The sequence below is a fragment of the Bufo gargarizans genome, chromosome 11 (assembly GCF_014858855.1).
Source record: "Bufo gargarizans isolate SCDJY-AF-19 chromosome 11, ASM1485885v1, whole genome shotgun sequence".
NCBI classification, from domain to species: Eukaryota; Metazoa; Chordata; class Amphibia; order Anura; family Bufonidae; genus Bufo; species Bufo gargarizans.
In genome coordinates, this window is record NC_058090.1 from 41599922 (window position 1) to 41843714 (window position 243793).

Consider the following 243793-nt stretch of genomic DNA (forward strand, 5'->3'; position numbering starts at 1 on the left):
GGTTTCCAAATCCCATGTGCAAGGTCGTAACCCGTGTGGATTTTGGTGCGGAAACGCAACGAAAAAAAATGAACTACGCTGCTGTGTGCATGTACCCATAGGGTAAAAGAGCACGTTCAGGATTTATGTGCGGAGAATCCACACTGAAATCTGGAGGTGTTCGCAGGGAAATCCGTGCGGTCAATCAATTGGTTCAGATTTTCCACACGTGGATTTTCTTGTCCCCATTGAAGTGAACTACAGAGAAAATCCGGTCCGGAGAGGAGGAGAAAAAAAAGCCATGCTATTGATTTTAAAATTCGCACAGAAAAAATCTGCATAGTGTACACGAGAATTTCAAATTCTCATAGACTACAATATGCATGACCTACGGTGCGGATTTTCCGCACTCAGTCCTGATCGTGTGCATTTAGCCTTAAAGGCTATGTGCAGGAGGCCTACAGGTCCATTTGCACTGCCATATCGTCCATATGGATGTAACACGGCCTGCAGATAAATCTATGGGAATGCCCAATAACCAGAGGCTTTTAAAACCTAACCCACAAGATATTCTTAGGCTGTAGGATGCAAACAGAATTATTTTTAGGTGCACGGACTTTATAGTTTACATTTTAATGCTGACTTGCAAAATTTCCTGTTCTCATTTTCTGAATTGCTTCTGGCGGCTGATTTAGCATTTTCTGCTTGTAACGACTACAGATTCCCCCGAGTGTGTTATATAGTTCAAAATGGGACTAAGGCGTCTTTCACGTTTTGTATGAGGCTTTATTATTTTCCATTGTTCTGATCCATTGTACGAGCAGAACAGCGAAAATAACGGAAGTGCTGGATTCGCCACATAACTGAATGGAGCCAAACTAGCCTCACTGACTATAATGGTATCCGTTTAACTTCTGTTCGGGGGGGGCGCTTTTCTAACAGTAGAAAAAAAGTCCTGCATGCAGGATTTTTTTTCTACACTATTTTAATAAATTCTTTGATGGAGGCCCCAAATGCAAATGTCAGCAGATCTGTACCTATGACACTGGCTGATCTGTTGCCTTCAGCTGCCAAGCACACATGTATCTGTGTTGGTCCTATGTGTCTGCATCGTTGAGAAAAATTATGTTTTAATACATGCAAATGAGCCTCTAGGAGCAACAGGGGCGTTGCCATTACACCTAGAGGCTCTGCTCTCTCTCTGCAACAGCCGCGCCTTCCGTACTAATTGACAGACAGGTGTGATAACTTTTTCACTGCCCAGTCCTGTCATTCAAAGTGCAGAGGACGTGGCAGTTGCAGATAGAGCAGAGCCTCTAGGTGTAACGGCAACGCCCTCATTGCTCCTAGAGGCTCATTTGCATATAATAAAACATCATTGTTCTCAGCAATGCGGGGCAACTATGAACATTGGGGCCAACACAGATGCCTTCAGCTGCCAAGTGCACAGGTAACGGGTCAGCCAGTGTCATAGGGTACAAATCTGCTGACAGATGCCCTTTAACGTAGCCTCAAATGTGCAGCGGTTCAAGTGCGAAGGACTTTCTGCACCTTGGACCATGTCACTATTGTTTAACAGCTGCACAAACCTGTAATTAAAGAACAGCTGCAGAAATAGAAGCTGGTTAACGGGGTTAAAAAAAAAATAAAAAAAAACACCCTAAAAAAATAGACATATTGCCATGGATCACCCCGCGTGCATACATATAGATGTGGTTTACATAGGCAGGCGTGCAGAGAGTTATTCCGGGCCTGCAGAGCTGTGCTCCTGGTGTCCGGTAGATGTGTGCACCCTCTGGTATGGAGAACATTCCTTAGATAACGGGTGTGTTTGCAGGCATGTGCTGTGTGCTTGTCGGCACTGGCGTGTGGGCGGATTTGCTTATAACTTGTCCTGTTATGCTGGGAATCCACACAAACAGTCTCATTGCTGTGATGTCACTTTAACTGCCATTCCCTTCAGACCTTTGTCACCAGCCCTTGATGAAATGCAGCGTTTTATTGTCGATTGACCTTTCCGGCTGTAATAAAAGCTGCATGTGGCATTTAACCAGGGGGTCGTTTTACTGCAATGTGTTTAGGCGGAGCGGCAATGTATGATCCAAGTCATTTCTGTCCCCATTGCTAAATATCACATGCATTCTTTTATGCCAAATAGTATTCAGGGGAGGACTGAGAGCGGCTGGGACTTTAAAATCCCCTTAACGAACCACTATGGCTTGGGGAAATAAGTCATGGGATTATTTACTCTTCACCATTCAGCAGCATCTTGAGATCGCTGTGACGCTACCATGGGGTGACTGGCCAGAGACCCTACGGGGAAATTTCCCGGTGGGCCAGTGCCCTGGGGCCACCAGGCAGCTACATAAAGATCTGAATTCAACTGTATTGCCTTTCTCAGGAGGATGATACAGTTTCATACTGAGGCGCAGGCGGCAGTATTTTGTGCTGCACTGTGGTATTTGGTTCTGCTGGGGCGGTATTTTGTGCTGCACTGTGGTATTTGGTTCTGCTGGGGCGGTATTTTGTGCGGCACTGTGGTATTTGCTTCTGCTGGGATGGTATTTTGTGCTGCACTGTGGTATTTACTTCTGCTAGGGGGGTATTTTGTGCTGCACTTTGGTATTTGGTTCTGCTGGGGCGGTATTTTGTGCTGCACTTTGGTATTTGGTACTGCTGGGGCAGTATTTTGTGCTGCACTTTGGTATTTGGTTCTGCTGGGGCGGTATTTGTGCTGCACTTTGTATTTGCTTCTACTGGGGCGGTATTTTGTGCTGCACTGTGGTATTTGCTTCTGCTGGGGCGGTATTTTGTGCTGCACTGTAGTATTAGTTTCTGCTCGGGCAATATTTTCTGCCGCAACTGTGGTATTTGCTTCTGCTGGGGTGTTTTTTCTGCTGCACTGTGGTATTTGGTTCTGCTGGGGCGGTATTTTATGCAGCACTGTGGTATTTGCTTCTGCTGGGGTGTTTGTTTCTGCTGCACTGTGGTATTTGGTTCTGCTGGGGCGGTATTTTATGCTGCACTGTGGTATTTGGTTCTGCTGGGGCGGTATTTTGTGCTGCACTGTGGTATTTGGTTCTGCTGGGGCGGTATTTTGTGCTACACTGTGGTTCTGTTGACCCGCCTTCTGTCACTTTAGACCCACCTACCACATGGGGCCACTTTTAGTTTTTTCCGGTGCCACTTTATGGATGCTACCGAAACTGTTCAGACATGCAGGTTTAAGTTAGCATTTTCATTGGTAATGCGCTGTGGCAATGCAGTTTACAGGGCGGTCATGAACAAGGAAACTGCTCTAAAGGGGCTTGTTCGACATAAATCGAGCATAGATGGCAAGTAGGAGGGCGTGTAGTAATAAAAGTCGGTGTATGGCCGGAAGCATCTGAATGGGGGGCGGCGGGTAATCGGTGAGGTGAGTATTGCAAGATTCCAAACCTTTGTAAGAAATTTTCAACCGCCAAACAACCCCTTTAAGATCTTCTAATAGATGTGATTAAGGTCTCTATCAGTTTTACGGTTTTTCTGCTCCCAGTAATTTTCTTAAAGTGCAGCAGCGTTTAATATGTTTACTTCCACCCTCCTCCTGTTTGAAGAACTTGAAATACAAGGTGTTGGGTGTCACATTTACTTCTGCTTCATAGGCGGGTTGTTCAGCGAAAAGGCAGCTCCTGCTAATGAAATGAAGAATGGCCTGAACAAGACACATACCTCCATTATATAAGCATATGGGGTCATTTATCAAACTGGTGTAAAGTAGAAGTGGCTTAGTTGCCCATAGCAACCAATCAGATTCCTCCTTTCATTTTTCACAGCTCCTTTGGAAAATGAAAGGAGGAATCTGATTGGTTGCTATGGGCAACTAAGCCAGTTCTACTTTACACCAGTTGGCTAAATCTCCCCCATAGTTGCTGACTGTCCAAATAATAAAATTATGTGATATCCATTCTAAACTACGTCTAAATAATACTGCTATACCGTTCATATGTTGTTTCTTAGAGGGTGCAAGTTGCAGGCGCCAGGCCTTCAGTGGTGGTCCCTTCAGCCAGTGCTTATCCCTATAAAACTAACTTAGGCCTCATTTCTGTGTCTGTGGTGGCATGGTCCATGTTTAATCTGTGTGTGATCCATCCGCATTTAATCTGTGGTTCCCTGATTTTTATTCGGTGTGTGTCATCCGTGTTTCAGGACACCGTTGGGCTGAAAATCCTAGCAACGATCCATCAAAACGACGGAACAGGGGCGTACCTATAGGGCAGGGATCAGCGACCTTCGGCACTCCAGCTGCTGTGAAACTACAACTCCCAGCATGCACACTTACTCGACTGTATTTGTAACTCCCAGCAAAGTAAAAGGAGGATTCTGGAGTTGTAGTTTCAGAACAGCTAGAGTGCCGGAGGTTGCTGATCCCTTCTATAGGGGAAGCGGCTGCTTTGGGGGCCCATCCATGGTGAGGACTAAAAGATTTTGTCAGGGCCCCCTCAACAGTATTATAATATGACATTATGTACAGTGACATTGTAGAAAACGGATGGAGCGGCTGCCGGGCCTCATCTGAGAGCGATCTAGACTAGCCACCCCCACAAGTTTCTTGGGGGGGCATTCATAAATTTGCTGTGCGGCCTAGTCATTTCTAGTTACGCCACTTACGACGGACCAAACACAAGATGGCATACCTGTTGTGTCTGTGGTTTTCACTGACCCATAGACTAGAAGGAATATGTTCATGTGGTGACCAAAGACCAATGGTCAGTTGTAAACCACCGATGGTGTGAACAAACTAAGGTCAATGGATGCACGAGCAGTCCGTGGAGACCACACACGGCACACGTACGTGAATCACTGACGCCTGAAAGAGGCCTTCTGCAAGGTGTGGATCAGGTTCTTGCAACAATCAGATTCCAGCCTATGCTTTTCAAGTACAGGAAATGAAAGGAGTAATTGGACCAAATCATTTGTCATCACGGATGGTCTACTGTGAGCAGATTCTTCCTCCAGATCCTGTCAGTCTCATCGTTTCCTCCCACATTCTCCAGTCCATTTCTACTCTTGATCTCCCAATTCCTACTCAAGTTAAACGGAAATGGTGGTGAGCGAATTGCAACACCGGTCTCTTATTACACGGCTGTTCCTGGGCTGGCTGTTAGCTTGGTGCGCTGTCAGAAGTGTTTGACTCATCCTTTGCCAGTTTCTAGTTTAGATCCATATCTCGGAGCCTTTATCTCCTTCTCTGCTGAAGACTACAGTGCAACCGCATAGACAGTATAGCGAGCAAAATATATGAATGCATCAATGCCGTAGACATGTATATGGACCTAAAATTGTCCGAAATGCAATTTTATGAATTAGTTTTGGATCCTATGCTGTGCTTTCCTATATGACTAGGAGCTACTGTACGTTTCCACCATAGATTTTTTTGGGTGGAGGATGCAGATTGACAGGTCTGAGGAAACCACAATGGCCCCCATATTGGTTGTGACCCTGGACATTGTCTACCGTAGGATTCTGCTACCTTCAGCACTCTACAGCTGTTGTGAAACTACAACTCCTAGCATGCACACTTACTCCGCTGTTCTTGTAACTCCCATAGAAGTAAAAGGAGGATCCTGGGAGTTGTAGTTTTAGAACAGCTGGAGTGTCGGAAGTTGCTGATCCCTGGTCTACAGTCTTATTAAAGGGGTTGTCTGGGATTTTACCATTGATTACCTATCCTCAGGTCCTTAATATCAGATCGGCAAGACTTGTAATCTGAGAGAGAGCGTAAAAATACACATTTACAAGAAATCATTATGTTCCTCCCATTTTTTTGTCCAATTCTGAGATCCAGTTAGTTTTCTCACTTCAGCCAATGGCATTTATCATGTAGAGAAAGTTACTACAAGCCACTTGCGTTACTAATGTATTGTGATTGCCCATATTGCCTCCTATGCTGGCTTGATTCATTTTTCCATCACATTATACACTGCTCATTTCCATGGTTTTGACCACCCTGCAATCTCAGTGGTGGTCGTGTTTGCACACTATAGGAAAAGTCGGTGCCCTCTATGGTGGCCGGGGCCACGGGAGAGCACCTAGTCTATGGTGGCCGGGACCGCACGAGTACACCTCGTCTGTGGTGGCCGGGACCACGAGAGAGCACCTAGGCATGCACTTTTTTTCCTTTAGTGTGCAAGCACGACCACCACTGATGGATAACAGGGTGGTCGTAACCCCTGGAAACGAGCGGTGTATAATGTGATGGAAAAATTGATCCAGCCAGCAAAGAAGAAGATATGAACAATCCCAATACATTAGGAATTGCCTTGTATTAACTTTCTCTACATGATAAATGCCATTTGCTGAAGTGATAGAACCCCTTTAAACATAGACGTTCAGTGCATCCCTGCTGCAAAAAGATTCTGCCAGGTCCATGCATCCTGCAGTGCTACATTGTGGTCTTCATGTTGCATGACCTATGCCACCACGTAGCCCTTGCCTTCAATTGGCCATGCACATTAGATGTGTGTTGCCTGAACCTTCTGATTTCAGCGGGGTGGGCTGGCCATCTAATATGTATGGTGGCCCTCCGACTCTCCTTCTGTGGCTGATGTCACATTGGATTTCACCTGCTTGATCCTTATATTCTCAAGAGATGAGCCACTACCAGCGGAGTCTGGCAACTGTTTTCTCTCCTCTCCCCATTCAATAAATGTGCATGCTCAGCTGAGCCAAGCATGCACATTTACAGGAGAACAACTGCCTTGTGTTATGGCCACCTTTTAGCTGCGCTTTCTTAAAGAAACTGTTCTGGGAAAACTATTGCATGATGATCTGTGCGCTGCCTCTAGGGCAGGATGCATTAGCTCTGAGTTGTGACGTCCATGTTGTATCCATTTTTTTATTATTTTTATTTTTTTGCGGATCCATTGTAACAATGCCTGTCCTTGTCGGTAAAACGGACAAGAATAGGACATGTTCTATTTTTGGAGGAACGGCCCGAAGCACGTGGAATGCCCACAGTCATTTCCATTTTTTTTCCAGCCCCATTAAGCTAATTGGTTCCGCATACGGACCTGTAAATAAAAGCCCTTAGTTTGCTATTTAGTTTTCTGCAATTTGCTTTTTACACATTGTTGCCGACTTTATCCAATAATGTAAAATCATAGGTGATAAGTCCTCGAAAGGAAAACGAGCAGCTCCCTTTAAAAGAAGACAAGGAGTGATACTGTTGAGGAAATGTGAGAATCTGAAGGAGGTTAATCCGGGCTTGCTCCATGCCACGTGTGAGCATCACACGGAGCACAACAAAGAGGTTTTTCTGTAACATCAATCCCCATCACATGTCACTTACAGCAGAATGACTCGGTATTTAGTCATTGTTCCTGATGAATCGGGTTCGGCGTTAACCATGTGCGCCCTGTGATTATAGTCAGTATCTCTTGTCATGAAATGAGACATAACAAGCTGTTTGATGTAAGGTAACCTGGCCCCGTACTATAGTGTGGTGAGGACTGTATCCAAGCTTTATATAGTGCAATCGTTTTATGTTGCTCAAGCTCTATATTTCGGTGGTTTGTTTCCATGTTTCTTGCCATTTGTAGTAATAGGCCCCTTTACTGGCCGTGGGCTCTAGGCTATTACCCTGTATAATGGTAATCTACCCCTGTGCATCTTTTATCATAAAGCATGTGAAGGGGCACTGAATGCTTAAAGGGGTATTCCAGTTGTTAAAAGTTACTCCTTATCTACAGAATAAGGGATAGCTATTAATGGGGGCTCTACCAGTGGGACACCCAGCAGCCACGAGAATGCGTACCCTGTACCCATTGAACCCCCGCCCCCCGAAATGAATGGAGCAGATTGGGAATGCACCCTACCGCTCAATTCATCTCTACAGGAGTTTCAGAGATTGTCGAGTAGAAGCGCTCGGCTATTTCCACAACTCCCCGGATCAGTGATTTCCATCAGCGATTGTGATTCAGGAGTGAAGGCTACACAAAAATAAGGTGTAAGGGTGAGTTCACACAGTTTCCGTGGGCTTTCGGGTCCGTGCACTGCACTACAAATGATAGGACAAGTCCTATCTATGGTCGCAACATGTGGATCGTGGACCCATTAAAGTCAGTGGGTCCGCACAGTGATGTGAGGTGTACTCTGCCTGTGCCCATGTTGTGCGGTCCTCAAAATGGACACTGTAGTGCGAGTATACCCTAAGGCAGGCATGCTCAACCTGCGGCCCTCCAGCTGTTGCAAAACTACAACTCCCATCATTCCCGGACAGCCCACAGCTATCAGCCTACACAAGGGCATGGTGGGAGTTGTGGTTTTACAACAGCTGGAGGGCCGCAGGTTGAGCATCCCTGCCCTAAGGGCTCATGCGTGTGAGCACTGTGCCCATATTGCAAACCGTAAATGGCTGGTCCGCAATATACAGGCACTGGTTGTGTGCACTCCGTGTCACGGATGCGGACCCGTTGACTTGAATGGGTCCGCATCCGCCAGATACGACCAAAGATGGGACTTCACCTATCTTTTTGCAGCGTCGAGGCCCATGGGTGCACTTTGAATAAAAGGGACCACATTCATGGCACCTAGGAAGACAAGAAGTCAGACTTCTATACAAGTCTATGACTTGTATCAACGTGGCTGGACAAGGCGAGGGTATAAGGTGGGTATATGTCTTGGGGACCTATGGAGGCCGTTCTGATGACCCTCCAATTATCCAATCCATCGAAAAAGCGATGGAGAGGTGGTCAGAGACGTATGTGGCTTTCTTTCCAAGTGCTAGCTGGCTGTATCACTCCCATAGACTTGTGGAGAGAACCACATGGACATCTGGCCTGTTCTCCTGTATATGGCTCCAACAGGACGTCAGTGGGGTCATGGGGCTCCACAACTGTTGTGCCCAGGGGCCTCCACCATGTATGTATGTGCATCATGTGATGATGAAACTGACGGATACGGCAGCTCCCTTTATGGTCTCTGCACACGGTTTTGCAGTGCATGCACCATACTTAGCAATGCTTTTGTGTATAGATTACAGACTATGGTGTATTCCTAGGAAGTGTCTTGTTTAGATGGTCGTAGGACCGGAGGAAAGCGGACATGCTGTTTACAGAGGAGAAAGTATTCTGTCTTCATGTAGCCTGCGTGCTGCGGTTTATGTGCGTGCACCAAATGTCAACAGTTACTTAGACCACACACTCGCTCCTTATGTTGTGAATCTTGTCATTTTTCATTCTGTGGCCACAATCTTGAAAGCGTGCGGTAAAAATATTTTTCAGACCAGCACTTGAATACTTTTGTAATTGCATTGAATTAAAAATTTAGTTTAACCAGTGAGTTATTCAATAAAATCTATCGATATGGCGCCACCTGCTGTCTGTTCTTTACCTTATTTCTACATCCACCGCACTGAGGAGGTTGCTTGCACTCTCTATACAACTGCCACCAGCCATATCTTCCTGTTGGAAGCTGTAACAGTTAGGGTACGGCCACACAGTCGGGTTTCTTGATGCGGTTTTAGAAGCCAAAATCTAGAGTAGATCATAAAAGGAGAGAAAGTATAAAGGAGAGATGCAACTTTTTTTTATTTACTCCTGATTTTGGCTTTTAAAAACTGCAAAAGGTAACCTGACCATATACTCGCAGGGAAAGACCTACAGCAGAAAGGGCATGCCCCCTGAGACAGGACATGCCCCTGAGCTGCCAGCCTGAAAGGAATTGGGGGTAAAGCTCATTTTAGAAAGAACCTATAGCTTGTGGACTTGCATTGCATTCAGTATTGTTGACTTGCTGGTGACATGACCTGTGCCCCCACGTATGTATATAAATGCAGGTCGTCGTGTTTTGGCTTTGTTCTCCAACAATGGCTGAGCTAGCCGCAGGTATTAAGTGAATCCCTAGGTGAGCAAGAAATAGAAACCGGTTTTAGCCTCAGTTGGCAACACTATTAAAGCAGCTATTCAGCATTACTAACTATGTTCTACTTGATGTGTCGAGGGTAATTATGTAACAATGGTCAGATACTTTACATTTTTGGTAATTCTGTCAGCCTATGGTATCAATACCAAAGCAGTTGACGAGAATCCGCAATCAGTCGATATATCTGCATCTCTTGTTCTCACTATTGAGGATAAAACTATAGGGAAAAATGATTTTAACCATTTTCATGTTTTGGTTGGAAATCCACTGTAAAGTGATGTTCACTTTCACAACTAATTCTGTAATTGTCCCAGTGCATCTAAAATGAAAATGAAGAAACTCAGCAAAATAGCATTTAATATACTGTAAATGTTCCCATTGCAGATCAGTGTGTCTCCGTGGTAACAGACCACAAACAAACCCTGTGTAGTCTGATACTACCATATTCCATGTTTCCAGTGTAACCATACACTGCCGGCGACCGCCACATCCCCATTTAATATAATAGGATCCGGAGTTACAAAGATACAAATTGCCCCATTTTTGCAGACTACAAACTTTGCATAAATGTACCATTAGCTGTACAATATGTTGGTGCTATGTGGCCAGTTGATAATAGATTAGGCACGTTTTGGGGGGTAGGAGTTAACACCTTAGTGGAGATATCTTTGGCCTGTAGGGTTGCTATGACTATTCTGAAGCAGGCCACATACATTAGACTACTGTTGGCCACACATGCCAATTTAGGCAGGGCCCAAAGACCATCTAAAATGTATGTAGGCCTCCTGATTTTCCCTCGATGGCAGCTGTTGAAGGAGAGAGAGAGATTTTTGGGATTTCAAAATGCCTGATACTTTTTTTTATTTATTTTTATTTCTCTCCGGGAGATGAGCTGTGAGAGGTATCGGGCAGTAATTTACCCCCTCTCCGCATTCAGACCCGGTGCATTATTGAATGAGCCAGGTGTGCATGTGTATTTGGATGGTCAGGAGAGAAGATCTAAAATGTATGGAAAGCTTTAGGCTTCGTTCAGCCTTTAATTTTTTTTTTTTTATCAATTATTTTTTTTTATAATTTTTTTTTTTGCAAGGTAGCTACCTTGAATGCATCCCTCAATCTGAGGGGTGGAAAACCAAGGGTCAAGAACTGTGCCTGACACAAGGTAAACACATTTTTAGGGTAGGTTCACACAGCGTTTATTTTGCAGGTTTTGAGGCAGATTTTTCTGCAAGTTTTTCAGCCAAATCCAGAAGTGGATCCAGCAGGAAGGAGAAGGATAAGTCCTTCCATTATATTTCCGATTCATTCCAAATCCAGTTCTGGCTTTGGCTGAAAAATCAGCAGGAAAATGATGCGTGAAAACCTCCTCCATGTGAACCTCCCCTTTGGGTGCAGGGAAATTGCACAGCATTCCATATGGTATATGTGGCTGATGCTTCACCATAGACCAACCTATATGTTCTTTCCATGTAGGATGCAGACCTAGAATACCAGGAGTCATCCAGGTATTGGGTAACTGGTCACTAAGTCGATTCCCCGTTTCCCAGCGCCCCTGCACTTGTGTCCCCAGGAAGCAGATGCAGTAATGTCTGCCTGGTCCAGTGGTAAGGAATGGTATCACTGTCCATCATTTACAGCAAAACCTGATGAGACAAACGGGCACGGACTTTGTGTATTACCAGACTGCAACCCACAGCAGTAGGGTTAATAGCCTGGATGAGAGGGGGTTCTGTATGTACTATCAGTTCTGTATGTACTTTTATTTTTAATTAAAATGACGGTTACTTTGCTGCAGCTTCAGCTCTTCTGTATTGATTTGGACATGTAAGAATGAACGCCATCTCTGTGCACAAGGTCGGCCTGACATATTGTGGGAAGAACGTTGATACACATTGCATTGTTTGTTGAAGTGAAATTAGCTGAGTACTTGTTTGCACTCACAAGATCTCTTAGCAATGGGATGTGTGTGTGTGTGTGTGTGGGGGGGGGGGGGGGGGGGGTAAATGTTCTTGCAGCCTCAGCCCTCTGCCTGCACAATGAGGTCAGCAGTGCACGGCCTGCGTCCTGCAGCATCTTACTGCTGCAGTCAGTGAGTCGGCGGTGCACGTCCTGCAGCATCTTACTGCTGCAGTCAGTGAGTCGGCGGTGCACGTCCTGCAGCATCTTACTGCTCCAGTGAGTGAGTCAGCAGTGCACGGCCTGCGTCCTGCAGCATCTTACTGCTCCAGTGAGTGAGTCAGCGGTGCACGGCCTGCGTCCTGCAGCATCTTACTGCTCCAGTGAGTGAGTCGGCGGTGCACGGCCTGCGTCCTGCAGCATCTTACTGCTCCAGTCAGTGAGTCGGCAGTGCACGGCCTGCGTCCTGCAGCATCTTACTGCTCCAGTGAGTGAGTCAGCGGTGCACGGCCTGCGTCCTGCAGCATCTTACTGCTCCAGTGAGTGAGTCGGCGGTGCACGGCCTGCAGCATCTTACTGCTCCAGTCAGTGAGTCGGCAGTGCACGGCCTGCATCCTGCAGCATCTTACTGCTCCAGTGAGTGAGTCAGCAGTGCACGGCCTGCGTCCTGCAGCATCTTACTGCTGCAGTCAGTGAGTCGGCGGTGCACGTCCTGCAGCATCTTACTGCTCCAGTCAATGGGGTCAGCAGTGCACGTCCTGCAGCATCTTACTGCTCCAGTGAGTGAGTCAGCAGTGCACGGCCTGCGTCCTGCAGCATCTTACTGCTCCAGTGAGTGAGTCAGCAGTGCACGGCCTGCGTCCTGCAGCATCTTACTGCTCCAGTGAGTGAGTCAGCGGTGCACGGCCTGCGTCCTGCAGCATCTTACTGCTCCAGTGAGTGAGTCGGCGGTGCACGGCCTGCAGCATCTTACTGCTCCAGTCAGTGAGTCGGCAGTGCACGGCCTGCATCCTGCAGCATCTTACTGCTCCAGTGAGTGAGTCAGCAGTGCACGGCCTGCGTCCTGCAGCATCTTACTGCTGCAGTCAGTGAGTCGGCGGTGCACGTCCTGCAGCATCTTACTGCTCCAGTCAATGGGGTCAGCAGTGCACGTCCTGCAGCATCTTACTGCTCCAGTGAGTGAGTCAGCAGTGCACTGCCTGCGTCCTGCAGCATCTTACTGCTCCAGTTAGTGAGTCAGCGGTGCACGGCCTGCGTCCTGCAGCATCTTACTGCTCCAGTGAGTGAGTCGGCGGTGCACGGCCTGCAGCATCTTACTGCTCCAGTCAGTGAGTCGGCAGTGCACGGCCTGCATCCTGCAGCATCTTACTGCTCCAGTGAGTGAGTCAGCAGTGCACGGCCTGCGTCCTGCAGCATCTTACTGCTGCAGTCAGTGAGTCGGCGGTGCACGTCCTGCAGCATCTTACTGCTCCAGTGAGTGAGTCAGCAGTGCACGGCCTGCGTCCTGCAGCATCTTACTGCTGCAGTCAGTGAGTCGGCGGTGCACGTCCTGCAGCATCTTACTGCTCCAGTCAATGGGGTCAGCAGTGCACGTCCTGCAGCATCTTACTGCTCCAGTGAGTGAGTCAGCGGTGCACGGCCTGCATCCTGCAGCATCTTACTTCTCCAGTCAATGAGTCGGCAGTGCACGGCCTGCGTCCTGCAGCATCTTACTGCTCCAGTGAGTTTACTGCTCCAGTCAGTGAGTCGGCAGTGCACGGCCTGCGTCCTGCAGCATCTTACTGCTCCAGTGAGTGAGTCGGCAGTGCACGGCCTGCGTCCTGCAGCATCTTACTGCTGCAGTCAGTGAGTCGGCAGTGCACGGCCTGCGTCCTGCAGCATCTTACTGCTCCAGTCAATGAGTCAGCAGTGCACGGCCTGCGTCCTGCAGCATCTTACTGCTCCAGTCAGTGAGTCAGCAGTGCACGTCCTGCAGCATCTTACTGCTCCAGTCAGTGAGTCGGCAGTGCACGGCCTGCGTCCTGCAGCATCTTACTGCTCCAGTGAGTGAGTCAGCAGTGCACGGCCTGCGTCCTGCAGCATCTTACTGCTCCAGTTAGTGAGTCAGCAGTGCACGGCCTGCGTCCTGCAGCATCTTACTGCTCCAGTGAGTGAGGTCGGCAGTGCAGTCAGTGAGTCAGCGGTGCACGGCCTGCGTCCTGCAGCATCTTACTGCTCCAGTGAGCGAGTCAGCAGTGCACGGCCTGCAGCATCTTACTGCTCCAGTCAATGAGTCAGCAGTGCGTGGCCTGCATCCTGCAGCATCTTACTGCTCCAGTCAATGAGTCAGCAGTGCGTGGCCTGCATCCTGCAGCATCTTACTGCTCCAGTCAATGAGTTAGCAGTGCGTGGCCTGCGTCCTGCAGCATCTTACTGCTCCAGTGAGTGAGTCAGCGGTGCACGGCCTGCGTCCTGCAGCATCTTACTGCTCCAGTCAATGAGTCAGCAGTGCACGGCCTGCATCCTGCAGCATCTTACTGCTCCAGTCAATGGGGCACATTTATTAAGACTGGCTTTTGCGCCGGTCTTGGGTTCCAAGATGGATTATGCTGATGGCCATTACTAAATAATTTTGGAGAATTGGCTGTGAAGACCGTCTAATTCTCCTAGCAGAGTTGTATGTAGAGATTGCCTGGCGCTGTCAATGAAAGTCGGGAGGGAGCGAAGCTTGGGTGCAACAAGAGCAATGATGATGCCCTCATTGCACCAAAGTTACTGTACATACTAAGAAAAAATTTCATTGCTCTGGAACAGAGCTGAGATCAACAAAAGAAAAAAATGTTTTCATCAGATGAAATACAGCTACGTGTCTATGCAAATAGTTGAATAGGGTGGTCGCTGGTGACACTCGCTTTAAAAGGGTTGTCCGATTACAACAACGCCCCCATACACAGGATGGGACATAAGTGTCTGATCGGCTGGGGCCTCACTGATCACTAGAACGGGGCCTAAACAAGCACTGGCTTATCTTCGGTAGCCTCGTTGAATGGGGCGGCAGTGCATACACAGGCTGCGTAGGACCCCCGGCGATCAGACACATCCCATGTTAATGTGATGCTCCAATTACATAATATAATTGAAAAAAGTTTACTGAGGTTATACAGAAAATGTGGCTCTGGCAGATGTCATCCATCATCCCTTACAGTCATGTCAGATGAGCATTGTTCATTGTATGCATGCCTGTATGACATCAGTCACATTGTCTATTTCATGCAGGATTATTACGCTGCAGTATGTGTTCTAGTTAAAGGCTGTCTGTATGGATCCTTATGGCATCCGCAGTAGCTCGGTGTTATAGACTATGGCAGGGATGCCCAACCTGCGGCCCTCCAGCTGTTGCAAAACTACAACTCCCAGCATGCCTAGACAGCCTATAGCTGTTAGGGCATGATGGGAGTTGTAGTTTTGCAACCGCTGGAGGGCCGCAGGTTGGGCATCCCTGGACTATGGCACTGTGCATGCCGCTGTGAGGCTCCACTTTATCCATTAAAAGCAATACTACTGCTTCTCCTTAAATCTGTTCACACACAAGTGCGTTACAGGCCCGGGTATAGTGCCGTATTATGGTTCTGCAATACATCTGTGTGCGTGAGTCCTTAAACCCCAAATCCCCAGGCCCCTCACACAGATTGTACTTGCCTCGCTCTCCGGCACCCGATGCCGGCGGCCGTGCAGGCATCAGGAGCAACGCGGGTTCCAGGGAGCAAGGCAAGTACAATCTGTGTGAGGGGCTCTGGCATTGGGGGGAGAGGGCATTTTTGGGGTTGGATAACCCCTTTAAGTTGCTCATAAGAGTCTGCCAACCGTGTTCTGTCTGTAGGCACCTCCAGACTGTCCACATTATTACAGTTCACAGGGATTTGACTTGTTTGCCGTCATACCGCCATCCTAAAGTTGAACGTTGAGTCAAATGACCGACCGATCAATCACTCGATCGCCTGCATCTTGATGTGGTGTTATATTATAGATCAGGCCTGGTCCGATAGGCGCACTCTACTTCTGAATTCTCCACGCGTGAGTTTTCGGAGACCTCAGCGGCTCGTCTGGATTGTTCTCGTTACATTGTGTCGACTTCCTCTTTTTACTTTATCTACAAATTGTTGCAAAACAAATCAAACAAAACATTTTATCTCCGACTGAAATTGTTGTTTAACGTAATGCTGTAATTATATGAAGGCCTCCATTATTTTTATGGTGCCGTAATGAGAAGATTGAAATAGTTTTGCAATTTCATGAACAGTATCTTTAGCACAGCAATTAAAAATGAGCAAATAAGAAATTATGGTATACAGCATTATTTATTCAGTACGACGTCACCACTGTGAATAGATATGGGGTCCTGAAGCTGTGATTCATCATCCAACCCCTTTTTATAAGATAAGACTTAAAGGAAAGGTGTCGCCAAAAAAATGTATTTGCTTTACGGCAGCCACATGGGCCATAGACACAATGGTCTGGAGGGGGCCTCAGTGACTTCTATGGGAGAGTTTCCTAGGCGTGCTCTGTGACCTGTGCAGAGGTCAGTGTACAAGGAAAGAACAGATAAGCTCTGACAATAACCTATTGTGAATGGTGGGTCCTGTCTTATCTGCACACAGAGGTGATATCATTACAGGCAGGATTAGAATGACAGATAAGCAGATAACTGCAGTAAAGTGATCTGTACAGACCAAGAAGTGGTGCCAATTACTAGACAAAGTGGCCAGTGCGAAAACTGCAGGATTTTATGGTTTTGTTCAAATATAGATATTTAAATAAAAAAATAATCATCAAAAATTATGTAAACATATGTTAAACGTGATCGAAACACGTGATCATTTTCTGATGACGCATTCATTTTCAGGGGCATCTGTCAGCAGGTTTGTACCTATGAAACTGGCTGACCGTTTGCATGTGCGCTTGGCATCTGTTTTGGCCCCATGTCCATATATGCAAATGAGTCTCTAGGAGCATCGGGGGCGTTGCTGTTGCACCTAGAGCCCCTCTGCTCTCTCTGCACTTTAATTGACAGGACCAGGCAGTTTAATCGTGATCATCAAAGAGAGCACAGCCTCTAGGTGTAACTGTAACGCCCCTGTTGCTCCTAGAGGCTCATTTGCATACATTAAAACACAATTTTTCCCAGCATTTCAGGCACATATGAACATGGCACCAACACAGATGTCTTCAGCTGCCAAGTGCACATGTAACAGGTCAGCCAGTGTCATGGGTACAAAACTGCTGACAGATGCCCTTTAATGGCTGATGCACACGACCATAGCCTGTTTTGCGGTCCGCAAAACATGGTTCCCGGCCGTGTGCATTCCGCGTTTTGTGGGCCGGATGTCCCGTTCCACAAAACGGAACAGTTTTATCCTTGTCCGTTATGCGGACAAGAATAGGACGTTCTATATTTCTGCAGATGCCATGGAACAGACCTACAGATGCGGACAGCACACAGAGTGCAATCTGCATTTTTTTGCAGCCCCGTTGAAGTGAATGGGTCCACATCTGATATCTGCAAAAAAATGCAGATCTTATGCGGACCAAAAATAAGTTTGTGTGCATGAGCCCTAAAGCAGTAACTTGCTCTGAAATACTTGAACAGACATGTTGGCCGGGCCTTGCTCAGATGGCTCATTCGTACTGTGCTATTGAATACAGCCACTTGCACTATACTGGCGAGCCACCAGGACGACGCTTAGTGAGAGTTCTCCTACTGAAATTCCTCTTTTAGGGCTCGCCTGCGCACAACGGTGCCCATATTCCAACTTCCAAAAAAAGATTTGTAACTACCTTCTGTGTGCATTCCATATTTTTCTTGCTCTCTTCTGCAGACACAGACGAGAACAGAACGTGTGCTGAGATTGCAGAAGGGACCCTGCCTGGTGCATGGCCCTGTGGACGGGAATGGGGCAGCGTGCTGTCTGCAGCAGATATGGTTGGGCTCATGAACCCTTCTTTTTATAGGTTCAATAGGAAATAATAAAAACCAGCTAGAAATGGGGTGAGCGAGCAGCAGCACCCCCCCCCCCTGTACAGCTCTGCTGACTGCTCCGTGATGCCGCCCTGTGTGCGTGCCTTGCGCTCGTCTAGGACTGACATACCTAAGCCTGCCTCATTAATAATTGGTAATGAATGTGGCCGTTTGGGAACTGGCTGGAGATTCGGCTTTTGCAAAGCATTGGGTTGAAGGATGTGACAGCAGAGTGACCCATTTTACAGTGCTGTGTACCTCGCCCCAGAGCAGGGAATCGCACCCCTTGCTGCTAAAACCGGCTTGCCTTGTTTAGAGAGGGCGTTGGTAGCAGAAGACAAGTCCTAAGATCCCTTCTCCGTCTGGATATTATTCCTTTATAATTGAAGGATGTGTCAGCACGTGCGGGGCGACCTGCTCGTCCTATGATCTGATCTGCTAGTAGCAGCGTGGATAATTGATTCGCCTTTTGTGCTCCTGCTTTATCTTTAAATCGCGGCCTGCTTGCAATCTTGCGAGTCAAACTTTTTATGCTTTTTGGGTGGTCTCCATAGAAACTGGGGAGAGCTGATCCGTGAAACGCGTTCTCGAGGTGTATTGTATTGAAATCTGAGCGGGAGGTAAATGTTTGTGGCGAGATGGGAAATCTGCTAAATCAGGGATGCTAAACCTGTGGCCCTCCAGCTGTTGCAAAACTACAACTCCCAGCATGCCTTAATAGCTGTAGGCTGCCTGGGCATGCTGGGAGTTGTAGTTTTGCAACAGCTGGAGGGCCGCAGGTTGGGCTTCCCTGTGCTAAATGGATGTTTATTAAAAAGAAATGGAGAAAGTCTTAAAGGGGGTTATCCAGGAATGAATAATGAGGACTTATCCTCAGGATAGGCCATCATTATCAGATTGGCGGGGCTCCGAGTCCCGGCACCACCACCAATCAGCTGTTTTCAGGGAGTGGCTGTGCTTGATGTTGCAGCTCGGCCCCATTCAATTTTAGGCAACTAGGCCATGTGACCGATAAACGGTGACATCACATGGCCTAGAAAGAGGCCGCAGCACTCACGGCGCAATGGCCTCTTCTAACGGCTGATCAGTGGGGGTCCCGGCTGTTGGATCCCCACAGATCTGATATTGATGATCTATGACCTATTCCTAGATGACCTTTTACAAGGAGCTTTAGACTTTCAGGAATGAACTTCATACAAACTATCTTTCCCGTTATTGTCCCGTGTGAATGTGCTGCGAATCGCCCCGACAAATGATGCATCTTTCATCTGGCAGCAAAAATTCTCATTTGCCAGCAGCACATCGCACTGTGTAAATATATGCAAAAACCGAATGGGCGATGAACGATCGTAATAACGATTGTTCATCCTTCATTTACTTTGCAGGGAAAAGCCTTTTAAATATGTGCCTATCAGCCTGAATATCATCGGCAGGTACTTGTCATTGGCACAGTCTTATCACCGCTGTGAGTTGTTTGGGGACACAAAACGCCACCCATAGACTTCTCTGGCGCTCTACTGTGCCTCCACAATATGTAGCACCATGCAGAGGCCCATGGGGTGCCCGTGGCATCATAGCACGCAGTGCAGGGATTCTGATTGTCGCCTTATGGCGGATTTACATGGGGCAATTGTCAGACTAATTATTCGGTTCGAGAGTTGGAACGAATGCTCGTTCCTGATAATTGGCCTATGTAAAGGTGACGTTGATCACCTGATGAACAAGCAAAATGCTAATTCATCGGTTGAAATCGCTGATGCCGACACCTCAATCATAGTTTCTGGGCAGCAGATCGTCCTGTGTGAACAATGATCTGCTGCCCAGAAACAATGAGTCTGTATGGAGACAAGCAGTGGCCGTAACGATCGATCATCCCCATACAGTGGAGGCGATTGCTGTATGTAAATGTGGCTGTGACCTCCACTGACGAGCAGGCAATTATCAGGAAGGAACAGCCCCTTCCGGATATTTGCCTGCTCACTCTGCATGTGTAAATGCACCTTTAAGGCCTAGTTCACATGAACGTTTTTTTTTTTTTTGCGAGTGTACGGGCCGTTGTTTTGTGTTCCGTATACGGAACCATTCATTTCAATGGTTCCGCAAAAAAAATGTACTCCGTATGCATTCAGTTTTTCCGTTCCGTTGAAAGATAGAACATGTCCTATTATTGCCCGCAAATCACGTTCCGTGGCTCCATTCAAGTCAATGGGTCCGCAAAAAAAACGGAACACATACGGAAATGCATCCGTATGTCTTCTGTATCTTTTACGTTTTTTCTGAGCCATCTATTGAAAATGTTATGCCCAGCCCAATTTTTTTCTATGTAATTACTGTATACTGTACATGGCATATGGAAAAACGGAACAGAAACGGAAACAAAAAATGGAAAAACGGATCAGTGAAAAATGGACCGCAAAACACTGAAAAAGCCATACGTTCGTGTGAACTAGGCCTAAGCCTCATGCACACGTCCGTGGAACACGGACCGTGAGATACCTACCTGGTTTCCTGCTAAGTGTTTATTGCTATGACGCCGTACGCTTCGTGCCGCCGCTGCTGTACAGTAATACACTCGTATAGATTATACGAGTGTATTACTGTAGAGCGGCAGCACGAAGCATACGGCGTCATAGCAACCAATGACGCCGTGCGCTCCTGCACTCAGGAGCGGTATCTCGCGGTCCGTGTGCATGAGGCTTTACGGTGCGAGGCCGAGCACCAGGGGTGTACCCGGAGTAACCCATTGTATGTAAATGAACTAAAAACTCAGTGTTGCAGATGCAGATGACTTCCTTCTAAAATGAGGATTTTAATTTGGTTGCGGTGGAGAACTGCTTTTTGTGATCAACTTTTCTACATGAAACTTGACGAATCTTGCACAAGGATGGATTTATTAAGTGGATAAAAAAAAAAAAAAAACACTACAGTGACTCTACACCAGTTTATTATACAGGAGGTTTTGTGGCGCTTATTATGTTTCACATCCAATACCATACTAATTTTCATTTAGTCCTGCAAGCGTCCTCCTCGTTATCGCCATAACTGTTGCCCCCATCTAGGTTACGGTTTTATGGAAGAAGATGGAAATGTAATTTAATACATTGCAGCCTGACGATCTCGTAGAGACAGACTATGCCGTACAACCTGCTCTCCAATATTTCGAGAGCGATTTTAGCAGATATTTGATTTGCTAGTCTGTTGTGATGGGAAAGCGGATCCAGTGATATATTATTAAAGACCATGATTCAAACTGGACACCCTGAGACAGGGGAAGGAATCCGGTTACCGCTGATGCAAGCAGTGCTGAACGCGGAGTGGCGCAGTGTTCCTTATGGAGAGGCTGGATACTGCAGACCTTTCCTGGGCATAATGCAAGAATCCACAGGAATATTTGTTCTCCAACCACTAAGAGACAAATGAGGTTCCATACATATTCAAACTGGATATTCAAAGAAAATCCAACAATATAGCCAATAGTTGTTCATATATTGACTTCCATGTATAATCTTTTACAACAAAAAAAAAGCATTATTTATCGTTTAGGCAAAAGGGACAGAGGCATTGAGGAAATGTATTACTGTATTACATTTTCAACCACTTAAAGGGCATCTGTCAGCAGATTTATACCTATGAAACTGGCTGACCTGTTGCAGCTGAAGTTATCTGTGTTGGTCCCATGATTATATGTGCCTGCATTGCTGAGAAAAATATATGCAAATGAGGCTCTAGGAGCAACGGGGGCATTGCTGTTGCACTTAAAGGCTCGGCTCTCTGCAACTGCCACGCACTCTCCACTTGACAGGACCAGACAGTGTAAACCTGATCACATCTGGCCCTGACTTCTCCTAAAGTCAATCAAAGTGGAGAGCAAGCAGAGCCAGTTTCATAGGTACATATCTGCTGACCGATGCCCCTTTTAAATCTAGACCAGGCAGTCAGCAGACACGCCAAATATATCATGGTGGCTCATGCTGTTGTGATTTGGTGCATCCTGCTAGACATGTTAGCCACTTTTTCTTACTCTACTTCTTAGTTTGTTTACTGTAGACCAGGATTGAGTGCAAAAAAAATAAAAAAAATGGTGCAATATAATATGGCTCACTAAACCACATACATTTTGTAAGCCACGTCCCCTTTTCCCTAGGCACATTTTCAAAACTGTACTACGGTGCAAAAAGTGGCTAAAACACCATAAATGTGGCACAAGGCAGGTCCGCCAGTTGATTTGACATAAATTGAGCCACAATTCCAGCTTACTTGGCTTAGTAACTCACCCTCATTATGTTCAGACCAAGCCCACAAGGGGGAGCTCCAGTGTTGGGGCTGTAGGCCCTCGGAGTCGGGGCTGTAGGCCCTCTGAGTCCCTTGACTCTTCCACCTATATAGGGTCTCTTGCACACAAGTGAGTTTTCCGTCCAGGTGCAATGCGTGAAGCAAACTCATAGCATTTGGACTGAATTCTCCAAGCATCATTTCTGCGTTCAGGAAAAATCGCAGCATGTTCTATATTGGGCGTTTTTCATGCAGCTCTGGCTTCATAGTAGTAAATGAGGCTTCCGTGAAAAACAGAAGACATCTGGATGGAATGCGTTTTTTACTGATGGCTGCTAGGAGATGTAGATTGTTGTTGTTGTTCTTCAGGGGTTTTTTTTCCCCGCGGAATCCAGATGGGGGAAAAAAAAAAACACACTCCCTGAACGCAATCGCAGACAAAACCGATAGAATATGCATGCAAAACCATCAGTTATTCCCTAAACAGATCCTGACACAATTCATATCGCTCGTGTGGAACAGGCCTTACTCTCTCCAGCCTAGCATGCCCTGGGAACCTTTGGCTAGGCGTTGTAGTTTTGCAACAGGTGGAGGTTCACAGGTTGGAGATGCTCCAGTCTACTTGCACTGTACAGTTTATGGTTTTGATATTAGACTAGTTTGCAGTAAATGCCATTGTCCATGGTGGTACTGACTGAATGTGGCTTGTGAAGAGGCCATAAAGGAATCTGCATAGCCAAGATCATCTGGGAAGCAGGTTGACCAAAGCGAATTTGCTTAGCAAGTTCTGAATTTAGTTTTCCTGTAAATGGATGCCATCATAGGGCATATAGACAGGTTGTTGGCAAAGGGGAGGTGGAAAAAAAAAAGTACGGTATTCTAAATGAAGTTGAAAAATGATACAAAAATGTGTTTCCTGCACTTACCGTAATCTATACAAGATGCTAAATTCATTATGATTCATCATTTTCTATTCTGTTTTTTACAGATACCGTTTAGCAAGATGGGTGATGAAGCGGAGTAGATCACGGGATACAAGATCTACACAATCACAACCTATAAGGAACGTCATCTTTTGTAGTTTATTTTTTATTTTTTTTTGTATTTTTGATTTGATGCCTTTGGAGAAATCTTCTGACTTGCATGAAGTTTGATTACCATGAGTCAGCAGCCTCAGCAGAAGGCTTCGAGTAAAAGGACGGGAAAAAGAATCACTTTTTTCAGTGACCCGCAAGTCCACCCCGTGACTAATAAAGAGCAGCAATTGAAAGACCAGCAGTTATATGGGACGGTGTCTCGGTTGCCCATCTCCCAGGGTTCTGAATTGACCAAGCCAAATTCTTATTCTGCTGCACCTAACAATATGCTGAACACAGTCATGTACACTCAAGAGAGACCTGACGGCATCAGGATTACCCAGCAGCAGGTTCCTGGAAAGTGGACCACTGGTGATCGCAATGAGGCCACTTGGGCAGCTCAGCAAGCCAACATGTGGCAGAGAAGTGCAGCTGGCTATCCTGTGCAGATGGTGCCTTCATATTACAACCATCATGAGCCGATCAAGAGAAGCCAAGATAAGGGAGTTGGAGTGTCCCAGTTAGACATGTATGGGGATGCGCTACAGCAAATGATGTCTCAGAAGACACAGTTGGAGCAGCATCAGCTAGCTCAGCAGCAGGCCCATTTAAACTCCATTTTGCAAGCCCAACAACAACAGCAACAGCAGCAGCAACAACAGCAGCAGCAGCAGCATCACCAAACTCAGCATCTTGCGTTGCAGTCTTTCCAAATGGCATTTGGACATCAGGGTCAAAAAACATCACTGCAAAATATATTCCATGTGTTTCCAGATGCTCAATCGAATGCCATGTATGCCGCTCAGCAGAAGCAACAGCAGGCTCTTCCTAAACTGCCGCTGTTTGAGAATTTTTACCCCTCACAGCAGCAGCAGCAACAGGCAGCTTATGCCATGCAGCAAGGCGTTCCCCTAAACCAGCATGCAGCTACCCAGCAGAAGATCTCTGTGATGAGCCAGCCACAACGTGTTCCCACATCCGAGGAATACATGAAAGTTTTTGCCGAGCAGCAGGGCCAGCAGTCCGTTCTGCCCAAATCTCAAATACCCTTGCCACGCAGGTCACGAAGACTTTCCAAAGAAGGACCAGAACCTTTACCTCCCACTGTGGTTGGACATTCAAATAACCCTTATGCACACCACCAGTACGAACAGGGAGTGCAACAACAGATGTGTGTCCAAGAGAGGTACAAGCCGATTGCACCAAGAGATGCCCAAGAAACCCAGCATGGCAACCGCGATGATGCAGACAATATGTCTCTACCTCAGAATGGTAGAAGAGAGGTCCAGCCAGCTGACCAAAACTCCATGGGGCCAATGCAGCCTGATGGAGCAGGAGCTGTGACTGTGATCCAGTCAACCCGGCGAAGGCGCCGCATATCGCAAGAGGCCAATTTATTTACCTTAGCACAAAAAGCAGCAGAAATGCCAAATCTTGAAAACACTAAGGTAAGGAGACTTCATGTGGACATCTTTAGATAATAAGATAAATATATACATGTCTGTACTTGAAGACCATCTATCGGCAGATTTGTACCTATGACACTGGCTGACCTGTTTCATGTGCGCTTGGCAGCTGAAGGCATCTGTGTTGGTCCCATGTCCATATGTGCCCGCATTGCTGATAAAAATGAAGTTTTAATATATGCAAATGAGCCTCTAGGAGCAACGAGGGCGTTTCTTTTGCTCCTAAAGGCTCTGCTCTTTCTGAAACTGCCGCACCCTCTGCACCTTAATTGACAGGACCAGGCATAGAAAACATCATGGGTGCAGCTATTGCAGGAATGGCTAGCAGAAAGTTACAACATTGTGTTGGCTCCTCTGTTGTGTGACACATTGCATTTTTATGGGAAATGCCTTTAATGGAAACCTGCCATCAGTTTTGACAACACTAAACCGCTACATGGGGGCTAAGAGATATTTCTGAACATGTGCATGTATAGCCGCAGTAATAAAGCATATTTCCTAAGGGTTCTTACTAGAGATGAGCAAATACTGTAGATTCTAATGGATTGATTCGTCCCATCAGTAGGAGGACTTCACCTGTGAGGAGCTGTCCAGGTAGGTGAAGAAGCACCCACCTGCTGCTAGATTGACAGGGCCAGACACTTAGACCGGCCCTGATTATTTCCTGCTGCTTCGATTAGCAGACCAAGGGCAGAGGCCTTGCTTCAGCTTTGGAGCTGAGACTGAGCAGACAGGCAATTTCCAGAGCTGGCCTGAATGTCCGACCCTGTGAATCTGGCGGTAGGTGGGCGCTCCTTCTCCTGGATGGACAGCCCCTTACAGGTGAAGAAGTCCTGCTGACGAGACTAATCGATTAATTATGATTCGCTCATCTCTAGTCTTTACACAAGAATTTTGCACTGGCATTTTTTTTAAGCAAACACCAGAATAACCACTTATGATGTTTTTGGTCACTTGCATTTTTTGTGACCTTTTTTTTGCAAACCGCATGTCTCAATGGTGTTTTTTTTTCTCCTATAGAAGTAGTTAAAATCCCAAACACTTAGAACATGTATTTTTAAAAAGGAGCAACAAACGCAAAACAAAAAAACTTCTACCGTAATTAACAAAAATTCCAGTGACAAAAAAGGCTGGTTTCTTGCGCTTCATATTTCCCTTAGACCTTCAGCTAACATTTGGAGATGGCACTTTTAACGGAAAAAACTTAGATGCAAAAATGCCACTAAAAGGTGGAGAAAAACATTATCAAAAGCCTTGCGTGTGAAAGCACCCTAACCCTAAGTTCACACCTGAGCGTTTTACAGCGCGTTCAAACGCGCTGTAAAACGCTCAACACATGGAAACCAATGCTTCCCTATGGGAATGGTTCTCATCTGGGCGTTTTACAGCGCGTACGATCGCGCTGTAAAACGCCCGACGCATAATCAAGTTCTTGAGCTTCTTTGGGGCGTTTTGACGCGCGTTTGTGGCCATAGGACACTGCAGTCAATCACACAAACGCGCGTCAAACACGCGTTTACTATTGCAAAAAACGCGCGACAAAAACGCGTGTAAAACGCGCGTTTGAGAAACGCTCAGGTGTGAAAGCAGGGTAAAAAGAAGCTCTAGTAACAAGTGATTGATGCTGCCCCTCTCTTAGGCTACTTTCACACCTGTGTTTTTGTTTTCCGGTATTGAGCATCTCTGTACTGGAATTAAATGTTTCCGTTTAGTCCTCATGCATTCTCAACGGAAAGAGATCCATCAGGATGTCTTCTGTTCCGTCAGCATTCTGTTTTGTAGCTGGACACAAAACCGCTGCAAGCTGCAGTTTTGTGTCTGGTCATAAAAACGCAAAAAAAAAAAAAACTAAAAAAACGGATTCTTCACCCATCGACTTTCAATGTATTTAGTGACGGATCCATTTTTTTCCCGTTTTTATTTCACACAGCCAAATCCTAACGGAACGGATGCATCCTGATGTGCAAAATCAAAACTGATTTGTTTAATTCCGGTACTGAGATCTCTGCCGGATCTCTGTGAAAGTAGCTTTGTAGACTTGATTTGGCCTTTCTGATACCTCCTGTCCTCCTGTCCTCTACCGCTCCCTGCTAAGAGATCAATCAAGCCTAATTTTTGTCTTTTTCAATTCCTCTTGCAGCCTGAGAGGGAAGGGGGTTGGACGTCGGATGTATGACAGTTCTTTTTAAATTGTCTTTTATGCAGTTGATATTGTTTCCAATTACGGATGAGTAAATTGACTTCGGAACCGAACCTGAGTTCGGGAAATAGTTTTTTTTTTACAGTACAAATTAATTTATGAAGTTAACGCGCGAGCAATAACGTCAGTTCCGTACAGTATTAGAACAACGTTGATTCACTCATCCCTATTGAGATCCCAGTACACGTGGCTGCTGAAGAAATTCCCAGCAGACACTTGGAGATTCCTTTCCTTGCAGGGCAGGCGTTGTTAAAACCTTTTTTTTCTAAGGTATGTCCTATTACTGCTGCTATATGTGCATGTGTTCTGACACTTCTCTCTACTCACGGTATAGTGGTTTCAGAGTTGTCAAACCTGATTACTGTTTCCCTTTTAAAGGAGATGTCTAAGATTAGAAAAACATGGCCGGTTTCTTCCATAAGCGGCACCACCCCTGTCCACACATTGCATGTGGTACTGCAGCACTGCCCTATTGACTTCAATGGAACTGAGCTGCAATACCAGATACAACCTATGCACAAGTGTGGTGCTGTTTTTGGAAGAAAGCAGGTATGTTTTTTTTTTCTAATCCTAGACGATACCTTTTAAGCATGAGATGCATTTACAAGTCTCTCTCGCCTGGCCTAGTTATCGTATGTATAACTATGATGTCCTATATCTGTCAGGGCATGATGGGAGCTGTAGTGGCATAGCAGCCACAAATGTTCTAAAATATATATATAATTTTTTTTTTTTAAATCTTCATTTTTTTCTAGTCCTCCGGTGGTCTTTGTTGATTGACTGACTGTGGTACAGCACATGACCGATGAGGCCACTGATTGCCTGCAGCGGTCATGTGTCGGTACGGCACGTCATCGCCGGCAGATTTAAAATGAAGATCGAGGGCACTGACGGAGAGGCTGTAAATGGGGGTTGTCCAGTTTTCGGCAATCAAACAACCCTAATAAGAAAAAAAGCTAAAAAAAAAAAAAGTCATTCATTCAGCTTTAGTAGATTATTTTTCTTCCTTGCCAGAACCCACAGTTGAATAAATTCCATTCTCCACTGCTTCCCGTGTTCTGCACGATAGTTAAGCTCTGAGGTTTTTATTTTTACTGTATATGGAAATGAACATTTCATATAAAACGGTATGCTCTGAATACTGTGGCGGTAAAACACAGGATGCGATCTCTTGGCCGAATCGTAGCAGCAGTGCCCAAGCCTGACCCATGTACATATGAGCTACAAGTATGTGTTCACATGGAGAGAAAACCATATATACTGTATACTGGTAACTTGGAGCACTGCTAGAACTACATACTACCAGTATATTAAAAGGTACAGTGTATGGGCACATGAGCGGGTACAACACGTCTTCCCTGCAGGGTAGTAAACGAAGACGGACAGGATCTCCAGCAGGACTTAAAAAAGTTCTGCACAACCTCCTTGAAAGGGGTTATCCCATGACTGATGTTAAAAATGAAAATCAGACATCATACAGTAGATGACAACCTCTTTCTAACACAGCTAGAACCAGCCCTGTACCTCACATGGATCCAGAGATTTCCCCATTCATTTCTCCAACTGCTATGCTAAATTCTCTTCAGGCTGGCGTGTCCTTTCTGCTGCAGCTCTCTCCCTGAAACTGCTACAGCGTCTAACAGAACATAAGGCTGGAGACAGTTGAAGATTTAAACTGAGCGTGTGCGACCAGCTCAGTGAGATGGCCAAAAAAATATGGAAAAGAACAAGCAGCAGGTGGCGCTATACAGATACATTTTAGTGAATAACTCAGTGACTATACAAAATTTTTAATTACATGCAATTACAAAAGTATTCAGATCCAGGTGCTGGTTTGAAAAACTTATAGAATATGTTTCATGACACAACCCCTTTAACATTCATGTGGCCGTATTTCTGCAGTAAAAAGCATGGGTAAAAGAGCCATGGGTAAATGGGCAACTTTAATGTGGCACATGGACTGTGGTTGTAACTTTGATACAGGATTGTGACTTAAAGGGGTTTTCCTCACAAGAGGTCACCCATACCAGATCCACTGATCAGCTGTTTTGGGAAGCAACCGGTGCCAGTGCATACTGCAGGCTCTGCTCCCAGTTATTTGAATGGGAGGTGAGCTTCAGTACCCCTGTACGGCCACAACAACGTGGATGGCGTATTCTGCTTCCGTGTAATCTATTAATTTAAGTCCCTGCTTTTTCTATGCTTAGGAGTCATGACTCCTAAGCATAGAAAGATTAGAGGTTTAAATGAATAAAATTGTACAGAATCTTTTCCCATAAAACTATATATGAATCTTCTCGGCTTCTCCTGCTCTATAACCTGCTGTGAGCAGATTGCATTGCAGTTTAATGGGGACAGGTCCTCTTCAAGTATTGACGCTCAGGAGAGGTCATTGGTATCTGATCAGTGGGGGTCCGACTCGGTGTCCTCGCCGATGAGCTGCTGGAATGTGGTCCAGCGTCTGCTTGAACAGTGCGTCATCTTTCTTGGCGGTGACATCACATATATCGGCCGTGTGGCCTTTGTGCAGCTCAATCCCATTGACCTAAATGGGCCTGAGCTTTAATAATGCAGCCCCTTCAGACAGTTGATCATGGGGAGTCGGACCCCCAGCGATCAGATATTGATGACGTATCCTGAGGATAGAACAGCTATAGGTAACACTGTGGTCCCTTCAAACAGTTGATCATGGGGTAGGTGCAGAAACCCCCCCATTGTGGCTGATTTGGTGTTTATTACTAGTACAGATCACACGTCTGCCCTTGGGTCTGTTCTTGGAATCACGTTGACCATCAAGTATCGGTGCGTACTCCAGTATATCTCTCGTCTCAGGGTCACTGTGACTGTCTTGGCAGGGTCCGAAAATACCCCCATTGAGCTGGGGGGGGGGCGTAAGCATTGCTGCGGCACTGCAGTCAGTACATTGCTCGAGGTCTTAGAATGTGAGAATTAGTTTTTTGCTTGCTATGAATAGAAGCAGAAATGAAACTGGGGGGGGGGGGGTGTAGTAAGGAACACGTGAAAAGGATGCGTTCTCACATGTTTCTGGCGTCTGTCCAAAAAGAAGATGGTATCTGATAAAGTAATCTTGTGCTGGAAGTAATGTTGTGTGGCCATGGAGAATATCTACATGCCGTTCATGTGCATAAAGGTTTGCCGGCATCACCTTTTTATAAATTATTATTAAATTAGGAATATACAAAAGGGAGAGATACCTCACTTAAAGGGACTTTTATATATATATATATATATATATATAACGTTGAGATATATATAGATATATATATATATATATATATATATATATATATATATATATATATATATATATACCGTGTATGTATGTGTGTGTGTATGTATATATATATATCTCTATATATATCTCTATATATATCTCTATATATATCTCTATATATATATCTCTATATATATCTCTATATATCTCTCTATATCTATCTCCTTCTAAAATAGAGTATATATAAAGCTTCTTGACTCTGATATTGGCGGCGTAGTCTAAAGATAGGCCATCGAAATCAGATCAGTGGGCGTCTGACTCCCAGCATGCTTGTGATCAGCTAAATGAAGGAGACTAGTTTACCAGGCACAGCGCCGTACATCTTATAGCGGCTGTGCCTGGTATTGCAGTTCAGTCTTATTTACGTAAAGGGGTTGATCCACAAAATATATTCTCAATTTTTCAACCTGGATCTGAATACTTTTGTTATTGCGTGCAATTGATACATTAATTAATACAAATTTTGCATAGCCAGTGATTTATTCAATAAAATGTAGCTGTATAGCGCCACCTGCTGTTTGTTCTTTTCCTTATTTCTGTGTGGGACTTACTGAGGTGGTTGCACATGCTCAGTTACACCTTTCAACTACCACCAGTCATGTCTACTGTTAGAAACTGTAACAATGACTGGGAGCGTGCTGCAGCTGAAAGGACATGCACCCTGAGCTGTCATAGGGAGAGAGTTGCAGCAGAGAGCACATGACCCCCTGAGCTGTTATAGGGTGAAAGGTGCAGCAGAAAGGACTTGCCCCTTCAGCTGTGATGGGGAAAGAGCTGCAGCAGAAAGGACACATCCACTGAGCTGTCAAAGGGAGAGAACCGCAAGAGAAAGGACATGCCTCCTGAACTGTCAGCTTGAAATAAATCTAGCAGAACAATGAATGAGGAGATCTCTGGATCCATGGGAGGTGCAGGGCTGGTTCTAGCTTTGTACTATAATTAAACTCCTTTAATTATTTCTAGCACAGGGGACAATTTATGAGCAAGCAGGGATTAGTACTTCCTCTTCTCCGCTCTTTGCTAGGTTTGGAAGACCATTAAATCCAGATATCAGAAGATGCAACTTTGGCTCCAGAGTTGTAATATACAAGCTATTAGCACCAGAGTCTAATATACACAAGTGACGCAATTGGCAAAATACACTAAAACACACAATTACTGCACAAGATTTTGTTCCAGACTTCTATGTGCAGATTAGGAGGGGTGTTGCCTCTCCTAAATGGGACCAACTGTGTTTGGAGGCTTAGTTCCATGGGAAAATTTATATGCAAGAGGTATGTCCCAGGGAACGAGAACTGTCTTACTAGTGCCACCTTTTGGAAGTGGCTCCCTGAGTCTAAGTCTGACTTTTTGCCAAGCTTTTGGAGCATGACAAAGTAAAAAACAAGCCCAATATCCACCTGCACACAGCTGTTCCAGGGTATTTGCCTCTCATTAGTACAGAGTAGGATTCTGGCCGGTGTGAGATGCTTAGGACGGACCTTAGGGGGTTCTCCTAAAGACCATCTGTGTATGGTCATGTGCAGAAAATGTCTCGCATTAGGAATGGAATAAAATCTTGACGTTAACTTGATTGTCTTTTGGTACTTCAGGATAGTGAGACTTTAGGAGTGAAGAATGAGACTTTGAAGAGCAATGCAGAAATTCCTGGTGCATCATCCCCTAAGAAGGCCCGAGGGGAAGGAGAATTGAGACCCCTGGTAATGCCGGTGTCTGTACCGGTGAAAATAGATACTGGCCGAGAAAAGGGAGATGATGAAAGGACAGTAACGTCTGAAAGGCTTCCATCTGCATCAATGCCATCTGTGATCGTAACAAGGCATAGGGCTGGGCATACAGGTGTCTCCGAACCTGCTGTACAGGTAGGCCCAGATGTTTTTAGGTTATTCTAAAGCATACAAGTTGTGTCCATCCATCACTGTCCTGGAGAGAAAATGCTGTAATGTCCCGAGCTTAAAGGTGTTGTCTGGGCTTTTAATATTGATCACCTATCCTCAGGATAGGTCATCAAAATCAGACACTTGGCACCGCTGTCCTCATACAGTTGATTGGGGGGAGGGGGGTGCTGGGTGTCAGACCCCCACCGATCTGATATTGATGACCTATGCTGAGGATAGGTCCTCAATATGAAAAAGCCCGGACAACCCCTTTAATAATAGTGCACAAAAAAGGTTTTCCAACGTGTCGGTACATAAGGTGGGCAAGTCAAGTAAGCATGTGCCTGTCTTGTAATAATATATGGTTGTATCAGTGTTTTAATATTTATTGAGGTGTTGGGCGGAAAGAATTCTCTTTTTTTTTATACTTTAAGTCCTGAATAATATTCTGACACATAATATTTTCCTCTCTGCAGAACAATGACACCGCTTTGTCAGAGGTTCCTTGCCGAAAGCCCAAGCAGCGACCAAGACCAGAACCATTGTTTATCCCTCCCAAGCCTGGCACGTTTGTCGTCCCAGTTTACACCAACATAACTCCTTATCAAAGCCACCTCCGTTCTCCCGTTCGAGTTCCTGAGCACCTGAGTGACAGAAACTTTGAGTTGCCCCCTTACACACCGCCTCCAATCCTCAGCCCTGTGCGTGAGGGCTCTGGACTTTACTTCAATGCCATCATATCGGCTAACACACATTCAATGCCTCCACCAATTACCCCAAAAAGCAGCATGAGAACCCTGCTGAGATCTAGTAAGTGCTCGTTCTTCTATTTCTTGAGTTAATTTTAAGCCGTTTCATCTTCTGGATCATGTGGTCCAGATATTCTTATACATTTCCCATGGCAGTTTTTATTTCCAAAGTGGTCAAGATGGATCAAGTATTCAAGTTTCCTTCTGATATATATACAATTTATATTTAATTTTGCAGACAGTGGAGAAGACATGCCGCCCTTGCTAACAGCAGAAGCAACGCCTGTTAGCCTTGAACCGTAAGTCTATGTATACATATATATTGATCAGTGAGTAAATGACTGCAGAGTATGTAGTTGCTTCGATCGGCTTTTTTGCTGTAGATGAGTTGTTTAGTTTTATAGTGTATTCAGTGGCTGCCTTTGCCCATGTGGCCTACTAGAGTGTGTGGACACAATAGAGGTGAGTCACTCAGTTGGGCCAGAAAGGAGAGCTGCTCATGCTATGACGGGCTCGAGCTGTCCATTTATTACGCATACGGTCATTCATATGAATGGTTGCCCTGTAGTAATATATTTAGAAATGTTTGGAAGTCCACGGCTTTTCAGCTTTTGTGTCTTTTTAGGTTGGAAATTATAAATGCTGCATTTAATGGTGGGTAGATCCTACAGAACGTTCAGAGCCTATAAATCCTTCATATCTAGTGACTTACTCTAATAGTATATAGCTGCAAATAGAGTCCTGGGCTAAAACTACAGAAGGCCTCTTTATTCTACATCTAAGTGACCAGAAACCCATCATTGGAGCTGAATATTTTATTTTTCTTGTAGAATGTTTTTTAATTCTAAAAAGTGCTAAATAAACGTACATTTACCTAAGAAGCCCATCACTTCCACATCTCTCCATGTTTTCCAGTGGAGATCTTAAAGGCTATGTACACCTATGGAGGCAATTTTTATTCATGATTTCCTTTTACAAATTTTTGGCTAAAAATCATATTTTCAATTGGCCTTTATAAAAAATATTGAGCTGTTCTGTCACATAGGGTTAACAGTTTTTCTGCCTGTGTGACTGGTCATCTAATAAACCTGCTCTCTAAACTACTAAGAGGTCATAAACACTTATTTAAGCCACATTCTTATCAGTAAGATAAGGAATGAGCTTTAATGAGTGTTTATAAGGGCAGAGATAAGGAGTCCGTCTGCTCCCCAGATGACGGAAAAGACAGAAAATCCATAGGATCGCAGCTCTCTACAGAAAGACACCATATTTTTAATAAAGACCAGTTGAAAAAAAATATTTTTAGCTCAAAATAAAAACAGTGTACATAACCTTTTAAGTCCAAAGCACATATTGTATTTCATTATATTTGTAAAGGAATAGTCCACATTCACAATCAGTTTTAAATTTTTCCAGTACATTAAAAATTAGAAATCAACATGAAATAATTGTAATCCTGCCTGTGATGAGAAGACGGCTATTAAAGTGACAAATTAGTGGAAAATTAAAAATAACACCAGTAAGGGAAAGTGTCATCAGAACATCACCTGTTTCAATAATGTTGTATACTAAACCTATTTTAAGATTTTTATTAGTATTTTTTTCATTCTGAAATCACTTTCACAAACTTCTCCTGCAGTTTTCACAATAGCCATTAAGCCTTACAATAGGCTGCCACTTCCCGGTTTGTACAGATGACTTTTCAGTAGTTATCTAGCTTATCAACCCAGGTGGGATTACAATGACAAGTAACACTTGTATAAAAATAACACAGGATCCACCATTCACAATAGAGTATATCGCAGCTCGCCTCCTCCCCCTCCCTGCACGTTGACTTTTGGACAGATCACAGAGCATGTCTTGATAACTCTCCCATAGACGTCCGTGAACATTTACAATCTGTCGTGCCTATGGTCGATGTGACTGCTGTAAAGCAATTTGGGCCAGATGGTTCCGCTATAATCATGTACAGAAAATTGAATAATATAAATATAAAATAGAATAAAACGCATCTACAGTCAGACAATAAAACTGATAAGAAAATAGCTAGTTTTGATTAGTAAAAAAGTATTGAAGATATATTCTCTTTTAACCTACAATATATAGACCCAATTATTGGCACAACTACAGGAGCTTTTCACTCCACAGAACACATTTGCACTGCTCCAGAGTCCAGTGGCGGCGTGCTTTACACCTCTGATCCGATGCTTTGCATTGTGCTTGGTGCATTTACTGAGTCAGCAGAGCACTCGGCGACCCTGCAATAATACAACTCACAGTTTATGCTGGAATATGTAGGAGGGAAGAATTTTCATGAACTGACTTGTTACAATGGTGGCATCCTATTACAGGACCACACCCGAATTCGGTGAGCTCTTTAGAATGAGCCTTTTTCCCCCCACAAATGTTTGTATAGGCATTCTGCATGCCTGGGGGCTGGATTTTATACACCTGTGGCATAGGGACTGAATGAATGGGTATTAAAGAGAATTCGTCCTGAAGTCTGGAGATATTCGAGTATTCATGTACAGCTTATTTAAAATGCATGGCACTTTACTGAAAGGTTTAAAGGGATTATTCATCTTTGTGTAGTTTTTCTACTGACCCCCACAGCATGGCCAGATCCGTGGTGGCTATTACACTTACCTGATCCCTGCTGCTGGGTTCTGGCTACACTGCTGCCCCGCCGGTGCTGCAGCCTGTGGATCTCCCCACGTCAACATCCGGTTTGATGATGGGTTACATGACAGCTGCAGCCAATGACTGGCCACAGTGGTGACGTGTCTCCAAGCATCATGTGACCCACTGATATGACACATGGGTGACTATTCACCACTGCAGCCAGTCAAAACAAATGTTGACGCAGGGAGACCAGTGACCTGCAGCGATGGAGCTAGAACCCAGCAGTGGGGATCAGGTAAATAACACTACCACTGCGGGTCCAGCCATGCGGTGAGGTCTGTAGAAAAGCTCCACAAAGGTGAAGAACCCCTTTAAGTACTTGTCTATGCAGTTTGAGAAGTGGCAAATAAAACCTGTATAGTACAGAAGTGACTGTCTTGCTGCAATGCATTCATATATGTAGTCAATGAGTCCCTGTTCGGACCCGCAGTTGTGTACAGTGACACTTGTATAGGGACAATTCATCAGTGGCTATAATGACACAGTCCACGGTAGTAAAACTATTTTACGTGCTGGGACCAGGAGGTAACTATGTAGACATGTCTGCTTATTTCACAGCTGTCCCAAGTGTTGACCGTGGAATTCAGGACAAACGGTCCACATACGTAACATTTTACAGCCTTATTACATTATATGTGCCCATTCTACAAGGATGTGGAGGGGCCGATTCCTTTTTGCACTGCTTAAAGGGATTATTTGCCTGTTTTATCTCTGTTTTATAGTGTAAAATGTTAGCTGAAAAAAGGGGTTTGTTCCATGAAGGCAAACCCCTATCCATATGCTCAAGGCAGCGTGTATTACAGTATTTCCCATGCTTTGGCCACAGAGGTTATCTCTGATGAGACCGCCCCTTTAATGGGCATCCGCTCTCCCCGTTTTCCAGGAATAGGACAATAGGACGGTGTCCACTCTATCATTACAAGCAGATAGCGAAAATGGTATACAGCTTATTAGAAAATCGCAATATTTTAATCAACGCGACCAGGCTTTGGCTTTAGTAACCACCATAATAGCCCTTTAAGCCACTTTCACACAGTCAGTATTTTGCATCGATGTTTTAAAGGGAGTCGGTAAGCAGTTTTGACCATGCTCAACTACTGCTGCTGCTGGCAGAAGATGGGGTCTGGGGAAAGCAGGAAAAACATACTGTTTGCAGAGCTTTTAGCATCAGGAGTAGTGTGAATATAAAGGTAGATTTTGCTCCAGCAAGTGCCCAGGAGGCGGAGCTTCACTGTGAAGTGCCCTCTGTGTTTAGCTGTTTCACAGTGACGGCTGAAGCTTCCAAGCAGGAAAGTTGTGTGAAGCAGATCAATACTGAGGACACTTCAAAGTGAAGCCCCGGACTGGGCAATGGCTGAATAAAACTTCATATTCACACCACTCCTGATAATGAATTGTATTTTTGTCCTGCTTTCCTTAGGCTAATTTCACACTGGCGGCAGAGTGATCCGGCAAAACGTATGCTAACTGATGGCATTTGTAAGACTGATCAGGATCCTGATCAGTCAGAAAAATGCATTGAAATGCTGGATCCGTCTTTCCGGTGTCTGGCATTTATTTTTTTCACTGGCGTTCCGGTAATTTGAATGCCAGATCCGGCACTAATAAATTCCTATGGAAAAAATGCTGGCATTCAGGCAAGTTTTTTTTTTTGGCCGGAGATAAAACCGTAGCATGCTGCAGTTTTATCTTTTTCCTGATTAGTCAAAAAGACTGAACTGAAGACATCCTGATGCATCCTGAACGGATTGCTCTCCCTTCAGAATGCATGGGGATATGCCTGATCAGTTATTTTCCGGTATAGAGCCCCTAGGACGGAACTCTATGCCGGAAAAGAAAAACGCGAGTGTGAGAGTACCCTTAGGCTCTACCTACCTCTCAGAACGGCTGACAGACTCCTTTATATCAAACTCAGGAGTGGAACCTATAAGGAAAAACTGTAATTAAAAGATTTGTGTCTCTTTGATGTTTTGGTTTACAAATACTGATAGAAATACTGAGTTTACCCACATTATTATTTTGTATGTCATATGTACATTTTTTAAATGTATATTTAAAAAATCCTGAAATCTTGTAGTTTTCACTTGGAGACAGAGCCCTGCAATAGGCTGACACTAGGCCCCATTCACACGGGCGTTGCGGGAAAATGTGCGGGTGCGTTACGGGAACACCCGCGATTTTTCTGCGCGAGTGCAAAACATTGTAATGCGTTTTGCACTCGCGTGAAAAAAATCGCGCATGTTTGGTACCCGAACTTCTTCACAGAAGTTCGGGCTTGGGATCGGTGTTCTGTAGATTGTATTATTTCCCCTTATAACATAGTTATAAGGGAAAATAATAGCATTCTGAATACAGAATGCATAGTAAACTAGCGCTGGAGGGGTTAAAAAATAAAAAATAAAAATGTAACTCGCCTTAGTCCACTTGATCGCGGCCCGGCGTTCAACTCGCGTATCGCATCCGCACAGAATCCTCGCCCGTGTGAAAGGGGCCTTAGGGTGCGTTCAGTGAAACTCGCACTATTTTGCAAGCAAGTTCAGTCAGTTTTGTCTGCGACTGCGTTCAGTTGTTCAGTTTTTTCCGCGCGGGTGCAATGCGTTTTGATGCGTTTTTCACACGCGTGATAAAAAACGGAAGGTTTACAAACAACATCTCTTAGCAACCATCAGTGAAAAACGCATCGCACCCGCACTTGCTTGCGGATGCAATGCGTTTTTCACCGGGCCCCATTCACTTCTATGGGGCCAGGGCTGCGTGAAAAACGCAGAATATAGAACATGCTGCGATTTTCACGCAACGCAGAACTGATGCGTGAAAAACAACGCTCATGTACACAGACCCATTGAAATGAATGGGTCAGGATTCAGTGCGGGTGCTATGCGTTCACGTCACGCATTGCACCCGCGCGGAAAACTCGCTCATGTGAAAGGGGCCTTACTGTTCTCATCACTTCTTAGCAGTTCTCTCATCAGCATCACAGTAAGGATTACAATACCAGTTTAAATCTGCATATACAGTAGATAATATAGACATCCACCATTGACAACAGGTGATAGACACAGCTCGCCCTGCTCTCACCTTTTGTGCAATGACCTCTGCACTGGTCACAGAGCATGCCCACAACATTCCCCAATATAAGTTAATGAATATCTCCAAAATACAAGTGCCTATGGTCCATGTGGCTGCTGTAAAGCTTATCTCTGAATGCTCCGGAATTCTGATAATCAGATAGGCAGGGGTCCGACCCCTGCTTATTAGGTGTTTGAGGAGGTCATGGTGCTCTGGTGAGTGCGGCTTACCAATCACAGTGACATCCATTGGATAGTGGCCGTGCTTGGTATTGCATTCAGCCCATTCACTTGAATGGCACTGAGCTGCACCTAGGACACATGACTGATGACAGTCATGTCACTGGCCTAGGAAGAGGCCTAAGTTCTCCCCAGAGTACTGTGGCCTTGTCATACAGCTGATTGGAAGGGGTGCCAGGTGTCAGGCCACCACCGATCTGATATTGATGACCTATTCTGAGGATAGATTAGGAATAGTAGAATTCTGGAAAACCCCTTTAACTGCAGCCATCTAAAAATAAAAAATCAGGTTAAAAAAAAAAACTAATATCACTGTCTGGTTTTAATTGGTAAAAAATAGGTGCGACATTAAGTTTGAAGATCTTAATTAATAAATTTGTCCCCCCCCTCCCCCCCTCTTGCTTTCAGACGTATTAACATTGGCGCACGCTTCCAGGCAGATATTCCTGACTGCGGAGACAGAAGTCTGGCCGCTGCTGACAAGTATAAAGCAGACTTGGTTTGGTGTCCCCTGGATAACTTGGATGATAATAAAGGTGAGCAAAAAAGTTACATCGGACTTTACTAATTATAAATACAAGAAGGCATCTGTATAAAAATGTGTATAACCGCAGTGTCTTTAATTGAATTTCTTCTTTGTTTTTGGAAATTTAAAGGGATTGTCTCTTAAAGAGGTTTTCCAAGATTTTTATACTGATGACCTATCCCCTCAATAGGTCATGAGTATCTGATTTGTGGGGGTCCGACACCCAGGACCCCTATCGATCAGCTGTTTGAGAAGTCGCCGGTGCTCACAGTAATGCAGTTGTCTTCTCACAGCTTAGCCTACACCATGTGACATCACGTTCGTCGGTGCAGATCAGCATTGAAGTGATTTGGACCCCCATCGAATAAATAGGTCATCAGTATAAATGTCTCGGAAAACCCCTTTAATATCCCCTATAGCTGTAGAGACCCCCTCTCCTGTAAGGTGGCTTTTTTTCCCTCGTGGCTTCGAGGCCACTTTCTCTGTTGGACTGAGTACAGCAGGGATGTCAAACTCGTGGCCCTCCAGCTGTTGCAAAACTACAACTCCCATCATGCCTGGGCATACTATAGCGATCAGGGAATGATGGGAGTTGTAGTTTTGCAACATCTGGAGGGCCATGAGTTTGACATCCATGGAGTACAGCAAACGAACAGAGAGGCAGCGGGCATGCTCATTGTCCCTTTAATTCATACGAGGACACAGGACCCCTGTGCGTGTCATTGCGGGGGTTTCAACAGTCCCCCACTGATTAGACAGTTAGCCCTATCCTGTGGATGGGGGGTATGTTTGTGTTGTGGGACAACCTTTTAAAAAAAGATTTGTTTGGCTATTTTTGTTAGTTTTGTTCAGTACTGTGAATCTTTAATATTGAAGGACGTGATCTTTGAACTGGGGTTAATTGTAAATGCAGCAGAGCTGAACCTTTCAATTATCTGTGTAGTGCTGCATTGTTTACGCACCATGATCATTTTCTGGTTTAAAGGGGCTGTTCAGCTTTTGGGACTGTAATAACTGTCCCTAGCAGTATGTTGTACCAGTTGGAAAAAATAAATAAAAAAATCACACTTGCCTGCTCCATTCAGTGATCTTCCAGTTGGATGGGGTCACGTGTTTTACAGTCAATGACTGACCCAGCAGTGACGTGCTGTTTGGGGAGATGTCAAGTGCTGAGGCCAGTCATTGGCTGCAGCAGTGCACATGACCCTGTCAGCACAGAAGTCTACAGGCCAAGAACTGGAAGATCACCGATCAGAGCCACGGAGCTGCAATGAATCGGAGGGGAGCAGGTAATTGGGATTTTTTTTAACAGGTACAATAAACTGCTGGGAACAGTTAAAAAGCCCCAATAGCTGTACAACCCCTTAAGGCCTCTTTCACACGACCGTATGGCTTTTTCAGTGTTTTGCGATCTGTTTTTCACGGATCCGTTCTGTTTTTTGTTTCAGTTTCTGTTCCGTTTTTCTGTTCTGTTTTTCCGTATGGCATATACAGTGTACAGTAATTACATAGAAAAAATTGGGCTGGGCATAACATTTTCAATAGATGGTTCCGCAAAAACAGAACGGATACGGAAGACATATGGATGCATTTCCGTATGTGTTCTGGTTTTTTTTGCGGACCCGTTGACTTGAATGGAGCCACGGAACGTGATTTGCGGGCAATAATAGGACATATTCTATCTTTCAACGGAACGGAAATACGGAAGCGTATTTTTTTGCGGAACCATTGAAATGAATCCGTATACGGAACGCCAAAAACGGCCCTTAAACGGAAAAAAATAGTCGTGTGAAAGAGGCCTTAAAGGGGTTGTCCAAGTTATATTTATTGATGACCTATCCTCAGGATAGGTCATCAATATCAGATCAGAGGGGTCCGACACCCGGCACCCCCTCCGATCAGCTGTTTGAAGAGAAGGCGTGCGCGGTGTCAGCGCTGCCTCCTCTTCACTGTTTACCTTCTAGCCATTGCATCTGCAGTGGTGAGCAGGTGTAATTACACCCAAGCCTTCCTATTGAAATGAATGGGACGGCTTGGGTGTAATTACACCTGCTCACCACTGCAGATGCAATGGCTAGAAGGTAAACAGTGAAGAGGAGGCAGCGCTGACACCGCGCACGCCTTCTCTTCAAACAGCTGATCGGAGGGGGTGCCGGGTGTCGGACCCCGGCCGATCTGATATTGATGACCTATCCTGAGGATAGGTCATCAATAAATATAACTTGGACAACCCCTTTAAGGTAATGTAGCAGGTTTAAGTGCAGTCCTTGCAGAAAACCACAAATCCTTTGTTTGCCCAATGGTTTATCCCTTTCCCTATTGTTATATCAGAGAGTGCATGTTAAATGGTGTAGTCAGTAGTTTTGTATGCCGCTACCTTGCATATAACCACAAAGATGGCTGGCTTTAATTGGCGTGTATGTACATTCTACTGATGTGGTTGAGGCTACGTGAACATGGTCCATTGCTATGCTAGCGAGATGTTTTATGTAAACGACTGACCATGCTATGGTACCTAACGGTTCCTCTTTCCATCAGCAGTTGAGGAGTTGCTGACAGCAGCCTGCTCCAGCATCGTACCAGGCGGAGGCACCAATCAGGAGCTAGCCCTTCATTACCTTCATGAGTCCAAAGGGAACATTTTGGTAAGTTTGTACATCATCATAATGGAAAATGCAATATTCATCTAGTGAGCGAATTCAAAAATCTTAAAGGGGTTGTGCAGCCTGCTTGTATTGATGACCTATCCTCAGGATCGGCTGGGGTCCGACACCTGGCATCACCGCCGATCAGCTGTGTGAATAGAACTAGTACTTGTAATTACACTATTCCGCCACTGCAAGGGAGAGGACGCGTAGTGTAATGAAGAGGAAGCCGTGCTCGCATGGAGCGCCGCCTACTCCTCAAACAGCTGATCAGTGGGGGGGTCCCGGGTGTCAGACCCCCCACTGATCAGATATCCATGACCGGCCCAGAGGAAAGGGCCAGGACACTTGTCCACTTTATTAGAACCTAAGAAATGCAGTAGCATCAGATATCCTAGTGACAATTACATTTATATTGTTCAAAATTACGGTGTAAAAGTACGAATTCGGTTCTCTGTTCCTTTTCCAACAGGCCGCTCTTACAAAGCTGCTATTGAAGAAACCAAAAAGGCACAAAGACCATCACCTGGCAAACTATCATTACTCTGGTAAGCAGAAAAAAAAGTATCTACCGGTTTGTGTTGGTCTTTCTGATCGTCTCCCTGTCTTTTGGGAGATCATGGCTCGTTTGCCAAACGCATTGAACGCCTAATTTTTTTGGTATTGTCCTAAAGTTCAGTCTATTTCCCCACTTTACAAGTACTTTCTGTTTTATCCAGGTTCAGACAAGTGGTCTGTAAATGAGAAGAGACTTTTCAACAAGGGAATGGCCATCTATAAGAAAGACTTTCTGCTGGTTCAGAAACTGGTACGTAGCTGACGGTGTATACGTTTCCCAACCTATGGCCGTCGGGGCATGCTGGAACTTTGTAGTTTTGCGAAAGCTTAGAGGGACATAGGTTGGTAAACGTGGCTCCACGTAATATACTGTATATGATACGTTTTGTCCTCTGCATAGTTTGATTCCATTACCCTGAATGCAGAGAAAATGGAATATCTGAATAAGTTCAGGCCGCCGTATCTCTGTATCCTGATGCTTTAGGACCTGCAAATCTATAGCGAACAGATGTGGATTGCATTTTAGTTAATGCAGTTCACTGCATTTCCAGGTATTTTCCACTCACTGCTAAAGCAGAATAGGCTACAAAATTATATTTACAGGCCCAGGGGGGTCTAAGAACTATGACATACTGCACAAAGGTATTTGAGATTTGATGGCGGCACCCCAAGTCTACATTTTAGGGGTTCATTACTGGGAAAGTTAATAAAGTGCGAAGAGGTGATTGTTAACCAAGTGACACATTGACTAATACTCCTAAATATATCCTGGTAGCTGCAGAATTGGCACATAGCTCAGAGAGGAAACAGTGAGTAATAATCCACAAACTGTGCACTAATGTCTACGTGTGAAGTGACCAAGTAATCCCTGTTGTGGCTGATTCCAGATTAAAACAAAGACTGTGGCGCAATGCGTGGAGTTTTACTACACCTACAAAAAGCAAGTGAAGATAGGACGGAACGGCATGCTGATATTTGGAGATGTGGAGCTTGCAGCCGATGAGAAAAACCCTAGAGAAGATTCAGAGATTGATATAAAGGTATTACTATATATATATGTAGTATTTTCAGAACTTATCTAATCAATGAGACTTGCATGTAAAAAATAAATAAAAAAATGGTGATTGTGCAAAATCTGAAAATTCTGTCTTAAAAATGATTCCGTGGGCCTGCTGCGCAGAGAGAAACGGCCACAAACAGAGGGTCCGCAACATGCAGGCACTGGCCGTGTGCTCACCGCATCACGGTTGTGGATTCATTCACTTGAATGGGTCCGCAATCCGGAAGGTGTGGTGCAGAAAGAAGGCACAGAACCCCACGGAAGCAGTCCGTAGTGCTTCTCCGTACCTCCCCACCGCAAAAAAAAATAGAACAGGTTCTATTTTTTTTAGGGTGCAAACGGATCAGGGACCCATTCAAGTTGAGTGTTCTGGATCTGTCTGTGGAATCCGCATGGATGTTGCCCGTTCATTGGGGACCGTAAATTGCGGTCCTCGTGTGCATGAGCCCTAAGGTGCCGCAGTGTTGCAGCCCCTTCATTCTCAGTATTGGTGGAGGTCCCAGAATTATGGGAGATGGGGGTGCCCCTTTAAGATTTGTAGGGTGTGGTGTTTTAAAATGTGTTTTTTGAACCAGCAATTTCTTGCCCTCTCATCCTGGCAATGGAAGGTTTACAACCAGTCTCCTAACTATTTGGCTGACTGCGTAGTGTAGGGGAACGTGGTGTCCTAAGTCTCTGCCTCCACCCAAATATTCAGCTGCATAATAGTGATGTGAATACTGCTGGGCTGAACTCCAGGTGCCTGCGTGCCAAGTCCTGCTGGCTGTTTGCTTACGTAGAGGAGGGAGTGTCTGCCAGCTTAGTATATGTGTGTGTGAAGGGCAGGCGCTCCTATTCTACATCTGTTCTATCTGTCATGTTAATGCCAGGCTGGTGTTAATAGCTGGTAGTCCTGTAATGGCTGAGCAGCTAATGCCTGAGAAATGTTCAGAGGAGAAACGCCAATTGTCATCACCAACCCGTAAAAAAAAAAAAAAAAAAAAAAAAAGTGCAAAAAAAAAAGTAATTGGGGCACAGTTATTTGGTGTGGCCTCCCCTAGCTCGACTGATTGGACTGATGGAAATTTTAACTAAAATCCACGCCAGCTCCTAGCTGTATTGATAAACGCTTCCCATTTTATTTTTTTCAGTATTTTTTGTAATCGTGTTAGATATTGTGATTATCGCGATGGCTTTCTCAGCATTGTCATCATGACGGAAGAGGAATAAAATGCTGGCCAGCACAATAAATGCAGATAGAAAATTCACCGAAAATAAACGTTCCCTTTGAAGCAAAGAGCCCATCTCTGCCCGTCAACAGTCACGCGCGACTTTGCGAATAACTAACTTTGGCTCATCGGAGCCCATACGTTCTAATACCGTATGGAGACTGATCTCCGTACAGTATTAATCCGAAGTTATGAACGAAGTGACTTTGGATGGAACATTCGAAGCTCGCTTCGCTCATCACTAAATGTAACCTTAGAGAAATGGGGCTTTCTTCCAAAAACGGCACCGCCCATGTCCACAGGTTGTCTGTAGTATTGCAGGTCATTATGGAGCAGAGCTGCAATACCATGCACAAGCCATCGTGTGGAGCTGTATTAGAAAAAGAGCCACGTTTCTTTAATCCTGGACAACCCAAATTTGTTAACGAATTAGGGGCCAGCTTTATATTTTATTGCTCCTTTTTATTTTCCTTTTTTGTTTTAGTCAATTGTAAATGGCACTTTTCAGTGCCTAGATTAGAACTGTATGTAAGAGTGTCTTCATACTGTTTTGTTTCTATGATCGCTCAGAGAAAATGGTCAAATGTGTAGCAGTCTCTGTGCTTCTTTCCCCAGGTGGGAGTATAATATTCCATCATAGTATTGTATGGCATCCTGTATCAACAATACAGCCCTTGTACAAAGACTGATGATCTGTTCATCCAACCATTGCCCCCTGTCATTGTGCCCAGTGATTGGCTGACAAGCTTGTAAATCCACGTTTATCCGCTGATGGCATCTTTACGTGGGCATAAATTGGCAGCAGGGGTCGTGCTGCCAATAAACTTTAATGCCTTACGTACGCGGCGAATGAATTCCTATATCTTTGATTGGCGCTCCTTTTGGGTAGATTTTCACCCTTAGTCGGACTTCAACTGGAAACTAACAACCACCTATTTCTTTTTTCTTTTTATTTATTTTCCAAGACTTCTCAGCGACTTGGAGCAGGCATTCCTCCCCAAAACACAGAAGGTGATGATGCAGAGACGGAGAATAATGTGCACGCCGCAATGGAAGAGGAGGATGAAAGGAGGAATGCGCCTTCCCAAATAAAAGTTACACAAACTTTACAAGCCAGTGAAATAGTAAGAACTCTCAGAAATAGCTGAATGACTAGCAATTCATGCCTTTAAGGCTACTTTCACACTTGCGCTTTCCCTTTCCGCTATTGAGATCAGTCATAGGACCTCAATACCAGGGGGGGGGAACGCTTCCGTTTTGTCCCCATTCATTGTCAATGGGGACAAAACTGAGTGCAAAAGGAATGCATTCCGTTCTGTTTGGCTGCGTCCCCAACGCGGACAGGCTAACGCTTCTAACAGCGTTTTTCTGTCCACGATGTGGTGTGGAGCAAGACGGATCCATCCTGACACACAATGTAAGTCAATGGGGACGGATCAGTTTTTTCGGACACCATAGGAAACTGATCCATCCCCCGTTGACTTTAAGTGGTGTTCATGACAGATCTGTCATGGTTATTTAAAAGATAATACAACCGGATCCGTTCATAACTGATGCAGACGGTTGTATTATCAGAACGGAAGCGTTTATGCAGATCCATGACTGATCAAGCAAAAACGCTGGTGTGAAAGTAGCCTAAGCTGTATTCAAACCATAGTTGTTTAATGAGGATATGTTTAGAATGCGCGATGGGTGGCGGGTCCCATATGTACCATGACTCTGCCCTGCAATCCAAAGTGTCCTAAGTGTCCTGTTGTGGCAGTGGTAAGGTGGAGTAGAAAGAGTTTACAACTTCTCTTTAAAGAGGATCTATCCCCTCTCCTGACCTGTCTGTTTTAGTAACTACTGTACTTTCATTCCCCATGTAATAACAATTCTGGAGCATCTATTATGTCTGTGTTGTACCATTCCTTTACTATTCCTGCTAGAAGCTATAAATGAATTAGTATCAGTCTGCAATGAAGGTCTAGATGGGTGTTACCAGTTGAGGGGGTCTCTCTGCACAGTCTGACACTAGCCGTAGAAATGGGAGAGTATCAGATTATGCGGGGGCACACTCCACCTGGATCTCCACTGCAAACTGCTAGCAATTCATTCATAACTTTTAGCAGGAATAATAGGGAATGTTGCAACACAGAGCCATAGGAAGAGATGCTCCATGATTGTTATTACATGGGCAATGCAAGTAGTTACTAAAACAGACATGTCAGGAGAGGGGACAGGTCCTCTTTAAAGGGGTATTTCCACCTTATAAAGTGATGGCATATCACTTGAATTCATGATTGGTGGTTGTCTGACCTCTGGGACCCCCACTAATCGTGAGAATGAAGGGGCCACAGGGTTACTTCAGCAGTGCGTTCCTTTAGAAAGTTTCCTTGGAAAGCAGAGACATGGCCACTTGCTGAGTAGGGGACTTGAAGCATGGCCCCATTTGACTGAATCAGGCTGGCTGCAGTTCCTTGCACAGCTCGGTGGTCAGAGTGCCACTGTACAGAGAAAACTGAGGAGGGGATGCAGCAATAAATTAGCTCTGCTGTTCCTTCATTATCAGCATCAGTGGGGGGGGGTCCAGATTTTGATCTCCATAGATCATAAAGTGATAGCATATCTTAATACATGGGGATAGCCCTTCACGGTTGAATATTTTGCTATGATTTACAAAATGGTGCAGATGCCTACTGTTGCCATAACTACAGTACTGTGCAGAAGGCTTAGGCAGCTTTAGAAAAAATGTTGAAGTAAGAATGCTTTGAAAAGTAGAAGTATTGAGAGAAATAAACTATCAGTTAACAAAATGCAAAGTGAATGAACAAAAGCGAAATCTAAATCCAATCAATAGTTGATGAGACCACCCTTTGCCTTCAAAACTGCATCCGTTCTTCTAGGTACACTTGCACACATTTTTTGAAGGAACTCAGCCGTGGTGGTGGTGGGGCTGGTTGCTCCACATATCTTGGAGAACTAACCACAGATCTTCTGTGGATGTAGTCTCGCTCAAATCCTTCTATCTCCATGTAATCCCAGACAGACGTGATGATGAGATTAGGACTGTGTGGGTCCCATATCATCACTTCGAGGACTCCTTGTTCTTCTTAACGCTAAAGATAGTTCTTAATGACACTGGCTGTATGTTTGGGGTTGTTGTCCTGCTGCAGAATAAATCTGGAGCCTCCCTGGTGGTATTGCATGATGGATCTGTCTGTATTTCTCAGCATTGAGGACCCCATTAACCATGACCAAATCCCCAATTCTATTTGCTGAAAACTTTTTTTTTTTTAGAAGATGAAAAACACATTTTGAGGAATATGGAGTATGATTTCATTCCTGCCATTTGCTCCAGGAGTGGCAGAGGAAATCAAACTCCACAGGGGGGCCCTGCTTCAAAGCACGGCCAGAAAACTCCTAGCAGGCCACATTTGGTTACATTTCACACCTCCATTTAGACAGCGCGGATCCTGTAGGAAAACTTCCCTGCAGGGGTGTCCAAGTCATTTCATACATCATGGAACCAGCGATTTATAAGGAATTATGAATCGCCCGTGCATCACAGGCATAAACCAGATATGTACTTGCGACCCTGTGGCCAAGATGGACAGGCTCCTGCTCGTAGTTGGGTGGTCGGATGCCAGGGAGGAGAGATACGGAGATCTCCCCACAGAAACCTAATAAGGGGGGGGGGGTAGCAGTATACCCGGGCTGAGGAAAAGACTCTCTCAGCTTGTCAGGGTTGTGAGCGAGTGTCTCTAACCCTCTGCCTATCTGTGCCTGCGTGGACAGGAGGCAACTGTGTAAACTGTACTAAGCTTACCTTACCTGCTCCTCCGGGATGGTGTAACGTCACTTCTTGGTAACCAGTGACTATACCGTATCTCGTGAGCTCGACGTGAGGTGCGCTATTCGTCACACACATCATGCTTGCTTCCCTTCTAAATCAGAAGATGTTCAGCACTGCCCTCAGCTCAGAACTGACAGAAACTAGTGGAACCTGGGTACACCCATCTTCTGTTCAGACAAGTCTGGCCAGAAGTGGTCTTCATGGAAGAATTGCAGCCAAAAAGCCATATGTTTGAGGTGGAAATAAAGCAAAGTAACTCAACTATGCACAAAAACATAGGAAAATGGCAGCAGGAGCTCTGGACTGTGGAGTCAAAACCTGAAATATATGGATGTAACAGAAGGCAGTTTGTTGGCTGAAGAGTGGCAATAATGAGTGTCTGAAGGAAACAGTGAAGCATGGTGGAGGCTTTTTGCAAGTCTGGGACTGCATTTCAGTAAATGGAGTTGGGAATTCGGCTAGGATTAATGGTGTCCTCAATGCTGAGAAATACAGGCAGATTATTATCCATCACGGAGGGGTCTGATTAGCTCCACATTTATTCTGCAGCAAGACAACGACCCCAAACAAACAGCCAATGTCATTAATAGCTGTCTTTAGCGTAAAGAAGAACAAGGAGTCCTAGAAGTGATGATATGGCCCACACAGAGCCCTGATCTCAACATCATCAAGTCTGTCTGGGATAACATGAAGAGACAGAAGGATTTCAGCAAGCCTACATTCAGAGAAGATCTGCAATTAGTCCTCCAAGATGTTCGGAACAACCTCCCTGCCGAGTTCCTTCAAAAACTGTGTACAAGTGTATGTAGAAGAAGTGGGACTGTTCTGACGGCAAAGGGCGGTCACACCAAATTTTGATTTATATTTATTTTTTGTTCATTCACTTTACAGTTTGTTACTTGATAAAAATAACACTTAAAACTTAATTTTAAGTGTTATTTGTAACGTTTTAACACGTCTATTTTTTGAAAGCATTCTTACTTTGCAGCATTTTTTCCACACCTGCCTCTGGCGTTTGCACAGTGCAGTACATCATGTTACCACCTTGGATTTGTAGCTGCTTATGGGCATATCATGTCCTGTACAGGATTGTATGATGACAGTGTACCAGCCACGTCTTGTCCAGTTGGCAAAGTGTTGCAAAATGAATGGTCCAAAAATAAGCATGATAATCCTTCACAATTACTACTTGGCATGTTGGGAAATGTAGCAAGCAGAGATAATGAGGAGCTGTGCTCTGGTTTGATCAGCTTGGCGTACGTTTTTCTTTGACCGTTTTTTATTTTTAAGGTGCCCAAAAAGTATAGGCAAGGACACTACTGAGAACCACAACATGGATGTGTATGTCAGTTAGTTAGTAGTGACCGTTCCACAATGTCAGAGAAATGTTAGAAACAGGGACTTGTTGTGACATTTTTAGGGGATGTAACAATTAGGATAAAAAAAAAAAATAGGGTAAATGGAAAGAATAATCGGATTTTCTTCAGCTGACCAAAAAAGTTGCATTCAATATATTTATACAGATAACTGTCTTATTTATTTCCCCTCAGTCAAATGACACACTCATCTTAAGAAATCAAGACATGGACATGTCATTGACAGTAAAGACCCCCAAACCGAGGGGGCGAAGACCACGGGCGAGTATTCCTGCAGATGATGCAAAAAAGACTGAGAATGCAAACAAGACTCCAGCAGCACAAGAGGGCACTTTCCCTTGTAAAAAATGTGGCAGGTGGGTAACATGTAAAAATGACACTAAAAACTGCCTACAGCTGCACCTCCGCCGATCAGCTCTACAAAGAGCGGATCGGCAGGGGTGCTGGGAGTCAGACGCCTATCAATCTGTTTACCTATCCTGAGAGTAGGCTATCAATATTATACTCCTTGAAAAACTAAATCTGCCCCAGTATCTTTTTTAAGAACCTAGCAACCCCCCTGATAACTTACACACCATTCGCTCTATGGTTCTTGCACAATACAATATCAAGTAGATCTTGAGACCCTCCCAATTTTTAGCAGGATATCCCCACATCTCTAAGGTTGCATTCCCCCTGATATAAAAAAAATAAAATAAATGTTTTTCCATTTTGTGCTACATTTTTTTTCTATGTGACTCATTAGGGTGTGTGGGCATAATATGGGACTGCCGCAAGGGTTAGAAAATCCAGATCCATGGTGATCGGTGGCTTCACTCTGGAAAGGCGTTTTCCAGTTTTAACATCCCATTTAAAGGGGTTTTTCCGGGAGGAAAATATTGATGACCTATCTTCAGGATGTCTAACTCCATACCCCTGGCCTCGCCACCCATCAGCTGATTGTAGAGGGCATGGCACCTTGCTGAGCATTGTGGCTTCTTCACAACATACCAAGCACAGCACCATTCATTGGATAACAGCAGTGCTTGGTATCGCCGCCCAGAACCATCTATTTAAATGGGACTGATCTGCGCCTAGGCCACGTGACCGATGAATGTAACGTCACTGGCCTAGGAATAGGCTTTTCAAACAGCTTATTGGTGGGGGTGCCAGGAGTTGGATCCCTACCTAACAATAATTCATGACTCATGCTGAGGATAGCTAATAACAGTATGGCTGCACAACATTTCACATACAAACAATAGAACTGAGAAATGGGGATCATTCTAAATTAAAATGGTAGTATACCTACTAGAAATGTAAAAATTGAAGCTCTTTGCTTCTATGACCATGAATGTGCTAGTCTAAATTTTCTTGTAGTTCATGGATGTCAAACTCATGGCCCTCCAGATGTTGCAAAACTACAACTCCCATCATTCCCTGATAGCTGTAGTATGCCCAGGCATGATGGGAGTTGTAGTTTTGCAACAGCTGGAGGGCCACGAGTTTGACATCCCTGTTGTAGTTTATCCTGAGGATAGCCCGCCAGTATTAAACTATTGGAAAACCCCTTTAATTGTATTGCATGTGGCCTTTTAGATAACTGATAAATGGACCCCAATTATGCAACCTGTATTGAGTTCAATTAGGATCATGTGCTTCGAGCTAAATGTCACATATGCACTTTTCGGGAATGTGACGTGGGGGTAACTCCAAGTAGCTAGTCTATCTCCACTTACCTGCAAATTGAGCATAAATCACACCTCGATACAGTTCACAAACCCCAGATACATATTGCCACCACCTCCTGAATTCTGGGGCCCAATAGGTAAGATGGGGCCTTTTTCTGACTCTCCCTCCAATATAGAGGAAAATGAGGATTAGGCTAGTTTATCTGTAAAGAATAAATCAAGGCAACTGGACTTACTGTAGATTTCTTGAAAACGTTTCACTCGTTCTTCCAACGAGCTTTCTCAATTCTGAGTGACTGTACAAAAATTCTGGGAATAAATATGTAACTGAATCCACATCTGGTAATTATACCCAGCATTGGGTCAAAGGTGTTGATTCCATTATCCTAATTGGAGTCAGTAGGTGATAAAGACTTCCCAGAAAAAGGTGTCAAGAAAGCATTGTATGTGGCAGACAATAGATTTCTAACCCACCCACCTCTATTCAAGCTTGGCTTCTCCATTTTTACGTAGATGGCCTCCTTCACGCCTTGTTTGTTTCACTCGTTGGAAGAACGAGTGAAACGTTTTCAAGAAATCTACAGTACGTCCAGTTGCCTTGATTTATTCTTTACAGATATACACCATGACCTGGATAAATGAGAACCTTCACAGACATTAGGCTAGTTGTATTTCAACTGTGACACTATATTCTCCACGAGATAAACCCCTAGACTCTTATTTCTGCACCCAATCCCCTTCCTTATAGTCCTGCAATTTAAAGTCCTTGGAACCCTGTTAGACCAAATAATATTCGGGCCAATTATTGAGAACAAGTGAACATAGGAACGGTCCTTTCCGATAATTGGCCTGTATGATTGTGCCGCTGATCAGTCGACAAATGGAAAAAAGACGCCTTAATATTTACATTCCTGTGTAATCAGGAATGTGCTGCCGAATACCAACAGAACTGATGAGGAAGGAACGACATTCACTTTGCATCGACCCGTGTAATAAGGTGGTGATATTATATTATCCATCGGCGCTCGTCCTGCCCGAACATCAGGCATTTCAGGGTGTATAGGCTTTAGGCCTCATGCACACAACAGTATTCTTTCACGGTCCGCAAAACGGGGTTCCGTTGTTCTGTGATCCGTGTCCGTTTTTTCTTCCGTGTGTCTTCCATGATTTTTGGAGGATCACCAGACATGAAGGAAAGTTTAAAAAAAAAAAAAAAGAAAAGTAGTTTTGGTGTCTGCCTGGCCGTGCGGAGCCAAACGGATCCATCCTGACTTACAATGCAAGTCAATGGAGACGGATCCGTTTGACGTTGACACCATATGGTGCAATTGCAAACGGATCCGTCTCCCATTGACTTTCAATGTAAAGTCAGGAGTCCCTATCAGAGTTTTCGCCAATCCGATGGTATATTTTAACTTGAAGCGTCCCCATCACCATAGGAACGCCTCTATGTTAGAATATACCATCGGATTTGAGTTACATCGTGAAAACTCAGATCCGACAGTATATTCTAACACAGAGGCGTTCCCATGGTGATGGGAATATACCAAGGTTAGAATATACCAAGAACTGTGTACATGACTGCCTCCTGCTGCCTGGCAGCATCCGATCTCTTACAGGGAGTTGTGATCCGCACAATTAACCCGCACCTGAGGGGTTAATTGAGCGTATCATAACCCCCTGTAAGAGATCAGGGGCTGTCAGGAAGTAGGGGGCAGACCCCCCCTCCCTCCCCAGTTTTAAATTCATTGGTGGCCAGTGCCGGCCCCACCTCCCTCCCTCTACTGTATAATTTCATTGGTGGCCAGTGCGGCCTCTCTCTCCTCCCCCCCCCCCCCCCCCCCCCCCCCCATCATTGGTGGCAGCGGAGAGTTCCGATCGGAGACCCAGTTTAATCGCTGGGGCTCCGATCGGTAACCATGGCAACCAGGACGCTACTGCAGTCCTGGCTGCCATGGTTACTTAGCAATATTAGAAGCATTATACTTACCTGCTGCGCTGTCTGAGACCGGCTGGGCGCTCCTCCTACTGAAAAGTGACAGGTCTGTGCGGCGCATTGCTTAAAGCACAGATCTGTCACTTGCCAGTAGGAGGAGGCCGGTCACAGACAACGCAGGTAAGTATAATGCATCTAAAATCGCTAAGTAACCATGGCAACAGGACTGCAGTAGCGTCCTGGTTGCCATGGTTACCGATCGGAGCCCCAGCGATTAAACTGGGACTCCGATTGGAACTCTCCGCTGCCACCAATGATGGTGGGGGGGAGGCCGCACTGGCCACCAATGAATTTAATACAGTAGAGGGAGGGAGGGGGGGGCCGCACTGGCCACCAATGAAATTAATACAGTTGAAGGAGGGGGGGGGGGGGGGCCCGCACTGGCCACCAATTAATTTAATACAGTAGAGGGAGGGAGGGGGGGGCCACACTGGCCACCAATGAAATTAATACAGTAGAGGGAGGGAGGGGGCTGCACTGGCCACCAATTAATTTAATTCAGTAGAGGGAGGGGTGGGGCGCACTGGCCACCAATGAAATTAATACAGTAGAGGGAGGGGTGGGGCGCACTGGCCACCAATGAAATTAATACAGTAGAGGGAGGGAGGGGGGGCCGCACTGGCTACCAATGAAATTAATACAGTAGAGGGAGGGAGGGGGGGCCGCACTGGCTACCAATGAATTTAAAACTGGGGAGGGAGGGGGGCTGCCCCCTGCTGCCTGGCAGCCCCTGATCTCTTACAGGGGGCTATAATACGCACAATTAACCCCTCCGGTGCGGCACCTGAGGGGTTAATTGTGCGGATCACAGCCCCCTGTAAGAGATCGGATGCTGCCAGGCAGCAGGGGGCAGTCGTGTACACAGTTCGTAGGATATTCTAACTTGAAGCGTCCCCATCACTATGGGAACGCCTCTGTGTTAGAATATACTGTCGGATCTGAGTTTTCACAAAGTAAAAACTCAGCTCTGAAAAATCTTTTAGGCAGATGGATCTTCGGATCCGTCTGTATGAAAGTAGCCTATGGACACGGATCACTGACGCGGATGACAATCTTGTGTGCATCCTTGTTCTTTCACGGACCCATTGACTTGAATGGGTCTGTGAACCGTTGTCCGTCTAAAAAATAGGACAGGTCCTATTTTTTGGACGGACAGGAAACACGGATCACGGACTCTGATGAACAACGGTGCATTTTCCGAGTTTTCAACGGACCCATTGAAAGTCAATGAGTCAGCAGAAAATCACGGAAAACTGAACAACGGACACGGATGCACACAACGGTCGTGTGCATGAGGCCTTACAAAATTAACCAAGTGGGTGCCAAATATACGGTAGTCTTCTTGCCTTTTCATCACACTTGCATCTCTTTCTTACTTCAGATAATCAGCAGGACTTTTCTTCTTCCAGGGTCTTCTTTAAAGTGAAAAGCCGCAGTGCACACATGAAAAGCCACTCGGAACAGGAAAAGAAGGCAGCGGCTCTGAAGCAGAGTGAAGCCGCTGCTGCGGCCGCTGCGAGGGCAGCTTTAGTCGCGCGGTCCCAGCAGATGGAGAGCAGTGACAACGGGAGCAGCAGTGACAGCGGGAGCATGACCAGCAGCAGCAGTGAGAGCTGTGACAGTTCAGATGGTGAGATATAACTGGAGCTCTCCGCTGGCGCAGTGAGGCTGGAACCTCGCTTCATTCCCTTAACTTTTTTTTTGTTTTTTGTAATTGAACGCTTGCAATTTCTGCAAGAATCAAACTGATGAACAGTAGACTCGGGACTTTTTATCTTCTTAAATTAACTATTTATTTGGTAATCTACAGTGTATCATATGTTTTGGAAAGTAAACCTATATTTTCTATCTTACCCTTGTGCCTGTAAAGACAAGTTACATAAAGAAAAAAATATATATAATTCTGCAAGCCAACGTTCGTCTTCTTTCCTTTAAAACCTGCAACCAGGAGGCTTCCTGAAGAAACATTTCTGTTGTGGACCTTGCTTGGTTTCCTGTCACTGTGGAAAGTGCATTTTATTCAGTTGTATTCTTCTTTAGTAGCATTAACTGTATTGGAATGTGGAATTTTGCACCGACCCGTGAGTGCGCTACTGCCGAGGTTTGACATTTTACTGAATGATCATCCGTATTGAAGTTTGTCTATCCCTGCCAAAGAACAAAAGGGCTACTCGGACAGCGGTGTGACCGCAACACAGCTGCTGCCATGCTACCCTTTCAGGACAACCTCCTTAGTTGTCCGCCGTCAGTTGTATCTTGGTCTACCTGACGTCTGGGCAAGATCTGTGTAATAAAGTGTGCCTTGTAGCCTGCGCCTAAAGAGCACAAATGATCTGTACACAGTAGAAGCGGCCATTTTATGGGTTAATCTTGTATAAGGCCTCATCCACACCGCAGTGTCCGTATTGTGATCTGCAAACCACGGATCCGCAAAATACGGACATCTTCCGTGTGCAATCTGCATTTTTCTTACTCCCATTACTATAGATGCCTATTGTTGTTCGCAATACGGACCAGAATAGGACATGCCCTATAATTTGCAGAACAGACAAGCGGATGCTGACGGCACACGGATTTGCAGTTTTTTTGTAAAATGAATGCGTCAGTTTGCAGTCGGTAAAAAATGCAGATCGGACTCGGATACAAAATGCAGTTGTGTGCATGAGGCCTAATGTTTATAGTTTGGGCAGCCTATCCAATCTCGGGGGAGGTGTGCGCTCCGTTTTCTCATATATGTCTAAGTGGGAGAAGCTAAAGACATTCCACCGTATTCAAAATGGCTCCCAGAGCTGCTGTCAGTGGGTACGGAGTCTTCATCCAGTTAAGAAACTGTAGTGCTGTTCACTTTGACAATGCACAATCTTCTTCTGGTGCATAGTTATCAGCAGTGATGGGACGCTACACATGGAAAGGAATGAGAATCCAGGTGTGCACTTACCTATTGTAACCTGATCCTGAATCCTACAGAAATGTACAAATTTGAGGAAGAAACAAGGATTCTTCCCCATATTTAAGCTGAAGGGGATGGACTTAACTAGAAGCACAAAGGTCCATTTACACAGACTGATAATTAGGCAAATTATTCAGAGATCGCTTGTCCTCGACAGTTGGCCTGTGTAGATCACCCGATGCTCGTTCTTTGAGGCCGGCACCAAAAGTCATCTGTGCCGGGCGGCCTGTGTCTAAACAAGGATCTGCTGCCCAGGAGCAATAACTTTCTAAAGGGACAAGCGATCACTTGTCCTCATACAGTGGGAGTTGATTGCTACATGTAAATGCAGCCCTCATCTCTGCTGACAATCAGTCAATTATTGGGAAGGTTTGTTCCCGATAATTGCCTGATCTATTGGTTGCTGTAAGAGGACCTTTAGTAGGATCCTGTATTAGCAGGCACCTACAAGGACTGTATTGCAGCCCAGGTCCAGTTCCCTTCTCCAAACCTAATATTCTTGCAATCTAAGATCAGAAGCAGGAAAATATATAAATGTAGACTAATAAATGAAGCTCGGAAGACACTACCGTGACTTTTCTTTGTAACCTTTAAATTGCGATTTAAAATGGAGTTGAATGGAGAAAGAGGAGGACATTATGGTAAGTGTTCCTAATACCTCTTGCCTTAATTCTTTTTAACTTTAGGGTTGCAATAAAGAGGACTAGTAACTATTCAAGAGCATCTTTTTTTTAGGATTCCGTGTTGCGTAGGAATGAGCGAACTTCATGTTTTTAATTTCAAGTTTGGCTTTTTGGTTTTCTGGCAATTCCATAATCGCAGAATATAACTGAATGCTATGACGGCATGCACCACAGAAGCCTTTAAGAGGCATTCCGTCTTAACAGAAGTCTATGGGCAGTATAACGGATCCGTCCGGTTTCCGTTATGCAGGACAGGACTCCCTCATAGAATTCTGTTATGTTCCGTGATAACAAAATCCATAACTGAATTGCCAGAAAACCCAAACTTCAAAACATTAAATTCACTCATCCCTAGTGTTGCGCTGTTCCTCTGTTATTACCCTTTGAAATGTCTGAGTAAATATACCATTTCTCTAGTCAGTGGAGCACGCTCCTATACACTGATGCTGTCCTAACAGCGCTGACAGTCGCACTGTGCAGTTTTATACTGATATCCTATCTTCTGGATAGGTCATCAGTATCTGGTTGGGGGTCCAACACCCGTGACCCCTGCCAATCAGCCATTTGAGAAGGCACTGGCACTCGCAGTAGCGCCACGGCCTTCACTCTGCTCACCAAGCACAGCGCCATACATTGTATAGCAGCTGTTCACTTAAATGGGTCGGAGCTACGTCTAGGCCACGTGGCCAATGAACACTGAGGGCGCCGTTGCCATCTCAAACAGCTGATCGGTGGCGGTCCTGGGTGTCGGCCCCCTACCGATCAGATACTGATGACCTATCCAGAGGATAGGTCATGAGTGTAAAACTCTTGGAAAACCCCTTTAACACCCAGTTTATTCCTACATTTCCCAGAGGAACTACAAAGGTAAGAGTTCTAAGAAAGGAGGCCCCAAAATGATTATTTTATGGGGAACACAAGTATTTGCTAGATGTGTCGGGTGAGCTGATGGGTCCGTTTTTAAATAACCATCATGTGTGAGATTTGTGGGACATTAAAGTTGTGATATTGGTCCAAAGGACTTCCTGGACTGCATCTGGATGCCCTTACAGTGGTCGCCTCTACAAGGTTTACATGATGTGTGCTCTGCATTACAGCCAGATAATTGTGTAATATTAGGAGATGCACTTACTATCAGTTTGTGTTACAGAATGTTTGGAACCATTAATTTTCCAGCACAACCTTGCGTAAGAATTCTGTATTTTTTTACAATTTATGAAAAAGAAGTCTATAGCTCTACAATGGAAATAAAATCAATGTGTATATACACTATATATGTACAAACACCTACAGTATGCCATATCTACTTTGTTTTGTAAAATAATAGTACTTTATATGCTTCAGAGACAATCTGTATGTGTGAATACTTTTGAACAGTGATTGACACCTGATATAATATTGAATGCCTATTTTTATTTTATTTTTTATGATGTGTATTACAGTATAAACACATGAACTTAAAATTTGGTATTAATGGTGGCCCATGAAATGCAGTTTTGTAATAATTATAAACCTACCATGTAGAATTATCAGGGACATTGTGTTTCCACTTTTTCAATGCTGTTTTTGGAAGTTGTCGGATGAGACCAGTTGCCACATTCAAGAGGCTGTCTAGAGTTTGTGAAATGTGTAAAAAATAAATAAAAAATTCTGCTCAGATCCTCTTATTTCAGAGACCCTTTCCTGGTCCCGGCAGCTCCACCTCAACATTCATTCTGACACAGGTTGTGTAGGTGATGTGCTTGAAGGGGGTTGGCTGGCTGATGTCATCAGTGACAGAGAAGTGGGCTGGCTGGCTGGCTGATGTCATCAGTGACAGAGAAGGTGGGCTTGCTGGCTGATGTCATCAGTGACAGAAGTGGGCTCGCTGGCTGATGTCATCAGTGACAGAAGGTGGGCTCGCTGGCTGATGTCATCAGTGACAGAAGGTGGGCTCGCTGGCTGATGTCATCAGTGACAGAGAAGTGGGCTGGCTGGCTGGCTGATGTCATCAGTGACAGAGAAGGTGGGCTCGCTGGCTGATGTCATCAGTGACAGAGAAGGTGGGCTCGCTGGCTGATGTCATCAGTGACAGAGAAGGTGGGCTCGCTGGCTGATGTCATCAGTGACAGAGAAGGTGGGCTCGCTGGCTGATGTCATCAGTGACAGAGAAGGTGGGCTCGCTGGCTGATGTCATCAGTGACAGAGAAGGTGGGCTCGCTGGCTGATGTCATCAGTGACAGAGAAGGTGGGCTCGCTGGCTGATGTCATCAGTGACAGAGAAGGTGGGCTCGCTGGCTGATGTCATCAGTGACAGAGAAGTGGGCTCGCTGGCTGATGTCATCAGTGACAGAGAAGTGGGCTCGCTGGCTGATGTCATCAGTGACAAAGAAGGGACCTGGCTGGCTGATGTCATCAGTGACAGAGAAGGTGGGCTCGCTGGCTGATGTCATCAGTGACAGAGAAGTGGGCTCGCTGGCTGATGTCATCAGTGACAGAGAAGGGACCTGGCTGGCTGATGTCATCAGTGACAGAGAAGATGGGCTCGCTGGCTGATGTCATCAGTGACAGAGAAGGTGGGCTCGCTGGCTGATGTCATCAGTGACAGAGAAGTGGGCTCGCTGGCTGATGTCATCAGTGACAGAGAAGGGACCTGGCTGGCTGATGTCATCAGTGACAGAGAAGATGGGCTCGCTGGCTGATGTCATCAGTGACAGAAGGTGGGCTCGCTGGCTGATGTCATCAGTGACAGAAGGTGGGCTCGCTGGCTGATGTCATCAGTGACAGAAGGTGGGCTCGCTGGCTGATGTCATCAGTGACAGAGAAGGTGGGCTCGCTGGCTGATGTAATCAGTGACAGAAGGTGGGCTCGCTGGCTGATGTCATCAGTGACAGAGAAGGTGGGCTCGCTGGCTGATGTAATCAGTGACAGAGAAGGTGGGCTCGCTGGCTGATGTCATCAGTGACAGAGAAGGTGGGCTGTCTGGATCAGTGACCTGATCCAGACAGCAAACATCAAGCACCCCACAAACCGAGCCTGTGTCAGTATGGAAGTGATAGTGGAGCTGCCGGGACCACGACAGGGGCTCTGAAATAGGACAATCCAAGCATCCAATTTTGAAAAGTATATGAGTGAGTTCAATTTTTTTTTCCCCATTTCATAACCAATGAACAGATTTGGTTTGCTGGACAACCCCTTTACTTTTTTTTCGATCCGGAAGAACAAATTAAAGAGGATCTCTCACCACTCCTGACAAGCCTTCGTTAATAGCTTCATGCATTTGCCATGTAATAACCATTCTGGAGCATCTATTCTTATGACCATATGCTGTGCCATTCCTTTATCATTCCAGCTAGAAGTGATGGCTGAATTTCCAGCAGCCTACAGTGAAGGTCCAGCTGGATGTTACCAGTTGGGGGTGTGTCCCTGACACCATCCAATCAGTGCTGGCAGTGTCAGACTGTGCAGGTCTCCCCCACCAACAAGTAACACCCATCTGGACATTTGCTGCAAACTGTTAGCAATTCGTTCATAACTTCCATCAGGAATAATAAAGGAATGACACAACATACAGGTGTAAGAATAGATTCTCCAGAATTGTTATTACATGGGGAATGCAAGTAGTTACTAAAACAGATGTGTCCGGAGAGGGGACAGGTCCTCTTAAATGGATTGCAAACCAGTGAAATATATTCTACCCTTGAAATCTATGCAAGTTTTCTTATTGTTATTAAATTGGTTGTCGGGGATAAAAAAAATAAAAATAAAAAGGCTGCTTTCTTAAAAACGAACAGTGCCACACTTGTCCACAGGTAGTGAGTGGTATTGCAGCTCAGCCCTTTTATTTCAGTGAATCTGAACTGCAATACGTGATGCATGTGGACAGATGTGGCGCTGTTTCCAGAATAAAACCGCCATGTTCTTCTTCTAGTCCAGAAAACCGCTTTATTCAGCAAATGCATTTTGGCTTTCTTGTTTGTATAGAGAGTTGTGAGCTCCACCGGGTGGGGGTCAGGGTATAAGATATGCTCCCAGTGCACTCATGTAAAATCCATCTGCTGTACCTTGTGCTCCTGAATCTTAGAATTGTTGACATCTTGAAGACAATTTCTCCATGAAATAAAAAATATCACCAGTAAATGTAATTTGGTAAGCTTTTCTCCAGAGTTGCCGGCGTTCTCTTCAATCCATTTTTGGGAAAGGTTGTCAGCAACCACTATGGCTGCCATTACAACTCCTATAGAGTCTGCACCCAACTATGCCAGCTTACTGAACTGAAAATTGACTTTATATATTTCCATACGGCTTTGTACTAGGCACGCTTGCCATTTAGATCTGTCAGAAAGCCGAATGATAAACTTTACAGAAGCTGTCATGGCAGCTGTATTGGTCTCAGATTAGACTTCTTAATTGGTCATATTTTTAGTTTTATGATGAAATATACGTTACAGGTGAAACTTGAAAAATTTGAATATCGTGCAAAAGTTCATTTATTTCAGTAATGCAACTTAAAATTTGAATATTGTGAAAATGTTCAATATTCTAGGCTCAAAGTGTCTCACTCTAGTCCGCTAATTAATCTATATCAAGTAAAGTGGTTGTACCTGCGCTATCAAGGAATCTCTTTCCTGTCTCTGTGGACAGTTAGTAGACAGAGTTGCTGCTGGATACCTGAGGGATGACGGCTGCCTCGATCCGAATATAGATATATATATATATATAGAGAAAGTTAAGGTACCAGCGCTGGGATGGAAAGAGAGCACAATAAAGTAACTAGTACCTGTCATGGTAGATGGTTGCTCAAAGATGCTGTAATGCAGATGGATTCTTCAGACCATCAATAATACGGGGCAGGTAGCAGCGCTTCTTGCTCCACTTCGAAAAAACGTGCGCCACTCTGGCCGGTAGCTGGCGCGCACACAAAGGAGCGTGTTGGTATGGGATTCCGGAGCGTGGAGTGTGACGTCACACCTGTCCTACGGAGACTTTAGAGGACCAGAAAGCCAATCCTACGCGTTTCGAAGCCTACAGGCTTCTTTGTCAGTGAAATGCGTAGGCTTGGCTTTCTGGTCCAAAGAAGTCTCCGTAGGACAGGTGTGACGTCACACTCCGGAATCCCATACCAACACGCTCCTTCGTGCGCGTGCCAGCTACCGGCCGGAGCGGCGCGTGTTTTTTCGAAGTGGAGCAAGAAGCGCTGCTACCTGCCCTGTATTATTGATGGTCTGAAGAATCCATCTGCATTACAGCGTCTTTGAGCAACCATCTACCAGGACAGGTACTAGTTACTTTATTGTGCTCTCTTTCCATCCCAGCGCTGGTACCTTAAATTTCTTTTTATACAATTAATCCATACCCCCTAAGCAAAGGGTTCCTGAGATTGTGACTTTGGGGTTTCATAAGCTGTAAGCCGTAATCATCCAAATTACCGTATAAGAAATAAAGGCTTCAAATATCTCGCTTTGCATGTAATGAGTATAGTTTCACCTTTGTACGATATTCTAATTCTTCGAGTGTCACCTGTATGTCCGGTAAATTCTGAAAATAAGGAAAGTAGAACACGAAGAAACCTCCTGCCTTCCTGTAAAGGAGAAGAAATACCCAGAAATAGATTGCACTCATCCGATCCGCAAAAAATCCGAAACAAAATATGGTCATGTGAATGGGCACTTAACCTGCATTAAAGGGGTTTTGCTATCATCAGGATAGGCCCTCAATATCTTCTAACAGCTGATCTGACGGAATGGCGAGAGTCAGACCCCACCGATCAGATATTCATGACGTATCCTGAGGATAGGTCATCAATATATGAATCCTGCAAACCCCTTTTTAATGCATTATGATGCAGCATGCTACATTTTTTACGTTAGACCTCTCCTGACATTTCTATTTTAGTAAATCCTTGTATTCTTTATTCAATGATTCTGGAGTACCTTTTCATATAACTGGTGTTGTTCCTCCTTTATTCCTCCTCAAATTTTATGAATAAATTGATGACTGGGTGTTACCATTTAGGGTGTGTCCCTGACAGTCTGATACTGTCTAGTCGGTACCAGACATTGTTCGGGCATGCCGCTTTGACAATGGGAAGGTACCGTCCAGTTGTTAGTTTAGTCTTAGATTTTGAGGAGGGATAACAGTGGAACAATCAAATGGCTACAAGCTAATATCCTCTCTTGTCCCATGTATTAAAATATAACTTTTAATAAATAGATTAAAATAGTATAAACAAACCTATTAGACTATTATAAGTGAGCAAAATAATTGTGCGTTAAAACTAGCTGATACTCATTATTGGTGCCATATATCTGCGTGATTGTACAGCGTTGTTTCTAGGCATGCACAACCTGCGGCCCTCCAGCTGTTGTAAAACTACATGCTGGGAGTTGTAGTTTTTCTACAGCTGGAGGGCCGCAGGTTGAGGGTGTCTGGGAGTGCACGTCCCCACACCACCACTCTGATTGTGGTGCACACTGGCACACACTATCCACTCCTAAACATGTGAGTATGTAAAGATATGTCCTATCACTTTAGAGCACATTTCCATAAGAGATCAGCAAACTAAAACCAAAGTCTGCCCCCCAACATGTTTCACCAGTTAGTCTGGCTTCATCAGGGGTTTGTGACAGTTACTGGGAAAGAACTGCAGCAGAAAGGACACGCTCTTGAGCTGTAATGGGGAGAAAACTACAGCAGAAAGGATATATCCCCTGAGCCGATAGCCTGAAGAGAATCTAGTAGCAATGACTGGGGAGATCTCTGGACCAATGTGCAGTACAGGGATTGTCATGTACTATATGATGACTGACTTTCATTTTTTTCTATCAATCGTAGCATAACCCCTTTAACGTCAGACCCCTTGCTGCCAGTCTTTGGCTCTTTTGGCAGCTGACGTTGGTCAAGTACAGTGTTAATGGCGCTGGATCCAACAGCTTAATAGAGTAGCATAGACTATTAGTTATTTGCATACAGCCCAGACCGGGGCCTGTCCCGGCGGCGGGGGCTCATATCCCATCATTAATAAGCCGTATCCCTGTAGCAGACTGTTCCGATGTTGATCTATGAACATGAGGAATACGTGGAAATCGGATATGTCCCCAGTAACACGCTGTGATCTGTATTGTGTGTGTTGGAGGTTACAACCCTGTATACGGTGTGCTACTTGAATACAATATATTTGTTAGAATAATTTTTTTTATGGCTACAATATAAAAAAAAATCTGTTAATTATCACCTCTAATTGAGCTTTTTGTCTTTTGTAGACTAACCAAATCAGATGTGTTCTGCCGTAACTATGGTTACATATTCTGTACAGAATTCTTATAATTAAAAATCTTTTCATAGCTGCCAACCCTCTCTCTATGGACACTGTGTTCCTCATAGATGAACTCATGTTTATTGTACAATAAGGGACGTCATTGTATGGCCACTGCGGATGACCCCCTTCGATATTAAAGGGGTTGTGCAGTGGCCTAATATTCATGACCTATTTACAGGATAGGTCATCAATACTAGAATGGTTGGGGTCCGACTCCCGGCACCCCTGCCGATCAGCTGTTTGAAGGGGTTGCGGCACTCAGTTGAGCGCTGCTCCCTATTCAAAGTTTACCTGCGTGTCCGCTCCTTTGTAGCACTGCGCAGTGTAATTATAATTGCTTGGATGTGGCATGCCGCTAAGAGGAAGCAAACAGATGATCAGCAGGGGTGGCTGGAATGGGACCCCACCATTCTGATATTAATAACCTTTCCAGAGGATAGGTCATCAATATTACATCATTGCACAAGCCCTTTAACGTCTGGGGTTTTTCCACAAAGAACATTTAGCACCTACCTGCAGTATGGGTGATGAAATGTTTGATCACTGGAGGCTCCACTGTTACGAGGTGGGTCACAGGCCCCACATTCTTCCTCACTAGTATAAATGTGGTGTTCAATACAAGCTCTGGTTACAGAAAGAGCCAGGTGATAACTTTTTGCTGTTTCGGTAGAGCAGTCCTATAGAGCAGTGTTCTTCATCAACTCCAGTCCTCGGGGCCCAACTGCAGGTCATGATTTCAGAATATCCTATAGAATGAATACCTCTAAGGGCTGTTTCACACGAGCGGATGCCGTGCATGACATCCGCTCCATGAATGACAGCCAAGACCCGATGCGGACAGCAGAAGCACCCGGGCGTTGCGGGAAAATGCACAATGCGCAGTGATGTCACCACAGGTCTTTTTCCCCCCAAGTCATCAAAGAAGACAAGCCGGCTGCGCGAACAAGTGGATGAGGAGAGTTTAATAAAAAAAAAAAATTAACCCCTCCATCCCCAATTTACTTCTGTATTAAGAATGCTTTTATTCTACCTTATAACCATGTTATAAGGGAAAATAATAATGATCGGGTCTCCATCCCGATCATCTCCTAGCAACCGTGCGTGAAAATCGCACTGCATCCGCACTTGCTTGCGGATGCGTGCGATTTTCACTTCTATGGGGCCTGCGTTGCGTGAAAAACACACAAAATAGAGCATGCTGCGATTTTCACGCAACGCACAAGTGATGCGTGAAAATCACTGCTCATGTGAACAGCCCCATAGAAATGAATGTGTCCTGATTCAGTGCGGGTGCAATGCGTTCAACTCGCGCATTGCACCCACGCAGAAAAATCGCCTGTGTGAAAGGGGCCTAAGGGCTCTTTCACATGAACGCATGCCGTGCGGGTAATCCGCTGCGATAAAGAGTGCCAAACCGCGTCCCGGACAGCAAAGACACAAAGCATTAACATGATTGATAATGCTCCGTGCCTCTCTAATCACGGTGACAACTTTATCTACTGAATTACAATGACCGCATTATGTCAGTGTAATTCAGTAAATTCCAGGACTCTCAGGGTCACCCAGCCTTATAAATCATTATAATACTGTGCCATCGTGGCAGAGGTCCGAATGAGAACTCTCACTGACGCCCGCTGTGAGTTTCTCACATTGAAGTCCCTTGTGGTGGAGGCGGCACATTTTGCTATATGCCACTGGTGCCCGATTCTAAGTCACTGCCTAAGCAGTAACGTCTTAGAGCCATCAATGGAAACTTGAGAACTATTTAACTCTTTATTATTTCACACAGTCAATTTTGATTGTTGTACAATAACGTTATGCATGAACATCATACAACAGTATAAAAAAAGAGAAGGTACAAGAGTTAAAAAAACGGACTAAGAATTTGGAAAGGGATGCATTAAATTGTCAGCAATGTCTTGAGACAGCCTTTTAGTAATACCACAAAAATACCAGCTCAAAAAGTATAGATTTTTAATACAGAGCAGATCTTGGCAAACACGGTATGTACATGGTCTATAAAGGTATGTCCCCCACATACAGCTTATAGGTGGCAGAGGCTAGACACTACTTCTTATAGAGAACAGGATTATGGCCAATACTTCATGGTTTTCTGACTGAAACTGGTTGTCCTCCCATAAAAACGTATCACCTATCCACAGGATCTGAGGAGTCCACTGATCATGCGAATGGATCAGTGAATTGGGTCACACATCCGCAATGCAATTTCTTTCAATCATTCTGGTCTTGTTTGCGCCAGGAGGTGTCCAAGTTGTGCAGGCCCTCCCTATTGTCTGCATCCTTTTATCTGTTCTGTTTACTCTTACCGGAGGGTTGGCTACCCAATGGTCTGAGGATCTGAAGACACGGCAGCGCTGACCCACTGTGTCTACATGCATTCTGCCTGCACAACACATAAAGGTGAGCACAATCATCTAATACCGCTCTATAACCATTAGACCAGGCATGCTCAACCTGCGGCCCTCCAGCTGTTGCAAAACTACAACTCCCAGCATGCCCGAACAGCCTACAGGTATCAGCCTACAGCAGGGCATTGTGGGAGTTGTAGTTTTACAACAGCTGGAGGGCCGCAGTTTGAGGGTGCCTGCATTAGACCTACTACCCCATGAGCACCGCCCCCCTTTTGTGTTTGCCACAACTTGCGCTATTCATTTCTAAAGGACCTCTGAAAATAAAGTGCGCCGCTCGGCTATTTTCAACACTCCCATAGAAATGAATGGAGGGAGGCCGCCCGTGTGGGGTCTGCTCTCCTTCACTTTGCGGGCTCCGTTCTAGAGATCGGTGCAGGTCCCTGAGGTGCCACCAATGCTTGAGATGACACAACCCCCTTAACATGTAGTCTCACCAATGCAGGAGAGCAGAACTGACACCAGGATAGGGGATAAGTGTCTGATGGTATGAGATTCAACTGCTGGGGAAGCCCTCCATCATAAGTAGGGGGGTGGCTGTTGTCCCCTGTTTGAACTGAGTGGCAGTCGTGCATGTCTGCTGCTGCACAACTCAACCATATGGGGCTTCCACAGATTGCAGAGTCCACAGGACCGTTGGTCTCATTATCGGCAGGGGTCCCAGCAGTTGGACCCTCACCCATCAGACACTTTTACCCTATCCTGTGTTGCTGGTCGACAAAACCCCTTTAATGGATGAGACCAATAACCTATCACTGTAACATAACAGCCTGTATTACTAACATATTTTCTGTGTGCTTCATTTCAGATGGGAGGAAAAATTCTATATTCATCCTCCATTTTGTGCAAATAAAATAGATATATATATTTTTGGAGCGTTTTCTTCACCCTGATACTGTTTGAATGGTTAAGATAATGCTTTCATACATAAGGATGTAAGTAAAAAAATGAAACCATTCCAAAACATATTTCTTATATACAAATAACATTTATAAAAAAAAAAAAAAATTATATTTTTTGATCGATATATTCAAATAATTTAATAGGATACCAAAAATAGATTAGGAGGCCTCATCCCCGTCCTCGTCGTCTTGCTTTATGACTGGATTTCCTGAAATGCAAGAACGGGTATGGGGTTAGATTGTAATGGCAATAGCACTGTACTGCCCCCTAGTGGTAAATATAAAGACTTCACAATCTAAGTAACTCCTCTATAAAGCGACTTTTACGCCGTTTGCACCAGAAGCATACGTCAAATGTATCCATAGGCCCCTAGTCACCTGATGTATACCATATATTTTTTTTAATACAGTAGCAGACTGTTATTCCACACAGAGGAAGCAAGTGGAAAAAATAAGTATGTTTTTTTTTTTTTGTAACAACTTGGGCCTATGGATGACGGATACCACTGTGTGTCTATACCGTGGTATCTGTCAGAGGTATACTTTAGCAAACCCTCCCAAAATGCAGTGCAAAAGTAACAGAAGCTGACATACAGTGATACTTCAACGTTTGCGAACCTGTCACATTTATTTTAATTTTTATTTCTACATAAATTTGACCTAAAGAGACACCAGATTTTCACACAAATCCTAAAAGTAGGTAAAGCTAATTAAAACAAATGAGTAAAAATATTAGACTTGGTTATTGAGTAAAATGATCCAATATCACGTCTGTGAGTGGCAAAAGTATGTGAACCTCTAGGTCTCACTTACATTTCCGTGTCTGTTTCACATCCGTTAAAAAAAAATATATATATGTCTGTATTACATGTGTGTGTCCGTTATTTAGCTTCTGTGTGTCATCCGTATTTCACAGATGCTGTGGAAATTAATTTTCAGCTGATCAGCATCTCCTGTCGGTGATTTTCACAGAGCCATAGGCTTCAATGGGTGTGTTTGATCCACATCACGGACCAAAGTAGTGCACGTCTCCGTGATTTTTTCACTGAGCCATGATCAGTAAAAAAATAAATAAAATACTGATGTCTGACAGAGACACTGAAATACATTGTTATGTGTGCTGTCTGTGGAAAATGCGGACAGCACATATCTGTGAAAGACGGAAATGTGAACAAGGCCTAAGGGCCGTTTCAGACTGCCATGTTTATCAAATCAGAAAACTGGATTGTCCACCATGTTTATTGGACTTTTGCAAAATGACCTTATGCACCTTCCATGACATCCCATCACCTGTGGCCCCCTAGAGTTTCCTCTACCCCTCATTATTAGGCCACATTCACATCTCCGGTGAATGTTTCTGGCATGCTGTTTCGGCAGCCTGGAGGAATTCACCGGATCCAGATTAACTATAATGGGATCTGGCCGTTTCTCCGCAACCCCTGGAAGTAGACAAGCAGGGGTCAGGGTGCATTTGACCAGGAATGGACTGAAGAAGCCTGAACCCAGCGGTGGGGAGCAGGTAAGCATGTTTCCCTCTGCTGGTACGGCAACGGGGGCGTGGAGTGGACACCCCCTTTAAAGCTACATGGATGCAACTGCATTACAGATCCATGTTGTTTACATCTGTAATATGGCATCTGTAGAAATTCATGGGTCTACACTACGGGGGTCATTTATTAAGATAAGGTAGGAGTCTGCCGAAGTTATGTAGAGTCGCCGGCCTCTACATAACTTCGGTGGATCCACTGCTTCAAAATCTAAGCCAGCTCCCTTGCTGGCTTAGATTTAGACCAATTTCAACGTGTAAAACAGGTGTAGAAAATGATGAATGAGATGGGCCTTCCGGCTCGTCCTTTTCCCCGCCACACGTCCTTTTTCTTTTTTTTTTAGACCTGGCGTAAGCGGGGAAAAGTCACAGATTGTGGCACAAATAAACTTTATGCTACAATCTGTGCCAAAAATATGCCAAATATAGACATATTATTAAATGAGCCCCTATATTTCTATTTGCCTTCAATTTTTTAGAACTTTTTTTTTTTTGCTCACAGATTCACACAATCAAATATAAAAACAAACAAACGGTGTCATGTTCCATTGAATGTCATATTACAGAGTTATTCTTCCCTAAAAGCAGTGCTTCTCGAGGAGGCATCATGCTTCCACACATACGTTGTCCATGACTCTAATATTTTACTGTACAGCCTCTACGTGCTGCCATGTGGGTTACATGCACACAGCAAAAGCTCAAATTCTACGTTTCTTAACTTAACTAGGGGATAACGTTATGTTTCTTCCACTAGTGTTACCTATGGTAGCTCTTGGGAGCATGAAATTGTGTCGGATAACACTCACCATCCAGTTTCTTCAGCTTGGGAAGACGTTTTGTCGCCTCTTCTATCCAGTTACCCTCTAGCATGTGCTTTTCCTCCAGAGGATTCCCAACAAACACTAGGTCCTCCAAACACGGCAGATCAGCCAGCTTCCCAAACTCCGCTAAAAGGATCAGAATAAATGTGAGGTTACATGAGAACTTTCTTTAGTAAAATTGCCTTTACACGGTGACTGACTGCAAAGAGCAATGATTTCTACAGAAGACATGGGGGGGAACCAACCTATCCATGACTATGCACATTCCCGTTCTATTGCTCATGCTCCAAACCCAAAGACTGGGGCATGCACAGTATAGAATATGACAATATATCAGTAAATGCGCAGAAGGCTACATAGAACAAATTTAATACTATGCATGCGCAGATATACGGCCCTTGACACACAATGGATGGGGAGACAGGACACTGCTACAGCGTATGCCTAATGCAATATGTTTATAGGCAACCAAGTTTAAAAGGGGTTATCCAAACCTGAAAAACCCACCCACAATGCCCAGGCCCCTCAATACTTACCTGGTCCCCGACCACGGCCTGCTATTGCCTAAACCAACCACCTTCCCCCGTCGATGGATAATGCAGCGACGGCCGTGGAGTGATCTGGAAGGACACAGGCGTCGGGGACCAGAGGGGCCCTGGCATTGTGGCTGCCTTTTTCAGGTTTGGATAACTCACTTTAAGACAGACCAAAATGCGCAACATTTATTTACAGTTGCAGCACTCCTTTTAATAAATTTGGTGCATTTTACTCCAATGAACTTCAGTTTTAGACTATGAAGTCTTACTAAACTCCTTCCTATGAGAACAAAGTCTGTGGAAGTCAGTGATGAGGACCAGAGTAAGGCCTCATGCACACGTCCGTGGTTCGGGTCCGCATCCGCTGCAGTTTTTGCGGCTCGGGTGCGGACCCATTCACTTCAACGGGGGCGCAAAAGATGCGGACAGCACTCTTTGTGCTGTCCGCATCCGTCGCTTTGTTCCGTGGCCCCCGCAAAAAAAATATAACATGTTCTATTCTTGTCCGTTTTGCAGACAAGAAAAGGCATGTCTACAATGGGCCGCCTGTTCCGCAAATTGCGGAAGGCACACGGACGGCTTCCGCAAAAAACTGAACAGTCGTGTGCATGAGGCCTAAGACTCGGAGTCACACAGGCTAACAGAATGAAATGGAAATGCACGCACCCCAGTCTTTCACAGCATTGTTAGACATGTAGAGAACTTTTAACTTCCTCATGACATGAATCCCTCTCAACTTCTCAATTAAATTGTAGGAGATCCACAGCTCTTCTAGAGTTTCTCCAACAGCTTCCTAAAAAAATAAGAAATAAAAAAGAAATATGTTACTGGGGGGAATCTCCAGATCTATTTAGGTGACCAGCCCTGGGGGAGCTTCCATGCTTCTGATTGGGGTTTTCTGCAGCATGTGCATAGTATCTGCAAGCCCTATATGGAATGATATCTGCTAAGTGTGAATATATGGAGGCCAGCTTTTCCAAAAAACATAAGTTAAAATGACTGACTACAATTTTAGCAGAAAATTCTTCATAACCCTGCATCATGAAATAGGAATAAAACGCATCAGTCTACGGATACAGAGGTGCTGTACAACATACACATACAACCTAAGACATGCGACTGGAGTTTCTATATTTAAAATGAGACCTGGGAAGACTCACGACAGATTCTTAGCGATTAAGAGGTCACCAGCTAAGGCTAGGAAGATCTGAATGGGAGCTGCTGTATCCTGGCACAGCCACTACACAGGGTATGGAGCGGTCTGCCTCCAGCTTTATACACCCTATAGTTTATGGCACCATGGCGGCCCATAACAGCTGATCACTGGGGAAGCCATCAGTATTCTGAACCCTGAAAAAACCTTTTAGCCATGATAATCTATCCAAGGATAAAACCCGGGGAAACGGCATTGTTACCTCCAACGGTCAGACACCAGGCAACAGATCTGATAACTTACCAATCCATTTAAATTCTTTATATTATTCCTTCCTAGAGACAATATTCTGAGGTTTTCTGAAAGATAAAGAGTGACACAGAAATTAAATTCATGTCTGTCCTTTTTCTTGGTCAACTACTTGTAGACATTTATGCATCACAAAGACAGAGACAGAGATAGCTGTCAGTCACTGATAGCTGTACATGGGGATGTGTTATCCGTAATTAATATTCTCTGTGTAAGTGTGTATACAGAGATAGCTGTCAGTCACTGATAGCTGCACATGGGGATATGTTACTAGTGATTGATATTCTCTGTGTAAGTGTGTATACAGAGATAGCTGTCAGTCACTGATAGCTGCACATGGGGATATGTTACTAGTGATTGATATTCTCTGTGTAAGTGTGTATACAGAGATAGCTGTCAGTCACTGATAGCTGCACATGGGGATATGTTACTAGTGATTGATATTCTCTGTATAAGTGTGTATACAGAGATAGCTGTCACTCACTGATAGCTGTACACAGGGGAGGTGTTATCAGTGATTAATAGCATTCTCTGTGTAAGTGTGTATACAGAGATAGCTGCCAGTCACTGATAGCTGTACACAGGGAGGTGTTATCAGTGATTAATAGCATTCTCTGTGTAAGTGTGTATACAGAGATAGCTGTCACTCACTGATAGCTGTACACAGGGGAGGTGTTATCAGTGATTGATATTCTCTGTGTAAGTGTGTATACGGAGATAGCTGTCAGTCCCTTATATCTGTACACAGGGATGTTATCAGTAATTGATAGCATTCTCTGTGTAAATGTGTATACAGAGATACCCGTCAGTCACTGATACAGAGGTGTTATCAGAGATCTGTAAGGCCTCATGCACAGAAACGTATTTTCTTTGTGTCTGTTCCGTTTTTGTTTTTTTTATCATCATCTTTATTGAGATAAATAAATAAATCATATCCTTTTGATTTGTTTCAGTACAGGTGGTTACAATGTCATTAATGAAACAATGCATAACATACAGTATACATCTCAAATATTACATTTGGTACAGGCCTTGATGATACAAGCCTTTGTGTTGTAGTACATTATTATCGGTATGACATTATCTCCATTTATTTTATTTTATTTTTTTACATGGGCATATACAATAACCTCCAGTAAACAATCCCCAACTATCCCGCCCCCCCCTCAACTGTTAGATTTTTTACATACTTAAACATCCTCCCTAATGTCTTAACCGCGTAGTTTACCTCCTATTTCAGTCAATCTGCAAAACCCCCCAAGGTGTTCAGTAATCTCCTTTTTAAGTACCATTCTTAGTATATGAAGGGTTTCATTGTCTCTACCACCTCAACACTGCTGAGGGCTACTTTTATGAATGTTTCCCATCTACCAAAAAAGACATTGACCCACTTCCCCTTGTTCTGCTCTGCCTCTGCCCTCTCAAGTAAGAAACATGACTTAGTATGCAGAAAGACATCACTCATTGAAGGTGTTGTAGGGTTAAGCCATTCCCTAAAGAGGCATCTTTTGGCTGCTAGTAGCAGTAGATGCACAAGTGGGGTTACCTTTTGTCCCTCGGGGGCCACCTGAAATATCAGAAGCTCTGGAGTAAATGAGATTTCCACTTTTAGGTAAAATGACCGCTATCCAAAACTTAATCGACTCCGGACATGACCACACACCATAATATAGATCTGTGCCATTTTCGTGGCATTTTGGACAATTTGTGATTCTGTCTGTATGAGGCCCCTGAGCGGCAAAACGAAAGCCATAAATAGCTTTGTGCATCATCCTAAAGTTTCCCTCCATCCCTCGTTTGGTGTCACTTTCCTAATTGTCTCCCACCCCTTTAGAATGATTTGTTTTATGTCCACTGATGGGAATTATTTTCTCCATTGTGAGAAGAGGCTATCCGCTACTCGTCTCTGCTTCATATCCCTCAAACACCCATACAGCTCTGAGAGAGATTTTTTCCTAAGTCCCTGCCCCATGAGTAGGTCAAAGTCTTTCATCCCCATTTCTCTTGTTAGGTTTATGACTCGCTTGGTTAGGAAGTCCTTGACTTGTGAGAATGCCAGAGGGTGTTGATTATGTAACATTGGGAATCTCTCTATGAGCTCTCCGTATTTGAGATATCTTCCCTTCTGTGTATCCCACAGATCTCTAACATTGCCAATCCCTAACTCTTTCCACTTCTGAAAGTGTTTAGCCTCCCTCCCTGCTGGAAATTCTGGGTGGCCCCATATGCTCATGTGTTTAGATAGAGTGAAAGGCAAGGAGAACAACTTTATTTATTAAAACTTTATTAAAAGACTTCCTTTTGCCTCAGAGGGCAGGGCACCATATTTAGTGTGTAGCAAAGCTGTCAGTGACCAGGGAGCCACCAATTGCTCCTCCAAGTTAGTATTGGTGTAGTAATGTGTTCTAAATATTCAGTCTAGATTATGTCTTAGGAGGCTTGCCAGGTTGTATGCTCTTATGTCCGGAAAGTTTAACCCCCCTAAATTTTTGGGTAATTGCAGTTTAGCCAGGGAAATTCTAGATCCCGCCCCAAAGAAATGATCTAAACGCCTTCTCCAATACATCTATGTCCTTTTGTTTGAGTAGGATGGGTAACGTCTGTAGGGGATACAGGAGTTGGGCTACTCATTTTTAAGAGTTGACTTCTCCCTCCCAAGGACTGCGGAAGGGTCAACCACCTCTTAATATCCGCAAGGATTTTTTTGATTAATGGTGGGTAGTTTAATGAATATAAGGAGTCAGGAGTCCTCCCTATATTGATTCCCAAGTATTTTATCGAGCGATTAGCTACCTGTAGGGGAAATCCTAAAGACCTTTTTGGGGACTTTGTCGTCTGGGGTCCGATAAACATCACTTCTGATTTTATAAGTATTGACTTTGAATCCTGAGATGGAACCAAACGTTTCCAGCAGCCCCAACAGGTGCCCTATGTCTCTATGTGGCTTTTCCAAGAACACTAACAAGTCATCAGCAAAGAGTGCGTGTCTTATTTCCTTTTTTCCCAATTTACCGATTTTGATCCCCTCCAATTTAGTATCTCTCTCAAGCTGTCTAGATAAAGGCTCCAATGCTAGATTGAAAAGAAGCGGGGAAAGTGGGAAGCTGTCTCGTCCCCTTATCTAAGTGTATGGGTCTCGACAAGAAGCCTGGTGTGGCTACTCTAGCTTGTGGATTTGAATAGATTCCATTCAGGCAAACTTCTAAATGGCCTCTCAAAGCCCATTGTGTCCAATACCTCTCCCATCCATCCCCAGTCCACACCATCAAACGCTTTCTCCGCGTCAATGGTTATTATGGCCGGGGATGCATGGGAGGCGGGTCCGAGTTTCACCTCATCCAATGCCAACAGCACTTTTCGAATATTCATCACTGCCGCCCTACCTTGGATAAAACCAACCTGGGCAGACTATATCAATTTAGGTAGTAGGTTTGAGAGAAATGATTTTAAGATCAACATTGATGAGGGAAATTGGACGGTATGAGGCTGAATTCGTGGGATCTCTCCAGGGCTTTGGAAGGACCTTAATATAGGCCGTGTTAGTCAATGACGGGATTAAATCCCCTTTCATATAACCTGAGTATATCTGTGAGAGAGTTGGCGCTATATCTTGGGCTATGATTTTATAAAATTCCCCACTCTAACTGTCTGGCCCTGGTGCCTTCTCTAATGGCAAGTTGTTTATATACGTGACAACCGTTTCCGTAGAAACCGGGGCATTCAACATCTCTCTGTCCTCAGCCGATAGTTTAGGCATTTGAATTCCATTTAACCAACTTCTTCCATCTCTGCCTTGAGAGGAATTAGATCTGCATAAAAATTTCCCAGGATTTTGTTGATCTCCTCAGGTTGTGAGGTTACTATTCCATCTTTTCCTTTAAGGGAATGAATGGTAGATATCAACCTTTGCCCCTTTGCTAACCTCGCCAATAGTCTACCTGCCTTGTTGCCATAACGGTATAAGTGCGCCTCCCACCTTGTCGTTGCAAAGTTATCCCATCTTTTAAGCCATGCCTCATAATCCTTTTTTTTGCGTTCTGCGATTTTATACGAGAGTCATTTGTAGGGGTGGCCTGAAAAAGGGTATAGGCTCTTTTTAGCTCATTGCTCAACTGACTTATCTTTTCCTTTATCTTTTTACGCTTACTGAACATGTATGCCATGATCCGACCCCGTATTACTGATTTTCCTGCATCCCAGAGTAATTGATGGTTATCTATGCCTTTATTCTCCTGTTCATATTCTAACCACCAGCCTCTCAGGAAATTATTAAACTCTTCATCTTTGAATAGTGCGGTTGGGAACCTCCATAGGAAATCAGTTCCTCGGGGGGCTTCCCTTCTCAAAGTGACAGATATCGGGGAATGATCTGAGATGATCATATCCTCTATATGTGGGTCTGAGACGCAGTGTGATCCTGATTTATCGCAGAGTATATAATCGAGTCGTGACCACGACTGGTGGGCATGTGAGTAATGTGTATACTCCCTCCCCTCTGGATTTCGGATTCTCCACAAGTCGACCATATCTTTGTCGGCTATGAGTTGTGCTAGTCTGTTATCAATACCTCCTTTTTTCCCCCCTTTCCCTGGACCCCTTCTCCTGTCCTCTTTCTCATCTAACACTGTGTTCATGTCTCCTGCGATTATTAAAAATTTTGTCGGTTCTGTGGATATATCCCTTGTTAGCGTATTGAAAAAAGGTCTATCACATTCATTCGGTCCATAGACGTGAAAGATACTAATATCTTTTCCTCCATCCATGAGATGTAATTTGGAGACCCTACCCTTCTTATCATGAGTGTGTCCTATCACCTTATATGATAGCCCTTTCTTTAACAGCGTCAGCACTCCTGCTTTCTTACCCACAGCTCCTGAGCCATATACTTCCCCCACCCAAAACTTTTTCATCCTTCCTAATTCCTCGTTCGGGAGATGGGTTTCTTGCAAAAGGGCAATATCGGCCCCCATTCGTTTAAGGTGTTTCAGGATCAACCTACGTTTGTTGGGAAACCTCAGTCCCTTGACGTTCCAAGAGACAATTTTAATACGGCTATCCATTAGAGTATCTGCTATCGGTTAAATATCTCTGTAGACCATTAGCGAGGAATTGGTACCCCCCCACCCCTAACTTATGCAAAACTATAACCTTAAGATGTCTTGGCAATGGAACAACCGTTTTTGTTTTTTTTGCGGACCGTATGCAGAACCAGTCATTTCAAAGGGTCCGCAAAAAAACGGAAGTTACTCAGTGTCCATTCCATTTCTGTATTTCCGTTCTGCAAGAAAATAGAACATGTCCTATTATTGTCTGTATTACGGACAAGGTTAGTACTGTTCTATTAGGGGCCAGCTGTTCGATTAAGGCAAAATACAGAATGCACACGGATGTCATCCGTATTTTTTGCGGACTGCAAAATACATATGGTCGTGTGCATGAGGCCTAAATGTGTATACAGAGATAGCTGTGAGTCACTGATACAGAGGTGTTATCAGTGATTGATAGCATTCTCTGTGTAAGGCCTCATGCACACGACAGTATTGCTTTTTCAGTGTTTTGCGGTCCGTTTTTTACGGATCCGTTGTTCCGTTTTTTGTTTCCGTTGTGTTTCCGTTTCCTTTCCGTTTTTCCGTTCCGTTTTTCCGTATGCCATATACAGTATACAGTAATTACATAGAAAAAATTGGGCTGGGCATAACATTTTCAATAGATGGTTCAGGAAAAAACGGAACGGAAACGGAAGACATACGGATGCATTTCCGTATGTGTTCCGTTTTTTTTGCGGACCCATTGACTTGAATGGAGCCAAGCACCGTGATTTGCGGACAAGTATAGGACATGTTCTATCTTTTCACGGCACTGAAATACTGAAACGGAGTGCACACGGAGACACTTCAGTATTTTTTGCTGAACCATTGAAATGAATGGTTCAGTATATGTTCCGTATACTGAGCTCAAAAAACGTCCAGTATACTGAACGCAAAATACTGTCGTGTGCATGAGCCCTAAGTGTGTATATAGAAATAGCTGCCAGTCACTGATAGCTGTATACAGGGGAGGTGTTATCAGTGATTGATAGCATTCTCTGTGTAAAGCCTCATTCACACGTCAGTGTTTAGTCAGTGATTTCCATCAGTGATTCTCTACAGACATAAGGTATAAGGGAAAGATCTGCTCCTGTGCTGTGTTTAGAGCCGCACGTGGTTTTGGCTCAAAATCACTGATTGAAATCACTGACCGAACACTGATGTGTGAATGAGGCATATAAGTGTGTATACGGAGACAGCGGTCAGTCACTGATAGCTGTACATGAGGATGTGTTAATTATTGGTAGTATTCCGTGTGAAAGTGTGTATACAGATAGCGGTCAGTCGCTGATAGTTGAACACAGGGGCCATGTGAAGTTCAGAAAAAATGTAGATATACAGAACAGATATAAGTATAGAGTTCAGAAGCAACATGTCCGCTCCAAGTTTAGCCACATTCAATAGAGCTAAGCTGTCAGCGGCCTCCAAAGTGAACAACCAAGGCAGAAACCGCCACCGTTTTTGCGGCAGACCCTGACTTTTGAACACACCTTTAAAGGAGTTGTCTACAGGATACGTGATGAAAGTCTGATTGGTGGGGGTCTGACCATTGGTAGCTCCTCCGATTACAAAAACGGGGCATGCGAACTGCCACTACAACCGAAGTCTATGGGACTGACAAAGATAGCCAAGTACAGTGTAGCTGGGAGCCCACTTATAATTAGTGACGCTGTCGCAAATTGTTCCGCCACTATGAGATGCATCTTTTATTAAATTTGCAAGGAACTGAGGGAAGGAAAAGGATACCTGCATTGGGCATCGGAAGTGGCTTTCCCTTTGAAAAGCCATTAAGCTCATCATGGTGTGAAACGACTGTCATACTATACAGACCACAGGTCTGAAGAGGTAGAAGAAACTCCACATAAAGGTAAATGCACGTGGCGGTGTAGTTCATGTGGCTTTCCTGCATGGATTTTGGGCAGGTTGCTGATGCATTTCTGCACTAAATCTGCACCAAAATCCACGTGCTACTTGTGTGGCAAATCTACAACAAAATCCACATCTTATGCTGGTCGTATTATACTGTGGATTTTCCACATGAAAATCGGATTTGTAATATTCACTGTGTGCCTATCCCCTTAGACTGATTTGGCTCTATATAATATAGATGGATTCAGAAATCCCTGGTCACATTGCTTGCAGAGCACAATCACACATTCCTCTATAAGCGCCGTTTCTCTCCTCGGCACTTATCATGCATTATTTACGGTAATTCCGAAGAATACCTTCCTGTTGTATGGGAGGTAAAACCTGCCAAAATTAAAATGAAATTGAAAAACCTAAAATTATAATTTAAATAACGTTTTAACATTTTAATTTCATCTAGTGTCTGCAAAATGCATGCCAAAATTAAAAAGAAAATTACATTTCTCCTTTTGAATTTTCTTTTCCAACTCCAGCGTGGATCATAAGTGTAAAAATAAATAGGCTTTTTCATTTTAAATTTCCACTTTGTCAATTAATTCTCGTCTTCCTATAGTGGGTTTTTCATGCCAAAATCATAAATCAAATGAAAACACCATGTAGAAGCTGAAAATGGTAGATATTTTCCCTGTCAAAAGTCAAATGAAAAAGAAGGTCCATTTCAATTTTTCATTTCAACGTTGTAGGATGCTGCCAGTGTTATCCAATACATTCCAGAACTGTAAGGGTTACATAGCATCATAAATCAATATAATGCAATGTGACCCCGGGCAGCACTGGGAGGTCAGGCCGGGTCCGCCAAAAAAACGGAAGTTACTCCGTGTGCATTTCGTTTCTGTATGTCTATTCTGCAAAAAAAATAGAACATGTCCTGTTATTATCCGTATTACGGACAAGGAGAGGACTGTTCTATTAGGGGCCAGCTGTTCCGTTCCGCAAAATACGGAATGTACACGGCCGTCATCCGGATTTTTTGCGGACCACAAAATACATACAGTCATGTGCATGAGCCCTTACCCTAAGGGCTCATGCACACAAATCTATGTATTTTATGGTCTGCAAAACATGGATCCACAAAAAATACGGCATTCAATACTGAGGGTGTGAACTCTGAATGGGGGTCTGAACTCTCCCAGCAATTAGAACAGTGACGCCAAGGATGCTCCGCGTTTCTGCAAGTCAGGCCTCATGCACATGACCGTTGTTGTGTTCCGTAAAATGGGGTTCAGTTGTTCCGTGATCCGTTTCCGTGTGTCTTCCTTTATTTTTGGAGAATCTCCAGACATGAAGGAAAGTAAAAAAAAAAGTCTAAGACAGGTGTGCCATGCAAATGATAGAAAAAAAACTGACGCGGATGACAATCGTGTCTCCTCTTTTTTTTTTTTTTTTTTTAACGGTCCCATTGACTTGAATGGGTCCGCGAACCGTTTTCTGTGAAAATAATAGGACAGGTTATATTTTTTTGACGGACTGGAACCACGGATCACGGACGCGGATGGCAAACGGTGCATTAGTCGAGTTTTCAACTGACCCATTGAAAGTCAATGGGTCCGCAGAAAAATCACAAAAAACGGCACAATGAACACGGAATAAAACAACGGTCGTGTGCATGAGGCCTCATGCACCCTGATTTTTGGTCACACAGACACAATGGAGGACATTTACTAATCATCTTATGCCACTATACTGATGTAAAAAAAAAAAAAAACACCAATTACGGCACATGACATGTGTACCATAATTTGCGAGTTTTTAAGCTTCTTGGCACTTTTCTGGAGCAACATCCACCACGTCCTCACTGAAGTATGGCAGGGCAGATTAACCCCATAGATGCTGCAGGTGATTAGACACCACGGCATCTAGGGGGTTAACAGGGCAGCAGAGTTGATGATATAATCATAATCCTAGTATAATTCACTCCTCAAAAAGAGGGCATCATCTATTAGACTCAATCTTATCCTATGCAGTCAGCACAGTACTAAGATTTCACTGTCACAGCGCCATCTATTGGAATGGTAAACTTGATCCTGTGTTAGCTGTTGGAAATGTGGAGAAGCACAGCGCCCTCTGGTGGACATAGAGAGTCACTGTCTGTTCAGTCAGGAATTAAACAACATTTTGCATGCTGCACCTCGCCCACTGCTGCTCATTTAAATGAATCTAAATGTTAGTACAACAAGAAAATGAAAATTCTAATGGGCTTTCTTTTTCATTTGACTTTTGGCAGGGAAAATGCCTACAAGAGATGAAATTGAAATCTCAGTCTACCATTTTCAACTTCTACATGGTGTTTTCATTTGATTTATGATTTTGACATAAAAAAAAAAAACAACCCTCTATAGGAAGAGGAGAATTAATTGACAAAGTGGAAATTTAAAATGAAAAAGCCTATTTATTTTTACATTTATTTTGGCACTTATGACCCACGCTGGAGTTGGAAAAGAAAATTCAAATGGAGAAATAGAATTTTCTTTTTTAATTTTGTCATGCATTTTGCAGACACTAGATGAAATTAAAATGTTAAAATATTATTTCAATTATAATTTTAGGTTTTTTAATTTAATTTTAATTTTGGCAGGTTTTACCTCCCATACTGTTGTAGATGATGCATTTGTATGGACCAGATAGTCAGTGAGTTCTATGTTACTTGCAATGATACAGGCTGCAGACATCTGGGAGAGAGAATAAAACTGCACTTACTCAGTCCATTCAGATTGGCGATTTTTTCAATGCAATTGGTGGAAAGCGATAATTTCCTGAGGAAAGAAGCAATGATTAGCATGCTGCCGATACATGACTAGGGGTGTGAGCTGCACATCAAGAGCAGTGCAAGAACACATGCTGCTATTACATAGGCCTCCCTCCATAGGGAAGCAAAGGCATATACAGCCAGGATAGGCCATCACTTCCTCAGGACCCACACAACCCTCACATTTAGGCCTCATGCACACGAACGCTGTTTGACTCGGCATCCAAGCTGCATTTTCTGCGGTTCTGATGCGGACTCATTCACTTTAATGGGGCTGCAAAAGGTACGGACAGCACCTGTGCGCTGTCTGCATCCGTACCTCTGTTCCGCGGCCGTGCAAAAAAAAGAAAAAGAAAAAAAGAACATGTGCTATTCTTGTCTGTATCACGAACAAGTATAGGACTGATATATTGGGGGCCAGACCTTCTGTTCCGCAAAATGCGGAACACACGCGGCCGTATCCGTGTTTTGCAGAATGCAAAACAGGGTACGGCCGTGTGCATGAAGCCTTAGAGAAAGTAGGCTCTAATTAAAAGGGTTTGTCCAGGATTTAAAAAAATAAATAAAAAATAATCACTAAAACTGGGAATTACAGTAAAATAAATAACTCCTATTGCTGCAGTGGTCAGTGCACCTACGGTACGTCATCTCTGCAGGGACAGGTGCAGCAGTACTGAACAAAGAGGGATTTATCTGGTACATAAAAGTATATTTTTTATTGTACTACATTCCTTGAATTTAGTTTTTATTTTTTAAATCCTGGACACCCCTTTAGGAACTGCTGCTCCATTACAGATTATGGCTCCATTCACACGTCCGTTTTAACACTCCGTTTTCGTTCCGTTTTAAATCGGAACGTTTTTTCGGATCCATCAATTTCAATTGCTTCAGCAAAAATGCGGACACCAATCATAGTGCTTTCCGAATCACTGAATCCGTTCCGTTTTCCAATTTTCGAGTATGCGGATCCTGAAAAAAATGAAGCTTGTCCTACTTTCTGTCAGTTTTTCTGGTCCGTTGTCCATTCAAGTCAATGGATCCGCATAAAAACTGATGACATGCACAAAACCATCCGAATGTCATCAGTTTTTTAACTGATCAGTTGACAGGAAACTAAAAAAAAAATAAAATTAAGTCCAGTCCTCAGTGCCTGTGGTGAGAGAAGTTCAAATCATTTTCTGCTCTCCTGCAAAATGGCATATGAAGTGGACCGATTGATCACTATGATTCAGGAACGGCCCTCTCTATGGGATACCAGACAAGAGGCCTACCATAATAGGTCGCTAAAGGACCGGTGTTGGGAGGAAATTGCCCATGAACTTTTGCCATCCTCCTGGGACTATAAGTGAGTAAATATATTATAATATGTGTAATTTTACTTTTCCATCTGTCCTAGAGCAGTATACTGTACGTGCTTGTCATTTTTTTGGGCTAATTAGAAAATTGCAAATTCCAGACATGTGCATTCACTGCATTTATCAGAGATTTAAAACCTGTATACCTGCAATTGTAATACATCTACAACTCCCATCAAGCACTTTTTGTTTTCACCACTTTTTTTTTTTTGGGTACCCTAGCAACATCTATTCCTCCTCCTCTTTTTTCTTTTGGAAAAAAAACAACAACAAAAAACAGAATAACGGAAACACGGAACGGATTCGGAAGCACTTTAGTAAAAAAACGGAAGGTTGTACTGAAAAACGGATCCGCAAAAAAAGGAACGTTTATCTGGAAAGGTAAAAATACTGACGTGTGAATGGACCCTATCCCTGAGACGCTATGTACTGGCCACTTGTTGTGCATGGAATGATGCATAATGTGCATGTATGACCACCACTTATTCACTGTCTATGAGACTGACAGTGAATGGAACGGTGGTCACGCATAAGCATTACCATTTCAGTCACACCGGGGTCTTGGAGCCCCCTGTGCTTGTGACCGTGGTGTCAGACATCCTGAGGATAGGTCATCAATATCCTGACACAGCATGACGTAATTTAAAAGGGGCTGCCTGGGATTAAAGGGGTTGTCCAGGATTAGGAAAACATGGCTGCTTTCTTCCAAAAACAGCACCACCCCTGTCCATATGTTTTGTTTGGTAGTGCAGCTCAGCTCCTTAGGAGTCAAAGGGACGGGGCTGCAATACTGCACGCAACCTGTGGACAGGGGTGGAGCTGTTTTGAATGGAAGCAGCCATGTTGTTCTAACCACTACATAATTAGGCCTCATGCACACGACCATGCCGTTTTTTTGCGGTCTGCAAACCGCGGATCCGCAAGAAATGGAAGGCGCCCGTGTTGCCTTCAATTTGCGGAACGGAACGGGCGCCGGCAATATAAATGCCTATTGCGGACAAGAATAGGACATGTTATATTTTTTTTGCGGGGCTGCGGAACGGAGCCATGGATGCGGACAGCACACGGAGTGCTGTCCGCATCTTTTGCGGCTCCATTAAAATGAATGGGTCCACATCCGAGCCGCCAAAACCGCGGCCCGGATGCGGACCATAATTACGGTTGTGTGCATGAGGCCTTAGTGATGTACAAATAAAATGCCAGATCTACTGGATGAAGCGGACACGTGAATAGGGAAGTCTCAAATATGGCAAGGGGTGAAGCCTAGACAAAAAGGTGATCGTGTGTAAAGTGCATCCAGATTGAACCCTGACCCATTTATTTTAATTTTCACAGACCATCTGTCCATTCAGGAAAAATCACAGCATGTTCTATCTTCATCTGTTTTTTAACCCAGGGCAGGTCCAATGAAGTCAATAGGTCAGTGAAAAAAAACTGACAGCACACACATGGCATCCGTTTTGCACTACTGATTACTAGGAGATACTGTGTGTTATCCTTCAGTTTTTCTTCTGAAAAACGGATGTAAGGCCGATGCAATTCTGACCCAAAAAATAAATGAAACACTGAAAGCAATTGCAGACGGAAGTGATTCATCTTGCGTAGAAAATCTATTTTTTTTGTGAATAGACCCCGACACATTCGTATTGCTCTTAGTAATCTAAGATGATACAGGTATCATTACTAAGCAAATCATGTACCCCAAAGACATGTACATGTCCTGGAAAGGATGGGGAGTAAACCCCTGCCAGACAAGGATCGGACATGTCGCAATCCAACAGTCCGATCCTTTGTTCCTCCCCAACATCTGCCTTCAGGGGAAAGTGCGGACATCGTAAACACATGAGATGGTCGGCTAGTACCAACATTGGTATGGATGTCTAGCTTTAGGCTACATGCACACACAACCGCAAAAAAATAAAATAAACGGATGCCATCCCTTTTTTTTTTGCGGATCCATTGTAACAATCCCTAAAATGGACAAGAATAGGACATGCTCTATTTTTTTGGCGGGGCCACGGAACGGACATACTGATGCTGTCCCCATTTTTTGCGGACCCATTGACTTACTCGCAGTTGACCAGTGTGGACAGGGAGGCATCCATCTTCTCAATGGGTGGGACCTGTGCATACAGCTTCACTTCTTTGGCTTCTGCCGCTTTCTGCCCCGTCTTTTCTTCCTAAATAGCGGATGCAGAAAAATATATAGTTATGATTATAAAGATATTAGAAATCGTATGTACTCGGCTGAGGGACCAATGGTCCATATCTGGTCATTGGGTGAATGGTTAATGTCTCTGTAACTAACGTACCAGCATTAATAGGGATTAACACGCTCTCTTTAAATCTAACTAAACCAATTTTATCCCTGGCACCAAGACGCCTACGTAAATCCACATCCCATCTGCCTCCGCCGAGCTGAATATTCTTATTTATCTCCAGGGCAGTAAAACTGGCTGATCACACAGTCATTGTATTGAGTAATATCTTATTTTGTATTAATAAAGCAGACAGCATAATACCGGAAGAGCGCGCATCCCACCCATGCACCGGTTTAAAGGGGGGTTTCCAGAGATTTTTAGATTGATGACCTATCCTCAGGATCAGTGGGGATCCAAGACCCATTACCCTGCCAATCAGCTGTTTGAGGAGGTCGGGGTGATGGTCGGTCCCATCATTGTTCACATCGGTTTGAACAATTCGTCATAGCAGGGACATACCGCTGACGCCGATGTGACCGCCGTGATTGCCTCCAGGGACCAGAAGCAACCAGAAACGGAGCAGTGGCAGGGGGAACCTCTTCTAATAAAGTTAGGACATCTCATCATATCACTAGGATATACGACTGATGGGAGTCCGACTTCTTGGGACCCCCACAATCCTGAGTAGGGGCCACAGTGCTCACCCTGTGCTGCGTCCCGTGTAAGTTTTCTCTGCACAGCGGTGCCCCCGACCATGGACTCCAGCCGGCCCCGACCACTAGAACAGAGCTGTGCTATAGGCAGGGGCCACAGGGTGAGACATATACAGTACATACTTTTTATCGGTGATGCCGCTTTGACCACTTCTAGAAGCGGGCAGAGTCAGACACTTACCCATTTGGATAGCGCATCTTTAATAGTTGTTGCTTTAGCCTGAAATCAAAAGACAAGTACAATTATAAAAGAAAACCCACGGGTCTGTAAGACAAGCAGAAAGGCTCTGTTCACACCAGGTGGGGGCTCCGCTGGCCATGCACAATCATGTGGCGGACCGCGGACATACCTTCTGTGCTGTACTGCTAACCCACTGCATGTAAGAGACTCAAAATTAGGCCTTCTGCCCGTATCTGTTTTTCGATCCATAAAATTCTGATACTGTCCATGTTGCATTTGCATTTTTTTTGCCAACACGTTGACTTCAATGGGTCCATGTGCCGCGTTTGTAGCAAAGAATAGGACATGTTCTATCTTTTGCAAAACGGACATACGGATTCAGTAAGCACGTACGTCCGTCCCGCAAAGGATAGAACATTTCCTATTCTTGGCTGCAAAATGGGGACCACGGACCCATTGAAGTCAACGAGTGGATGCAACACAGACAGTATCCGCATCTTTCAGATTTGTGGACCGCTAAACAGATACGGTCATGTGCATGAGGCCTTACTGGTGGGCAGCTAGAGGGGCATGGAGGGCTATTCGATGAAGAACCATTAGAGAACATGGGGCCCTCTGATGCCTGTGTCCATCCATGGTGCAATTAGCGGCGCTAACCGTGCCATCCAAACCATTACAACCAGTAACGTCTAAACAGGGTGCCAGCAGTGTCGGTCTGCAAGTGTGAAAAAAACAACTATGTAGATCAGGGGTCAGCAACCTTCAGCACTCCCACAGTGGAGAAACTACAACTCCCAGCATGAACACTTGCTTTGCTGTTTTAAAGTGAATGGTGCATTCTGGGAGTTGTAGTTTCAGAACAGCTGGGGGTTGTATTTAAAGAACCTCTGTACAAATACAGCTGCAGGCAGCGGCGGACGGAGCGGTCTGGCGCAGGTAGTCACACACTTCGGCCGGGATAACACAATGCATGAAGCATTTATGGTGTGCATCTTCAGTGTTTCTGCAGACCCCGCACTGGCTCTTCCATGGAACGGGCCCCTGGGCACTAACCTACTGCGCGGAATACAGCCAACAATTGGGGAAGGCTCCGACTTTAGTCCACAAACTGTTCTACCCTCGGCAGCTTCTTAAGGCCTCATACCCATTGTTTTTTTTTAAAGGGGTAGTGCAGGCAGTATATAGGATGACCTATCCTCAGCGGGGGTCCCACACCCCAAACGATGAGCTGTTTGAAGAGGTGACGGCACTCCGTGCAAGCACTACTTCCTCTTTATTAGGGCTCATGCGCACAACTATATCCATTTTGCGGTCTGCAAATTGCTAATCTGCAAACACAAATCCTGGCCACATGCTTGCCACCATTTTTTTAAATGTCATTTTAAAATGTCCGTGCCCGTATTGTGGACTGCAAACCCACTGACTTGAATGGGTCCGCCAACCCGCAAAATATGGCAAAGGATAGGACATGTCCCATCTTTTGCGGAGGTACGGATCAAAAGCCCGCGGAATGGGGTCGAACTGCGACTTGCACATATGCTGCAACCATGACACATGAATTGTAAGAAAAAATAAAATAAAAAATCAAGCAGTGTTAGATTTTCTGTGATTCGCCTGTTGCAGCAAACATGCAAGACGCACTGCGACTCCATTCATTCCTACAGCAGACGTACCCTAAGGCCACCTGCACCCTAAGGCCACCTGCCACCTGCACACGGAATATGTGCGGTTTTTCAGTGTGGATTTCCGTGCAGAAAAACTGCAGAGTAGTACAGTACCAGCATGCAGCATGTCAATTATGTTTGCGGTTTTAGCTGCGGATTTCACTCTTTACAATGGATGGATCTGTGGCAAAACTGGTTAGAAATTGCAGATTTTGGTGTAGATGATGCTGCAGAAATGCACAGAAATTAGTGCAGATCTTATGTGCAATCACCTGTGTGCAGGCGGCCTTAGTCTGACCTCTAGTGGTTCTTTATCAGTATGACAGGTTCATATTAACTAAGACTGGTCTAATTAGTATGCGCATGAAAATGTGGCACATGTGAGGTGAAATTAGGCGCACATCTCCATATTTTTGAGCCAAAATGTGGCGCAGCTCACCACTCAAAACAGACGCAGAAAAGTACGTCAGCGCTGGAGTGGGGTAGAAATTAGACCGTTTTTACAACTAAATCAGGAGCAAAATAAGGCGAACCTAAATAAATAGGAGCAAAAGTAAGAACATTTCAAAATAGGCAAAAGAGGTGCAAATGCCTACAAAAGAGGTGCATTTTCAGTAATAAATGACACAAAAAATAAAAAAAAAAGCCCAGTCTAAAGCCTGTTTCACATTTGCCGTAAACAGATCCGTCCCAGCCGAGTGCAGCCGTGCGTTGCCGCCATTCCGTCTGGTCCCATTACCTATAATGGGGGCCGTGGAGATCCAGCCACAACCCGGCAAATATGGATCTCCGACAATCCGCATTATAGTGAATGGGGCCAGACGGCATCTTAGCAGTGCACTAGCGCCCGATCTGGAAAATGCAAAAAAAAATGCTAAAACAGCAGTTTTACACCTAAAAACAGGAGCAAACACTATAGTAAATCTCCTCCTGTGTTGTTAGCCAGCAAGAGAGTCGTGAATTTGCCCAAGGGCCATGAAGAGAACATGGAGGGTGAAACCGAAAAACCAGGACAAGGGTGGGATTAGTTTGCACGTTTCGTTGCGCCCTCTGCTAATCTATGTAAGCACCTTCCCCCCCCAAACTAATAATGGGGGCGACATAGAAGACTTCATCCTGGATGTAACAATCACAAGACTGCTCGTCCCAGACTAGACACCCAGGACAGGTTCCCCTCCACCCCCAGTGTCGCCTCCCTCCTGCCCTGAGCCCCACAGTGCATCTGAAAAGGCAGAATTGGGAAGAAGTTGTGTCAGACAGCTGCAGCTGTGTGATTGCAGCTCCTGAGGGCACCATATAATGGTGAAGTCAAGAACCCTATGTGCTGGTTTAGGCTACACTGCGACTTTTTGTAGCGCGACTGATTGATTTCAAAGGGGTTATCCAAACTATAAAACATGCCCCCCATATAGATTATAGTTACCCCTGCTCCCCAGCACCGTGGCGCTTCTGATCCCTGCGCGGATCAAAACATCTGGCGACGATCCTCCCTAGCATCACAAGGCTGCTCCCCGTCACCAGATGTTTTCATCCGCGCGACGTGCAGCGGCAGCCATGAGGGGATCAGGAGCGCTGCGGGTGCCGGAGAGCAAGGTAAGTACAATCTGTGTGAGGGGCCCGGGCATATGGTATAGTTTGGATAACCCCTTACCTGTCACCAGGATTTTGGGTATAGCGCTGAGGACATGGGTTGCTAGATGGCCGCTAGCACATCCCCAATACCCAGTCCCCATAGCTCTGTGTGCTTTTATTTGATACATATGCAAATTAACCTGAGATGAGCCCAGCACCGCCCCGCATCCTCCAAATCTCCTCCTTGCTCCCCGACGTCAGAAAGCTAGCGCATGCGCAGTTCCTTTCCTGAGGCTGATGCCAGCACAGGGAAGGACCACTATGAGGACACTGCGCATTGTGAGATGACGGTGCTCTGGCTTTCTGACATTGGGGAGCAAGGAGGAGATCCTGAGGATGCGGGGCGGTGCTGGGCTCATCTCAGGTTAATTTGCATATGTATCAAATAAAAGCACACAGAGCTATGGGGACTGGATATTGCGGATGTGCTAGCGGCCATCTAGCAACCCATGTCCTCAGCTCTATACACAAAATCCCGGTGACAGGTTCCCTTTAACTATTGAATGTCAGCTGCAGTCCACAGGATTGCACTTAACTCCGTGCATTCGTTTGCACTGCAGCTGTGGTTCAATAGTTAAAATCAGTCAGTCGCGCTACAAAAAGGCACAGTGTGGCCCTAGCCTTAAGGGCCACACAACACCACAGAACCGCACAGAAGACGCATGGTGTCCTACAGGGGAGCAGCGTTACTGTAAGGTCATAAAAACTGCAAATATGAAGCAAAATAATGTAGAGTAATCTACAGATGATGCCAGAATAGTACACGTAATTAAGTGCAGACTACAACTCTCAGCATCCCCACACTGTAAACCGGTACACACACACACATAAGAGTCACACGGCAGCGATGTGAACAAGGCTTAATATGGTCAGATGCGGCTCCAGGGCTCCCGTGTACCCGCACCCTGTCCCCGGCAACGCCCGAGCCCTCAGCCCCCAATCTGCTCTCACCGCTCTGGTTACAGACCGACGCCTTACCGGGAGAACAAAGCTCCGCCGGTACTTACCATGTTTCGGTTGCTACAGTCGCTCTGCTGGTTGCTAGGAGACGAATGACCTGAGCGCGCATGCGCACTGTGCTGCGAGAACTGCACGACGGAAGGATTGAGGGGAGAACAATACGAACCGGAAAAAGTCACCAGCAGGACATGAGCTTGTTGTGACCGTCACCCTGGCGAAGGGATGTCAGACTGCTACAGGGAGTTGTGTTTTTTTGGGGGGTTGGGAGTGGACTCTTAAAAAACAAAACAAAAAAACAACACATTGTAGTGTTGTCCAAAGTAACCAATCAAATTCCAAGTGACAGTTTGATAGAACAGGGTAGAAAGTGTGAGCTGCGATCTGATTGGTTGCCAGTGGCAATAATTTTTTATTTTATTTTTTCCTTGGGGTGCACCACCAATCAGGCCAGGTGAGGCGATCGCCACCAGGTAGGGCAAGAGAGGGGGCAGCCGAAGGGCCATGGGCTGAAGGGAAGGTGTTAGTTTAAGAAATTGGCATGGGGGGGGGGGGGGCACCGTTTCAGTTTTCACCTCAGGCAACAGAAAGGATAGGTTCACCCCTGGGTGCAGTCACACAGCTATACCATACCGACAAAGGCGGGACACCAGCGTAGGGCGCCATGGCAATTAGAATTTCACTAAGCCACATCTTTAACTCCGCCCAATGCCCATATATACACACCCAGTCCCACCCAGTCCTAGCGCCCCAACAGTTGAATATACCCTTCGTGCTCCCCTACAGTAGTTGTGTCCCCTTACAATAGTGTTGCGGCTCAGAAACACATTCACAGAGGCCACGTTCTCATCAGCCTTTATTATTGAACGTGCACATCGTGTTCCAGCTAGACCCCTTCCGCCAGGGGCCCCTCTTAGGCCGCTACTGGTGAGACTGCTGAATTCTACCGACAGGGATCATGTGCTACAATTGGCGCGCAACAAGCCAGAGCTGCGTTATGATAACACCACAGTCATGATCTTTCCGGACTTCTCAGCCGAATTACAAAAGCGCAGGGCTACATTCATTATGGCGAAACGAAGATTTCGAGAAATGAACTTACCCTATTCCATGGCATACCCAGCCAGACTGAGGGTGGTAGACGGAGAAACCAGTCGCTTCTTTAACACCCCGAAAGACGCCATCAGCTGGCTGGACAGCAAGAAGAGGCAAGCAAGACCCCAGAGAGAAGCTAACCCGTGATGTCACACAAGAGATGGCAGCTGAGAAACAACCAGCCATGGGACAAGCAGAAGTGTACCGCGACATGTCCTGATGAAGTATTCATGATGGTGCAATCTGTCTTACTTGTTCTTGGCTCTCAACTCTCTGAATGTGTCTAATCCACTCATTGTTTCTATGCTTTCCCTTCATGTAACGTATATATTTCATATACCGCAAAGCATTGATACTGGGAATATGCATAGTTAATATAAACCAGGAAGTTTAGAGATAAGAATAACAGGGACAGTGTAATGGTCCCAGATATAATATAAGAGAACAATTGAATCGCAGATCTTACAGTGAATGGATGGGGCGAAGTTAGAGTTGTGGATGTGAAAGGTTAGGGCTAGGGCCCTGTTTTTTCCCTTATTCCCGTTATCCTTCTCCACCCTATATATGTTAAACCTACTAAGTGCAACTGGTAAATTAACCAATAGCACACCCCGTATCCACAAGTGCCACATGCATCATTATGTGTTTACACCGCAGTGCGGTAATATAGGAAGTCTCACTATCGACTTCGTAAAGTTGAGCAATGTTCACAACTTGTTACGTTTTAAGGTTCACCTGGTTTATGTTCTGCACTGGATTTACGAGATCAGATCTCTAATGGAATATCGAGAACAATACTCAGTACTGATAGATAGGTGGGAGCTGCCGAGCTAGAAGCTGAGTGTCATTATTATAACCCTGATTGCAGAAAATGGCTGAGATACGTATAATGTCTTGGAACATAAGAGGCTGTGGGAATAACAGGAAACGTGCCATGGTCTTTTCTGCAATCAGACGGTATAATCCTCACATTCTGCGTTTACAAGAAACGCATCTGACTGCAGACACCATTAGAAGGATTCAAAAGCCTTGGATCCAATGGGCACAACATTCATGCTACACTAATGTGTCCAGGGGAGTGTCTTTAATGGTGCACAAATCGCTTAGGTGGGAAGTAGGAGCATATCAGGTGGACCCAGGGGCGTAGCTAACGGCTCATGGGCCCTGGTGCAAGAGTTCAGCTTGGGCCCCGCTTCCCTCAGTGCGTTGTGTGTCTTCTTATGTGGCACAAGGGTCTTTGGGCCCCCTCAGGCTCCTGGGCCCGGTAGCGACTGCTACCTCTGCACCCCCTATAGCTACGCCCATGGGTGGACCCTTCTGGGAGATTTGTATTTGTGGCAGCATATATAAACTGTGATCCTGGGAGTGTATGTGCCGCCTCCATCATCTCTACAAATCATTCATCAGACAATTCGTTTTGCTGCATCTAACCCTCAGGCTAAAACAATATGTCTAGGGGGTTTTAATAATATGATGATGGATACCGATATGGATAGATTTTTACCTGGTGGGGATTTGGGAGGATGCACATCTTCCATGACACATCTAGCGACATTAATGGAGGAGGTGGGATGGGTAGACATATGGCGTCTAAAACATCCAGACATTAGACAATACTCGTGTCACTCAACTAAACATGGTACTTTATCTCGTATAGATTATGCATTTGGGAACCCAATTATGTGTTCAGTGACTTATAATATTGCACATGGACCGATGGGTATTTCGGACCATACGCCCCTACAATTGGAATTGCAGGCAGATAGGAGTGGGAATAGACATTCACTGAGAATTCATCCCTTTTGGTTATCATTATTTGAGCCTATGGATCGTATACCTGATCAGTTATCGGAGTTCACGACAGCCCATATTGATAGTGAAGAACACTCATTAATATGGGAAACTATGAAAGAGTATTTAAGGGGATGTCTTAGATCTTCCATCTCCTATATTAAAAGATCTGCAGCTAGACCGGAAGAAGAATTGGCGACGGAATGCTCTAGGTTAGAGAGTGTATATATAGCAAACCCTAATACCCAGAATAGAGAAGAATGGCTGTTAAAAGGCAGACAATACCTTACGCTCCTTAAGGAGAAAGTTCAACGTAAGATGTTTTTTACAAAACAATCCCACTTCGAATTCGGAAACCAATCTAGCAAACTACTTGCTTATATAGTAAAGCAAAATCAGATGTCTGCCACAGTCCTGCGTATTAAAGACTCAGATGGTCAAATGCTGCTGGAGCCAGAAACTATAACTAGAAGGTTTCAGGAATTTTATAAAGACCTATATGAGTCTAAAATAGACTATAGCATGGATGACGCAATTGATTATTTTGATGAACTAGACTTCCCCAAATTGACGCAAGAAGCGCTGGATCTTCTAGATGCCCCTATAACAAACTTGGAACTGGCAGAAGCAATAGCACAGTTAGCCAAAGGGAAATCCCCTGGACCTGACGGATTGCCCCTGGAAGTATATATTAAATACGCTGAGCATATTAACCCATTATTACTCCATATATATGAAGACGCTTTTATTAAAGGGTCTTTACCTCTGTCGCTGTATGATGCCACAATTGTAGTATTGCTTAAGCCGGGCAAGGATCCAGCTGACTGTGGATCGTATAGGCCAATATCCTTATTAAATATTGACTATAAGATCCTTACAAAAATTCTAGCAATAAGACTGGGGAGAGTTGTCAGCTCGCTGATTCACCCTGATCAGTCTGGATTCGTGCCTGGCAGATCCCTCACGGATAGTGATGAGCGAACTTCTGTTTTAAGTTCGGCGTCTAAAGTTCGGCTTCCGGTTAGCGGAGAATCCCGATCTGGATCCGGATATGGATTCCGACTTCCGTTGTGGTCCGTGGTAGCGGAATCAATAATGGCCGATTATTGATTCCGCTACCACGGACCACAACGGAAGTCGGAATCCATATCCGGATCCAGATCGGGATTCTCCGCTAACCGGAAGCCGAACTTTAGACGCCGAACTTAAAACAGAAGTTCGCTCATCACTACTCACGGACAATATTAGGAGGGTGCAGTTGTGACTCAGATAGGGATAAGGAGGGAGGAAAGATGGGCACTAGCCTCCCTTGATACCGCTAAAGTGTTTGACTCTGTAGAGTGGCCTTACCTATTGATGGTACTCCAACGTTTTGGATTTGGTCCCAAATTGATTAAATGGATCTCAATACTATACAAACAACCTAGGGCTAATATTCTGGTGAATGGGCTGGTGTCGGGAAATTTTGATTTAGGTAGAGGAACTCGTCGGGGTGCCCTCTGTCCCCACTGCTCTTCGCGCTTGCTATAGAGCCCCTAGCTATACGCATTAGAACAGATGAGCAATTTAAAGGTATAAACATAGGAGAATTAGAAGATAAAATCGGCTTATATGCGGATGACATGGTGCTATACATGTCCAACGTAGAGACCACAATCCCCAGAGCCATTTCACTGATTGAGACATTTGGACACTATTCCGGCCTTCGGATTAATTGGTCCAAGTCAACACTTTGCCCCCTTTACTCAACAGACGTAGGATTTCCCCAAGGAGAATTACCCATTGTTTCTAGTTATAAGTACTTGTTTCTAGTTATATACACATTACAAAAGATGCTGAGTCTTTTTATGCTCTAAATACCCAACCCTTGCTAGAATATTGCAAGGATAAATATAGAGCATGGAGTGGGTTACGACTCTCAGTATCAGGACGAATCAATTTGATAAAACTGATTGTTTTGCCCAAGTGCTTGTATGTATTACAGCATGCACCCTATGTGGTACCTAGGAAGTTTTTTCAGAGGCTTACCTCCTTGATGTCTTCTTTTATTTGGGGTACTAACAGACCGAAATTATCCGTTGCTACCTTAAATCGACCTAGACATTCGGGGGGGATGTCTCTACCAGATGTTTACCTATATTATCTAGCAGGACAATTGAGAAATATACGCACATGGATATCACCTGATAATTATCTAACCAGGCACCTACATACCTAAATCTTAGCACCTTATGGCCGGTTCTGGAACAACCGAAATTATTTCCCCGGAAATTATTTCCTATTCACAGAGTAGCTATACAGATATGGTCAGCATGTAAACATATGCATGAGGTAAAAAATAATATTGTAGAGACCCCCTTGTGGGATAACCCTATGTTTCCCTCTCTACTATCATTACCAGATAGTGTATTTTGGAGGATTCAAGGGGTCATCACCTTAGGGGATCTATATAGTAATAACATTTTTAATGATTTTGATTCTATGAATCGTAGATATGACTTGCCTAGAACGACATTTTATAAATTCCTACAGCTTCATCATGCTATGCAAACCCACTTTCACAATACTCCGGTTCTCATCTCAAATTTTCCTATGATAGGAGTTATTCGCTTGCAGGGCCCGAAAGGTTTGATCTCTTCACTTTATACTCATCTTTTGAGTACCAAGATGAAAGGAACCCCGATAATAGCAATAACCAGATGGCAGACCCTGATTCAGGATATGTCACAAGAAGACATGGAATCTCCAACATTGGTATCGCCTGCTCTAAATAACAAATTTATACAGTTATGCATGATACATCAGAGCTACCTATCTCCAGTCAGGTTATATAAGATGGGCAGACTAACTCATTCCATAGGTGCGCGATGGATGGCGCTGACTTCTGGCATCTTGTCTGGGCATGCTCCTATGTACAGAAATTTTGGAAAGATGTGGTAACCTTGCTTTCAAACTTATTAAATTGTACACTCCCACTTGACCCGAAGATATGTCTCTTTGGCATTGTCGATGAAGAATTATTCTCTCACCGTACTAGAATATTCTTAAGAGAAACACTATTTTTAGCGCGAAAAGCTATAGCTATCAGATGGATGGGAGATAGACCGCCCTCTGTCACAATGGAGATTGCTAGTAAATACTATCATACCATATGAAAACATAGTATACAAAAATAGGAAATGTGTATGTCACGGCGGACTGGATCTCAGATACACAGACAACCAAATAAACAAGTATCTAGGCGAAATGCTGGGGAAAGGTCACCTCCTAGCAAATCCATGACTTCTCTACCTACGCTGCTAAGCCCACATTCAGACCTTGAAGGTAGGAATAATGTGTCCTCGTGCCTGGACAGCAAATACCCTAGAATCCCTGAGGTGAAAGGGGAGAAGGGGCAGAAGACACACAAACAGCCTAGACCGCAAATAACAAAAACAGAAACCAAACTTATCTGAGCTGGAACAGAAAATCCTTCCTTCCTTGAATCCAAGGCCAGACTGAATTCTATAACCCGCATGGCCCTCTGGGAGTGAAAGCAATTTAAGCCAATGACCCCACCCAGAGCACCTGAAGGAAGGAGGATCCAGCACGATTCCAAAACAAAACAAATGATTAGACACGTGCTGCCAATCTGACAGACCTCCGCAGACCGTCCGAACAGGGCATGACAGTACCCCCCTTCTACGGGTGACCTCCTGGCACCCTGGACCAACCTTATCTGGGTGGGCTCTGTGAAAAGCCCTAACCAGTCGGCTGGCACTGATATCCAGCGCCGGAACCCACATCCTCTCCTCAGGGCTGTATCCCCTCCAGTGTACCAGGTACTATAGGGAACCCCGAAGAACTCTAGAGTCAAGAATCCTGGAGATCTCGAACTCTAAATTTCCATCGACCAGAACAGGAGGAGGGGGCAATGGCGATGGTTCCACCGGTCTCACATATTTTTTCAATAAAGATCTATGGAATACATCATGGATCCTCCAAGTCTGCGGAAGATCCAGCCGAAACGCTACTGGATTGATCAGCGCAGATATTTTGTACGGGCCGATAAATCTTGGACCCAGTTTCCAAGCTGGCACTCTCAATTTAATATTTTTAGTGGACAAACACACCAGATCACCCACACACAGGTCCGGACCAGTCACACGTCTCCTGTCAGCCATTCGCTTATACCTCTCAGCCATCGTCTCCAAATTCACTTGTATCCTCCGCCAGATAGAAGACAAGGTAGAGGAAAATCTTTCCTCCTCTGGCATCCCAGAGGAACTAGTCCCAGAAAAGGTACCAAACTGAGGATGAAAACCATATGCGCCAAAAAATTGCGACTTACCCGTGGACTCCTGCCTACCGTTATTCAAAGCAAACTCCGCTAGGGGCAAGAATGAAGACCAGTTCTCCTGATTCTCTGCCACAAAGCAACTCAAGTAGGTCTCTAGGTTCTGATTAGTGCGCTCCGTCTGTCCATTCGACTGCGGATGGAAAGCCGAAGAGAACGAAAGTTGAATGCCAAGCCGAGAGCAGAACGCCCTCCAGAACCTGGAGACAAACTGCGTACCCCTATCAGAAACCACATCCGAAGGAATACCATGCAATTTCACGATATTATCAACAAAAATTTGCGCAAGAGTCTTGGCATTAGGCAGACTAGTTAACGATATAAAATGAGCCATCTTGCTAAAACGGTCGACTACCACCAAAATCACAGTTTTCCCGGAGGAACTCGGTAGATCCGTAATAAAGTCCATGGACAAGTGCGTCCAAGGATGAGACGGAATAGATAAAGGAAGTAGTGAACCAGCCGGTCGAGTATGAGCAACCTTAGATCGTGCACAGGTTTCACAAGCTGCCACGTAATCCTCAATGCTCCTACGTAACCCGGGCCACCAGAACCTCCGGGACACAAGGTCACAGGTGGACTTACCACCAGGATGTCCGGCAAGGACAGTATCGTGATGTTCCTTGAAAACCTTGTATCGCAGTTCTTCGGGAACAAACAACCTCCCTGGGGAACAAGAACCAGGAGCCCCCTCCTGGGCTCCCAACACCTCCATCTCCAATTCGGGATACAGGGCAGAAACCACAACCCCATCAGCCAAAATCGGAGCAGGATCCTCTGAATCACCTCCCCCAGGAAAACTGCGAGACAATGCATCTGCCTTGATGCCCGGACGAAAAGTAACAACAAAATTGAACCTGGTAAAAAACAGTGACCACCTGGCCTGCCTAGGGTTCAGACGCTTGGCAGATTGCAGGTAAGCCAAATTCTTATGATCCGTATAAACAGTAACGGGGTGAGAAGCCCCCTCCAACCAGTGACGCTATTCCTCAAAGGCCAACTTTATAGCCAGTAACTCTATCTCCCACATCATAGTTCCTCACGGCGACCGAGAGCTTCTTGGGAAAAAATGCACACGGGACCCACTTGCCAGGAGAAGAACCCTGCGACAGCACCGCTCCCACCCCCACTTCTGATGCATCCACCTCCACCACGAATGGCTGAGACACATCGGGCTGCACCAGAATGGGAGCAGACGCAAAACACTCCTTAATAGTCGAAAAGGCCTGCAATGCCTCCTCCGACCAAACAGAGACGTCGGCGCCCTTCCTTGTCATATCAGTCAGAGGTTTAACAATGGTGGAATAGTTCAGAATAAATTTTCTATAATAATTAGTAAACCCCAAAAACCGCATCAAAGCTTTCTGATTCTCTGGTCGGTCCCGTTCCAGAACCGCCCGGACCTTTTCGGGGTCCATACGAAAACCAGAGTCGGAAAGCAGATATCCCAAAAACGGAAGCTCCTGCACAGAAAACACACATTTTTCCAATTTGGCATATAATTTATTCTCCCGAAGGATCGTCAAAACCTGTCTCACATGATCCTGATGGGTCTTCAGATCAGGAGAGTAAATTCAAATATCATCTAAGTAAACTACCACGAACCTCCCCACCAAGTGGTGAAAAATGTCATTGACGAATTGCTGAAATACCGCTGGCGCGTTCGTCAACCCAAAAGGCATAACCAGATTCTCAAAATGACCCTCGTGCGTATTGAAGGCCGTCTTCCACTCATCCCCTTCCTTGTTTCTGATCGGATTGTAGGCCCCTCTTAAATCCAACTTGGAGAACACCCTGGCACCAACAATCTGATCAAAAAGGTCTGAGATCAAAGGAAGGGGATACGGATCCCGGACCGTAATACGGTTCAATTCCCGAAAATCCAAACACGGTCTCAGCGATCCATCCTTTTTCTTAACAAAGAAAAACCCTACTGCCACCGGAGACTTAGATGGCCTAATATGACCTTTTGCCAAACTCTCGGCGATATACTTTCGCATGACCTCTCTTTCAGGTTGGGAAAGATTGTAAAGGCGAGACTTTGGCAACTTAGCCCCTGGGATGAGATTAACTGGACAATCATAGTCACGATGAGGGGGTGTCACGACGGACGTGCACTCAGTATAACAGATAACGCACCAACCAGGCTCTGGACGAGAGACAGGGGAAGGGTCACCTCCTAGCTTATCCCTGACCTCTTTCCCTGCACTGCTCAGCCCACATGCAGACCTTGAAGGTAGGTGTGCTGTGTCCTCCAGCCTGGGCTGACAAAACCCTGAACTCCCTGAGATGGTGAAGTGGGGAAATAGGAGCAGCCTGTTCGCACAGAACCTGGATGGGATAGATGACACAAACAACCAACTAGAAATGACACTTATCTTTGAGAGCAGGAACTGACAGCCAAGCTTCCCAGACCACAATGATCAGTATAATCCGCTCAGAGCACTTAGCTGGAGGCCATTTAAACTAATGACTCCACCCAGTACACCTGATGAGAGGCGGATCCAACACGGCACCAAAACAATACTAAACTCATGCTGCTATCCTGGCCGACCTCCGCACATCGCCAGAGTGGGGTATGACAGTACCCCCCCCCTTCTACTGGTGACCTCCGGACACCCCGGACCAACCTTATCCGGATGGGACCTATGAAAGGCCCTCACCAGTCGGCTGGCGTTGACATCTGATGCTGGAACCCACATCCTCTCCTTAGGACCGTATCCCCTCCAGTGTACCAGGTACTGGATGGAACCCCGAAGAACCCTCGAGTCGAGAATCCTGGAGATCTCGAACTCCAAGTTTCCCTCGACTAGAACAAAAGGAGGAGGCAATGGCGATGGTACCACCGGTTTAACATATTTTTTTTGTAAAGACCTGTAGAAGACATCATGGATCCTCCAAGTCTGCGGAAGATCCAGCCGAAACGCCACAGGATTGATCACCGCAGGAATTTTATATGGACCAACAAATCATGGACCCAATTTCCAAGATGGCACTCTCAACTTGATATTCTTAGTGGACAACCACACCAGATCACCCACACACAGGTCCGGACCAGTCACACGTCTCCTGTCAGCAATTCGTTTATACCTCTCACCCATCCTCTCTAAATTCCCTTGAATCCTCCGCCAGATAGAGGACAAGGCAGAAGAGAATCTCTCCTCCTCTGGCATCCCGGAGGAACCAGACCCAGAAAAGGTACCAAACTGAGGATGGAAACCGTATGCGCCAAAAAATGGCGACTTACCCGTGGACTCCTGCCTACGGTTATTCAATGCAAATTCTGCTAAGGACAAGAATGAGGACCAGTCCTCCTGATTCTCAGCCACAAAGCACCTCAAGTAGGTCTCCAGGTTTTGATTGGTACGCTCCGTCTGACCATTCGACTGCGGATGAAAAGCCGACGAGAATGAAAGTTGAATGCCAAGCCGAGAGCAGAACGCCCTCCAAAACCTGGAGACAAACTGCGTGCCCCTATCAGAGACCACATCCGAAGGAATACCGTGCAATTTCACAATATTATCCACAAAAATCTGCGCAAGAGTCTTAGCGTTAGGAAGACTCGTTAGTGGTATAAAGTGAGCCATTTTACTGAAACGGTCGACTACCACCAAAATCACTGTTCTCCCGGAGGAACTCGGCAGGTCCGTAATAAAGTCCATGGACAAATGCGTCCAAGGACGAGATGGAATAGACAATGGAAGAAGTTAACCAGGCGGTCGAGTATGAGCAACCTTTGACCGAGCGCAGGTTTAACAAGCTGTCACGTAATTCTCAATGCTCTTACGTAACCCTGGCCACCAGAACCTCCGGGACACCAGATCACAGGTGGACTTACCACCAGGATGTCCAGCGAGAACAGTATCGTGATGTTCCTTGAACACCTTGTATCGTAGGCCCTCAGGAACAAACAACCTCCCTGGGGGACAAGAACCAGGAGCCCCCTCCTGAGCTCCCAACACCTCCATCTCCAATTCAGGGTACAGAGCGGAGACCACCACCCCATCCGCCAAAATCGGCGCTGGATCTTCTGAATCACCTCCCCCAGGGAAGCTGCGAGACAAGGCATCTGCCTGGGCGAAAGGTAACCACGAAATTGAACCTGGTAAAAAACAGTGACCATCTGGCCTGCCTAGGGTTCAGACGCTTGGCAGATTGCAGGTAAGCCAAATTCTTATGGTCTGTATACACCGTAACGGGGTGAGACGCCCCCTCTAACCAGTGACGCCATTCCTCAAAGGCCAACTTGATAGCCAACAACTCCCTATCTCCAACATCATAATTCCTCTCGGCGACCGAGAGCTTCTTGGAGAAGAAGGCACACGGGACCCACTTGCCAGGAGAAGAACCCTGTGACAGCACCGCCCCAACCCCCACCTCTGATGCATCAACCTCCACCACGAATGGCTGAGACACATCCGGCTGCACCAGAATGGGAGCAGACGCAAAACGCTCCTTAATAGCCGAAAAGGCCTGCAATGCCTCATCCGACCAGACAGAGACATCGGCGCCCTTCTTGGTCATATCAGTAAGAGGTTTGACTAGGGTGGAATAATTCGAAATACATTTTCTATAATAATTCGTAAACCCCAAGAACCGCATCAAAGCTTTCTGATTCTCCGGTCGGTCCCACTCCAGAACCGCCCGGACCTTTTCGGGGTCCATACGAAAACCGGAATCAGAAAGCATGTATCCCAAGAACGGAAGCTCTTGCACCGCAAACAAACATTTCTCCAATTTGGCATATAACTTATTCTCCCGAAGGATCGTCAAAACCTGTCTCACATGATCCTGATGGGTCTTCAGATCAGGAGAATAAATTAAAATGTCATCTAGGTAAACTACTACGAACCTCCCCACCAAGTGATGAAAAATGTCATTGACGAATCGCTGAAATACTGCTGGCGCATTCGTCAACCCAAAAGGCATTACCAGGTTCTCAAAATGACCCTCGTGCGTATTGAAGGCCGTTTTCCACTCATCCCCCTCCTTGATCCTGATCAGATTGTATGCTCCTCTCAAATCCAACTTGGACAACACCTTGGCTCCAACAATCTGATCAAAAAGATCAGAGATCAAAGGCAGGGGAAATGGATCCCGGACTGTAATACGGTTCAACTCCCGGAAATCCAAACACGGTCTCAGTGATCCATCTTTCTTCTTCACAAAGAACAAACCTACTGCCACTGGAGACTTAGATGGTCTAATATGACCCTTTGCCAAACTCTCGGCGACATACTTTCGCATGACCTCTCTCTCGGGTTGTGAGAGGTTGTAAAGCCGAGACTTAGGCAACTTGCCGGAATGAGATTCACTGGACAATCATAGTCACGATGAGGGGGCAATTCCTGAGCCCCACCCTCCGAAAAGACATCCGAAAAATCCGAGAGATACTGAGGCAAGGCCGTAATGGACACATCAGAGATAGATGTGACAAGACAATTATCCGAACAAAACTTGCTCCAACCAATGATTTGTCTCGCTTGCCAGTCTATAATTGGGTTATGTCTAGACAGCCATGGCAACCCCAAAACTATTGGAGCTGGCAAATCCTTCATGACAAAACAAGAAATAATTTCAGCATGTGAATCACCCACCCTTAAATGAATACCATGAACAATGTGAGTAAGGCTCCTTTGAGAAAGAGGGGAAGAATCAATTGCAAAAACACGAATCTCGTTCTCTAACGTGCAAGTACTTAGTCCTAGGTCTTGAAGAAAAAGAAAGTCAATTAGGTTTACCCCAGCACCACAATCAAGGAAAACATCAACAAACACATTTCTAGACTCTAGCGCCACCATAGCTGAAAGGAGAAAACGGGAACTGCAGGGAGCTTGCATACCCGTCTGCTCCACCACACCATTCATACTACCAAGTGTGAGGGGAGTTTTTTTTTCTTTTATCTTTTTCTCTTCCACCTGTGGTTTAACATAAGGACAAGAAAAAATAAAATGACCCCTCTTCCCACAATAGTAACATAGATTGTGCACTATCTGACCTAACTGCATGGGTTCCTCCCCTACCCCAGAGTAACAAGCAATATCACCCTGGGCAGCTGGTGAAACAAAACCACACGCGGGAGGAATCCCCTGCACGGAGGGACCCTTACACCTCTCTCTGATACGTCTATCCAAACGTATAGCCAAAGACATTGCATTCTCCAAAGTATCTGGGTATTCATGAAAAGCCAGGGCATCTTTCAACCTTTCAGATAACCCCTGACAAAACTGACTACGTAACGACTCAGTAGCCCACCTCCTAAACTCTGTGCAGTAAACCTCAGCAGTATGTTTACCCTGTAGTAAGTTACGTAATTTCGATTCTGCCATCGAGACTCGATCTGGGTCATTGTAAATCAATCCCAGGGCTTTGAAAAATTCCTCCACCGACCGGAGGGCCAGAGAACCGGGGCGGCAGAGAAAAAGCCCAGGATTGCGCGTCCCCTTTAAGCAAAGAAATGATGATATCTAACCTCTGATCTTCATTACCTGATGAAAATGGACGCAATCGAAAGTACAAATTACATGACTCTTTGAAGCGGAAAAAATCATCCGTACCCCCTGTAAATTTCTCAGGAAGAGCGACTTTAGGCTCCCCAACAATTTGACCTGTACCTGATGCCAGAACCCTCTGACACTGTGTGACCGAACTACGCAGATCCGCAACCTCTAGGGATAAACCCTGCATGCGGTCAACCAGTGCATCAATTGACGCCATCACAAAAGCGCTGAGCAATGGCAGTCACAGTATGGCGGATTATAATGTCACGGCGGACGTGCACTCAGTATAACAGATAACGCACCAACCAGGCTCTGGACGAGAGACAGGGGAAGGGTCACCTCCTAGCTTATCCCTGACCTCTTTCCCTGCACTGCTCAGCCCACATGCAGACCTTGAAGGTAGGTGTGCTGTGTCCTCCAGCCTGGGCTGACAAAACCCTGAACTCCCTGAGATGGTGAAGTGGGGAAATAGGAGCAGCCTGCTCGCACAGAACCTGGATGGGATAGATGACACAAACAACCAAACTAGAAATGACACTTATCTTTGAGAGCAGGAACTGACAGCCAACCTTCCCTCCAAGCTTCCCAGACCACAATGATCAGTATAATCCGCTCAGAGCACTTAGCTGGAGGCCATTTAAACTAATGACTCCACCCAGTGCACCTGATGAGAGGCGGATCCAGCACGACACCAAAACAATACTAAACTTGTGCTGCTATCCTGGCCGACCTCCGCACATCGTCAGAGTGGGGCATGACAGGGGGCAATTCCTGGGCCCCACCCTCCGAAAAGACATCCGCAAAGTCTGAGAGATACTGAGGTAGAACCGCAGTGGACACACCAGAGATAGATGTGCCAAGACAATTTTCCGAACAAAATTCTCCCCAACCAATAATTTGTCTTGGCTGCCAATCTATAATTGGATTATGTTTTGTCAACCACGGTAAACCTAAGACTATGGGAGAAGGCAAATCCCTCATGACAAAACAAGACATAAACTCTACATGTGAATCACCAACCCTCAACTGAATACCATGTGCAATATGAGTGAGACTCCTTTGAGAAAGAGGTGGAGAATCTATTGCAAACACCGGAATCTCTCTTTCTAAAGTGCACATACTTAGACCCAGATTTTGAAGAAAAAGAAAGTCAATAAGGTTTACCCCAGCACCACAGTCAATGAATACCTCAACAAAATCTAGCGCCACCATAGCTGGAAGGAGAAAATGAGAATTACAGGGAGCTTGCATACCTGCTTGTTCCACTACTCCATTCACGCTACCAAGAGTCAGGACGGTTTCTTTCTTATCATCATACGGTTTAACAAAAGGACAAGCAAAAACAAAATGACCACTTTTTCCATAGTAGAAACATAGTTTATGTAATCTCCTAAAGTTTCTCCTATCCGAACGGAAAGATATCTGACCCAACTGCATGGGTTCCTCCCCTACCCCAGAGCAATAAGTAGTATTACCCTGGGCAGCAGGTGAGACGAAGCCACTCGCAGAAGGGATCCCTTGCGCGGAGGGAGCCTTACTCCTCTCTCTGATACGTCTATCTAACCGTATAGCCAAAGACATAGCATTCTCTAAAGTATCCGGGTACTCATGAAAAGGCAGGGCATCTTTCAACCTCTCAGATAACCCCTGACAAAACTGACTACGTAACGCGGGGTCGTTCCACTCTGACTCAGTAGCCCATCTCCTAAACTCTATGCAGTAAACCTCTGCAGTATGTTCACCCTGTAATAAGTTACGCAATTTAGATTCTGCCATCGCGACTCGATCTGGGTCATCGTAAATCAATCTCAGGTCTTTGAAAAATTCCTCTACCGACCGGAGGGCCAGAGAACCGGACGGCAGAGAAAAAGCCCAGGATTGCGCGTCCCCTTTAAGCAGAGACATAATTATACCAACCCTCTGACTTTCATCACCTGACGAGAATGGACGCAGTCGAAAATACAATTTGCATGATTCTTTAAAGCGGATAAAATCATCCGCACCCCCAGTAAATTTCTCGGGAAGAGCAACTTTAGGCTCCCCACCAATTTGACCTGCACCTGATGCCAGAACACTCTGACACCGTGTGACCGAACTACGCAGATCCGCAACCTCTAGGGATAATCCCTGCATGCGGTCAACCAGTGCATTAATTGACGCCATCACAAAACCGCTGAGTAATGGCAGTCACAGTATGGCGGGTTATAATGTCACGGCGGACTGGATCTCAGATACACAGACAACCAAATAAACAAGTATCTAGGCGAAATGCTGGGGAAAGGTCACCTCCTAGCAAATCCCTGACTTCTCTACCTACGCTGCTAAGCCCACATTCAGACCTTGAAGGTAGGAATAATGTGTCCTCATGCCTGGACAGCAAATACCCTAGAATCCCTGAGATGGTGAAAGGGGAGAAGGGGCAGAAGACACACAAACAGCCTAGACCGCAAATAACAAAAACAGAAACCAAACTTATCTGAGCTGGAACAGAAAATCCTTCCTTCCTTGAATCCAAGGCCAGACTGAATTCTATAACCTGCACGGCCCTCTGGGAGTGAAAGCAATTTAAGCCAATGACCCCACCCAGAGCACCTGAAGAAAAGCGGATCCAGCACGATTCCAAAACAAAACAAATGATTATACACGTGCTGCTAATCTGACAGACCTCCGCAGACCGTCCGAACAGGGCATGACAGTGTATCTATGTTCCAAAAAGTGTGGGGTGTATGGTGTTCCTCTACGCAAACATTATATTCTACTCAGCAGTTAACGAATGATATACATGCAGAGCTTGCTAGAAATGCGTAATGTACTGAGTTGGATGACAAATGAAACTCATTATAACATGCTTGTAACAATTTTATTGTTATCGATTTGACATATTGAAACAGTGCTGTAACATATTATTGTTCTTTTGTTATGTAATACCATTTTGCATACGGATACAAGCAATGTATCCGACATCAATGATTCAATAAAGCAAATTTAACAAAGCAGACATATCCCCCTACACTGAAGAACCGGGGGGTACAAAAAAAAAAAAGAATAAACCTGATCTGTAAATACAGGCAGAGACTGCTACGGTTAACAAAAACGTCTGTCTTGACGGTGCTGTGTCAGCGCTAGGGCCTGGCCCTTCATAATGCTGTAGCCCACTACATTTCAGAACAACCCGGAACTGGAAACTGAAAAAAAAGATAAGAGAAAAAAGAAAGTTCTCCCCCGCAACATGGCAGTTATTCATCAAAGAGTCCAGTAAAGAGTTAACATATAATTGGCTTAACTGGCACAATACTGGATGCTGCTTAGATACATCAGAGAGTTCACCGCGTCTTCGGCTGTTACCACGTAGATCTCTTTCATGTACATCCAGCCATTGACACGCTTCCACAGGGTTTTCAAACAGGTGTGTTGTGCCGCCCGCCACCACTCGCAGTTTAGTGGGATATAGCATTGAATAAGGCAGTTGTAAAGCTCTCAACTGCTTTTTAACATCCAGGAAACTCGCTCTCCGTTTTTTGGACTTCCGCTGAGAAATCTGGAAAAAAGGATACTCGATTCCCGATTATACTTAGGTCTGCACAATCTCTTGCACCTTTCAGGATGGCATCCCGACAGGGGCGTAACTAGAAGTGACTGGGCCCCACAGCAAATTTTTGTAAGGGCCCCCCTCCTCCTGTGTAGACCCCACTCCTTTGGCACAGACAAGGGCCGGGGGCACAGGTCAGGGGGGCGCAGATAAGGGCCAGGGGCTGCACTGAAAGGGTCAGGGAGGTGCACACAGGGGCGCAGACAAAGGCAGGGGGGCACAAATAAGGGCCAGGGCCAAGGGGTACAGACAGTGGCCAGGGAGGCGCAGACAGTGGCTAGAAATGTATGGGCCCCAGAGCAAATTTATGAATGCCCAGAGCAACTTCCCCATAACCCCTCCCTCCCCCCCTTAGCAGAGACTTGTAAGACGCCTACACTCACCACACAATGTCGGGTGTCCCACTCACTCAGTAGGTATGCCCCTTAGTGCCCCCAAACAGTAGTTTTGCTCCATTATTTCCCCTTCACAGTAGTTATGCTCCCTTATTGCCCCCACACAGTAAAATTTTGTTAGTGCTCTCACATAGTAATTATTCCCCATTAGTGTCCACACACTAGTTATGCCCCTTTATTGCCCCACAGAGTAGACATTTTCCATTAGTACCTCACAAAGTAGTTACATCCCATAATTATGCCCCCGGCCCTTAGTGTCCTACAGAGTAGGTATGCAGCATGCCTCTGTGCCCCCTCACAATAGTTATTTCCCTTATTTCCAATTGGTAATCATGCCCCTTCACAGTATAATGTCCCTTTAGTGCACCCAGACAGTAGTTATGCCTCCTTAGTGCAACCAAACAGTAGTTATGACCCCTTAGTATTTGAGAAGCCCCTGTGAGTTAAAGGGAGTCTTTCACCTGAACTGATCCATTTTGGACCGTTTGTGAGATCCCTGAAACGGATCTCACAAACGGAATCCAAAACGCAGGTGTGAAAGTAGCCTAAGGCGAGTTGGTTCACACTTGTTCTCTGGTCAGTTATTGTGAGCCAAAACCTACTCAGAGATTATCGTTTTGGCTCACAATAACTGATCAAATCCCTCAGCATAACTCATACATGTAACATAGCTATTGCTGCAGCCTGCAGTCATTTCCTTCGGATATAATGGCCTGTAGAGCTGCTCATCCTAATCTTCCCAGTTCATAGCTAGAAATTGAAATACAGAACTACCATGAATTATTATCTGAAGTGTCATTTAAGATGGGCTGTCACTAGGCAAGCCACTGTCCTATTGAGTTACTATAGATCTGCAAAATGGACATGCGATTTAAATTAAAATGTCCTCTGACTGCACCCAGTTCCACAATGGGGTGCAACCCAATGAGTTAATAGCATGATAATAATATACCTTCCCAGCAGGACAGGAGGATGTAGTGCAATCTACTGAAATTCATTTCTGGTAGGCCGATGACCTGTAGCCTTGAAAGGATCTCTAGGAGGAGTGTAAGAAATATGCAATACAGTACTACTTCCATACCTGCCGACTCCTATCCTAGCTACCACATTCTGCGCTGTGCTGGGCGCTGGACTGCTGGACCTGACAGCAGTAGCTACCACCCTCTACACTGTGCTGGGCGCTGGACCTGACAGCAGTAGCTACCACACTCTGCGCTGGGCTGGGCGCTGGACCCGACAGCAGTATCTACCACACTCTGCGCTGGACCGCACGTGCTGGACCTGACAGCAGTATCTACCACACTCTGCGCTGGACCGCTGGTGCCGGACCTGACAGCAGTAGCTACCACACTCTGCGCTGTGCTGGGCGCTGGACCTGACAGCAGTATCTACCACACTCTGCGCTGGACCCCACGTGCTGGACCTGACAGCAGTATCTACCACACTCTGCGCTGTGCTGGGCGCTGGACCTGACAGCAGTATCTACCACACTCTGCGCTGGACCCCACGTGCTGGACCTGACAGCAGTATCTACCACACTCTGCGCTGTGCTGGGTGCTGGACCTGACAGCAGTATCTACCACACTCTGCGCTGGGCTGGGTGCTGGACCTGACAGCAGTAGCTACCACACTCTGCGCTGGGCTGGGCGCTGGACCGCACGTGCTGCTGCTCTGCCTCTTCTCTACTGCTGCCGCCTTCCTGCAGCTCCTGTCCTCCTGGCTGTTTTGTCCCGCCTCCTGTCACGTACTGCTGCCGCCTGCCGCTCCCTGCTCTGAATCATCAGTATGTGGGTGGGCTTAATACAGCCTGCGCACTGTACTCAGACTTCAGGAGACAGTAAGAATAGAAGAATAGATCACATTAGCGAGGAGATTGGACGGAAAGGGGGGGGGGGGGGGGGGGTCCGGCGCTGTGCCTGCTGTAAAGGGGCCCTGAACAACTTAAGACAAGTTGAATCGATCATGATTAACTATTTAACTTGAAAATGAACTGTCACACACGCTGCCGGGCCCCTTGGCAGCCCTGGCCCCGAAGCAGACGCTTCCCCTGCTTCCCCGGTAGTTGCGCCACTGCATCCCGATCTCTGAAGAGTAGCACTTTGATCAGGAGGGGTCTCGGTGGCGCCCCTGGAGGTGGAGGCTGGAATGGCACACGATGCGCCCTTTCAATAGCAAAAAGTGGAGACAGTTTCTCTCTTCCAATTTTATCAGCAAGCCATTTTACCATAAATGCAACAGCGTCAGTTCCTTCAGCTTGCTCGGGCACACCAATTATTCGAACATTATTACGACGGTTTTCAAGGTCATCAGACTTAGAAATTACACGTTGCAGATCCCTTTTTACTTCCGGTACCTGGTCTTCCACTGCGCTCAGACAACCCTCTAACGCGCCAGATCTCTCTTTGACTTTCCTCATATCTTGTCTTATGAGAGAAATATCTTCCTTCAGTCCCCCATATACGTATTTAGTGAGGCTAGCGCCACCCCACACTGTGCTGCCGCTTTACACACATCCTTAATGGTGGGTTCTATATCAGAGCTGGCTCCCAGCTCCAATATGGCACTGACCTCCTTCTCCACAGGCGGTGAAGAGCACTTCATAGTGTGTCCTGCTGCTCCATATGGATCAGCTGCTTGTTCAGTATCCATTGCTGGGAGACTTGTGGATGGCGCCGAGGTGCGGGCAAATTTTTTCAGCCGCGCAGCCACCTCAGACATTTTAGCTGCGCGCTTCAGGAGATTTGGCCAGGAGCTCCACAGCGTGCGTCTGCCTACATGCCCGGTCAGGCCCCACCCCCCCAAACAATTTATTAACACAAAAGCCAACACCAGTGCTGGGTATACCCCCACAAAAATGTCAGTGTCTCAATAACTTGTCATGTGGCCTTGAGTGTCAATTACAGCTTGACAACGACGTCTCCTGCTGTTCACAAGTAGTCTTATTGTCTGCTGAGGTATGGCACCCTACTCTTCTTGAAGGGCGGCCTCAGGTCAGTAAGGTTCTGAGGTACAGAGTTACGAGCCTCTACACGGCGACTCAGCTGATCCCATAGGTGTTCAATGGGATTCAGGTCTGGGGAAAGTGTAAGCCACTCCATTTGAGGTCCCCCAGTTTCCAGCAGCCGTTCCCTAATGATGTGACCTCAATGAGCTGGTACATTGTTGTCCATGAAGATGAAATTAGGCCTGTGTTGTTCATACCTAGGCACAATGACTGGATTAATGATGTTCTTCAAGTAGTATGGGCTTGTCCCTGTACCATTCACAAAGTGTAGGGCAGTTCTTTATTGACGAGACACAACTGCCCCCCCTGTACCACCACCACCAGAGGCTCGTCTGGTGACAACAGTGGCTGATGCATAGCGCACACAATGAAGCGGTCATCAGTGTGGGATGTGGCCAAAGGACGTCTACTTCTATACCTTTCTGTGACTCTTCCAGTCTCTCTGTATCTCTGTTACAACCTGCTGATGGCACTCTGTGACATTCTAAGCTCAGTGGCCACTTCCGTCTGAGAACATCCCGCTTGAAGCCTCGCAATGGCGAGCCGCAATTGTTTGGTGTCGTCTTGGTCTCATGATGTCAAAATGTGAACAGCATGATGAGGAGGACTGTTTAAATACCAATTCTAATTGAACCAGGAAATTTATTGGGCGATTCATGGATCAAACACCTGTTGTGAATTTTGCCATTAAGCTCCTTGTTAGAGAAGAGCAAGTTGTGCAAAAAGTACTGACACACTGAACAGTCAGACGTGTGCATTCAGAAGTTTAGAAAAGGTCACATTAAGTTCACCTGTAAAGGTTAGAGTGCGTTTTAGGTTCATCCTGAAATTTCACCCACAAACCAAATATCCCTAACTAACTTTTTGTGAGTAGTGTAACTGAGGCCGAGAGTGGCTAAAAATGAGACAAAGACCCTTTTCCTCTATGCAGTGCTCAGGACAGGGCTACTTACCTAGTAACAAAGTAAGGAGCTCTGTCTGTAGAGTAACATGCATGGATGTGGTGACAGAAAAATCAACAATCCTTCTTTGCCTTCCTCTCCTTCAGCACTGCTCTGCGACTTAAAGGGGTTGTCGAGGTTCAGAGCTAAACCCGGAAATACCCTTATTGTCACCAAGGCAGCCCCCCTGAGGCAATGCTCCGATGCGCTCCCTTGCCCTGCGCTAAATCGCACAGGGCACGGGCTCTTTTGTTTTCAATAACACACAGCCGGGAGGAAACTTCCGCCCGGCAGTGTGTTCGGTGACGTCACCGGCTCTGATAGGCGGGCTTTTGCGCTACCCTAGCCGTTTTACTGGCTAGGGCAGCGCTAAATCCCACCCATCAGTGCCGGTGACGTCAACGGGGTTCCTGGCAGCCCCATGGAGAGCCCTGATACGTCACCGGATCTCCAAAAAATGCCTTTGCCCTGAGCGATTTAGCGCAGGGCAAAGGAGAGCATCAGAGCATGAACTGCTGCGATGCTCATGTCAGGGGGGCTGCTGGGATGAAAATTGTCGAGATATACAATCAATGGATTATGCGGAAAACTCAATCAAGAAGATGACAGATACGAGCCCTTGCTCCGCCCAAAAATGATGACCAAATGGAGGTATGTCCGGGTCCAGCTCTGAACCCGGACAACCCCTTTAAAGGGTTTCTTTTAGCCTGGAAATCTTGCTGGCCTCAGGATAGGTCAGACACCCGCCATCCCCATCGATCAGCTGTTTTCAGCAGCCGCCAAATGAAACAGTGGACACACCTAGAAGTAGAAGGCTCCATCCACTGTGCCGTCATATTACAGCTCATCTTCCGTCCACGTGAGTGGCTCGGTCCACTATTTCGTTTTGGGCGCCGGCTGAAAACAGCTGATCAGTGGGGGTACAAAGTGTCGGACTCTCCCCAAGCTATCCTTGGGGGAGGTCAATACCTCCAAGCTAGAAAACCCCTTTAAGAGCATTTATATTGCAGTGTGGGCACCTTTTGTCTGAAATGTCTTATTATACGGGTTGTATCAGACTAGAAATACATGATAGAGATTTTTCTGTAGAAAGAAACCAGACATCAAGTCCCAGCACAGTCTGGTGATGGAGAAATAAGCAGCAGTCCTGATCTCTTACCGTGGTTTCCACGAATATGTATCCAGGTTGTTTTTTCCTATATCTATGACTTTTTTTGCGCAGACTTTGTAAATCTGCCACTCGTCCTCAAATTGGTCTGAGCCCAGCTTGTCCTTGGTTTTGCCATTTGTAAGATCGCCTGCAATAAAATTATAATTTGGGAGACTCGTAGCTTCTCGCTGATCTCAGTAGGCCCAGACCCTCCTGAGAACATGCAGCAGGACACGCTGGTTGGGACAGTTATCATTCCTTCCTTAGGTCTTTATACCAGAAAAAACACAAAGAATAAGGGACATGATTATTAAGACCAATGTCTTAGAAGTCAGTCTTAAAGGGGTTTTCCCATCTCAGACAATGGGGGTATATCGCTAGGATATGCCCCCATTGTCTTATAGGTGCAGGTCCAGTGTTGGAGGGCGCACTGTGCATGCGCAGCCGCCCTCTTCATTTTCTATGGGGACGCTGAAAATAGCTGAGCGCTGGCTTGGCTATTTCCCTCGGGCCCATAGAAGTGAATGGGAGCGGTGGCCTGTCCTGCGAGGTGCACTCCCATTCACTTCTATGGGGAGCCGGCTTGGTGGTTGCCAGACCGGAGTCCTCCAGCCACCACCTTGCGGGGCTCTTTTCCCGATATAGGTGCGGGTCCCAGCGGTGAGAATCACACCTATAAGACAATGGGTGAATATCCTAGCGATATGCCCCAATTGTCTATAATGAGACAACCCCTCTAATAAAGCCCTATACCTGGAGGTCGATCCGCCGGAGTTACAAAGAGGCGCTGGTCTCTACATAACTTCAGTTGATGTTCCGCCAGTTCTAAATGCAAGGACTCTTGCACACGAACGTTGTGCATCCGTTCCGTGCATTGGGGACCGCAATTTGAGGTCCCCAATGCATGGGCAACGTCCGTGCGGAGGCCGGGACGGATCGAGACCCATTAAACTTGAATGGATCCGTGATCCGTCCACACCGCAAAAAAATAGAACGAGTTCTATTTCTTTTTGTGGTGCATTGGCACGGACAGAAACACCACGGAAGCACTCTGTAGTGCTTCCATGGGGTTCCGATCCGTGCTTCCGTTCCACATCTCCGTGATTGCTGACCTATTCAAGTGAATGGGACCACATCTGTGAAGCGGAGTGCAAACAGGCCGGTGCCAGTGTATTGTGGACCCGCCGTATGCAGGCCGCAATACGGCCACGGGCAAACAACGTTCGTATGCAAGATGCCCAAGACAGTTTCCTTGCCGTCTTACGTTTATACCTTTTTCTACACCTGAAACAGGCTCCGCATGCAGGGCCCACTTCTTCCTATAGCATAAAATATGGGAGGAGTCTGGACATATTGGGGGTCATTTACCAACACAAGTTTAGCATTAAGAAAACACGCATGCGACAAATGCTTTCACGCAGTCCTCACCATTGGGTCCGGCAAATTCACTAAGGCTACTTTCACCCTCGCGTTTGGTGCGGATCCGTCATGGATCTGCACAGACTGATCCGTTCAGGTAATACAACCGTCTGCATCTGTTCAGAACGGATCCGTTTGTATTATCTTTAACATAGCCAAGACGAATCCGTCTTGAACACCATTGAAAGTCAATGGAGGACGAATCCGTTTTCTATTGTGCCAGATTGTGTCATAGATAACCGATCCGTCCCCATTGACTTACACTGTGTGTCAGAACGGATCAGTTTGGCTCAGTTTCGTCAGATGGACACCAAAACGTGTCCGCCTCCAAAGAGGAATGGAGACTAAACTGAGGCAAACTGATGCCTTCTGAGCGGATCCTTATCCATTCAGAATGCATTAGGGCAAAACTGATCTGATTTGGATCGCTTGTAAGAGCCCTGAACGGATCTCACAAACTGAAAGCCAAAACGCCAGTGTGGAAGTAGCCTAACATTTACGCCTGCTTCCAAACATAAAGGATGTCGGAAATCTACTCCAGTCACGAGCGCCTGGACCAGCGGAGGATGCATCTTATTTGTGATGCCGTCTGCTCCTCGCCATAAATGAGGTACATCCTCTGGCAACGGGCATAAAACACCAGTCTTTGATAAATGACCCCCATTGTGTAGGGAATCTGCAGATACAGCAGCGGGCAAGTGACTTCTCTGCTCCGGGCCATTGTTTTCTATCTCAGTCCCATAGAAGAGCACTCCAGTCAGCCACTCTGCAGAAATGGCTGATAACAGCAGCTCAGGTGTCCTCCACATCATAAGCAGCCTATAGAGATAGCTGCACTGCCCAGATGTTCAGGAGAACCGCCTCAGGTACCGGACCGTCTTCTGTGACATGTCTGGCCTGTGTCTGAGCCCTCTGCTGCTGGCCACCTTCAGCATCCTGACCTGGCAGCCACGAGGACATGTCGGCCCCGCCCTACTCCGGGCAGTTTTCGCTTCCGCGGCCCTGTCAACGTTACCATAGAGTACACGTCTTGTCTAGCCTTTATGTCAACGCAGTAAAACACTATTGGAGGACCATAGTTCAGAAAACGTGCACCATAGAGGAGGTTGTAGACCAGACGTGTCAGTCTTGTCTGTCCCTCATATCGATGATGCTGAATGCTGTGGGAGGACCATAGGTTTCTCATACATTATCAGCAGCTCCTTGCCCCAGTGGAATGTGGACATCCTGAGACTTGTAGTCCCACCCCTGCCTCCGTCTGAATTTACTAGAAACGTTATTATTATCAGTGTCCTGTACAGGCTGACAGCCGCTCCAGGGCACACAGCACTAGTGACTGAGCTGCACTAGTAGACGCTGCCGGAAGGCGCGGCTGACGTCGTAAACCCCACCCTCGGCGGCTCCAGTGCTGCACGTCGTGTGTTGTTATGGGGCTGGAGGAGGGTTGGAGTCAGTGAAGATGGAGGAGGCTGAGGGAGAGCGAGAGGAGCAGGAGCTGAGCAGTCTGGTGAGGGCTCACCTCGTGTACTGCGGTATTACTGCGGCAGGACGTGCGTGTGCATGGTGACTAAGATAGAAGACATATGTGCTGAGACAGGAGACATGTATGTGCGGTGACAGGGAAGAGACAGAAGACATGTATGTGCGGTGACAGGGATTATACAGAAGACATGTATGTGCGGTGACAGGGATTATACAGAAGACATGTATGTGCGGTGACAGGGATTATACAGAAGACATGTATGTGCGGTGACAGGGATTATACAGAAGACATGTATGTGCGGTGACAGGGAGGAGACATGTATGTGTGGTGACAGGGATGAGACAGGAGACATGTATGTGCAGTGACTGGGATTAGATAGAAGACGTGTATGTGCTGTGACAGGAAGAGACAGGAGACATGTATGTGCGGTGACAGGGAAGAGACAGAAGACATGTATGTGCGGTGACAGGGAAGAGACAGAAGACATGTATGTGCGGTGACAGGAAAGAGACAGAAGACATGTATGTGCAGTGACGGAGAAGAGACAGAAGATATGTATGTGCGGTGACAGGGAAGAGACAGAAGACATGTATGTGCAGTGACAGGGATTATACAGAAGACATGTATGTGCGGTGACAGGGATTATACAGAAGACATGTATGTGCGGTGACAGGGAAGAGACAGAAGACATGTATGTGCGGTGACGGGGAAGAGACAGAAGACATGTATGTGCGGTGACAGGGAAGAGACAGAAGACATGTATGTGCAGTGACAGAAATGAGAGAGGACATGTATGTGCTGTGTCAGGGAAGAGACAGAAGACATGTATGTGCGGTGACAGGGATTATACAGAAGACATGTATGTGCAGTGACAGGGATTATACAGAAGACATGTGTGTGCGGTGACAGGGATTATACAGAAGACATGTATGTGCGGTGACAGGGAAGAGACAGAAGACATGTATGTGCGGTGACGGGGAAGAGACAGAAGACATGTATGTGCGGTGACAGGGAAGAGACAGAAGACATGTATGTGCGGTGACAGGGAAGAGACAGAAGACATGTATGTGCGGTGACAGGGAAGAGACAGAAGACATGTATGTGCGGTGACGGGGAAGAGACAGAAGACATGTATGTGCGGTGACAGGGAAGAGACAGAAGACATGTATGTGCAGTGACAGGGAAGAGACAGAAGACATGTATGTGCGGTGACAGAAATGAGAGAGGACATGTATGTGCTGTGTCAGGGAAGAGACAGAAGACATGTATGTGCGGTGACAGGGAAGAGACAGAAGACATGTATGTGCGGTGACAGAAATGAGAGAGGACATGTATGTGCTGTGTCAGGGAAGAGACAGAGGACATGTATGTGCTGTGTCAGGGAAGAGACAGAGGACATGTATGTGCTGTGTCAGGGAAGAGACAGAGGACATGTATGTGCTGTGTCAGGGAAGAGACAGAAGACATGTATGTGCGGTGACAGGGATCAAACAGGAGACATGTATGTGCTGTGACAGGGATCAGACAGAAGACATGTATGTGCGGTGACAGGGATGAGACAGAAGACATGTATGTGCGGTGACAGGGATGAGACAGAAGACATGTATGTGCGGTGACAGGGATGAGACAGAAGACATGTATGTGCGGTGACAGGGATGAGACAGAAGACATGTATGTGCGGTGACAGGGATGAGACAGAAGACATGTATGTGCGGTGACAGGGATGAGACAGAAGACATGTATGTGCGGTGACAGGGATGAGACAGAAGACATGTATGTGCGGTGACAGGGATGAGACAGAAGACATGTATGTGCGGTGACAGGGATGAGACAGAAGATATGTATGTGCGGTGACAGGGATGAGACAGAAGACATGTATGTGCGGTGACAGGGATGAGACAGGAGACATGTATGTGCGGTGACAGGGATGAGACAGGAGACATGTATGTGCGGTGACAGGGATGAGACAGAAGATATGTATGTGCGGTGACAGGGATGAGACAGGAGACATGTATGTGCGGTGACAGAAATGAGATAGAGGACATGTATGCCTTATGACAGAAGACATGGATGTTGATTTTAGTTGTGTAATTACTTTGTGTTGATGACGGGATCATGTTATCACATATGTGCATTATTTATCCCTGTTTTCTGCTTTGTAAATTCCCCCAACCCTTCCATGTCCCTTCTGTACCCACAAGAACTGATTACACAGCGCGTCTCCATGTAACCGGCCCCGTGGTCTGCCGTCAGCTGTGGAGGAGCAGACAGGAGCTCAGAACAGTGGCTCTGTCATCAGCTCCTCCCTGGGTCAGACCTTGCCATAAGTTTCATTTTTAGGTCCAGATTCTTGTGTGAAGAATGTGCGCTGCTCATATGTGATGATATGTACTGCAGATGTGTGTATTATACAGTGATCGGATGGCAGGACAGCCACATAGTTAGAAGCCACACAGCTTTCATACATCAGGCGATGACCATACTAATCTGCTAGCAATGAAATCTTGGTGGTGATACACAGTCGTGGTGTAACTATAGGGGTCTTAGCCGTTCCAACTGAGCCCACAAGCTAGAAGGGCCCGCAAAACCCTCTCACCATACTTGTATAATCTCCATTTTGATTTCTGGAATCCATAGAGCCATAAATGTGAGATACTGGAGTGGAGGAGACAGGGGAAGTAAATCTAGGATACTGAGTATCTCCCCTCTGCTGTCAGAAAGGGGATCATTAACATTTTAATGCCAAAAGTGGCAATAGGTCACTAAATAGTCAATGGCGGGAAGCTGTGGAGAAAAATGCAGACTGGCGGCTGTAAGGGTTACACTTCTCATAGCACATGTCTATATGGCAGAGACAACGGAGCTGTACAGGAGATTATAATCCACCTCTACGACTACTTAGAGTGGTGATGGTCTGTGCGGGTACCCAGTAACTAATGTGAGGCCAATATCAGGACCCAAGTTGATTAAAATTGGATATTCATGCACTGGCTGATACCAGAGGACACCTGCTTGTATAGAAATGCACACAAAGCACAACGTGGTATAAAAGTTCCTCCCTCTATACCACACCTTAGATACTGCGGTCTTTATATGGGAAGCAGACGCCTCCAATCACAGCAGATGTAACTGCACTGTAATCACTGGTGGCTCGATGTTCACTTAAAGGGGTTATCCCATGACTAATGTAAAACAATGAAAATCAGTCCATCATGTAGTCCATGACAATCTCTATCTAACAAAGCTAGAACCAGCCCTGTACCTCACATGGATCCAGAGATCTCTGCTAGATTTATATCAAGCTGAAGGGGGGTGTCTTTTCTGCTGCAGCTCAAGGGACGTGTCTCAGGTCTCCCTATCACAGCTCAGGGGGCGTGTCTTAGCTCTCCCTATCACAGCTTGGGGGGGCGTGTCTGAGCTCTCCCTATCACAGCTTGGGGGGGCGTGTCTGAGCTCTCCCTATCACAGCTCGGGAGACAGTTGAAGGATGAAACTGAGCATGTGCGGCCATCTCAGTGAGCAGGACATAGAAATAAGAAAAAAACAAGCAGCAGGTGGCGCTAGACAGATACATTTTATCGAATAACTCAGTGGCTATACAAAATTTTTCATTACATGTAGTTACAAAAATATTCTGATCCAGGTGCTGGTTTTAAAAATGCAGAATATTTTTTGTTTAAAGGGAACCTGTCATCAACTTTATGCTGACCGTACTAAGGGCAGTATAAAAAAGTGACAGAAATGCTGATGTCAGCTCTGTGTCACTCATGAGCTAAAAGTAAGTGGTTACTGAGAACCAGGATCATAATCCTTGCAGCCCAGGCCTTGATAAGAGTCAAATCTACCTGAGAAGAGTCATGGTTAGGGTACTTTTACACTTGCGTTGTTTGATTCCGGCAGGCAATTCCGTTGCCTGAACTGACTGTCTGATCAGGCAAACTGTATGCAAACGCATGTCATTTTTTCTGACTGATCAGTTAGAAAAATGCCTGATCAGTCAGAAAAATGCATTGCAATACCGGATCAGTTTTTCTAGTTTCATCAGGCAAAACGGATCCAGTATTTATTTTCAAATCTTTAAAGGTCTGCGCATGCGCAGACCGGAAGGACGGATCCGGTATTCCGGTATTTTGAATGCCGAATCCGGCACTAATACATTCCTATGGGGAAAAATGCCGGCATTCAGGCAAGTCTTCAGTTTTTTTTGCCGGAGATGAAACCGTAGCATGCTGTGGGTTTATCTTTTGCTTGATCAGTCAAAATGACTGAACTGAAGACATCCTGAACGGATTACTCTCCATTCAGAATGCATGGGGATATGCCTGATCAGTTCTTTTCCGGTATAGAGCCCCTGTGACGGAACTCTATGCCGGAAAAGGAAAAAACGCTAATGTGAAAGTAGCCTTATTCCTAATCTCCTGCTCTCTCCCCATCTGCTGATGATTGGCAGTTCTCTCCTAGAGAGAAAGAGAGAAAACTAGGTAGAAGACTGTCAGCCATCAGCAGGTGGGCAGGAGAGCAGGAGATCATGAATAACCAGGACTCTTCTCAGGTGGCCATGACTCTTTTTAAGGCCTGTGCTGCAATGATTGTGATGCTGGTTCTCAGCAACCACTTACTTTTAGCTGATGTTTGACACGCCGCTGAAATCAGCATTTCTGTCACTATGTTATACTGCCCTCAGTACGGTCAGCATAAAGTTGATGACAGGTTCCCTTTAAAGGGTGCATTCACTCAGTGTGGTCGTTGCGATACAGCCGCACTGAGGTCAAGTACAGGCTGCAGTGGGCCATAATTAAATGAATGAGTTAGTCAGTCTGCATTGTTAATGGCCACGCGGCCATTAACAATGCAGACTGACTAGACTAGGGGTGCCCAACCGGCATTGCTCCAGCCGTTTCAAAACTACAACTCCCGGCATGCTGTGAAGTTGTAGTTTTGCAACAGCTGGAGGGCTGTAGTTTGGTCATCCCTGGACTAAACAATGCGGTCTTCATTAGTTTAATTAGGGCCCACCTGTACAGCCACGCGTTGCCCAACCTCAGCGCTGCTGCCGTGTGGTCGCCCCCATAGAGACCCAGCACTGCTGCTAAAGTGTGAACAGGCTGCAGCTGGGGGCCCAAGCTGAAGGTTTGCGCTGGGACCCACGAGCCGTTAGTTACACCCCTGTACACATGTATAATGTATAAATATACCAGGCTGGCATTCTGCTTTTATTGTTGGCATCAAGGTTTCCTGTTGCAGGCTCCTTCCCCGGGCACAGCACTGCAGACAATGGGATGTTACATTCGGTTTTTTAATTTGTTTACAGAGAGCTGCCAACGCTGGGACTCTTAAAGGGCCACACAACCTGACATAGACATTGCTATGGAGGTGTTCTGTATTTTCAAGTTTGATCCATTCTGTGATCAAATTCTGTCTCATGTGTTCAGTGCATGGCAGAACACTGTTAGGATATGTTCACACGTGGCAGATTTTTTGCAGAGAGGAATGGAACAGCTGCAGAATTGTCTGCGCAAACCCACCATGTGTGAACATGCCTTTAGACGGTGACTGCTGTTGCCGCATACATGAGCCTTACAGGGGTTATGCCTGATTGATGTAAAAACTGAAAATCAGGCATCATATAGTACATGACAATCTCTTTCTAACAAACCTAGTCCTGTACCTCACATGGATCCAGAGATCTCCCCATTCATTGCTTCAATTGCTCTGCTAGATTTATTTCAAAATGGCAGGTTAGGAGTGTGTCCTTACTCAGGGGACGTGTTCTTTCTGCTGCAGCTCTTTCTCTGTAACTGTCACAGGTTCCAACAGAACATATGGCTGGTGGCAGTTAAAGTTAGATTTAAACTGAGCGTGTGCAACCACCTCAACGAGGTGGACAGGCAATAAGGAAAAACAGAAACAGCAGGTGGCGCTATACAGATACATTTTATTGAATAACTCAGAGGCTATAGACATTTTTTTAATTACAAAAGTATTCAGATCCAGGTGCTGGTTTGAAAAATATAGAATGTAATTTGTGGGACAACAAATTCCTTCCTGCTAAGTGCAGGTCCCAGAGGACACACAGCTATCAGTGATTTGTGGCATGTTCTCTGGTGAGATTACCCCTTTAAAGGCTATGTCCACCTTTGGGAACATTTTTTTATTATTATCATTGTACTCCTTTGAGCTAAAAATCATTATTTTTTCAATTGGTCTTTATTAAAAATGTTGAGCCCCTTTCTCTGTGCAGCCTTGAGATTCTCTAGTAGCAGGATCTGTGGTTTTTACTCTGTTCCGTCAGTCAGCTCAGCTGATGGCTCCTTATGTCTGATCTCTGACCTTATGAACGCTCATTATAGCTCAATCCTTATCTTACTGATAAATCTTAAGTACCGTATTTTGCGCTTTATAAGACGCACCCCCTTCCTCCCCCCCAAAAAAAGTGGGGTGAAATAGTATGTATTAGGAGCAGGGAGCAAAGCGCGGCAAGCGCAGGTAATACTTACCCTCCCTGGTCTGCGCCGCGGCTCCTCTTCAGCTGTCGCGCTCCCATCTTCCCGGCCTGTGTTGCACTGTCCTGACCCCGTACAGCGTCAGGATGTAGTGCGCGCACTATGACCTGATGCTGCACAAAGTCATGTGACAGTGCAGCGCAGGCCGGGAAGATGGGAGCGCGACAGCTGAAGAGGAGCCGCGGCGCAGGACAGGTAAGAATATATATTATTTTTAGTCTGGGGTCCTGATGGGCTAGTCTGAGGTCTGGGGGTACTGATGGGCTAGTCTGAGGTCTGGGGGTACTGATGGGCTAGTCAGGTCTGATAAGGCTCTGAGTGGGCTGATATGAGGTCTGATAAGGCTCTGAGTGGGCTGATATGAGGTCTGATGAAAAATATTTTTTCTTATTTTTCTACTCTAAAATCTGGGTTGCGTCTTATCATCGGGTGCGTCTTATAAAGCGAAAAATACGGTGTTTTTGAGCTACTAGTAATTTGGAGATAAAATTTATTAGATGACCGGCACAAAGTGCAAGTATGATTCACACCTGTTAACCTTTTGTGACAGAATGGCTGAACATTTTTATTAAAGATCAATTGAAAAAAATATTTTTAGCCCCAAATTTGTAAAATGCAATCATTAAAAAAAAATTGCCTCTGAGGGTGTACATAACTTTTTAAATTCTTCTTTTTCCTGCGGCACCATCGGTGTATGCCAGAGAGCTGCAACTAGTGTGGCTCTTCGTGGTCCTAATTGGTGGTAAATTCTCTTTTGTTACAGTTTGGTAGATCTGTGAAAGGGTTAACTTGTAATGTGAAGAACAGGCGTGCCTTATGCTGCAGGTACATTACCAATTAGCACCATGGACAAAGCAGCGCTGCAGGCGTCTGCATGAAAACATTAGCTCTTTGACAAAGAGCAGAGAACCCGACGTCTACGTCTATGAACGGGCAGAGGTTACTGAGCACAATTCATATCTCATAATTATAATGAAGGGGGGAGGATAATTGTGTTACCAATTAAATATTGCATAGACCGTGCATGTTCCTCACCTGTTCCTTCACCAACTTTCCTACATGAGGACTGTACACAAGCGTGTATCAGCTCCATGTATGAACCCTTACAAAAACAAGAGATACCCAGGGACATAGTTGGAGGAGGGCATGTTTGTTTGCTGAAGGGGGAGAGGGTGGAACAGACAACTTTGCCTAGGCCAGTGTATTTCGATACTGAACCTTTGCCCCAGATGTAACCCTAGCGTCAACTCTGATTGAGCCTATACTGGAGGATCAATACAGACTGGTTGTCTAAACTTCAAGACTATATATATATATATATATATATATATATATATATATATATATATATACAATAAATTGCAAAAATGTTTGTTATAAATGGGGATTAATTTAAATGAGAATATGGAATACCCCTTTTAAAAGGCATCTGTCAGCAGATTTGTACCTATGACACTGGCTGACCTGTTACATGTGCACTTGGCAGCTCGAGGCATCTGTGTTAGTCCCATGTTCATATGTGTCCGCATTGCTGAGAAAAATGAAGTTTAAATATATGCGTTACCATTACACCTAGAGGCTCTGCTCTCTCTGCAACAGAAGTGTCCTTTCCACTTTGACAGGGCCAGGCATTGAAAAAATCATCACGCCTGACCCTGTCACTCAAAGTGCAGTGGATGCAGCAGAGAGAGCTGAGCCTCTGTCACGCTTCGGTGTGGGAGGGAAACAGCACACCGAGCATAGGAGGGAAGGGGGAAACAGGGAATCAGGCCTGAGAACTAGGGAGGGTAGATGGACACCTCCTCGTGAAAACCCTAACCAAAATCTTGACTGACTACCAGTATGAAAAGACCCCAAAGGTAGGTGAGTTCATACGCAGGAATACCTAGAGTCCTATCTAGCCCTATAGGACCCTGGTACTAATGGCATGGACGAGACTACCTGTTCCTCCAAAAGGAAGGAGGAACAGGAGTGTCCTTTAGGCCTAATACAAACAATAGGGAAATGCAACACACAGAACCCAAACAAAATACAAAAGGGAAAGGAAAGACTTAACTTCAATGGGGCTATGGAAGCACCAGGAACTAAGCCGAGATCCAACCACAAACAATCCACAGGCACAGAAGTTATAAACCGCACAGCATAGTGGGAGAAGCAACTATAAATAAGGAAGGTTAAATGACCAGATAAGCAACACCTGAGGCAAGGGGTGTGGCCATTACCAGAAACACAGACGCCTATTGATCTACAAGGAAAACCTGTCAGATCAAAACACGTGTTGCCAGTCTCATAGATCTCCTACCACTCACTGTCACCGGGATGTCCGTATGTCTCGTTACATCCTTGACAGCCTCTAGGTGTAACGGCAACGCCCCCATTGCTCCTAGAGGCTCATTTCCATATATTAAAACTTAATTTTCTCAGCACTGCGAGCCCATATGAACATGGGACCAACACAGATGCCTTCAGCTGCCAAGTGCATATGTAACAGGTCAGCCAGTGTCATAGGTACAAATCTGCGGACAGATGCCCTTCAAGATATCAGATTATAGAAATAAAGGGCTTAAAGAGGACCTTTCACCGATTATGACATTGTGAACTAAGGATACAGACATGTAGAGCGGCGCCCGGGGATCTCACTGCACTTACTATTATCCCTGGGCGCCGCTCCGTTCTCCCGCTCTGCCCTCCGGTATCTTCGGTCACAAAGTTATAGTAGGCGGAGTCTGCCCTTGTTCTGCTGTAGCGCTGGCCAATCGCAGCACAGAGCTCACAGCCTGGGAGGTTATTTTCTCCCAGGCTGTGAGCTCTGCAATGCGATTGGCCAGCGCTACAGCAGAACAAGGGCAGACTCTGCCTACTATAACTTAGTGACTGAAATCTCCGCCTACTATAACTTAGTGAGCGAATATACCGGAGGGCATAGCGGGAGAACGGAGCGGCGCCCGGGGATAATAGTAAGTGCAGTGAGATCCCCGGGCGACGCTCTCCATGTCTGTATACTTAGTTCACATTGTCATAATCGGTGAAAGGTCCTCTTTAAGAAAATCTCAACTTTGTGCTTGCCTCACGTAATGATGTCCTGATTCTGAATAACTTTTGTAGAGCTGGGCCTAGAGCTCTTGTGTCACTTAATGACATAAAAATTTCTGCAAGGCCTAAGGAAAGAGGGAAGTCACCTCACTGATGTAGCGGCTGCTATATCCAGAGGATGTGCCTCCAAGTCGGATGCACAAATCTACAGGGACAAGAAGCAGAGTGACTGAGAAGAGAAGCCGTCATGAGATATCATGGGAAATCCCATTCTTCCCTATTCTCTAGCGAGTCCATTCTTCTGACCCCCAATTAAGAAATTCCAAAGAAAGTGTAAAGCACTGTTGAGGATGTCCAGCTTCCTGGCCAAGAAATCAATAATTGTGTCAAGGTTCAGGAACTTCTTCAGGTCAGCATTTATGAATCATGTTATATGCAAGGACAAAGGAGAAAAGAGACCAACCTTCAAAGTAGGTTATATTAATACCACAGCTATAAATTAGGAGGACTTTATTGCTGATCAGAGGTGTGCACATAATGAGGGTCTCACCATATCACCAGACTTGTCCCAGGGAGAAAAACAACAAATAAACCTCTACAACCCAGGGACGTTGCTGAATGCACAGACAATTCTGCTAGCAAAAAAGCATAAAAACAAGATGAATAGCAAGTTACACTTTGTTGTGGAGCCTTATTGGCCAGAATTCATCAGCTGCTAACATGAAACTGAAGAAAAATGCAATGTGCAGCACGTGACAGCCATTGTCTCCAGCAATGCATCCACAAACATAGCCGTCTGCTCTGTATGACGAGTCTTGTGTCACTGTCTGCTCCATGTGCCCAAATACAAAACAGAGCAGGGTCTTGGAGTTTGGACAACCTGCAGATTAAGATGCCACCATATGTCAATGATATAGTGGACACTAGCTTCATGTCAGGATCAGACACTTCAAGAAGAAGAGGCAGATTCAAGACTCTGTTCTATTCCCAATAATGGGCATTGCATATACTAGACTTTATGCTGTATCAAGTGGCAGATTCCAGGCTTGGTCTCTGTTCTCACCAGTCAACATGACCTTTACTGAACTTCCCATAGTTAGATATATTCCTAGAAATAGTGAGTTATCTGCTGCCTCAAAAGGTAGATTCTGGACTCAATCTGTGTTCTCACCCCTGGATATGACATTTACTGAATTTTCTGGAGTTTTATCCATAGGGGTGCACCGAAATGAAAATTCTGGTCCGAAACCGAAACCGAAAATTCAGGATACCCCTTGACCGAAACCGAAAATGGCTTTTTGCCCAAATACTTTTAAAAGACCCCCCACCCCATAACAGTGCCATCCACAGACCCCCCTACCTCATAACAGTGCCATCCACAGACCCCCACCCACCCCATAACAGTGCCATCCACAGACCCCCCCCACCTCATAACAGTGCCATCCACAGACCCCCACCCACCCCATAACAGTGCCATCCACAGACCCCCACCCACCCCATAACAGTGCCATCCACAGACCCCCACCCACCCCATAACAGTGCCATCCACAGCCCCCCACCCACCCCATAACAGTTCCATCCACAGCCCCCCACCCCATAACAGTGCCATCCACAGCCCCCATTGTACAATTAATAGATTAATAGAAAATATTTCAAAATAGCGGGGAGGGACTGGGAGGAGGAGCTGGGGGCCGGTGCGTTCACTGTGCTCCGGCCCCCAGCTCCAGTAGTTATAAAATGTTGTACAATTAATAAGCATTCTATTCATGAGGCCCCCTCTGCAGTATTACATTCAATACAGCCACATCATACTCACAGGGCTGTCATCTTAATGCTGGCCGGCCGGGCAGAGGAGCGGCAGCGTCACAACTGACGTCATGTGCCCGGCCTACTTTCTGAATGAAGGAGGCGGCGCAGGCATGTGACGTCAGTCGTGACGCTGCCGCTCGTCTGCCCGGCCGGCCAGCACAGCCCTGTGAGTAGGATGTGGCTGTATTGAATGTAATACTGCAGAGGGGGCCAAATGAATAGAATGCTTATTAATTGTACAACATTTTATAACTACTGGAGCTGGGGGCCGGAGCACAGTGAACGCACCGGCCCCCAGCTCCTCCTCCCAGTCCCTCCCCGCTATTTCCGGCCGATATGTAAAAATATCGGCAGAAACAGATTAGGTGCATTCTCGGCCGATATTTTCGGCCGCCGAAATTTCGGTGCACCCCTATCCATGACACAATGAGTTATGAGCTGCATCAAGAGAGAGATTCCTGGCTCGGTCTCTGGTCTCACTAATGGAACAAGTGAGTTATCTGCTGTATCAAGTGTTAATTTCTAGGCCTGGTCTCTGTTCTCGCTGATATTTTGGACATTTACTGAACATTCTACAATCCATTCACAGAGCAAGTTAATATTCTACTGCAGCTTTCTCTTTTTGCAAGTTGGCTTTATACACCCTTACCCAGGGGAAGGGCAGTTTTTCAGCCATGGTTCCTTGGAGTTTTTCTCAACTAAGGATTTTTTCTTGCCTGATTGTTGAAGAACGATTCTTTGTGAGTCAGGGCTGGACCATAATCAGTTCCATGTCTAGGCTACTGCCCTGATAAAAAAAAAGTCAGTACATTATATAGTAAACAATGTGTCTGAGTCTCTTGATGTAGTTAATTATAGGCAGCTTGTTGTTTCTAATATTATTTAATAGGGACTGCAAAACTTTGTTGACAACCAGACCAAGCCCTGGAACCAACATGAAGAAAATGGTAATGGGCAGGACTAGATTTTCCTATAGACGTTTATGTATGCAGGGGTTGGAATTTTATGGGCATTATTAAAGTCATTATGAATGTTAGCACCCCACCCATGGAACTGATAAGACTTGTGTCCTACATTTTTGGAGAATTTGTAACTGGATGTCAAAATAAGCTCAACCTCTGTGAACTGAATTTAAATTTTTGACATGTTAGATAGGGAACAGTGCAGCCCTAAACTCCACCGAGAACACTGTCCTTACCTATTTGGACGATCCACTCTAAATAGCGGCCCCCAACTGGACGACGGTCCTGTACAGATGTGCTGTGCCAGGATGTAGCTGAGAGCCATGAACTCCTGCCTGAGCCCATTCTACTCAGCTGAAATATCTCCATAGCACATCGGTACAGGAGTAGCAATGTGCTATAAAGAGAGCTCCTGCCTGAGCACGCTCCACTCAGCTAAATCCCGGTGTAGCTCATCTGTACAGGATACAAAGTACCGATGTGCTGTGCCAGAATTTAGCCAAGCTTGAGAGGACCATAGACAGGCGCAGCGATGTGTGCTCCAGCCTTTACAGCATTTGCTGCACCCCCCCCCCCCCCCTACTGAAATCCATACTCCAGCACTGCACTAGAATTATTATTTTAAGGTGCAATAGCACCCAAAACTTTGGGTGCCTATTTGAGTAGAAAAACCACATAATTGATTAATATAGTATATTCCAAAAATCATTTTTGGGCTATTTTGAACATTTTAAAATCAAGTTTTTTACAAAAGTTTCGTTACTCTTTAACCCCTTTAGGACACAGCCTTATTTCACCTTAGGACCAGGCCATTTTTTGCAAATCTGACCAATGTCTTTTTAAGTGGTGATAACTTTAAAACGCTTTAAAAAAAATCACGCAATATATGGGTTTGATGTCCCAAATGCAGGCCCAAAACAAGACAGACTGATAGCGTGTCCAAAGTGTGATCTTCCTAGATCAGATCTACACCATGGATTGTGGAGTTGTCCGAGGTTGAGGTCATATTGGGATGAAGTCTCGGATCTACTGAAAAAATGTGGTGGGAATGAGACGGAAATTAGTCCTACAGTGGTGATCTTACACGTCCAATATAATAAGGATGACCAATCTGATAGCTACACAACGGCCTCTCTTTTGCCACTGGAACATAAGATCGTACTAGGGGCAAAAAAGTGCTTGTTAAGTTTATGGCTTCAATCTCAGACTCCTTCTGTCTCTATGGTCATCACTCGTCTCAGGCGTATGTTTCATTTGGAGTGGCTGGAAGCGACGCAACAAAAAGAGGCTAGAGGGAAAAAAATATATCTAACATGGCGCAAATTTATTATAGGTCATATTGATCCTGGTGAATATGTTCGGATTATGTCTCCTTTTAAACTGACTGAGTGGTATCTGATAGAGGACCTAAAAGATAGGCTGGGGATTCTGAAAGTAGCATAGGTGGTACCAGGTGCATATATTGCCTAGTTAAGCCGGGAGGGTGCTCAAGCTGATGCGGGGAAGGGAGGGGGGTAGGGGGGAAATGTTATTTTGATTTAATTTGACTATTGCTTAATGATGCAACATGCTGGATGTATACTCGCATAGTTCTTCTGTCAATTATTGTCCGATGCCATTCACATGTATGTAATGATGTGAAAATGTTGAATTGTTACTTTTTGGATTGGGAGAAAATAAAAAATTATATTTAAAAAAAACAAAAACGCTTTGACTTATCCAGGCCATTCTGAGATAGTTTTTTCGTCACATATTGTACTTCATGACACTGGCAAAATGAAGTAATTTTTTTTAATTTATAATAAAAATACCAAATTTACCAAAAATTTTTTAAAAATTGCACATTTCCAAGTTTCAATTTCTCTACTTCTATAATACATAGTAATACCGCCAAAAATAGTTATTACTTTACATTCCCCATATGTCTTATTCATGTTTGGATCATTTTGGGAATGATATTTTATTGTTTGGGTATGTTACAAGGCTTAGAAATTTAGAAGCAAATCTTGAAATTTTTCAGAAATTTTCAAAAACCCAATTTTTAGTGACCAGTTCAGGTCTGAAATCACTTTGCGAGGCTTACATAATAGAAACCACCCAAAAATGACCCCATTATAGGAACTACACCCCTCAAGGTATTCAAAACTGATTTTGCAAACTTTAACCCTTTAGGTGTTCCACAAGAATTAATGGAAAATGGAGATACAGGGCGCCATAGCAACAGGGGCGCCGGGCGGCGACAGCTCGCAGTGTAATATGCGGGCGCGGCAGGCGAGCGAGCTGGGCACAGGGAGATGAGCGCTTCCATTGTGGAAGCGCTCATCTCCAGTCATCTGTTTGCCGTCCTCAGGACAGCGATACAGATGCCTGCCTGTGCTGCGGTAGGGGAGGGAGAGGCGTGTCTCTTTCCCTTCCTCTGATAGGCTGCAGGCACTAGGCCGGCAGCCTATCAGAGACAGGCGCAGGCGGCGCGATGACGTCATCGCGCCGCCTGAGCCATACAGCGTGGGACACAGGCCAGAAGAGGCTGCATCGCATCACTGACATGGAGGTAAGTATGTGTTTTTTTTATTTTATTTTTTATTATGTACAATGCTTTTACTGGCGGGGGCTGTTATTACTGGCAAAGGGGGGGCTGTTTGTTATTACTGGCAAAGGGGGGGCTGTTATTACTGGCAAAGGGGGGGCTGTTATTACTGGCGGGGGCTGTTATTACTGGCAAAGGAGGGGCTGTTATTACTGGCAAAGGAGGGGCTGTTATTACTGGCAAAGGAGGGGCTGTTATTACTGGCAAAGGGGGGGCTGTTATTACTGGCAAAGGGGGGGCTGTTATTACTGGCAAAGGGGGGGCTGTTATTACTGGCGGGGGCTGTTATTACTGGCACAGAGGGGCTATTATTACTGACACAGAGGGGCTCTTATTACTGGGGGCTGTTATTACTGGCACAGAGGGGCTGTTATTACTGGGGGCTGTTATTACTGGCACAGGGGGGCTGTTATTACTGGGGGCTGCTATTACTGGCATAGGGGGCTATTATAACTGGCACGGGGGGGGGCTGTTAATACTGGCACATGATTGGGGGCACTATAGGGGCATCTACTGAGGCCACAAAGAAGGGGTATTTTATATGGGCTCTCTGTACAGTACAATTTTATACTGGGACACACATGGTGGGTACTATGGGGAAGGGGGGAGAGGAGTACTATGGGGTCATCTACGGGGGGCACTAAGAAGGGGTAGTTTATACTTGCAAATTATGGGGGACACTGAGGGCATCTACTGGAGCATTTTATACTGGTACATTATGGGGGGCACTAGGAGGAAGGAGGGTGTGGAGCACTATGGGGTCATTTACTAGGGGCACTATATAGGGGTATTTTATACTGGCACATTATGGGGGCACTATGAGGACATTAGCTCAAATGGGGGCATTACAAGGGGGTATTTTTTGCACTGTCACATTATAAGGAGAATTATTACTACGGGGGGGGGGGGGAGGGGGGGGCATTATGGTGGGCTTTATTACTCCCCCATGGTATGACCCCCTAGTAGCAGCACCAGCCTCTCTCTGCTCTGCTATCCCTCTGCCCCTTCTCCAAATACTTATTATGAAATCTTTCTCATTAGGATAAAACACCTCATCAGCTCCGCCGAGCCCCCGGCCAAAGTGTGGAAGTGGCGTCCGAGATCCCCAAGGGCCAAGCCAAGTAACTGTAAGTTTTCATGTGAAATATGTTTGTTATACACAAATAGCATACACTGTGCCACACAATATTTTTTTTAATTTTTTTTGGGGGGGGGCGCCACAAGGTTAGCTCGCACAGGGCGCCTGAACACCTAAGGCCGGCCCTGGGCACACGGCAGGCGCAGAAGGAAAGGAATGCCATACGGTTTTTGGAAGGCAGATTTTGCGGGACTGTTTTTTACACCATGTCCCATTTGAAGCCCCCCTGATGCAACCCTAGAGTAGAAATTCCATAAAAGTGACCCCATCTAAGAAACTACACCCCTCAAGGTATTCAAAACTGATTTTACAAACGTCGTTAACCCTTTAGGTGTTCAACAAGAGTTATTGGCAAATGGAGATAAAATTTTAGAATTCAAATTTTTGGGCAAATTTTTCCAGTAACAAAGCAAGGGTTAATAGCCAAACAAAACTCAATATTTATGGCCCTGATTCTGTAGTTTACAGAAACACCCCATATGTGGTTGTAAACTGCTGTACGGGCACACGGCAGGGCGCAGAAGGAAGGGAAGGCCATACGGTTTTTGGAAGGCAGATTTTGCTGGACAGTTTTTTTTTTTACACCATGTCCCATTTGAAGCCCCCCTGATGCACCCCTAGAGTAGAAACTCCAAAAAAGTGGCCCCATTTTAGAAACTACTGGATAGGGTGGAAGTTTTGTTAGTACTAGTTTAGGGTACATATGATTTTTCGTTGCTCTATATTACACTTTTTGTGAGGCAAGGTAACAAGAAATAGCACCGTTTTTATTTTTTGTTATTTACAACATTCACAGGTTAGATCATGTGGTATTTTTATAGACCAGGTTGTCACGGACGCATCGATACCTAATATGTATACTTTTTTTTTTATTTATGCAAGTTTTACACAATGATTTTTTTTTTTAAACCAAAAAAAATCATGTTTTAGTGTTTCCATAGTCTGAGAGCCATAATTTTTTCAGTTTTTTGGCGATTACCTTGGGTAGGGTATGATTTTTTGCGGGATGAGATGACTGTTTTATTGGCACTATTTTGGGATGCGTGTGACTTTTTGATCGCTTGCTACTACACATTTTGTGATGTAAGGTTGACAAAAATGGTTTATTTAGCACAGTTTTTATTTTTATTTTTTAAGGTGTTCATCTGAGAGGTTAGGTCATGTAATATGTTTATAGAGCCGATCGATACGGACGCGGCGATACCTAATATGTATACTCCCCCCTATTTTTTACCAATTTTTTTACCAATTTCTTTTAACTTTATTTGGGGAAAATTTGAATATTGTGCAAAAGTTCATTTATTTCAGTAATGCAACTTAAAATTAGAATATTGTGAAAAGGTTCAATATTCTAGGCTCAAAGTGTCACACTCTAGTCAGCTAATTAATCCATACCCCCTGAGCAAAGGCTACCTGAGATTGTGACTTTGGGGTTTCGTAAACTGTAATCCATAATCATCCAAATTATAACAAATAAAGGCTTGAAATATCTCGCTTTGCATGTAATGAGTCTCTCATATATGTTAGTTTCACTTTTTAAGTTGCATTACTGAAATAAATGGACTTTGCACGATTTTGTAATTTTTCGAGTTTCATCTGTAGAGCGGTGAGACATCTTTGTGTATATGTTTGAAATCCAGTAGCTTTTTTAGGAGGCTTTGGTGGCTTCTGGAGCCTGTGCCAGCTCGGACGTGCTTGCTTTCTGTAAACTGTTAAAGTCGTGTAGATTGTGCACTGTTTTTGTTTGATATGTTGTTTACAGGAAAAGTGATTAATGTATATTGGTGTATTAATGTTCCGCAGCTGGGAGGGACCTCCACCAAGCACCAAAACGTGGGTCCCAAACTGTATTTCTCTAGAAAAAAAAAGGGTTTCCAGTCAACAGCTCCTATGCAGACATCTAAGTTTCCATGGTCACAGACAACAAACTATGTTGTCTAATCTAGGAATCATACTCTCTCCCATTTTTTTTCCACTTATTCCGACAAATTTTTACATTACTAAAAATGTTGAAGTAGAGATAGGTGGAATACAGGGGTAGACTACACAGAGGAGACGTGTATGTATAGGACAGGAGGTGCAGTTTCAGTGTATGTTCACATGTCTAAAATCTGCCACTGACTCAGCAGCGGAACACAAGCCCTTTCTACTGCTGAATCCATGTTTAAAGCTCCAACAGCTTCCCATTGACTTCAATATAAAAGCCTTGACCATGTGTACACCTTGTACAGATAAAAAACCGTCCTGAAGAAGAGAGCCCTTCTGCCCTTGAAACACTTTGACATTATTATGCCTCATGGACACGACCATTGTGTGTTTTGCGGTCCGCAAATCGCGGATCCGCAAAACACAGATGGCGTCCGTGTGCGTTCCGCAATTTGCGGAACAGCACGGACAGCCTTTAATATAACTGCCTATTCTTGTCCGCAAAGCGCAAACAAGAATTGGACAGGTTCCTTTTTTTTTTGCGAACCACGGAACGGAGCAACGGATGCGGACAGCACACGGAGTGCTGTCCGCATCTTTTGCGGCCCTATTGAAGTGAATGGGTCCGCATTCAAGCAGCCAAATATGCGACTCGGACCAAAACAACGGCCGTGTGCATGAGGCCTAATAAAGATACTTCTACATCACCTAAGATGTTTGCTGGAATCCTGCTGAAAGCGCCGAGTAAGCGATTCTCATCTTTGTTCTACTTGACGTATACCTTGTACAAATGGTAGAAATTTTTGTAGTAGCAGATAAACGCTTGAGAAGTGACACTTAGAAGCAGATTTCATTGTGGATTCCATAAAAGTCAATGGGAAAGCAGAAAAACCTCACTCAAAAGCTATTTTAAAAACTCCACCAAAATTGCATCCAAATGACACTTCTGCCACAAAAATTGCCAAACTTTTTTTTTTTTTAAAACATACTTTATTAGGTTTTCTAAATATATCAATAAGGCAAAAAGCAATCATTACATGTCTAATATGCGATCTGGATATGAAGTTATACAAATTCTTCACACACAGTATGATTTAAGGTACAGTACATTTAAAGACGTTGATAATGATTATTCCGGTACATTCAGAACAAACATCCCCGAACTTACCCTCCCACCTTAGATGCTGATGCTGACCCCTTTTCTCATTGAAGGAGTTTTGCTTTCCCAAGGCACTTATAGGGACTACATATGCGTTTACTGAACTATGCAATATCAGGAGGGTATAAAAGAGAACCTTTTTCAAGGAAGTGGCATTATTATTAACGAAAGAATAAGTGCAAATTCTGTTCTACCTACTCAAATAAGACCCCCCCCCCCCCCTTCCTCTGTAGTATAAAATGCTTGGATAAATGCCCACCACTTTTTATGGTAAGTTTTAGAAATCTTATTTTTACAAGTTTCTGTTTCCCATCTGTCTGCTAGAAGGCACGACTTGGCGCGGTCTAGTTTGGCACCGATGGATGCAACCAGTGCTTAAGTATACACCTCTTGGTGGCTAGTAGAATAACATGGGTCACCACCGGAACCTTTGGGTCGAAAAGGTGAAAGAGCGTTTCTTCCGGGGAACCTCTTAGGTTAGAATGTAGCTTGTCATTTAACATCTGCACTACCTGGTTCCACACCTCTCTCTCACCCTGTTACATTCCCAAATACAATGAAAGAGGTCTGCACTTTGGAGCATACATTTAGGGCATTTTGTCTGTCTTTGCTCAATGGATAAATTCTTGCTGGATTTAATGTCAAATCCATATATAGCTTTGTGAATAAATTTGAAATGCGTCTCTTGCCAAATTTCACTTGATACCACTTTTTGAACCCATCGCCATCCTCTCAGGATGTCTTCGGAGTGTAAATTCCCATTAAAGTTTTTCTGCCATCCCTTAAAGAGGGTGTTACTGTAATGGTGAGAAATAACTTTCATGATATTATCATTTACAGAACCAAGTGATATCTTTAAGTGTTTGGGCAGTATCATGTCATCAAAGCTGGTCGACGAGAATTCCAGAGTGAAGCTTCTCAATCTGGACTTCAAAAAACCTAGTAGTTGGTGGTATGCTAAATAATGGGAAGCGTCTAGGTTATATCTAACACGTAAGTCAGGGAATGAGTGGAACTAAGCATTTTGAGGGTCCCATAGTTCCTTCAGGCTGGGTTCACACCTGAGCGTTTTACAGCGCGTTCCTACGCGCTGTAAAACGCTCAACAGGCAAGAACCAATGATTCCCTATGGGAATGGTTCACACCTGAGCGTTTTACAGCGCGTACGATCACGCTGTAAAACGCCCCAAGAAGTACATGAGCTTCTTTGGGGCGTCTTGTCGCGCGTTCCCGTACATAGACTTTCGGGAACGCGCGACAATGGGCGTTCGCTTGTCTCTGTATGCGCGATTGCAAACGCCCGTACAGTCGCGCATACAGAGCGCCCCATCGCGAACGCTCAGGTGTGAACCCAGGGTGACTGTGCCCTTTATGCCCTGTCTGCGCCACTTTGGAAATTGTTTTGTTTGAGTCACCTGCTGTAAATTCAGGGTGTTTCCAAGGAGAGAGGTGTTTGGATACCAGAAAAGGCAATTGGAACAGTTTTCTAGCAATTTTCCATGACGCAACTGTATCTTTAAGCAATATGCTCTTCTTTAAGTGGGTAGGGATTGCTGAATAACTGGTGTGTAACAATGCATTTAAGCTCCATGGGCGAGACAGCTGTGTCTCCAAATTGAAGTTAGAGAAACGTGATGTCCCCTCAATCCAATCCACACCATGTCTCAAAAGGGTGGCTATATTATAGTGTCTGATGTCAGGAACACCCAACCCCCCCATCTCCTCTATTTAGTATTAGTGTTTTTAGTGCTACTCTGGATCTTTTTCCTGCTCATATACATTTTCTAAGGACTGACTGGAGCAAGTCTTTATGTTTTAGAAGCAATGGGATTGCCTGCATCTGGTATAATAAGCGTGGGAAACATATCATTTTTATTAAATGACATCTACCCATCATGGATAGCGGAAGCCGTTCCCACCTCTCCAAATCTGACAATAGATGTTTTATCAAATCAGGGTAATTGAGTTGGTATATAGACTCTGGAGTCTTGCCTATATTCATTCCCCGATATTTAATAGAGTGGCGAGCTATATTTACCGGGAGTGATTTCCAATTTGTGGTCTCACTCGACTTTGATGGGCATAACATTTCACACTTTGAAACCTTCACCTTGAAGCCCGAGAAGGAGCCAAACACATTGAGCAGTTCCAACAGGACTGATAGATCTCTCTGAGGGCGGGAAAGGAACACTATCAAGTCATCTGCGAATAAAGCATGTTTGACTTCTATATCGCCCACTGCGATGCCCCTCATATCCTTATTTATGGCTATAGCTCTTGATAGAGGTTCGATTGCCAGGTTGAACAGCAAAGGGGACAAAGGGCATCCCTGTCGGGTTCCCTTGTAAAGTGGAAACCTGGGGCAGAGAAAACCTGGTGTATGTACCTGAGCACTAGGGGAATCATATAAGGCCGACCAATATCTGCAAAATGGACCTACCAATCCCACTATGTCCAGTACACTGTTCAGCCGGTCCCAGGCCACATTATCAAACGCTTTTTTCTGCATCAATTGCAATGATGGCTGGGGACTGGCCAAAGGCAGGGCTCATTTTGATGCCGTCTAATACCGCCACCACCTTTCTGATGTTAGTCACTGCAGATCTATTTTGCGTGAATCTCGCTTGCGCAGGTAAAAGGAGCTCAGGCATCAATCTAGCCAATCTATTCGCTACATTATCCTAGTGTCTACATTTATGAGAGGGATTGGTCTATAGGAGGATGCCAACAAAGTATCTTTCCCTGGTTTGGGCAATACTTTTATATGTGCAGTACGCGCCGAATCTGCCATCTGCCGAAGAGACATGAAGTTATTGTGCAGGGAGGTCAAAATGGGAGTGATATCGCCCCTTAAAGTCTTATAGAACTCCCCCGTATAACCATCCGGTCCTGGGGCTTTATAAGGTTGTAAGGTGTTAATAACCTCTATTATTTCTTCTGCTGTGATCGGATTATTCAGTAAGGCTAGATCTAAAGGTCTGATCTTGGGCAAAGGTGTACAATTGAGTCAATCCCTGGCCGCCTCAGGGTTGCCTGAGTGGCTAGTGTATAGTGATTAATTGTTTATTTTAGAGGGTGACGTATGAGTTACTCTTTTATCATCTTTTAAGGCTAAAATAGGGGTGGATTGTATTGAGCCTCTTGCAAGGCGAGCTAGAAGTTTCCCTGCTTTGTTCCAGTTGGGCTTTGTATTGCGATTTAAAAGTAAGTTCTCTCTTATGTACCTATTGGTCATATGCCCCTTTCGCCTTCGCCCATGATTCTTTATTTCGAGGACTTGGGGAGGTCTGGAAAGCTGTAGAGCATGACTATACTTTAACAGAGTTCCTGACAATTGTTTTTTAACGTTTGCAACATAGGCTATGAGTTTTCCTCGTAATACCGCCTTTCCCGTCTCCCACAGCAGTTGTATGTCATTGGTTTGGCCATTGAAATCCATGTATTCCTCCCACCACTTCTTCACTTTACTCTGAAAATTGTCATCACGTGTTAGGGCTGATGGGAATCTCCAGATATTTTCAGTACCCCTAGAATTGTGTCCGATATGGTAAGTTGGACCGTGGCGTGATCTGAGATCACCAAGTCCTCTATGGAGACTGATTTGGTTCCAGACCGGAGGGTGTCCGCTAAAAGAAAATAATCTATTCTGGACCGGGAGTCGTGAGCATTAGAGTAATGGGTGTATTCCCTTCCCTCAGGGTGTAGAACTCTCCACATGTCACTGAGCGAATGAGCCTGACAAAAAAGAAAGAGAGAGTTAACTCCTTAGGCTGCATTTATATCCCCCGCCACCATTAGATTTTTGTTGGGGTCTCAGGATTCTATGTCCCAGATCAGTATAAAAGGAAGAGTTGGAATCATTTGGCCAATAAACATTGTATATGCTTATGTCATCAGAAGGGGAGTGAAGGCTGATCCCCAGAACCCTCCCCTCTCCATCCGAGGAACATGTCTGAAGCGTGTATGCAATAATGTCACCACTCCTGCTTTAGAGTTAGTGGAAGAGGAGCTGAAAGCTTTCCCGACCCACAGCTTCTGTAACCAGCCACACTCTGAATCAGTCCGGTGGGTTTCCTGTAGCAGAGCAGCATCTGCCTTTAGCCTCTTTAAATGCCGGAGTACCATCATCCTTTTCTGGGGGGACTTCAGTCCCTTCACATTCCAGGTTGTTATTTTCATATCCTAATATATATGTTATGTCCCTACCTATTTATGGTATTGTCAGCCATAGCATCAGATCTGAACCCTCCCTTATCCCTCCTACCCCCAAAAACTAGTATCCCCAACTTATAATACTCTTTTAACTACAGAAAACAAACCAAGAAAAAAATCTGAAAAAAACCTGATGGGGACCCTGGAAGGGTCTGGGTCCGTCATCACGTACGGCTGTTAAAGACTCCACTTATTTCCAACATGGTGGATTCATATCAGATCTAATAAAGAAAAGAAAAACAGCTCCCCCGGGTCTGCTCCCCTTAGTCATAAAACATAATGATAATAAGCTACCAAGCTCCTCTGCTTTACATTACTCTAGGTTCCAACTCCCCTCCTAGTGATAAAACTGCAAGAACACTTATAAAAAGATAAAACAAACTGTTCATGTACATGAACTTATTTTCAGAATAAGACACAGGATACATCATAAGTCCTTACGGTGGTTTTTGAAAGTATCGAGAGGATTGGCGGATGGATTGCCCCTTGGAATCTCCGGCGGTCCACCATGATGGATCTTCTTGCTGTTGTGATTCTGTTGTGTGCCCATTATCCTGCGGGAGAGCAGAACGTTGCGACTGTTGAATTTCTACGCAGAGGATCCGATACGCCTAAGTTTAGGCATTCCCGCGCTTCTTTTGTGGATGTGTAGGTTGACGCAGATCCATTCGCGTGAAAGACTTTTAGAAGCGCTGGATAAAGTAGTGCAAACTTGATATGTCTGTCATATAGTTCTGAGCATAAAATAGAGAATTCCCTTCTCCTCCTTTTGTACATCTGTTGAGTAGTCTCCAAAGATCAGAATTCTCTGGCCTTTGATCTCAAGCTGAGCGATTCTGTTTGAAAGCACGTAGGATCGATGATTTATCAGTAAAGTCCTGCTATTTTACAATTACTGGTCTAGGGCGTCTAGCCAGCACTTGGAGCCTTAAGAATAAGATTGTGCTCTTTACCAGACCTCAGATCTGGTCCCAGTCTGTGGGCTCTCTCCACTTTGCATCGGTTTGAAAGTCCCAGGGCCGCTGGTATCTCGCCTTCGCATATGCGCAAAAAATCATGATCAGGAATTGATTCCGGCAGGCCAATGATCCGCGGGTTGTTTCTACGAGATCTATTTTCAAGGTCTTCAACCTTGTCTTTTAATAGCTTATTTTCCCGTGATATTAATTCTAGGTGTGCTTTAATCTTATATACAATTGATGGCTGGCACTCTACTGAATATATTTTTCTTCGGTGCTCAATGACGGAGATTATCTCCGCAACGATATTATAAATTAATTCACGGCACTCAAGTTGATGCGAATCAAGTTGAAGGTTTTTATTTGAAATGCCACCAGTGGTTATCAGTTTATTTGGCCAATGTTTCGGTCCTCCCGGACCTTGTTCACGGCCTGTTAGTTATAATAACACTAAATAAATATATGACAAAACATCAAAATGAAACAATATTATTAAACAGAACCACATAGAGGCAAATATATAGGTATATACATATATACAATATTTCCGTCTGCATACAAATGTAAAGATACATATTCTGATCATGGGGTAGTCACCATAAGAATAGCTATAAAAATAGCAAAGCAGAAAAGCATTGGGGTTATCATGAAAAATGATCAAAAGGAGTCAAAAGATATCAGAGTCTATAGCCAGACTGTGACCACAGTACACAGGTAGAGAAACTACCAGATGTCCAATAGTAGACACCTGAAGAAAACTTTAGGAAACAATGCGTATAGAGGCCACAGTGGGGTGGACAAACAGAAAGCCAGTGAGTCTATTCATGTACCATCTTCCATGCCATGTGTCCATTGACTCAAATTCTGTTTAACTATGGAACATTTCAATGTTACAATATTAAAGAGTCCAGGCAATAGAGCATTATAGCACATATATAAAATCAAATATATTCAATGAAAATGTGTAATTCCCAATGTAGTGTACAGACCTCTGAGTAGTCCTGACCAAAGGAAAAGTGGCGTTGCGCTAAGTGAAATGCGCATGTCCGGTATATATGCAAACCCCTAACCTCGCGATGTTTCAGAGAGCATCAGGCATGCGCAGTTCTGGCAGCGGAGGTCCGATCATGTGATTTCGATAGTGTCACATAGGGGTGGGCGGTATAGGCGATATAAATTTGTGCCACGATATGGATTTTGTGCATATCGCCGGACTGCGATATGACCACGGAGCGGCAGTTCCGATCGGAGTCCCAGCAGTGTAATGCTGGTGCTCCGATCGGTTACCATGGCAGCCAGGACGCTACTGAAGTCCTGGCTGCCATGGTATGTCAGTGAGCAGCATTATACTCGCGTGCGCCGTGGCTGCCGGGCGCTCCTTCTTCTGTCTGTGCGGCGCATTGCTAATGCTTATAGTAGGGATCGACCGATTATCGGATTTACCGATATTATCGGCCGATATTCAGGATTTTGAACACTATCGGTATCGGCATCTATTTTGCCGATATTCCGATAGTGTATGGGGAACACAGATCGCGCTGCTGACAGCGCTCTCCGCGTTCCCTCAGCAGCAGCACAGGGGAGAAGGAAGCAGTGTCTCCTCCCCCTGTGCCGCTGCAGCCAATGAAAGTACAGGGGACAGGAGGAGGGGAGGAGCTATGGCCACTGCTCCACCAATGAAGATTAATCTATCATTCATTCATATACAGGAGGCGGGAGCTGCAGAATCACATAGCCGGCTCCCGGCCTCTATGACAAGTAGCTGCGATTTGCGGTAGTTAACTCCTCAGGTGCCGCAGATCGCAGCTACTTGTCATAGAGGCCGGGAGCCGGCTATGTGATCCTGCAGCTCCCGCCTCCTGTATATGAAATTAAGCTTCATTGGTGGCGCAGTGCGCCCCCCCAAGCCCCCCAGTATCAGACATTGGTGGCGCAGTGCGCCCCCCCTCCCCCCCAGTATTAAGCAGTGGTGGTGCATAGGGCCCCCCACCCCAGTCGCAGTGCGCCCCTCCACAGGATCCCCTCTCCCTTGCTCCTCCGATCGGAGCCCCAGCAGTGTAATGCTGGGGCTCCGATCGGTTACCATGGCAGCCAGGACGCTATTGAAGCCCTGGCTGCCATGATAAGCTCCATGCTGCTGTGTGCACAGAGCACAGAGCAGCAGGGACAGTGTGAGCTCCTATTCACCCTGATAGATCTCTATCAGGGTGAATGGGACAAGGGTTCTAGTCCCTTAGGGGGCTAAAAGTTAGTTAAAAAAAAAAAAAGTTACAAAAAAAATAAAAACACCAAAATATAAATGAAAAAGAAAAAGATTTAAAAAAAAAAAATACACATTAACAATAAACATTAATTTTCAGCAGATTTGTGGGAATTTTTATTTTTTTTTCAAAAATGAAAATTCCCAGAATATCGGTATAAATTATCGGCTATCGGCCTGAAAGTTCACAAATTATCGGTATCGGCCCTAAAAAATCAATATCGGTCGATCCCTAGCTTATAGCTCACGTGCGCCGTGGCCACCGGGTGCTCCTTCTTCTCATGCGCCGCACAGACAGAAGAAGGAGCTCCCACCCCTATGTGACACTATCGAAATCACATGATCAGACCTCCGCTGCCAGAACTGCGCATGCCTGATGCTCTCTGAAACATTGCGAGGTTACGGTTTTGCATATATACCGGACATGCGCATTTCACTTAGCGCAACGCCACTTTTCCGTTGGTCAGGACTACTCAGAGGTCTGTACACTACATTGGGAATTACACGTTTTCATTGAATATATTTGATTTTATATATGTGCTATAATGCTCTATTGCCTGGATTCTTTAATATTGTAACATTGAAATGTTCCATAGTTAAACAGAATTTGAGTCAATGGACACATGGCATGGAAGATGGTACATGAATAGACTCACTGGCTTTCTGTTTGTCCACCCCACTGTGGCCTCTATACGCATTGTTTCCTAAAGTTTTCTTCAGGTGTCTACTATTGGACATCTGGTAGTTTCTCTACCTGTGTACTGTGGTCACAGTCTGGCTATAGACTCTGATATCTTTTGACTCCTTTTGATCATTTTTCATGATAACCCCAATGCTTTTCTGCTTTGCTATTTTTATAGCTATTCTTATGGTGACTACCCCATGATCAGAATATGTATCTTTACATTTGTATGCAGACGGAAATATTGTATATATGTATATACCTATATATTTGCCTCTATGTGGTTCTGTTTAATAATATTGCTTCATTTTGAGGTTTTGTCATATATTTATTTAGCGTTATTATAATTAACAGGCCGTGAACAAGGTCCGGGAGGACCGAAACGTTGGCCAAATAAACTGATAACCACTGGTGGCATTTCAAATAAAAACCTTCAACTTTATTCGCATCAACTTGAGTGCCGTGCTTTAATCTTATGGCATGAGCCCTCCAGTACCTGGATTTTGTGTTCGGCTCCGTCAAGTCTGGCACCATGTTCTCCTACTGCGGCCTGGATGGATTGTAGTGACGCTCCTACTGTAGTCGCTAGAGACTCCTGGAGATCGGGTAGGATACTGTTTTCGACTTCAATCGCCAGCTGTTTGTAGTTTATTTGCGGGTCTTCTCCTAACGTGCTTGCCTCTGTGCTCGGTATCTCTGCTTGAGTATCTGAGATTAGATCTGTCGAAGGTAATAAGTCCTCCTCCGCCATGTCAATTTCCCGCGCTGCGGGCTTTGCCTGTTTGTTCTCGGCTTTAGGCTTGTTTTTGCTCCCCGTGGTAGAAAGATATCGGTCCTTAGGTGGCTGCTAACTTAGAGGTCACGGTATTCCCGGTGATTAGTCCGGTTTGCAGGGAAGGGTGAGTGTAAAGAGCTTCACCTCACGGAGCTACAACTACACGCGTCTCACCATGCTGGCGCCGGAACCGGAAGTACCAATAATTATACTGTTATCAGCTACTGATTCTGCAACGTTTTTTTTTCTGCCGCAGATTTTAGCCGTGTGAACATACCCTGAAAATGATAGGAGGTTTTCACTTAAAGGAGTGATCCTTAAAAAAGCGTTTAGCCAAAGAATGTATGATTGCTTGGGTCTTCACTGCTGGGACCCCAGTTGATGACTAGAATGGGGGTCCTGAGTCCTTGCTCCGGGTGAGTTAGAATTGTGCAGTGGTTATGTTTGTGTACTGCTGCTCCATTCATTCTTCATGGGACTGATGAAGATAGTTCTCTACTGGGCTATCTCCATCAGTCCCATAGACTTTCAGTGAAGCAGTAGACCATAAGCATGACCACCTCTCCATCCAAGCTCCTCCGGGAATGGCGGCTTAGGACACCCACTGTATTGATCATGGGGTTCCCAGCAGTGGATAGGTGATAAATGCTTTTGTAGATCTGCTTCTTTTATATTACCCATGCCTTTTGAATCAACTTCTGTCTTTAGCTCAAAAAAATTCACCCAAAACTTTGTGTGATCCCAGGCTTACTCATTTTAGGTTCGCTCTAGGAGAACTTGTATGCCTTCTTTTGAATTTGTTCTTTTTGGTTTGGGAAATACAGACCGGGTGAACTCTTTGTGTCATTTGGCTTTTCTCCAAAACTTGCATTCTCACGCCCCACACATTTCTTCTCTAGACTTTTTATCATTCATTTAGTTGCACGTAAAACCACTGTGTGGATAGGATCTCTTCCTTCAGACGACCGCATCGCTGCAACCTATTCTCATCCCAGGAGAGAAAATCAGTTCAGTTAGTTTGAACCTGTTAAAGGGGTTGTCTGGGTTCAGAGCTGAACCCAGACATACCCACATGTTCACCCACACAGGCCCTTGGCAGGGCAAGGGCTTCTTTGTTTATGTTTTTACACTGCTAGACGGTGGCTCCCGCCTAGCAGTGTATTTGGTGACGTCACCGGCTCTAATGGGCGGGCTTTATCTCTGCCCTAGCTGTTTTACAGGCGTTAAAGCCGGTCCATTAGTGCCGGTGATGTCACAGGGCTCACTGCTGGTTGGAAGGCTCTGCCTAGCGTTCCCCATGGAGAGCCGAGTATGTCACCGGATCTCCTAAAAATGCCTTTGCCCTGCCCTGTGCAAAGGAGAGCATCGGAAATGCTCCAATGCTCATATCACAGGGCCTGCCTGTGTGAAAATGTGGGTTTGTCCGGGTTCAGCTCTGAACCCAGATAACCCCATTTAATAATGAGTAAAATAGAAAAAAGTGTAAGTCAAACTCAAACATGCGCCGCCACCTCAGCATTTCCAGCCGGCCACTACTGGTGCTATGTCGTATATAGTAGGAGACAGCACACCATAGAATTCATATCATTGCTTTTTTATTAAATTCTTGTTTTTTAACACCAGTGGTAAAAAAAGTGCAATATACCGTATTCATCAGTGCAACGTTTCGAGCTCTTTGGTGGGAGCCCTTTATCAAGCTGCGGAGACGCTCAGCCGTGGTGCTTGTGGCATTTATGCCATAAATGTGCCGGATGAGGATATAGTTTTAATTCTGACTCTGTGCATGGAGTTGTGCACCAGAACAGAGGGCATCAGCCAATATAAAAATGAATTAAAGGGGTTTCCTCATCAACCACATTAACCCCTTCTTAAAAATAATAATGATCAGATGAGCCAATCTGACGAATTCCCTGTTGATCAGCCAGTATCCCTGAAGGAAGATGCAAGTGGCCAAACACATTGCAGGGAAAGTATTGTATTGTATGACTCTTTGCATGGCATTACACTGGGGAGGGGGGGTCCTGAGCAGGGAACCTACTTAGTGATTTATACAGTGGATACAGTGCCCCATTATCAGACGCCAGATAGTGCACTTATTCTCAAGCATTCAGGAACTCAAAGACACTCCTATGTAAATTAAAGGCTGCTAATGAAATAGCTTCACTAGCATCCACGGAAACGTACAGTCGCAGTCTTGTCTGTGCCATCAATTAAACTAGGAGTCAACATCACCTCCCAGTGCAGCAGATAGTTCAGGGCTAGGGAACAGCGTCAGCCTTCAACTTCTGATTTGAGACAACCTCTTAAATCGTTACATTTGAACTTCCTGCGGCCACCACTAGAGGGAGCTTTATCCATAATGATTAGCCTCCTAACTGGTTACAGAACAGAGTTCTTAATTTTCCATTATATGCCTGTATATTGCAATGCTTTCTTTGGTTACATAGGACTACAAAAGCCTTTACCACATTAACCTATTAAAGCTACTTTCACACCAACGTTTTTGCTGGATCCGTCATGGATCAGCAAAAACGCTTCTGTTACTGATAATACAACCATCTGCATCCATTCTGAACGGATTCGGTTGTATTAGGCTATTTTCACACTCGCGTTTTGTGTGAATCTGTCATGGACGGATCCGTTCAGATAATACAACCGTCTGCATCCGTTCAGAACGGATCCGTTTGTATTATCTTTAACATAGCCAAGACGGATCCGTTTTCTATTGTGCCAGATTGTGTCAGTGAAAACGGATCCGTCCCCAATCCCCATTGACTTACATTGTGTGCCAGGACGGATCCATTTGGCTCAGTTCTATCAGACTGACACCAAAACGCTGCAAGCGGAATGGTGACTAAACTGATGCATTCTGAGCGGATCCTTTTCTATTCAGAATGATTTAGAATTCAAACTGATCAGTTTTGGACCGCCTGTGAGAGCCCTGAACGGATCTCACAAACCGAAAGCCAAAACGCCAGTGTGAAAGTAGCCTTATCTTTAACATGGCCAAGACGGATCCGTCATGAACTCAGTTGAAAGTCAATGGGGGACAGATCAGTTTTCTATTGTGACTGAGAAAATGGATCCGTCCCCATTGACTTACAATGTGTGCCGTCTTGCTCCACACCACCCCGTGGACAGAAAAACGCTGCTTGCAGCATTATTCTGTCCGCGATGGGGACGCAACCAAACGGAACAGAATGCATCCTGGTGCAATGAATAGGGACAAAACTGAAGCGTTTTTCCCCTGCTATGACAGATCTCAATAGCGTAAAGGGAAAGCGCAAGTGTGAAAGTAGCCTTAGATATCAAAATGCAGCACCAAAGAGCAGGTAAAAAACATATTAACCAAGTTGTCTACTTTTAATAACCTATATTAAATCCAATTTCTCAAATAAAAATAATTACATTCTTCAGAGTTCTATTCTGGTAAGGAATGAGTTCTCATGTGAGCTTTTCTCGTTTCTGCAGTTATTGGACAGTACAGTGGATTTTGCCTCAACCTTCCACCAGCTTGTGGCAAAGTATGCCCCCACCTTATACACCAATGGCCTCCATTCTCAAGTGGACAATCAGGAGCAGTTATTTCAAGCAAGTATCCTAACGCTCATAGAGTGGCACCTGTTTGGAGAGGACCCTAAATCCTTTATGGAGAAATTGCGTGGGAGTGATGCACCTCCTCTATGCGGTAAGGTGTTTCGGAGTGGAGAGACCACATACTCTTGCAGGTAGGCTATTGCTTTTGGCTTTTATCATCTTAAAGGGGTTTTCAACTGATTAATGTGAGAAAAAAAAAAAAAAAAGAGTATCAGACATAGTCCATTGTAATGTCTTTTTAACAAAGCTAGAAGCAACCTTGTACACCGTGTATAATGTATTAGCACACACAAGTATGCTAATAAATTGTGTGAAATAAAGTAATAAAACAGTAATCCTATAATGGGATTACATTATTATTTTTTTTATCAATGATGTGATTAAAAAAAAGCTCCCTCAAAAAAATCACCATTATTAAGAGTCAAATATATTTTGTTGTGCACAAATTAAACAAAAATGTAAAAAGTAACTTTTGTCATGTATACAGTGTTTTATTATGGAAAAAAATAGGTCACTAAGGGGTTAAAATGCCAACTATACTGGAGACATAAATTCAAAATCTACAATAAAAAAGTGACTTTCGGAGTGTTTTTTTTTTCATGTGATTGTTAAAGGGGTTGTGCATACTGTATATATATTGAAGACCTGTCGTCAGGGTATGTCATCAATATTTGATCTGCGGGGCTCCTCATTATACTGCTCGTTGTCTCGGAAGAGCAGTCTCATTGCAAGCACTTGCTCCATTCATTTGACCGCAGCGAGTACTTGTAATTACACTACACCGCCGCTCCAGAGTACTGAACAGGAAGCAGCGCTCGCATGGAATGCCGCCTCCTTTAAGGAGTTAATCCCTGTTCACGTCATGTTTGTTTGGACCGTATGCCAGATGGATATGTATGTCCAGCAAAATAAAGCTTAGAGATGAATTTCATATTGGCATATGGGTTCAAGCATATGGCATATGATTGCATATAAAAGCTAATTATGAGATACAAAAGTTTGCTGAAACTATATATACACATCTTTTCATGAATCTGTTTGATAAGCCATACATAAAGTTACTACTTCTAGGTCAGCTATGTTTACACAGTATGTGCACACCAGGGCGGGTTTATCTCACCTGCAATGCAGACCCATTTATTTAACTTCCAATCATATGACAATAGAATGCATACGTTATGTTGTGTCATATTTATTCACTGTAAAAGTCTGCACACAGTAATGTGGTTACTAAGCTAAGGCTACTTTCACACTAGCGTTAAAGTTTTCCGGTATTAAGATCCGTCATAGGGGCTCAATACTGGAAAAAAACGCTTCAGTTTTGTCCCCATTCATTGTCAATGGGGACAAAACGGAACTGAACAGAACGGAGTGCTCCAAAATGCATTCCGTTTCGTCTAGTTGCGTTCCCATACCGGAGAGCGAACCGCAACATGTTGTATTTTGCTTTCCGTCCTTGGAAAAACGGATCCGTCATGACCCCCAAAGCAAGTCAATGGGGACAGATCAGTTTTCTCTGCCACAATAGAAAACAATGGCTATGTTAAAGATAATACAACCAGATCAGTTCATAACGGATGCAGATGGTTGTATTATCAGTAACGGAGGCGTTTTTGCTGAACCCCCAGGAAAGGTTAAAGGACCTTAATATGTATAGCGTGGAAGAAAGAAGAGACAGAGGGGATATGATAGAAACTTTTAAATACATAAAGGGAATCAACTCGGTAAAGGAGGAGAGCATATTTAAAAGAAGAAAAACTGCCACAAGAGGACACAGTTTTAAATTAGAGGGGCAAAGGTTTAAAAGTAATATAAGGAAGTATTACTTTACTGAGAGAGTAGTGGATGCATGGAATAGCCTTCCTGCAGAAGTGGTAGCGGCAAATACAGTGAAGGAGTTTAAGCATGCATGGGATAGGCATAAGGCCATCCTTCATATAAGATAGGGCCAGGGACTATTCATAGGATTCAGATATATTGGGCAGACTAGATGGGCCAAATGGTTCTTATCTGCCGACACATTCTATGTTTCTATGTTTAACCCTGCCGGATCCAGCAAAAAACGCTAGTGTGAAAGTAGCCCAAGGGGGTGAATATTAACATTAACAGGTGTTTTCTGGGATCAGAATGTATGTACCGTAATTTATTTTTTAACTATCAATGTCTCCATATATATTATGTCTCAATGCTTTCCTGACTGGCTGGTCCCTAAAACCTGCATGTAGACAATACAGCAGCGGGCTCCTATCTAGTGGCTCCACTGGTTTACATATGGCACAGCAGGCAGCACAGCTATGAGACACTACAGGTGAAACTCAAAAAAATTAGAATATCGTGCAAAAGTCCATTTATTTCAGTAATGCAACTTAAAAGGAATTGCATTAATGCAGCTTAAAATTAGAATTTTGTGAAAAGGTTCAATATTCTAGGTTCAAAGTGTCGCCCTCTAGTCAGCTAATTAATCTATATCCCCTGAGCAAAGGGGACCTGAGATTGTCACTTTGGGGTCTCATAAACTTTAAGCCATAATCATCCAAATGATAAATAAAGGCTTGAAATATCTTGTCTCGCATGTAATGAGTCTATCTCATATATCAGTTTCACCTTTTAAGTTGCACAATATTCTAATTTTTCGAGTTTCACCTGTATATACAGTAGATTAGTATGTTTGAAAAATGACTTGGGTACAATATTTCTTGATGATCCCTAAACAACTCACCATAATAAAATATCTGTTGTTATATCTGGTGTTATCCTTGGTCTTCTCTTGTATTTTATTGGTATATACAATTTGTATGTTACATGTTGTCTTTGTCTCTTTAGGGACTGTGCCATTGATCCAACCTGTGTTCTGTGCATGGACTGCTTTCAGAACAGTGTTCACAAAAATCACCGGTACAAGGTATGTAGTATGTCTCCCGTGTACGTCATAGATGTAAATGCTCTCTGTGAAGGAACACAACGTCACTCACTGAAAAACGATAACCCATCTCCTTACAGATGCACTCCTCAATGGGAGGGGGCTTCTGTGATTGTGGTGACACCGAAGCTTGGAAGTCTGGTCCATACTGCAAAATCCATGAGCCTGGTGCTTCAGATCAGGTGAGATATATTAATAACTGGATGCATCTATCTGCCTGTTTAAACATATCGTAATTCTTATAAGACTTTTTCGCTTTTGCTTAAAACCCCCTCTTATGGCGTCTGTTGCCAAGGAAAATATGCATCGATTTATTCTTGTAGTAAACAAAGCCCTCGGCTCATGTGCCAGTCCGCTGTTCAGATGTCCGGCACAGCAGGAGTTTCTTAGGCCCCGTGCTCACACCCGTAGTTTTGGTCCACAGCTGATCAGCACTTTTTGCTGACCAGATACAGACCCATTTTTTTCCTGTTGGACCAAAAATAAAATAGGGACAGCACAACGTGTTCTGTCTGCATTCATATTTCTGTTCCGCAGTCCTGCAAAAAAGATAGCACATGTCCTATTTCCGTTTTGCAGACAAGAATAGGCATTTTTAGCTTAGGGTGGCATGTACAGAATGGGAAAATGTGGGACGCACACAGCCGGTATCCATGTTTTTGCGGATCCCCAATTTGCGGACTGTGCATGAGACCTTATTCAGCTCTTGCACTAACCATATCAAACATGATTGAAACAAGCAGTCTGGGGCTTGTAGTTTTGATTAAGTTTTTGGGCAGCATCCAGATAAGTAACCAGATTTTATGGATGGTAGTATATAAGTTACAATATTAATTGGTTCCAGGACGACCATTGTATGTTGAAACCATTGTAATGAGTCCCAAAATGTCATTCAAGATGAGAGAAAATGAAGATTTAAGAAAATTAAGCAGAAACGTGTTGTCCGGGCTTTTACTATTGATGACCTATCCTCAGGATAGGTCACCGATATCAGATTGGCAGGGGTCCGACACCCGGAACCCCCGCCGATCAGCTGTATGAGGAGATGGCAGTGCGCCATTCCTGCTCGCTGCTGCTTTGCCATAGACATAGCGCCTATCCTGAGGATAGGTCATCAATATTAAAACAACCCCTTTAAGGCAGATAAAACAAGTCCTTACATATAACAGTCAGGAATAGCTGCTACTAATACAACTAATCCAGCTATTTTACCAGAGAAGTGGCCTTGATTGGTTGGATATGATTTTGAGACATTGTATGTTGACTCCATTTTCAACTTACGATGGGTCAGAAAAGACCATTGATTGTTGAAAATATTATATCCTGAGGCATCACTATATATAGGAGTAAGTGGCACGTGCCTGTCATTGGTTCCCCCGGAGAGATGTTTAGTCTTTCATTCTTGCGCTCTGTGTGTTAGCTCTGCCATAGTTGTCCCATCTGTACATTTATGACGTATCTACAGGATATGCTATAAATGTCCGATACCTCTGGTACTGATTCTATCTCTAGAGCAGGGCACGTCCCGCACCGCTGGGAATGTGATAATGTTAAAATTCTTGGACCCCCACAAATCTTGAGACTTAAAGGGGTTATCCAATGTCTCCAACAGCCCCCCCCATGTGCCGGGCCACTCACAGGTAATATACTTACCCTGCTCCCTGCGCCGCACCTGGTCTCCCTGTACACGGATGAAAACAGCAATGGCAGGCGTTGCTAGGGAGGCTTGTCCCTGTCTCCGCCTGCCATTGGCTGCTCCCCCGACACCGGATTTTTTCATCCGTGTACAGGTAGAAGCAGCAGCGGCGGTGCAGGGACCAGAAGCGGCACAGGGAGCGGGGTAAGTATATTACCTGTGAGGGACCTGACACATGGGGGGGCTGTTGGAGACTTTGGATAACCCCTTTAAGGGGCCTAAGTGCTATGCCCTCTTCACATTCTTCCCTGTTCAGTGACACTCCCAGGCCACCAACTGCTGGGATCTGCAGCAAAACATGATTCAAGTGAATGGAGTGCTCTGCAGTTCCCTGCCCAGCCCGGTAGCCATGAGCGCAACTGTAAAGGGAAAAATTCTGAAGGAGCCACATTACTGAGTAAGTGCTACAGCTCATTTATTCTGTACATTGCCACTAAAGGGAAAATGAAGCATTACAGAGTTTCAGTTGCAAACAATGGGCATGGAAATGTTTGGTCCTCCAGCACAAGACTCTGTGTGTAGCCACTCTTCCTTGTATCCAATAGATGAGTATTCTAAACTGAGGATTTCTTTCTAGTAAATTTCAGTAGTGGGAGACTAATTATATAGTGCTAATTATTTGAAATTGTCTGGACTATAATGTAAAATACCTTAACCCCTCAGTGATCACCCATACACCTTTTTATGGCGGTCACTAAGGACTCTTAAGCCTCATTCACACGTCAGTGTTCTGTACGTGTTCTCCATGCACACGTCCCCATTCATTTTCATGTGTGTATTCACACATCTGGGTTTTTAGTACGGATGCATGCTCTACTTTGTCTGTGTTCACGGATCCATCACGCCCATTATAGTGTATGGGCCCATGAAAACCACGGATGCAACACAGATAGCATTCGTGTTGCATCCTTGTTTCACGGATCATTAGGAAGAGATGCTTTGAAAATTATTTTTGAGCTGTGCTGTGTCAGTGAAACACAGACAGTAAAAAACGGACACACGGACCCAACACGGATCCTTTACGGACAGCTTCATGGTTGTATCACTGACCACCTCCTGCAGGATTTGAGCACGGAGATGTGAATGAGGCTTTAAGCTGGGCTGCCACCTTTTTATGGTGGCCAAGTCTAAGTGCTTCATGGTTCTCCCGTGCAACGGAAAGTCGGGCTTGGCTCTGGAGTGTGAGACGTGCTCATGGTGTAACAGCCCAGACCGGCAGGAGCACAGATCCCGGATATTTATCCTCTTATATGCCACGAGCAATTGTGCCTGCTGCATGTAAGTGGTTACAGAGGGAGTAGACTTCTGTCTCCCATCGGCACCCCGCAAATCAAATCACAGGGTGCCGATGCCGGTGATTTCAGGCCGGTGCCTAGTGTAGGCCCTAGGCCTGCCTCCAGCATTTCCAAAGCGTTTAAAAAGATGTATTAAATAATAAAAATTGCATGTGAAAAATACCAAAACACCTTTTTTTCAAATGAAAAAATGCTTTTCAATGGAAAAATTTAAAAATAAGCTCTCCTCCACATATTTGGTATTGCCATGTCTGTAACGACACATACGGTGAACACCGTGAAAAAAACACAAAAAAACAGAAGTGATCAAAAAGTGTAATGTACCCCCAAAATGATACCAATGAAAACTACAAGTTGTCCCTCAAAAATCAAGCCCTCACACAGCTTCGTAGAAAGAGAAATAAAAAAAAGTTATGGGTCATGAGATGCAGTGATGCAAAAACATTTTTCTATTTTTAACAAATGGTTTAACTTCTCCCATAGAAGTGACTGGTGAGCCAAGGCACAGGTGCGCTTGGCTATTTCTCACTCGTATCATTGGGGGACACAGAAGACCATGGGTATAGCTGTTGCCACTAGGAGGCGACACTAAGCAAAAAAGCGGTCACCTCTCCATTCAACTCTATGGGCTTGGCTACTTTTGGCACACCTTTAGAATGGAGAGTAGCCATACTTGCGCAGTGCGCCCTTATACATATACATATATATAATATTTATATTTTTATTGTAACTTGGGTTTCTCTTAACCTTTCAGGATACTGGATTTCGATTAACGGAAGAGCTTTTATCCCAGACTAGGAAAGTGTTTCCCGTTGTCATACAGTACATTGTGGACCTGCTTATCTGGGAGGAACAGAAGAGCCTGCCAGCCTGTCTGAATATGGGGTAATACATAGTGCTGTTATGTTCTGCTGTAGCTTTACTGTGATTTAGGCTGTAGTTTATAGTATCGTTGCATGCTATTACTATTATATGTTCTAGCGCTCATCTGCTGTTCCATAGCAATGCCTTACAAGTACTCTGAAACCATATGTGCTGTATCCAGGGATGTATACTTATGGCTTTCACAGTAATTTTCCAGCCTGGTTATTATTCACAGAGTAGAATTCACGCAGTTTGTATGTAGCAGACTTGGGGTGCGGGATAATATATGAGAACCAAAGAACAGTTAAATAGATATTTCCATCTTGAGATCCACAAATAGAATAAAGCAGTATGGCACTCGCCATAAAAATATCTTCTTTTATTTATTCCACACTGTGCAAAATCAGGACGAGAGGAAAGAAGCAGAAGAGCAAGTGGCCTACAGCGTTTTCGCGTCGACAGATGCTTTCTCAAGGCCTTTGTCCATCTGCATCTCTACCTCCTGGACAAGCACCTATCTGTAGATTGGGGCCCCCACCCTTTGTGGCCTGGATGTGGAAGCGGAACTATGAAAACAGCGGACTGTATGGTAATTATGGAAACAGTGTAGCACAGCCCCCTTGGCTCTTTTTGTAGTTCCGCCTACCACATTCAGGCCGGATGAGGTTGGAAAGGGGACCATCCTCAGATGAGAATACTCCTTTAAGTTTGCCCATGGCAAACAGTCTGGTCACTGCTTTCTATATACGTTTTATTTCATGTCTAGGAAGATATGCAACCGCCAGACATATCTGGTGCCACATAAAACCAAGGGGAATACAGGGTTGACAGGTACAAATACAACTCTTTGGATCCTAGTGTCCGGGGACTGCAGTTTTCCAGGCCCCATCTATACCATCTCTATTTACTCAATGGTCCTGACCAACTATGTTGCTCCTCCGCAGCCCAAGCAAATCAGACCGTTACTACTGTGTGCTATACAGCGATGAACACCACTCCAATGATCACTTTATCTACAGTCTGCAGAGATCCCTGGGCTGTGACATAAAGGAGGCCCAGGCAATTACCAATGCGGCTGAGAGAGAGGTCAGTGAATGTTTTCTTCTCCACCAATTATATAAGTTTATACATTAAAGGGCATCTGTCAGCAGATTTGTACCTATTACACTGGCTGACCTGTTACATGTGCGCTTGGCATGTGTGTTGGTCCCATGTTCATATGTGCCCGCATTGCTGAGAAAAATTATGTTTTCATATATGCAAATGAGCCACTAGGAGCAACGGGGGCGTTACCATTACACCTAGAGGCTCTGCTCTCTCTGCGTCTGCCGCGCCCTCTCCACTTTCATTAACAAAGCCAGGCATGATGGTGTTTACACTGCCTGTCCTGTCAATCAAAGTGCAGAGGACGTGGCAGTTGCAGAGAGAGCAGAGCCTCTTGGTGCAATGACAACGCCCCCATTGCTCCTAGAGGCTCATTTGCATATATTAAAACTTCATTTTTCTCATCAATGCAGACACACATATGAACATGGGACCAACACAGATGCCTTTAGCTGCCAAGCGCACATGTAACAGGTCAGCCAGTGTAATAGGTACAAATCTGCTGACAGATGCCCTGTAAAAGACATTCCTGGCTTATCCATAAAATATACACTCAACGTAGGGTCACGTTGGTCAGACCTCTGCTACATGCTAGAACAAAGTGGATGCTTTTCTTGGAGAGCACTGTTCTTCTTTGCCTCCTGTCATCTCTGATCACCTTTTTTCCAGGTGCCTAGTCAATAGCCATTCATGCAGCCTCCTGATGAGAGCTCGGCAGACCACTATGACGACTACCACTCACATGTTAGTGGCTTATCTTATGAATAGATCATAAATGTCTTTGTTGATCAGACAGCCCCTTTAATATGGGGGCTACAGCAGTCAGACCCCCACTGATTGGACAATGGCTGCATCATAGTGATATGCAACTGATCTCTTGGATGACACAACCTTTTAAATGCTATATCCAGTCTTACATACAGCTGCTTAGTTGTTCTTGGTTATAATGCCTGATAATCCTGCCAAAGTATAAGTGGTTTAATACCATTTAACCTCTTGAACTCCTGAAACAGGGCCGTACAACTATTAAAGAAGGCACTTTAGATGAATGTCAAGAAATTGCAGAAAAGCTCAAGGTAATCACTATTTATTAATACTTGTTTTAATTTAACAATTACATTACAATTTATTTTAATTTTTATGTTACAGATACACAGATGTAGCACAGATACATTTATCATATATATTACAGCTAAGTTTATTATTTCTGTGCTCAACTCCCTTCTTACTAACCTGCCAAATGTCAGGAGTAGTGCACAGTTGGGAGTGACTATGCTTGCAGGATCAGATGACACGAGGGCTATCCCATCCTATAAAGCAGGGATGGCCAACCTGAGGCTCTCCAGCTGTTGCAAAACTACAACTCCCAGCATTCCCACATTGCCTACAGCTATCGGCCTACAGAAGGGCATGGTGGGAGTTGTAGTTTTTCAACAGCTGGAGAGCCGCAGGTTGGCCATCCCTGCTATAAAGTAATGGTGTATTGCTAGCTCATGCCTTGACTTTTATGTACAACAAGCACTGGAATGAAGGGAACGCAGCGCTAGCTTAGTTTTCCCTCCACAATGGCACTTGGTTGTGCAGGAAAATGCAGTCACCCCCATTCACTCAAGGGACCGTGCAGCAGTTTCCTGCACAGTGCCGCTATGCTGGGGAATAAACTCTGGGTTTCCCATCAATCAAGAGTGGGGGATGCAGGGCTGGTTTACTGCTACATTTCTTTCACACTTAGGATCGGTAGGGGTTTCGGGAGTCATACCCCCACAATCATTTAAGGTTCCTTTTAGACTGGACTATATGACAGGTGATTGTCGGGAAGGAAGCGATCCTTCCCGGCAACCATCTGCTTGTTAGAGGAGGAGATCGCTGCATGTAATAGCAGCGATCTCCCCCACATCACTCATCCTCATACAGACTCATTGTTTGCCGGCAGCAAAGCGAGCTTACACAGCACAATCTGCTGCCGGCAAACAATGATTTAGGTGCCTATACAAAAGATCCAGTTACCCAAAGAACAAGCTTTTTGCTGTTTCATCAGGTAAACGGCGGCACCTTTACACTGCCAGATAATGGCTAACGAGCGGTCCTAAGAAAGCTTGTTAGCGATTATCTGGTGGGTTCTCGGACAGTGTAAAGGGCCCTTAAGGGTACATCATTTGGTAATGCTCACTAGTAGACCCTAGATGCCACAGCCAAGGTCTAATATGATCTTTTATTTACTGAGTTATTGAATCTTAGTCGAAAAATCCTACATGTAATCAGTAGACTGTTCACATCATAAAATCTGCTGGTTTGCAGTTAATAGCAACTACTGACTCCAAGATTTCTAATAAAAAGTAATAAATAATTACTATGATAGTCTCACAGATCGCACTATGCAGGGTTCATCCCACTGTTTCATTCCACAGATTTCTTACTGAATGCATAGTTTTCAGTGGAAAAGTAAATCTGAAATTCCCCCCAATGAGTTATCATGAATCCTGATTTTTTTTTCCCTATTCCAAACAAAACGTGTCTGTTACCTGTTTGACTGACCCTGATGGTGGTTGCCGTATGATATAATTGGGCCTTGTAGATATATGACTATCATTAATTATGACCATTATGAGCAGCACAATGCAGCTCAGTAAGGTTCACATTGATCACTGCCAAATGAAGGACTCCTATAATCTAGCTTGGCACGGGACTCGTTTTTTCTCATGTTTTCTTTCTTTATACTGTTCAGTGGTATTTATAAAAATATCTTTTATGTGTTTTTTGTTTTATTTCAGACATATTCTGAAAATGTGTCTTTGCGGCCTCTACGTGTTGAAGTTCTTAGTTTTCTGGTAATGGCACATCAAACGTCTGCATGCCGTCTTGGCATCTGGTTGAACAAGCTTTTGGCCTACTCAAGTAAGTAAGCTTGTACATGCCGCCCACCCACAGTACTTCACTAACTTAAAGGGGTTGTCCAGGTTCAGAACTGAACCCGGACATATCCCTATCTAAACTCCTCCGGCTTCCCTGACATGAGCATCGGAGCATTTTCTGCTCTAATGCTCTCCCTTGCCCAGCATTTTACAGGCTAGGGCAGCACTTAAGCATGTCCATTAGTGCCCGTGATGTCACGGGGCTCACTGCTGGGCAGAAGCCTCCGCCTAGCAGTCCCTATTGAGAGCCCTGTACATCTCCTAAAACTTTTGCCCTGCACGATTCAGCACAGGGCAAAGGAGAGCATTGTAGTATGAGATGCTCAGATGCTCATGTCAGGGGGGCCGGAGGGGTGAAGTTAGGGATATGTCTGGGTTCAGATTTGAACCCGGACAACCCCATTTAACTTTGCAAACTTTCACCACCATTCTGTCTTTAGTGCAACTATTACTGTCATTGAAGAGGTTGTCCAAGATTTTCATATTGATGACCTATCCCCAGAATAGGTCTTCAGTATGTGATCTGTGAAGGTCCAACCTCCGGCACCCCTTTCGGCCAGCTGTTTGCAGAGGCTGCGCTCTGGTGAGTGCTGCGACCCTTTCCTAGGCCAGTGACGTCACGTTCATCAGTCACATAGCCTAGGTGCAACTCAGTCCCATTCAAGTTAAAGGGCCTGGGTTGCAATACCAAGCGTAGCTACTATCCATTGGATGGCACTGAGCTTGGTAAGCTGCTAGGCGTCCTGCAGCCTCCTCAAACAGCTGATCAATGGGGGTGTCTAACCCCCACTGAGCTGATATTGATGGCCTATCCTGAGGATACATTAATAATAAACACATGGTCAACCCCTTTAATCCATCAAAAAAGAAACTGCTAATAAACCTCTTTTGATTTTAGGTGACTTTCGTCAGATCTTCTGTCAGGTGTGCTTGGAGCCACAAACAACCACCCTGAAAGAGCTGTGCCATGTCAGTTTGTTTATCCTTAGTGACGCCAAACTTCATAAAGGTAAGTGTTTTGTTTGTACAGTATGTTCATTTATTTCATGAAGTTAAAGGGGTTATCCAACACCTATAATGGCCCCCAAAATGCCCAGGCACCTTGTACAGGTTATACCTACCCTGCTCCCCGACACCCACGTCGCTCCTGATACCGAACGGCCGCCGCTGCATCTCCCCTTTTACCTGTATGAAGTGCCCAGGTATTTTGGGGGACATTATAGGGGTTGGATAACCTCTTTAAGAATAAAGCAATATCCAACCAATCTGATCATCAACATGTACACACAGGTTGCAGGAGAGGAGCGTGCTGATTTTGTTGGTGTTGATGACCTTCCAATTTGGGTGGATGTCATGATACAGTGACTGAAATGGATACAGATGGGAGGGAAGTGACAGCAGAAGGAGCAGGGGTTCCTAGCAAAAGGTGATCACATAAGTGAAGCTAGTTTTATAGAAAATGGGGCTCTGGACAAAGGGAGAAAATGGGAATGAGGTAAATAGGAAGGATGCTGTATGTCCCTTGTAGTGCAGAACAGTGATGTGATGACTTCCAGCTATCAAGGATCAAAGCTTTAAGACCTCTTTCACACGGGCGTCATGTTTTTTGCCCGGATAAGAGGCGGGTGCGTTGCGGGAAAATGCGCGATTTTTCCGCGCGAGTGCAAAACATTGTCATGCGTTTTGCACTCGCGTGAGAAAAATCGCGCATGTTTGGTACCCAAAAGGCTTGGGATTGATGTTCTGAAGATTGTATTATTTTCCCTTATAACATGGTTATAAGGGAAAATAATAGCATTCGAATACAGAATGCATAGTATAATAGTGCTGGAAGGGTTAAAAATAATAAAAAAGTTAACTCACCTTCTCCTCTTGTTCGCGTAGATCCCGGTCTGTTCTTTATCTGTGGGCTAAAGGACCTGTGGTGATGTCAGATCACATGCTCCATCACCATGGTGATGGACCATGTGATTGGAGCATGTGATCTGACATCACATGGTCCATCACCATGGTGATGGAGCATGTGATCTGACATCACCACAGGTCCTTTAGCCCACAGATAAAGAACAGACCGGGATCTACGCGAACAAGAGGAGAAGGTGAGTTAACTTTTTTATTCTTTTTAACCCTTCCAGCACTATTATACTATGCATTCTGTATTCAGAATGCTATTATTTTCCCTTTATAACCATGTTATAAGGGAAAATAATACAGTGAATAGACTGTCACCTAGAACCCATGCGTGAAAATCGCACCGCATCCGCACTTGCTTGCGGATGCATGCGATTTTCATGCAACCCCATTCATTTCTATGGGGCCTGCGTTACGTGAAAAACGCACAAAGAGGAGCATGCTGCGATTTTCACACAACGCACAAGTGATGCGTGAAAATCACCGCTCGTGTGCACAGCCCCATAGAAATGAATGGGTCAGGATTCGGTGCGGGTGCAGTGCGTTCACCGCACGCATCGCACCCGCACGGAAAACTCGCCCGTGTGAAAGGGGCCTTACTGCTACAAACAGTCCTTAGAGAGAACCTGTCACCACAAAATGCAGTGCAGGCAGCATGTTATAGAGCAGGAGATGCTGAGAAGATTGATTGATATGTATGTTTTGTGGAAAAAGATTCAGTAGTACTTGTATTGCCATTTGTGGTGTCCAAGATTTTACTATTGGTGGCTAGGATCCTATAACTGTTATATTTTTTTTATTGATCCTATCTCTTGTATGAAGACTTTATTTTCCATATAAAAGATATTCTGACATGGCCTGTACTCTGAAAAGGCTGTCCGTATCTGATCAGCGTAGGTTTGACACTGATCAGCTGTTTTGCAGTAGTTGCAGTAAGTAGGTGCCAAAACTACTCCACACCACTTCAGTAAAGAAAGAGGGTAGTGGGAGGAAATGCACAAGTCTCCTCAGGTAGGCCAAAAGCAGTATTGAGTAGACGAAGCAGATTCAAATTTCACACAAACACCAAGCCCGGCCACCAGCACATTTTTGTCTCAGTCCCAGACAATGCTTTTAATTCCTCTAATTCCATTGTTTCCAGGCTTCAGGAAAGTGCTTCATGATCTGATCTTCAGCAGTTTTTTCATGGAGATGGAGTACAAGAAATTATTTGCCATTGAGTTTGTGAAGGTAATTTGTAGTGAATCTGAGAAAAAAATATTTTTGTTATATAGTATCTCTTTAGAAAATTGTAAATGTTTTCTTTGTATTAAAGGACATGTCCAATGTATATAGATAAAGCATAATCACTTTTTTAACATTTCAGTTTTCTCTGCAAGCAGCGTTTTTGCTGGATCCGTCATGGATCAGCAAAAAACGCTTCAGTTTTGATAATACAACCGCCTGCATCCATTATGAACGGATCCGGTTGTATTATGTCTTATATAGCCATGACGGATCCATCATGAACTCCATTGAAAGTCAGTGGGGGACGAATCCGTTATTCTGTCAGCGATAGGGACGCAACCAAACAGAACGGAATGCATCCTGGTGCACTCCGTTTCTTTCAGTTCAGTTTTGTCCCCATTGACAATGAATGGGGACAAAACAGAAGCGTTCTCCCTCCGCTATTGCGATCCTATGACGGATCTCAATAGTGGAAAGGGAAAGCGCAAGTGTGAAAGTAGCCTTAACCACCTAAGGGTCCATTCAGATGTCCCCAAGTGTTTTGCGGTCCGCACATGGCCGGCACTATAATAGAAATTCCTTTTCTTGTCCGTGGCTGCGGACAAGAATAGGACATGTTCTATTTTTTTGTGGGGCCGCGAAACGTAAGTGTGGATGCGGACAGCACATAGTGTGCTTAAGTAAACGTTAAAGTGTAGAAGCAGCACTTTATGGTCTCAAGATATTGCGTTAATCGATGCAGCAGCCTAGCCGTAGGCCCTTGATCCATCAGGCCTTGGAATACATATGTGGAAAGGAAGATGGCTTCGGCAGCATGTAGCAGTATCAGAATTCTTTATTCGTACCTCCAGACACAAATGGCAACGTTTCGACTGTTCACCAGTCTTTATCAAGCACCGCTAGCACATCCACAATACCCAGTCCCCATAGCTCTGTGTGCTTTTATTGTGTAAAAAAACCGATTTGATACATATGCAAATTACCCTGAGATGAGTCCTGTATGTGAGAGGAGTCAGGGACAGGACTCGTCTCAGGGTAATTTGCATATGTATCAAATCAGTTTTTTTTACACAATAAAAGCACACAGAGCTATGGGGACTGGGTATTCTGGATGTGCTAGCGGCGATATAGCAACCCATGTCCTCAGCTCTATACACAAAATCCCGGTGACAGGTTTCCTTTAAAGCTTAAAAAAGCTGTGCCAACCTATACCAGTCCGATGGAGGCCAAAATGACACACTTCTGGCTTCTGGCAGATATACGGTAAATTGTCTGTGGATATATTTGACATCTCACCCTGGGATTTTTATGCACATAGTGAAAATGGACACCACAAAACGCAGTGTAAAAGACGGGAGAAAGGTCCAAGCTGATATGGCCTTCGGTCGAAATTGAAACCCCGTGGTTCAAGGCAACAGTGGCAACTATTGAGCCATTGTGCTGCCACTATAGATTAGTGTACTGTTTATTTTATTTTTTTTAATCTCCATTAGAGATGAGCGAATCAAAGCTGACGAAGTGTAATTTGATCCTAATTTCAGGAATTATTCGATTCGCACTGAATCCGAATTTCCTCACGCTTTGTGGTATCGAATCACATTTTTTCCTAAAATGGCTGCTGCACATGTTAGGACATGGAGCAAGGAACTTTTTGTAACGAGGGATCACCCACAATGCCATGCATGCAGCCAATCAGCAGCCAGCCCCTGTGATGTCACAGCCCTATAAATAGCCTCAGCCATTATGGATTCAGACATTTTCCAGTGTACTTAGTGCAGGGAGAGACGTCAGCAGGCGCTAGGGACAGTGCTAGGAAAGACTTCATTACTTATATTTTACTCAATAGAAGTTCAGGGAAAGGATAAGGAGGAATCATTCCACATTATTGAAGCAGAACGGGGTCCAATAGGGGAGGTTACAGCCTGGGTAATAGGAACAATCCTATTACACCTTGCTGTACTGACTGCGGATCCAAATTGCCATTATACTGCTGCTCATTTCAGGTTTGCAATAATTTCAGCAAACCGTTTTTGTTATTGGGGTCTTATTAGCGCTTGTGCGGTGCAGTTATATATATGTTCTAAAGCCTTTTTTTGTTGTGTATTAGTGGGAGGGGGGGGGGGGGGAGGCTTATTAGCCGTTCTGTGTTGAAGTGAAAAAATTACAGCCCTTTTTGGCGTGTATTAGTGGCAAAAAAATACAGTGAAGTTCCATTGTACTACAGCCATTTACAGGGTGTATTAATAGGATAGATACGTACATCCTATTAGCCGTTCTGTGGTGAATTGTGATTGTTATATTTTTTTTTTTTGTGGTGTATCAATAGGAAAAAGAATACATCTTATTAGCTGGTTTGCAGTGAACCAACATTGTTATACAGCCATTGTTGGGGTGTATTAATGGAAAAAATAAGTACGTGTTAGGCTACTTTCACACTTGCGTTCGGAGCGGATCTGTCTGGTGTCTGCACAGACGGATCCGCTCCTATAATGCAGACGATGGGATCCGTTCAGAACAGCATTATATTTCCGAAAAAATTCTAAGTCTGAAAGTTAGTCAGACGGATCCGTCCAGACTTTACATTAAAAGTCAATGGGGGACGTATCCGTTTGAAATTGAGCGATATTGTGTCAACTTCAAACGGATCCGTCCCCAATTGACTTACATTGTAAGTCTGAACGGATCCGTTTGACTCCGCACGGCCAGGCGGACACGAAAACATTGCAAGCAGCGTTCGGGTGTCCGCCTGCTGAGCGGAGCGGAAGGCCAAACGGAGCCAGACTGATGCATTCTGAGCGGATCCGCGTCCACTCAGAATGCATTGGGGCCGCACGGATGCGTTCGGGGCCGCTTGTGAGAGCCTTTAAACGGAACTCATAAGTGGAGCCACGAACGCAAGTGTGAAAGTAGCCTAATTAGCCATTCTGTGGTGAATTTACATTGTCGTACAGACATTGTTGCGCTGTATTTTTATTTATTTTTATTGAAAGATCTATAAAGATTTCAACATTATGTTTATACATAGTTTCTGAATGCAATCTTTGCAAAATTAAATCTACACAGTGTACAAACAGTTAGTTTGTTTCCGATTTTTCACGTTAACAAACATAAATTCGCCCCTTCCCACCCTATCCCAACCAAACTTAGACTGCTGATCCGATATGCCTACTTTATTCCAATTCAGAAGGAACTAGACTCACGTCCTGCCTCTTTGTATTTTCCATATCTCCCTGATATACCAGATTTCCAATTTACCGTACCCAATTTCCCTCCCATTTGGGCCTCCAGATACCATTTTGTTTGTGTGAAGGGAGACATCAGCTCTCGATTTTCTGTGTCTGTTAGTGATGCCTCAATAAACTTTCTCCATTTATTGACAAATTTGCCTACGGACTTTTCTTTGTACCTCTCCATCTCCAATCTTTCCATGAGAAGCGTATGTTTCAGGATACCCAGCGTCTCCTCCCATACAGGAGTCTCACTTTGGAGCCAGTGTCTTAAAATTGCTTTTTTGACTGACATAAGTAATATATGGACTCCTTTTTCGGATACCTCCCTCCCGCCTGATCTATAGGGATAAATTGGAAAATAAATTTTTGCGGGTTGAGAGCGACATCTACTCCCCCAAACTGCTTTGATATAGTCTCTTGCTTGGGTCCATAAGGAGGTTAAGTTTGGGCAGTTCCAGAGACCATGTAGTGGGTTTGCTTTTGGTAATGAGCATTTGGGACACTGTCTCAAATAATGGCACGGAGCTTTTCTATAAGATAGGTCGAAAGCATAAGTAGCTTTGTGCATTATTCTCAGTTGGGTCTCCCGCCATTGCTCATTGTATATTGCCTTTCTTATTAGTTCAAAACCATCCCTGATCTGTTTAGATATGTTTCGGACACCTAGCTCCTTTTCCCATGCAGAGAAGGCCCTTTTAACTAGACCTATGGTTTGTGTACTATGTAGTCTGCGGTACATTTCTGACAAGGGAAGCATGGAGTCATTATTTCCTATTAGTGCGTCAAACCAAGTCAGTCTGTCCGACTCTCCCAACTTTTCGGACTGGGCTTTACAGTAAGAACGTATCTGTTGGAACGGAAGAAAATGAGGGGTAGGTAGATTGTATTTGGACTTGCATTCCTCCCAGGTGAGCAACTTCTGGTTTGTTTTGTCTAAGATGTCACGTAATGTTGTTGCACCTTTCTGTTTCCATTCTTTATACATTTTATTTTCTCTCCCTTGGGGAAATGCTGGTAGTGTCCATAATGCTTTTTTCCCTTGTGAGGGAGACCCATATACCCCACCCAAAGTTTACGGAGCCTCCAAAAATCTTGCTCTTCTAGATGCGTTTCCTGGAGAAGAGCCACATCGGTTTTGTGTTTCTGTACATGTCTCTGAATATTCATGCGTTTGTATTGGGAGCGCAAGCCCTTCACATTCCATGTAGCAATCCTCATGGTGGTTTGTTTCATATAGCTCTCTCCAGGAGACGCTCCCCAGGCACACAGGTATATCACTTCTCAATCACTTAAACAAATCGGCATTTCCAGATGGAATAAAGATAGCATTTTGTCTCCTTCCCCTCTTCCCAAATCCCCTTTATTTAAACCATAATCCCAACATATTAAACATAACTGAAGTTGACAGACTCTAGACTTCACTTTTTTCGCACACCGGTCAGTATAATTATTCGCACTCACCATCATTCTAGCGCTCTCAAAAAGAGATCAGAAAATAAACCTTTTTGCTTCGTTACCTCCTTTGCCCTATGATTATGAACTCCCACATTTCAGACCCCTTTCGGCTCTCTGGTCCCCTTCTGTACTTAAGACTTAACAAGTTTAATAGACATTTAGCTTCTGAACATCTCACGTGGACCTTACATGTGAATTTACATTGTCATTCAGCCATTTTTGGTGTTTATTAATAGGAAAAATAGTTACCTAATAGCTGTTTAGTAATTAGTCTGTGAATGTAGATTTTCTTCTGTAGGTACTGAGTAATTGCGTCGATTAGCCATTCAGTGGTAAAATCTTTTTAATGAAACAACCTTTTTTGGGAAAATTGATGGGTGATTGTAGAGTATCTTCCGTAGGGACTAACAATTCATTGATTAGCCATTCAGTGATACAGCCTTTTTTGGGAAAATTGGTTGGTAGCTGTAACTACGGTCAAGGACAATATATATCCTTTATGGCCCACTGGGTAAATGTGGTTCCTGCCCAGCCACACCAGCAACTTGGCCAGGGGACACCGCTTCCACCTCCACATTCTTACGCCGCTGGTCCTGCTACATTGTCCGCCTATGCCTCCTCATCCTCCACCTTCTCCTCGGCCTCCACTGCAGGGACAATTCACAGTGCCCCTCCAGCATACCACATGTGCAGGGCACAGCGGTGTCACACCTTTCTACACCTCGTTTTCCTGGGCGAACTGGGTCACACAGGGGAGGAACTTCTCTGTGTCCATCAAGAAATCAGATCCTGGCTTTCTCCGCAACAGGTCAAAATCGGAACCATGGTGACCGACAACGGGAAGAACATGGTGTTGACGCTGGGTCAAGGAGGGCTGAGCCCTGCATGACGCACATGTTTAATCTGGTTGTAAAGTGGTTCCTGATGTCTTCCACCCATCTGGGGTTGCACAGCCTGAGTCTAGAGTCGCATAGTGAAGAACCTACTTACCAGCAGCTATACATAGAGCAGAACCTGAACCAGCAGGTGGTGGCATACTTGGAGTGCACCCTGCCATCCGTCATCGAAGATCCGCTGAACAGATGACCACACGGAGAGGGGGAGGTGGGGAGGGAGTTGGGGGGACTGTGAGATTTAATAAAGGTTTATTTGATGCAGTGTTATTGACGTGCTGATTTGGATAAAGTATGATTGATTTAACTGTATTGATATCCTATTGTCATATAATGTACGGTTAATCTGAATAATTGGCTGTATGTAAAACCTTTAATAAAAATGATCTGATTCAAAAAAAGAAGATCCGCTAGACTACTGGGTAGCCAAACTGGATTTGCGGCCGCAACTGGCTGAGTTTGCCCTGGAAAAGCTGTCCTTCCCGGCCAGTGGTGTGGCATTAGAGTGGATGTTTAGTGCGGCGGCGGCCATAGTTACCCCAAGGAGAACACGCCTGTTCACCCAAAAATGTGGAGAGACTGACCCTTTGTCAAGATGAATCAGGCGTGGATCAGCCAGGATTTCCACCCACCAATGCCTGATGCATCAGATTAGATCATCCATGCTGCATCACCCAAACCTTGACAAAAGAGACCGGTTTCTTCTGGCTACCGGCCTCGGCTACTATTCTGATGCTGCCACCCGCCTGATGCCACACATCTGATGCCAAGTGCTCCTTCTTACACCCACCATCGTCAGCGGGTACTGTTATTGCAACCCACCTCCACATTCTGTCAACAGGTCACTCTGTGGTCTCCTCATGCTGCTGCCACCTCCACACTATATCACTTTGCCACTCTGTGGCCTCCTCATGCTCCTGCTGTCACCTCCACACTCTGTCATTGTGCCACTCTGTGGCCCCCTCATGCTGCTGCTACCTCAACACTATGTCACTTTGCCACTATGGGGCCTCCTCATTCTGCTGCTGCCACCTCTACACTCTGTCAGTGTGCCACTCTGTGGCCTCCTCATGCTGCTGCCACCTTACCACTATGTCACTGGGCCACTTTGTGGTCTCCTCATGCTGCTTCCATCTCACCACTATGTCATTGGGCCACTCTATCGACTTCTCGAGCTGTTCTCCCACCATCCCCACTTCATGACTGGGCCACTATTTTGCCTTTTTGGCCTGGATGACATCGCCATTTATTTGACCCTTCTTCTAATGTGTCAGAAGGAAGAAAAAATGAGAAACACAATGGATCCTGTCGTTGTAGCAGCTGTAAGCCCTGTATGGTCCCATCAGAATTAGCTTATGATTTGGTAGCCAAAAGCAGGAGTGGGTACAAAACACAGAAGACATGCAAATATTCCGTTAACGTGTCATCTCTGTTTTGGATCCACTCCTGTTTTTTTGGCATTAGCAATACTGATGGATTACTGACCAAATGCTGACGGAGTGAAGGTGTATGCTCCACAGACAGGATCCGTTTTTTGAGAGTAATTGTTATGACGGATCAACGGAAGGGCAAAATAACCAGTGACGTCAACAGAAACTTACTGCTGACACCCTCTCTACTCTGTCCGGGGCGCTCTACTTGTAAAGGCGTTCAATAGAACAGGTTCTGTAGACATCTATGTGGAATCAGCTGACGACTGTGTAAAAGGAGTGCGCTTCTTCTTGGCTCTTGGCTCTAACATCGACCTGTAAGGTGAGTTCATACTTGAGTTATTTGGTCAGTTTTGGCCCCGTACCTGCCCAAATAAGTGAAGGGTGGAGCGACGCCTGTCATCTAATGTCATAGTGACTCACAGTATTATTTCACTACCAGAGAAGACTCCCTATGCGTGTTACTGCAAGGCACAGTGTTCTACACCACTAATCAGGCTCTCTGCAGCCAGGAAATAGCTGTTTTTTAACGCAATTAGCCGCTAATAAATTCAGATCTAATCATTTCGGAAGATTCGGCGAACCGGCCGAATCAAATTTTTGAAAAATTCACTTATCTCTAGTCTTCATCTTGACAAAAATTTCGACTTTTACTATGCATGGTATAAGAATTGGCAGCAGAAGAGCTATAGTTGTTGGTGGCACATTAGGATGGTACTGTGACTTGTTAGACTCATTGTCCACCGGCACGCAGTATACATGTTATACATGATAATGTAAGCATGACTTTCTTCTTTCTTGGGACAGTTGCAACATAATAATGTTTCTGTTTTTAGCGTTATAAGAAAGTTCAAAAGGAATACATGGATGATGAGCGAGACAGAAGCATCTCTGTCACAGCCATTTCAGTGCAAGTGTTCACTGTTCCCACTCTGGTATGTAGGAAAAGTCTGGTATAATCGATTTTGTATATATATGGGAAGATAGATTATAATTCTGTATATACTGGATGAAAAATAATCGCTTTTACATAGTGTCACAAGGCTAACACATCATATGTACAATTAGAAATAACAAGTTTCTGCTTTAAAAAAAAAAAAAGTATCAGCTCCACTCTTGTCTACATGTTGTGCAGCAGCAGTATGGGCTTGCAGTACCTGTCACGATCAATGTGGGGAGAAAACTACACACAGAACACAGGAGGGAAGGGGAACAGTAACTGGGCCTGGAAACTAGGGAAGGAAGAGGTCACCTCCTAAACAACCTTTATCCGCGCCCTAACTACCTATCAATATGAATAGACCCTGAAGGTAGGAATATTCATAAGCTGGATACCTAGGCCCTAATATCCCTATAAGGCCCTGGAATGAGGTTAGGAGCAGAGACCACCCACTCCTCCCCAGATGGACGAATGGAAGTCTTTGTCTCAGGCCCAGATACAAACAACAGGAAATATAACAAACACAATACAATAAGAAAAGACAAGACTTAGCTAAAAGTATAAAACTGGCAACTCCAGAAACACGACAGGGTACAACCGACCAGCTAGTTAGAAGGCAGGAAGAAAATGTATAAACCGCACCTCCAAGAGTGAGAAGCGGCTACTTATGGGAAAGGTAAATTACCAACAAGCAACACCGGAGGCAAGGGGTGTGGCATTCACCAAAACAGTCACAATAAGATCCACAGGGAACTTGTCAATTTAACCCATGAGTTGCCAGTCTCTCCGATCTCCTGGTACCTGCCATGGGAACATCCGTGACAGTGCCAGACACAGCTAATAGAAAAGAGTGGTGCTGTTTCTGTCATAAAAATAAGACCTTTTTCTTATCCTGGTGACCCCTTTAACCTCCACACTTTTCTACCTCCAGTTTGCAAATAATTTAATTTTACAAGGTATCAACCATATCAAAGGACCATGTTGAACCTTTTTGTTAGGATAGTCCTCTGATAAATGACCACATGGATTCCTGTTATTCGGACCCCTAGTGATCAGCTGTTATTTGTATGGATACCCAGCAATGTTTGTTCAATTTCCCTACAGCAGGGATGCTCAAACCTGCTCAACAACTCCCAGAATGCCGTAATAGCTGTAGGCTGCCTAGGCATGCTGGGAATTGTAGTTTTGCAACAGCTGGAGGGCCGCTTTTTGGGCATCCCTGCCCTACAGCATCAGCACATTGGCTTGTCTATATAATGTATGGATGTGCCTGGTCCTCCAGTGTTGGAGATGTCTTCTGTTAAATTTAATAGAGGAGGCTCCTGAGCGGGCCCCCTTCCTTGTCATCTGAGGATTCCCCTATAGAGTGTATCTGCAGAAAAGCACCCCTTTAATATAGGTAACGTAGACACAAGTGAGCGGAAGAAATGCATAGAAATAAGTAACCTTACATCTACAAGGCGTTTTCTTACAGGCTCGGCTGCTGATTGAAGAACAGAGTGTAATGAGAGTTATCACGGAGACCCTTCTGGAGGTCCTTCCCGAGTATCTAGACCTAGAAAACAAGTTTAATTTTCAGGGGTACAGCCAGGATAGATTCTGCAGAGTGTACGCCATCATCTTTGACCTCAAGTAAGTTTCAGTTTTGTTCTGTTTAATCGACCCAGGTACATTGAAGTGTTGAATCAATTCTGTCCACCAATGAGCACCATCTTGCAGTTTTACAGTCTGTATTGTAGCCCATTTAGGCCAGGGATGAGTCTATCAAAATACGTGTCTGATTCCATTTGCAACCAGCAGAACCGTGAATACAGCTCTGGGGTATAATACAGGATATAACTCTTGTTTCAGTACAAAATAAGATTCGTAATCTTTTTACGGACATCTAACGTGTATTTGGGGGGAAGGGAGAGAAGAATAGCTATTGGCTATCAGATGTGTATGGCCAGCCTACCATTTCTCTAAAGTTCTGATCCAAACTTCAGTTTCATACATCTTTGACCACCTTTTTTCATTATGTGTAACATTTGCTTATACTACTGCTGATATTGTCTATTACAGTATGTGCTTCATTTTCTATTTCTTAGGTATATTCTTATTAGCAAACCTACTTCATGGACAGAGAAACTAAAAGAAAAATTTGTAGAGGGATTTCACTCTTTATTGCGTGTTTTGTCTTGTATGCAGGTAATCTCACCAGCTCCTTTTTTTTAACAATTACAATTTTGCAACTTTTTTCTACACTTAGGGACACTTTTATTAAGACCGGTGTTTTAGGCGCCGAGCTTAAAGGGAACCTGTCACCCGATTTGATACATATGCAAATTAACATGAGATGAGTCCTGTCCCTGACTCATCTCACATACAGGACTCATCTCAGGTTAATTTGCATATGTATCAAATCAGTTTTTTTACACCATAAAAGCACACAGAGCTATATGGACTGTATATTGTGGATGTGCTAGAGGCCATCTAGCAACCCATGTCCTCAGCTCTATACACAAAATCCCGGTGACAGGTTCCCTTTAATAACCCCTAAGCTGGCGTTGGATCCGCCGAAGTTAAGAAGAGGCGCAGGCCTCTCCATAACTTCATCTCATCCAGCGCCAGTTCTAAAGACAGCTTCCTTAGACCTAAAGGCGTAGAAAATGATCCCCTTCCCCACTCCACGTCCACAATTTTAGACCTGCACCGCTATCTGCGCCTAAACTGCGCCTAATTTAGCCATATTTCAGAACAGTAGATGACCCCCATAATCTTTTTATTTATTATTATTTTAGAAATGATGCATCTTTTCATGAAGTCTTGATATTCAGCTGTTCTGGGCTTGCTATGTAGACCTGCAGTAGGTGCACAGGGTTGTTTTAAGGCTACCATAAACATTATCCCTTAAAGGACAAGACGATTTTCAGTTTTTTCACTTTAGTTTTTTTACTCCCAGCCTTCCCAAAGCCAGAACTTTTTTTTATTTTTCCATTCATATTGCAATATGGGAGCTTGTTTTTTGCGGGACAGGTTGTACTTTTTAATGGCACAATTTGCGGTTGCATACAATGTAAGTGGGAAGCGGTGAAAAAAATTAAAATGGGGTGGAATTATAAAAACCCACAATTCCACCATAGTTTTATGGGTTTTGTTTTTATGTGGTAAAACTGAACTGTTACTTTTATTCTCTGGTTCAGTATGATTACACCAATACCACATATGTATTTTTTTTTTTTGCATTTTAATACTGAAAAAAAATAATTGGGGGAAAAAAATTAATTTTTTCTTTGCATCGCCATATTCTGACCCCCATAACTTTTTTTTAATTTTCATGTCTAGGGAGCAGTGTAAGGGCTCTATTTTTGTGGGGCGATCGTTTCATTGATACTATTTTGGGGTGTATATGACTTTATGATCACTTTAAAAAAAAAAATGTAGGTGAAGCAACCCCAAAAAATGCCAATTTGCCATTTTTACTTTTTTTTTTTATCCATTTGCCGTATGGGATAAATATTTTATATTTTAATAGGGTAGGTCACACACATCTGATCTGTGGGGGATCCGATTCCCTGCACACCCACCAATAAGCTGTTGGAAGGGGCTGCGGCCCCCTCCTCTACCTGTGACGTCACATTTATTGGTCACATGGCCTTTCTACAGCTAAATCCCCAATCAAGTCAGTGGGATAGCGCAGCACTACCAGGAACAACCACAACACTTGATATACCATGAAAAGGCTGAAGTACTCATCCAAGTGCCACAACCCCTCAGGACAGATGATGAGTGGAGGTCCTGGAAGTAACACCCCCACCTGATTAGATATTGATGACCTAACTCCTGGAAACCCCCTTTAACAATATAACGTAAATGTATTCTTGAAAGTCCCCAAAATGCTACTTTAACTTTAGTCTGTCTTTTGGCCCAGGGCATGGAGGCAGTAAGCCGAATGATAGGACAGCACGTGGAGATGGATTCTGACTGGGAGGCTGCGATAGCCATGCAGATGCAGCTGAAGAACGTACTGCTGTTAATCCAGGAGTGGTGTGCCAGCAATGTAAGGGCATTTCCGGTTCTTCAGTTTGTAGTAAATGTAGAATTCACAAGTAATTACTCCCACTCCATTTTGGCTCATAGCTTTTAGACATATACACTGGAATGTGTATACTTGGTACTACTGTACTGCCCTATGTACTGCTATCTGATCTGTGCTTTTCTCTCCTCCTCAATTCCTTACTATCTCTCTCTCTCTCTCTCTCTCTATATATATATATATATATATATATATATATATATTCTGTATTAAAGGAAGATGTATTGCTGAAGACCTACAAGGATTGTCATCGCAGTGTCCTTCAGTGCTTTAAACCAGCAGCCTCTCCGCCGAAGACACTTGTGGAGATGTGTGGTCATTCCTATCAAAGTTATCCATTTAAAGTCTCTCGGGATCCTGTCAGCATACATCTGCCCCTCTCCCGGATGTTGGCAGGTGAGCACAATGTTTCCTGTCATTCCCTCTGAGGATGTTGATATTCTACATATACATCTCGTGTTAATCATGTTTTATTGCAGGTTTACATTCACAAATGAGTAAAACGGGTCTCATCACAAAACTGCCAGAACTTATTTCCCCTGTGAGTATTACCGGTCACTTTATTATAAATGGTAAATCACTTTTTTTAAGGATAAAGTTATTTGATTTAGCTGCTGTTTTAGTTTCACATATGGCACATTTGGCTACTTTCGCACTCACGTTTGGTGCGGATCCGTCATGGATCTGCCCAGACGGATCTGTTCAAATAATGCATCCGTCTGCATCCGTTCAGAACGGATCTGTTTGTATTATCTGTAACATAGCCAAGACGGATTCCTCGTTGAACACCATTAAAAGTCAATGGAGGACGGATCAGTTTTCTATGGTGCCAGAATGTGTCATAGAAAATGGATCCGTCCCCATTGACTTACATTGTGTGTCAGGACTGATCCGTTTGGCTCAGTTTCGTCAGACGGACACCAAAACGCTGCAAGCAGCGTTTTGGTGTCCGCCTCCAAGGAGGAATGGAGGCAAACTGATGCATTCTGAGCGGATCCTTATCCATTCAGAATGCATTAGGAAGAAGCTTAAGACCTACCTCTTCTAAAGGCACAGGCAGAAAATGGCTGCAAAAGTGCCCTGAGGCGATTCAGTTCGCAACAGATTGGGTGGGCGCAGGGACTATGCTTGCTGGATAAGTGATAGGGGCCTGGCGGTTACTGACAGCCGACCAATGCTGACTGCCACATCTAAAGGTCTGCCGATATGTAAGGCTCACTGTAGTACAATACAGCAGTTTATGTCCACATTTATTGCGTTTGCGTACCCAGTAGAACCCACCCAACAATTTAAAGAACGTGGTATGTCTTAAAAGGCACAAGCTGAGCACAACATATTGGGCACTGAAATGACATATCCGTGGACAACTTGCAATTTTTATTTTGCACTGTCCCCTGCTCATTAATTTCTGCAAAATACCTGTGGTGTCGAAATAATGACTTAAAGGGCTTCTGTCATCAGGAATATGGTTATTAAACTGGCTGACTTCAGACATGTGCCATTGTCAGCTGGAGCTAACAGTCTTTATACCTTCTTTCTAGGTGTCTCCGTTTATGTGAAAAATAAACTTTTATTTTATGCAAATGAGCCTCTAGGAGCAAAGGGGGTGTTGCCCCTACTCCTAGAGGCTCGGCTCTCCTTCCTCTGGCCACGCCCTCAACATGTTGATTGACAGGATCAGACAAGAGGACGTAAACTCTGCCTGGCCCTGACAATCACAATGTTGGGGGCGTGGCCAGAGGAGGGAAAACGGAGCCTCTGAGAGTAGGGGCAACACCCCCATTGTATCTAGAGGCTCATTTGCATAAAATAAAAGTTTATTTTTCACAAAAACGGAGGCACATAAAAAGGAGGGACAAAGTCTGTTAGCTTCAGCTGACAACGGCACATGTCTGAAGTCAGCCAGTGTAATAACCATGTTCTTGATGACAGAAGCCCTTTAACCCCTTGATGGGTGGAGTTTCCAAAATAGGGTCACTTATTTGGGGTTTTCACTGTACGGGTCCCTCAGAGTCTCTTTAGATGTGATGTGGATTAATCTCGGACAACCAAAGGCGAGCCCAAGTCACTCAGTGCACCCTTGCTCCTCTCCCAGTCGCACTCTCTCCTTCTTGATTGGCAGGGAAGAGTACGCAGGAACCTGACCTTGTAGTGAAGGAGAGGGGGGATGATCTGCCTGCGGGTTACCACTAATTGTCAGACTTGACCTGTCCTTGATGTTTGTAACAATAACTAGTGCAGCTGGGGCTCAGCAAGTACAGCTTGTGGGTCCTGCACGGTATACGGGCATTCATAGATCATGTCTATTTGTGTAATAATGACATCATGTTTCTGTATTCTGATCAGGATGACTTCCAGATGGAACTTCTCATTGAAAGTCCATTGCGATGTCTGGTGCTTGCTGGTCAAGTAGCAGCTGAGATGTGGAAGAGAAATGGCCTCACAATATTAAGCCAGGTACAAAGAAGTGGGGAAAGTGCTGCATTCAGGTTATGATTACACTCACAGAACAATAGATGTTTTGCCTGGTGACCATATTCCAAACTTCACAGAACGGGCATACTTTGCACTGTGCCGCCCTAATCCTCTGGCTGATTGGGCAGTACTAAGTGGTACACGCTTGTAATTCACCGAACATGAGAATAGGTTGGCTCCTGTGCTTGCCTTCCTTTTGTTGGCCAGCAGAGAGGTGGTCGGGCCCCTGTGTGTGCTGCTGCTAGGAACCCAACCAGGAGCATAGAGAAGATTGTAATAGCCGCTGCTGTCTGATGGTGGCCGTAACCAGTGGCCATAATAGAAAGGATAAGGAAGAGATCTAGTTTACACCACAGTAGATATCTCCTAAATGGGGAAGAATTGAAAATAAAGGTAAATTAAGATCTTCAAGATAGGAGTATCGCTTTTAAAAAAAATGTGATGCCGTCATGCAGCTAATATTGGAAAGCGTCTAGAGCCCCTGTTAGAATATCTAAATAGGCTTATGATTTTATGTTCTGGTGGGTCTCATATTGTATAACTGCTTCAAACTATCTTTATCTGCTGTGTTCCTTTTTAGGTTTTCTACTATCAGGATGTGAAATGCAGGGAAGAGATGTATGATAAAGACATTGTGATGTTGCAGGTATTTGCATACAATCCATGAAGCGCTAATTCCAATAATTTGCTGTATATAGCCTCCACCTCTGAAAAAATTACAGAGAATGTGCACTTTAAAGGGAACCTGTCACCAGTTTTAGGGTGTCCTAACTAAGGGCAACATAAATAAGTGACCGATTCTCTTAGCAAAATGCTGGGTCACTTTCTTTAATTGACCCAGTCAATCTGCCAACATCTTGTATTGAAAAGCTCCAGCTCATAATGATGAGTCCTGAATATTCATGAGCTCCTGACTCTCCCCGCCCACCTGCTGCTGAATGACAGTTCCATATGAATCAGCAGCAGGTGGGCAGGGGAGTGGCTATAGCTGTTAATTAAATATACGCTGGACTCAATGACATCACGCTGGACTCAAATCAGCTCATTAGCATGCGGCATCTTTGTGTGTATATTATGAGGTAACCATCTGTCACACCAGTAAGTGAATACATCTAAGGCACTTTAGTAGTTAATGGTTGTATATAATTAGTTAGATTATAATCAAATATCCACATGACAGGTTCCCTTTAAGCCGTTCCAGCTTCTTCTACTGACTGTAGGTTAGCGAGACTACAGATTTTTCTATAACTTCAGACTATTGCCTCTGCTCATGACACAGGGGGAGTAGTAGTCTGTATCCACTTCCAGCGATTGTCTTCAGTGGGTTGTCTCACTTCAGCAAATGTCATTTCTCATGTAGAATAAAGAATGCGGCACTCGCCATACTCTCTACACATTACCGGGAAAGTTACCACAAGGCACTTACTAATGTATTGTGATTCTCCATATTGCCTCCTTTGCTGGCTGGATTAATTTTTTCATCACATTATACATTGCTCATATCCAAGTGTTACGACCACTGCAACAGCGTATATACGGGGTGGCAAGGCTGGCGCTTTTTCCTACAGTGTGCAAGCACAGCCACTGCTGCTGGATTACAGTGTGGCCGTAACCATAGAAACGAGCAATATTTATTTTTATAAAACCTAATGATTTACTGTAGAGGAAACATTTCTACTATTTTTTTTTTTTTTAGTATGTAATGTATTTTCATTTCCCCTCTTTAGATTGGGGCATCATACATGGATCCAAATAGTTTCCTGCTAATGGTGCTGGACAGATATGAGCTTGTAGAGGCTTTGTCTAAAGTTTCTATGCCATCCAAAGACTTGGTAAGACTTTTAACCCCTTTGTCAGACAATCAGTGCTAAACATTTTGTTGGCAGTTTTCAGGACATAGATATTGATGACCTATCCGCAGTACACCCCGCAAACCACCGATCAGCTTTTTCGGCCGGGGGCCGGCGATGTATACTATACATTAGATAGAAGGCTTTGTCCACTATGTAATTTCCTTTGTCGGCATGCTGAAGCACCGCTGCAGTACCCCAGCATGGTTGCTATACAGTGCACATAGCCTTGTGCTTCCAGGTATGTAGTTTCTGGCGGTTTCCTGAAAGAGCAGAATGTGTGGGTGCAGGGTGTCGGCCCCCACCTGATATTTAGGACCGGTCCTTAGAATAGACCATCAGTGTCTATGTAACAGAAAACTACTTTAAATGAATAGCCATAAAAGTTATAGACAATTTACTGTAGACTTGTGACCACAAAACGTCACTGACAATCTCAGTGCTAGTAACAGCGTTGTGCTAATCGTATGTTATGGGGCTACGTTCACCTGTTTGGATCCAGTCTGCTGGCTGGTATGTCAGTTTATCTTGACACTACGCTATTCCTTACAGTGAAATATATATATTTAGCTGTGTTTTTTTTTGCCTATGCAGTGGTGTATGTTGGTTACTTTTCCAAGCCTAACTTTTTACTAGTTTCAGTGTTCGCAGGGCTTATCTGTATTTCCTTGATTATTACTGAAAATGTGGTCTTGGTGTTTCCCATGAAGTGCTGCTGCCAGCCAGGTGCATGTACATGGAAGTCAGCACGATCTGTGCCGTCAGCTCCTGTGCAGGGCTGGTCCTAGGTAGCGACAGCAGCACAAGCCGCCGCATGGCACCGGCTCTGCTCCTGTGCAAGGAAGACAGCACAGATGGGGCAACGGGGGCGTTGTCGTTACACCCAGTTCTTGTAACTGCCAAGACCTATGCACTTCGATTGACAGGACCAGGCAGTGAAAACGTCATCACACCTGGCCCTGTCAAAGTGCAGAGGGTGCGGCAGTTGAAGAGAGACCTGAGCCTCTAGGTGTAACAACAACGCCCCCATTGCTCCTAGAGGCTCATTTGCATATATTACAACATAATTATTCTCAGCAATGTGGACACATATGAACATGGGACCAACACAGATGTCTTTAGCTGCCAAGGACACATATTAACAGGTCAGCCAGTGTCATAGGGACAAATCTGCTGACAGATGCCCTTAAGGCTACTTTCACACTGGCGTTTCTGGGTCCGCTTGTGAGATCCGTTTCAGGGCTCTCACAAGCAGCCCAAAACTGATCAGTTCAGCCCCAATGCATTCTGAATGGATAAGGATCCGTTCAGAATGCATCAATTTGGCTGCGTTTGGCCTCCGTTGCGCTTTTTAGACGGTCACTAAAACATAGCTTGCAGCGTTTGGTGACCGTCTGACTATGAGGAGCCAAACGGATCCGTCTAGACTTACAATGTAAATCAATGGGGACGGATCTGTTTTTTACTGACACAGTATGGAGTAATTGAAAACGGATCTGTCCCCCATTGACTTTTAATGTAAGTCAAGACGGATCCATTTTTTTAATGAATAATGCAAACAAATCCGTTCTGATTGGATACAAGTGTTTGCATTATTGGTGCGGATCCTTCTGTGCAGATACAAGACGGATCTGCACAAAACGCGAGTGTGAAAGTAGCCTAAAAGGCGTAAAGGAAAACTCCAGTGAAAAACTAGGAACTCGGCTATAACCTGTATAGAGTGTTGCAATAATGTAGAAACTGTACCAGAAAATGTGACTATATTATTGGCTTTTCTTAGATGAGAATTACCATATAATGTTTGTCAACTAAGCTCGTACCAAGTTGGGAAAGATTTAGAAAAGATTCATCATAATTTATGCTGTCCTACAATTGTCAAGCATTATTGTCACTTATTGTGTTCTCCTATATCTATTTCCTCATTGTAAAAATCCTATCATGGCTGGAATTTTTTCTATACTTAATATTAATGGATTGTAGTAGGATCGAGTACAACTAGAATGGTATCATTGGTGTCAAGTTCTAAGTACACAGATTCTGAACATTTATATTTTGCTTAATGCGATCTATCGTTACGTTTCTTATATTTTTAGGACCAGGCGAGGCAGTGGAACAGTCTAATTGAGGAAATGCTACATGTTCTCATTTGCATTATTGGTAAGAACCTGTCCATTTTGTGGCAAAGCAACCAAGACGGGAAGGTGAAGCTATTAAAGTTGGATTTATGTGCAAAATGTGCTGCAAAACATAGCAGCCCATGAAATATTTACTCTGAAGATGTAGCTTGTGATAGGAGCCTAAACTTCTTGTCAAGTTAATTTACTTATTGAATGTATCATTAGTAATTAAGCAAATGTCAGAGACAGCCTATTGCCATCTAAGACATTGGAAAAATTGTCAGCATTTGTAAATTGTAACATTTAGGGTCCATCCACACGACAGTAAGTGTTTTGCAGTCACGGACACCAGCCGGCATTATGCGGAACGCAAACGGCCAGCTCTATGATAGAAATGCCTATTCTTGTCCGCAATCGTGGACAAGAATAGGACATGCTCTATCTTTTTTGCGGGGCTGCAGAACAGATCTACGGATGTGGACATTGCGCTGAAATGCATTAAAATAAATGGGTTTGCACTCTTTCCGCAAAATTGTCGAATGGATGCGGATCCAGAAATACAGACATGTGAATGAACCCTTAATTCAAATGAAAGCTATCCCTATGTAGATATTTGTCAGCCATGCACATAGGATGCAAATATATATATATATATATATATATATATATATATATATACATACAGTACAGACCAAAAGTTTGGACACACCTTCTCATTCAAAGAGTTTTCTTTATTTTCATGACTATGAAAATTGTAGATTCACACTGAAGGCATCAAAACTCTGAATTAACACATGTGGAATTATATACATAACAAAAAAGTGTGAAACAACTGAAAATATATCATGTTCTAGGTTCTTCAAAGTAACCACCTTTTGCTTTGATTACTGCTTTGCACACTCTTGGCATTCTCTTGATGAGCTTCAAGAGGTAGTCACCTGAAATGGTCTTCCAACAGTCTTGAAAGTAAAGAAAACTCTTTGAATGAGGTGTGTCCAAACTTTTGGTCTGTACTGTGTGTATATATATATATATATATATATATATATATACCGTATTTTTCGCCGTATAAGACGCACTTTTTCTTCCCCCAAAATGGGGGAGAAATGCCCCTGCGTCTTATACGGCGAATGCAGTCAGTTTTACATCGCTGGCAGCGATGTAAAGAGAGCGAGGACTCGGGGAGGGACTGGGAGGAGGAGCTGGGGCCGGCAATAGCGGCGGGGCGGTGCAGTCACTGTACTAAAGGCCCGCCCCGCCGCTCCGGTGTACTAATAAAATATGTCATATTCAATGAATGGTTATTAAATATGCCCCTTTATGCCTAATAGTACCTTAAATCCTTAGCGCTTCAGTAGTAATGCAGGCTGGGCGGGCGGCAGCGTAACTCCCTGATGTCACGTGCCTGCGCCGCCTACTTTATGAATGAAGCAGGCGGCGCAGGCAAGTGACGTCAGTGAGTGACGCGCCGCGCCGGCTGCCCGGCCTGCCGGCATTGTACTGAAGCGCTTCGGATTTAAGGTACTTTTAGGAATAAAGAGGCATATTTAATAACTATTAATTGAATAAGACATATTATATTAGTATACAGGAGCGGCGGGGGATCTGTGGATGGCACAGTTATGGGCTGGGAGGGTCTATGGATGACACATGTATAACAGTGCCATCCACAGATCCCCCCCTGTAACAGTGCCAGCCACAGATCCCCCTGTAACAGTGAAAGCCACAGATCCCCCCATAACAGTGTCTGTCATCCACAGTTCCCCCCTAACAGTGTCCGTCATCCACAGTTCCCCCCATAACAGTGTCCGTCATACACAGATCCCCCCATAACAGTGTCAGTCATCCACAGATCCCCCCATAACAGTGTCCGTCATCTACAGATCCCCCCATAACAGTGTCCGTCATCCACAGATCCCCCCATAACCGTGTCCGTCATCCACAGATCCCCAGTAATAGTGCCATCCACAGACCACCTAGTTCCAAACCCACAGCACACCTTTTGGTTAAAAATATTTTTTTTCTTATTTTCCTCCCCAAAAACCTAGGTGCGTCTTATACGCCGGTGCGTCTTATACGGCGAAAAATACGGTATGTGATGTGTACAGTATAAGTGCTGGGAGGCATGTATATCGCACCCAGATACCTCAGCTGGGTGAGATAACTGAAATCCAGAAAGCTGCAGTGGTTTCAGCAAAGTGTAGTTTGCTGAGACCGTTTTGTCTAGATGTTGTTCTGGGCTGGATTATATGTGGACTGGGGGTTAGGTTTGGTAGTGGGATCTGCCAGTCCACACCCTTCCACTACATGTATTGTCTTTTGCCGGAGGTGATCGCAGGTGAGGCCTGCTGCTGTAATCAAGGAGGGATAAAACAACCCTCTGTGTATGACTTGGAGGGAGAAAGGCTGAGGAACCCCGAGAGAGGGGAGCCTGAGAGGCTCTGTGTTGTCTCAGCCAGGAGGGCTGAGGGGCCACGAGACTTTGTAAAGCCTGAAGTTTGGGGGGGCCCAGCGACGCCTACGGAGAGTGTCGCACGGTCAGAGTAGGGAGAACTTCTGGACCATCTCCCCCCAAGGGTGCTGGTATGGTCACAGCCTGGAGGCTGCTGGACCATATATGGCTGAGGAAGCCGGATCTAATCCCGTGTGTGAACGGCGCTCTATAGGTGAGGTAGCGACAACACGTGTATTAGGTAGAGCCCAGATGGGCAGGTGTTTATTTTCGATGTTTATGTGTGTGATGGTGCTGAAGTGCCAAAATAAAGCACCTTTTGTACTTGAACCCTGTTGTCAAAGGAGAAGTCTGTGATTGCGACCCCCTGAGAGAGAGCGATCCCTTACAATATATATACACATAAGATATCTATATATATACTGAAGAATTTTAGTGACTACGCATGCAGTCAATATGTTTAAATACATTTCTTTGATATCATTATAAATTCTTGTACAGGTGAACGGTATATGCCGGGTGTCAGCAATGTTACCAAAGAGGAATGCATGATGAGAGAAATTATCCATCTCTTGTGTATTGAACCCATGGCTCACAGTGCCATTGCTAAAGCCTTGCCAGAAACTGTAAGTATAGCTCCTGCTATAAACCCCACAATGCCAAAGTAAAGAAAGAAGGAGCATTGCCACATGTGAATTTGTACCTGGAGATATCATCCTTTAAAATACCTCAGTAGATGTGTTTTCTTAAATCCAATAATTTCTTGTTCCCACGAGTACACTATTGGAAGGGCAGGATATTCTTTTGCATTCTTCATCCTCTTTTAGCTAGATACAGTACAGAATGCATAATACTGTAATATAATTCTGAATAATAGGATATTTTGTGATTACCTGTAAAATCCTTTTCTCGCTGAGTTCATTGGGGGACACCAGGCGGCACTAAGCAAAAAAAGTGTTATCTCCTTCTCTCAGCTAAACCCCTCCTGCAGACACTGAGCTAATCAGTTTGTACAAAAGCAGTAGGAGCAGCCAGGAGAAGCCCACAGAAGACAATAAAAAGGAAGAAAACTGGAGATGGGTCATCATCAAGAACCAGAAGGACCCATCTAGGAGAACCAGCAATGTACATACAGGGTGGGAGCTGTGTCCCCCAATGAACTCAGTGAGGAAAGGATTTTACAGGTAAGCACAAAAAATCCTATTTTCTTGCTTGTATCATTGGGGGACAAAGAAGACCATGGGACGTTAAAGACGACTTTTCACTAGAATAAAAAATCTAAACTAACTATACAGACATGTAGAGCGGCGCCCAGGGATCTTCCTGCACTTACTGTTATACCTGGGCGCTGCTCCGTTCTCCCGGTATAGCCTCCGGTATCTCCATGTCTGTATAGTTAGTTTAGATTTTTTTATTCTAGTGAAAGGTCCTCTTTAAATTCCAGAACAAGAGGGGAGAGAAGCCGTCTGATTCTCCATAAAAGGCTGACTGAACTGGCAGACCTAATCGGAATCTGCAGACAGGAACCAGAGATAGGAAAAATACTGTGCCAGGAAGAGAGTGTGGACCCCGAACGCCACAAAACCCCAGAAAAAAACTGGTAACAGAACCAACACCACCCACGCAGCACCCCACAGCAGGAAGGGGGCATAGGAGAACCCAATGGCTATGAACACTGGCCGAGCAGGCAGTAAAAGTATGTGAGGTAGCACAACTACTCGCCCTGCGGAAGGGGAGAAGTAGAAGCAGCCGATGCGGCCTAGTAGAAAACCAGCACTTAGAGGTGACAACAAGGGCAGCACGACCGCTCGACCCGGTGAGGGGAGCCATGCAGACAACTCACATATGCATACCCAAACCCCACACGGAGGGAATGCTGGTGCTGTCACCGTAGTAGATTGTAGAGGCAATGCGGTACATGTAAAAGGAACAAGGCGCTAAGCCAGCGCCATAGAAATTGGTATGTTATGCCAGGTACAGAATACGTACTAATGCCCAGCAGAAGTGAGCAAACCCCTCAGCCGCAGCGTGTCATGGCAGAACATAAGCAAAGTGCCCCTTGTGGAAGAAGGAAATGTAGACACGATCCAACTACAACTAGCGAGAAGGCACCAAGCCTCCCATGCCTAGAAGGAGGAATGCTAGGTAGATACCGCCGGAATGCCAGGGCGGATACTCCACATGGAGGAAGGGGATGTGGAGAAAACCATAAATGTAGTTCCCCGCCCATGCATCATGTAAGCCGCAGTTGAAGGATGAACGCAAAAATCCCCCCTGGGAAGGGTTCACGCAGTAGTAGCCTCTAGGGTCAGAGGAGAGACTCCACCTGAACATGGGGACAACAGCAATAGCCACCAAGAATTAGTGCTAGTGCAACACTCCACCTGAGAAGGAAGAAAACTGGTAATCAGAGCAGACGTTCCACCTATAGAAGGAGTGTGGATGACGGGCGTGCCAATGACAATCAACCAAATGAGATTGCCCCTCCCAGGGACTCAAGGCATGAGGAAAGGTACGAGGTATGCCAACGGCACGTTAGAGCTACAGGCCGACCTGGAAGACAGAGGCTGCCACATAGGTGCCAGACACCAATCCAAACTAAGACTACCTGAGGAGGGGGGTAGTGTGAAGCAGTCACGGCATCCAGCAGTAGTGCCAAAATACCACCTATGACGGGGGATAAGGCGATTGTAGGTACCGTGTCTAGCCAATAGGCCACCAATGTAACGGGATGCTATGCGACAAGGAACAAATGAGAGTAGTCGCGGTAGACAATGTTGAAGCAATTACTCCACTGAAGAAAGACGGATAATGTAATAGGAGGAACAGTTTCCAGGTAGTGGAATTACTCCGCTGACGGAAAGAGGGGAACCGAAAAGATGTACAGGGTCCACTGATAGTGCAAGCACTACTGGTTGTGCAACTACTCTGTCAATTGGGGGGAGGGTAATGCTGCAGGATCTCTAGCACGAAATTGTGGTGCAACTAATCCCCCAATAGAAGGGGGAAAGCCGACAGGACAGATGATATCCAGTATGAGAGTAATTATTCCGCCTGTGGAGGGGTTAATGCAACAAGACGTATGGTATCCGGGGGCGGCCTGGAGTACAGGCGGGGCCGACCAGAAGAACTTCGGGTTGGGGTGGTGATGTAGGGAGAGAGCAGAGTGCACTGGAGGCCAGGAGCGGGCGTACTGATGCCCCGAGTAGAAAAGCGGTGGCCACCCAAGGAGACATGCGAACCCCGGGACTGTCTCGCAGGGGGTGGATGGGGCTGGGGACCGGAGGTGGAACCGAGGTGGAGAGTCACCAGATACAGGGGCCAAGGCTTAGGAGAAACAACATAAATTCCTGTCCTGTCTTCACTTAGAGAACACAGGAGAAGGGGGCTCAGGCATAGGGGGGGCCAGCAGGGGAGGTAGGTAATATACTTACCCAGATGGTTTCTGCCCACCCTGATTCCAGCAGTGTTACCTTCCTCAGTGTGCTGCTCCTTGGGGAGGGTGACTACACCGGTAACAGCGGGGACTTCCAGAAGTAGTAGCAAGGTGACACTGTAGCTGGCGGGTAACAGCGGATTTGAGATCCACTGTTCCTCATGGTCTTCCAGAGGTGGGGAACGAGCAGCAGGCTTGAGGACCTGATGGTCTCCCCCCTCAAGTGTGGGAAAAACAGGTGGTGAGAGCCCACCTGCAGCCCAAACCTGAAAAATAAACCAAAAAGGAAAAACGTTGGCAGACCTGCAGAAAAAATGTCTGCCTCCTACGGACACTAAGCTCAAACTGATTAGCTCAGTGTCTGCAGGAGGGGTATAGCTGAGAGGAGGAGCTAACACTTTTTTGCTTTGTGTCGCCTCCTAATGGCAGCAGCTATACCCATAGTCTTCTGTGTCCCCCAATGATACGAGCGAGAAATACTAGTATCTATTGATATCGGTCGCTGAGTTGCAGTGGTTACATGTAAAACACTCCCTTGAATCCTATTATTCTTTTTGTACATTTGCAGGAGAATACCGACATTTGCTTGGATGTTCTTATCAACAAAGTGGCTAATTTTAAGTAAGTGTTTAATATGTGATTGTTACATCTGTTGACTAGTTGTACGCCATATATTAAAGGGAATCCATATAACTAAGGTATGTTCGCTGGGTGTATTTTTCCATCTAGCACTTAATCAGCAGGGTTTTCAGGTGTATATGCTGCAGATGCGAATGCGGGTTTAGTCCCATCGACTAGAGCCACTCTCCGTGAAGCCCATCGTCATGGCAAGAATTGACACGTGCATTCCTTTTTCTTTTTTTTTTTTTTTTAACTGAATCACCTTCTAAACTACTGCGTGGATTCCATGGAGAAATCCTGTGGATTTTGTTGCAGAATAGACACCAAACTCTGAATGGAAAATTCTCTGCGTAAACATACTCGAAACATAATCCTTACCTAAAACTCTAGTCCCTAGTCTTTTTTGAAAATCCTCTAATAGTTTGAGATCAACCTGAGATACTTGTACGGCAACGGGCAAGGTAAATACTAAGAATGAGCCAGTATTAGCCTGGATCTTGCTCGGAAAGTGAGCTAGCATGCAGAGGTGAAATTGATAATAATTAGGGGCACTGCAGGGGCTGGCTTCTGCAACGCATCTTTACAGTTGGGAGACTGCTTTCTTTTGCACATGGGATTAGGACCAAGTTTTTCTCCTTGTCACTTGGTTTTGAAATCTTGGAGTCTGTTTGCTGATATCTTTTATGTCTCAATAGCATATAAGAGATGTGGTAGGCTTAAAGGGGTTGTCTCACGTCAGCAAATTTATCATGTTAATACAAGCCATTTACTAATGTATTGTCCATATTTTCTCCTTTGCTGGCTGGATTCAGCTTCCATTGCATTACACTGCTTGTTTCCAGGGTTTACCGCCTTGCAATCCAGCAGCGGTGGTATAGTCTTCAAGCATGGCTAACTTTGCATTAAATGTTCCTTTTCTTTTAGAAAGCCAGGGGTATCAGGACATGGAGTTTATGAACTAAAGGATGAATATCTTGACCAATTCAATGTGTTCTTCTATCATTACACCAAAACCCAACGCAGTAAGGTAAAAAAAGACGCTGACTGATGTTTACGTAGTTTTGATTCATCAATAAGAAATGGGTGGGTTAATGGGCTTTGTATTAATTTAACAAGCCTGTGTGACTGATTTTGCACAGCTCTATGTAAGTAGTGCATAATTATAGCAGTTGTTCACTTTGGACTTTTCCTTTTTTGTTCCCTTGTGATAAGCTAATCATGGGCCTCCAGCATCCAACTCTAACGTGTGAGGGTATTTAGCAGCTAGAGTTTAGTGTGTCTGCAGCGCCCCCACAGGAGAATTGAAGCATAACACCGTGCATTTGAGGCATGGAATTAAAGGGATTCTGTCACCTCTTTTTACCCTATAGAGATGCGGACATGCACGACTAGATTGCCGCTAGCATGTAGCATGTCCGCAATATACCTGTCCCATATCTCTGTGTGGTTTTATTTAGGGGAAAAAAAGATTTTATAGATGTGTAAATCAGCCTGGTAAGGAGCCCAAGGGGCTGTACTAACCGTTCTGGAGCCCAGCCACGCCCCCTGTGAAGGAGCCCAGGACCGCCTGTAACCAGCAATCTCCTCCTTGCTCACGAAGTCAGATCGTCGTACTCTCGCGATGTGCAAACTCGCGCATGCTCAGTGCCGGCATAGTGTTCCTTCCCTGTGCTGGCATTAGCCTCAGGGAAGGAACTGCGCATGCGCGAGCTCACGCATCGTGAGATTACGGCGACCTGACTTTGTGAGCAAGAAGGAGATTCGTGGATACAGGCGGTGATGGGCTCCTTCACAGGGGGAGCGTGGCTGGGCTCCAAGAACAGTTAGTACAGCCCCTTGGGCTCCTTACCAGGCTGATTTTTATATATATATATATATATATATATATATATATATATATAATATATATATATATATATAATTTTTTCCCCTAAATAAAACCACACAGACCTATGGGACAAGTATATTGCGGACATGCTAGCGGCGATCTAGCCGTGCATGTCCGCATCTCTATATGGTAAAAAGAGGTGACAGAATCCCTTTAAAGGGCTTCTGTCACCCCATTAAACCGATTTATTATTTTTTTTCTTTACTAATAATCCCTAAACTGCGATCTCATCATACATAAGCTAATTAATGATTTTTGTTCAGTAGAATTTGTTAAAAATTGATTTTTGAAATATGTAAATTACTTTGCTACCAACAAGTAGGGCGGCTACTTGCTGGTAGCAGCCGCGTCCTCCGATGGTAATGACGCCCCCTCTGCTTGTTGATTGACAGATCCCGTCCGCTGGCCCTTTCTCTGCTGGCCCTGCCTGTTTTGATTCAATATCTGGCGCCTGCGCCGCGGCCGTACCTCTCTTCAATCTGCGCAGGCGCACTGAGAGGCGGCCGCTCGCTCCTCAATGCGCCTGCGCCGGGTGTAGATGTGACGTCATCGGCGCAGGCGCATTGAGGATGGAGTGGCCGCCTCTCAGTGCGCCTGCGCAGATTGAAGAGAGGTACGGCCGCGGCGCAGGCGCCAGATATTGAATCAAACAGGCAGGGCCAGCAGAGAAAGGGCCAGCGGACGGGATCTGTCAATCAACAAGCAGAGGGGGCGTCATTACCATCGGAGGACGCGGCTGCTACCAGCAAGTAGCCGCCCTACTTGTTGGTAGCAAGGTAATTTACATATTTCAAAAATCAATTTTTAACAAATTCTACTGAACAAAAATCATTAATTAGCTTATGTATGATGAGATCGCAGTTTAGGGATTATTAGTAAAGAAAAAAAATAATAAATCGGTTTAATGGGGTGACAGAAGCCCTTTAAGTTCTTGACCAAGGGAAGATAAAATACTAAAATATGCAGTATTGACCTGGTAAATACCATTGTTTTTCCATTACCACCTCTTCGGTACAGATGACCTCACATTAACAATATGTGACTGCTACAGCCAATCACTGACCTTAGTGGTAAAACATTCAAGTGATGCAATGGTCAGGTGAACCAATGTCATAGTGGAGCCCAAGACTAGCTCCTTTAACATGAAGCTAGTGCTACAGATATATATTAATACACAGATCTGTATTTTGTTGGTTAATATTTCTACTTCAGTAGTTAACATTTTTTTTACAACTTTTTTTTTTTTCTTTCCACTTACAGGCTGACCACACACAGAAAAAACGGCGGAAACAAGAAAATAGCTCTGAAGGTAAGCCTGTCAACTCTCAATATCAGCTAACTAAGCTGGATATATATGTTCCATCGTAAACTACATTTGTTTGTGTATGAATTTACTCTGTACAGCGTTACCACCTCCACCTCCTCCAGAGTTTACTCCAGCTTTCCAGAATGTCAGTAACCTGCTGTGCTGTGATGTGATGATGCACCTTCTCCGGACTATCGTACAGAGGGCAGCAACACAGGATGCAATCTTGTGGACTGAAGGCATGATACAAATGGTACAGTAATGTTCATATGTTGCTATTATTCCTACCAACAGGAGTATATTATAGGCAGGGTAAAAGGGTCAATTGCACAGGGCCTCAACCACCTAAGAACCATCATCTCCCAGTTATTCCAACTCTTCCTAGAGTTCCCCAGCAAGCTTAGTGGAAAACATTAGATTGTTGATGAATCCACATCTGCTGACAATTATCCTATGTCTGTGGCCAGTTTAAAGGAGTTGTACAACCTCAAACAAATGTTTAGCGAGGGCTGATAAAGGGGGAAAGAAACACGCTCGCCTACACAATGCCGCTCTGTTCCAGAGGAGAGGTTCCCATCCTCGATGCCTCCAGTCCCCTGCGCATAGGAACTTTGACCTCCCATCTGTACTCATGTGCACCGCTGCGTCATTCACATTGTAGACTGTTGTAGTAACTGTAGTTCTTAAATGGGTTTTACCAACTTATAAAATAATGATTTATCACTATGATATTGCCTTTACTTTATGAATAATGTGGGTCTGACCCCTGGGGCCCCCACAACCCTGAGAATGCTCATTTAGCGCTTCATCCTCTTCTGGGCTTAGCAGTGGGGGGCACAAGAGGGGCACATGTACTGGGCACAGATAGGTAGGGATGTTGAGAGGGGCCCTGGAGATCTTGCATTCCCCTTCGCTCTCCTGTCTCTGCTGCTTTAAGTTACAACAGCCAGAGCTTCTTCCCTGCTGTTGTAATTTGATCCCTGCTTCATCTCTTTGGGACATACAGAAAAAGGAGACAGAAAGCGTCCTCTGCTCTGCTCACCACGGCTGAGTTAACATCTCCATCACAGGAGCAGAGCAACAAAAATAACCGAATTTCTGCATCTAGCACAAAAAGTTGCCAGACGGAGCACATTCAGTACCATAGGGTCCTGCATTTTACTGGACAAGAGTACAGCTTGTTGCATTATTATGTCTGATACTTTGATTGAATCTGCGACTGAGGTCCATAACCAAGGGAGGATTGGCCATAGATCTTACAGGGAAATTTCCTAGTCGGCTCGTGCGAAGTGGGCCGCCTGAGCCCTCCTCACTGCGGGCCAGTGGAAGTTTTTTGGGCAGTATTTTGTGATTTGAATGTGGTATTTGGCTCTGTTGGGGTGATATAATGTGCCACAATATGGTATTGCTGGCCCTGTCTACTTGTGCTGGCCCTGCCTTCCATCAATATGGACCCGACTACAAAACAGGCCCACGTTTAGTATTTTTTTCCAGGGCCACTTTACATTCTACTTTGCCCCTGTCCATAATAGAGCATCCAATGCAGAAGTGAATGAGCCATTATGTGTAAACAGACCTATATGTTCTTCTGTTCATTTATTTGCCAAATTTATAGTCTGTGTTCATTGTATATTTTTTATATCATTGTAGGCGCTTCATATTATAGCTCTGGGTTTGATAGAAGAAAAACGTCAGCTACAGAAGGCTGCTGAGGAGGAAGTGACATTTGATTTCTATCACAAGGCATCACGTAAGTAAGATGCTATTCTAAGTACATTGGGGGAATATTTACCAAGGCTGACTTTTCTAACTCCAGTCGTGATCTATATAGCGGTGGTGTAAGATGTGCTTTTACTTGCTGTCTTAGGTTTTGGCACATATGTAGGTATTCTTCTTGTGCACTAAAATAGAGCTGTTATATGATGACTCTCCCACGTGAGCAAACTTCCATAGTTTATTTTACAGTTCGAACCTAAATTCATATTTCAATAGGGTGCATATAATGGTAACACATTTGTTTGATGAAATATTCTTGTACTAGCAGGAATTGGAAGTTCAGATGTGAATTCCTCAAGTCTTGTGACTGTGCTAGAGAAGCTGAAAGCTGTGCCACAACTGGAGGCCCAGAAGGACATGATAAGCTGGGTATGGCAGGTAAGGACAGGTGTATATTGCATCTCTAGTGTGGGAAAGTTTTATCTCCGTCTCAATCAGCATGTGATCATGAACTATCATTTTATAGTAGATAAACTGGCATGGCTTTAGTATTAGTAGAAGTAGTAATCATACAATTGGAAGTCTTAATACACATTAGATAAATATCATCCAAACCTGCTGATTTCGGCAGGACTGGCCAACCATATGATGTGTGTAAGGGTGTTTTGATTTTCCCCCAGCAGCAAATGTCAGGGTAAAGAAGGATCAGAAGTTGGGTATTAACATTTAGTTAATTCACAGTAAAAAATAAGATAAAAACATCCTGCACGGTCTGATATACAAATCTGCGGATGTCGCTGGCCATATTATTGAAGAAAATCACAGAAGTAAGATAATAATGCACTTAGTAAAGTAGATGCAAGTATTATATATGGACAAAGTCCTCACTCTGATATGATAATATCTGAGACACTCAGCCAATATATTTTGATCAAAACACATCTGTGCCCGCCTACTAAGCGCCAAGGTGGTACCAGGTCAGGCGGGTCCTACGCTAAACCTACCTAAGCCATTAGGCATCTATGTTCAGGAGCGCCAGACTCCGCACATATGGTGTGCTGCCCCTAGTCACCTCCATGTGCATCAAGCAACCGATGGGAGGAGGAGCAAGCACACCCATATGTACCACCTAATCAAGGCGCTCTATTGGATAGGAAGGCCAAAAGTGCAGAGGAATGCTACGCCCAAGATAAAATAGGTGCACATTCACACTTGAAGGTGCCACTCCCTCAAGCAAATACTACATAGACAAAAACAATCACAGAAAAAACTAAGATAAAAACATCCTGCACGGTATGATATACAAAGTAGTAGTAGTAGTAGTAATCATACAATTGGAAGCCTTAATACACATTAGATGAATATCGTCCAAACCTGCTGATTTCGGCAGGACTGGCCAACCATAAGATGTGTGTAAGGGTGTCTATATTCTCCCCGAGCAGCAAATGTCAGGGTAAAGAAGGATCAGAAGTTGGGTATTAACATTTAGATCATCCTCCGCCAGAGGTGTCTAGCTGCAGCCTATTTCCCTTTCCCTATTGAGATCCCATGCACAATTGTGCATGTATATAAGGAAAAGAGGGGTCAGAAAGGAATAATTGACAGCCAAGCAAGCATTCGGCCAACAGCTATCTAATCTGTATGGCCTGTTTATGGTTGGTGCACCTAAAACATTGAGCCATGCTCAACATTGTATAGCTCACTTCCATTAACCTGATGTCTACACTGCCCACATTACTCAAGTGAACCAAATCTGTAAGGTGGAGGATCTATCGGTATTCCCATCTGATGCCACTCCTATAGGGTTTGGCCGCTTTATGGTTAGATTGTACAATCTAAGGTCATGTAATCCACCACATCCATCAGTAGTACCGAATTACTGTTTATTAGTTGCCTATTTCACATACAAGTGAATAGAGCGAGTACTTGTAATTACATTGCACTTGTGAGACAAGGAAGCTACGCTCACAAGGAGCTTTGTCTCCTCTTGAACCAGCTAATCGGCGGGGGTGCCGGGTGTATACTGCCTGCACAACTCCTTTAAGGGACATACCTTACTCCTTTAAGGGACATACATAAGATATTTTTTGTAGTTAGACTTTAATGAGCTTTTGTTGTTCTAGTTGTTGGAATCTGTGAAAAGGCTACGTGAGAAATCTGGCCAGACAGCAATCGCGATGTACTCCTCTGATGCTGGTAAAGTGGATGAGGTAAGCTGCAAAAGCTTAATATCTTATTTTTTTTCAATTCCGTCATTTAAGATATTGGGGCACTCACCGGTCTTAATATGCCCCTGCGCTGGCGGTCGATCGCCGAAGGTATGTAGAGGGCGTCGACCTCTACATAACTTTGCCGCATCTTCCGCCAATTTTAAATGTATGATAGCTTCCTTGCTGTCTTACATTTAAACCATTTTCTACACCTAAACCAGACATAGGCCCGTCTCCATGCTTGTACATGTCTCTCCCCCTTTTATAAACCTGGAGTGAGCGGGGAAGAAGTTACAGATTCTGCCGCAACATGTTGTGCAACAGAATCTTGGCCAGATACAATCCACAAAAGTGGCGTAAATCTGTTTGTAAATTACCCCCATTGTGTCTATACCTATTCAGCAAGAGGTCATTTAAACACAGTAGAATGCATGGTCAGGTTTTTTGTAGCCGTTCTCCTGTCTAGCTAATTGATGGAGCCCCTGAATGCAGAACCCTGCTCTAATAATGCAGCATGGCTTAAAGGTATATGGAAATTCAGGTTATAAACTAGGAGTGAAGTAAGAAGCTGAATGGAGAGCTACTGGGCAGACAAAATAATTTGGCTAGCTTTTTAAAGGTTTACCTGTTTATATGAACTATACTGCACTCATTTATCCTTTTACCTATGTGAGTAACCAATTTCCTATCTGCTTTTAGGGACAGAGCGCCCAAGACAAAGAGAAAAGAAAACGGAAGGCAGAAGCAGCAAGACTTCACCGCCAGAAGATCATGGCACAGATGTCTGCTATGCAAAAGAATTTCATTGAAACAAACAAACTTTTATATGACACCGCTCAGGAAGCACAGGCGACCTCCATTCCCATGGAGGAGAAGTGAGATATTTCATTAGCTAAGCCATTAGAAGATTCATTTGCTAAGCCTCACTATCTGTCATGACTGATGCAGAGACAGAGAAAGCGGGCAACAGTTTGGAATTCATAATTCAGAATCAGAGTATATTTGTTAATTCTAAATTGGGCAACAGCCAAATAAATTGTCACAAACAATCCCTTTAAAGGGAACCTGTCACCGGGATTTTGTGTACAGAGCTGAGGACATGGGTTGCTAGATGGCCACTAGCACATCTGCAATACCCAGTCCCCAAAGCTCTGTGTGCTTTTATTGTGTAAAAAAAATGATTTGATACATATGCAAATTAACCTGAGATGAGTCCTGTATGTGAGATGAGTCAGGGATAGGACTCATCTCAGGTTAATTTGCATATGTATCAAATCATTTTTTTTTACACAATAAAAGCACACAGAGCTATGGGGACTGGGTATTGCGGATGTGCTAGCGGCGAATTTAGCAACCCATGTCCTCAGCTCTATGCACAAAATCCTGGTGACAGGTTCCCTTTAAGCTTTAAATAGTTAAAGCCCCTTTAATATTGTTAGGACATTTTATAATGAGCAATTTCCTTATCGAAATTACATATTAAAATAGCTTTCTTTAGAAGTAGAAGAGTTTCCAGTAATACGTGAGCACTCCTCAGGGACAACAAAGGCTTTAATTTATTTCGGGCATGGAAAAAGTCTGTATATAATGTATTAGTAATTAAGCCATCACCCAATTAGCAGTTTCTGCAATAAAAAGCAGTAGCATTGATCTGAGCTGACAGTGGTGTACATAAAAGCAAGGGGGGTCCCGTCCCATAGCATGGACAAAATCAGGGCCACCATTATGCTCCCAGGTTTTCCCGCTCACGACAGAGGTGCCTAGGTGTTTGTTCTCCTCTCCACACAGTTTCCATAACCCTTGAGCCAATTTTCCACCCCTTGCTTGCTAAAATGACAGAGAGGGGAGTCCTGCAGAGTAGCAAATAGCATGGCTCCAACCAGGGGGGACTGATTTAAAGGCCCCCATGTCAGCCATGTAGTCTGCCTCTATGGTACATTCTTCTTTGGAAGCTGCTATACAGTGGCTTTCTACTGCAGGGTGAGGACAGAGTAGTCATCCCTTGACACAATGAAACCAAAACATTTAATGAAATGTGAAAGGCAGGAAAGTTATTTTCAATCATGTTGACAGCATGAACAGCACATTTATAATTTTCCACTAGACACAATCTATAAAAGTAGGGATACTTTCCAGGTAGACTGTCCGTAAATGCTGTATGATTTTTTTTTTTGGGTGCTACCATCTGTAATGTATTGAATTGTTCGGTTTAGTTCATTAACAGTTGTCGGAGGTTCCAGAATTGCTTTGGGTCCCAAGCGTGGGCCATCTGTGTCTGGAGAAGAAGTCCTTACTTGCATCCTTTGCCAGGAGGAACAAGAAGTGCGGCTAGACAGATCTACTATGGTGCTGACTGCCTTTGTGCAGAAATCTACCACCCTGTCGCAGTCCCGAGGCATTACTTTCATACACTCAGGTGGTATGTATTTTCACAGTAATAACATGCACTAACGAAGTGTAAAATGCATTTTTTTTTTCACCCAATGTGAATGAGGTTTTGGAAATACCATTCACTTGCACTGTACTGTAGCTTGCTGCTAATTTTCTATGTGGATTCTACGTGGGAATTCCACACGGTGTCAACATAGTGGAACAGTTTAGTTCACACCAATAAGATGGGATGAACAGCAATGGCTAGTGGGACCAACAGTGTCAAACATGGTTGTTCAAACTGGACAGCAGGCAACACAGTTGAGTTTGGGCTTGCAAATCAATGAATTGTAGCATAATGCAGTTGTATGACAGATTACTGTATTTTTTGCCCTAAAAGACGCACCTTTTTCCCCTCAAAGTGGGGTGGGGGGAGATGTCAGTGCGTCTTATGGGGCAAATTCTAATGAGCACTTCTATTATGGAAGCACTCATTATTACAGGAGGACCAGGGAGCATGAATGCAGTGCTCCATGTGCGGGCTGTATACTCATTGCTTCCTGGTCTTCTTCGGCCACACACACTGCTGTGTCCTGCGCATAGCATGAGGACGTCAGTGCGCTTTGAGACCCCACACTTTGCAGCTTCATGTCATAGCACAGCGCGGCAGGAAGAGCGCTGGATCTCAGCAGCGGTGTCCGGAGCAGGAGAGGTGAGTTGATCTATTTTTCTCGCCCATTCCATTGGGGGAAACAGACCATGGGGTATAGACTAGGCCATTACCAGGAGGAGCCACTATGCAAATAAAAAAGAAAGCTCCTCCTCCACGGGCTATACCCCCAGACTCCCACAGGAGGACCTCAGTTCTTGCTTAGTGTCGGATAAGGAGGTTGACACTTCTGTTTTTTTTTTCTACTCCTGTTTTTTTTTTTTTTTTTTCACAGGACGCAGATAAGTATAATGCGGCTCTTCTTTCAGCAGGTTTGGAGAACTCACATCCAGGACGCCTGGGCCCTGGAAGTTGTAACCTCTGGTTACAAAATAGAGTTTGTTTCCAGGCCTCCGGAACGTTTCTTCCCTTCTCGGGTTTCGGGGGACCTCTTACAAGCGGTCTCTTCCCTTCTGGACAGGGGAGTAATTGCCCCAGTCCCTCTACAGGAACAAGGCGCAGGGTTCTACTTCAACCTATTTGTAGTGCCAAAGAAGGAGGGTTCAGTGCGCCCGGTCCTGGACCTGAAGCTGCTAAACAAGTCCCTGAGAGCCCCTGCGGTGGGGGGCTGTCTGCTCTCCTTTCAGCAGGTCTGGAGAGCTCACGTTCAAGACGCCTGGGCCCTGGAAATTGTAACTTCCGGTTACAAGATAGAATTCGCTTCCAGACCTCCGGAACGTTTCTTCCCTTCTCGGGTTCCGGGGGATCCGGCCCGAGCCTCTGCCCTTTTACAAGCGGTCTCTTCCCTTCTGGTCCGGGGAGTAGTTGCCCCAGTTCCTCTGGAGGAACAGGGAACAGGGTTCTACTCAAATCTCTTGTGGTGCCAAAGAAGGAGGGATCTGGACGTCTGGTCCTAGACCTGAAGCTGCTAAACAAGTCCCTGAGAGTGCGGAGGTTCCGGATGGAATCCCTCCGCTCAGTTATTGCTTCTCTTCTTCCAGGGGAGTTCCTCGCGTCGGTGGACATCCGGGACGCCTATCTGCATGTCCCTATTGCGGAATCTCACTTCAGATTCCTGCGCTTCACCATTGGGGGACATCATTATCAGTTCATCGCGCTTCCCTTTGGACTGGCGACAGCCCCGCGGGTATTTACCAAGATCTTGGCGCCGCTCATGGCGCTTCTTCGTACCAGAGGCATATCTCTGTTGCCCTACCTGGACGACATACTGATAAAGGCTCCCTCCCTTCCCCAGGCAGAGGACAGCGTCCGAATCACTATCCAGACTCTGGAACAGTTCGGCTGGCTGATCAACTTCCCGAAGTCCTCTCTTCGTCCTTCCCAGAGGGTGATTTTCCTGGGGATGATTATGGACACCACGGCAGCCCGGGTATTCCTTCAGGATGCCAAGTCCTCTGGGATTCAGGAGTCGGTGTTTCGCCTTCTGCTCTCCCGGTATCTCTCCATCCGGGAGTGCATGCAGGCTCTGGGGCTGATGGTGGCTTCCTTCGAAGCCGTCCCCTTTGCCCAGTTTCACACTCGGCCTCTGCAGCAGGCGATCCTGTCCTCCTGGGACAAGACATCGCGAGGTCTGGACTCTCGGATCCGCCTGCCTCCTCGGGTTCGCGCGGAACTCCCGTGGTGGCTCTCCTCTCGCAACCTGACTTCAGGGAGGTCCTTCCTTCCAATCTCCTGGACGGTCGTCACCACCGACGCCAGTCTCCTGGGTTGGGGTGGCGTTCTCCTGGACGGTTCAGGGGGTTTGGTCAGCGGTGGAGGTGCCTTCCGATCAACATTCTGGAGCTCAGAGCAATTTTCCTCTCCCTTTCTCATTGGACTATCTCTCCTGGCGGGTCACCCGGTAAGGGTCCAGTCGGACAATGCCACAGCCGTGGCTTACATCAATCATCAGGGCGGGACCCGAAGTCGGATGGTGATGCAGGAGGTGAAAGGGATCCTTCAGTGGGCGGAGACTCACGTTCCAGTTCTGTCGGCGGTGTACATCCCGGGGGTCGACAACTGGGCGGCGGACTTCCTCAGTCGCAACAAGGTGGATCCGGGAGAGTGGTCTCTGCACCCGGACGTATTCGAGGACGTCTGTCGTCGTTGGGCCAACCGGACGTGGACTTGATGGCTTCCAGACTCAACAACAAGGTTCCCACGTTCCTGGCCCGAGCTCGGTATCCGGAGGCGTACGGGGTGGACTCTCTGGTGTCTCCGTGGCGAGATTTCGCCCTCCTCTATGTCTTTCCACCGCTGCCGTTACTCCCAAATGTTCTTCGCAGGATCGCTGTAGAAGTGATTTCGACCATCCTCATCGCCCCTGATTGGCCTTGCCGTGCCTGGTTCTCGGAGGTCACTCGGAAGCTGGTGGACGTTCCGTGGCCTCTTCCTCTCAGAGAGGACCTGCTGTCTCAAGGACCGCTCTTCCACCAGAATTTACGGTCGCTTTGTTTAACGGAGTGGCTGTTGAGACCGCCATCCTGAAGAAGAGGGGCTTCTCGGACTCCTGTCGTGAAGACCATGATCAAAGCCAGGAAGCCAGCTTCCTCCCGGATATACTATCGTACCTGGAAGGCCTTTCTTGCCTTTTGAGAGAAACTAGACGTTTGTCCCCTTCTTTTATCTGTTCCGGTGGTCCTCTCCTTTCTCCAGTCGGGCCTAGAGCTGGGAATGTACCTGAGCTCCCTAAAAGGTCAAGTTTCGGCTCTTGCCATTTTCTTTCAGTGGTCCCTGGCTCTGCTCGGGCCTGTGAGGACCTTCATGCAGGGGGTGGCGCATTCAGTTTCCTCTGTATGTTCCTCTGCCCCCCCTGGGATCTCAATCTGGTTCTGTCTTCCCTCCAGGCGGCTCCCTTTGAACCCCTGAGGGAGATTTCCCTGACTCTTCTCATCTGGAAAGTGGTCTTTCTGGTGGCCATCACCTCTATCAGGAGGGTGTCGGAGCTGGCGGCTCTTTCCTCTAGGGAGCCCTTTTTGGTCTTCCACAAGGATAAGGTGGTGCTGCGCCCGGTCCCTTCTTTTTTGTCCAAGGTGGTCTCCGCCTTCCACCTCTTTTTGCACTTCTCCAGCGAACCGCAAGGAGCGCGCTCTCCATTCCCTGGATGTTGTACGTGCTTTGAGGGTGTACCTTTCGGTGACTGCCCCTCTTCCACCGTTCTGACTCCCTTTTCGTGGTTCCCGAAGGGCCTCGTAAGGATCTGGCAGGCCTCCAAGGTCACTGTAGCTCGGTGGATTCAGTCGGCTATTGCCATGGCGTATCGTTCCCGTGGCAGAGTTCCCCCGGTGGGGGCCTCCTGGGCTAGATGTAATCAAGCGTCTGCATCGCAACTTTGTAAGGCGCCAACCTGGTCGTCCTTACATACCTTTGCAAAGTTTTACCCACTGCACTCTTTGGCATCGGCTGATGCTGCTCTTGGGCGCAAGGTATTGCAGGCAGTGGTTCCTGTTTGACCGTTGGATGTGCCCCTCTGGCGGTGTTGATCTTTTTCCCACCTCATGGACTGCTCTGGGACGTCCCATGGTCTGTGTCCCCCAATGGAATGGGCGAGAAAAGGAGATTTTTTTGTGAAACTCGCCTGTAAAATCTTTTTCTCATCTTTTCCATTGGGGGACACAGCTCCCACCCATTCTTGTTTGTTGCAGGAGGGGTTGGTTCACTTATGTTGGGACCTTATGGTTTCGGTCCGATGGCGGTATTCTTTTGTTATGTTTTTCTTTGCAAAGTTTTGGTCTCCTTCTCCTACTGCTTTTGCACGCACTGAGGTCCTCCTGTGGGAGCCTGGGGGTATAGCCCGTGGAGGAGGAGCTAGCTTTCTTCTTTATTTGCATAGTGTCTCCTCCTGGTAATGGCCTAGGCTATACTCATGGTCTGTGTCCCCCAATGGAAAAGACGAGAAAAAGATTTTACAGGTGAGTTTCACAAAAAAAAAATCTCTGATCTGAGGTCTGATTCACATGGGGGACTTATTAACATGGAGGTGTGATTGGGGAGGTCTTAGAAACATTGGAGGTCTGATTGAAGGTCTCATTGGGCATCTGATCTAAGGTCTGATTGGGAGTCTGATCTGAGGTCTTAATAGGGGTCTTATTAACATTGGGGGTCTGATTGGGGGTCTTATTAAAATTGGGAGTCTGTTCTTAGTTCTGATTAACATTGGGGGTCTGATTGGAGGTCTGATGAGAATTTTATTTCTTATTTTCCTCCTCTAAAACCTAATGGGTATGTCTCTGTTGTCGTCAAACCGCAATGGAACTGAAGGATCTTATTATTAGTCTATTGAGAGGGTATGCAAATGAGCTCTTAGCAAGTTCTGCCTTTAATGCTGCCAGATGTAAGGCAGCTATCCTATAAGGCAATGTTCGACCTTTTAAAAGGCCTTGAGACATGACTTGGGTGTAATTAAGCCAACATCTCCTCTGCGGACAGCTGTTTCAGGGTGAATGCTCCTCATCAGTGCAGAGCAAAAAGTCTTAAAGGGAACCAGTCACCTAGAAAATGCATATTAAACCGCCAACAGTACCTATATTGCAGCCTGTAGCATGATTATAAAGGTGTCTTTGTCTTTTCGGTACAATGCGCCAAAGGTCTGAAAAAAAACTTTTATTCAACTGGCCACGCTATGTAAACGCTAGTCTTGAAGTCAAGGGAGTCAAGCGTGCCCCGCACCCTTGCCCGCCCTGCCCCCTTGCCTGCTCTGTAGTATTTGTTTGATAGGATTTCCAATTCCTTCACTGCTGGGCGCTTGAGCGTAGTCTCACGTATGCACAGGCTCTCATGTGCGAGTGCCTTATCATTGAGCCTACCTCACAGCGGAGTGGAACAGTGCGCAGGCGCCGGCACTGCAGGGACACCGCGCACGCGCATGAATACGTTTGAGCGTCCAATTCCTATCGATCAAACGCTAAGGGGGCGGGGCACGCTTGACTTCAGGCGAGAAAGCCGCTGCCCCCTTGACTTCAACACTATCGTTTACATAGCGTGGCCAGTTGAATAAAAGTATTTTTTCAGACTTTTGGCACATTGTACAGAAAAGACACAGACACCTTTATAATCATGCTACAGGCGGCAATAAGGTACTGCTGGCAGTTTGATATGCTTTTTCTGGGTGACAGGTTCCCTTTAACTCGGTGCAAGGCCTAGGTCAGGATTTGGGGAATACAGTATCTCCTTTAGAATTCCATATATGGAATTTAGAGGAGCATATATGGCCTATAAGACTCCTCATGTCATTTAAGGTGCTCTCCATGAGGAGATATTTTATTCCCCAAATATAAATCAGTTGAGCATTGTTGGTATCTGTCATTCGGTATGTGGCAAAGTGACACACTGTATGTGTGAACATAGCCTTACCAAAAAGAAATGTGCATTTTTTTTAATGACTGTATGTGTCACTATAAAGTTATTAGGAACCACAAGTGAACATTTGTAGTACTTTTCAATTATTTTTGAGTGAAAGAATAATATTTTTTTTGTACTGTGCATTGTCCTGAAATTAATTATTATGAATGTTTTGTCATTGTCAGAAACATATAATCCACTATTCACCAGCCCCGAATTGTCTTGTGGAACCCACACAGGAAGCTGTGGCCATGTGATGCATGTCACCTGCTGGCAGAAGTAAGTCGATTTCCACCACCCTTATGCCTTATTTACACAGTCCGTGTTCGGTCAGTTATTTCCATCAGTGATTTTGAGCCAAAACCAGGTGCAGCTCTAAATACAGAGCAGGTGCAGATCTTTCCCTTACCTTATGTCTGGTTTTGGCTCACAATCACTGATGGAAATCACTGACCAAACACTGACATGTGAATAAAGCTTTAATAAAGTGACAAAAAGTAGGGGGAAAAAGAGGACAAAGTGAATTGAATGTGGCACAGTCCTATACTGTTCTCGATTCTGATCCATTTACATTTTCTCAACTTCTATGCTGACACAACATAACAGTCATTTCTCCAGGGCTCTGGAGTAAAATGGTAACATCAGGGTTTTTCTTACTGACATGTAAGTTATCAGGCTACTTATATAGACCTTAAACCATATTTATTTAAATACAATTTGTGAAATTCCAGATTAATTTTTTTTTTATTCCTCTAAATAAATATGCTATTCACTAACTGACACTGTTATACGCGTCATAAAGAAATCTGTAAATTTGTACTCAGAAGAACTTAGAAAAGCGATATATGCTTGCCATAAAAGGACAAAAGAGTTGTCTGGGGATAAATAACTTTTCTCAGCCTGCCTCTACAATGGAAAAAATCATATTTACCTACTACCTGCCACTCTGGTCCTGTGCACTGGCTCCAGTTAGTTTGTCTTCCAGTCTGTGGCTTGTTTACTTTCTCACTGGCATGATCCTCTGCTCTGCCACAGCCAATGACTGTTTTCAGCGGTGACGTTTCCACAAGAGACACATTACCGCTGAAGCCAGTTTTTGGCTGCAGCAGATTAAGCAATATTAACAAGCCGCGGACCAGAAAATGGACACATGGGAGGCAGCACATAGGATCAGAGCAGCAGGGATCAGGTAAGTATGATTCTTTCCATAGCAGGGGCAAGCTCCCATGAAAAGTTAGTTATTCCAAAACAACCCCTTTAATGCTGTCTTCCCATTCTGTCTAGCAGTTCTGAGATGCCGGTCATGCACAGTAGTGAACTTCCTCCTCTGGTCTTATCTAATGAGAATGTGCAGCACAGTTTCAGGCATTGTAAATAAAGGCCTTGGAGCAGCATACCGTAACTAGTATAAGGCACAGGAGAGAGAGGTGAAAACTGAATATCGCCACTAGAACACCCTGCTGATCACTGTTTTTAGTATACGGACAGGAAAAACACAGGAGGGATGCGAGCTAATTATCTATCACTACTAGAACACCCTGCTTATCACTGATTATAGTATTAAGGGACAGTAGAGAACACAGGAGAGGTGAGAACTGATTATCTATCACCACTAGAACATTCTGCTTATCACTGATTATAGTATAAAGACAGAAGAGAACACAGGAGAGGTGAGAACTGATTATCTATCATCAATGGAACACCCTGCTTATCACTGATTATAGTACAAGGACAGGGGAAAACACAGGAGAGGTGAGAACTGATTATCACCACTAAAACACCCTGCTTATTATTGATTATAGTATAAGGACAGGAGAGAACACTAGAGAAGTGAGGACTGATTATCTATCACCACTAAAACACCCAGCTTATCACTGATTATAGTATAAGAACAGGAGAGAACACTGGAGAGGTGAGAACCTCCTGCTTTATCACTGTGCTGGGTAAATAAGTGCCTTGGATTGCTAGAACATAAAATATATTTATAAAATATTTCAATTAAAATTATATGAAAATTAATGAAACTATTAATAACAGATAATATTCTTTTTAAGCTGGAGTCGGTGCAGTTCAACCGACTTCTGCCTAAAACTAGCTTCAACTCTGACTCCACAGCCCTGCTTTTCTCAATACATGGTGTATATGTAAAACTGTTGGTTCAGCAAGGTAGTACATTTAATATGGACGCACATATAAATAAAAATAAGTGGTTTTTCACATGACCGTGTTCGTTTACTATCAGTTTTTAAAACTGCACACCTACCTGTACAGGTCAGTGGAGCCATTTGGGCATTCATTTTTTTTTTTATTGGATCCATGTGCCCAATTCGAGAAACAGACTGCAAGTTCTATTTTTGTCCATTTTTGTGGATCAGAATATCCCTTCCTATTAATGGGAGTGAAAAGTAATGGAATGAACTTTTTTAACAATCTTTTTTTTTGCAGATGGAAAATGTTATTCCCCAAACATTTGAAAAGTGGCAAATTCGCATAAGTGAAGCTTGCTCAACATATCACAAGACACATTTACTTATTTAAGTTAACACTGATCTCTGATCCTCTAGGTTTTTTGAGGCCATGCAAGCGAACATACAACACCATCTTCATGGAGATATGATCTATGACCTTGGAAATGGAGAATATTTATGCCCGTTATGCAAATGTCACTGCAACTCTGTTATTCCCATCATCCCAATTGTGGCAGAGCAAGTTAACAGGTGATTGTGCTCTTAGTGTAAGGCTTGTGATAGTCCTCTTCATAGGCATCCTGTGCTGTAGTTAAAGGGGTTGTTCCCGAGTGAATAATAATTTACTCCCATTATATACTTGCTATGGCACCTATGTACAAAAGGATCCAGCCTGTCTGACTGATCTACTTTGCATGTGTGACCACCAGAACTCACATTTTCTAACAGAATAAATGAATATTTGTTAATGGGACATATCTTTAGGCTTCTTTCACACCTGCGTTTAGGTGCGGATCCGTCTGGTATCTGCACAGACGGATCCGCACCTATAATGCAAATGCTTGTATCCGTTCAGAACGGATCCGTTTGCATTACCATGAACAAAAACAAACGGATCCGTTTTGACTTACATTGAAAGTCAATGGGAGGCGGATCCGTTTTCAATTGCACCATATTGTGTCAGTAAAAACGGATCCGTCCCCATTGACTTACATTGTAAGTCAGGACGGATCCGTTTGGCTCAGTTTCGTCAGACGGACATCAAAACGCTGCAGGCAGCGTTTTGGTGTCCGCCTCCAGAGCGGAATGGAGGCTGAACGGAGGCAAACTGAGGCATTCTGAACGGATCCTTATCCATTTAGAATGCATTGGGGCTGAACTGATCCGTTTTGGGCCGCTTGTGAGAGCCTTGAAACGGATCTCACAGGCGGACCCAGAAACGGCAGTGTGAAAGTAGCCTTAATTGGGTACCAGGGACACACGTAGAGGGATGTTTTTTTGTTGCTCAGAATCTCCCTGATTGTTAGTCCCTTTCTCCTGTACATCAAAGTGACCTTGCTACATTGGAGAGGAGTGAGGAGGTCCCTGTACAGCAGCATCGGTATGAGAGGGGTGGGAGGACGCCGAGTCTGGGCAGAAAGGCCACTCTGAGCCACAGTAACAGAGCAGCCCCCCTGCCCCTCACTCGCCCTCCTACTGCCCCTCTTATAGAGACACTGCTGTACACTCCTCTCCAATGTAGCACTTCAGAAGGGACATGTTACTCCTTGGAAGCAGATTTGATTGTGAAGTCAACAGGAAAGCAGAAAAACCTTAACCAAAAACTATTTTAATACTCGTTTAAGGCTACTTTCACCCTGGCGGTAGCCTTTTCCCTGCCGAATCAGTGCTACCGCAAGTCCACCATGCCGCCAGAAGTCTGCTATAGCCCTATTCACTATAATAGGACGGTCCGGAGGTCTGGCCACAGCACGGCAAACATGCAGAACGACGGGCGGAATAAAACTACAACATGCTGCGGTGTTTGTCCGGCCGCCTTGGCATGTTTGCCGTGCTGCGGCCAGACCTCTGGCCCGTCCCCATTATAGTGAATGGGGCTGGAGCGGACTTCCGCCAGCACGGTGGACTTGCGGTAGCACGGATCCGGCCGGCTGTTCCCCCGCCAGAACAGCCTGCCGGAAAAGGCTACCGCCAGTGTAAAAGTAGCCTAACGCTTAAAGACAACCTGTTTTTAACTAGTAACCTGCTACTGATTTTTCTGCTGTTTGAACATACCCTTAAATTGAGAGAAAAGGCCTGAGTGGGGTCTGCCAGGAGATTAATTCCAAAATATTTAATAACTGGATATTAACCTTGAAATTACTGACCCTACTGTACCTATCATTGTCACGGGGAGGCCCTCTCCAGGAGAAGAGAGATATAGAAGAAGGTCAACTGCGAATAAGGATGGTTTGTGTTCTTTCTCAGCTAGATTTTATAGAGGTGTTTCTTTACGCCACATTCCTACAATATCCACTGGGTTTTATGTTACGAATTCCGTAGTGGTCTGTATATAAAAAAATAAAAATCAGAAACCTAGAAACATAGAATGTGTCGGCAGATACATGTAGTCTGCCCAATAGCATTTGTACGACAATTGCAGTAACTATTCACATTAAAGTAACTGCAGTGTTCATAATACATCTCCCAATGTTATCAGATGTAGATTTACACACCTTGACAAAAAAAATAAAAAATACCGCACCGAGAAGGAGTTGTTGGAATGGAGTTGTTTATTGGGGAAAACTACAATGTTGAAAGGAGGCTCTAAGATCCTGTTGGGTGCCGCCAGTTTGGATTCAAGATGAGATATGGTTGGCCATGGAGATATACAGGTTCTGTATGGTATTTGGTGGCACATTCGCCCACAGATGTTGCAGCTGAGCCTGTAGATCCTGCACACTCGTAGGTTACTGTAGATGGAGTCCCAGCTGGTTCCATAAATGCTCAATTGGCGATAAATCTGGTGACCGGGCATGCAGAGGAAGTATGCAACCCTTGTGCGTGGGCAGGCATTATCCTGCTTAGAAATGCCAATTGGAAGCCCTGCCATGACATTGATGTTTCTATCTGGGTGTTTTTTTATTTATTTTTATTTTCCTTTTGTCAGTGAGTGTATTTGGGCCTAGCCATTTTGATCTGTATGTGCTATAGACCCAATAACCTTAGTCAACCTCGTTGCAGACAGTCTATAAATTATGATAAAATACATTGGGCCTTTTTCTAATGGCTGCTTTAGCAATTTCCAATTGCAATTCTTAGTTTAAGTAGATGCGCCTTATACTGTGGAGCAGTCCTTCTTCCTTTGTCCTATTAACTTTATTATATCTAATCTCTCTCTCTGCAGTGCTGAGGCCGAATCATTGGGAGAGGTACTGTCATTGTCTCGCTGGTTGGATGTTGTTGGGACCAGGATATCGGGTTACAATCTGAAAATCTCAAAAGGTTTCTTTCATTGTTTTTTCCTTTTTCAGCTGTATACATAGCTAAATTCCAACAGATGTTTATTACACAACTTTTATCCTGAAATAGATTGTCCTCACTTCTACAAGTGTTGTATTCTATCCCCTTTCCAGTATCCACCATACATGTAGTGTGTATGTGGGGTCTGTAGACATGACACCCACTCAGGAGCCGAGCAGGCACCATCATTTGTGGATGACTGCAACGCTGATCACGGACATTTAACCCCTCAGATGCTATGGTCAAGGCTACTCCTTGGCCCCCTGCCATTAAAAATTGTAAGAGCTATTCAGTTGCCATGGCAGTTTTGCACCTTATGAAGGCTGCCAGGTCTGCCATAGCCAAGTTCCTATTCCTGTGTTCTATTGGAGAACAGCAACTTTTCTGTAGACCGCGATGATAAACCACTGCAGTCTATGGTCGAAGTGATCTGATGATCGCATGTCTCCCCTAGGGGAGCTAAAAATCAAACTAAAAGAAAGTTTAAAAGCTTTTTAAAAATATATTTTTTTTTTAAAGTGAATCACCCCCTTTCCCCATTTTATAAAATAAAACATAATTTGTAAAATAAGAAAACGCGGTCGGCAATAGTACAACTCGTAGGCTTGAAATTTTGTGGTGTCAGTGGCAAGCAATAGTACATAAAACATCCACAAGAAGGAAACGGCTCTTACAAAAACGTAGTTTTTGTTGTTGTTGTTGTTGTTGTTGTTTAGATGCCGTTATAGGAAGAGGGCTATAGTGGCATTTAGACACAGGCTGGTGCTACGAGTACTCTGTGACCCTGTGCATAAATGTTTAAATAGTATTCCTAGTCTTACTGCCCATCTTCTTATTCTTCCACTCCTTAACCCGTTAATGACTGCCAATACGCCTTTTTAAGGTGGTCACTAATGGCTGCATGGGAGCACTGCTTCTTTCTAACAAGCTGGGATATGATGTTTAACCCCTTAGATTCCACGGTGGAACTCCCTCTGCCCAGTATAGCTATGCCTGCAAATAAAAATTTGCGGGGTCCCGATGGGCTACTTTCACACCTGCATCTGGCTTTTCAGGCAGGCTTTTCCAGCAGAGAATGCTGGGACTTGTCAAACAAAAAAGCTGCATGCAGCAGTTTTTGCCCGAGCGATTTCTGGCATATTTGCCAGGTAGAGGCTGGATCTCTGTTGGACCCCATTTAGGTAACGGGGTCTGGCAGGCAGGCAGCGGTATCCGGCAATGCTGGATCTGGAGAATTCCAGCAAGCTATTCTATGCAGGAACCACAGCCGCAGGGGTGAAAATAGCCCTAGGGTGCAGGCACACAGTGCAGTTCTGACATGCATTCAGGATGCAGTTTTCAATTTAGCCAGTTTAGCAGCCTCATTAAACCCTGTTCTGCATTATGGGAATGCTTTAAGTAATTTCAGCTTGCTACAATAAAAAACTGCATCCTGAATGCATGTCAGATCTGCACTGTGTGCCAGCACCCTTAGCATGGATGGGGCCTAATGAATGCCCTGGGTCTGCTTGCAGTGTATGCCCATCAGGCTGTGCCTTTCTGGTGAAGCCTGATGGTGCCTGTCAGTATAACACTGACATATAATACACTGTACTGCATATGCTGTACAGTGTATTATGTTAGCGATCAAAAGATCACCTGTTAAAGACCCCTTACAGGAATAGTAATTGGTTAAAAAAAACTCTCCAAGTTCAAAAACGCACCTTTTTTCATTGAAAAAATAGCAAAACGGGACAGTGGAGAGCCGGACAAACATCCCTTTTGTTTTATTATCAGGAATACTTTTATTATCAGGAATAGTGTGAATATGAAGTTTTATTTTGCCAGGTTCTGCCCCCTCAAGTGCCAAAGAGGCGTGGCTTCACTGACGTGCTCTCTGAATTAAGCTGCTTCACAGCCCCTGCCTTTTTGACAGCTGTAGCACCCAACCAGGAGACCATTACAGCTGTCAGCAGAGGCAAGTGGCTGATAAGCATCTCAATGCAGAGCGAAGCACCAAAGCACTAAATTGTATCTTTTAAAAGGAGGATAACCTGTCCATACACACTGTAGCATAAAGAGACATCATAGAGAAGCTCTCGACCCCTGTCTGTGAGCCAAAAACAAATTATGGGGAGCACATTGTTTTGGTTGGTACGATAAAATGTCATCCGTACACGAATGGGTGTTTTTGGTTTTTCTTCAGAGAAACATCTATGGCCCGCTTAAGGCCTCATGCACATGACTGTTGTGTGTTTTGCAGTCCGCAAATTGCGGATCCGCAAAACACAGATGGCGTCCGTGTGCGTTCCGCAATTTGCGGAACGGCACGGACAGCCATTGATATAACTGCCTATTCTTGTCCGCAAAACGGACAAGAATAGGACAGGTTAAATTTTAATTTTTTGCGGAGCAACGGATGCGGACAGCACACGGAGTCCTGTCCGCATCTTTTGGGGTCCGCATCAAAGCTGCAAAAACTCCGGCTCGGATGCGGACCAAAACAAAGGTCGTGTGCATGAGGCCTAAGACTGGAAAAGCTCTGTGCAAGTTGTAATTATAGATGCTAATTATGACATCTCATCATTTTTTAATAGGGGAAAAGTCATTATCACCTCAATTTCTTAAAAGTGAAGACAGTCAAAGTTATGAGTTCAGATCCATCCTGAGCTTTGGAGTACAGTCACCGTAAGTGTTTCAAGAATGTTTTCTCATTTCCTAACCAATCCATGCACTCATCAGTTCCAAAAGATAGAGATATCAAAAAGCAAGAAGGAGGGATACATTTTGTCAGAAGTAGCGTCTGTCCTCTGCCCAAGATGGACACATAACAATGGTGATATCTATGGGCAGCTACATGAGACCCCATTATAAAAAGCTTATCGAACTTAACACATGGCTTGCTGGAAGATTTAAATACAAATAGAGAGGAGTGCACCTACAGGTATACATCAAATAGCAACCATATAATCTATTCCTCGTCCGTGGATGCATCAATTGTAACAATCAGCACTGTGGGTCATGGCACCCTGGCACTGCAGCCGACGATGCATTACAAACATTGATCAATTGTGTGTGCATTTCTTTTTTAAAGGGTTACTGAGTTTTCAGAAAACTTTTTCAAAGACTTCTCAAAAGTTTTTATCGGGGGAGATCTGAGTGCTTAGATCCCCACCCATTGCTCGAGCGAGGCGAGAGAAGCGCTCACATATCACTCTTTCTCTGTTTGCTGCAGGTGACGAAGCGAGACGGACATAATAGAAAGTCTATAGCCCCGTCTTGATTCCATCTCCTTCAGTGAGGAGAGCGCTTCTCTGTCCTCGTTTTAGTGATCAGTGGAGATCTCAGCAAAAACTTTTGATGCGTCTCTGAACAGGTTTTCTGAAAACTCAGTGACCCTTAAAATAATTATTTATTACATTTTCCTATACATGACCATAATACTATCAGAATACACAATCCCAGTCTCACCCCATCACCCACCCAATCAGGAAGAAAGATGGAAAATAAATGCATCCTTTATTTCCTATTAAAGATGACTATTATAGTCCAGAAGTCTCACCCAAGGTTTTCTGAGCTTATAAGAGTTCATTCTGAGCTTTATTTCCCACGCTATCTTCTCCAGTTTTCTATTATACCCTGCTGCATTTATTCATTCACTTATTATGGAAGCCGTATTCTGCAGACTTCACAATTAATAACTACTCTTGAAATAATATTCTAGTTAAATCCTGATTTTTTTTATTTTTTTTATATTAATTTAGTCTGATATTTTTAATGGCCCCTAAAATACAAACTGCAGGATCTATACTTAGAGAGGAATTGAATATTTAGTTAACCCATTGCACAATTTCAGTCCAATAGCTAAATAATTTAGGACCGTGCCAAAACAGAGATTATCCCTGCGTTAAAGGGGTTGTCTCACTTCGGTAAATGGCCTTTATTATGTAGGGAAAGTTACTACAAGCCACTCACTAATGTATTGTGATTGTCCATATTGCCTCCTTTGCTGGCTTGATTCATTTTTCCATCACATTATACACTGCTCGTTTCCAGGGATTACGACCACCCTCTAATCCAGCAGCGGTAGTCATGCTTGCACACTATAGGAAAAAGCCCCGGACTGTGTGAGTGTGCATAGGCATGCAGCGCAGCAGCTCCCGTCCTGACCATGATAGATCTGATACAAAGGTGGTCATAACCCCTGGAAACGTGTAGTGTATAATGTGATAGAAAAATGAATCCAGCCAGCAAAGGAGGCAATATGGACAATCACAATACATTAGGAAGTGCCTCGTATTCACTTTATCTACATGATAAATGCTATTTGCTGAAGTGAGACTTTGACTCCTCCATGAAATAAGCTTTTTTTCTGTTTCCGGTACTCCTATTTTACAAAGAAACATTGAAGTATGATATAATTGACTTAAAAAACTTGAGAAACCTCGTGTGAGACTTTCGCAGATATCACCGATATTCATTTGCTCATTTCAATAAACTTTAATTGCATTGATCCAGAGGACCCCTTTCATTTTTATTTTGCATGGAAAAGTATCATTCTCAATGTGGTTCTTCAAATTTTAGGGATTGCGGTGCCTTCTTTCTAAAATAATCTCGCTTACATTTTTCCAGGCCGAAATATTCTGCTAGCACAAAAGAAATACTGGCCCATTTTGCTGAAACTGTCTACTGTGTAGGTCTGAACGTTCCACCTAACGGAAGCGACCCGCGTGTGCCCGTGATGACCTGGAATACATGTGCATTTACCATACAGTCTATAGGTAAGGATGTGATCACCATTGACGCACAACAAACCCCGAAACCGGCTCATGTGTTACAATGTAAGTTGTTTTCTTACAGAGAGTTTACTAAGGGATGACGACAAACCTTTGTTTGGTTCCCTGCAGAACCGGCAGGTAAGGGTGAATGAAAAGATGGAGTTAAGTGAGTCGGACATTAGACAGCAGCTTCCCAATGCTTCCTGTCTCTTAAGAGCATTATCTCAGAGCATCAGTGTTTAAGAAGCTTTTCTATCTTGGCTTATACTGGCGTGACTTACATTATGACCTTTTTATCATGACTGCATCAAGCTGACTTCAGTATACACCAGCAAGTCACTGGACTCTGTAAGGAGCATACTGGTGTGTATGCTTGCAGGACTGCTTTTACCAGTTTCAACACGAACCTTAAAGAGCAGCTGTCACCTCTCCGGACATGTCTGTTTCAGTGACTGTATGCATTCCCGATGTAATAACAATTCTGGAGCATCTTTTCTTATGACTCTATGATGTGCCATTCCTGCATTATTCCTGCTGGAAGTTTACAAATAAATTGCCAGCGGTGTTACCAGTAGCAGGTGTCTGACTCTGTCCTCATCAGTGCTACTGGTGTCAGACTGTGCAGCAAACCCCTTCCCCCCTCTCTTGCATAACCCCTTTAATTTGGAGGCAATGTCAACTTATTCTGTATGGAGCACTAGTCTTTTAGTTCCATCTGTATATTGGTAAAAATCCCAGTGGCTCCTTGCCACCAACAGTCAGTGTACATCTCCATATCCATCCAAGGGGTGAAGCTGTGCAGGTTACAGGGGAAGCAGTCGTACCAAAGGCCCCTCTGCCACATAAGAAGGCATCAGTATTATAAATGGCACATGGCAGGATGGAGCCCTGCTACAGATTTTGCTTTGGAATCCAACAGCTGCTACATTTCTTATGGCCGTTTTGGTCAGTGATAGATTTTAGGCTGCTTTCAGACAGGCGATTGTGATCTGTGAATTACGTTCCGTGTGACAACCATATTCCTCAAAACGTATGCTAACTGATGGCATTTGTAAGACTGATCAGGATCCTGATCCGCCTTACAAATGCATTGAAATACCGGATCCGTATTTTTTTCACCTTTTTTGGTCTGCGCATGCGGTTTTATCTCTGTCCTGATCAGTCAAAAAGACTGAACTGAAGACATCCTGATGCATCCTGAACGGATTGCTCTCCATTCAGAATGCATGGGGATAAAACTCATCAGTTCTTTTCCGGTATTTAGCCCCTAGGACGGAACTCGGTGCCGGAAAAGAAAAACGCTAGTGTGAAAGTACCCTAAACCCAAAGTCAGGTTGGTATTCACAGTCAGTTTGGTTCAGACGAGCTGCAGTTTGTTTGGGAACGTAGCCATCACATGGAACCTGTTTCACGGACCACACTTTCCCTTCTAAAAGCAACCTTTTTTTGAATATCCTTGTATGTTTATTGTGTACCTTGGGGAAGCTCCCAACATTCACACTCAATATGCCTACAAGGTTATATTATCCAGGCATGGGCCAAAAGAGTATCATTCTGGCCTCTGCCTGGTAGGCATGCACCAATATACCAGAAAAGATTATTGCATACATTAGTAGACAAAGCCAGACAGAGGCAGAAATGACACTAAAACTTGACAATAAGTGTAATTATATGATATTGACATTCCCAATGGGATTTGTTTTTCTCTTTTTCACTTAAAGGGGCTGTCCCACAAAGTATATTTCTCATTTATCCGCTTTCGGACTGATGAAAACACCCAGAGCTGAACTCAGCTGTCTGTGTCAGACCCCTGGACAATGAATGGAGCCACACCGCATATGTGTGACCACCACTGCATTCAGACTCCTCACTGCGCTCGTGCAGTGAGGTGGGAACATGGGGCACAAGACCCCTGTTCTAGTGATCGTGGAAGCCGCACCAATCAGACATTTATCACCTGTCCTGTGTATAGGTGATAAATGTGCTTAGTAGGATAACACCTTTAAGAGTCGGCAGCTATGTTCATTTTGCCCCTGAATAAGCATTGTGTCATATAGCCAGAACTAGAACTATATCTGATGACGAGTGTACTTTTTATATTAATTCTTTTTTCTAATTTATTCATTTTCCAGTATTGCCTTCTATAACTTTTATGCTTCTTCCAGCATTCTGATCTTAAAACCTTAGTGAAATTTGCTGAAGCACAAAGAGTCACGTGTCATCAAACTACAATACAGAGCCATCTTGTGCAGTTACTTACAGGTGGGTTGTTCTTTCACTGTATATACAAAGCTGTGCTTAGTTATATATACCTGTCACTAGATACATACCTTGTCTAATGCTATACATCTCACCACTGATTAAAGAGGTTCTCTGGGCTTTCTTATATTGATGACCTATCCTCAGGATAGGTCATCAATATCAGATTGGCGGGGGTCCGACACCCGGCACTCCCGCCAATCAGCTGTATGAGTAGACGGTGCGCTCAGTGCCATCTCCTGTCTCTCTTCCTGCTCTGCTGCTGTATGTCTATAGGACAGGAAGAGAGAAGGGAGGCGGCACGTGCACACAGCGCGCTCCGTCTCCTCAGGGAGCTGATCAGTGCGGGTGCTAGGTGTCAGACCACCGCCGATCTAAGGCTACTTTCACACTGGCGTTTCTGGGTCGGCTTGTGAGATCTGTTTCAGGGCTCTCACAAGTGGCCCAAAACTGATCAGTTTAGCCCCAATGCATTCTGAATGGATAAGGATCCGTTCAGAATGCATCAGTTTGCCTCTGTTCAGCCTCCATTCCGCTCTGGAGGCGTACGCAGCGTTTTGATGTCCGCCTGACGATGCGATGCCAAACGGATCCATCTAAGTGAATGGGGACGGATACGGTTTTACTGACACAAATTGGTGCAATTGAAAACGGATCCTCCTCCCATTGACTTTCAATGTAAGTCAAAACTGATCCGTTTGCATTATAGGTGCGGATCCGTTTGTGCAGATACCAGACGGATCCGCACCCTAACGCAAGTGTGAAATAATAATAATAATGATGACCTATCCTGAGGATATATGAAAAAGCCCGAAGAACCCCTTTAAAAATATGTGAAAGAGATGTACTTCATGACTGTGTCACCTGTCCTACAAATGAATGCCAGTGATAAACAAGGAATATACTGCATTTATCATCACTGTTTGTCAGTCTGAAGCATTTTCTCCAGGATCACAGGCACAAAAGTTTTGTCAAGAAATCCTGCAGAGAATAAGAGGTTAATGTCCTGCTAATCTCTCCCATCTTCGGCTGGGGGTAACTAAGGGGGAGGACGACTTAGCAAAGGTCAGAGGCTGAACAATATTTTCTCCTACTGAAGACACAGCAGAGCAGGGAGGCTCCCGCTGCAGCCAGGCACAGGACATAGCTGAGCTGGGACACCCAGAGATTTCTTTATATATTTCTCAGTTTTAATTGTAATATGACACTAACTAGGGAAAGGATGAAGTGCTGAACTATTTTCTTTCTGCATTTTCTGTGTTTACTGTTTCTTTAATGGATTTATTAGCTTTAAAGGTGTTATCCGGGAGTTCTATACTAATGACCTATACTCTGGATTGGTCATCAGTATCTGATCGGTGGGGGTCAGACACCCAGTACCCCCACTGTTACTTACAGTATCGCCATGGCCTTCTCCAGCTTTTCCTAGGCCATGTGATGTCACATTCATTGGTCACATGGCCTAGGCGAAGCTGAATGGGACTGAGCTGTGATACCAAACACAGCTGCTATACAATGTACGGCGCTATGCTTGGTTTACTGAGAGAAGGCCATGGCACTACTGCGAGCGCCGTTGTCTTCTCAAACAGCTGATCGGTGGTGTTCCCGGGTGTCGGGCTCCCACCAATCAGATACTGATGACCTGTCCAGAGGTCTCTCAGCTCCTATGCGGCAGCCCCCCATTCTCCTGCTCACTCCAGATTCGGCTTGACAAAAGTCTAAATGTGAGCGAAACGTTGCTGGAAAGAATCTGAATTTTTGATGCATGCTGAGAACGATCTGCTTTTGTTATGTGGATTAACCCATGTGACTTACTTTGCATAAAGAATTGTGCCGTAAAATTATCATATCACTATACAGAGGAGAGGTCATCCGTCCGTATAAAACTCCCAGAAAACCCCTTTAACCCTTATGTTCAAAAGTCAGCAACGCATGACTATTTTCGTTAGAAGGTTTCCTAGCATATTAGTGGGGTTTTTTTTGCATACTGGTAACAGGTAGCAGAAAATGAAATCTATATACAAAAAATGAATTTATTGTGTTAAGGAAAAAAAATTAAAAGTATCAATTTTGTCAGAAATCCTACGTCCTGTCATTTTCTGTAACTGATCTGAATCAGTAACTCTTGCTCTTTCATTCACAGTGTTCTTGCCTAATATAAAGCTTGAGGGAACGCCGTCCTTCCTGTCTGTGGATGTGTTCCATCTTCTGGTCAGTTTTTCTATATTCACACAAGTAAAACATTTGTAATATTATCAGCCGTATTACCCACCATGCATATAATTATGTATCATCATATCCGTGCATAAGTCAGAGCTGAAGCTTGTTTGTTTCTCGTCTTTTATCATAGGTGGGGTCAGTTTTGGCCTTTCCATCTTTATACTGTGAAGAAGGTGTGGGGCTGCACCCATCGTCTTTAATCTCTTCATACAACCATCTCTACCTCTTCCATCTGCTCACAATGACTCATATTCTACAAATCATCTTCTCTTCAGCCACAGGTAAAGAGATATACTGTACTGTACATCAGTCTGAAATGTTTTTTATTTATTTTTTCATTTAGGGGAGCTGACTTATAGGTGGGGATCTGACTTCTAGGACCCCCATGTTCTGTAGACCAACTGCGTTATCTTTTTCTCAGCACAGTACAACTCCTCTCATGACCCAACTCTGCCCAGAGAACTGATATATAGTGTGAAGGAGGCTGAGTTGCAGTTCCTGCACAGCTAACATTGCACAGTGGAAAAATTACGAAGGACCAATGTTCTTAAAGCTGGATTACCATGGCCTGATGTTCTGACTGATTATCGGTAATGAACTATGAACACTCGTGACCGATAATCTGCCTGTCTAAAGGTGCTGCAGATCACCCGATGAACGAGCGAAACGCTTATTCATTGAGGAAACAATCTGAGATGCGGAAACCTCAATCATCAGTCCCGAGCAGTAGATTGTGTTGTCTAAACAGCATTCTGCTTCCCAGGAAAAATGATTTTTTATAGGGACGAGCGAATCACAGTAGCCATCGCTCTTTCTCATACTGTGGAGGTGATCGTTGCATGTAAATACAGCTCTTCACCTCCACTTAACAAGCAGACGATTGTCGGGACGGAGCCATTCCTTCCCGACAATCGGCTGATCCTCACAGCATCTAAAAGGCATCAGTGGGACGCAAGCCAAAGTAAGTTTTCAGGACATGGTTGAAATTAAATAAATCAATGCATTTTTACTGCATAAATGTGTACTTTTTCTAAATACAAAGTGCTCAGATACAGAAACAATAGGTTTGCTCAAAAGGTAGACATCTCACCTGTTTCACGTCTTCTATATAAAGAATCTACTGTTAATAATAATAATTAATTATCCTCAACATTCATACAATACGTTCTTTTGTTTAATCTGTTGACAGACTGTGTGCCATCTGCCATGCCAGGTGACTGTGAAGAAGCTCATAGTGCAGCTGCCCTGTGTCAGGACCTTTCACTGCTCATTACCGGGTTAGTGTACTGTTTTAGACAGTGATAAATATGTATATGAATATGGTCCACAAGCAAAGCAATTTCCAGGGGAAATCAGTAAAAAAAAATTTAAGAAAATGTTGTCTGGGCCAAAAAACACTATCCAAAGCCCGGCATTTATGCCGCAAAGTGGCCGGATCCCATTATAGTCATAAAGCATCCGGCGGTGATCTGTTAAATCCGGCAATGTCGGATCATGCCTGTCTGCCGGAAACGTTCACCAGAGAGGTAAACGTGGCCTAACTCTGTGGGGTCTATACAGTGAATTGATATATTTCTGTTTCTTTTTCTTCTGGACATGGACTACAGTTCAGTGGATTGTATAAAGATGTCCCTATATCTTAGACAGCAGTCATCTTGGCCGAGCGTGCATGTGTTTTTAATGGGCAAAGGGGAATAAGCCACTGCCAGATCCTTCTGCCGATGGCTTTTGTCCCGCAGGGAAAAAAGAATCAGACACCCTGAAAACCAATATGCCTGACGCACAGATAATCAGCCGGTCATGGTCAAATCAGCAGATTTGAAAATGAATTTCATTTCACAATCATTTTTAAATGGTTGTAGTCAGAGGCAGATGTAGAGGAGTTTTGGACAGATGCCTAGTCCTTCAAATTCCGTATCATTACAGCAAAGGACTTTGTTCAAAGGGGTTTTCTGGTTCTTGAATGGGATCAGCACTGCAGTCACTAGGCCTAGCCACTACACAGTTTATGGAGCTGTACAGTTCCTGTGCTTCTGAAAACAGCCGAACAATAGGGTGCCAGGTTTCAGACCCCAACCCATCAGATTTTAAAGGCAGTCTCTCACCAGGAAATTCGCTAGTAAACCAGACTCAATGCCTCGTAAGGCTTGCTCAGCTGAATGTAATTGATACCTTTCTCTTAGTGATCCATTGCTTCATTCTGGAGAAAAAGTACTTTTAGTCCATATGCAAATGAGCAGTTAAGTGCACTCTGTGCACCCTTGCTCCTCCTGCTTCCTCTGACAGCCCCTCCCTCTCCTAGGTTGACGGGGCCAGGTCCCTGCATAGTCATCTTGCTTGGCCTTGTCAAAGGAGTGGGTGGGGCTAGCCAAGAAAGGGTGCACAAAGTGGCTTGGGCCCGCCCTTGGTGCACTTAACCGCTCATTTGCACATTGATTAGAAGTAACTTTTCTCCCGAATGAAGCAATGGATCTCTAAGAGAAAGGTGTTATTACATTCAGCTGAGCTAGCCCTACAAGACAGTGTGCCTGGTTTAATGGTGAATTTCCTGGTAACCCATCCTAAGGATAGGTCATCAATAATTAAGTCCCAGAAAACACCTTTAATTTGCCATTTTTACTTGATGGCAAGATACATTTAGCAGAACTAAAAACACATCTCTTCTTTACACCTTTTTGGCTCTCATGCTTATACGCTGTTCTATAGTTAAATCACACATCACTTTTCACCCTTGTTCTAAGGCTACTTTCACATCTGCGTTTTCAATTCCGCTATTGAGATCCGTCATAGGATCTCAATAGCGGATGAAAACGCTTCAGTTTTGTCCCCATTCATTGTCAATGGGGACAAAACTGAACTGTACGAAACGGAATGTACCAAAATGCATTCCGTTCCTTTTGGTTGCGCTCCCATCGGGGACAGAATAACACTGCAAGCAGCGTTTTTCTGTTTGCTATGTGGTGCGGAGCAAGACGGTTCCGTCATGACTCTCAATGGAGATGGATACGTTTTCTCTGACACAATAGAAAACAGATCCGTCCCCCATTGACTTTCACTGTTGTTCATGACGGATGCGTCATGGCTATATAAGACATAATACAACCAGATTCGTTCATAACGGATGCATGCTGTTGTATTATTGTAACGGAAGCGTTTTTGCAGATCCATGACGGAGCCACAAAAAAAAACCGCTGGTGTGAAAGTAGCCTCATGCGTGTTCCATCACTTTAGTGGAGCATTTCCAGAAATGTCTTTCATTTGATGCCAAAAATTTAGAAAGTAATTTGTTGTTTTGTACCATGGATATGTTACAGCTTTAGAGCAGCTGATCTTCCAGGCTGGTATATCTGGGACTGCGTGAAGAAGGGTATTGTCCCTTACCTGCGGTGCTGTGCTCTGTTCTTCCACTATTTGCTGGGAGTGACTCCACCAGATGAGTTGAAGTCCTCATGTAAGCTTACTAAAGACGTCTAAATAATGTATATTGTGTATATATAAAGTTACCAATACTGATCATCTAACATCTGCCCCTTTTATGTTTATGGGACATTATTCAGGGGCTGTGAGTTGAGGAGAGTAAGTCATGTGCAATACAAGCTTCCATATTTCTTCTGTCTTTTCCCCTATGGGGCATATATTGTGTATGTAGTTGGTCTCCACAACTACAGATTTTCTCTACCATTGCTGAAGCCGGACACTAGTCTTTAGTCTGTATTAATCCGACAGCTGTATTAATCTTACAGCTGTCACTTCAGTTCACCCAAAGGGCAGTAGGGCTCAATCCATGCAGTATCTTTAATTAGATGTGAAGTGAAGGACTCTCTGAGTTGAAGTGTGCACTATCATGTCTGTGCTGTAGCACTTAAGAAATGATCATCTTGCAGTGTAATGCTGCCACTGATTGCCCGATAAACGAGCAAACTCTCATTCATTGGGCAATTGTGATTTTTTTTTAAGCCCTCTTGCAAATCATCGGTAGCCGGTGGCAGATCATGCAGTCTAATTACGAGCTTCTGCCGGGAAACCACTAGACAGCATGGTGATGGGCGATAGCATAGCGATTGCTCCTCCCCATGCTGTGGATGAAAACACTGCATATGATAACGGCCGGGAAGGAACACTTCCCTCCTGACAATCGCCTGCCCGATCAGGGTGTCTAAATACTAGACACTGTTAGACACTTCTATTACATGCAGCCATCTCCTCCACATCATGGCGAAAAGTGATCACTATGCCATCGCTCGTCCCCATGCTGTACAATGGCGGCAGATCGTAATTAGACAGCACCATCTGCCGCCGGCAAGCGATTATTTTTAAGCATGCTTAAAAATGACAATTGCCGGATGAACAAGTGTTTGCTTGTTCATCGGGCAATCGTCGGCAGTATTACACTGCAGGATGATCGCTAACTAGCATTCATATTAACGATCATCGGGCAGAAAATCTGCCCATGTAATGCACCCTTTAGTCCTTCTAACTAATCTGCATTTTAAATAATTAGAAATCAGGCAGCATTCTCACATGAATAATAGAGGTGTTTATTCACCCATGCTGGAAGCGCGACGTTTCGGCTCTATACTGGAGCCTTTCTCAAGCCATGATTATAATCTGCATTTCACCCATTTCTTTTACAGTGGCTCCAGAAGAGCAGCTGGAGGCTCTGTGTAGCTACCTCTGTCTCCCTACTAATTTACTTGTCCTTTTTCAAGAGTACTGGGACACCGTGAAACCACTTATTCAGAGGTACGATTTCTGCAGTATGTTTTGGCATGTGTGCAAAAGTTCTATAAATGTTAAATATTTTTATTAAAGTGGTGTTAGAAAGCACCAGCAATAGTAATATTAGGCTACTTTCACACTAGCGTTTTAGTTTTCCGTTATTCAGATCCGTCATAGGGGCTCAATACCGAAAAAAAAAGAAAAGCTTTAGTTTTGTCCGCATTCATTGTCAATTGGGACAAAACTGAACTAAACAGAACGGAGTGCTCCAAAATGCATTCTGTTCCATTTAGTTGCGTTCCCATACCGGAGAGCAAACATGTTGTAGTTTGCTTTCCATCCTGGGATGCGGAGCAAGACGGCATGACCCCCAATGCAAGTCAATGGGGACGGATCAGTTTTCTCTGCCACAATAGAAACTTTCAATGAAGTTCATGACGGATCCGTCTTGGCAATGTTAAAGATAATACAACCGGATCTGTTCATAACGGATGCAGATGGTTGTATTATCAGTAACGGAAGCGTTTTTGCTAAACCCTGCCGGATCCAGTAAAAACGCTAGTGTGAAAGTAGCCTACGTATAACGCAGGTTACATAAGTTGTCTTCAAGCCAGAAGCCTGCTGCCTACAATATAAGGTTTTGTGAACATTGCATTCAAATTTTACATTTAGCATATGCACCAGGAAAAGCTCCCAGTGTATATGGTATATTTCTCGCCCATATTCATTGGGGGACACAGAAATCATGGTATAGCTATGTCCAGTAAAAGCTGTTAGCTCCTCCCCCGGCAGCTATACCCCCTCCAGCCTGGAGAGAGAACTTCAGTTTTTTCGAGTGTCAATAGGAGGCAAGACCTCCCTGCTCTGCAGGGAAGCTCCTGAAGATTTCTTATTTTAGTTTATTATTTTTTTCCTTATTTTTTTCAGATGGGAAACAGTGGACGCCTCGCCTCCCTGTTCTCCCGGGGTCGAGTTGCGCCAGTGCCGGTGACCCGCACTGCTGCCTTCCTCACAGAAGACAAGGTGGACCAGGGGCAGCCTCGCTCCCCTGCATCCCGCCAGCCAAGGGGTCATCCATCCAAGCCCCTCTTCCAGCTTCCTGCCACTACGGTGCCAGTGGCTGAAGGGGTGACCCTGCTGTCAGGTGTTGGCGCTTCTGTCCTGGGGCAGCTTCCAGCGTACTCTGGGTTCCCTGGTGCCCATGGAAACCTTCCTTCAGGGAGCGACTCATACAGTTCCTCTGTACCGTCCTTACAGCCTTGGGATCTGTATGTAGTTCTCTCAGCCTTCCAGTCTTCTCCACTTGGGCCCTTGCGGGAGTTCTTACTCCGGTTCCTGTCCTGGAAGGTAGTTTTTCTTGTGGCTATCACATCTATCAGGCGGGTGTCTTAGTTGGGGGTGCTCTCTTGCAAGATCTCCTTCCTGGTTCTTCTCAGGGATACTGCAGTTCTCCAGCCCATAACTTCTTCTCCAAAAGGTGGTCTCTAACTTCCATATCAATAAAGTAATTGTCCTTCCTTCCCTGTCCCTTTCCTTCGCACCCTACAGAAGGGAGTTACATTATTGGACGTTGTCAGAGTTCTACTCCTTGTTAGCAGCCTCCAGTCCGTCTCGGCGTACGAACCCCCATTTCGCTCCGGAAGGTTCTCGCTAGGGGTTGGCGGCCTCCAAGGGCGATTGCACGTTGGATTCGGTCTGCAAGTGCTGACGTATACCGCGCCCGGAGCAGGGTTCCACCCTTAGGTGTCATGGCTCGCTCCACTGAGCCATGTATTCTGCCCAGACGGAGGCTCTGCGTCTTCAGCCGCTCTCTGACTGGCCTTCCGGAGAATGGGTCTTCCTGTCCCTTTTCAGGGTTCCTGGTGCGTCTTTCCCCTGCATTTCTGTGCGGGGCCTTATGACCGGCCTTGGATTCGTTCTGTTCTTGTTCCCTCCCCATGGTACTGCTTTTTAACGTCCCATGGTCTTCTGTGTCCCCCAATGATACGATTGAGAAAATAGGATTTCTCGCCCAGTTTCCTTGGGGGACACAGAAGACCTTGGGTATAGCTCATCTCCATAGGAGGCGTGACACTAAGTGAAAGCTGTTAAGCCCCTCCTCCACAGCTATACCCTCAGCCTGGAGAGAGAGGCTGCCAGTTTTTGCTTAGTGTCCAAGGAGGCAAGACACTCCCTGCTCTGCAGGGCTCTTTTCTCCTTGTTTAAGTTTTTATTTTTACTTTTTCTTTTCTTTTTGTTCCAGATCATCAGGGACAACAGAGACTCACTAGACCTCTCTGTTTCTCCCGGGGTCGAGCTGCGCCAGTGTCGGTCACCCGCACTGCTGCCTCCCCCACAGAAGGCAAGGTGGACCAGGGCAGCCCTGCTCCCCTGTATCCCGCCAGCACAAGGGTCGCCCGCACGCCAAGCCCCTCTTCCAGCGTCCTGCCACTACGGTGCCAGTAGCTGAAGGGGCGACCCTGCTGGAATGGACCGAGGGTGAAGACGGCTGTGGTAAGAGAGTGGCTTCTCCAGCCCTACGTCCCCCCCTTACTACCACCACCCGGTCTCCTGCGGGCCTGACCCCCATACTGTGCCTCTGAACAGCTTCATAGCTGTGAGGGTAAATGCCTTGCCTCTGATGGTAGAGGTCATGAGTTCGAATCCCTTCCACTGCTGGATCTAGGCTGGCCCCTGGGGTGCCGCAGGGCGGCAATCTGCTCTCTGCTTCCCCCTCCCCCCTCCCTTCCTGGCCCCCATAGGACATGCAGCTGCTGTCCCCCTTTATCTTTTGATGTCCCGCCGGTATATAATACTACGCGGGCACCCGATCTCAGGGTCCCCCCATCTCCTTACCGGAGCGTTGCTCAGGGCCTGGGGCCCGCTCCTGACTCGCCTCCAGCCGGCATGGACATTCCGGTGCGGCCGGGCGCCGCAATGACCTGCTGGGCCGCCATCGGGCCTGCGGGGCCGCAATTCCGGCACTCCATTTGGGCCCCTGACTCTTCCGGCCTGCGGGGTGGGCTCCCGCGGCCGGTTTAATGCGCCGCTCCGCCTCAGTCCCGGCGGTATATAATACTATGCGGCCCCGGTCGGCCGGGCGCCGCACAAATTTAGGCCCCCGGCTTTACGGCCTACTAGGCCGCGAAATTCTGGCCTTTGTTGGAGGGGGCGGGTACTTCTCCCGGCGCGAATTCTTCCCGCCTGGGGCTTCCTCCGCCCCCAGTGGATCGCAGCGCCGGCCCCCAGGCCGGCTCCCTGTTAACCCTTTGGGTGCAGGCCGGCTCCCAATGGGCCTGTATGGTTGGCCACCCCCTTTTTTCTTGCATCAAGAGAATCTGTGCCCCTATATGGTGGTTCCCCTTTAGCCTCAGAGAGCCTGTTTTAAAAAAAAAAATAATAATAAAGAAATAAATAAAATATGAAATACTAATGAATAAACAGATGTCTAACAGATTCTTGTGGGCTGCGCTGGACGCTGCAGCCTCATCGCAGTAGTGCTGCCTGTCTGCATGCCCCCCTTCCATAGGCGGCATGGTTTCGCGCTCCCAGCCTGCGTCGCTGCCAGGTGCATTTCCCCTTTTAGGCGGTTTCTTGCCCTCTCCCGGGATGCAGCGCGGGCCAAGTGCATGCGGTCAGTTCTGTAGGCAGCATTCGTCTCCCTCTCCAGGTATGGAGGCGGGATACTGCACTCTCCCTGGCTGCGGGCTGGCCCTGTGTATGACCTTCTTAGGCGGATTGCTGCAGTTTCACCGGATACGGTGCTGGCCATGTGCACGTCCCCCTTCCTAGGCGGAACGCTGCACTCTCACTGGATTCGCTGCCAGCCGTGTGCGTGACCCCCTTCCATAGGCGGAATACTGCACTCTCACCGGATACGGTGCTGGCCATGTGCACGTCCCCCTTCCATAGGCGGAACGCTGCACTCTCACTGGATTCGCTGCCGGCCGTGTGCGTGACCAACTTCCATAGGCGGAATACTGCACCCTCACCGGATACGGTACTGGCCATGTGCACGTCCCCCTTCCATTGGCAGAACGCAGCACTCTCGCTGGATTCGCAGTCGACCATGTGCGTGACCCCCTTCCGTTGGCGGAACGCTATACTCTCACTGGATTTGTTGCCGATCATGTGCATGTCCCCATTTTATTAGGCGGAAATCTGCACTCTCACCGGATGCGGTGCTGGCCAGGTGCACGACACGCTTCCATAGGCGGAACGCTGCACTTTCACTGGATTCGCATGCATACACTCCCTCTGTCTGTGGTTGTTCTCTCGCTGGTGCGTTGCTGGCCATGTGCATGAACCCCTTCCATGGCGGAGTGCTTGCACTCTCGCTGGATCCGCTGTCAGCCATGTGCATGGCCCCTCTTCCGTGGGCGGTGTACGCACTCTCACTGGATTCGCTGCCGGCCATGGGCATGCCTCCCTTCCTCAGGCGACATACACACATTCTCACTGACTGTGTTTGTCTCTCGCCAGTACGTTGCTGGCTATGTGCATGACTCCCGTACATGGCAGGGTGCTCCCACTCTCCCTGGATGAGATGCTGGCCAGGTGCATGGCCCCCCCCCCCCTTTTTTTCCGGGCGGCATACTGCACTCTAGCCGGATACGTTGCTGGCCATGAGCATGGCCTCTAACATGGGTGGAACGCTTGCACTCCCATTGGATTCGGTGCTGGCCTTGTGCGTGACCACCCCTCATTCCATGGGCGGACTTTTGCACGCTCATGAGATTCACGGCTGTCCTTGTACGTGCTGTGCTGGACTTGTACATGTCCCCTTCATTGGCGGAGTGGTTGCACTCTCACAAAGTTCGGTGTTGGGGGAATTATTGCACGCTCTCTTAATGCTAGGATAACCCTGTGCATGTCCCCCTTTCACTAGGTGGACCTCCTGCGCTCCTGCTGGATTATATGGTATGTCCTATGTCTCTGGAGTAGGTACGGCCTTAGGCGTCACCCCCTTTTGGGGTGGGCCTTTGCACTCTTGCCGACTGCAGCTTGCCAGGTACATTTCCCCCCCTTTCGGGGCGGACTGCTTACGTTCCATCGCGTGCCATGCTAGCTTGTGCATAACTCCCTTTCAGGTTGCACTTTGCACTTCCATAGATGCTGGGGCACTCTGTGGCTGGCCCTCTTCTCTGAGTGACTTTTTTGCAGGGGACGGCCGTTCTTGTGCGTTGTTTGGGCCGTTTATGCCTTCTCCTTCCGTAGGTGGGTTGGCCTTCTCACTGCTTACGGGGCTGCTCGTACGTATGCCTCCCCTCCTTCCTGCGACATCCCTTTGTTCTCTTGGGTTACTTGCCGCAAGCCTTGCACTCGTCTCTACAGAGATCGTTCTGTCCACCTGACCCGGAGGGCTCTATGCTCTCTACTGCACCGAGCTGGGTGGTACTCATTCATTTCGTTGGCCCTTCCTCCCGGGAAGTTTTCGTGGTTCCTAGATGCGTGCTGTTGTCTGCAGCGCCCCTCGGATTCTTCGTTGGCTCTGGCGGGACTATGGTTCCTTCGCCTATTATCATTTCCTCCTCTTCGGATGCAGTGTGGTATGAGTCCTTCCTCTTGGCGCCCTCTACGCTTCGGTCTGATCTGCTACCAGGTTCGGGCCACTCTTCTCGGGAAGATCACCCAACTTCTCTTGGATGCTCGATTACCCAGGTCCGGAGGACCTCCACCTTGGGTTCTTCAGGGTATTTGCCTTCTGCGAGGCGGTGAACCGGGCGTCTCACAGTGTAGCAGGGTTCTGCTTTTGGGCTGTCCTATGGCTTCCCTGCTGCCCACTCCTCCTTTCGGTTGGGGGGTGTGATGCCGGCCTCTGTCTCGACTACCTTGTCTCGCCGGCTCTGTTTGGTTCCCCGTTCGGTACAGATCACTCCGATGTGGCTTCTGCCCCGGCCAGGCTTCAGAGGCTGTTCCTTCACTGTCCTCCCCTCTGGGGGGAGCATGGTTGTTCATGTGGATGGTTCCGGTGTTCCTTTGGTCTCGTACTGTCTCCCTTGTTCACACTGGATGTATTAGCTGTGTGCCTCTTGCTGGGTCTACCGCGTTCTGTCCTCCCGCTGGGTGCAGATTGCGCTTTCCATTCTAGGCTATGGTCCTGCTGTAGACTTACCTTCTTGGTAACTTGGGGGGACTGCCCTTCGGTCCAGATTGTCCTTCGATCTCCCACACCAGGACTGTAGATAGTCTTCCTGTGGTGGCTACATCAGCATGGACTTTAGCCTGTCTTGTCCTGGCATCTGGCGGATGCTGGGCGGACCCTTCGGTTCCCTTCCGTCTGTCCTTCTGCTCCCCCACTCCGGGTGGATACGGGACAACGTTGCTCGGAGGCCGACGGGACCAGTTTTTTCCGACCCTTCTGCCCGTGTTACTGGTCTGCGCCTGGTCACATTGGGTTTTTACCCGCTTGCCCAGGTGACTCCAGCGGGCTCGCTACTGTTCGCTCCTGGCTGTGTTTCGTCCAGGATCTGTCGTTGGACTTAGGGTTTTTTGTCTGGGTGTCTGTGGGTAGCTGGGCATTCCCCACTCTGCCCTTCTCCCCCCCATGGTTCTGTCTTTCTCCAGTCCGGCCTGGACCTGGGACTGGGACTCTTTTGCTTGAAGTGTCAAGTGTCGGCGCTGTCCTTCCTCTTCCAGCGTTCCCCGGCCCTCGGGGCCTGTTCAGACCTTCTTCCTCGGAGTGGCTCTTTGGTTCCTCTGTACTGTCCTCCGGTACCGCCCTGGGAGCTGCATGCTGAGTTCTCGGCGCTCCAATCTTTCCCTTGGAGCCGTTACAGCAGTTCTCTCTACCTCTTCTGTCCTGTACGGTTGTTTCCATAGCCGTCGTGTCTCGGACGGGTGCCTGAGTGGCGGCCCTTCTTGTTCCGAGCCTTCTGTCTTTCCCCAGGTCAGGGCTGTTCTACATCCCATGTCTTCCTTCCTTCTGAAGGTGGTGTTTGCCTATATGTTGTTTGGGCTTTGCAGTTTTTGCTTGGAGATCTCCGACTCTTGGCGACGTTCGGTCTCTTGTGTTTCCAGGCGGTCCGTGCTTAGGGTTGACTGCCTCCGGGATGGCTTTTCTCAGCTTATCAGATTGGCTATTGCTGAGGTTGCCGCACCAGGGGCAGGGGTCTGCCTTTGATGTCACCATTCATTTCACCAGAGCGGTCGGTGCCTCCTGGGTCGGAGGCATTGGGCTTCGGCCATGCATTTGGGCAAGGCGGCCACTGGTCTTCCTTGCACGCCTTACCGAGTTCTGCAGGGGGCTTACTCAGGCTTCGGCGGATGCTGCCTTGGCCCGCCTGGGTGTGCGGGCGGCGGTTCCTGGATGCCTTCGGGTGCTTCGCCTTGGTGCTGTGGTCCCTCCCCTTTTGGACTGCTTTTGAACGTCCCAAGGTCTTCTGTGTCCCCCAAGGAAACTGGGCGAGAAAACGAGATTTTTGTATAACTTACCAGTAAAATCTCTTTCTCGCTCTTTCCTTGGGGGACACAGCACCCACCCATTCATTTGTTTTTCTCTACACGGTTTCCGAGTTTGTGTTACCCGTTGGGTAGTTGGCTTGTTGGTTCCACTTTTGGGCTTTGCCTTTTTTCACTACTTGGACACGCAACTGGCAGCCTCTCTCTCCAGGCTGAGGGTATAGCTGTGGAGGAGGGGCTTAACAGCTTTCACTTAGTGTCACGCCTCCTATGGAGATGAGCTATACCCAAGGTCTTCTGTGTCCCCCAAGGAAAGAGCGAGAAAGAGATTTTACTGCCACCCCAGAGACAACATGTAGAAAATACACAAATCTCAGCGCTGTGCCTGGGAAGGTATTAATAAATGAGTACACCATCTGATCTCTGGTTGTCGCACACATTGCATGAACTATGAAGTATGACTGAACAGATTTAGTCACTTCAATTAACAGTCTGCAGCTGTCACAACTGTCTCTTTGTTCTCTAGGTGGGGATCTGACCCAGCTGTTCTTAGCGTCCTCGCTGGTAAAACAAGTGCAATCAGGTTAGACCACTGTTAGAACTTTTTCACTAACATTACAGATTTGTCCGTGGGCTTAAAATTATTTTCTTGAATGGTCTTTATTAAAAACATTCAGCAGCTTTGTCATAACGGGTTAACTTCTGTCCAGCTTTGAGAATTGTTCTTCCCGGTAATCTAATAACCCATATCTCTAAATTACTTATAGCTCAAAAACACTTATTTAAGCCAATTTTTTATCAGTAAAATAAGACTTGAGGTATAATGAGTGTTTATAAGATCAGATATAAGGAGCCATCAGCCGAGCTGCCTGACAGAACACAGTAAAAACACAGAGCATTGTACTAGAGAATCTCAAGGCTTTACAGAGAAAGGGGCTCAACATTTTTAATAAAGAAAAAGTGATTTTTAGCTCAAAATGAGTACAATGCAATAATAAAAACAAATTGCCCCAAAGATGTCCATAGCCTTTAAGGGCATTTTCCACTTGAATGCTTTATGGCAAGTCAGTTGGATATGCCACAAAAGTGAGATTGGTGGGGACACATCCACCCATATTATTTCCTGTACATTTGAATACAATCATAATTCCATTCACACGTTCGTATTTTTCCGCAAAACACGGACATCAGCAATGTTCGTTCCGCATTTTGCGGACCGCACATCGCCGGCAGTCTCATAGAAAATGCAATTTTGGACAAGAATAGGACATGTTCTGGTTTTTTTTGCAGAATGGAAGTGCGGATCCGCACATGCGGATGCGGACAGCATATTCCGGCCCTATTGAAAATGAATGGGTCCGCACCTTTTCCGCAAAATTTCGGAACGGATGCGGACCCATTTTTCGGACCTGTGAATGGACCCTTAATTTCATAACACAATGAAAGAACAATTAAGAGTAGTAGATTACACAGAACTGTAATGTACTGTGAGAAAAAACTGTAATGCATGCAGTACTACAGATGCAATGCTATACTAAGTCTCATGATTGCACCATATGGTAGCAGACAGAGTACCTAAGGGGTTATAATATGGACCAGTGTGCTTCTGTACAGGGTCCATATGCATGGCTTTGTTGCATGCAGGGACCCTAAGGTCATTGTGCTAAGAATCTGCATTTCAGAAAGCAGGTTTTTGGAGAATACTGTTCAAAAGATTTAGGCAGATGTGGAAAAAATGCTGCAAAGTGAGAATGCTTCCAAAAATGGAAGTGTTAATAGTTGATTTTTATCAATGCAGAAAATTCTATGTAAATGAAGAAAATCTAAAAGAGAAATCTAAATACAATCAATACAGTCTGTCTCTTCATGTAATCCAGTCTTGATGATGTTGAGATCAGGGCTCTGTGAGGGGCCATATCATCACTTCCGGGACTCTTTGTTCTTCTTTACACTGAAGATTAATGACATTGGCTGCATGTTTAAAGTCCTGACCAAATCCCCAACTCCATTTGCTCTAATGCAGCCCCAAATTTACAAGGGATCTCCACCATGTGTCACTGCTGGCAGATTATTGTACCGCTTGTACTGCAGCTCCGTGATGGTATTGTATGATGGATGAGTATCTGTCTGGATATAGCTCTTTGGAAGAAGCACAAAGAATCACTTGAGGACCATAGCTAGTCTGCAGCAATCTTTACACACCTGTCTAAAACTTTTCGCACGGTACTGTAAAGGTAGATTTAGACAAGTAGATAATCATTTACGTTCCACTGGAGAGAGAGGTATATGGTAGGGTTGAGGTTTCACTTTTCAATGAGTCACTTTTTATTTCCAGTTCCATAATCCCACATCCATACTTGAATATTACAACCTGTTTTAATGGCAGGAAGCATGACAGAATATTCGGAGGTGTCCTCTATTAAAATAATGACTCTTGATTCGCCTTTTACTGTATCATAACTGAGATGATAAAATGGTAGCCTCTGATTGACAATAGTCTGGTACAGAACATTATGTGGGATCTCAAAGTAGAGAAGTTGTGTAAGCAGATTATGAGGCACTCGTCTGTTATCCTGCAGGTACCCAAGGAGTCTTAACACCTTAACGGAGCTGCCTGAAGATTACAGCATTCTGCTCAATCAAGCTTCCCATTTCAGGTACTGGATATAATACTTTATTCTTTCCAGATGAATTTTACTACATTGCGTGCAGGTACATTTACATTAAAGGGGCTGTCCCACAAATAACATTTATCACCTATCCTCGGGATTGATCATCAACATATGATAGCTGAGGGTCCGCCTGTTGGGATCCCCATGGGGGGAATGGGGGTCCCTAAGTCCCCCTGTGTGAATGGAGCGGTGGTGCAAATTTGTGACCACTGATCCATTCACTTATAGGGGATACTGATGGAGATAGCTGAGTCCCAGGCAGTCCCGTGGAGGTGAATGGAGTGGTGGTCATGCATGTACACCACCACTTCATTCACACAGGGGAGTCAGGGACTTTTGTTCTTGTGATCGCTTGGGGTACAAGTGATCTGTCCCCTAGCTGATCAAGCATTTATCACCCCTGTTCTTGTGACAGCGGTTGGACCCCCAGCAATCATACATTTATCACCTATCCGCAATGCAAAATGCTGTGTAAGTACAGGCGCTGAAATGGTAGTTGGAGGCACAAAAGGTGACATTAGATCAGACTCATTTACTCACATAAGTCAAGAGGTGGGAGAGAGACACAACCCCCGACACCTCTCGCACCAGGCCAGCTCAACAGATGGACCCACACTCAGCCGTCTGATAGAGAACAATAGCAGGCTTCTATGCTGCGGGTATGTTTATTGACTCAATGAGTTTCGAGGATAAGGCAAAGCTCCCCTTCTTCAGGAGTAAAAACACAATCGTACTGAGATCAGAGGCAAACACTTATATTTATAGGGAGGTCCCGGATGCCATCACACAGATCAAAGGGAATTGGTGGCCATAACAATGATGTAGGGCTGAAAGCCTGTTCGGACATGTTAACTCGTTAAATGGTTTGGCGTGTGGCCCAACATGGAATGCACGCTAGTTACTATATCTCATTTCCGGTCTCCTGCCCACCAACAGAATTTGACCGGAGTGGATAAAGCTTCCGGTGTGTTCGGTACAAAAATTGGAGACATTACCAGTATATATGTTGTTTTTTAGGTGCCCGAAATCCCAGGATGCTGAACGTAAACACCCAGTGATGTGTCTTCTGTGTGGGGCCATACTGTGCTCTCAGAACACTTGTTGTCAGGAGGTGGTCAATGGAGAGGAGCTGGGGGCTTGCACCGCACATGCATTGCACTGTGGAGCTGGAATCTGTATATTCCTCAAGTGAGTCATTGAATCTGACAAGATACGATAAAAAAGGAGTAACAGGAAGACTATCAGCAAAAATGCAGAGATTTTGAAGATTCATGGACCGTAGCTGTGCATGGCTGCAGGAGTGGTGGATTTTGTGGTTACATATATTATGTATTTTTCAGGATTAGAGAATGTAAAGTTGTGCTTACTGAAGTGAAAACAAGAGGCTGCTTGTACCCAGCACCATATCTGGATGAATATGGAGAAACTGACCCTGGTTTAAAGTAAGACTCATCTTCTACATTCTCAAGCTATACTCGCAGTACGATTGTATCGATACAATATATTGGGCGTCCTTTAGGTATACTTCAGGGCTATAGATATATTTTGTGTATTAAATAGCACAGTCAGCCTCTTTTCAATAAAGGGGATCTTGCAAGAAACATATATCACGTGATTTACAATCACAATAATAGAAGTCAGTGGGCAGTGAATGCACCCGTGCAATATAGCTGCATACATGTGCCTATATGCCCATCATATGTCAGAAGATTTTTCCAATTTACATGCCGACAGTCTTAGGTCTCATGCACACGACTGTATTTTTGGTCCATTCCGTTCATTTTTATGGGTCATCAAAAAAGACGGACATCACAAGGATCTCATCCATGTTCTGTCTGCATCCGTTATATAGAACCTGTACTATTCATGTCTGTTTTGCGGACAAGTATAGGCTTTTTGTGTTTTTACAGTGGGTCCCAGGAAAATTGGGGGATGCACACGGACCGCATCCAGATTTTGCGGATCCGTGATTTGTGGACCACAAATCAGATATGGTCGTGTGCAGGAGGACCTACCCTAATGCTTCTTCTTTTATGAAATCTGTAATGGCTATGCAAACATTACTATATCACTGTCATGTAAAACTAAAAAAAAAAATTTTTAAAAATGCACACAGGTAGTACAGGGGTGCACAACCTTTTCTGGTTGCGGGCCACATTGTCAGCCTGAATCAATTCCAAGGGCCGAAAATTAAACTTAAAGGGGTATTACCAATTAAAATATTATATTTATGGCATATTGAACATACAGTATATATCATAAATGTCTAGTCACACTTCTAGTAATCCCATCTAATGGGAGAATACATGAAAGATGTGAGCAGCCACAAGACATAGACATACATGTCTGTTACCAGATGGTTGGGGGCTGCACAGAATGGTATAGAAGGTCGTATGTGGCCCCTGGGCCACAGGTTGTGCACCCCCGGTCTAGTATAATATATGTAATTTTCTACTCTTATTTTCTCTATGATCCGTTGTGAAGACGTGGGAATCCACTACGACTCTCCCGTGAAAGATACCGAAAGCTGCACCTCATGTGGCAACAGCACTGCATCATTGAAGAAATTGCACGTAACTTAGAAATAAGCCAGACATTTTTTGGCTTCAATTGGAGTCTCCTTTAAATGTCTGTTTAGGTGCAATTGGTAAGAAATACATGTATTACGTTTAACTTACATAATAATTAAACCTAACATATTAGACAGATATGGGGTCATTTATTAAGACTGGCGTTTTAGCTGTGCTGGTGCTTGATGCGCCGGCCTCTACATAACTTTAGGTGCATTGACATGTCTAGTTTTGCACTGACCTTCAGATCTAATCCATACCCCTTGGATGATGAGTAGAAGTCATATAGAGTAATTCAGGACATAATGTTTGTCAAATTTAGAGCGTCACCATGATGAATGGCATTCTGTACATAGAACACAGTGACAGGTAAAGGAGTTTCCAACATTTTGATTGTAAAAAAAAAATTGTATTTGGGATAAGGATAAAGGGGGTCATTTACTACCCAGAAATATGTATTTCTAGCGGAGATTGCAGCACAAAGGTCTCTTGCAGGTCTAAAAAAGGGTGCGTGGCAGGGAAGGGGACGGGCCGGCAGGCCTGTCTCATTCATAATTTTTTACACCTGTTTTAGTCGTAGAAAATGGTCTAAATGTAAACTAGCAAGGGAGCTGGCTTACGTTTAGACTGGTGCAGGAGTCGCCTATGCATAACTTTGGCAGATCCACCGCCAGCTATAGAGGTTAGGGTACTTTCACACTAGCGTTTTTGTTTTCCGGTATTGAGTTTCGTCACAGGAGCTCAATACCAAAAAATACTGATCAGTTTTATCCTAATGCATTCTGAATGGAGAACATTCCGTTCAGGATGCATCAGTTCAGTTCCTTTTACTTTTTTTGGACGGAGAAAATACCACACAGTTTTATCTCCGGCCAAAAATACTGAACACTTGCCGGAATGCTGGATCCGGCATTAATTTACATTAAAGAGTATTAAGTGTTCCGGAAAAACGCGCAGACCATTAAAAATGCAAAAAAATAATTTTATACCGGATCCATTTTTCTGGTTGACACCGGAGAGACGGTATTGTAATGCATTTGTCAGACGGATCCGCATCCATCTGACAAATGCCATCAGTTTGTGTTCGGATGGCCGAATCCGGCAGGCAGTTCTGGCGCCGGAACGACCTGCCAGAATCCTCTGCCGCAAGTGTGAAAGTACCCTTACTTTTAGACCCCGGTCTTAAATAATGAACCCAAAAATGCAGGCACATACAAACCTTTCAAATTCACAGTTTTTTCTGTTCCTTTTATTCCATCGTCCCTCATGGACTTTCCTACATCAGTGATGTGTTGTACTCCCCATGTGACCATGAGAGCCAGTCAGTGATTGCACAGTGACATACCATCCATATTCAGGTCTGCTTCAGGCGAGTTTCTTTCACCCTTATGATGGGAAGGCATCAAGTGTACAACACCAAGTACAGTTCGCCTTCATACCATAGGTCTCTGCACATGACATCCTCCAGGAAGACTATAAGCCTGCACCCTACCTCTTTTTTCATGCCTGATGAATGGTATTAGGGTACTTTCACACTAGCGTTTTTGTTTTCCGGCATTGAGTTCCGTCTCAGGGGCTCTATACTGGAAAAAAACTGACCAGTTTTATCCTAATGCATTCTGAATAGAGAACATTCCGTTCAGGATGCATCAGTTCAGGCCCTCTTCGTTTTTTGGCCAGAGAAAATACCGCAGCATGCTGCAGTTTTCTCTCCGGCCAAAAATACTGAACACATGCCGGATCCGGCATTAATTTCCATTCAAGTGCATTAATGCCAAGTGTTCCGGCAAAACTGACCTTTAAAAATGAGAGAAAAATAAATACCGGATCCGTTTTTCCTGATGACAACTGGAAAGATGGATCCGGTATTGCAATGCATTTGTAAGATGGATCCGCATCCGGATCCGTCTGACAAATGCCATGCATTTGCGTCCGGATTGCCGGATCCGGCAGGCAGTTCAGGCGACGGAACTGCCTGCCGGAATCCTCTGCCGCAAGTGTGAAAGTAGCCTTAATTGGAATTGTTGCATACTATACTATATTTAATATTTTACATGCAAGCTACAAAATTAACTCTTTTGAAGCGGATCTGAAGGGATTGTGGTTCTGATTCTTAACAATAATGTTCTATGCCATGCTAGAATATGCTAGAATATACAGTACATCCGCTTACATCATCACTGAGAATTGTGCTGCCGGGTCACTGTTTGTGCCGACTATGCTGACATCACCACTGCAGTCAGTGATTGGCTGTCACGGTGAAGTAAAACACATCTTTACTCTGACTAACTAAACAAGGGACACCGGGGAACCCTCAGCACAGCATTTTAATGGTGAGTCCATGCCTGTTTTTGTACCACCCTTTAAAAGGGTTTTTTCGCATCAGAGACAACCCTCTTTAACCCGAGTCCTGGTCAGAAATTCAGATGAAAACCCATCCATCTAATAATCGGATGGCCTGAGTCCACCAAAGCAAGAGCCCTCCTTCGTAGAAGCTCTTCTACCTGACTCGTAGGCCTCATGCACTCAACCATATTTTCGGTGCACATCCGATCCGCATTTTGAGCGGATCGAATGCAGACCCATTCATTTCAATGCGGACAGCACACTGTTTTGCGGACAACGGTTAGATCATTTCTACGGGAGCTAAAAAATAAATGGCGGCATTCACTCGGCTGAGATTCCGTGTTGTGCGGATCTGCGATTTGCAGACCACAAAAAGGATGCGGTCATGTGCATGAGGCCTTAGGAGAAGGTTCTGAGAATGGTTCTCCCTCTATATCCATATGCCCTGTGTGTAATATGAGCTGGGTTGTTCCATTCAGTGTCCAAGGAAATCTAACTAGCCAGATATAAGGAATATATACTGGGGAAAACTGACTAGAATTAGATTATGTGATCTGAAAAAATACCAATACCATGAAATCATTTTCAACCTGAATAGATAGGGTTCTTTGGTGTGTGTGTACGTCCCTATGTTGTGGTATTTAAATCCTGATATCTTAACATTTCTGTTTCTTTTATAGGGACAAGCTTTAATGATCCCTCTTCACATCCCAATGACTGCAATGTATGCAAATATATTTTTTTACTTGGATAATCACAAAATTATAAGAGGATTCCCCGCACCAACGTAAAGAGAAGTCAAGACATGCTGCAAACCGTGTTTTATATGTTTATGTCAGTTCTCATTTTATTAGTCCAGCGTTGCCAACTATACCTGGTTTGATAATGCAATTAATGGTTATTTTTTCATGTGTTTTTATAAAAAAGAAAAAAAAAGTAATAAAGCTTTTGTTTGAAAACATATGCAATTTGCATTACTTTACAGTGAGGAAAACCTAAATGTTCTTCTAAGGTTAAAGGACTTAAATGCTTTATTATTATAATAATAATAATAATAATAAATAGCCTTTAGATCTAGTTTATCCTGTTAGTTTCACATACGTCCGTAACAACATATATATATCCATGCAACCGAGGGAGACATAGTGAGAGAGATTTATAAAAGCAAGTGAAAGCTGTTAAAGTCGGGTCTATAGACAGAGAATGGTCCCACTGGGTCAGAGTTAGAATTGGTTAAAATGGGTTGTGCAGTGCTACAATATTGATGATCTATCCGCAGGTTGGGTCATCAATATCAGATTGGCAGGGGTCCGACTCCTGGCACCCCCGCCGATCAGCTGTTTGAAGAGGTAGTGGTGCTCATGGGGGTGCTGCTTCCCCTTCAAAATGACCTGCTCATCGTAGAGGCAGCGCAGTGTAATTTCAACTGCTCGTCCCATTCAAGTGAATGGGACAAGCAACTGTACTTACACTGCGTCACTGCTGCAAAGGAGACGATGAGCAGGAAGCAGTACCCGCATGAGCACCACTACCTCTTCATACAGCTGATCAGCAGGGAGTCAAAGGCATGTTTTGATCTCCACTTTAAAGGGGGTGTCCGGGATGCCCAACATTTTTTACAGCGATCGTTGCAGGTCTGTGCAGCAGTCACTAGCTCCTCTCTCCCCTGCCCAGTGTCTACAGAGCTGGGGAATGGTAGTGCCAGGCTGGGCAGGGGAGAGAGGCACGGACAATACACAGTGCTGAGAAGGGGCATGGCTAGAGGCCGTGCAAGCAGAAGGCTATGAGGAGAGGGAGTGTACGCAGGAGCACCGCCCTGCCTTGCTGAGGTGCTGCACAGGACTGTAGACGTGATGTCAGCAAGGAAAACAACAAGGTCACATAACAGCCTTGTAAAGAAGCTAAAGGGAGCAGAAAAGATAGTAAAATTATATTAGAGATTTGCTGCTCTGGCCAAGGCAAGTTTAAAGGGAAATAAAAGTCTCATCCTGGAAAAACCCTTTAAAATGGGGCAGGGACTTTGCGAAGACTTGCTTGACATTTCCCTTCCAGTTTTTCCTATGTTGATGGAATATAGCACCATCGTTTGACTGCCAGCAGTGGCCCTAAGCCTAAATCTGCTCATATTTTGAAAATAGAAAAGTAGCAGGGCCCACCTTCACTCAGCTGCACATGGAGGGTTTATAAAAGCAATATATTGATTCAGACTAAATTGTATACAAAATTACATAAAATACACATGTAGAGGAATATAAACATATACTAAAATATATTAATAATAAAGAATATAAAAGGTATAGTCCTAGTGGATCCCTGATGTGTTTGGATGACAATCCCAATAAAGTGGTTCTGTGTAAATGACGTTATTCGTCCAGTAACTTCACTGCCCCAACTAATATCGCGGTGGGGCGTACTCGAGTTAAAATCCATAGTCAGATGGAATCTTCAGTATAATCGCTTGTTATTTACTTGGTTAGATCACTTTGTATATTTGGTATAGTACCTCAGATGTCGCTGCCTGCATATATATTCACTCGCCGCTGGTTTACTCACTGTTCTGTTGAGTTTGCCGGTTATGCTGCGTCTATCGTGGCGTCCCACGTGTAGCTCGGTTGTTGAAGGCAGTAATCTGGCTTCCAGGAGACTTGTTTAGGGATCTTCGGTAGCTGCGAGTGTGCCATACTAGTGATTTCCTGATGATATTCTTGTGCAGGTGATGAGTTAAGCGCAAGGTCAGGTTTCACTGAAGTTGTAGATTTTTCGGCATTTCCTTTACAAATCGCGTTACCGATCCCTCTCTCTGTGTATTACTTGGAAGCGCTTCAGTATTCCGGTCTTGTACTTTATTTCATGAGAAATAATTGCTCTCTAGAAGATTGGGTGAATTCTTCTTTGCAGGTGCACCCATTCCATATTTTGATCAGTAGGTGAGCCATCTCTAAGATCTATTTTTGCTCATATTTTGACCACAAAAAAATAAGTTAGACTTTGTTGAAATCTCAGCGTAGAAAATGGTAAAAGGCATTCAAACAAATGTATGTGCCCTGTGTATACAGAGTGCATGCATTTTCTGTCTTGTGCTAAAACCACATGCTGCATTGTCACAAGTCATATTATTTTTCTTTTTCTTAAAGGGGGTTTTTAGGACTAAGATATCAGAAAATAAAAGGTTTTGTGAATTAATGCTATGTCTCCATCATTTTTCTTTTCCTCATTTTCAAGATCATCAAAAGGCAGTGTGAGATGGGATGCATACTGTATAAACAAGTGAGCTGGCGGTAATGAAGGCTGCAGTCACATGACTTATCATGTAACAGACGTGTTCATAGCCAGTGATGGTCAGTTGGCAGTGTTCACCAGCGAACACATGCGGGCTGCCACCTTTAGTAAGGTAGACTCACCCGTCCGGCGAGGCACAGGTAAGCCCTTACCTGTGCCGGTCTGAAATCAAATGCAGTCACCGGGAGCAGGCAGTTCCAAGAACAGCACGATGAAGGCCCCCAGCGGCTGTTCTCGGAACTGCCTGCTCCCGGTGACTGCATTTGATTTCAGACCGACACAGATAAGTGCTTACCTGTGCATCGCCGGACAGGTGAGTCTACCTTACTAAAGATGGCAGCCCGCATGTGTTCGCTGGCTAACACTGCCAACTGACCATCACTGTTCATAGCTTCTTCCCATGTGCACACATAAAGAATAGCTCAGAAGTGCTGCTATATCTACTGTATGCTTGTGCACAAGCAGGGGAAGCAATGAACGCTGCTGCCAGTCTATACATGCACCCCTGTCCTAGAAGGGCCTTTTTCAGAACTTTGCTTTAACGGGGTATTGCCTCTTGGACCTGCACCTGTCTCCAGAAGTGGTGTCCTCCGATCTCCATACAGCCTGGAGAGGAGCATAGCCCTCTCCAGTCATCAATATGGGATTTACAAAATGTTGCCCTGACTCCCATAGAAGTGAATGGAGGGAGCCACGCACATGTGTGGCCACCTCTCCAGTCATAACTTTTTTTTTTTTACAATATCTGAAAGACATTTATTAGAAACTGGAGAACTTCTTTATGTAGCACTCAGCAGCTGTTACCTCATTTTGGTCCATACAATTAACCATCCTACTCGCCTGCCAAGCAGCCAGCCAAAGCTCGTATCAGAAGGACATTTCCCATGCTGTAAAATGTGAAGCTGTTTATTGGCATCTATTATAATAATGTAATATGTTCCTGCGTTATCCACGCTTTTCCACCTGTAGTCTGCAGCCGCATAGGGGTGGGCAACCTGCGGCACTCCAGCTGTTGTGAAACTACAATTCCCAGCGTGCTCCATACATTTCTATGAGAGTTCTGTGAAGAGCAGAGCAAGTATGCATGCTGGGAGTTGTAGTTTCACAACAGCTGGAGTGCCGCAGTTTGCCCACCCCTGTCATAATGGGTGTTTTTTTGTTATTATTTATTCTGTTGTGGTATTAGCTTTGTATCAGTGTTTGACTTCAGTTTTTGGATTTTCTTTTATTTAAAGAATTAGTTATTATTATACTAATGAGTAGACCCTTGATAACTAAAATATGAAAAGAAAATGTTTAGGCTTCTGGTTTGCATTGCATACTCGTACTATATCCTAAATCAGGTATGCCCAACCTGCGGCCCTCCAGCATGCCCTTAAATCTGTAGGCTGTCCAAGCATGCTGGGAGTTGTAGTTTTGCAACAGCTGGAGGGCCGCAGGTTGGGCATCTCTGTCCTATATCCTATAAATCAGCTTTCATTGTCCCAAGTCATGTTTTCATTTAAGCTGGTATTTCTTTACTTTTATGGGTTACGCACATTAGTCTATGTTAATTTCCTGAATTAGACATTTACTTCCGTGTCGTGTCTGTGCTTCTGTTCACTCTTTATGTTTAAAGGAAATAATGTAAGAACTTCTTGCTATAAAATAAAAAATGTAAGATAATATTTCTGTGGTTACATCTTTAACACAAGTGCACTAGGAATAGGACATTTCAACAAGCCAGGTGCAATATGTGAACTCCACATCAACATGGCAGCCATTTTACCCAATATACCAATGTTGATTTATTTATTGAAAAACCAATAGCATGAAAGAAAATAGTAGGGACAGTATAAACATCACAGTATAAGGGTCCATTCACATGTCATCAAAATTTTGCGGAACGGGCGCGTACCTATTTATTTTTAATGGGGCCGCAAAAGATGCGGACAGCACACAGTGTGCTGTCCGCACTTACGTGACGCGGCCCCACAAAAAAAAGAACATGTCCTATTCTTGTCCGCAGACATGGACAAGAAAAGGCATTTCTATTAGGGTCCATTCACACGTCCGCAAAATGGGTCCGCATCCGTTCTGCAATTTTGCGGAACGGGTGCGGATCCATTCATTTTTAGTGGGGCTGCAAAAGATGCGGATAGCACACGCACTTCCTCTGCCCCACAAAAAAATAGAACATGTCCTATTCTTGTCCGCAGCAATTTGCGGACGTGTGAATAGACCCTTATAGTGCAAAATGCGGAACGCACATGGCCGGTGTCTGTATTTTGCGGATCCGCAATTTGCGGACCACAAAACAGTTGTGGGCGTGTGAATGGACCCTTAATAATATACTTAGTAATAAATTACATGCTGTCATTTAAAAAACATAAGAGCTACAGTTACTAAGTTTTGTGTTGTGCATTTGTTTGGCCAGAAAATAGCCAAAAAAAATAAGCTAACTAGGTCAGGTGTCTTGTAGCAGGTTTTTTAGACTTTTTTAGGCTTTTTTTTTTTTAACCCATACTGTGTGTCTTACTGCCTGGCATTTTTGCATGCCTTGCTTTTTTTAATAGGAAATTATGTACCCCCATCCCGTAATGTCACTTCATCATTAGAGCAGTATGTGGAAAGTGCCATTAAAAAATGCCACACACTGTTTATGGGACTCAAATGTCAAACAATGAGGGGGGGGAAAATGGCAGACCAAGAGCATTCTCCAATAAAAATAAAAAAAATGCCATTGACGCAAAAAAATAACAAAAAATAACTCAAGGGTGAAAAAATTACAATAAAATTTGTGCTGAGTTTAATAACATAAAATGTAATGTAAAAAACCCTCTAAGGCTGAGTTCACACGGGCGAGATTTCCGCGCGGGTGCAATGCAGTAGGTGAACGCATTGCACCTGCACTAAATCCTGACCCATTCATTTCAATGGGGCTGTGCACATGAGCATTTTTTTTCATGCATCAGTTCTGCAATGCTTTAAAATCGCAGCATGTTCTATATTCTGCGTTTTTCACGCAGCCCTGGCCCCATAGAAGTGAATGGGGCTGTGTTAATAACGCATTGCATCTGCAAGCAAGTGCGGATGCAATGCGTTTTTCACTGATGGTTGCTAGGAGATGTTGTTTGTAAACCTTCAGTTTTTTATCACGCGCGTGAAAAAAGCATCAAAACGCATTGCACCCGCGCGGAAAAAACTGAACAACTAAACGCAATTGCAGCCAAAACTGACTGAACTTGCTTGCAAAATGGTGCGAGTTTAACTGAACGCACCCTGAACGCATCCGGACCAAATCTGTCACGCTCGTGTGAACTCAGCCTAAAACAGCAAAAAACTGTGTGGCGCCACCCTATAGGGGTTGTCCAACCATCAAAAAAAGGTACTCACTGATCCCCTGCAACTCCTGTTCCATCAGTTCACTGTCCGCTGTCAGTTTCTGCTTTTTCGGTTTCTCTTGACATAGAAGGAATTGACTACCCAGCCAATCTTTTTACCGCTGCAGCCAGTGATTTTTTTTTTTTCTTTTCTTGAGCTTTAAAGGGGTTGGCCCATATCGCACTTTGGTGGTATAGCGCTAGGATTTGATACCAATATCTGATAGGTGTGGGTCCCGCATCTGTCTGTAAAACGGGCCCCTCAAAGTGAATGAGAGCACACCACGCAAGAGCAGCCACTCTCTATTCACTTCTATGGGAGTGGCGTGCCGAAAATAGCTGAGTGCTGGCTACGCTCTCCATTCACTTCTATGGGAGTTCTGGAAATAGCCGAGTGCTGGCTACGCTCTCCAT

The 243793-nt window shown here is 44.9% G+C and overlaps 3 protein-coding genes across 8 annotated transcripts; 2 read left to right on the forward strand and 1 right to left on the reverse strand.

The window, feature by feature from the left end:
* The first annotated feature begins 23037 nt into the window (after positions 1-23037).
* On the forward strand, positions 23038-55473 carry LOC122921533 (mitotic deacetylase-associated SANT domain protein-like). Of its 2 annotated transcripts, none has more exons than XM_044271571.1 (12): positions 23038-24569; positions 31675-31944; positions 32436-32769; positions 32947-33007; positions 39107-39234; positions 41763-41869; positions 42342-42417; positions 42589-42677; positions 43315-43467; positions 45661-45819; positions 50081-50262; positions 54982-55473. In XM_044271571.1, exons 1-12 carry the CDS (start codon positions 23205-23207, stop codon positions 55211-55213), a joined length of 3156 nt encoding a protein of 1051 aa, XP_044127506.1. In that variant the 5' UTR covers positions 23038-23204; the 3' UTR covers positions 55214-55473. The 2 variants fall into 2 exon arrangements, with proteins under 2 accessions (XP_044127506.1, XP_044127507.1); XM_044271572.1 differs by having other exon boundaries at positions 41766-41869.
* Positions 55474-66279: 10806 nt separating this feature from the next.
* LOC122921845 (dynein axonemal light chain 1-like) lies at positions 66280-91808 on the reverse strand. 4 transcript variants are annotated; one of them, XM_044272118.1, is made up of 9 exons: positions 91763-91808; positions 86408-86446; positions 85383-85492; positions 81909-81964; positions 72193-72248; positions 71403-71529; positions 70186-70326; positions 67983-68042; positions 66280-67826 (listed from the first exon to the last, which is right to left on the reverse strand). In XM_044272118.1, the coding sequence occupies exons 1-8, from the start codon at positions 91775-91777 to the stop codon at positions 67993-67995; spliced, it is 594 nt and encodes a 197-aa protein (XP_044128053.1). In that variant the 5' UTR covers positions 91778-91808; the 3' UTR covers positions 66280-67826; positions 67983-67992. The 4 variants fall into 4 exon arrangements, with proteins under 4 accessions (XP_044128053.1, XP_044128051.1, XP_044128054.1 ...); XM_044272116.1 differs by having other exon boundaries at positions 66280-68042; XM_044272119.1 differs by lacking the exon at positions 91763-91808 and adding an exon at positions 90711-90790 and having other exon boundaries at positions 66280-68042.
* Positions 91809-116241: 24433 nt separating this feature from the next.
* On the forward strand, positions 116242-237701 carry UBR1 (ubiquitin protein ligase E3 component n-recognin 1). 2 transcript variants are annotated; one of them, XM_044271645.1, is made up of 48 exons: positions 116242-116387; positions 147840-148096; positions 150789-150867; positions 150966-151067; positions 154631-154761; positions 155685-155826; positions 156858-156920; positions 158616-158739; positions 159655-159765; positions 161809-161897; positions 169739-169837; positions 171317-171474; positions 171930-172029; positions 173753-173881; positions 174133-174313; positions 174397-174458; positions 176264-176374; positions 176973-177038; positions 178120-178224; positions 180336-180399; positions 183313-183437; positions 186816-186868; positions 187793-187895; positions 190017-190065; positions 190161-190315; positions 191713-191812; positions 192104-192216; positions 193902-193988; positions 194688-194863; positions 196202-196407; positions 202533-202626; positions 204912-205064; positions 207700-207797; positions 210392-210482; positions 212427-212575; positions 212655-212710; positions 214738-214834; positions 216975-217042; positions 217182-217332; positions 218241-218328; positions 220366-220502; positions 221686-221794; positions 229677-229733; positions 231730-231807; positions 232840-233010; positions 233163-233264; positions 234307-234469; positions 237419-237701. In XM_044271645.1, the coding sequence occupies exons 1-47, from the start codon at positions 116340-116342 to the stop codon at positions 234446-234448; spliced, it is 5229 nt and encodes a 1742-aa protein (XP_044127580.1). In that variant the 5' UTR covers positions 116242-116339; the 3' UTR covers positions 234449-234469; positions 237419-237701. The 2 variants fall into 2 exon arrangements, with proteins under 2 accessions (XP_044127580.1, XP_044127581.1); XM_044271646.1 differs by having other exon boundaries at positions 192107-192216.
* Positions 237702-243793: the final 6092 nt, after the last annotated feature.

Excerpts from the sequence above, each read along its gene's own strand:
- LOC122921845 (XM_044272118.1), bottom strand. Across the intron at positions 81,965-85,382 it reads TCCACACTGGTCAACTGCGA|GAAATTATCGCTTTCCACCA; the intron begins GTAAGTCAATGG and ends TTCTTTCCTCAG. Across the intron at positions 72,249-81,908 it reads CGCCAATCTGAATGGACTGA|AAAACCTCAGAATATTGTCT; the intron begins GTAAGTGCAGTT and ends TTTATCTTTCAG.
- UBR1 (XM_044271645.1), top strand. The coding sequence starts at position 116,340 with ATGGAGGAGGCTGAGGGAGAGCGAGAGGAGCAGGAGCTGAGCAGTCTG. Across the intron at positions 192,217-193,901 it reads TGATAAGCTGGGTATGGCAG|TTGTTGGAATCTGTGAAAAG; the intron begins GTAAGGACAGGT and ends TTGTTGTTCTAG. Across the intron at positions 212,711-214,737 it reads GTTCCCTGCAGAACCGGCAG|CATTCTGATCTTAAAACCTT; the intron begins GTAAGGGTGAAT and ends TGCTTCTTCCAG.
- LOC122921533 (XM_044271571.1), top strand. The coding sequence starts at position 23,205 with ATGAGTCAGCAGCCTCAGCAGAAGGCTTCGAGTAAAAGGACGGGAAAA. Across the intron at positions 42,678-43,314 it reads TTCTGCTGGTTCAGAAACTG|ATTAAAACAAAGACTGTGGC; the intron begins GTACGTAGCTGA and ends GGCTGATTCCAG. Across the intron at positions 43,468-45,660 it reads ATTCAGAGATTGATATAAAG|ACTTCTCAGCGACTTGGAGC; the intron begins GTATTACTATAT and ends TTATTTTCCAAG.